Source organism: Hypanus sabinus, chromosome 25, assembly GCF_030144855.1.
Source record: "Hypanus sabinus isolate sHypSab1 chromosome 25, sHypSab1.hap1, whole genome shotgun sequence".
NCBI lineage: Eukaryota > Metazoa > Chordata > Chondrichthyes > Myliobatiformes > Dasyatidae > Hypanus > Hypanus sabinus.
Window position 1 is genome coordinate 17,566,436 of NC_082730.1, and position 288,358 is coordinate 17,854,793.

The 288,358-nt window shown below is 41.4% G+C and overlaps 3 protein-coding genes and 1 long non-coding RNA gene across 24 annotated transcripts; 2 read left to right on the forward strand and 2 right to left on the reverse strand.

The window, feature by feature from the left end:
* The first annotated feature begins 23,227 nt into the window (after positions 1-23,227).
* Positions 23,228-108,480, forward strand: eps8l3b (EPS8-like 3b). 5 transcript variants are annotated; one of them, XM_059950223.1, is made up of 21 exons: positions 23,228-23,379; positions 55,576-55,620; positions 56,348-56,429; positions 57,720-57,796; positions 60,899-60,963; positions 63,207-63,365; positions 64,922-65,071; positions 74,127-74,200; positions 75,046-75,185; positions 75,286-75,335; positions 76,607-76,721; positions 79,399-79,466; positions 81,518-81,592; positions 84,545-84,693; positions 87,037-87,163; positions 92,007-92,047; positions 94,720-94,804; positions 97,579-97,689; positions 101,717-101,817; positions 103,758-103,874; positions 106,285-108,480. In XM_059950223.1, the coding sequence occupies exons 3-21, from the start codon at positions 56,368-56,370 to the stop codon at positions 106,331-106,333; spliced, it is 1,815 nt and encodes a 604-aa protein (XP_059806206.1). In that variant the 5' UTR covers positions 23,228-23,379; positions 55,576-55,620; positions 56,348-56,367; the 3' UTR covers positions 106,334-108,480. The 5 variants fall into 5 exon arrangements, with proteins under 5 accessions (XP_059806206.1, XP_059806209.1, XP_059806207.1 ...); XM_059950222.1 differs by having other exon boundaries at positions 23,237-23,379; positions 55,521-55,620; XM_059950224.1 differs by lacking the exon at positions 97,579-97,689 and having other exon boundaries at positions 23,234-23,379; positions 55,521-55,620.
* Positions 104,285-119,009, reverse strand: LOC132381064 (uncharacterized). The gene is made up of 2 exons (XR_009507912.1): positions 118,870-119,009; positions 104,285-105,975 (listed from the first exon to the last, which is right to left on the reverse strand). It is a non-coding gene; the product is annotated as an uncharacterized LOC132381064 (long non-coding RNA).
* On the forward strand, positions 117,456-236,756 carry LOC132381063 (ras-related protein Rab-21-like). 12 transcript variants are annotated; one of them, XR_009507911.1, is made up of 9 exons: positions 117,475-119,185; positions 124,863-124,922; positions 132,023-132,130; positions 135,526-135,589; positions 141,011-141,065; positions 144,052-144,140; positions 145,504-145,541; positions 171,006-171,183; positions 173,405-173,762. XR_009507911.1 is itself a non-coding variant. In XM_059950238.1 (9 exons), exons 1-8 carry the CDS (start codon positions 119,054-119,056, stop codon positions 162,861-162,863), a joined length of 585 nt encoding a protein of 194 aa, XP_059806221.1. In that variant the 5' UTR covers positions 117,478-119,053; the 3' UTR covers positions 162,864-162,907; positions 166,185-167,175. The 12 variants fall into 12 exon arrangements, 11 of the variants coding, with proteins under 11 accessions (XP_059806214.1, XP_059806213.1, XP_059806218.1 ...); XM_059950238.1 differs by lacking the exons at positions 171,006-171,183; positions 173,405-173,762 and adding exons at positions 162,825-162,907; positions 166,185-167,175 and having other exon boundaries at positions 117,478-119,185; XM_059950232.1 differs by lacking the exons at positions 171,006-171,183; positions 173,405-173,762 and adding exons at positions 131,013-131,185; positions 174,650-176,011 and having other exon boundaries at positions 119,123-119,185.
* LOC132381062 (nuclear transcription factor Y subunit alpha-like) lies at positions 152,620-205,247 on the reverse strand. 6 transcript variants are annotated; one of them, XR_009507907.1, is made up of 11 exons: positions 205,093-205,247; positions 179,529-179,647; positions 178,107-178,247; positions 177,303-177,434; positions 173,901-174,003; positions 167,182-167,330; positions 165,871-166,044; positions 163,972-164,064; positions 162,379-162,421; positions 156,816-156,858; positions 152,620-154,449 (listed from the first exon to the last, which is right to left on the reverse strand). XR_009507907.1 is itself a non-coding variant. In XM_059950228.1 (10 exons), exons 2-9 carry the CDS (start codon positions 179,598-179,600, stop codon positions 156,850-156,852), a joined length of 873 nt encoding a protein of 290 aa, XP_059806211.1. In that variant the 5' UTR covers positions 179,601-179,647; positions 205,093-205,247; the 3' UTR covers positions 152,620-154,449; positions 156,816-156,849. The 6 variants fall into 6 exon arrangements, 2 of the variants coding, with proteins under 2 accessions (XP_059806211.1, XP_059806212.1); XR_009507910.1 differs by lacking the exon at positions 205,093-205,247 and adding an exon at positions 204,991-205,020; XR_009507908.1 differs by lacking the exon at positions 205,093-205,247 and adding an exon at positions 204,632-204,880.
* Positions 236,757-288,358: the final 51,602 nt, after the last annotated feature.

Below are 288,358 nucleotides of genomic sequence, written 5' to 3' on the forward strand. Positions count from 1 at the left end.
TTGGGCAGCAGTAGTATCTGCGCAGAAGAAAGACCTACCATGAATATCCATCCTACATGATGCACCATCAATAACTCACACTGAAACGTAAGGCGAGATATCGGCTTTTATTGACTGGAAGAAGGAACCAGGAGTGAGTGTCTATCATACAATGTCCTGGAGACTGAGGCCGAGCGTCAGGCCTCAGATCTCCTTTATACAGGGGCCTGTGGGAGGAGCCACAGGAGCAGTCAGCAGGGGCGTGTCCCGACAGGCACATAGTTCACCACACTACACTATTCACTCAACAAGATCAATCCTTCTCTCCCACATAGTCCTCCATTTTTCTATCAACCATGTGCCTATCTAAGATGTTATTAAATGCCTCTTATGTAACTTCCTCTCCCACCACCCGTGGCGGGGTGTTACCATGCACCTACTGCTGTGTAAAGAAACCTAGCTCTGACATTTCCATTATACTTTCCTCCAGTCACATTAAAATTATATCCCCTCATAATAACCAATTTCATCCCATTGAAAATGTCTCTCTGAGTATCCACTAGATTTATCTTATAAAGTCCTCTCTCATCCCCCTTCACTCCAAAGAGAAAAACCCGAGCTTGTTCAACCTATCCTCATGAGATTGTGTTCCTGTTTACCCCATCTTCCCCCTCAATCATCATCATAATCTCAATCTTCAACCCCTCCTTGCACTGCATGTCTGTATTTTTATTTAGCCGTCTCTGGCTCACAACTCAACCCCTCCCCCTCCCCTACCTGACTCAATCTGCTTGCCTTTGTTGAACCCTCCTCAGGCCACCAATGACTTCGAGCCCCTGTCTCACCACTCCAGTCGAACCAAACACAGAACCAGAAACTTTCCGGCAGTAGTACAGCACAAAGACAGAAAATATTCAAAGTATATTTATTATCAAAGTTCTGTATGTATTCAGGACACAACTGAGAAATGTCCTCCCGCAGGCAGCCACAAAATGAAGAAACATCATGGAACCCGTTCAAGAAAACATCAAGCACTCAACAGGCGGGAAGAAAGAATAAATCGCGCAAGCGGCAAAATGTGAGTGGACAACGCAGAATATCAATTCAGGAGTCTAGTGGTATTCAGTTTTGTTCAGCTTAGCGCCGCGCCGCTAGCCCACTGCAGACCACAAGGCCATTCTTCTCCTAAATGCCCCAGTCCGCATTGATCGCCCCAATTAAACGGCAAAAAGGAGTAGCCAGAATGTAGAAACATGCGCAACATGAACCTCGGAGTCCCCGAAAATGAGTCCACAGCCTCATCGATCAATCCTTGTAACGTGGACCCTGAGACGCCCGCACTTTCCTCCACAGCATCTAGCAAGAGGGGAGAGGAAGACCGGTCCAATTTCATCCTTGCTCAGTTCCTCAAATGGAGAGAAGCCATGGGAGTCTCCATGCTACCAGACCCCCAGGGCACAGACTCCGCTCCAAACCTCATCGAATTCTCTTGGGGACAGCAAACCGCCAGATTACTCAATCGGCTCCAAAACGCACCACCCAGATGTAAAGCACAGGTTTCAATCGCAGGCAGTTTAGCAGTAGAATCTTATTTGAATAAAGAAGCAAAATTAGTAGTTTTGCGAACTGTCAGCAGGACATCGCCTCTGGTTGTGTTGTTCGCTCCTGCCATCTTGTAAATAAAAAAAATCACAAAATAAATACATTGTGCAAAAAAGAAAAAGGAATAATGGAAGTAGTATTCATGGATTGTTCAGAAATATGATGGCAAAGTGGAAGGAGCCGTTTGCTCCTGAATCATTGTGGATGGGTTTTCAGGTTCCTAAACCCCCTCCTTGATGGATCCAGGTGTAGAGAGTGTTATACTGGCCCAGATTTTGAAGCTTGGTCATTAATATTGTGGGGATGATGGTGTTGAACAGTGCTCTGTAATTGATAAAAAGCAGCTTGAAGTATGTCTTGTGGCTGTCTAGGTACCATAAGGCAGAATGGAGAACCAGCGAGATTGTGGTCCACTGTGGACCTATTGTGGTGGTAGATGAATTGCTGCAGATCAGGTAGACGTTCATCTAGCCAAAGTTAACCTCTTAAAGCAGTTCAATGCAGTAGATATGAATACTGCATGGTGATAGTCATTGAGGCAGCTCACCTTGCTCTTCTTGGGCACTGGTGTGATTGGACCTCTTTTGAAGCAGGTGGGAACTTTAGGGTGCAGCAGTGAGAGGTTGAAAATGTCCTTGGACACTCCAGCTAATCGTGCCCAGGCAGGTATGTCATCTAGGCCTGGTGCTTTGTGAGGGTTCACCCTCTCTATAGGTGTTGTGACATTGGCTCCCGAGACAGAGATCACAGGGTTGCCAGATGCTGTGGGAGTTCACACAGGTATAGTGTTATCCTCCCTTTGAAAGCATGCATAAAAGATATTGGGCTTATCAGGGAGTGAAGCATCCCCACCATTTATGTCTGTCTGAGAACCCTTGATGCTTTTCTTTAACAGTTCATCTGAAAAAAAATTACCTCACATTGTTCAGAACTCCCCCAGTACTACACTAGACTGTTGTCTACATAAGGTGCTTAGCATTCTTTTACAGACCTCAGCCTTCTGACTTTGAACTCTAGATGGATATTCACTGAACGAAGGCTGAACTTTGGTCTTCCAAAGAAACTGACATCTCCTCCTGTAAATAATTGCTAAAAGAAATACGTTGTTTACAAGAACAATAATCTTGGTGAAATGCCTAGTAAGATTCGACACTTTCTTTTAAAGTGGTTAGCATAAAACTTTACAGCAGCAGCTAAAAGTTTGGGGTTCAGTTCCTGCCACTGCCTGTAAGGAGCTTGTATGTTCTTCCCATGACCATCTGGGTTTCCTCCCACGTTCCAAAGGTGTCGGGGTTAGGGTTAGTAAATTGTGGGTTGTAGCGATGTACTACATACAGAGCTAGAAACAACGACACACAGTCGGTAAGTCGTTTTGAGACTAGTTTATTCAAACTTCGCTGCGCTGGCTTTTAATCCCTAGCTCCCACCCTCTCCAGGTGGAAATGACGCCAGAGGTGCATTACCAAAGTCTCTCCCTGCGCGTGGGCTATTTGTGAGCCGGTTCGCCTGTGCGGAAAGTGGGTCGCCACATAACACCCCCCCCCCCCCAGAACCAGTGATACACCCCCCAATGTCCACAATCTGGATCAGCCTCTGTTTGGGAGGTCTGCCTCTGTGCCATGGTGCCTGAACCTCGACCGGCTGCACCAAGTCCACATGGGCTGGTTTGAGTCGGTCCACCATGAAAACCTCCTCTTTCCCTCCAATATCCAGAATGTACGTGGACCCATTGTTGTTGATCACCTTGAATGGCCCCTCGTACAGCCGCTGTAGCGGTGCCCGGTGTGTGCCCCTTTGTACAAACACAAACTTCCAGTTCTGCAGGTCTTTGGGTACGTAGGTCGGGGTCTGTCTGTGCTGTGAAGTCAGTATGGGGGCCAGGTTGCCAAGCCTTTTGTGTAGTCTGTCCAGGACTGCTGCGGGTTCTTCCTCTTGCCCCCTTGGGGCTGGTATGAACTCTCCAAGGACGACCAGGGGTGCGCCGTACACCAACTCAGCTGATGAGGCGTGCAGATCCTCTTTGGGCGCTGTGCGAATTCCAAGCAGGACCCAGGGAAGCTCGTCCACCCAGTTAGGTCCTCTCAGGTGGGCCATGAGAGTCGACTTCAAGTGACGGTGGAAGTGTTCCACTAGTCTATTCGACTGTGAGTGGTAGGCAGTTGTGTGGTGTAGCTGCGTTCCCAACAGGCTGGCCACAGCCGACCACAGGCTGGAGGTGAACTGGGCGCCTCTGTCAGAGGTAATGTGGGCCGGTACCCCGAAGTGTGCTATCCAGGTTGCAATCAGTGCTCAAGCGCAGGAGTCGGCAGATGTGTCAGTGAGTGACTCTGGTCATCTTGTGAACCGGTCTACCATAGTTAGGAGGTACCGCGCTGCTTGTGACACTGGTAGGGGCCCCACGATATGCACATGAATGTGGTCGAACCTCTGGCGGGTGGGTTCGAACTACTGCGGCAGAGCTTTAGTGTGCCACTGCACCTTGGCTGTTTGGCACTGCGTGCACATTCTGGCCCATTCGCTGACCTGCTTGCGAAGTCTGTGCCACGCGAACTTGCTGGAGACCAGCCGAACAGTTGTCCTGATAGATCGGTGTGCCAAACTGTGTATGGAGTTGAAAACTCGCCGCCGCCAGGCAGCTGGGACGATGGGGCGAGGTTGGCCGGTAGCCACGTTGCACAGGAGGGTCCTCTCACCTGGGCCTACAAGGAAGTCTTGCAGCTGCAAACCCGATACTGCGGTCCTGTAGCTGGGCATCTCGTCATCTGCCTGCTGCGCCTCCAGAGTACATCCGCCACGACGTTGTCCTTTCCCGAGACATGCTGGATATCCGTCATGTACTCGGAGATGTAGGACAGATGTCGCTGCTGGTGAGTCGACCAGGGATCGGACACCTTCATGAACGCGAAGGTCAACGGTTTGTGGTCCGTGAACGCCTGCCTTCTAAGAAGTACCTGAAATGCCGGATTGCCAACAGCTCCCAGTCGAAGGCACTGTACTTGAATTTGGGTGGTCGTAGGTGCTTGCTGAAGAACGCCAGGAGTTGCCCCTCGATGAGTTGCTCCAGCACCCCACCAACTGCCGTGTCGGATGCGTCCACCGTGAGTACGGTCGGAACATCCGTTCTGGGGTGCACCAGCATTGCGGCAACTGCCAAGGCTTCCTTGGTGTTAACAAAAGTGGCTACGGCCTCCTCGTCCCAAGTAACGTCCTTGCCTTTACCCGACATTAGGATGTACAAAGGGCGCATGATACGGGCTGCTGAGGGGAGGAAATGGTGGTAGAAGTTCACCATACCAACAAACTCCTGCAGGCCTTTGACTTTGTTGGGCCAGGCAAAGTGGTGGATCGCGTCTACCTTGGCGGGCAGAGGTGTTGCCCCGTCTTTGGTAATCCTGTGGCCCAGGAAGTCGATGGAGTCGAAATCAAACTGGTATTTGGCCAGGTTGATTGTGAGGCTGAAATCACTCAGGCGGGAGTAGAGCTGGCGGAGGTGGGACAGATGCTTCTGATGACTACTGCTGGCTATGAGGATGTCGTTCAAATAGATGAATGCAAAGTCCAGGTCATGTCCCACCGCATCCATTAGCTGCTGGAATGTCTGTGCGGCATTATTCAGGCCGAATGGCATTCAGAGGAATTCAAACAGGCCGAATGGGGTGATGAGCACTGTTTTGGGGATGTCTTCAGGGTGTACCGAGATTTGATGGTATTGTTACGCCTGCAGCCCCCTCCTTTGTGAGAATCGCAAGATCACTGTTGGGTTGGGTCAGGGGGCCCAGGAAATGAGAGAGAGACGTGCGGGATGTCTCGTTCCCCCGGCGATGTAAAGCTACGGGACATGGCCATTGTCTCCGGAAGGCGAATTTTGTGGATTGGAGACTGTACTACGTGGATGCCCTCAGGCAAAGTGGGCTGGTTGAGGGAGAGATTGCATCACCCCCAACCTGATTGACATCTACAACCCTGCGAGTCAGAATAAAAGAGGGTCTGTGGGAACAGCTCCTCAGATGCACCAGAAGAAACACTAGCACTCCCGTGATAACGGGAAGCCATTTTGAAGGAGGCCATGTGCATTCAATTCCGTTGCCTGGGACTGGTGGCTTGTAACACGGAAAACGGCTTTTAGTTAACAACGGGGAAACCAACTCCCTGACTCAACGGATTGGCATCATAAAAGACTGGGCAAGTTTAAATCCTCTCTCTCTAAAACCCAAAATGCTGCAGCTTGAAAGAACTAACAGTGACTTTTATATTTCCATCGGACAATACATTATCCCCTAGACAACGATGGAGCTATTTCTTATTGGTTATTATTATACCCGCGCTTTTAGATTTAGTATTGACGACGTATATTATCTGTATGTTTGCATTAATCTTATTTTTGTGCCCCTTTATCAATAAATACTTTTAAAAATAGTACCATCAGACTTCAACGGACCTCTCTATCTTTGCTGGTAAGTGACCCAGTTACAGGGTTTCGTAACAGTATCCCCAGATGAGGTCTATGGAAAAGATTCTTGCACCATGCAGGTTTGCTGCAAAGTCCTGTATGTGCGGCACGGGGTAGCGGTCTGGAGTTGTAGCCTCATTCAGTCTGCAGTAGTTGCCGCATGGTCTCTAACCCCTGGCTGCTTTGGGCACCATGTGCAGGGGGGAGGCCCATGGGTTGTTGGACCTCTGTACGATCCCCAATTCCTCCATCCTCTTGAACTCCTCCTTCGCCAGGCGGAGCTTTTCCGTGGGGAGCCTTTGTGTGTGGGTGTGGAGGGGTGGTCCCTGGGTTGGGATGTGGTTCTTTACTCCATGTCTGGGCATGTCTGCCATGAACTGTGATGCCAGAATCAATGGAAAGTCAGCCAGGATTTTGGTGAATTCATTGTCCAACAGCATGATGGAGTCCAGGTGTGGGGCCAGCAACTTGGCTTCACCCAGGGAGAACGTCTGGAAAGTCTCGGCATGTACCAGTCGACCAGCAGGCTGTGAGCTCGCAAGAAGTCCACCCCCAAGGAGTGGTTGGGCCACGGTGGCCAGTGTGAAATCCCACGTGAACCGGCTGGTGCCGAACTGCAGCTGCACTGTGTGGGTGCCGTAGGTCCATATCGTGCTGCCGTTTGTGGCCCTCAGGGTGTGTCCTGGCTTCCTATTGCGGGTGTCATACCCCGTCGGGGCTAAGACGCTGATTTCCGCTCTGGTGTCGACCAAGAAGCTGCGTCCCAACTGTTTGTCCCAGATGTACAAGAGGCTGTCCTGGTGGCCAGCCGCCATAGCCATTAGCAGCAGCTGGCCCTGGCCCTTACAGGGCAGGTGACAACGGCCGGCTGGTGTGCCCCACCGCTGGTGGTAGAAACACCACTGTGCACTGTCCTCCTCACTCTTGCCTCTGTGTTGTGTGCGCCCCCTGCTGGGCTTGGTCTGGTCTGCGGTGGGGTGTGTAGCTTGGTATCCTGACCGACGGATGCCACACTCTCCCTCCTGGCTTTCCACAGCACATCTGCCCGAGCCACCACCTTCCGGGGGGTCACTGAAATCTGCGTCGGCCAGCAGCAGATGTATGTCCTCGAGCAGTTGCTCTAGGAACACTTGCTCAAACATGAGGCAGGGCTTGTGTCCGTCAGCCAGGGCCAGCATCTTGTTCATTAATGCTGATGGCAGCCTGTCTCCCAAACCGTCCAGGTGCAGCAGGTGGGCACCCCGCTCATGCCGTGAGAGGCCAAAGGTCCCAATGAGCAGTACTTTGAATGCTTCATATTTGCCTTCTTCCAGGGGCGACTGTATGAAATCTGCAAGCTGGGCGGTCGTCTCCTGGTCAAGGGCGCTCACCACGTGATAGTAACGCGTGAAATCAGAAGATGTCTGCCGAATCTGGAACTGGGCTTCTGCTTGGCTAAACCACACGCGTGGTCGCAGCGTCCAGAAAGTCGGCAGTTTTAGCGAAACTGCGTGAACAGATGAAGAGTTGTTCATCTTTGGTCCAAATCCCGTTCGGACTGTTGGGGTCATCAATGTAGCGATGTAGTACATACAGAGCTAGAAACAACAACACAATTTACTAACCCTAACCCCGACACCTTTGGAATGTGGGAGGAAACCCAGATGGTCATGGGAAGAACATACAAGCTCTTTACAGGCAGTGGCAGGAATTGAACCCCGAACTTTTAGCTGTCGTTTCGAGACTAGTTTATTCAAACTTCGCGGCGCTGGCTTTTAATCCCTAGCTCCCACCCTCTCCGAGCAGAAATGACGTCAGAGGTGCATTACCAAAGTCTCTCCCCACACGCGGGCTATTTGTGAGCTGGTTCGCCTGTGCAGAAAGTGGGTCACCACAGGTTATTGAATTTTGGTGGCAGAAGCATGCAACACTTGTGAGCACAATTTCACTGATTTGATTTGACACAAGATACATTGCACTATTTCAATGTAAGTGTGACAATTAAAGCTAATCTTAATTTTTAATTCTTTGTTGGATATGGGTGTAAACATAAAGATCAGAATGTATTCTTCATTCCTAATGAACTTCACAAGGTGTCGATTAGCTGTTAATTGGAACCATTCCTTGTGAAGGCGCATCCTCAGTACTACTGACCAATGTGTTACAGGATTTGGACACTGCATGGAGAAAGGAAATATGTTTTAATTTTATATTTCCATTTTGTTAAATACGAGAACAAATAAGTTCTGTCTCTTACCTTTTGTGAGTGGAAATGGAGAAAAATAAGAGTCGAGAATGGTAAATTTTGCCATGACCAGTTAAAGCACCTGAACAAACAATTCTGACAATCAGGAATTCACTGCCAAGGGGGGTTGTCAAAATTAAAAACATCAATCATCCACAACAATATCAGAGAGTGTAGAGGCACAGATTTTATAGAAAGATGTTTTGAGATCTTTAACTCTGAGGATTTAAATATCAGCAAAACAAATCTGCTTCAGAGTAACACATGCAAACTGCTGGAGAAACTCAGCAGGTCAGGCAGTATCTGTGAAGGGGAATGAAGAGTTGACATTTCGAGCCAAGAAGCTAATCCTTTCCATAGATGCTGCCTGGCTTGCGGAGTTCCTCCAGCACTTTGTATGTGTTACTCTGGATTTCCAGCATCTACAGAATCTCTTGTGGTTAAAATCTGTTTCAGTGTATTTAATCCAAAAGGAAATACATTAGCATGCATCCTGAGATTGAGGCAATTTACATCATAATTCTTCAGCAAGATTTTGCTCCTCTGAAAGGTTTTGCAAAACCCTCTAGTAAACGAGAGGTGGATGGAAATCAGATAGCAATGACGCAATTCTTTACAGCTACACCAACGTAGTTTGTGATCCACGGAGTATAATTATCTCACCTTTGCTCACTGCCTTTTTTTTATTTGATATTCCCATTGGATACTGTTCCGTGCAATCTCCATCTTTTTGAATTAAACAAACTTCAAAATTATTCAAACTTTATGAATAAATGTTAAAGTGGTCAGGGCGAGGATTGAAATCAAGTGTAGTTTTATCTCTGAAAGTACAACAGATAGAATTTAAAAAAAAAACTGCTGGACGTACTCAGGAGGTGAATACAATATTGAATTTTAATAAAGTGACTTTTAGGCACCAAAACAATTGCACTGAGACGAGAAGGGGATTGTGGAACATCTGAGCAAGAATTTGATCAAAGATGTGAGCCTTAAGGTGCTTCTGAGAGAGACAGATGTGATTTGAAGCAAAAAAATACGTTCTAAATCTATTAGGAAGATACAAGAGACTACTTCCTATTAGAAATAATGCCACTGCTCATCTTTGGTGTACATCAGAAGTACTTCTACCCATGAAAACATTTCTTTTGGCTTCACATTAGAAATCTTGAAAATCACTAATTTAAACTCTTTTGTCTTTGTACTCTTCCTCTCAATCTTCAATGCAGTCCTCAAATGTTTCATCATCATCTAAATTTATACTCAGTGGCTACTTTATAATGTACAGCCTGTGCCTAATAAAGTGGCCACTGAGTGTTCGAATGTGTAGTTTATTTTCTAAACAGGGAACAAATTCATAAATCTGTGGTGGAAAGGGACTTGCAAGTTCTCATGTAGGTTCACTAAAGGTTAACTTGCAGGAAGAGTCAGAGATAAGAAAGGCAAACGCAATGTTAGCCTTTATTTCGAGAGGACTAGAATATAAAAATAAGGATGTAATCCTGAGGTTTTATAAGGCACTGTTCAGACCCCAATTAGAGTATTGTGAACAGTTTTGGGCCCCTAATATCAAAAAAGATGTGCTGGCATTGGAGAGGGTCCAGAGGAGATTCACAAGAATGATCCTGGGAATGAAGAGAATGTGTGAGGAGCATTTGATGGCTCTGGAGTTCAGAAGAATAAGGAGGGATCTCATATTGAAACTTATTGAACATTGAAAGGCCTAGATAGAGTGGAGAGGATGTTTCCTGTAATGAGGCGGTCTAGGACAAGTTGGCACAGCCTCAGAATACAAGGATGTTTTTAAACCAGAGATGAGGAGGAATTTCTTTAGCTAGAGGGCGATTAATTTGTGGAATTTGTTGGGTATATTTAAATGGGAAGTTGATAAATTCTGGACTAAAAGAGTGTCAAAGGTTGTGGAGAATGGGTTTGAGAGGGATAATATATCAGCCATGATGAAATGGCAGAGCGGAATTGCTGGGCTGAATCCCCCAATTCTGCTCCCTGTCTTATGGAATCCTGGGAAAAATTCCTCAGCAGAGACACGAGGGACGCAGATGCTGGGAAATGCGAGCTGCTGCGGGAACTCAGCAGGGCACACAGGATCAGTGAAGGGAAGCGTACAGTTGACATTTCAGGTTGAGATACTTCATTTGGACTGGAAGTTCCTCAGTGATGGGAATCATGCTTCGCCCAAGGAAGATGGCTGAGGTTGTGGGAGGTCCAACAAGAGTTCTTCAAGTGAATGGTCACAAGTTTGTTGCTATTCCACATGCTCAGCTGCTTAAGTGACTAAGGCTATACACAACCTCATGAACTCTATTGGCTATATAAACTCATGTATGGTTACACAGTTAGCTGTGGGATGGGAAGTATTCCGTGGTTTAAACTCTTCTCAGGCTTCCAGCCAGGGACAGGTATCAATTATAACCAATGTTTCGATGACAAGCTCTGCCATCTTCTTCAGAGATCCTATACAGTATATATAATCCCCTTGATTGTGTAGATGCTGCCTGATTTGTTACACTGTTACAAATCAGTAACTCAAAATAGCAGACAGTACATTGCATACAATTAAATGATTTAGCTTTATAATTCTTAATTTGACTACAGGGTTAGTGAAGAAAAAGCAAAAACAGAAAAGGGCCTATTTTAATGAAACAGTCTAATGTGCACAAATTGGAGCTCATGGTTCCCCCTTTGCCGATCCCCCTTCAATTTCCACGGCCTTTACCAGATTATGGCTCCGCTTCGGGTCAAGTCCTATGATCTCCTCCCTCTGGCCTCTTCCCTCTTCATCTCCCGCCAAACAAAAGACTCAGAGCACCTTGGTGTCAAGCGCACGGCATGAAAACACCCCCCTCACTGAATGGCTCACATTCCAAAGCACCCATTATCTCTAACCATAACCCAAACACGGCTTCTACAGAACTGAATTGAATTTACTTTATTTCTTACATCCTTCACATACATGAGGAGTAAAAATCTTTATGTTACATCTCTATCTAAATGTGCAACGTGCAATCATAGTAATTTGTAATCATTTATAATAAATAAAACAGTCAATACAACATAGAAATACACTCAATTCAGTGTGAGTTAATCAGTTTGATGGCTTGGTGGAAGAAGCTGTCCCGGAGCCTGTTGGTCCTGGCTCTTATGCTGTAGTACCATTTCCTAGATCGTAGCAGCTGGAATAAATTGTGATTTGGGTGACTTGGGTTCCCAATGATCCTTCAGGCCCTTTTTTCATACCTGACTTTGTAAATGTCCTGAATACTGGGAAGTTCACAACTACAGATGCGCTGGGCTGTCTGCACTACTCTCTGCAGAGTCCTGTGATTAAGGGAAGTACAGTTCCCATACAAGGCAGTGATGCAGCCAGTAAGGATGCTCTCAATCTGTAGAAGTTCTTAGGATTTGGGGGTCCACACCAAACTTCCTCAACTGTATGAGGTGAAAGAGGTGCTGTTGTGCCTTTTTCACCACACAGCTGGTTTGTACAGACCTTGTGAAGTGGATGCCAAGGAACTTAAAGCTGTTTACCCTCTCAACCCCAGATCCATTGATGATAATAAGGGTGGGCCTGTTTCCATTCCTCCTGTAACCCACAACCAGCTCCTTCGTTTTTGCGCCATTGAGGGAGAGGTTGTTTTCTTGACACCATTGTGTCAGAGCGATAACTTCTTCCCTGAAGGCCACCTCAGTATTGTTTGAGATTAAGCCAGTCAATGTAGTTTCATCGGCATATTTAATTAGCAGATTAGAGCTGTGGGTGGTGAGACAGTCATAGGTATACAGGGAGTAAAGGAGAGGAATTAGTACACAGCCCTGAGGGGCTCCTGTGTTGAGGGTCAGAGGGGCAGAGTTGAGGGAGCCCACTCTTACCACCTGCCAGCGATCTGACCGGAAGTCCAGGATCCTTTACATTAGCAGTGAAACCTTTCACAGGGACAGCTGGATGGACGCACACATTAATATATAACTTACTGTAATTTATATATGTTTTGCACTGTACTGCTGCTGCAAAACAACAAATTTCACAACACACACCAGTGATATTAAACCAATTCTGATTCTGAAATATTTTGGAGCACTCATCATTTAAAAAGTAGCAAAAAGTATGAAACAATTATTTTATGTATTCAAGAGACTCTAAGAGCAGATGGTCCTATTCCTTTTGCAGTACAGCCAAACCTTATATTAGAACAAGATTTTTGTGTATCGACATATTTAAGTAGGTCAGACAATTTGAAATAAAGTTAATCACAAGAATAAAAAGACTTGACTTATTCTATTTATTAGATGCCCAGTAAAGAACTATAGTTGGACTGTGGGATAGATATTATCTTTCATTTGTATATGGAACTCTGCCAGTAAAGCGTGGCTTCCTGCCACTATCCAGCTTGACCTGGTGCTCTAATGTAATGCGTTTCCATTAACAGCATTGCAGTATTTTATGGAAAAGTTAGGTTTATTGGCATGATGGACTTCATGTCTCTCCAGTTTTACACTGTTGCTGGTTTCTAATTCAGTGGCTGACTTCGATCCAGAATTATAAATTTAAAACATTCTGTCAGCAAACTTGGAGCAGGTTCAATGCCTTGTGCCTGCTGCCCTTGAGGTGGTTTTTGGGATTTTGCATCAAAGGAACCCTGCTGAGTTCCTGAAGTGCTCTTCTTTGTGGGTGGAAAAGAAACATGGAATTATTACAGTTCATAAGGAGACCAATCTGCCCACTGGAGCCCTGCTGGCTCTTTGCAGAGCTTTCCAATCGATCTTATTTTCCTGAGGCTTCATCACAAGCTTGCAGTTACTTTCCTATGAATGCCAATGCATTCATTTGATCTGGGGCCCTTGCTCAGAATCAGATTTATAATCATTCGTATACCAGGTGAAATTTGTTGTTTTGCAGCAGCAGTATAATAAACTTGCATCAACCATCTGAATGTGTGTAGGTCTGCATTCTAGTAAGGACATGATGACACTGGAGAGGCTGTAAATGAGATTCAACTAGGATGATGCCTGGGATAGAATGTTTCAGTTATGTGGAGAGACACAGTGACACAAGGCAACCATGATACGGCTATCACAGACTTTATAAATACAGTTGTGGACATACCTGTCCCCACAAAACTGTTCAGAATCCTTCCCAACCAGAATCCCTAGATGAACCAAGAGATCTGCAATCTGCTGAGCACCAGACCAGAGGTCTTCAGGTCCAGAAACCAAGTAAAATACAAGAGGTCCAGATACGATCTCCAGAAAGCCATCTCACATGTGAAGTGGTGATTCCAGAGCAAACTTGAATCACAGAAGAATGCTTGACAGCTGGGGCAGGGCTTGAATGCTATCACCTTCTACAACACAAAATCAAGTGATATAGGTGAAAACAAGGTTTCATTTCCAGATAAGCCCAATGCCTTTATGCTTGATTTGACTGACAAAACATGGAAACACCTTCACGAGCTCCCGCTGCTTCCAATACCCTATGATTTCAGTCTGAGGTCAACATGAGAGGATCCTTCAGAAAGTATCTGGCTCAGATGAAGTACCTGGCTGAATATTATTCAACTTCCAGGAGATGTCCTTACCCTCTTGCTTTGGCATTCTAAGGTACCCATCCATTTTAAGCAGGATTCAATTATACTGGTGCCTAAGAAAATCATGGTAACTACTTATGACTATGAGACTAATTACAGCTCCAATGCCATATCCAAGTGCACTGCCACCATTGTCATTGGACGATTCAAAGTTTGTGACAAACCAGCATATAGGAGGGACACTGAAAATTCTGGTTGAATAGAGATGATTATTGACTACAAGAGGAGGAAATTGGAGGTCCATGAGCCAGTCCTCACCAGGGGATCAGAGGTGGAAAGCGTTGGCAACTTTAAGTTCCTCGGTGTTATCTTTCAGAGGATCTGTCCTGGGCCAAGCCCACAAGTGTCATTACAAAGAAAGTACAGCTATACCTCTACTTTCTTGGAAGTTTGTGCAGATTCGTCATGTCATCTAAAACTTTGGCAAACTTCTACAGATACACAGCGGAGAGTATACTGACTGGTTGCATCATGGCCTGGTATGGAAATACCACTACCCTTGAACAGAAAAGCCTACAGACCAGTCCATTACAGATAAAGCCCTTCCCATCACTGTGCACATTTACAAGGAGCACTGTCACAGGAAAGCAGCATCCATCATCAAGGAATCTAACCATCTAGGCCATGTTCTGTTCTTGTGGCTGCCATCAGGAAGGAGGTACAGGAGCTTCAAGTCCCACACCACCAGGTATAGGAACATTTATAACACCTCGACTATTAAGTTCTTGAAGCGGAAGGGATAATTTCACTCACCACAACACTGAACTGATTCTACAACCTATGGACTCACCTACTCAAGTTTAAAATATTTATTGCTTATTTATTATTATTATTTTTGCTTTTTTTGTACTTGTACAGTTTGATGTCTTTTGCACATTGGTTGTTTGTCCATCTCTGTCGGGTGTGGTTTTTCATTGATTCTATTGCGTTTCTTTGCACTTACTGTGAATTTCAGTGTAGTATTGGGGTGCCACAGTATCTTAGCGGTCAGCACGATGCAGTTACAGCTCAGGACATCAGAGTTCAGTGTTCAGTTCTGGCGCTGCCTGTAAGGATTTTGTACATTCTCCTTGTGAATGTAATGGAGTTCCTCTGAGTGTTTTGGTTTCCTCCCATATTCCAAAGATGTTCTGGTTAGTTGGTTAATTGGTCATTGCAAATTCCTGTGAGTAGGCTGGTGTTAAAAGGAAGGTTGCCGGGCCAGAAGGTTGCCATGCTGTATCTCTAAATAAATACATCCTTAAAATATGGTTACACATATGTACTTGGACAATAAATTTACTTTGAACTTCTGAGATTGAAAAGGCCAGTTTTGACTTCTTTGGAGGAGAGAAGGCCGAGGGCTGCAGTATGCAAGATGCTGGAGGAAGTCAACAAGTCAATCAGCATCTATGGAGGGAAATGGATAGTCCATGGCGCTGATCTAGTTGTTCTGCCATTAACTATGTATAGGATAGAGAGTGAGAACCCTTTCTGCTTCACAGATTTATCCATGATAAGAAAGCATACAGTATGCTTACACTAACAGGCAATTGAGAGGGGACTTGAAGAATTATTTCAAGCAGAGGTTGGCTGAACTCTGGAATATCACCTGAGGGGTGCATCAATGAAGATACTCTCATTATTTAAGGATTTAGATGAGCTTTTGAAGGGGCACAGAACTGATTCTAAATGGGATTACTACAGATAGGTATTTGATGACTGGCATGGCCTTGGTGGGCCGAGGAACCCATTTCCATGCTGTTCAACTCAGTAACCTTACAGGTAGTGCATTCTTGATTACAGCTGATCACTGCAATCACATCGCTCCTCCATTTTGCCCACCACTTTAAATCTGTGTCCCCCTTGAACCTCCAGCTGATGGAAACAACTGCTTTCTATATACTTTCCCCAAACAAGTCACAATCCTGCTCACCTTCTTCAAATCTCCTATGTTCCTCCCTCCAAACAGAATTATCTCAGTGACTTTACCTATATCACATCATTTCGAAGTTCTAACCCCACCAAGTTCAAAGTAAATTTATTACTAAAGTACTTATGTCACCACTTACAACATTAAGATTCCTTTCCTTATGGGCATATTCAATTATTCACAATAGAATAATAACCATAATAGAATCAATGAAAGACCACACCAACTTGGGTGTTCAACCAGTGTGCAAAAGACAAAAAACTGCATAAAAAGCAAGAAATAATAATAATAATAATGATAAATAAATAAGCAATACATATTGAAAACTTGAGATGAAGAGTCCTTGAAAGCGAGTCCATAGGTTTTGGGAATATTTCAATGATGACACAAATGAAGTTATTCCCCTTGGTTCAAGAGCCTGATGGTTGGGTGGGGGGGGGGGGGCGGTGGTAATAACTGTTCCTGAACTTGGTGGTGTGAGTCCTGAGTCTCCTGTACTTTCTTTCTCAAGGCAGCAGCAAGAAAAGAGCATGTTCTTAAGCCCTAACTCTGTGACTTACCTGAGTAAACCTTACAGCACCTAGCACCTCCAGTGTATGGATGGTGTAAACAGTGGCCCAGAAGGAGCCTCGTATGTAGTGATGTAAGCATTCAGTGACAGCCTTAATGTTTGGTGCTACACTATCCTATCCTACAGACCTATAGATTCACCTTTAGGATTCTTTACAACTCACGTTTTCAGCCTTTCTTTTATTTGTCCAATTGGTCTTGTTTTGCACATTGGTTGGTTGTCAGTCATTGTCTGTTTATGTTTTTTCGTAAAATGCCATTGTATTTTTCTTCCACTTGTAGAAAATGAATCTCAAGGTAGTATTGGTGGCACATATGTACTTTGATAATAAAATTACTTTGAACTTCACACAGTTCAGTTTGGTTCTCTTACAGGCAGGCCAGGAGGGGTGAGGTTCATTCCACAGTCTGCTCCAAGCTGATCTCTCTTATCCAATGCAGCGGCACAGAAGTCTAAAATTTAGCTCATTAATATGAGGACATCAGAGAGGGTTTGTGGGGGGTGGGAGTGAGGCTTGTTCTCTTCCTGATGTTTTAGAAATATAGAATCAGATTTAATAACACTGATACATGTTGTGAAGTTTGTTGTTTGATGATGCCTCTTAAAATCAAATTTAAAGTTTTTATTTAAATCCAAGTATGTACATGTTACCATACTACCTTGAGATTATTTTCTTCTTTCAATATTATTATTAATTTCTACAAAGAAGAATACAGAGTACAAAAAGATACATATTATAAGTCAGAAAAAGATAAAATAATACCAAATACATTATATTTGAATCACACTTGCAATCTCATTACCCTATATTTATGTAGATTAAATTAAATCATAATATTGAAATGTGATAATTTTATTATACAAAAAAAATCTAAGCCCACTACCAAGATCAAAGCAATTTGGTAAAGAAAGAAAAAAAGGAAAAAATCCTTATCATGTAGTGAAACATGTCAATAGTCAACATCTGTACTTTAACAGCAAATCAAAGGTTTTGAAAATAGTTCAAAAATAGTCCCCACAATGTTTGAAAGTCTTGACTAGATTCAGAAATTGAACAATGGCTCTTCTCTAAATTTAAACATGACAGAACATCATGTAACCATTGAGCGTGAGTAGGCTGAACGACATCCTTCCATTTAAGCAAGAGCGCCCTCCTAGCTATATCAGAAATAAATGCCAAAATGTGCAAATCAGATGTCTCCAAAATAATGTCTTTTCCTCCAGCAATACCAAATAAGGCAGTCAAAGGGTTAGGCTTAAAATTTACTTGCAGCAATTTCTAGAAAAGAAAGAAACATAATATAATTTACAAAAAAATATGCATAATTAAATAACCAATGTGCAAAAGACAAATTGTACAAATAAATAAAAACATAATACTGAGAACATGAGTTGTATTGTCCAGTAAGGTGAATCTGTAGGTTGTGTGAAGTAATCTATGAGGATCAGAAACCTGATGGTTGTAGGGTTAAATCTGTTCATGAACCTGGTGTTGTGGGACCCGAGGCGTCTGTTCCTCCTGCCCAATGGAAGGAGAGAGCATGGGCTGGGTGGTGAGTTCTTGATGATAGATGTTGCTTTCTTGTGGCAATGCTCCATGCAGTGTGTTGATTGGTGGAGAGGGCTTTGCCTGTGCTAGACTGGCAACAAGCTAGAAGCTTAACACCCTCTCGGCACAAAGTATTCTGCTTGATGGTCAGCCTGATCATCTGCAAGATGCAACATAGCAAACCTCCATCACCTGCTACTCACCCTATCTAAACACATGACCTCAGTCATTAGGTCATTGGGGTAGAGGTCATAGGTTGTTGTCCTAGGGTGCAAGGAAATAGCAAACTGGGAATAACTTCACCATAGAGGCATCATCAAACAACAAACTGCACAACATATGCTGGTGATATTAAACCTGATTCTATATATAACTTCAGTAGTTGAAGGCAGTTCACATTGCCCTTTCAACTGGGTTTGAGTAGTGATACCCATTTCTCCAGAATTGATATTAATTACTATACTGCAGAGAGTGCACTGTTTTACAAATTCCTGAGCCTGTGTATCGATCAGTGACACTGATAGTTGGGCTTGAGTCTGGTAGCGTAGCAATTAGCGTGACGCTTTACAGCGCCAGTGACTCATGTTCAATTTTCACCACTGTGTGTAAGGAATTTGTATGTTCTCCCCATGACTGCGTGGGCCTCCTCTGGGTGCTCCAGTTTCCTGCCAGTTCCAAAGACGTACAGGTTACTAGATTAATTGGCCACATGGGTGTAAAAGGGCAGCACAGACTCAATGGACTGAAGGGTCTGTGGCAGTGCTGAATCAATAGATAAAAAAAAGCGATGTTGCTGGATGGCCTTTGTCACCTGCAGTGGGTGCTCCCGACAAATGGAGTGGAGGTTGTTAAAACCATCCCAATATCTCCTGCCAGTTACTGAACGGGCTTGGGCGAAGAATTTTGATGAGTTAGTGGGATGCTACACATTTTTAAGTCTTCAGGCAGTTATGTAAAGTACTGGTGCAGAAGTATATGTGTATCTTCCTTCATAGACAAAGACTTGGGATCAAGAAGGACTTCCACTCCAGTTGTCTGGGCTCTGAAGAGGCTGATGAGACCAAAGCGGGACCTGTAGTATCAGAAGGGGCAGGAGGTGCCTGATGGGGTGAATGTATGGGTAATTTGGGAACTGATGTCACCCCTTCGGTCATTTACCCTGTGTTCTCCAACCAAATGCTCTCAAAGCCATTGCATCTTAAGAGTCCTAGAGCTATAGAGCACAGAAACAGGCCATTCAGAGCACCATGTCCACGCCAAGCAAGTTGAGCTACTCGAGCTACTCCTGTATGCCTGTTTTTGTGCATGAACCTTTCCTGTCCATGTAAATGTCAAAATGTCATTATCGTTTAAATTGTAGATCAACTTTATTTGTCACATGCACATTGAAACATCAAAATATACATTGAGATGCATTGTCTTGTGTCAATGACCAACATGGTCCGAGGATGTGCTGGGTTCTGACGAGTCCATGGGATGTTGTCAACAGATGAGATTCTGCAGGTGTTGACAATTCAGAGTAACACATACAAAATGTTAGTGCAACTCAGCAGACCAGACAGCATCAATGGAAAAGAATAAACAGTTGAAGTTTCAGGCCGAGACCCTTCATCAGGATATTACGTGTTTTCAAAGAGCATTTGAGAACCCGTTTCAATTGTTTTCTCATATCCACTCGGCAGTCCATAGCTCAGAATGGGGTGTCTGTTTCAGGAGTCAGGTAATATGCCTGGCCATCGGAGCTGACTGACCCTCAGTGTTGGGTATGTAAGGGGCTTGTCATGTCCATTCTGGGGAAGCTCACTTACCTTCCGACCCCACCAGAGACTCAGCTTGCATCTGTGTCTTCAAGTGGCTGTTTGCATATGACAGCGGTGTACCGGGCTGTGGCCGCTTCGACAAGCAGGCTAAATCAGATGAGGGTAATTGGTGGCCTCATACCTCAGTGAGGTAGGACAACACCTGTCCTAGCATGCAAATTTAGCTTTGGCAGACTGGGCAGATGAGATCCAAGAGCTAGGAAGATGGTACTGCAATGCTGTATGGAGAGCGAAGAGCATGACAAGGCATAGAAGACATCCAGTCATCCACTGCAACCAAGGATTCCAGTTTGTGACACCTATTTGTACCACTGGACACAGCCTTCTGAGTTGGAGAGAGTGGAACTGGCCCAGTGGAACAGGTTTTCCACTTTAAAAACTCTGCCGCACAGGTTTCCTGTTGTCGTTGGACACAGAAAACCACCACCATGCTGGGTATGGAATCTGAACACTGGTGTGCCAGTGGATTTGGGCCACTTTGTGAATACACTTTGCTCCACTGCTTCTGTAGACAGTGCTGTGGGTAGTTAATTCTCAGCAGCATGCGGGGGCCACTTATGGAAGATCATGAGCTATGTGGTGGTTTTGAGTTCTTGTTCTTCAAACACTTTTTTCTTCTGATGGCCAAAGAGTATGTTAAATTAAATAAAAGTAGTGCAAAATTTTTTAAAAAGGTGGCGAGGTAGTGTTCATAGGTTCAATGTCCATAATCAGAGGGGAAGAAGTTGTTCCTGAATCGCTGAGTGTGTGTACCTTCAGGCTTCTGTACCTCCTCCCCGATGGTAGCAATGGGAACAAGGTACAACTTGGGTGCTGGGGGTCCTTAAAGATAGATGTTTCCTTTTTGAGGCATCGCTTCTTGAAGATGTCTTGTGTACTATGGAGGGAAGTTTCCATGATGGTGCTATGTTTACAACTGTCTTGAAGTTTATTTCAGGCTGTGCAGTTGACCCCGCCCACCCCACCATATGATGATGCAGACAGTTAGAATGCTTTCCACAGTGGATCTGTAGAAATGTGAGAGTGTCTTTGGTAATATAACAAGTCTCCTCAAACTCCTAATGAAATATACTCTCTCCTCTCCCTAAGTGATATTAAACTTCTACAGCTGCACTGTAGAAAGTATCCTGACTGAATGCATCATAGCCTGATACATTAATTCCAGAGCACAAGAATGTAAGTGGCCATACTGAACATTGGACACGGCCTGCAGTGCACCAAGTACTGCCCTCCTCCTCCCATTGACGGCATCCATCAAGCATCTCCACCACCTGTGACATACCCTCTTCTTCTGCTACCGCGGGGCAGAAGGTATAAAAGCCAGAAGTCACACATCATGAGGCTGAGGAACAGCCTCACAACTAAAAGCCTACAAAAAGTAATGGATACAGCCCAGTCATCAAGTGTAAAGTCCTCCCCAACATTGAGCACATCTACAAGGAACACTGTCGCAGGAAAGCAGCACCCATCATCGAGGACCCCCATCATTCAGGCCATGCTTTCTATTTAGTGCTGCCATCAAGGAAATACAGGAGTCTCAGGACCCACACCACCAGGTTCAGGAACAGTTGTTACCCCTCAGTCATCAGGCTCTTGAACCAGAGGGGATAACTTCACTCACACAAATGCTAAGCTGTTCCCACAACCTATGGACTCATCTCACATTCTTGGTATTTATTATTTATTTATTATTATATCTGTTATTTTTCTTTTCATATTTGCACAATTTGTTGTCTTTCGCACTTTGGTTGTTTGTCCATCCTGTGTGCATTTTTTTTCATTGATTTTATTGTGTTTATTGTATTCGTTGTGAATGCCCGCAAGAAAATTAATCTGAGGTGACGTATATGCTTTAATAACGAATTCTCTTTGAACAACCATCAGTTTCTGGAACTAACCTACACAATCTATCTCAGCAACAGAACACAACAGACCACCTCTTGCACCTTTATGGACTTATCTCTGCTTGTGTTTGTTTTTCACTCGTACCTTGTTTTGCACAATCCTTTACTTCATCAGCTTATATAGTTCATGTTCTGTGTTTCGTCTGAAACTCTGTGCTTGTGTTGCTGCTGCAAGTGGGTAACAGTATTTCATGTACTTCTGGATATGAGAATAAATTCAATTTGACTTGACTTGAGGGCTAGCATGGACTCAGTGAGGCAAAAGATTTTCTTCTGTATTAAATAGACCCAAGCGCAAGATTACACAGACTTGCTAGGGTTAAACGAAAATAGGAATTTTATTAACAAAACAGTTCTTGGATAACTCAGCCAGAACTACACTAGGCAAGGATCGAGATGACCGAGCAAATAAGAAGGGGCTAGCACTGTCCCTCTAAGTACACTCGCGGGCATGAAAGAATCTGTGCCCAGCTGATAAAACCTGAGACTAATTACAAATTAACAAGTAACAATTCTAAGAGATGAAAGTCCACGGATACTTAATTAGGCACATGAAAAGTCTTGGAGAATTAATTGGAAGTAATCAGGGACAATTGCAAGTTAAATGTAAACTCGAGAAGACCAAACAAAAACACAAAATACTTGAAGTGCAACAATACGGATAATTATAATAAAACACAGAATACAAAAAAAACCCTGCAAAGATCTCAACCCTCAGAATACTATACTGACAACTCACAGTCATCATTTAACCAAGATTAGAGAAGCATGTATAAACTAAAAAACTGTGTAGCCACTTTATTAGTTACCTCCTGTACCTAATGAAGTGCCCACTGAGCGTATGATAAATGGCCTTCTGCTGTAGTAGCCCACCCACTTCAAGGTTTGACATATTGTGCACTCAAAGAAGCTCTTCTGCACACCATTGTTGTAATGCATGGTTACTTTCACCTTCCCATCAGCTTGAACCAGTCTGACCATTCTCCTCTGAACTCTCTCAATAACTAGGTGTTTTCACCCACAGACCTGACACTTACTGGATGCTTTTTGTATCTCACACCATTCTCTGTAAACTCTGGAGAATGAAAATCCCAGGGGACCAACAATTCCTGAGATCCTCAAACCGCCTCGTCAAGCACCAATAATCATTCCATGGTCAAAGTCACTTAGATCACATTTCTTACCCATTTTGATGCTTGGTCTGAACAACAAATTAATCCCTTTATCATGTCTGCACGCTTTTATGGACTGAGTTGCGGCCACACGATTGGCTAATTAGATATTCACATTTATGAGCAGGTGTACAGATGTACCTAAAATGGCACTGAGTGCATATTGTTATCTCCTTGCTGCTTGCGACAGCGGGTGCAAGAGCAAATGGGCTGTTATGCTTTGTGCGTAACTGTAGGAATACATAAGGCACTATGCTAATAGACCTCTCCCCTTTATATTATGTGCTACCATTGTGATTGGTGTTGGAGTACAGTGAGAGGCAGGGCCACCAGGATCTGAAAGCAACCAAGGAATGAAGGTGTGGTAACTATAAGGTGAAAACTTGGCAGAATCGTTTTTTTGTGGCAGCGCAGCATTATTGCTGAGCTCGCAAGTTAATACAGCCTCCTGGAATCACAGCAGGGAGGCTTAGATGAGCTGGACTTTGTTCTAACATTTGTGTCGCAGTTTTTAAAAACTTACGATTCCTGCTTGCCTTGCTGATAAGACGAACCTCTGATTCTCGTCAAGAAAACAAACCAGCCTTAATCAGGTACCAAAGACTTTAAACAGTATTTAATACTCTTTGATAGATTTTCTTGATGCCTGGGAGTTAAGGCACTATCTTGTGTAGTGTAGCAGAATTACTGACGGACTTCAGATGTGTTCTTCAGAAAGAATTGGTTTACTGGGATTCTACAAATAGTCTTGTTATGATAGGGACCAATGAACGATTTCATTCCTGGTCATTATCTAGCAATGCTTACTGAAACACATCGCTAAGTGTATATGTGCACTTAATGTGTGCCTGTTCTGTATGTGTGTGTTTACTGCATTTATGATTTTACACATATTGTGTGTATAATGTGTGAGTATATACATATTTGAACGTACACCCTTATGTTTCTACATGTATACAGTCGTCAGTTCCACTGCAAATTGTTTGAAGATGTACTTCATTGATTGCAATATGCTTTAGACTGTCCTAAGTTCTTGAGGACACCCTGTACAAATCCAAGTTTTTCTTTCTATCATATTTGTCTTGTACTGCTTTGGTAGCAGTCTAATAAATGAAGGGTGATGGAGGGTAAAAGGGAAGTCTTACTGTAGCTGTACAAGTATTGATACACTGCCTCTGGAGCACTGTGCAACCTTCTGGTCTTTTTTTAAAGAAGGATGTACCTACTTGCACTGAGGAGGTCAGAAAAGTTCCTCCAGGTTGATTCCTGTGATGAAGAAGGAAAGGAAAGACTGACTGGGTTGGTTTTTAGTCATTAGAGTTCAGAAGAAAGAATGGCGATTGATTGAAATGTGTAAGATTCTGATGGAGCTTTTCAAGGATGGACATAGAGAAGATGCTGAGGGTGGTGGAGCTTTGGGGCTGAGAAGGAGTTGAGCCCTGGGATAGATCAACCAGAAATGTTGAATGTCAGGACGGAGATGAAAGCGCTGTTGGACTACTCCTGCTCCCATTTCGTTGTGTGACTTTTTTATTTGTCCTGTTGTAAAGACTGTTGTCCATACTGTCAGGGAGCTTTTGGTGAAAGCCTGGAACATAAATCGGGTGAAATGAGAATTGCTGATGAGTTTCTAGTGACAGTAATGTACAGGATTACTATACTGCTCATTCTGTTAAACACCCTTGAAAAAAACATGTAAGGCATCACAGCCAGAGTTGGAAAGAAGAGAAACTTTCTGCAGAATGCCCCATTTCTCTTCATACTGCAAATTCACAGAACAATGTAACAAGCATTGCCTACATTGGCTTTTTGAGCAATTCAACATGCTATTTCTCTGCCCTTTTCTCATAAGCACGTAATATTTATTTCCCTTTCCAAGTGTGTATTAAATTTCCTTTTGGAAGTCACGTTTGCATCTTCTTCCACCACCTTTCAAACTGCATTCCACCTCGGCATGAAGTTTTTACACTTCATCTGACACGGTGTTTGGTGATGGCCCAAGTGCAGAGGGAGAGACACTGAAGCGGACTGGACAGCTCACAGAATTTTATTAAGAACTGCACAGAACAAAAGGAAAATGTAAATGCTTGGCCAATTATTTTATTGAAATAATACTGCTCCTTTAGAGAGTCAATCTAAGTTGTAATCCTCTTTCTATGGACTAAGGTAAACAGGGAGCATTGCCATTGCCGTGCTTTGGTCAAGACTCAACAAGACTGAAACAGAAGAACGGAAGTTAAATACAACCACAAAGAAACACTAATTGGCTGGACTATACATTCTCACGAGTGTGATTGCCAATTCCTTTCAACTGCCTGCCTGTGTGTGCACCTGCACACCACAGCAGAGTCTGTGCTGGTGACAGGGCCCCACCTCCCTAGTCTCAGCTCCTGAGGCACCAGAGACCTGCACCCACTAGAATTCCTGGATGAGAGACTTGGGCAGGATGTCACAAACTGGAACCCAAGAACATACGCCTCTGGGCCATACCCCTTCCAATCCACGAGGTACTGGACCCTGCCTTGCACCCCGCAAAATATAAGAAGCCACTGCACAGGATAGAGCACAGACCCATCCACCAAGTGGGGAGGAGGGAAAGGGGACTGACTGGGAAGTGAGAGAAAGTCACTGGCTTGAGCTGGGAAACATGGAACACTGGGTGAATCTCAATTGATGATGGTAGGTGCAATCTACATGAGACCTTGTTAATAGCCTTGACCCCTCTGAATGGTCCCACATAGCATGGGGCCAAATTGTGGTTCTCAGTCCTTAAAGGAACATTTCTAGACACCAGCTAGACTTTTTCCCCTGGCTTGAGAGGCCTCACTTCTTAGCATAGCCAATCATCCTGCTGGGCATAATGTTTCTGAGTGCGCAGCAGAGAGGCCCTGGCCCATCTTCACACATGGTTGTAGCATTGGAGGAACTATTCAGCAGCAGGAACTTCCATGTCAATTTCTTGGTCAGGGAAGAGTAGAACTAGGGTACCTTGTGCATTCAAATGGAGACATGCCAGTGGAGGATGACTGGAGGTTATTGTGGGCAATCTCTTCCCAAACCAGTTGGGAGCTCCAGGTCATGGGGTTGGAAGAGGCAAGGCAGCGCAGGTTTGTCTCCAGTCCCTGATTCACTTTCTCAGTCTGGCTGTTAGATTGGGAGAGGAAACCAGACAAAAGTTTAGCTGTGGCTCCTAAAGAAGAACAGAAAGCCTTTCAGAAACGGGATGTGAAACTTGGCCCTCGATCAGACACTATGTCCTGTGGGAACATATGATGAACCATGAGGGTACAAGTCTCATGAGTCAACACTAGCTTAGGAAGAGCAATGAAGTGGGCAGCCTTGGAAAATTGGTCCACAACTACAAGAATAGTAGTGTTCCCATCTGTCAGAGGTAGAACAGTGATGAAATCCACTGAGAGGTGGGATCAAGGGTGGTGAACCACAGGTAGCGGGTAGAGCAGACCAGCAGAGCGCTGACGTGACACCTTGTTCCGGCCACAGGAAGGGATATGCTGACAGGGGCTTGAACTGGACTCAGACAAGAGACAGGCATGTCGATCCCCACTCTCAGAGCACCTTTAGGTACCAATTGATTTGTGGGTTGTGTCTAGATAGGGATGGCCAAGCACAAGTGGCAGTTCAGCTGAATTAGCAAGTAGAAGGAGAGCAGTTCCCCGTGGTTGCCTTCTAACACAAGTTGGAGGTGTACTGTGGAAAGGTGGATCCTGTCATAGAGTCAGTGTTGTTGCCTTATGGTTTGATGTTTCATAAAATACAGAACTCAGAATAATACTGCACTATAAGGGCCTTTGGGGCCCATGATGCTGTACGACCTTTTAACCTGCTCCATGATCAATTGCCCTTCCCTTCTAAATAGCCCATAATCCTCCAAGTTTCTTCATCATTCAGATGAGATAAAACCATGCCCCCTATTTTGTACAAGGCAATGGCGACGCCGCAATTGGAATATAATGTTCAGTTTGGCTACCTTACTAAAAGAAAGATACTATTAAGCTGGAAAGAGTGCAGAGAAGATTTACAAGGATGTGGCCCAGTCTTGAGGGTTTGAGTTACGGAGGGAGACAAGTGGGCTTGGACTTTATTCATTGGAGCATGGGGGAATTGATGGTGATATTGTAGAGATGTATAAAATTATTGAAGGGCATAGATGGCGTGAATGTAGAGTAATTCTTTCTCCAGGATTGGGGAATCGAGAAGCAGAGGACATTAGTTTAGGGTGAGAGGGGAGACACTTAATGAGAACCGAAGGGGCAAATTTTTCACGAAGAGGATAATCCATATGGAATAAGCTACCAGAGGAAGTTGAAGCAGGTATATTAACAACATCTAAAAGGCATTTGGACAGGAATATGGATAGGAAAGGCTTAGAAGGATATGGGTTAAACATGAGTAATTACTGAATTACCTGAATTAGAAACCTTGGTCAGCAGGGACCAGTTAGGCCAAAGAGCCTGTTTCTGTGATGTACGACTCTATGAATCTACTATTTTAATAAAAGATCACAAGGCATATTTCAGAGGAGAGCAGGGTGGGCTCTCTCCCACATCCATTTTTTAATCTTCAGCAAAGCAACTATACCAGGTTATTGGTTATTATATGTGGGATGGACTTTCAAAGAAATGTGATTGAGATGAAGAGAAAGCAGCAAGAGTAATAGTAATATTTCTATACATTGCTCTGATTTCCGGAAGTCAGTAGGCATATTTCTTCCCTGAATACAATCTATTGCCATTCCCGGCACACCCAGAGAGAAATTATTTATCCTCTGTTAAAGATTGATCATTTAGTCAGTGTATTGCAGAAGAGAGACAAATATAGAAAGACCCTAAGTGTAACAGGGTCTTTATAGATGTGTAACAGGGAGCTGACAGTGAAATTTCTACTCATGCTGAATCAAGTCCAACAGTAAAGAGACTTAAGCACATATTTTAGTTGGAACTATTGCACCACGAGGGATGAAGTGAAGATAAATTGCTTCTGGGTGTGTTTAGAGTCAGCAACTGATTGTCTCCAGGTAACACATGGGTACAAAGGTCACCTTGGCAATAACCAGGGAGAAATGATCTGGACTTTCGCACCACATGGGAAAAGCCTCTCAGTGTTCTCAGTAACCCTTTGTCTGCCAACAATTACAATTATTCTGCTGTTGGAACTCAGCAAGTTGAGCATATTATCTTCGGGAGGAAAGGAATTGTTGACATTTCAGGTGAAAACTCTGCATCATATAGCCCATAACCCTCCATTTTTCTTTGTCATTCAGATGAGATAAAACCATTACCCCTGTAATGCACAAGGTGTTGGCGAGGCCACATTTGGACTATTATGTTCCATTTTGGTTACCTTGCTGTAGGAATGATGCTATTAAGCTGGAAAGTGTGCGGAAGAGACATATGGGATTTACATATATAATGATCCAAGAGTTCAATCTCCTGAACTCTCCCTCCACCCAAAACCTTTTGGAGACATACTTTGAATATAGGCGTGCTGATAAGCCTGCAAATTATGAGCTTCAAAGAAGAAAAATGCATGTTGCACTCCAATTGATACTCCCCTCCCAATTTTAGAAGGGTACACAATCAAGTTTAATGAAATTATTTCTTCCTGCCTAGATTTATTTCCCTCCTCAGTCCTCAGACTCTCACTGGCCTTTAGGTTTCACAAGGGGTGACTGCTCTTCCAGTACTCAAAATAGCAAATTTCATATACAAAGATCAACCAAGCTCCCTTGAGAACAATTTGGTATAGAAGACATTAATTGTCTTCTAGATGATAGCATCCTCACCTCTGAGTCAGTATATCTTGACGCGAAGCAGTGTTCACACAATCCAGTTTGCCCTCCAGTGAAAACACCAAGGGAAGATTATACAACTGGAAGACTTACTTTTCAGTTGCAATGTTAAACCTGACGTCCTTCTACCCTATAGAATTATTCAGAGAAGAGTCCTTCTTTTGTTCTGGCCAATATTTATCTCGCTGCCTGTGTATGAATACGTTGCTGCTTGTCAGACCTTGTTGCTCATCATTTGATTCCTACACTTACATGTGCTGTACTTCATCTTTTCTGGTGGTAAAATACTTTGATGAGTTGCTTAAAGTGTTTTGTGAGCACATGGTCATTCTGAATAACATTTGATGCAAATTATATCCTCACATCCAAGCCATGCTATTACAAATTGTTATCCGGAAGGGGTGGTTCGCAAGTTGCTGAAGCCTGTAAACTACGCAGAACTGATCCCACAACCTAAGGGCTTACATTCAAGGATTCTACAACTCATGTTCTCAATTTCTTTCTTTCAGTCTGTCCACCCATCTGTCTGTCCATTGTACTGTATTTGTGCAGTTTGTCTTCTTTTTCACATTGCCTGTTTGTGGGAAGTTTTTCATCAATTCTACTGTATTTCTTTGTTCTACTCTGAATGCCTGCAAGGAAATGAATATCAGGGTACTATGTTGGGACATACATGTACTTTGATAATACATTTACTTTGAATTTTGAACTTTGAAAAATACCTAGTGATTTAGAGAAGCTTAATGTAATTAAATAAAATCAACAGTTCCATGAAAGTAAATGATATTTCTCCAATTTGCTTGAGTTCTTTGAGATTGAAAGAAGAGGGGACTGCTAGGCTGAGCTGAAGTGGATTTTTGAAAGGCACTTGACAAAGTACAACATAAAAGGTTAATGTACAGGTTTGAATCATAAAAGATCTGGATAGCAGGGAAATGTCAGTGACCTCTTTGAACTGGAATATTACATTAAAGCTACAATGAAGAAAGGCCATTCAGCCCCTCCAGTTCCTATTGATGACTGAGCTTATGCGACCATTTCATATGACTGTGACACCTATTTCCTGACGTATCTCTGTGGAGAAGAACAAAAGAAATAAAGGTCAATGAAGAATATGGATTTATGAAATGATCCATCAATGATCCATTCAATATTTTGCAAAGAATGGTTGTCTAGTTAGGGAACAAATGAAAAGAGCAATAAATAGAGAGAATGAAAACATTTATCTAGGCTGTGAGCATGAGGAAAGCCTCCATCAAAAAGTATTCCATGTTTTCTCTTGCTGGATCTCCCTGCTTTTATTGTTTAGGAAAGAGAATGTAGAGAGGAACAGAAATCTGAAACTTGTGTTGAACATAAGACATTAGGCTATTCGGCCCACTGAGTCTGCTCTGCTATTCCTTATGACTGATTTATTATTCCCGTCAACCCCATTCTCTCCCCAACCCCCATCTCCCCAGGGTTTGATCAATTTAAGCACTGGGCCGAGTTGGAAAGGTCAGGTACAGGCTGAATCATGATGATGGGGCTCAGGCCTGAGAATGTATCGAAGTGGCAAATGGTCTGGATCTGAGAGAGAGGAACAGTCCGAGAGACGGGCTGGTTCAGCTCGTTGCTCCGCGAGATTTACTTCTTTCTGCAAAGAACAAAAACTGCAGGGATGACTGACTCTGTAGATATGGTCTCACTTTCGCCAGTTTCAATTGTTTGCCCCATCTTTTTCCCCTGCACATTGTGTGTTGGACCGTCTTCTTTTTTAAAATGGGTCCTATTGGGTTTCTTTGTTTTGTGGTTGCCTGTATGGGGACGTATCTCAAGGTTATATGCAGTATTTGATAATATTACTTTGATGCCCTTACTAATTAAGAACCTATCTACCTTGGCTTTAAATACCCAATGACTTAGCCTCCACAGCCACCTGTGGCAATGAATTCTGCCAATTCACCACCTTCTTCTGAAAGAAATTCCTCCTTATCTTTTTCTAAATAGACATTCTTCTACTCTGAGGCTGTGCCTTCTGGTCCTAGACTCCCCCACCATAGGAAATATCCTCTCCACATCCACTTAATCTACATTTTTCAATATTTGATAAGTTTCAATGAGATCCTTCCCTCATTCTTCTAAACTCCAGTGAATATAGGCCCAGAGCCATCATATGCCCCTCTCGCTGTATTTACTCAAAATCTAGAGATATTGAAGCATCTCAATCCGAAACATCATCTGTCCTTTTCCCTCTATAGATGCTGCCTGACCCGCTGAGATCCTCCAGATCTTTGCGCATTGCTCCAGATTGCCATCTCTTGCGTCTCTGCCATGTTGAGCTAGATTTACTAGTATTGTCTCCAGGGCAACCTGAGTTGAGCAATAAATGTTGACCTTGCTAGCAATATCCATATCCTGAAGATAACAAAGATAACATTTACTGCTGCTGTTTTCAAATATTTCTTAATTGAGAGCTGGAGCTGAAACCTTCTCAATGGAAAATCAATATAATGGAAGAAGTTTGTCAGCATGAGCTATAATGGCATCTTTACCAATGATCCCCTTCATCACTCACTCTGAACTATAGCAAAATAGCATTTTATTTCTCTCAACTCTCCTTGTAAACATCTGTGCTATTTTGTGGCTGCACATAGAATGTAATCTGGCTTCCAGTAGGAACTGGGTTTGTTATTCCTTTCTGTGCCTTGTGGCACATCATACAGCAACCTTGCCATTTATTTAGCATTTTGGCATTTTTTATATGAGGCTGAGTTGCTAGCTCGATGCTCAACCCAGCATGGATGGAAAGCGTCCAAGGAACCGGTTAGATTCGAACCTGGGACCACTCTCCTCAAAGTCCACTACACCAGTGGTTGGCTACAACTGGGTAAACTGCAACAGTATGCCTAGACTGGAGGGGTATCTTATACCATACCTTATGTGTGGTGGCCTATTTATTAGGTACTTCCCATACCTAATAAAGTGGCCACTGAGTTTATATTTGTGGTTTTCTGGTGCTGTAGCCCATCCACTTCAAGGTTCAACATGTTGGGAGTTCAGAGATGCTCTTTTGCACACCACTGTTGTAACACATGGTTATCTGAGATACTGTCATCTTCCCGTCAGCTTGAACCAGTGTGGCCACTCTTCACTGACCTCTCTCATTAACAAGGCATTTTTGCCCACAGAACTGTCGCTCACTGAATGTGTTTTTTGTTTTTTCACACCATTCTCTGTCAACTCCAGAGACTGTTGTGCGTGAAAATCACAGGAGATCAGCTGTTTTTGAGATGCTTAAAACTCCCTGTCTGAACAGCAACTGAACCTCTTTACCGCATCTGCAAACTTTTATGCTTGAGTTGCGGCCGCATGATTGGCTGTTTATATATTTGCATTAGCGAGAAGGTGTACAGGTGTACCTAATAAAGTGTATTTCACAACTTTCAAAATTGGATTGGTGTCCTAAACCCTGAGAGGATAAGAATTACAACTTGGATTTGGCTGTACACACACTGTCCCAGTTACAGTGGGTAACAGCTAATTAGGGTCTTAGAGCCATAAAACATTACAGTTTGGATATATGCCCTTTGGCCCAACTAGTCCATGCTGCCTATGGTGCCCACCCAGCTCGATCTAATTTTCTGCATTTGGCCCATATCCCTCTAAACCCAACCCTCCATGTACCTATCTAAGTGCTTCTTCAGTGATAACATTGTACCTACTTCAACCATTTCAACTGGCAACTCATTGCACCTACTCATCACCCTCTCCCTGAAAAATATGTCCCTCAGCCCCTTTTAAATCTTTCCCCTCTCACCCTAAATCTGAGCCCCCTATTTTTAGATTCTCTGTCCTGTGGAAAAAGTCAATTATCATCCTCCTTATTTGTGACTCTCATAATTTTAAACTTTTCTATAAGGACATCCCTCATTCTGCTGTGTTCCAAGGAATAAAGACCCAGCCAGGCCAACCTGTCTCTATAACTCAAGCCCTCTGGTCCTGGTCACATCCTCTGAAAGTTCCATAGCATTGGCAAATGAGTTTACAGTAAAATGAAAGACATGCTTGGAATTTTTTTGTAGGTGAGTTATTCTTTACAGCCACAAACCCATTGTAGGTGACATATATGTATGTACTCTGATAAATTTTACTTTGAACTTCAAGTGCACCTAATGAAGTGACCACAGGAAAACCAAGTGTGGTCTTCTGCTGCTGTCCCTCCATTTCTGAGGCTTTATGGCAGTTAGCAAACAACCTTGAGATGCATTACCACCACCTTCTAAACAGAGTGTAGGTCAGGATATCTAAATCCTATTTACTTGCATCAAATTCTATGAAGAAGACCTGTATTCTGAAAATGGTGCAATATTCCATTATTCCACTTGAGATGCGCTGGTGCTGAATAAACGGGACTCATTGCTTCCAGTAGAAGAGAGAAATCGAGGCTGACAAGAGTTCACACTGAATGAAACCTGGAGCTATTATTGTGTTTTCTGGTAGATAGTTTTTGTAAGTGTTTTCTTTTTGTTATTTTCGCTAATTTTACTAAGTTTGATTTTTGACTCACCTAACAAACACCCTTGCGCTGACGACTCCAGCCATTTTTTTCCTGATCGTAACCCATGTATCTAACACACTGGTAATGTTAAGTTGTATTTTATTCACTGATAACTTTAAAATCAACCACCCCCTCTCTTCATTATATGTTAGACACCTCACCAGTACATGCTCAACCATTTTCAGTTGTTTATAATACTCACACCTCCCATTATTGGGTTTCTTTATCACAAACTTTATTTGATTTTATTCTGGGTGCTATTTCCTTATTGTTTTGAACTATATAATTGATATGTTTATTTTGCACTATATTAATCTTCATTTTGCTATTGGGTTTTTGCTTGTAGTGGTTGTAGAAATGCGTTAAAATATCAATTAAAAAATAGAGTACTGTTTAACTCTCTGTGCCCAAACCTCACTCAATCTGGATATTATCACCTCCTCCCTCGCTGAATCTCTTGACCATATCTGCATGCTTTTTTTTTGTATTAAGTTGTTGCCACATGATTAGATATTTACATTACCGAGCTGGTGTGTAGGTGTACCTAACAAAATGGCCGCTGAATCTATATGTACAGGTCAATGGAAAGTTACTTGCAGATCATGTAAGTAGCATTCACAATAAAAACATAAATTAAACCAATTATACAATTTATATAACAAGTGAAGCACAATTAGAGCAAAAAAAAACATTCAAAGTCCATTTAGTGCAAAATAATCAAAGTGGTCATAGTGTTGTTAAACTGCAGTGATTCCAGTTGATTCAGGAACCGAATATTTGCAGGGAAGTAATTGTTCTTGAACCTGGTAGAGTGGGACTTCAGGCTTCCGTACTTCCTGCAGGATGGGCACTGCGAGAAGATAGTATGGGCTGGATGGTGAGAAGTTTTGAGGCTGATGATGATCAGTATACCAGCCAATGGGAGTTAATTCAGATCTATATTCCCTGCACTAGGCATCAATGCAGATCTGAATTCTGGGCATTAGGCATCAACACTGATAAATGTACATACATTGAGATGAACTGGAGGCTGTGGGCCTAATGTCCATGAGTTTGAGAGTCTGGCCCGATGGTGGCCTATCCTGTGGTTGGGGGGGGGGGAGTGGGTGTATGTTGGGTAGGTGGGAAATGGGCTTGTTTTGCTATTGTTTTGTTTTGTTGCTGCTTGTCTTACTGAATATCATGAGCATGTTGTGTTGGCGCTGGGATGTGTGGTGATACTCGTGGGCTGCCCCCAGCACATCTTTTGGTGTGTTGGTTGTTAAAGCAACTGGCACATTTTCTGAATGTTTTGATGTTCGTGTGATAAATAAATCTGACTCTAGAGTTGATTCAATCACTACACCATCGAGTGAGGGCTAATTTTAAACACTGTACCTGTTCATGGAATTGAATTCAGAACAATATAACAGCAGTGGGAATCAATCAGAATATCTGGTGGTCAAGTGGATTGAGGTGATGATTGAGTTTAAGTTAATGCCTACTCTAGGTTTCACCCTCGTTTGTATGTATCATACTGATTTAGTTTGCCATTTCCCGAGGAACTCATGCTTAAGGACGGTTCACAGGATGGCTTGCTCAGTTATATACATTAATACATTCATAATGTAAGTAAAAAGCCATAATTGTGTGGCGGTTCCTTCAGGTTGTTATAGCCGGGGGTGGTATTGGGGATAAGCTCCCACTATCTATTAAGTACTCCCAATGGTGTGCATCTCAAATAGCCTCTGACAACCAAGTCCAGCTCCTGGCTTTCACCTGTGGCCTAGCTACAAGGCTTAGTGGAACTGTTTCTATTGACAGGAGAAGGGTCAAAGGTGGGTTACTGGCATCTCGAAAGCAGTCACTTTGGGCTGACGGGGCTCTTCACCTGTGGTTGGCAGCTCATTTAGGAAAAGGAAAACTCTGATCTCAAACCTCCGCTGCCTTGCGGCTGTACCCACTCGTGGGAAGGCTTTGGGAGTAAACCCCAAGGAAAAATCTGGAGTTGGAGTCCCTAAGGCACTCCTACATTGAGTTCAATCCTTACTAGCAACTCTTGCAATGTCGCTGGTGCCAGACTGTATCAGTCTCTGCTGTTCCATTCGATTCATCAGTGTATGGAGAGGGGGAGACTTCTGCATGGGTAACAGCTTGCTCTCCATATTGTACTGCCCTGGTTTGCATATCATATAGGCAGCTGAGATGTAAAATCCGTGGTTGGATCCAACTAATGGAGGGTCTCAAAGATAGTGTAGACTGCTATAAAGGGCAGTGTGTCAGACTGGTGCTGTTTAAAAGCTAGATTGTAAATGCACCACCTGACATGTTTCACATGAACCTCCTAATCAAATGTTGATCACATTGAGATAGGGACTTATGCAACTTTTCACTTTTAATGCAGTATAAAACCACGGGGATTGAGAATGCAAACTTTGCATCAAAGGCTATCAGAAATTATGTTTGTTCCACTATCACTATAGTGAACAAGTACTTCCTATTTACTTCAGCTATGTTAGATACTGTCGATTTATCAATTAGTTTTGGAATTGCCTGAGGTTTGCATCCCTTGTCTGGTTTAATGGACTTAAGAATACTGGAAATGTGATCTGAGATTCAAACTGAGATGTGGGTAGGGGCTCTGGAGAAAGAACTCTCATCAGAATCAGGTTTATTTTCACTGATGCAAGTTGTGAAATTTGCTTTTTTATGGCAAAAGTATAGTGCAAGCAAAATAAATAAGTCACAATAAAACACAGTATTATTTATTGATAATATTATTAGCACAGTTTGTTGCCTATTGCACATTGGTTGTTGGTCTTTGTGTGTAGTTTTTCACTGATTCTAATGCATTTCTTTGTTCTACTGTCAATGCCTGCAAGAAAATGAATCTCAGGGTGACATATATGCTGACATATATAATAAGTACTTTGATAATAAATTTACTTTGAACATTGAACATAAAGAAATAAGTAGTGCAAAAGCTGAATAGTATCTTCCTTGGAGAGGAGTACATTCGACGTTTTGGGCTGAGACCAGGACCCTTCATCAGGACCCTTCAGCCCAAAACATCAACTATACACTTTTCCATTGATGCTGCCTGGCCTTCTGAATTCCTCCAGCATTTTATGGGTGCTACTTGGATTTCCAGCAAGAGATTTTCTCTTGTTTGTATCTCTCTGCATTATCTTTAAACTCCTGCAGCTCTCCTCAAGCCCTTCATACTGATGCATTAGCCTACTTCAAGGTCAATCTAACTCTTCCTTGCCACATAGACCATTGTTCCTTCATCTATGTGCCTATCTAGGAGTCTCTTAAAATGCCCGAATGTACAAGGTATCTGCTTCTACCATCACATCTTCTTGTAATACAGTTATAGTATATTATCTCCTTATAGTCATGCCCCTTGTATTAGCTACTTTCATCCTGGGGATCAAAAAGATTAGCTTTATTTGTCACAAATTTTGTGCTTTAAGCTGTGGAGAACAGGGAGGAGATCGAGAAAACAAGGGAATATCTGGGAAAGGTTGGAGGCCAATGTTGTCCAGCAATACATTGTTTGTGGGGCTATCTAATTCACTGATGAATGATGGCAGCTACAGAGAGAAAAAAGGCGAAGAGAATTTGCCAGAGCGATGAGGGTTAGAACACTGCAGATGCTGAAAATCTGAAACAAAAAAATTGCTGGAAATACTCAGCAGGTCAGACAGCATCCGTTGAGAAGTCAAAATCTGATGTTTCAGGTGAACAGCATTGTAGCAAAACTGGCTAGTTGGACACAAACAGGAGAGGCTGGTTATCTGAAATTTGAATTCAGTATTACCTCTTAGTATAACAATTTGCTTCCTGAGGAACTGAAGTATTGATGCACAAGCTTATATTAGGCCATAAGATAAGATATAGGAGCAGAATTAGGCCATTTGTCCCATCATGTCTGTTCTGCCATTTCGTCATGGTTGATTCAAATTTCCTCTCAACCACAATCTCCTGCCTTCTTTTTATATCCCTTCATGCCTCGACCAATCAAGAATCTGTCAACCTCTGCCTTAAATATGCATAAAGGCTTGGCTTCCACAAAAACCTGTGGCAAAGAATTCCACAGATTCACCATTCTCTGGCTAATGAAATTCTTTCTCATCTCCGTTCTAAAAGAATGCCCCTCTATTCTGAGGCTGTGTCCTCTGGTTTTAGACTCTCCCACCATAGAAAACACCTTCTTCACACACACTCTGTCAAGGCCTTGCACCATTTTATTGGTTCCAATGAGGTCACCCCTCATTCTTCTGAATTCCAGTGAATACTGGCCCAGAGCCATCAAACGCTCTTCATATGACAAGCCATTCAATTCTGGAATAATTTTTGTGAACTTCCTATGAACTCTCTCCAGTGTCAGCACATCCTTTCTAAGATATGGGGCCCAAACCTGCTCACAATACTCCAAGTGAGACCTCACCAGTGCTTTACAAAAGTCTCAACATTACATCCTTGCTTTTATATTCTAGTCCTCTTGAAATGAATGCTAACATTGCATTTGCCTTCCTCACCACAGAGTCAACTTGGCAAAGTAATCTTTAGGGAATCCTGCACAAGGTCTCCCAAGTCCCTTTGTACTTCAGTTTTTTGTATTTTCTCTCCATTTAGAAAATAGTCAATCCTTTTATTTTTTCTACTGAAGGGCATGACCACACACTTCCTGACACTGTATTCCATCTGCTATTTTTTTGCCCATTCTCGTAATCTGTCTATGTCCTTCTGTAGCCTCTCTACTTCCTCAAATTAGCTGCCCCTTCCACTTATCTTCATGTTGTCTGCAAACCTTGCAACGAGGCCATCAATTCCATCATCCAAATCATTGACATGTCACATAAGAGGAATCGGTCCCAACACAGACCCCTGTGGAACACCAATCGTCAGCAGCAGCCAGCCAGAAAAGGCTCTTTTTATTCCCACTATTTGTCTCTTGCCAATCAGCCATTGCTTTATCTGTGCTAGGGCTTCATTGAACATTGTAGGAGGTCAAAGAAAGATTGGTTGGAGTGGGAATGGGATGGAGAATTGACAGGCAATTGAAAGCCCAGTATCTGTCCTGTGGAGTGAAGGAGCTCTCAAAGTGATCATCCAATCTATGGTTGGTTTCTGCAAGTACTGCAGACCATCCTTTCAATATCCAAAAAAAAGCACACACACTAGACTGAAAGAAGGGAATTGCTGCTTCATCTGGAATGACTGCTATGCGAGGACATGTTCTCAATCCTGTCATGGATATTACCTTGTTCTCTCACCTTTTCACATCTGGTGAAGGGCTTGTCTGTTTGTTCGTTACATGCCATGCTTTATGATGTAGGTGATAACAATCTTTCTATGACCATGATTGTTCTTGACAAATTCTACAAAAGTGGATTGCCATTGCCTTCTCCTGGGCAGTGTCTTTACAAGATTGGCTGCCTGAAGTCAGTGTCAGATAACTGGGACATGTGATATGCACCAGCTGTTCATATGACCACCACCTGCTCCCATGGTTTCTCAAGACCCTGATCGGGGGGTGGGGGTGTAAACAGGTGCAATACATTGCCCAAGAGTGAGCTACAGGATAGCTGAGGAAAGGAGTGCCTTTGGTAGAGACATATCTCCTGCTGCCCGAGGGTGAAAGGTTAACAACCTGAAATACTGGTTTACTTTTCCTTTATTTATTTAGAGATACAGAGCGGTGACAGGCCCTTCCGGCCCAATGAACCTGTACCACCCAATTACACCCATGTGACCAATAAGCCTACTAACTCATACAGTACATCTTTGGGATGTGGGAGCAAGCCAGAGCATCCAGAGGAAACCCACATGGTCACAGGGAGAATGCACTATTTCCTTTCAGACTGCTGAGGGAATTGAACCCAGGCCGCTGATGCTGTAATGCAGTTATGCTAACCACTACACTGCTGTGGTGAACTACATATACCTGTCTGGACACACCACCCCCCCTGCTGACTGCTCCTGTGGCTCCTCCCACTGACCGTGGCTCCTCCCATGGACCCCGGTATAAAGGCAATTGGGGACACCGCCCCGGCTTCAGTCTCCAGGATGCAGTGTGGTGGTCATTTGCTGCTTGTTTGTTCTTCCAGCCAATAAAAGCCTATATCTCACCTCACGTCTCCAAGAGTTATTGATGGTGCATCAGCTACCACGTCGCTAATGCAGTTTTTCACTCCATGGATGCTGTTGAGCTGCAGAGTATTTCTAACATTTTGCATCATATTTTAGATTTCCAAATTGTGCATTCTTTTCAACATTTTGGAGCTGCTTAACATTAGTGATCCTGAATCTGTGGTGGTGGTCGCTTCAGGAAAACCCTGAGGTACATTATCCACTTGGCACTTCTCATTGAAATCAGGTTTGAAAACAATACACTTACTAAATATTGGAAGGCTCAGACAGAGTGGACATGGAGAGGGTATTTCCTATCATGACTGAGTCTAGGATTAGAGGGCACGGCCTCAGAATAGAAGGATGTCCCTTTCAAACAGAGATGAGAGGGTATTTCCTTCGCCAAAGGGTGGCGAAGCTGTGGGATTTATCATCACAGAGTACAGCAAAGACCAAGTCTTGGCTATATTTAAAGCAGAGGTTGATAGGTTCTTGATTAGTAAGTGTATCAAAGGTTATTGGGAGAAGACAGGACAAAGGTGTTGAGAGGGAAAGTAAATCAGCTATGACGGAGTGGCAGAGCAGACATGATGGGCTAAGTAGCCTAATTCTTCCCCTATGTCTTACGGTCTTATGGTATTATGGTATTAAGGTCTTAACTTTTTAACCTAAAACTGAAGTTACAGATCTTCAGAATTCAATTCAAATTCTGAATTCATGATTTATTTAGTTTATTTAGCAATACAGCATGGAGCAGGCCATTCTGGCCCTGCGAGCAACCCCCGACAATCCCAATTTAACAGTAACCTAATTGTGGGACAATTTACAATGACCAATTAATCAAACTGGTACATCTTTGGACTGTGGGAGGAAACTGGAGCACCCGGGGAAAACCATACATTCCCTGGGGAGGATGTACAGACTCCTTACAGAGGGCACTGGGATTTGGTGTCCCATTGTGCTAACTGCCCCTTTGATTATTTAGTGTCATTTCCAGTTCACAAGCGTAAAGGGGAATGAAATAATTGTTACTCCAGTTCTGATGCAGCACAGAAGTAGCACAATAAGATAACTCAATAATAAAGAACAGAATAAATATAAATACATAAGATAGCTTATATACGCAGATTGATTGTATGCCTATAAAGTGACGCTCGGCACAGAAGTGTGTGTACATAAGATGACTGGCAGGAAATTATGAAGTTGTATTGCGGAGTAGACAATGCAAGATGTGCTATTGATTCAGCTTTCTGACATTGACAAAGCATGCCCACAATGCTCGGCAGAACATAACAAGCAACAAAAAAAAAACAACAAAACAAGCCCCTTTCCTGCCTCCCTCCCACCCATCTACGTACACATGGAGAGTCCTCCAACTCCAGCACAGTCTTGCAGCCTTCAGCACAGTCCAGCAGTCCCCAGTCTCCAGGGTTTAGCTATTGGGCTTTGACGACTGGACTTGCAATTGATCATAGGCCTCTGATCTTCAGTTTTGGCCCCTGTTCTAGCCAACGAAGGGACCTCGAACACAAGATGAACTGCGCTAACTGACTGGTCCTTGTGCCTCATCTTGAGTGATGGAGTTAAGCTCATTAAACCTGGAAGCTAGCCAATTGGAGCTGGCTTATAAACCTTCTGGCTTAACTCCCCTTGTTTTACATCCAATGCAACGTCCTCCAACAAATTTAAATTTCCTCTCTTCTGCTTCTGAAGTCAGGTTGATACTGAGTTCAGGCCAAACTGCTTCTGTAGAAACAGTGAACTCTGGATCTGAGTTTTGTGCTTCAACCTTGTTATTTCATGTCCAATTAAAGTGGGATAATTAGGAACTGAAAGGTAAGTTGGTCTTAACACTAATGTTTAATCTTTCATGCCAGATCTCAGATCCATCCAAAACTGTCATGTCCTCTTTAATCTTAGTAGGGCTGCAACATGTTATTGAAATAATACTGGGTCGGATTAGTGAATGAGGGTTTATTTATGGAAACACAACTTGTTGCCAAACAGTGCAGGTACATAGGTTAGAGCTGAAAATTATTGCCTGACACTGCAGCTGGCCCATGTTCAAAAAGTCACTCCCATGAAGGTTGAGTGGTACTGTGAAATGGCTACAGTACCAGTAGTGTGATCGCTTGGGTCCAGTGTAATGTTCTCTTGAGGGAGCCATTCCCTGAGGGAATAATCTATTGTGTCCATTGGTAGGTCCTTGGGTGGCTTGAGAGGCTGATTCAGGATCCACATGTTCTCATGCAGTGTGGGCAAGAGTGAGTTGTGGCTGTCGTTAATGGTTGAGTCTTCTGGTTGTTCACTCTCTCCTTTCATGACTGCTGTTTGTTTTCTGCAGCACAAAGGAGGCCATGTAGTGCAGCTCCTTGGTTTTCTGCCAGGTGTATCTACTGAGTGCAGTTTCTTCCCAGTTTTCAGATGTAATGTTGAATTTGTGTCACTTTGGATACTGCTGGGAGGGGAGGGGATGAGCTACCAGGTCACAGCTGCAGTCAGGCCAGTGGCACCGTAGCTGGATCTGAGGTCTATCAGGAAAGGGTAAAATCAGGTAGATTGATCAGGACAGGAAACTTGTAGTTATGGGGGCAGACAAGAGATTCTGTGACTACGAAAGGTACACCATGTCAGTGTGTTGCCTCCCAGGTGCTAGGGTCCAGGATGTCTCGGAGCAGCTGAGGAATATTCTCAAGAGGCCAGATGTCGTGGTATATCTGGCAAAGAGAGTTAAGAGGCCTTACGCAGGGAGTTAGGGAAGAGGCTGAAGAGCAGGACCTCTGCTCTTATTCCCAGTAACATGTGCTAGTCAAGGCAGGAATGGGATGTGTGCAGGCCTCCGTTAATCTCGATAAACCATGGATTTGCGCCTTGAAGACCGGCAGACCCAAGCTGCAAGTCTGCCCTCTCCACACCACCAATGTTGTCCAAGGGAAGGGCATTAGGACTCATACAGCTTGGCACCGATGTCATCGCAAAGCAATGTGTGGTTAAGTGCCTTGCTCAAGGACACACACGCAGCCTCAGCCAAGGCTCGAACTAGCAACCTTCAGATCACTAGATGAACGCCTTAACCACTTGGCCACGCGCCAACACAGGAATAGGATGATGGTGCAGATGAATGAGTGGCTGAGGAAATGGTACAAGGGACAGGGTTTCAGATTCCTGGATCATTGGGATCTCTTCTGATTTTATGTATAACCTGCATAAAAGAAAGATGGGTTACACTCAAACCTATGGGAGACCAATATCCTTGCAGACAGGTTTGCTAGATGGTTTAAACTAATTTGGCAGGGGGTATGGAAACCAGACTGATAGGGCTGAGGATGAGATAGTTGTTATACAAGTAGGTGTGTTGTGTAGTGAGACTGTGAAGAAGGACAGGCAGATGATAGGGCAAAATTGCGTCAGTGGGATGAACTGAAGTGTAACATGGGGCAAAATTGAAAAGGATGATGACTACAGGACTGAAAGTGTTATAATTGACTGCACACACTATGCAGAATAAGATAAATTATCTTGTGCAGTTAGAGATTGGCAGTTATGATGTTGAGGGCATCACAAAGTTGTGGCTGAAAGGCAGTCATAGTTGTAAGCTAAAGATCAGAGGATATACATTGTATCAAAAGGACAGGCAGGTAGGCAGAGGGGATAGGGTGGCTCTGTTGGGAAAAGAAGTCAAATCCTTAGAAAGAGGTGACATAGGACTGGAAAATGTAGAGTTCATGGGGGCAGATTAAATTGCAAGAGGAAAAAGATACTGATGGGAGTTATACGTAAGCCTCCAAATAATAGCCAGAATCTGGGATACAAATTATATTGGGACATAGAAAAAACATATAAAACAGCAATGTGCAGGTAAACACGAGGAAATCTGCAGATGCTGGAAATTCAAACAACACACACAAAATGCTGGTGGAACACAGCAGGCCAGGCAGCATCTATAAGGAGAAGCACTGTCGATGTTTCGGGCCGAGACCCTTTGTCAGGACATGCAGGTAATAGTATTTTTCCCTTCTTTTTCTTCTCTCTCTCTGTCCCTCTCACAATCATTCCTTGCCTGGAAAGGAAAGGAGAAGAACCCAAAATAAGAAGGTGAAGGGAGGGGATGGAGTACAAGTTGCGTGGAGGAATTAACAGTTGAGGTCCGAGGGCCTTCATCATGTTCCATTCCATAGATTGCCGCCTGACTTGCTGAGATAACTGAACTAATTAGCTCTCTTGCTTCTCATTCCCGGTGATGCTGCCATATTCTCATACCTTAATTCAACACCCTTCCATTAGTATTGAGCATGAGGTGCTACATTTTGGTAGGACTAATCAAAATTGGACATACACGGTAAATGGTAGGGTATTGATGAATGCAGTAGAATGGAGTGATCTAGGAATAATGGTGCATAGTTCCCTGAAGGTGGAATCTCATGTGGATAGGGTGGTGAAGTAAGCTTTTGGTATGCTGGCCTTTATAAATCAGAGCATTGAGTATAGGAATTAGTATGTAATGTTAAAATTGTACAAGGCATTGGTGAGGCCAAATTTGGAGTATTGTGTACAGTTCTGGTCACCAAATTACAGGAAAGGTGTCAACAAAATAGAGAGAGTACAGAGGAGATTTACTGGAATGTTACCTGGGTTTCAACATCTAAGTTACAGAGAAAGGTTGAACAAGTTAGGTCTTTATTCTTTGGAGCATAGAAAGTTGAGGGGGGACTTGATAAAGGTATTTAAACTTATGAGGGGGTGAGATAGAGGCTGAGTCCAGCGTTGCCTTGGAAGTCCAGAGCAGGGGTATTCCCTTCTGCCGCTGGTGTGGATGACGAGTCTATCAGGACCCTGAGAACTTGTGGAACTGTATGGTGGTTTCTTTCAAACTTGCAGTCTTTTAACATCTTTGGACTATTTTTTACTGAGCCCATGGCCTTTTTTTTTATCACTTATGGTATTGTCTGCACTGTTATGACTATATGTTAACTATAACTATATGTGGTTTTGTGTAGGTCTTGTAGCTTTAGTTATTGGTTTGTTGGGTGGTAGAGTTGGTCTCCTGATTTGGTGTGTCTGGATAGCCTTGTTTTGTCTGGTGGATTTAGAGCTCCGTTCCAGGGAATGTGATAAGGTGGTATTAATATGCAGCAGCCTCTCTGGTCTCTGGATTGGGGATTGCCAAACATTATGTGGATTTTCTGGTGTAGTCTGTTTTGTCATGTGCTTTTGTGATATCATTCTGGAGGAACGTTGTCTCATTTTTTAACCGAATTGCATTTGTGGTTACTAAATAATAAACTGAAATTCAGTTCAATTCAATTCAATTCATAGTTGGCGTGGATAGGCTTTTTACATTGAGAGAGAGTAGGGGAGATTCAAACAGGACATGAGTTGAGAGTTGGGGGGCAAATGTTTAGGGGTAACATGAGGGGAAACTTCTTTACTTGGAAAGTGGTAGCTGTGTGGAATGAGCTTCCAGTAGAAGTGGTAGAGGCAGGTTTGATATTGTCATTTAAAAAAAAATTGGATAGGTATATGGATAGGTAAGGAATGGAAGGTTATGGGCTGAGTGCAGGTTGGTGGGACTAGGTGAGAGTAAGCGTTTGGCACAGACTAGAAGGGCTGAGATGGCCTGTTTCCATGCTGTAATTGTTATATGGTTATATAGTATTGTCACTTTGGCATTTTTCGTGAACTTCCTCATTCCATTGTACTTGTGCTGTTTTTATTGGTGTATTGATGACTATGTACACTGTTTACTCTGTGTGCTTTATGCAAACAAGGAATTTCATGGGACTACTACAAGATTGCGCCAGTGACCACTGTGACTAGCAGCAATCTCCTGCAGAGGGAGTTCAGCCTGGTTGAGAACAGAGTGTGTGGCCAACTGGTAGAGCATGAGCCCACGATCAGCTCCAATTCTCAACCGACTTGCCGATTAAGGCGTCAAACAAGATTGAAATCAACAAGGATAGGAGCAGAAGACAAGCGGAAGACAAGCAGAAGATAAGTTTAGTGCCGTCTGCCTATGTTTGGCCAGTCTCCCTTTCCCTCTTGCTTGCTGCTGCTGGAGGAAATTGCAGGAGTCTTGGCTTTGGGCAAGTTTGATCAGCGTAGTTTGTGGATTGGATTTGCTTTTAGATGATGCTGCAGTTCATGTTATATGTGTTTCTCCTCTTTGGTTAGTCCCTTTTTTAATTGCTATTTTGTGCAATTTTGATTAGGGTGGACTGGCTCCGTGGCCTGTAGTCAATGAATGACATAGTGCTATTTTGAATTGAACAGAACTAAACTGGACATTATTAGACTGCTTTCAGAATGCTGCAGTTTGATGTTTAATATTCTGCATGTCATTTACTTGTTTTTTTGCTGTTTGCTCAATTTGCCCTTTTTTTGGTGCATTGGGTGTTCGATGTTTTATTTGAACGAGTTCCGTGGTGTTTCTTTGTTTTGTAGCTGAGTGTGGGAATATGAATCTCAGGGCTGTAAACAGCATATGTACTTCGATAATACTTGGATTGGCTCATATGTGTCTGCAGACTGTAAGTGCAGTTGACTTTTAACTCCCTCCTCAGTTCAGAGCCAAGTAGTGATAGGTAATAAATATTGGCCTCGCCCATAATGCCTCCATCCTCTGAACATGTCGAAACAAGGCACCCTTAATCTGACAAATTGTAATTGCCAACAGAGCTGTTCTGACTGGTGGCAGGTTAACTTAAAGAGGGACGCTCACTTTTTAAAATTGTAGTTAAGACATAAGCACAAAGAAATTGAATTTTCACATGCCTGCCCTTGCACTAGATACTCCATGTGTAATTCTAGTTGCCCCATTACAGAGAGGATGTTGAATCTCAGGAAAGAGCACAGAGGAGGTTTACCATGAAGCTGCTGGGATTGGAGGAAAAGGAGAAGCTCGACACACTTGCGTTGTTTTCTCCAAAGTGTTGAAGGCTGAGGGAGGCCTGATAGAAGTTTATAAAAGTTATGAGAGGGAACGCGGTAAGAATCTTTTCCTCAGGGTCAAGTACTAGATGCCATGCATTTAACGTGAGAGAAGGACATTTTAAAGAGATGTGCAGGGGCAAGGTGTTTTACACAGAGATTGATAGGTGCATAGAATGCCTGGCAGGGGTAGTGATGGGCGATGTGATAGTGGCATTTTTAAAAAAACTTTTTAAATTGTGTTTTCAAATAATTACAGAAATAAAAGAAAATATATGAAAAAAAATATATACCCTTCCCCCCTCCCCTTAACCCCTCCCCCCTAACATCCCTATAGAAAAAAAAAGAAAGAAAGAAAAAAAGAAAGAGCGCCTGGATTTCGGAAGATCCCCACATGCTCCACGGAGTTTGTAATAACTTCAGTATATATATTTATTTCTTTCCCCAAATAACCAATTATTTCATCTTCGGAGCACCTATATATTTAATCCTGTCTTTTGTAAATAAGGGCGCCAAATTTTCAAAAATGTTTCATATTTATCTCTTAAATTATAAGTAATTTTTTCAAGTGGAATACAGCCATAAATTTCCTTCTTCCAACAATCTATACTTAAGTATGTATCCGACTTCCAAGTAACTGCTATAGCCTTTTTGGCTACTGCCAGTGCAATTTTTATGAATTCTTTCTGATATTTATTCAATTTGGGTTTCGGTTTTATCCCTTCAATATCGCCTAGTAAAAATAATATTGGATTATGTGGAAGTTGTGTTCCACTAATTTGTTCCAATAAAACTCTTAAATTTGTCCAAAAAGGTTGAATTTTAGAACAAGACCAAGTAGGATGTAAAAAAGTACCGATTTCTTGGTTACATCGGAAACACTGATCGGATAAATTTGGGTTTAATTTATTTATTTTTTGTGGTGTAATATATAATTGATGTAAAAAATTATATTGCACTAATCTTAACTGGACATTTATTGTATTTGTCATACTATCATGACATAGTCTTGACCAATTTGTTTCTTCAATTTTAATATTCAAGTCACTTTCCCATTTTTGTCTTGACTTATGGACTCCTTGTTTAATTGCCTGTTTTTGAATCAAGTTATACATACAAGAAATAAATTTTTTAATCTTTCCTTTTTGAATTAAAGTTTCTATTTCATTAGATTTCAGCAATATTGTTTGACCTAATTTTTCTCTTAAATAAGCCCTTAGTTGGAAGTAACAAAAAAGTGTTGTTTGATACTTTATATTTATTCTTACTTTATATTTATTCTTTAATTGATCAAATGACATTAATATACCTCCTTCAAAACAATCTCCTATATATCTAATCCCTTTTTGAAACCAATTATATAAAAGTTGATTATCTATTGTAAAAGGAATGTCTATTTTGAATTAAAGATCTCTTTGCTAATAAAGATTTCTTTGTCTCATCATCAACATTTATCTTATTCCATAAGTCAATCAAATGTTTTAATATAGGAGATTCTTTCTTTTCCCGTATCCATTTAGATTCCCATTTATATATAAAATCTTCTGGTGTATTTTCTCCTATTTTATCTAGTTCTATTCTAATCCATGCCGGTCTATCTTTCTCAAAAAAAGATGCAATAAATCCAAGTTGATTTGCTTTATAATAATTCTTAAAATTTGGAAGTTGTAACCCTCCTAGATCCAATTTCCATGTCAATTTTTCCAACGATGTTCTTGACATCTTACTTTTCCAAAGAAACTTCCTCACATATTTGTTTAACTCTTGAAAAACTAATGGGGTAGTTGTATTGGTAGTGATTGAAATAAGTATTGTAGTCTAGGGAATATATTCATTTTTATGGTATTTACTCACCTACTAATGGTATTGGTAATACCATCCATTTATCAAGATCTTCTTGAATTTTTTTCAATAATGGTAAGTAATTTAATTTATATAAGTTCTTTATATCATTATCAACTCTTATACCTAAATATTTTATACCATTTGCCGGCCATCTAAATTGAGTTATTAATCGACATTGACTATAATCTTCTTTAGTAAGAGGTAAAATTTCACTTTTATCCCAATTTATTTTATAACCTGATATTTTCCCATATTTTTCTAATCTATAGGATAATTTACGCAACGAGTGCAATGGGTTTGTTAAATAAAGCAGAACATCATCAGCAAATAAGTTAATCTTGTATTCTTCCTGGTTAACTCTGAAACCCTTAATATCTGGGTCCATTCTAATTAATTCAGCTAATGGTTGTATCACCAACACGAATAAAGCAGGTGATAATGGACAACCTTGCCTAGTTGACCTTGTTAACTGAAATGGTGTTGAAATTTGACCACTTGTCACTACTTTAGCTTTGGGATTAGTATTTAAGGTTTTAATCCATTTTATAAAAGATATTCCTAATCCATATTTTTCCAATACCTTAAATAAAAAAATCCCATTCCAATCTATCAAATGCTTTTTCTGCATCTAAAGCAACTGTCACACTCATTTCCTCCCTCTTTTGCGCCAAATGAATTATACTAAATAACCGAGTTACATTATCTGCCAATTGTCTATTTTTAATAAATCCTGTTTGATCCATATGTATTAATTTTGGTAAGTATTTAGATAATCTGTTAGATAAGATTTTTGCTTTTATTTTATAATCAGTGTTTAATAAAGAAATAGGTCTATATGATGCTGTCTTTAAAAGATCTCTATCTTTTTTTGGCAATACTATTAAAATAGCTGTCGAAAAAGATTCTGGAAGTTTATGCGTTCTTTCCGCTTGATGTATTAACTCCATAAAAGGAGGAATTAATAAATCTTTAAACTTTTTATAAAATTCAGGCGGAAAACCATCTTCTCCTGGAGATTTATTACTTTGAAGTGATCCTAGGGCTTCTTCGACCTCTTTCAATGTAAAAGGCATATCTAATCCCTTCTGTTCTTCCGTATTTAATTTTGGAAGAGTTATTTGTGATAAAAACCTTTCTATCTTGACATTATCATTTTGTGATTCTGATTTATACAACTCAATAAAAATTCTTAAAAGTTTCATCAATTTCTAAAGGTTTATAAGTAATTTTATTTACTCTTGTTTGAATTGCATTTATTGTTTTAGAGGTCTGGTCTGTTTTTAACTGCCATGCAAGGACCTTATGTGATTTTTCATCTAGTTCATAATATCTCTGTTTAGTTCTCATAATTGCTTTTTCTGTTTGTTATGTCTGGAGTGTATTATATTGTAACTTCTTATTAATAAGTTGTCTTCATCTTTCTTCTGTCGTATTTCTTTGAGATTCTTTTTCTAATTTTGTAATCTCTTTTTCCAATTGATCTATTTCTATCATATATTCCTTCTTAATTTTAGAAGTATAACTTATTATCTGACCTCTCAAATATGCCTTCATTGCTTCCCACAATATAAATTTATCATCAACTGAATGTGAATTTGTATCTAAAAAGAACTGAATCTGCTTTTTCATAAAATCACAAAAATCTTGACGTTTTAGTAATATTGAATTAAATCATCTATAAATTGATTCCTCTTTATCTATCATTATCATTGTCATTATCAAAGGAGAATGATCTGACGTGATAGTGGCATTTAAGATGGTTTTAGATGGGCACACAAATGGAGGGAATATCAGAGTTTGTGCATTTATTATTAAAATATGCATACCATATACAACCTTGAGACTCACCTTGAGAATCCACTAAAACAACCCACCCAACAAAAATTGTCAGACACCCAATGTGTGGGGAAAAAAAGAATAAATTATGCAAACAGTACAAAAAGCCAACAATTGACACACAGAACACGAACCGAGAGTCCCCAGAAGTGAGTCCACAGCCATGGTGCTGTACATGGTCCAGGAACCTGATGGTTACAGGTCACAGCTGGAGAGTCATTTCAGTGTGGAGGCACATAAAGCCTCTCAGAGTAGTGAGCTGAACACTATTTTGTCTCTCCCCTCTCATCCTTGACGTCTTGATCTTTTTAATCTGACTCGGCACATAAATCAGCAAAACATAGGTTCATTTTTTTGCTCTCACCCAAGCCCCGTTGCTTTGATCCAGCCCAAAGTTTCAATCCTGCCCCAAGTCCAGTCTAGCAATAGATGCCGTAGCCATCCTTGCAATCTTCAGAGTCCAGTTTTGCAGAATCCTTCAAGATACTGCAAAAACACCAGGTCGTACAGATTGTTCAAAAGCACGACTCTCAAAGGGAAGTTACAGGCTGTGAAATATGATCCAGAAAAAGTATAATTAATAGAATAGTCAGTAGCTTTGTTTTCTGCCGGAGAAGTATCACCATGTCTTGCCAGCACCATCTTGGACAAATATGGATTATGTGGCGCTGGAATGTGAGGTGACACTTGCCCCAGCACATCCTTGGGTGTGTTGTTTGTTAGTGTAAACAACACATTTAACTGCATGTCTCGGTGTGCATGTGAAAAATAAACTTGAATCGTGAATCTTGAATGTACATGCTGAAGGGATCGGGTTTAATTTGGCATCATATTCAGCCCAGACATTGTGGGCTGAAGGGCCTGTTCCTGAGATGTTCTGTTCTAAGTTTTGATTCCACTGAGTTTAACTGGTTTTATCTTAAGCTCTCATGTATCCCAAATGGGTCAGTTTTATTTAATGTCCTACTTTATTTGTCAAAAATGAAAGCTCCCACCTCGAATGGCCAAGAGTAGTGTCACAGGACAGCTGTCATGATTAGAACTGAGCCAATGTTTCTATCAGATGTTTCTTCACACTCCAGCTTTACTAACACATACAGATTTTGCACTGGCCCAGCTGAGACCGAGAAATGATCAGCAGATTCCTGGCTCAGAATTGTACATTCTGTCATTCTTCCATTATGTGCTGTGTCATATGATGTGGGTGATCATGGTTGTTCCATGTTCTCCATCCTCTCATGGACATTACTGTTCTTCTCTCTACCTTGCCTCTCGCCGTTTCGCTTCTGGTGAGGGTTCGTTCGTTATGTGCCGTGCCGTATGATGTGGGTGATCATGGCCCATGACTATGACTATTCTTGGCAAATTTTTCGACAGAAGTGGTTTGCCATTACTTCCTTCTGGGCAGAGTCTTTACAAGATGGGTGATCCCAGCCATTATCAATGCTCTTCAGAGATTGTCTGCCTGGCATCAGTGGTCACATAACCAGGACTTGTGATATGCACCGGCTGCTCATACCACCATCCACCACCTGCTCCCATGGCCTCATGTGACCCTGATCAAGGGGACTAAGCAGGTGCTACACTTTGCCCAAGGGTGACCTGCAGTCTAGTGGAGGGAAGGAGCACTTTACACCTCCTTTGGTAGAAATGTATCTCCATCCCGCCTCCTGATCATTCAAATCTTAATTGGTTCTCATTTCAATTGTTTTACTGGAAATAGTTGTGAAGGGTTCACATGGCTGCCCAGCAGCCTTTCGTTTTGACCCTAGTAATCACAAGACATTTTACAAAGGAACAATTAACTACTAACTGGAATGTCTTTGGACAGTGGGAGGAAACCCACATGCTTCTTGGGAAGGACATACAAACTTTCTGACAAAGGGCACAGGAAATGAATTTTGAACACTGCAATAGTGCTGCACTAACCGCCATGCTAGGTGCAGTGATGCCATGTTCTTACACAAAGAGTGTTTTGTCACCTTCCTTTTTAAAGAATTAAATTAAAAATTCTTGGGGGCTGAATAGACAGTTAAGTCTTGGGGACTCAAAAGGCAGTTAACAAGGTAAATTGGGAATAGTGACAGGGTGTGAAACATTAATTCTGGGTGTGTGTGTGTGTGTGTGTGTGTGTGTGTGTGTGTGTGTGTGTGTGTGTGTGTGTGTGTGTGTGTGTGTGTGTGTGTGTTTGTGTGTCTGTGTTTGGCATCTGTGGCATGGTAGTGTAGTGGTTAGCACAACACTTTACAGTACAAGCAACCTGGGTTCAACTCCCGTCACTGCCTGTAAGGAGTTTGTACGTTTTCCCCGTGACCATGTGGGTTTCCTCCGGGTGCTCTGGTTTCCTCCCACGGTCCAAAGAAGAACTGTGATTGGCTGTTAAAATTGTCCTTTGACTAGACTTGGATCAAATTGGGGGAATTGCTAGGCAGTGTGGCTCAAAGTGCTGGAAGGATTGATTCTACACTGTATCTCAGTAAATAAATAAATAAGGAAATCAGGGAGAGATGTGGCTTTGATGGCTGGCCAATAGTAACTCTGAGATCAGTATATTCAGAATGTACTTATATGGTTTCTTGTGCTATACCTCAGTTAAACATGCCTTGAGAGTTAACTTTTGCTCAATCTGAGCACGTCACTGATGTTCGGATTATTACAGTGGCTGCCTGTGTCCTTTAGGATCAATTTTAAAACACTCTTTTCCTCTGGTTTCTTCATGCTCTGGTTTCCTTCCACATCTGATAGTCGTGTGAGTCAGCATGTTAGTCAGCCACTGTAAATTGTCCATGGTGACAAAGTGAGAGAATTGTGGTGAACTACATATACCTGTCTGGACACGCCCTCCCCCCCCCCCCCCCCCACTGACTGCTCCTGTGGCTCCTCCCATAGACTCTGGTATAAAGACGATTGGGGCCTGAGCCCTGCCCTCAGTCTCCAGGATGTAGCATGGTGGTCAATTGCTGCTTGTTCTTTCTTTCAGTCAATAAAAGCCTATATCTCGTCTCACGTCTCAGACAGTTATTGATGGTGTATCAAGAATAAAACAAAGGCCTCAGTATTGGATTAGTGCCAATTGCCACAGACTTATCAGGGACGTAGATAGGGTAAATGCAAGCAGGCTATTTCCGCTGTGGTTGGGTGGGACTACAACCAGGAGTCGTGGGTTGAGGATGAATGGTGAAGAGGTTATGAGGAACATGAAGGGAATCTTCTTCACTCAGAGGGTCATGAGAGTGTGGAATGAGCCCCCAGCACAAGCGGTGCATGAGAGCTTGACTTCAATGCTTAAGACAATTTTGGATAGGTACATGGATGGTAGGGCTACGGTCCCGGTGCTGGTCAATGGGAGTAGGCAGTTTAAATGGTTTGACACAGATTAGATGGGCCAAAGGGCTTGTTTCTGTGCTGTGCTTTTCTGTCTCTATGACTTGATGGGTTGCAGAGCCCGTTTCAATGCTGGATTTCTCTCTGCGGGTAGCAAAGGATGAATCTGCCACGTCCATGTCTGTCCATGTGGACACAAATGATCTAATTGTCTTGAAAAGGAATTCGTAATCCACAGCAAAGCAAATTCTACAGATATACTGTTGAACGTATCCTGACATTGTCTGATATGGCAACTCAAATGGACAGGAAAATAAGAAGTTGCAGAGAATAGTGAACTTCAGGCAATACATCTCGGGCACGTCCTACCGCACCATCGGGAGTATTAATAGAAGGTAACATCCGTCAACAAAGATCCCCACCTTCCATGCCATGCCATCATTTTGCAGCTCGCATTGGACAGCAAGTACAGAAACCTTCTTGGATAGGAAGGAAGGAGATACCATAGCATTAGGACAAGAACTGTTAGGAGGGGAAAGAATTTCTTCCCCCTCGCTGTACGACTTCTGAACTCCCTACCACCACTCAGGTCTCATCACATATGAAGCACCAATAGCAAATACTGTTTGCTTTTTAACTTGCGCCATAGATGCACCTTATTAGTTGTAAATTTATTTGTGGTAATATTCCTTTATGTGTTGTGTGTGTGAGTTATGTGCAATGCGTTGTCCACCTTGGTCCAGAGGAATACTGTTTCATTTAGCAGTCTACATATGTACTGTTGAATGACAATAAACTGAACTTGAAAACTGAAGTCTCACACCACCAGGTTCAAGAATAACTACTTCCCTTCAACCATTTGGCTCTTGAAACAATCTGCAAAACCCTACTCACCACAGATAAGCAACATTATGGCTACTTTGCTCTGTGTTCTTTGATATAAAAAAATTGTGTATCGTTTATGTTCAATTAGCTTCTCTTGTAAATGCTGCTTATCTGATGCTGTGTGTCTGTGATACTGCTACAGGCAAGATTTTCATTGTATCTGTGAACACTTGCTCCTGTGCACCTGACAATAAACATGACTTTGATTTTGACTTTGAGATGAGTTAGTTGTTTTCTATTAGTGGGAACTTCCTAGCTCGGAAAAATTGGCTGTTAAGTTTCTTACATAGTGACGCTGAATACACTTCAACAATGTCTTCTTTGGCTGTAAAGCACAGAGGATGTCCTACGGCTGAAAGATATGACAGAGGCTAAAATATTTTTCTCTCTTTTTCTCCTTGAAGTGAGGAGAGAGACTCTCTATTGGTCAGGGTTGACCAAGGATGTTGTGTCGTGGCTGCCTACATTCAGTTGATGCACAAGCCAGGGCAGTAGGATATGGGGGGCAAGCTGTTGCCCATGCAGCAGGCTCCCCCCTCTCCATGCAGCTGATAAAGCCAAAGGAATGGTAGAGACCCAAACAACGGTGTCGCAGGAGTTGCCATTCGACATTGCACTCAATGTAGGACTGCCTCAGGGACTCCCACTATGAATTTTTCCCTCAGGGCATTAAATGTGGAAGGTGACCTGGATAGACCAAAAGCCAAATTATCCTTTCTTGTCTTTGGGGAGCTTCAGATCAAAGCTGAATAAAACATTCACCAATGATACAAGAATCAGTTTGATCTTTAAACGGTCTCACAGTTGATTTAATCTTGTTGCATCACCATTTCCTGGATTTTATTTGTGAATAGATCTCATCAAGCCTGAATGGAATAGATCTCACTTTTTCCAGGCCCAGAAGGCACTTCTGGCAACTTGCAAAAGAGATGGTTGAAAATAATCTCATAAAACATGTTCTGCTTGGGCTAGAACAGTTGATGGGGAGAGAGGAGCATGCAAGGGAGTCAATTACCATGTCTAATTATCCAAGCGCTCAGAAAATATTTATAGGGCTGTTGGATCTGGGGATGTCATGAGCCAGAAATTCTTCAGAAATCAAGAATGAGGCATAATGAGGCATTGGGGATTACCATTGTTTCATTGGGGGTTATAATAACAGATAATGAACAAAGAAATGTCGAAAACAAAGCACAATGAAAAAAGAAATTGAGGTTGTCTTACAGAAACTAAATAGATAAAAAAAATTCCAGTGACAAGAAATAACCTATGAAACAGTTAAGTTCAGTGAAATGACACAGCTGCAGAGAAAGTACAGAATTAGCTATAGTACAATTATTGAAAATTCACTAAACAATTAAACACTAATAGCTGATTATATACAAATCTAAGCAAGCATAGAGTAAATTAAACTACAAGAAAAATAACAATTTTATACTTTAATCCAACAGGGCTACGGGGAAAGAACAGTGGAGTTTAACCAACTGATAATCTGTTTCTCAATAGACTCCTGGGCGAGTGGTGGACATTGCCCTGCCAGTCACAAAAAAGGTACATCAGTAAGGTATATTGCATATGGTGGATTTACAGTATATGTTCATCCATGCTTTCTGAATCAATGCTTATGACAGGGCATTAGGTTAATCAATTGCTGCTGCAAGCATTGTTATCTTTCCAATTAGCATTCACTGCTATTCTCCTACTAATCAATTATCCATACTAACTGTAGTGGCAGAACTAAAATAAAACAGTTGCCACTATGCAATTGTTCTACTTGCATGATGCACCCCCAGCTCCAATGATTGCTCCAAAGGTTGAATCATTTATTTGATTCTTTATTAGCAATTAGCAAACATATGGTCTTGAAACGATCAACTTAAGCATACCCAAGCATTATTCAGCGTTATCTCAGTGGCCAACAAAAGATATGACCTCCACAGTTCCAAGCTATAAGCTTGCACAAAATAAGCAAGGATATGGAAATTACTCCCTTCACTTTTGCCACGCCCCCACTCATGTGAGCAGCTAACATAATAACCATAAAAAATACACAACACAGTATACAAAGCAGATAGAGAACAGATACGTGGCTCCTATGGTAAAATAATTATGGTATAGGTCCTTATGCCTTTGGCCTTTAACAGTTTGTCTTCCCTCTACCCTGCTCTCTCGTCAGAATTCCTTCCTCCATTCCACACCTTCTTGTACTCACTACCTTTTACTGTTCGAGCAAGTAGTATTTACTGGAAAATATGATGGTTTGTTTATTACCTTTCAGGATCCTGATCAGCGCCAGCAATGTATGGACTTTATAGAAATCAACAGATTCCTTTGTATGATGACAACCACTCACTTGACAAGTATGTCTCAGTCTCAATGAGTAGCTGAATAAGCATGTTCACAAAATTTTGTTCCGGGTTTGTTATCAATTTATTATTGTCACATGTACCAAGCCGTACATGCTGTTTTTCGGCTCAAATTATTACATAGTGCATGAGGTAGAACAATAACAATACAGAATAAAGTGTAACAGCTCCAGGAAAATTACCGCACAGGTAAAGAGTAAGGTGGAAAATCATAACAAAGTACGATTTTATTTAGAAGTTTAGAACATTTTTTAGAAATGACCTGGATATTGAAATACAGTCTAAAATTTCAATATTTGCTGATAATACCAAACTTGGGAGCTAGTGAAGACTCATTAGCCCCCAATGGGACATAAAATAGGCTAGTGGAATGAGAAGTCTAGTTGCAGGTACAATTTAATACAAGCTTCAAAGGTTATGGGGAGAAGGCGGGAGCATGGGGTAGAGAGGAAAAATCAATTAGCCACGATTGAATGGCAGAGCTACTGGATGGGCTGAATGGCCTAATTTTGCTCCCTTGTCTTATGGACTTCTAAAATGTGAAGTCATGCATTTTGGCAGAGGAATGGGAAGAGGCAAGTCAGACTCAATTGGCATTGTTCGAAAGAGTCTGCGAGATCAGGAATCCTGGAGACTTAATGTTCATAAGACCATAAGACATAGGAACAGAATTTGCCATTGAACCCATTGAGTCTACTCCACCATTTCATCATAGCTGATTTATTTTCCTTCTCAACCCCATTTTCCCTGCCTTCTCTTCATAACCTTTGATGCTGTTACTAATCAGGAACCTATCAACCTCTGCAATGAATTCCATAGGTTCACCATCCTCTGGCTAAAGAAATTCCAACTCATATCTGTTCTAAGTGTATGAGGGTTGTGCCCTCTTGTCCTAGTTCTCTCCACAATAGGACACATCCTGTCGACGTCCACTTGAACTAGGCCTTTCAGTATTTGATCATTTTTCTCATGGTAAAGATACCAAAAACAAAAGGGTGTAGCCTTAAGGTGAGTGGATAGAGTTTTAAAAGGATTAGAAAGGATTTTTTTTTCACACAGAGAATGGCTGATATCTGGAACTTGCTGCCAGAGGAAGTGGTCAATTAGATACAATCACTACATTTAAAAGACATTTAGACAGGCACTTAGATAAGCAAGGTGCAGGAGGATACAAACCGGATGCAGGGAAATGGTATTAGTGGAGATGGGCAAGAAAGTCAGCATGGATGTGTTGGGCCAAATGGCCTGTTTTCATGTTTTAAACATTTTATTTTTTGTTTCTAGTGTGCGGCTACCTGAAAAATCTCCATTCCAAAGAACTCAAAGTGTTGGTAACAGACCAAATGCAAAGGCCATTTATCGTAAGTGATGGGTTGTTTTTTACCTGTTTGAGAGTTCACAATGATAATAACGTTGAACCCCCATTTATGGAGACCTTTTATTGATGCATATGTCTAACATTTGATAATTTGACTCTCCTACAACTATGACGTCTTCCTTTTCAAATTACAAGCACAAAGTCTTTCCTGGTTCTCACTAACCCCCAGCACATCCCATTACTTGAAACCCACAACCCACACATAAGCCACTGGATGCCAGCTGCAGTTGCTTGGTCTTTATTTGGTGACAGAAAATACTTATCACATAGACCACATCTTACTATAGGCTTGGGTGTTGACCTTGTCCTCGCCTACATCAGGATAGACAGTTCCACTCTCTCAAGAAATACATAAAGAATTCTGGATTGTGCAATCATAGTTCTTTCTACCTGTGAAAATATAATGGAGAGAAGGTCAGCTTTGGAGAGGTAGGTTCTCGGTATTGAGATGATTTGTGATGAAGAAGTACCATTATGGAAGATATGGATCCATAATAGATAGATGCTTTTTTGATCCCAAGAGAAATCAATATTCCTTTGGGAATTACAGTGTTATAGTAGCATTACAAGTGCACAGATTATAAATATTAGAAGAGAAGTAGAAATACTAACACTTCCCCGGCTATATGTTGACTCATTTTAGAGCCTAATTTAGTGCTCTTTTGTGTAGTGCAGTTGTCTTAGTCTATTCCTAAAAGTGCTCCTCTGTTCAGCCAAGGTGGCATGCAGGGAGTGAGAAACATTGTCCAGAATTGTCAGGATTTTCTGTAGGGTTCTTTGTTCTACCACATCATCCAGTGTGACTAGTTTAACTCGTATAACAGAGCCAGCCTTTCTAGTCAGTTTATTGAGCCTGTTGGCATCACCCGTGTTGATGCCATTGCTCCAGCACACCACCGCATAGAAGATTGGTCGAATCTCCATTTGCTAGCACCCCTTGATGCCCAACTCTGTGGAATATTGACGGATGGAGCTCTGGACATCAGTAAGTAATGCAGGATGCTGTATGCCTATGTGGTATGGAAACTGCCTAGCGCAGAACAGGAGTGCCTTACAAATGGTAGTTATAACTGGCCAATGCACCACCATCAAGGACATATATACTGAAAAGTACTCAAAAGAGGCCAGCAATATCACCTTGCTCATGAACTGTTTGTCCCACTCTCATCAGCGATGAGGGTATGTAACATCCTCACCCAGACCCCTTGACTCGAAAGTATTTGCTTCCCTCAAGCCATCAGGCTGACCAGCACGTCCACATGTTAACCCACCCCACCACTACTACATGCCCATCACCGAGTGTCACTTGATGTACACACAGTACAATCAATGCATATACCAGTTACTTGTACATTGTGTTTTTGTAGGATTCCTTTGATATTTATATTTATCCTTTTTATTTTGATTTCTTTTATTAGGTTCTTTATGCTTACTATTTTTAATGCTGCATCGGATCCAGTGTAACAATCATTTTGTTCTTTGCACTTGTGTGCTAAAGAATGACAAAAAGAAATCTTGAATCTTGAATTAGCAAATATTGATAAGTAACTCATGCTTGATAACACAATTGATATTGGTACTCATTTGTTACTGTCACATGTATCAAAATATAATGATACGGTACTTTTACAAGTCATCCAAGTACATAATTTCAAATCAAATGGCTGAACTTAATAGTGAATGAGAGGATTCCGGGAGACAGAGACAGTGGGCATGAACCTCATGGCAGGCAAGCTGTGGGATGGGGTGCAAGTCAATGTTTGACTTCATTTCATGAATTAAAGATTCCATTGTGGACTGATTAAAGCGATGAGGGAGACCGAAGCATCGAGGCGAGGGCGAAGCGTGAGCAGTGGCTGTCTGTTCTTCGGTCGCTCTGCTACTGGAGAGGAGAGAATCTGCCACTGTGCCTGGTGAATTTTGCCCAGGTTTTCTGCATTTTGGATGTGGAGCTGGACTATAGACTATTTTTTCAGAGTTGTAGATTTTTATATTCTGTGTTTTTCATCTAATCTTTCTTGTTTTGTGCAGGGAGAGGGAATTGGGAGTCAATGTGCCTGTTTTGTTTTTGTTCATTTTTTTGTGCAGCAGGAGGGATTTGGGGGGGGGTTGATGTGCCTTTTGCACTTTTGTTCTTTTTTTGGGTGGGGAGGTGGGATTTGGGGGTTGATGTGCCTATTCTGTTTTTGTTTGTTATCTCTTTTGTGCAGGAGGAGGTTACTTGGTAGTCAATGTGCCTTTTTCATTTTTTCCTGTGGTGGGAGGGGGATTTGGGTGTTGATGATTGTGTTGCCTTTCTTTTCTTTCTTGGTTTCATGGCTACTCAGAGAAGAATTATTTCAGAGTTGTATACTTAGGTAATAAATGTACCTTTGAACCTTTTGAAACTTTATACAGCATACAGCCTGAAATTCTTACTCTTCATTGACATCCATGAAACAAGATACCCCAAAACATAATTTTTTTGAGGTAGTACAAGAGAAAAGTATAATAGAATGTGTTATAGTTTTAGAGGGAGTGCAGTTTAGGTTGGCAATAAGGTGTAAGGACTGTGATGAGGTAAATTGTGAGCTGAAGAGTACATTGACCTACCTGCCTACTCTGTTTGACAAGAGTAGATATCATGGAGGGATCTGACAAGCTGAAAGCTGATCTGTGTTGCAGCCAATGTTCCCTCTAAGGTGTATCTGTGTGCAAGCACACACCTTTCCTACTAGCGCACAAAAGGTTGTCACGCCCTACCTCATTGGCATGCTAAATACATTTCACAATCGTAAACAATCACATTATCTTTTCCAGTTTCTGATGTGGACAGTGTTGACAATGTGACGTTTGCAGTGATTGGTCTGCAGATTTTAGAACTGGCTTATCTATACTGATTTTATTGAAGAAACTATTCAGTATGCACATGTTGTTGTCACTGTGCAAAACAAATTGCACAGCGCAAGATTTTTGTGCACAAGTTAGAGGGAACATTGGTTTCAGGTAAAATTCCTCTTAGCCATTGCATCAAAGCTCAATCCTAGACTGTTGCATTTACTCTCCCTTGCATTCTAATCTCTATTTTTCTCTCACCGTACAAAAGAGCAAAGAAAAGCCTATGCACAGAAACTGAGGTCCACAGATAACCTGATCGAGCACCGTGTTGAGGTTTGTGCCTAGATATTTTTTCCGATTCCTATTGTCCTTCTATGACAATAAATACTGTTACATGGATGAAGAATTTATTAAACAGTATTACCTACCAGCTCTGATTCATGACTGTGAAGAGGTTGTGGACTCACTACAGTATTTTGACTGTGACAAGCTTACAATCATAAACTATATGTACAATAAAAAATGAGAGATGCTATACCATAGTACAATTCTGTATGGCAGAGATTTTGTGTCTGTGTAGGAAAATGCTTTACAGCCTTTGAAAAACTTTTCATGATACAGTGAGTTTTGTAATTGGGAATTTGTCAGCCAGTGGGTGGTACGGTAGCAGCGGTTCGTGTAATGACACTGCAGTGTACAACTTTGGAATGTGGGAGGAAACTGGAACAGCCAGAGGAAACCCACATAGCCATGGGGAGAACGTACAAACTCCTTACAGATAGCAGTGGAATTGGCCCGGATTGCTGATGCTGTAATAGTGTTACACTAAATGCTACTCTACCGTACTGCCCACTGGTTGACATGTTCCCAATTATAAAAATCACCACATCTAGAAAAATATTTCAAAGGCTGTAAAGCTTCTTTCTATATAGGTACAACATTTCTGCCTTACTGAATTGTGTCTTGTTATAATATCTCCCGTATCTTAAACTGTGATGCTTCCGAATAAGATACTTTCCATAGTGCTTTCACAAAACTGGTGCCAGAGGATGGAGTCATGCCAAAGTGTTTTATTCTGAAAACACAGTACTCCATACAGCAACCAGAACATCAACCACGATTCTTGAAGCCCTTCTGTCCAGAGCCAGCACCTGAGCCAAGGCTGAAGCCTAAAAGCTTTCCATTATAGATTGGTGTCACAGTTAAAGGTAATGGGTTGAGGGAGCAGGGATTCACCTCCATTCGAATACCAGCATCTCCTAGGTTTGACACATTGGGCCAGGGCTTACACTGGGTTTAACCCTTACATACTTGCAGGTCAAATTTGACCTGTTTTGACATTTGACAGCAGTAAAAACACCCTAAATGCCTTTTTTTAAAGCCGAAATTTGATGACTTTTCCTAAAGTGACCTAAAATGCACAAAATTGAAAATATTTAAAAATGTTATACTTTAGTAAAGGTGCTACAAATTTTTGTACATTGAGGCTGTTTCGGGTCAAATTTGACCCGTATCTATTGAAGTAGATTTTAGATCTCTGAAACATTAACTAAGGATGAACGTACATTAAAGGCTGTTCCGGATCGAATTTGACCCATATCTATTGAAATGGATTTTATATCTCTGAAACATTAATTAAGGATTAATCACCCATTTATTAATGTCAGATAGGCTATTTATACATTCTAAATAGATCTGTGGTTCAAAATTTGGTATAGACACTTGTTATGAGGGGATTCTCGGGCGGGATCAAAATTGGTATAGAATATGAACAGTATGTAGGGGTTAAGTGGAAGATGTTGAGCACACTTCACCATTCAAATACCCAATGATCAGTATGTGAGTTCCTGTATGAGGGTCAGGATGTTAAACATTGCAACAGGGTGGATGTGTTGGGAGTGTAAAATGACCTCCCAGGAACAGCCTGTCAAAGAATGTATAATAGTCAATCCAATCCAATCTTGAGCAGCATTGTAGTGTAGGAGTTAGCACAACAGTGCAGGTGACCTGGGTTCAATTCCTGCCACTGTCTGTCAAGAGTTTGTATGTTCTCCTGCTGGGATTCCCCTGGGTGCTCTGGTTTTCTCCCACAGGCCAAACACATACTGATTGGTAGATCAATTGGTCTTTGTAATTTGTCCTGTGATTAGGCTAGTGATAAATCAAAGGGCTTTAAGTACCTATTCTCTGCTATATCTAAAAAAAAATTAGTGGTAGATCCCCGGATGGAAGAGGTCTCATAGAAAAGACAAGAACAGAGTCAGAATCAGAATGAGGTGTATTATCATCAACATATGCCATGAAATTTGTTGTTTTGTGGTGGACATAAAAATAACTATGTTTCTTAATATAAAAATATAAATATGTTATGCAAAAAAAGAGACAAATAGTGAGGTAGTGTTCATGCGTTTATGTATGGTCTGTTCAGAAATCCGATGGTGGAGGGGAAGAAGCTGAGCCTAAAACATTAGCTAAAGCTATAGGTGTAATGAAATACAGGTACTCTTCCTTCACTGGCTTTTGACACAGAACTTTTCATTCAGATTTTATAACTATTTTCTGAATTTTCTGTGCAGCATTTGATTAGCTGTGACCATGACTTGAACAACAAGGTAAATGTTGAACACTGCATCCAGCAGCTGAGGAAGTTTGATGCTGAGGGGAAGGTCTGGGGTCAGGACATGTTACTGCAGCTAAGTGATACTTCCTTCACACTGGCTGACCTTGAGACTAAGGTAAGAATCCAGAGGAATTATTTCCTTTGTAAAACTGGAACACTGCACTGCTTAGCAAGGTGGGCAGTGTCCATGGAGAGAGAAACGGATTTACAGTGGTGTCGCAGGTAAATGGGTAAGTTGGTAAATTAGCTCATTATTGTCACATGGACCAAAGTACAGTGAAAATTTTGTCCTGCATACTGTTCATACAGATCAATTCATCACAAAAGTACCTCAAGTACAAAGTATACCAACAAAATGTAGAATGAAGTATTACAGTGATAGGGAAAGTGCAGCCCAGGCAGACAATAAGGTACAAAATCTTAACGAGGTGGATTGTGAGGTCCAGAATCCATCTTATTGTACTAGGACCCCATTCAATGGTCTTATAACAGTGATGTAGAAGCTGTCCTTGACCCTGGTGAATGTGCTTCAAGGCTTTGTATCTTCTTCCCGATGAGAGAAGGGATAATGTTCAGGATGAAAATGTTGAGATGAGCAAGTGTTAAAAAGCAGAGGAAGGAGAGACAGAATCAGAATTCAGTTTTAATATCACTGGCATACAGTATGTCATGAAATTTGTTGTTTGACGGCAGCAGAACATTGTAATACGTAATAATTTAAAAAAACTATTAGTACAATAAGATGGGTCTACAAAAATTAAATTAAATTAATAATGCAAAAAGTAAGCGAGAAGAAGAATATTGAAGCAATGTTCATTGAGGAGAAGAGAGAAAATGAGAGGAAGATGGTGCTAGTTGGAGATAAAATAATAAAGGAATGGTAGTGAAAGGCAAAAGCTGGTAGTAATTGGACATGGAGAAAAAGTACCAGACAGTCCGGAAGTAATGTAGGTGAGAGAGACAATAATTATCAAAAATGTAAAAAGGAAAGTGCTGTTGATATTGGAAATATGAAATGTGAGTAGAAAAGCCTTTTATAGAGTCATTGAGTCATAGAGAAGTAGAGCACAGAAACAGGCCTTTTAGCCCATCTAGTCCATGCTGAACTATTATCCTGCCTTGTCCTATTGACCTGCACTTGGACCATAGACCTCCATGCCCCTTCCATCCACGTACCTACCCAAATTTCTCTTAGACGTTGTAATCGAACCCATATTGACCATTTCTGCTGGCAGCTTCTTCCACGCTCTCACCTCCCTCTGAGTGAAGAAGTTCCCCCTCAGGTTTCCTTTAAGTATTTCACCTTTCAATCTTAAACTATGACCTCTAGCTCTAGTTTCACCCACCGTCAGAGGAAAACTTGCTATTGTTTATCTATACCCCTCATAATTTTGTAAAAGTCTATCAAATCTCCTTTCATTCTCCTGTGCTCGAGTGAACAAAGTCCTAACCTATTCAAACTTTCCTTATAGTTCAAGTCCTGGCAACATCCTTGTAAATTTTTGACAAGATTATTTAAAAAAAAACTAACTGTATTTTAAAGGTCATATTGAAAGGCAGATGTAAAAAAAAAGCTAGAAATGTTCAAAGGCTCAGGTAGCATTTTGAGAGAGAAACAGACATAATCATTCAGGCCTGACAATAACGCGGAATCTTTTGTTGCTTTTCTAGGATGAGCTGGAGAACTTTCCCATTGATGATATTCAGGAGAGCCACGCAATACTGAATAAATGCATCTACAACTCCATCTTGGCAGTCACCATCAGCAGGAGACACATAATGAAGACTAGTGTCTTCTTATTCCAGTGTGAGGAAGTCTCTGTGAGTATACATAATGTGAAAGTAATGCGAAATGGGACTCCAGTAAAGAATGGGCTAAAGGGCAAGGTTCCTATGCAGGACTAAATGTACTTAACAAACTACATAACCACTGCCAAAACACAAAGAATGCAGAGGAAAGCTGAGCTGATGGGAGATCTTTCAGCCAATCCATCATTTGAGAGTCCTCATGCAGAATTCCCTCAAGGTCAATTTACAGGTAGAATGAGTGGTGAGGTAGGCAAATGTAATAGACAATAGACAATAGGTGCAGAAGTAGACCATTCGGCCCTTCGAGCCTGCACCACCATTCTGAGATCATGGCTGATCATCTACTATCAATACCTGGTTCCTGCCTTGTCCCCATATCCCTTGATTCCCCTATCCATAAGATACCTATCTAGCTCCTTCTTGAAAGCATCCAGAGAATTGGCCTCCACTGCCTTCCGAGGCAGTGCATTCCAGACCCCCACAACTCTCTGGGAGAAGAAGTTTTTCCTTAACTCTGTCATAAATGACCTACCCTTATTCTCAAACCATGCTCTCTGGTACTGGACTCTCCCAGCATCTGGAACATATTTCCTACGTCTATCTTGTCCAATCCCTTAATAATCTTATATGTTGCAATCAGATCCCCTCTCAATCTCCTTAATTCCAGCGTGTACAAGCCCAGTCTCTCTAACCTCTCTGCGTAAGACAGTCCGGACATCCCAGGGATTAACCTTGTGAATCTACGCTGCACTTCCTCTATAGCCAGGATGTCCTTCCTTAACCCTGGAGACCAAAACTGTCCACAATACTCCAGGTGTGGTCTCACCAGGGCCCTGTATGAATGCAAAAGGATTTCCTTGCTCTTGTACTCAATTCCCTTTGTAATAAAGGTCAACATTCCATTAGCCTTCTTCACTGCCTGCTGCACTTGCTCATTCACCTTCAGTGACTGATAAACAAGGACTCCTAGATCTCTTTCTATTTCTCCCTTAGCAAACTCTACACCATTCAGATAATAATCTGCCTTCCTGTTCTTACTCCCAAAGTGGATAACCTCACACTTAATCACATTAAACATCATCTGCCAAGTATCTGCCCACTCACTCAGCCTATCCAAGTCACCCTGAATTCTCCTAACATCCTCATCACATGTCACACTGCCACCCAGCTTAGTATCATCAGCAAACGTGCTGATGTTATTCTCCATGCCTTCATCTAAATTGTTGATGTAAATTGTAAACAGCTGTGGTCCCAATATCGAGCACTGTGGCACCCCACTAGTCACCACCTTTCATTCCGAGAAACACCCATTCACTGTTACCCTTTGCTTTCTATCTGACAAACAGTTTTCTATCCATGTCAATATCTTCCCCCCAATGCCATGAGCTCTGATTTTACCCACCAATCTCCTATGTGGGACCTTATCAAATGCCTTCTGAAAATCGAGGTACACTACATCCACTGGATCTCCCTTGTCTAACTTCCTGGTTACATCCTCAAAAAACTCCAATAGATTAGTCAAGCATGATTTGCCCTTGGTAAATCCATGCTGGCTCGGCCCAATCCTATCACTGCTATCTAGATATGCCACTATTTCATCTTTAATAATGGACTCTAGCATCTTCCCCACTACTGATGTTTGGCTGACAGGACGATTGTTTCCTCCCTCCCTCCTTTCTTAAAAAGTGGGATAACATTGGCCATTCTCCAAACCTCAGGAACTGATCCTGAATCTAAGGATCATTGGAAAATGATTACCAATGCATCCGCAATTTCCAGAGCCACCTCCTTTAGTACCCTAGGATGCAGACCATCTGGACCTGGGGATTTGTCAGCCTTCAGTCCCATCAGTCTACTCATCACCATTTCCTTCCTAATGTCAATCTGTTTCTTTTCCTCTGTTACCCTATGTCCTTGGCCCATCCATACATCTGGGAGATTGCTTGTGTCCTCCCTAGTGAAGACAGATCTAAAGTACCTCCAAAATTCTTCTGCCATTTCTCTGTTTCCCATAACAATTTCACCCAATTCATTCTTCAAGGGCCCAACATTGTTCTTAACTATCTTCCTTCTCTTCACATACCTAAAAAAGCTTTTGCTATCCTCCTTTATATTCCTGGCTAGCTTGTGTTCATACCTCATTTTTTCTCCCCGTGTTGCTTTTTTAGTTAGATTCTGTTGTTCCTTAAGAATTTCCCAATCATCTGCCCTCCCACTCACCTTAGCTCTGTCATATTTCCTTTTTTTAATGCTATGCAATATCTGACTTCCTTTGTCAACCATTGTGGCCCCTTTCCCTCCTTGAATCCTTTCCTTCTCCGGGGGATGAACTAATTTTGCACCTTGTGCATTATTCCCAAGAATACCTGTCATTGCTGTTCCACTGTCTTTTCTGCTAGGATATCCGTCCAGTTAACTTTGGCCAGCTCCTCCCTCTTGGCTCCATAGTTTCCCCTGTTCAACTGCAACACTGACACCTCCGATCTGCCCTTATCCTTCTCAAATTGCAGATAAAAACTTATCATATTATGGTCACTACCTCCTAATGGCTCCTTTGCTTCAAGATCGGTTATCAAATCCTGTTCATTACACAAGACTAAATCCAGAATAGCCTTGTCCCTGGTTGGCTCTCGTATAAGCTGTTCCAAGAATGCATCCCGTAGGCACTCTACGAACTCCCTATCCTGGGGTCCAGCACCAACCTGATTCTCCCAGTTCACCTGCATGTTGAAATCCCCCATAACTACTGCGACATTACCTTTGCCACATGCTAATGTTAACTCCCTATTCAACTTGCACCCAATATCCATGCTACTGTTTGGTGGCCTGTGGACAATGCCCATTAGGGTCTTTTTGCCCTTACTGTTCCTCAGTTCTATCCACACAGACTCTACTTCTCCTGATCCTATGTCCCCCCTTTGCAAAGGACTGAATCTCATTCCTCACCAACAGGACCACCCCACCCCCTCTGCCCGCATTTCTGTCCCTACAATAGCACGTATACCCTTGTACGTTCATTTCCCAGGTCTGATCTCCCTGCAGCCATGTCTCCGTTATCCCAACAACATCATAGTTATCCATTCACACCTGAGCTTCAAACTCATCCGCCTTATTTCTGACACCTCGTGCATTCAGATATAGAATTTTTAGCCCATTTCTCCTCTCTCTGTTTAAATCGCTGCCTATTGTGCTTAACCCAGCTCCCCGAACTCCCATTGGGCTATACACCCCTTGAATTTTGTTGTCATTCCTAAATTTACTTATTCTTTCTGCACATTTAACTCCATGTTCCATCAGACCATCCCTCTGTACATGTGTCCTCCTTATCACTTGTTCCACCTCACCTTTCTCTACTACACACTTAATATTCCAGAACCGTGTAGTCCCCACCTGTCCTTTATTCTTCATCTCGCTAACCTCTCTCGCATTCTGGATCCCTGCCCCCTGCAAATTTAGTTTAAGCCCACCCACCCCCCGAGAAGCACTAGCAAACTTTCCTGCAAGAATGTTAGTACCGCTCCAGTTCAGGTGTAAACCGTCCCATCGGAACAGATCCCACCTTCCCTGGAACAAAGCCCAATTATCTAAAAACCTGAAGCCCTCCCTCCTGCACCAAACTCTCAGCCACGTATTAATCTGTATAATCCTACTGTTCCTTGCCTCACTCGCACGTGGCACAGGTAGCAATCCTGAGATTTACCCTGGAGATCCTGCCCTTCAGCTTTGCACCTAACTCCCTGAACTCACTACGCAGGACCCCCTCACTTATCCTACCCACGTCGTTGGTCCCTACATGGACCACAACATCTGGGTTCTTGCCCTCCCTCTCGAGAATAACCTGCACCCGATCTGAGATGTCCTGGACCCCAGCACCAGGGAGGCAACATACCATCCGAGACTCCTGATCTTCCCCATATAATCTCCTATCCGCCCCCCTGACTATAGAATCCCCTATCACTACTGCTCTCTTCTCTTCCCTCCTCCCCTTCCTAGTCGAGGGTCCAACCTCAGTGCCACTGCCACTTGTTCCTGGTAGGTCATCCCCGCCAACAGTATCCAAAACGGTATAGTTATTGTTGATGGGAATGGCCACAGGGGTGCTCTGCTCTCTCTGTCTGCTCCCCCTGCCTCTCTTCACTGTCACCCATTTGCCTATCTCCTGTCTTTTCGGTGTGACTACCTCCCGATAACTCTTATCTATCTCTCCCTTTGCCTCCCGAATGATCCGTAGTTCATCCAGCTCCTGCTCCAACTCCCTAACTCGGGCTGATAGGAGCTGCAGCTGGATGCACCTTTTGCAGGTGTGGTCATCAGGGACAACTGTGTTGACCCTGACCTCCCACATACTGCATATGGAGCACACCACTGCTCTAACTGTCACCCCCATTACTTGAACCCAGATTAGTCAGAATAAATGAAAAAAAGTACCTACCGACCTTACCTTTTTTTTACCTCAGCAAGCACGTACTCAGGCTCACTGATTTCCTCTTACTGAAGTCCCCTTGCGCCGAAGCCCGCTGAGCCAAAGCCCAGCACTCTGCTCCCACACACTCTGCTGCCCACACCGGCACTGTCCGCTCCTGAAAATGGTCCTCTTTTTAAACCCCGTGCTTGCCGCTGACGTAACCCGCGCCTGCGCAGTTTTACCTTCCTCCTCAGGTACTGCCCAGGTAATGTTAGCAATCATTTTGAGAGGACTAAAATATAAAAGCATTGGATGTAATGCTGAAGCTCTATGAACCACTGGTGAGGCCTCACTTAGAATATTGTGAGCAGCTTTCGGCCCCTTATTTAAGAAGATGATGTTTCCTTTGATGAGAGAGTCTAGGACCAGAGGACACAGCCTCAAGATAGAGGGATGTCCACATAGAACAGAGATGACGAAGAATTCCTTTAGCCAGAGAGTGGTGAATCTGTGGAATTCAGTGTTACATGAGGCTATGGAGTCTTGATCATTGGGTTCATTTAAGGCAGGGGTTGATAGGTTCTCATTTAGTCTGACTGTGAAAGGTTTTGGGGAAAAGGCAGGAGAATGGGATTGAGAGGGAAATGGATCAGCCATGCTGAAATGGATCAGAATCAATGGGCCAAGTGGCCTAATTCTGCTCCTATGTCTTATAGTCTTACGTTTATAACATTTGGGAAGGTTTCACTCAGTGCAAGGGTAAACCAGTCAGTCTCATTCACCATTTTTTCCTTGGAGCTTTGCAAAGTTTTCTCCATCGGGTATCTCACCTCTTCCCTTCTGATGACAGCATCTGCTTCCACCACCTTTTGAACTGTGAACTCCAGATCTCAGAAGGTGATTGTGTTTTAAATGGAGCAGGAAAACTTGAGGTACCTGCTGCGTTAGGTAAGCAGTGAAGAGTAAGGACACATTAATTGGTTTCAGTCTGGTCCTTGCCAATTGACTGATGCTACATATAGACTCTAGGTCAGACTGCCCACAGCTGAACAAACTGCCAGCTAAGGGCATGGGAAGGCTATCAGTTGGAGCGTTCTTGGAAGAACATTTATGTTATACGTGTTCGTAGTAATCCTAGAGACACAAGAGTCTGCAGATGCTGGAATCTGGAGTAACACACAAGAAGCTAGAGGACATCAAGGGACTTGGCAGCATCTGTGGAGGGAAATGAACAGTCAAAGCTTTGGGTCGAGACTTGAACTTTATCTGTTCAGTCCAGATGGACGGTCTCAACCTAAGATATTGACTGTCCATTCCCCTCCATAAATGCTGCTTGACCCAATCAGTTTCTCCAGCTATTTGTGTGTTGCTCAACTCTGAGCCTTACGGATTGTGAAGGTGAGCGTTAGGGCATTGGGCCATCATGTCCTGTTCTCTTCCCGACGGTCCATGCTCCCACAGCCACACTAATTTTACAAGCCTATGGTTATAAAATGGGCTCTTGAGTGACGGACTGGTGGGAGGTTGGTGCCCTGGTAAAGAGTCATCTCCTTTGGGAGGGAAAAAAGAAGAAAATGTGACCAAACCAATCTTTCCAATCTTCCAACCAACCACTTCCTCTTCTGCACACAGGATTCACACAGTCAGTTACTGATATAACCGAGGCAAAGCAATGAGCATTTGTTGATTATTCCCCTCCTCCCCATTTCCTAAGCAGGCACACACATGCACAGATACATATATATAAACAAAAACACAACATGCAAAATGAAAACTATATTTTCCACCATTTCAAACTCAAAATTTATCTAAAATAGCATTACCAATTGATTGAGCCTGTCGCAATCAACAACATAATTTGTAGGAAAGATTTTCTTGTTGACTCTCAAGTAGCTCATATGAAAACATTCTACCTAGCTATCTGTTTTAGTGCTAATGCATTTGGTTTAAGTAACCAAGGAGATCATTGTGGACTTCAGGCATGCTAGGAGCCACACTCATGTCCCTATTTACATCAACGGAGGTGTAGTGAAGCGTGCATCAAGCTTCAAATTCCTTTGTGTCCACATTTCCGATGATCCCACCTGGTCCCTGAACTCCTCCATCCTGATCAAAAAGGCGCAATGGCGCCTTTATTTCCTGCAGAGCATCAAGAAAGCTCACCTCTGTCCCAGGATACTGACGGACTTTTACCGCTGTACCATTGAGAGCATACTCACCAACTGCATCTCAGTGTGGTATGGCAATTGTCCCGCATCGGACCACAAAGCACTCCAGCATGTGGTGAAAACTGCCCAGCGGGTGGTCGGCACCCAATTACCCACCATTGGGAACTTCTACCATAAACGCTGTCTGGGCAGGGCAAAACACATTTATCAAGGATGCATCTCACCCTAACCATGGACTTTTTACTCTCCTCCTATCCGGTAGGCACTATAGGAGCCTCCGCTCCCACACCAGAAAGAGCTTCTTCTCTGAGGCTGTGACCCTGCTGAACCTCACATCACAGCGCTAAGCAGTATTGCACCCATATTGTACTGTCTCAGTACTTTTATATTTGTGTGCTGTAGCGCTTACTTTTTATTCGCACTTATTTTGTAAATAACACTATTCTTTTGCACTTCTGGTTAGATGCTAATTGCATTTCATTGGCTTTGTATCTACACTCGGCACAAAGACAATAAAGTTGAATCCAATCTAATCTAATTAACATCGTAAAGCATCTCAATTGTTCACAGGAGCATTTTGAACAAAATTGAACATGAAATCTCAAAGGGGAATATTGAAAGATGTAACCAGAAGCTTGGTTGTGGCAGTGAGATGTGAAGACAGGGAGGGGGAGGCAGAAGTAAAGAGGTTTAAGGAAAGAGCATCAAAGACTGAACAATGAAGGTACAAGCAGCAAGAATTGGTGAAGAATGGAGATTTGGAAGAACTTAGGTGATAGATGGTCCAACTGGAAACCAGGCATTGGAATAAGCTTAGTGGAGTTTTGGATGAGATCAGGATTGTGAAAAGTATAAGATGAATGGGGACTTCTGACTGGACAACCCGCCTGAGTGAGACCTGGGGAAAATGAACCTCCTTTTAACTGGCAGCTTCAATCCCTGATTAGTAATAAGCAACTTACTCAAACTCAGTCAGCGCACTGCACTTGTCCAAAAACCTGTCGGAGCTACAGAACAGAAATATGGTCAATATTCCAGTCACATCCACCCAAGGAGGCATGAGTTTCAGTCACCTCACTTGATAAATTACATAATCACTCCCTGCCTACATGTGGAATGTGAGCACCAGAGGTCAACCTGTGGCCATGTGACTTGGGGCATGGGGAACATTAGAAAGAAAAAGTGAGTGGGTGGGAGCAATTGCTACCTTTAATGCATACTAACATGAAAAATAAGCGACAAGGAGATGGTGAGTGCTACTTCTATCTGACTGCAATGGTGTAGCTCAAACACGAGCTCACTCACAGAACTGCATCAATATTCCTTTGTTTAAATATTTATCCTACTGCACTTTTAAAAGCTAAATGGATTCCACTTCGAGGTGGACATCAGCCTATTCACCGTGTTAACTGATGTCAAGCTGCTAAAAGCACTAAATAAGGAATGCTGTTGGCTGTCAATTCCATCACTGTCTCTCAAGAACAATCTCACCAACTAACCCTCTCCAACATTTCCAACAATTCAGATTCAGATTAATTTATTTATCACATGTACATGAAAACATACAGAGAAATGCAACATTCGCATTAACACAGAACAGAGCACTGTATGACACAGTGCAGGCCTCTCAACTCACACTGTTGTGCCAACCCTTTAACCTACTCCAAGATCAACCCAGCCCTTCCTTCTCTTATATCCTTACATTTTTCCTTCATCCATGTGCCCAAGAGTCTCTCAAATATTCCTAATCACCTCTAACACCACCCCTTCAGTATGTTCCACGCTGCTAACATTCCCTGTGTAAAAAACCTGCCTCTGAGATCCCCCCCCCCTTAATTTCCTCCAAATACCTTGCAACAAAAGGTCCCAACCTTTTTTTCTAATGCCATGGACCTTTACATTAACTGAGGAGTTCGTGGACCCCAGGTTGGGAACCTCTGCCGTAAAGTTATGCAATCAATGTACTCAGCACAACCTGAGGACATGCTGGGAGCATTCTGCCAGTGTCACCGCGTATTCCAGCATCAGCATATCAGGCCCAGAATGTTCAGTGGTCTATAAGTTCTAGGGAAGGAAATTTGATCCTTCCCTTTAATCTAATGGACAACTGCATTCCAAGGCACAAGTTCAACATTAACATGTTTATATCTGTGATAAGAACTTGCTCCTGATCAGTCTGGCAACACAAACTTTTTTTTTGTAGTTACTTGCTAGGAAAAGTCAAAGTACGTGGATGCATCAGGGTTAACAGGTGGGTATGTCAGTCTCTTCAGGAGACTGCATCATCCTATTCTCTATCTAGTTAACCACAAACTGCCTCATCAGAATAGCACCCAGAATCAGGTTTATTATCACCTGCACATGTCGAGAAATTTGTTGTGGCAGCAGTACAATGCAATACATAATAATAGAGAAAAAAAAACGGTGAAATACTGTGACTGGTCTGTTACCGTGCTGTATCTGAAAATAAAATAAATCTGTTTTCATTGAATAGGCTGACCTCATGCATCATGATGTGCAGAAAAAGATCATGAAAAAGATGGAAAATGGAAAGCAGGAGATGCCGAGGCATGTATTTGCGGGGAAGTGTTTTATTGACCTCATTCCCTAATGTAGCTGTTAACCTTGAATGTCAACTGGGGCAGTCCATTTATGGAGAAACACAAACTGAGTCTTGAAACAAAATTAGGTCTCTTTATGGATCTTCTCCAAAGCAAGCACACCAAAGACAGTAAGATCTTTTAGACCAGGGGCTCCTAACCTTTATTATGACATGGATCAATACTATTAAACAATTTTGGGAGCCCCTGTTATGATGATAATAACAGCAACGACAATAATAACTGGTATCATCCCAAAGTCACTACACAATAGCATTAGACAATTAGGGCTACACAGTAAATCTCCAGGAAGTCACAATATTAAACACCATTGAAATAGTCAGAAAGTTCTTAGGAATTGACAAATCAGTGTGCTTGGCTATGTCTGCACCTCGGGTTTTACCAGCTTGAGCTGAGAAAAAAAATAAATATTAATAATAATATTAATATTTTAGCACCCAGCAGGTTGTTATAATCTAGAATGCATTCTGTGACAGTTTGGGGAAAGTAGGTTCCATTATAACTGTTAATAAGAAGAAAATTAGATAAACTATTGGGAAGTTGAAATATATTGGATTATGTGTGAATACCAGAGATGGGACTCATTGGATAAATCGTTGAATAGCATCTTTCTGTTTTGTAGCATTCTGTGATTTTATGATATGATTCACAAATCTACACAGAGATTCAATTAATGATTCACTTTTGCCTGGTGATACTCAGAATGAATTATCAGCTGGGAACATTATAGAACAAAAGAACTAGACAACTGCTTTTGAAGATTGTTCTCTTTCTCTCTTGTAATTGTTTCAGGCACCCTCCAAGAAATGAGATGCACTTTCAGCCACCTTATAAGATACCTCCAGTACCACCAAAATCACTCCTGCCAGATTATGATAACAATCTGGAGCCTGCAATGATAGAGCCTAGAAGCTGGACACCATCTGAGAATGGTATAGGCCCAATATAATGAATTGCTGCTTTATTTGTTATCTACATCCTGAGATCTGTATCTTGTGACCAATGTTGTTTTATTACAAACTCTTTGTATAGATGCATCTTTGTATAATGAACCGCTAACAGTGAATTCAGAAAGAGATCAGGTGAGTGGTTCCTTGACCCAGAGGTTTATTTCTACTGGTGACAATCCTGAAAATCTTTTCTTTGTCTAGGTGGCATGCTAAATTTGTTTCCTACAACTTGAGTTCCGGGCTTTATTCTGGTTAGCATCTTCTTCCTTTCTGTCTTATGTTGGCTCCTGATTGACTAATTTCTCATTCTTAAAATCATCACCCTTCATTCTTAATCCTTTCAAGACTCTGCCGGCTCCCTCTCTCCATGTCCCTCTATAAAAATACACAAAATACACCCAGAGACCACTTTATTAGGTATGGGAGGTACCTAATAAAGTGGCCGCAGAGTGTATTTCTGTATGTTCATGGTCTTCTGCTGCTGTAGTCCATCCACTTCAAGGTTCGATGTGTTATGGGTTCAGAGGTGCTCTTCTCCACAGCTGTCTGCGATGGAGAATTCAAATGATTCTTAGCCCTCTGAGCAATGAAATTTCCCCTTACACTCAGTCTTAAGTGGGGGGACCCCTTTCTTCAAGATCACGCTCTGTAGTGCTAAAATGTGGGAGAAAACTGGAGAAGCTGGAGGAATCCCATGCAGTCACAAAGAATGTACAAGGTCCTTATAGACAGCAGTGGGAATTGAATCTGGATTGATGGCACTATAAAGTGGTACGCTAACTGCCATTTTTCAGCCCATTTTTCCAGCTGGTCCAGATGCCACTACAAGCTTTGACAGCTTCCCTCGCTGTCCACTATGCCCCAATCTTGGTGTCATCTGCAAATTTCCTGATCCAGTTTACCAAATTATCATCCAGATTATTGAACAACGATGAACACAGCACCGAGCCCTGCGGAACTCCACTAGTCACTGGCCTCCAGTCAGAGAGGCAACCATCTACTGCCACTCTCTGGCTTTTTCCACAAGGCCAATGACGAACCCAATTTATTACCTCAACCTGAACGCCCCGCAACTGAGCCTTCTTCATCAGCCTCCCACGTGGGTTTTGTCAAAGGTCTTGCTAAAGTTCAGGTAGACAACATCAAAAGCCTTGCCTTCATCAATTTTTTTGGTAACAATCTCATAAGATTGGTTAGATGCAACCTAATTCTGACTCCTTCCAGTTTTCTATGCAAACCCGATGAAGGGTCTCAGCCCAAAATGTTGACTGCTGGTTCCCCTCCAAAGAGGCTGTCTGACCTGCAAAGGTCCTCCAGTTTTTTGTGTGCTTTACTCCAGATTTGCACAACTGCAGTATCTTTTATGTCTGCTATCTAAAATGTGCTTCTATCTGTCTTGACAGGACATCCTCAATCATGTATTAGATGACATTGAGCTCTTTACTGATAAACTTCAAGGAGCCATTGTCACTAATCCTCAGCTGATGAAGAAGAAGAAGAAATTAAAAAAAATTAAAGGTATTAACCCACAATAAAGGTTGCAATACATTCTCAAACAACCTGAAGCAGAAATGGATGTGAATGAGCAATAGGTTAATGACTAATTAACCTACCAATTGGTATGTCTCTGGACTGTGGGAGGAAACCCATCTGGTCACAGCGAGAACGTACAGACTCCATGCACACAGTGGTGGGAACATGTACATGTATTAGGGACTTGCAGGGTGTGTTGGTCAACTGAAAATGACATTCAACAATTATAAAGAATTATATAAAAAAGAAACTTAGAGGTTAAAGTACAGATACATAATACAATCTGCATAAATACCAGCATATAATGTATTTACAATGTAAACAGCATTTAAAAAGTGGTTTAAACGGTTTACAGTGCAGTCACAGGAGAGATAGAGGAGATAGAGTGGGGTGCTAACAAGAATTAACTTGTCAGGTGAAAAAACTTTTAAGATGGTATGGAGTTTTTGGTGTAATGGACCTATAGGTCTTTCCGGAAGGGAATCTTTGGAAAAGGCAATTTATAGGGAGGGTGTTGTCCACAATGTTATTTCTTGTCTGTATCTTTGTCCTGGATGCATACAAGTCTTGCAATGATGGTCAACTGCAGCCAGTGACCTTTTCTGCTGACCTGTAGTTTTTGTATATTGTGAGAAGATGCTGCAACAAACCAGACAGTAATAGCTGACATGAAGATTCTCTCTCTGGTCGATGCGATTATGATGAAAATAGACTAGTTTTGAAGGGCTAGTCACATTCTCCTGTTTGTTGTCAATGTAAATATAATCAGTTAGTTTTCTTTTTCAGCAGTTTTAATTTCTGTCCCCACATCTCCATATCGGGTGTCACAGTAGCGTTGTGTTAACACTACGCTATTACAGTTCAAGCCACCAGAGCTTGGAGTTCAATTCTGGTGTTGTCTGTAAGGCGTTCGTATCTCCTCCCCATGACTGCATGGGTTTCCTCTGGGTGCTGTTTAAACATATTGTTTAGTAGGTTAATTGGTTGTTGTAAATTGTCCTGTGTTTAGGCTACTGAGCTGTAAACCAGGGTCTGAAACTGAATTGCAAATGGGGAATTTCAGTTCAAGTCATCAGATTTGTTTTCAATGAAAACTTGTTTAGATGCTCTCTGGTTCATTAATACCCTTTATAAAAGGAATTTGTTGGTTTACTTGATTTGGATTTCAGACCGCCAATGTGCCTCCATAGGTCAAAAGGACAATGAATGGTGGGACTTCCCTCCATGGCCACATTCATAACTGGGCATTAACAAACCTGCCTTAATCGCAGGACTCTGCAGAGAGTGGTGCGGACAGCCCAGTGCATCTGTAGTTGTGAACTTCCCATGATTCAGAACATTTACAAGTACAGGTGCGTAAAAAGGGCCCGAGGGATCACTGGGGACTCAAGTTACCCCAACCACAATCGACTCCAGCTGCTACCATCCGGGAAGCAGTACCGCAGCATAAAAGCCAGGACCAACAGTCTCTGGGATGTCTTCATCCACCAGGCCATCAGACTGATGGGCTCACGCTGATTTGAGTGTACTCTATATTACATTGACTGTTCTTTTTATTATAAATTATTATGATTGTACATAGATGCAGATGGAGATGTAACATAAAGATTTTTATTCCTCATGTATGTGAAGGATGTAAGAAATAAAGTCAATTCAATTCAAAAAGCACAAAGCAGGTTAGTCACCAACAGAACAGGGAACATGTTGATGAAACACCGTCTTTAAAACCATTTTCTTGCATCACTGACTTAGCTTCAAGCTACCTTTGCTTCTAGGGGAAGGTTTCTGACAACCTCAGGGTGCGTTGTAAACACATCCATCATAGTCTAAGACAGGGATTCCCAACCTGGGGTCCATGGACTTCTCAGTTAATGATTAGGGTCTATGGCATAAAAAAGCTGGAGAACTCCTGGTCTAAGAGAATCCAAGAGCAGATTAACAGTTCAGTCTTTAGCTAAAGTAGAGACTTTTGTTACTGAGATAGCCGGTCAGTTCCAAATGTTCAAAGTAAAGTTATCAAAGTATGTATATGTCACCATATACTACCCCGAGATTAATTTTCTTGCAGGCATTCACAGTAGAACAAAGAAATAAAATAGAATCAATGAAAAACACACAAAAAGACTGACAAGCAACTAATGTGCAAAGGAAGACAAACTGTATAAATACAAATAATAAAAACAAATAAATAAATAATACTGAACATGAGCTGTAGAGTGGCTGAAAGTGAGTCCATAGGTTGATTGTCACAAATCGGGCTTCTGAAACACTAAGTGTTGTTGTTGCTAGAATGGCAATGAAATCTGTGTTATTTAGCTGTTTTGGGTAAGGCTGATTTTGATAGCAGAGAGCTGGGTTTAAGCCTAATCTCTGGTGTTGTCATTATGGAGCAGCCATGTTCTCTCCGTGACCACATGGATCTCTTTTGGACTTGTTGGACCGAAGAACTTGTTTCTGTGCTGCAATTCTCTATAAATGGATAACTCTAATAAAAAATTGGATTCAAGTACGATTACTGTGAGTGAATGATTGATGGCCAGCATGGATTTTGTGCACTGAGGGGCCTGTTCCTCTGTTCCTCTGCTGTATCTAGCTATGGCCCTGCTGTCCTGCCAACCCTGTGAGTTTACTAACCAACTTCTCTGTGTACCTTTCTCTGCAGAAGTATTGCCACCAGAGGCAGAATACAGGAATTGCATACAGAAGATAAAATATGCCTTTAATTTGTTGGTAAGTGCAGTGTGGAGTTCAAAATAAAATAAATTTATTTTCGAAGTACATATATGTCAGCGTATACAATCCTGAGTTTTTTCCCCCGGAACAGGATAGACCTAATGAAGGACCGCACCCAACAAGATGGACAAATAGCTGATGTGCAAAAAGCAACAAACTGTTCAAACACAAAAGAAAATAATAATAAATTAATAAGTAATAAATACCGAGAAGATGAGATGAAGAGTCCTTGAAAGAGAGTCTATAGGTTGTGGGAACATTTCAGTAATGGGGCGAGCGAGTTTATCCCCTTTGGATTAAGATCAAGTCAGGCTGAGTTTATTGCCATGTTCATAAGTCCTGAGGTATAGGTACAATGAAAAACTTGCCTACTGCTGTATCACAGGTATATTGGTTCTGATAATGCACAGAACATAAATTATACATGCATAAATTTTATGAGATTCTGAAGAGATTGAGAAGACTGTGCAGTAAAGAAAGAAAGATGATCTTTATGTGTCACATGTACATCAAAATAGCGAAACATACAGTGAAATGCATTGTTTTGCATCAACGTCCAACACAGTCTGAGGGGTGTGCTCAGGGCAGTCTGCTAGTGTCGCCACATTTCCAGTGCCAACATAGCATGTCCACAAATTATTAACCCTAATCCTAACTGCACATCTTTGGAATTTGGGAGGAAACTAAAGCACCTAGAGGAAATCCACGCAGTCATGGGGAGAATGCACAAACTCCTCACAGACAGTGGTGGGAATTGAACCCTGATCGCTGGCGCTGTAAGTCAACACAATAACCACTACACTAGCTTGCTGCCTCTAACAAGAAAGCTACAATCAGAGGCTGTTCCCTGGTAGACCAAGATGTGTTCCATTGCTGAGGTAGGATTAGGGTCGGCAGGCTGGTTCAAGAACTTCCCCTTGCTACGGACATAAAAGTAGATCGTACTATTGCTGAGAATGAAGGCAGGAAAGGGAGTCTGTGAGCCATGCAAGTTCTAACTTTGGAAGTAAGTTTACAAAGATAGAAGCTGGAGGGTACAGCTTGTAAAATAAACAGAAATTTATTTGGAATCCTCAGACTGGTAGGCTTTGAGATGGATCAGCATTGGGCTAGTAGCTTAGACAAAAGAATGGCTTGTAGTGTAACTTGTGGAGGTTTAAAAGATTGTGAAGACATTTGATTGGATAAACATTGAGAAGCTAAATGAAGACCAAAGCTGAGAGTCCTGAATATAACATATTCCTACATATAAATAATAAGATATTACATGGGTAGTTGAGGCTACAATGATTGAAGGGGTGCATTCTGAAGACATCCTCCAAAACGACCCCTAACTTATTGGAGTGTTTGGAGGCTTGTGTGCCTCAGTGACCTAGAGAGCTATGTTGGCTGGAGTCAGAGCTTTGTGCTTTGGCTCCTTGTAGGGTCACCCCGGCCAAACAGGTCAAAGGGTAGAGGCCAGACTAAGAGAGGGCCACCAGTCCTGCAGGTTCGGGGGTTCTGATCAAGGCTAACAACTCTGACTGGTAAAGCAAAAATTGTTATGGAAACAGCAATGAAGGATCCTCCTACCTCTGAGTGTGACGGTATTCCTGGGGCTTGCATGACTGACATTAGTGAAAACGGCGATGAAGCTACTGACATGATGAAGGAAGCCTTGAACACTGCCAGAGATGGAGGTCCTTCATTGCTGGTTCAGGGCTAACAACCCTGACTGGTTTAAAAAAAAGTCACAGAAATAGCACGAAGAATCTTTCTAAATCTGTGTGTCACTGTATGGAGAGCCTGAGATGGAGGACTTTCGTTGTTGCCCTAAATGCCAGCGGTGTAATGGGCAGTAAGTAATTCTAAAGATGTATGGGTCAGAAGGTTAATTGGTCACATGGGTGTAATTAGGTCGCATGGGCTTGTTGGGCCAATAAGCTTTATCTCAAAATAAAAATAATGTTTCTAATGAGTTGTTTATTTGCTGGTGGCACCCATGGATGAACTGCACTGTGAATCATTGACTGTCTGAAAGGCAATGATAAATTCTTTTCTCCCCTCAGGGCAAGTTGGAGTCGCAACTTGACAAATCAAAAGTCGGGGATTTAGTTCACTGTATTTTCCAGAGTCTTCACTTTGTAAGTAGATGTTGGCTATCATGCTTTAAACAAATCACAACTCTCCTGGAATCAGCTAATCCCTTCTATCATCACAAATTCACAAAGCTACATATTGGAAGCTTGAACTTGATGTCAGAGTATTAAGTTAATGGGAGGATTCTAAGCAGTGTGGAGTAACAGCAGGATCTTATGACCCAAGTCCAGACCCCTCAAAGTTGCCACACAAGTCGATGGGAAGGTTAAGAAGGCATATGGTTTGCTGACTGTCATTAGTAGGGGGATTGAGCTCAAGAGCCACAAGGTAGTTAAACATAGCAAACCTACAGCACAATACAGACCCTTTGGCCCACAAAGTTGTGCCAAACATGTCCCTATTTTAGAAATTACTAGGGTTACCCATAGCCCTCTATAGTTGCGGTAGAAATGGTTAAAACAAGTATATGATGGGATACTTGACCATTCTGGAGCAGCTGGGTGTCTTCAGACTGCTGATGCATGTTGAGAATAACCTTGGATGATAAGTGCAGTGCCAGGAACTCCAATAAATAACATACTAGGCCCCTGGAACCTGGAGGGAGGATGCCTCTGGGGGTAAATTATGAGTCCGGATAACAGGAAGCAGGAAGATGCTAGACTTCCGCTGAGAGATAATTGATATGCCTTTTAAAAGATTGATCATGTACTGACTGGGGGAAGCCAAACAAAGTTATGTGAGGTTGTTTGTCCTGCTGTATAAATATGAGCTCGATATAACCTAAAAATCAGAGTTCTGGTGGTGGTGGAGACTGCTGCAGACTCTCCATGATATCATGTTAATAAACTCTTAAAACGAAACTCGAAGTCACTGTGGTGTTCTTGGTTAGCACTTGCACGACAGTAGTGTTGCAGCTCTATAAAACTTTGTTTAGATCGCACTTGGATTATTGCGTTCAGTTCTAATCACCTCATAATAGGAAGGATGTGGAAGTTTTAGACAGGGTGCCAAGGAGATTTACCAGGAATGGGCCTGGATTAGAAAACATGCCTTATGAAGAAAGGTTGAGCGAGTCAGGGATCTGCTCTTTGGAACAAAGGAAGACGAGAGGAGACATGATAGAGTTGTGCAAGATGATAAGAGGCGTAGATCGAGTAAACAGCCTGTGAGTTTCCACATGGTAGCATTAGCTAACTTAAGAGGTCATACTTTTAAAGTGATTGAAGGAAAGTATAATGGAGCTGTCAGAGGTAGGTTTTTCACACAGAGAGTGGTGGGTGTGTGGAACACACTGCCAGGGGTGATGGTAGAGGCAGATACAATAGGGACATTTAAGAGACTCTTAGATAGGCACATGGATGAAAGAAAAATTGAGGATTTTGTGGGAAGGTTGGGTTAGATTGATCTTGGAGTAGCACAAAAGGTTGTCACAACATAGTGGGCTGAAATACCTCATTGATCAACATTTTATGTTCTGTGCTTTGTGTACTAAGTTTGATGTTCTATAAAGCACTATATAAGGTGGACATGAAAAGGCTACTAATTAGAAAATGGAGAAAGAGCAGAGGAATTAGGAACTACTGAATGTACAGAATGAATTGTCAACAGGCTGTGTTTACAAAGGATCTGAGACCTGAGACGTTAACTGCTTTTCTGTCCACAAAAGCTACCAGTTTTTCCTGGTTTTATATCAGATCTTTGGCATCTGCAGGTACACAGATTTTCAGTACAGGTGTCATGTTTAGAGTGAGAAATGAAACCAACACGTTTACTTCAGTTGGCTGTAGAAACTCCAGTGGCATCCATTTCAAGAGAGGGAGGAGAAATCCATTCTATCAACCTTAGCCATATTTATCCCCTAATTCCCCCCGCCCCCCATAATTATTTCTCTGGTGACTGGCAATTCAATGGGACATTGATGTAGCTGCTGTGTTTTCTACATTTCAATGGTTTCTTTAAAGTACTCCACTGGCTTTGAAGTGTTTTGAACATCATTAAAGATGCTTTATAATTCTGAGTAACGCACACGGAATGATGGAGGAACTCAGAAGGTCAGAGAGCATCTGTTGAGAAGTTGACCTGCTAAGTTCCTCCAGTATTTTGTGTGTGTTACCCTGCATTTCCAGTGTCTTCAGAATCTTGTCTTACACTTTATAATTCACATTTTTCATTATCTCCTACATCAAGAATTACGCTAAAACTTCATTATTTTCTTCCTTTGTTCTATAGATCTTTGATCTTACCACATAACTGCTAGTGTTACCCTAGAATAGGAAAATGGGATGGAATCGAGGAGGCACTGGAACAGAACAAAGCCATTTAGTCTATGGATACTCTGCTGTCTGCTAGAGCAGTAAAATCTATTAGAAAATAGAATAGAGCAGTACAGGCCCTTTGCCTCATGATATTTTGCTGACCTTTTAACCTACTGTAAGATCTAATCTAACCCTTCCCTCCCACATAGTCCTCCATTTTTCTGTCATCCATGTGCCTATTTAAGAGTTTCTTAAATACTTCTCTTGTGTCTGCTTCTCCCACCACCACTGGCAGAGCATTCTGTACACCTACCACTCTCTTTGTAAAAAAAAACTTACTTCTAAAATTCCCGCCCCCCCACTATACTTTCCTCTAATCACCATAAAATTATGTCCCCTTGTATTACCAATTTACACCCTGGGAAAAAGTCTCAAGCTCTCTGTTTGATCTATGGCTCTTATCTTGTAAACCTCTATTAAGCTGCCTCTCGTCCCCCTTTGCTCCAAAGAATAAAGCCCTTGCTTTCTGTCCTACCCATCTTGTATCTTGGTTTAAGTATGTAACCTGTTTTCCCCACACACTCATTTCCCTCAACCACACACAGTCAGCTACACCATGGCACATCATCAATCACAGCCTGTTTTCTGAAAAGTACTGGGCCTGGACAATGGTTCCTCCTTGAGTGAAGACTTTGTGCATCAAAGATCCATCTGTTTAATTTTTTTTCTCTCTCCTCTCAGATCCTGGAGTACCTCCCAGAGAAAGATCTAGCAATGGACGTGATTGTTCCATTGCTAATACCAAGTGCCATAGAACTATTGACTTCATACGCAAGTGCGAAGGAGAAGAAGATCTGGAGCAGTCTGGGAGATGCATGGTACACTACAAGGTCTGCCAGACAAACTACATACAGTCGTTTAAGGCCTATAATTATTAAACAAAATGAAAAATCATTGCTAGATGAAGAGAATTTTAGAAAGTGGGAGATATTTTTGGAAGGATTCTACAAATCAACCTATCCTGTTTTCATTTTGATCACCTCGGCATATCAACATCTGGCTGATGATTCTGGAAATGATAGTTTCACAATTGTGTATCAGCGATCGCTACTTTACATGGAATGTGTGTGTTACGCCACTGGTATTTAGAGCAGCGATGAAGGTCGTTCACCTTTGGCCGTGTTCATGGCTTCCTCATGTCAGTGGCTTCCTCTCTTTTTACTACTGTCAGTCATACAGGTTCTGGGTGGAGACTCGGGAATACCGTCACGCTCAGATGTAGAAGGATTCTTTATTGCCATTTTCGTAACAATTTTGTTTTACCAGTTAGTGTTGTTAGCCCTGAACTGATCCCTCAAACTTGGGAGGATTTGGGGACCACTCTAACTCTCGCCTCAGCCCTTTAACCTGTTTGGCATGGGGTATCCTACCAAGAGGCAAAGCATAAAGCCCTGTCTCCAGACAACATAGTTCTCCAAGTCATTGAGGCACACAAGCCTCCAAGCCATGACAAGATTGTGGTCCTCTTGAAGGACAGAAATCATGGTACCAACATTCCCTCTATTATGTTTAACAGCTGCGCAGACCAAACATTGTTCTGAGCAGTAAATTGTTACATGGTCTGAAAATGATACGGCACTTTAAATGTGTTTTGTTTTGTGACATACATACTATGATACACAAAAATTATGATTTGCTTTTGGAATATTACTTGCCAAAAAGTCAGAACATAGAATTTTTCACATCAAACAGACACAAACCCCAACTCACAGCAGAAGTAAATGATGTCAGGCAGTCAAAAATAAAACTGACAGGTACAGTGGCAAAAGTAAAATGTTTTGACTAGATGGTGTCAGCGGTCAGTGGGCTGGCAGTTTATTGGCAATGAGCTACCACCCTCTATTCTGTTACAATTTGTAGCAATATCGTCTCTTGAAGCACTGACAATGTAAATATGTTGAAGCTCTAAAATGTTTCAAAGTAAAAGATGTAGTATGTTTAATATTTAGAAAATCTATGGATTATATTCATAAACACATAATTACAGGATGTTTCACAAGTATATTAATATAGATTTCAAAATTGTATTAGCATAATTTCAAGATGACATTAGCATTATATAAAAGAAAACTCTAGCTGCGAGGCAACAAAGGCTATGTGCGCGGGAGCATTTCAGTTTCTGTGCGGCTGTGCACCCATGCAGCTGAGAGGGAATACTGATAGTAAGCATGTGGAAAGCATTGCCAAGGGTAATGGTAGATGCAGATACAAGATATAATGGTTGTTGAAAAAAATGGAGGGGTTTGTTGGAGGCAAAGGTTAGATTGATCTTGGGGTTTTAACAATGGGCAAAATAACATGTGTTGAATATTGTTCTGTACTATGTTCTATGCTTTATACATGACAATGTATAAATGGTTACTTTCCATGTGGGATTCCTGGGTTGAGTTTTATTCGAGGAAGGTTTTGTCACTGGCCTGTCCATTCTCAATTGACTTGATTGGAAACTTTGATTAACTCATTCCAATATGCCTTAGATTGAGTGTTATACTCCACAAATGATTTTGAGGACTGCTGAGAGAATCATTGGCGTCTCTCTTCCACCCATCCAAAATATTTATCAGGAGCACTGCATACACAGGGCGCTTAGAATTGTCAATGATCCCTCCCATCTGTCCCACAATCTCTTTGACTCCCCCTATTATCAGGCAGGAGGTACCATAGCACTCAAACAAGGACTGTTAAGATAGGAAAGAGCATCTTTTCCCCGGGTTGTGAGACTACTGAACTCACTGCCATCACCAACTTCTCATCTTTTATGAAGCACCAGTAGCATTATATGGTTTACTTCTTAACTTGCGTTGTAAAAATGCACTTTATGCTAAATGTCAATCTTCTTGAATACATTTTAGTTTTTGTTAATTTATTTGTGATTACATTATTTCATGCGGTGTGTGTAAGTTATATGAACTGTGCTGTCCACATTGGTCCAGAGGAATGTTGTTTCATTTGGCAGTATACATGTATATAGTTGAACATCAGTAAACTTGAACTCGACATCACCAACTTAAAATGGCCCATGATCATACAGTTTAAAGGGAGACCTATAAAGAAATTGTTCAATTGCATACTGATGAAAGATCATTAACTCATACTGTGAACTATGCTTCTCTCTTCAGTGATGCTCAGTGTTCCCAACATATTCCTAAATTGTTACTGTGTTTTGAATGCAGATCAGACTGGCCAAACAGTGAAACTTTGGAACCATACAATATTGTGTTTTCAGATGGTTCGACTCTATCTCATCATTCACCTGCCAATCACTACCCGAGTAGTGAAATGGAACATCCAACAAAGCAGGTACCTGTTCTTCAACATATCCGCCAGCACACTAGTGTTCCTGCGCAGTTGCTCACTACAGGGTAAAGGGTGAACATCCTGTGGACTTTGAAAGTGAAACCAGTATAGGATTTATCTTATGAATGGCAGGGCTCTCGGGCGTGTTAAGGAACAGAACAACCTGGGAGTAGAAATAGATAGTTCATTGAAAGCCGTGGCAAAAGTAGTCATGGTGATGAAAAAGACTTTAACTCACCAGACACTAGCTTTCATCTATCAGGGCATTGTATATAGGAATTGGGACTTTACGTTGCCATTGTATAAGCTATTGGTGAGGTCACACTTGGAGTACTATGTATAGTTTTGGTCACCTGGTTGTAGGAAAGCAATGGCTAAAATGGAAAGAGTGCAGAAAAGATTTATGAAGATGTTCAAAGTTCAAAAGTTTACATATAAGCAAAGTAGGTATGTGTCAGCATATACTACCTTAAGATTCATTTTCTTGCAGGCATTTCCAACAGAGCAAAGAAATACAACATATTTAAAGGAAAAACCATAAGCAACAAATGTGCAAAAGAAGACAAACTGTGCAAATTCAAATATAAATAATCAAACACTAAAATAAAGTCCTAACCTATTCAATCTTACAACTCAGGTCCTGCAGTCCTCTTATGAGAAGCTTGGGTGGTAGCAGTCTTTTCCCAAGGGCAAGGAGTACATAACTAGATGGCATTTATTTGGGATGAGAAGGGAAAATATCAAAGGGGGTCCAAGGGCCATTTTCTTTCCACACAGAGGCAGGTGGATATATTGAACAAACCATTAGAAGAAGCAGGTACAGTTATAACAATTAAAAGACCATAGGGCAGTTACAGAGAGAAAAAAGATTTACAGAGATATGGGAGAAATGCAGGTAAATAGGACTAACTCAGTTAAGCAACTTGGTCAGCAGTTACGTAATGGGCCAAAGGGCCTGGTTCTTTGTTGTATGATTCAATGAACCTATAATAGAAGTTTGTAAGATTATGAGAGGCATATATAGAGCAGACAGGGAGTATCTTTTCCCCAGGGTAGAAATGACTAATAACAGAGGGCATGCATTGAAGGTGAGACGGGGTAGGATCAAGGGGGTTGTGAGGGCTAAGTTTTTTACTCAGATAGTGGTGGATGCCTGGAATGCGCAGCCTGGTATGGTGGCAGAGGCAAATACATTAGAGGCTTTTAAGAGATGCCTGAATATGAGGAAGATGGAGGGAAATGGACATTATGTAGGTAGGAGGGATTAGATTTTTTTTAGATTTACTTTTTAGCTGGTCCCTCAACACCAGCTCCATAGCCAAAAAAGCCCAGCAGCGTCTCTACTTTCTGCAAAGGCTGAGAAAAGTCCATCTCCCACTCCCCATCCTCACCACATTCTACAGGGGTTGTATTGAGAGCAACCTGAGCAGCTGCATCACTGCCTGGTTCGGAAATTGCACCATCTCAGATCGCAAGACCCTGCAGCGGATAGTGAGGTCAGCTGAGAAGATCATCGGGGTTTCTCTTCCTGCCATTACGAACATTTACACTACACGCTGCATCTACAAAGCAAACAGCATTATGAAGGACTCCAAGCACCCCTCATACAAACTCTTCTCCCTCCTGCCGTCTGGGAAAAGGCACCGAAGCATTCAGGCTGTCATGACCAGACTGTGCAACAGTTTCTTTCCCCAAGACATCAGACTCCTCAATACCCAGAGTCTAGATTGCCCTCTACATCATTTATTGTTATATTGTAATTTGTCCTCTACTGTGCCTATTGTCTTGTTTTTTAATTATTGTATTGCCCTGCACTGTTTTGTGCACTTTATGTACTCCTGCACAGGTCTGTAGTCTGGTGCAGTTTTTATGTTGATTTACGTAGTCTAGTGTAGCCTTGTGCTGTCTCACATAGTCTAGTGTAGTTTTGTGTTGTTTCATGTAGCACCAGGGTCCTGGGGGAACGTTGTTTCGTTTTTACTGTGTACTGTACCAGCAGTTTATGGTCGAAATGACAATAAACTTGACTTGACTTGGGTTATTGTTCTGCTCTCCAGTCTCCCAGTTCTTGCCAGTCACTGTCCTCTCTAGTCTCCCAGTCCTTGCCAGTCACTGGGCCTTTGTGAGGTAGTAGATATTGGCTTTCATCTTCAGGGTCAGTTAATGATAGTCATCCTGAGTAGGACCTAATAAGACCATAAGATATAGGAGCAGAATTAGGCTATTTGGCCCATTGAGTCTGCTCTGCCATTTCATCATGGCTGATCCATTTTCCCCTGGAGCCCTGATCTCCTGCCTTCTCCCCATATCCCTTCATGCCCTGACTAATCAAGAATCAATCAACTTCTGCATTAAAGATACCTAATGACTTGGTCTCCACAACTGCCTGTGGCAATCAATTCCACCAATTCACCACTCTCCAGCTGAAGAAATTCCTCCTCATCTCCATTCTAAAGGAGCTTCCTTCTATTCTGAGGTTGTGCCCTCTGGCCCTGACTCTCACACCATAGGAAGTATCCTCTCTGTGTCCATTTCATCTAGGACTTTCAACATTCGATAGGTTTCAATGAGATACCCCCTCATTCTTCTAAACTGAACGACTGAATTGTCCCACTGATATTTTACATGACTGAATATGCAAGTCTACTGGTATTGTAAGGTACTGAACACTGAGAAAACAGACTCAGCAAGAGATAAGAGGAAGTAGGCATGAGATGTATTAAAATTTAACCACTTAGGAAATATTGCTCAATCTTATTGGTAAGCTGCCCTCTTGTGGCAGTTTGTTGAATTGTTCAAGCCAATGCTTTTACTTCCATTAATACCCTGCTTTATTTAACATCTGCTCCACCGTTTGACCATGCCAGATTTATCTTCTCTCTTGATAAAATCAATATGAGCAAAAGAAGTACTTAGCCACTTCAATCTGCTCTATATTTCTACAAGATCCTGGCAGTACTGATATCCTGACCTTCTAATAATACTTTGCTCCTTGAGGAATTACCAAAACTGGTGGATACAGCTTAGTCCATCAGAGGCAAAGCCCTCCCAACCATTGAGTGTACTTCTATGGAGCATTATCACTAGAAAGCAACATCCATCATCAAAGACCCCTACCATCCAAACCATGCTCTCTTCTAACTCTTACCATTGGTAGGAGATACAGGAGCCTTAGGTCCCACACCACCAGGTTCAGGAATGTTTACTACCCTACAACCATCAAGCTCCTGTACCGCCATGGATAACTTCGCTCACCTCCACTCTGAACTGATTCCACACCGTACAGACTCAATTTCAATGACTCTTTTAACTCATGTTTTTAATTTTATTTATTTGCAGTTTGTTTCCTTTTGTGCATTGGTTGTCAGCATTTGTTTATGTAGAGATTTTCTATTCTATTGTATTTCTTTATTTTCCTGTAAATGCCTGCAAGGAAATGAATTTCACAGTAGTTTATGGTAATCTATATGTACTTTGATCATACATTACCTTTGAACTTTGAGGAAGTGGTGGCAGCAGATACGATAGTGACACTAAATAGGTATTTGTACAGGAACACAAACAGGCCAAGAATGGAGGGAATAGAGATCAAGTGCAGGCAGATGGAACTAGTTAAAATCAGCATAGTCATCACATACACCATGGACTTAAGGGTCAATTCCAGTGCTGTGTTCTATGTTCTATCTCCCTGGATTGAATCAGTCAATCTCAACAGCATCCATGCTGAGGCAGAAGTTCCAAGGTTTCACAGCCCATGATGAAAGCCCTCCTAACACATTCCACGTCAGAACCATTATTTGGAGGTATGCCTCCACATCCAGCACCATCCAGACGAGGGAAAGGACCTTCTACCTTGCTCCCTATCGTAGAGTCATACCGCACAGAATTAGGCCTAACTGATCCTTGGCAACTAAAGTTCCCTTCTAAGCTATTCCCATTTGACCACATTTTGCCTATTTCTCTCCAACTTGTCCCATTCATGTATAAGTGTCCTTAAAATTTTATTAATGTACTTGCTTCAACCATTTTCTCTACCAGTCCATTCCACATATGGACAACCCTCTAAGTGAAAGTATTTGCCTCTCCCCCTCTCACCCGACACCTAATTCCCCTAGTTCTTGATACATTGGCATTGGAGAGGGTCCAGAAGAGGTTCCCAGGAATGAGAAGTAAACATACGAGTAATGTTTGGTGGCTCTGGGCCTGTACTCACTCAAGTTTAGAAGAATGGGGAGGGGGGTCTCATCAAAACCTATTGGATATTGAAAGGTCTGGATAGAAAAATAGGGTTGAGAGGTATGATGGATTGGCCGTAGTATTGCATTGCACTGCTGCTGTGAGGTCAACAGATATCACGACATTTGCTGGTGATATTAAACATGATTCTGATATTCATAGTATTGCATTGTACTGCTGCTGTGAGGTCAACAGATTTCACGACATATGCTGGTGATATTAAACATGATTCTGATATTCAGCATCTTAATTTGGAAGAAAAGCCCTACACATGGACTAAACAAAAGTACGTGCATGTGCTATAAGTTTGACAATAATCCACTGTAGCTCAGAGTTAAACTTAGGGCCAGATTTGTCTTTGGACACATAAACTAGACACAGGATGTATATATAGTAGTTTATGTAAATTGTAGACCACTTTCAAAATGTGTTTTCTCTGAACTTCGCAAAAGCAAATTTAAGAGGTGGAGTTCAACGTGAATATGTTACTCTATAATGTGTTTATTCTCAGTGTTTAAGCATTAGTTTTTGTTCTCAAAAAGATGTCATTATTATAGTATTTTAACAAAACCTTGCAAATATTTCATAGAATTTTGCTTTGCATTTTCAGATGGGGAATGGCACTTGGCAAAATAATGACATGTTTGAGAGGTGAGTGTCGTATCACAAATGAGGAGGGCAGTTCTATCCATCTTGATCACCTGTCTGCTCATCACAGAGTTACTGGATGAGAAAGCTTCAGCACGAATGGTGAAGAAATTTGTCAGCATGCTTTCAGGGAGGAGAGGACTTCATAAAGTGGAGAGAATGGGAATAATGGAATTATTCTCCTCAAAACAGAGAGGCTTAAGGGGAACATTCAAAATTTAGAAGAATTCTGATAGATTTTAAAAATATATTCTGGTAATGTGGAAACTATTTTCCCTGAAGAAAGGATGATGAATGCTTGTCAATCACAGCTGGAGAGCAAAAGAACTCCATATGCTAAAAATCTAAAATATAAAAAAAATTACAGTTTGGAAAATGGAAATTTCTGATGAAGGGTCATTGGCTTGAAATATTACAGAGACAAAAATTTCTAGAAATGCTCAACAGGGCAGGCAATATCCATGGAAAGAGAAATAATGTTTCAGATGTTGGAATTATAATCTATGAAGGGCCCCAGATTTTTTAATGTTAAATTCATTACATTTTCATTAAAATCATTAAACTGTCAGATTTTAGCATTTGCAGTTTTTTTGACTTGCATCACCTGCAATTTTGACTGTGATTCTCTCTCCCCAGAAGCTGCCTAACTTTCTGAATGTTTCCAGATTTTTCTATTTCAATCAGAGTTGAACAGAATGGAAAAAGGCTCTTCGGCCCATCAATACTTGTGCAGACCAAAATGTCTATTCACAAGAATCCCATTTCCCAGCACCTAGCTCATATCTGTATCTTGGCATCCATATACAGTACTTGTTCACATACTTCTTAACTAAATCAAAAGTACCTGTCTCAGCCACTTCCCCTGGCAGCTGGTTCGATACATCTAACATATGCTGTGTGGAAAATAAAGGTGCTTCTCAGGTTCTTATTAAACCTTTCACCTCTAACCTTAAACTATGTCCCCTTTTCTCCCCAGTACTTGAAGATAAAGATTAGCTTTATTTATCATATGTATATCAAAACATCAAGAGTGAAATGCATTGTCTGCACCGAATCAAATCAGTGAGGATTGTGCTGGGCAGCCTGCAAATATCTCCACGCTTCTGGCGCCAACATAGCATGTCCAGGACTTAGCAACCATTAACTGTACATTTTTGAAATGTGGGAGGAAACTGGAGCACCTGGAGGAAACCCATGTGGTCATGCGGAGAACGTACAAACTCCTTACAGGCAGCGGCAGGAACTGAATTCTAATTGGTAATCGCTGGCACTGTAAACCAATGCACTAACCACTATGCTGCCGTGCCTGGTCACCGTATCTATGTCCCTCATGGTTTTTTGGACAGTTCTATGAGAGAGACCACCCCTCTCTCTCCTACAGTTCAAGGAGCATGGACCAGTTGTCTAACCTCTCCCTCTTATTCATTCCTTCCAACATCCCTGTAAATCTTTTTTAGCACTCTTTCCAGATTAATCACATCATATCAGGCTGACCACAATACTGAACACAATTCTCCAAATGTGGCCTCACCAAGTTCTTGTACAGTCGCAACATAATCTCCCAACTTCTATATTCAATCATAAGCACAGGAGATTCTTCAGGTGCTGGAACTCTTGAGCAACACACACACAAAATGCTGGAGGAACTCAGCAAGTCAGGCAGCCCCTATGGAGAGGAACAAATTGGGGCAACACTTTGGACCGAGACCCTTCATCAGTAGTCTGATGCTGACTGACTTGCTGAGTTCTTCCTGCATTGTGTGTGTGTTGTTCTATATTCAATGCCCTGATTTGTCTGGTAGAGATGTAAAAGAAAACTTTTATGAGATCTTTAGAGAGAGATGCACTCTACCAAAACAGTGAGATGCAGAGCAGAGCCATTGTTGAAAATCCTTTTTATATATCAGGTTAATCTGATCTACAGTGCACCATCTGAGCAGGTATTTACTAGAGTTTCAACTCCCCTCTGCCTATTTGAAAACCGATCTGTGAGCTGAATGAATGCTTTTGGAATTGGATGGGCACATGCCAAGATCAGTCCCTAACACAGGGTGGCGCAGTAGCACAGCCTGAAGAAATTCTGCTTTCAGCTCTAGTGACCCGGACTCAACCCTGCCCTTGGGTTTTACCTGTTACCAAAAGGATTTTCCCTCGTCCCTTGATGCTACTGTCGGGCAGGAGATACAGAGGATTGAAGAGCCACACCACCAGTACTGTAACGTCAACTGTTTATTACCCTCCATAAATGCTCTCTGACCTTCAGTGTTTTGTGTGTGTGTGTGTGTGTGTGTGTGTGTGTGTGTGTGTGTGTGTGTGTGTGTGTGTGTGTGTGTGTGTGTGTGTGTGTGTGTGCTTGTGTGCTGTTCACAAATATCTACTTCCCCTCAACTATTGTATCTTCAACCAAATGGTAAAAAACAGAATCATTACAGTTTAGCAACACTGTGACAACTCTGATCATGTTGCACTAAAATAGCCTTTGTTCTAACAATGTTCTTTCTAGTAAAAATTGTGTATAATTTATGTTTAATATGTTTTTCTTCTGACTGCTGCTTATATGGTGATATGTACCTGTGATAGTGCTGCAAGTTTTTCATTGCACCTGTACATGCATGAACTTTTGGACATGACAATAAACCCAACTGTGACTATGATCTCTGCCTTAAACCTGACAGGCAGCAGAAGTTTGCCAAAGCAATCTATGACTTCAAGAAAAGGAATCCCAAGGAGCTCACAGTGATAGCAGGAGATGTTCTAGAGGTAGGTTATATCCATTTCCGGTGTTAAAATTTCACCGTGGACAGAGGCAACAAATAAAATGCAAAAAACTTTACAAGGATGAAGGCCAAGATTGGGAGGAGTCACCAGAAAAGGCCAAGAGGCCTTTCTATCTAAAAAGGAGAGATGATATGACAGATATTTAGGGATTCCAAAAGGTTTGAGAGGTAGATGAAGAAAGGCAAATCCAAATTTATAACTGTCTTTTCCTCTTCCACAGATGCTGCTCGATCTGCTGAGTATTTTATTTATTTTTGTTCAGCAATACAGCACAGTAACAAGCCATTCCAGCATAATGAGCCCAGTTACACCCATGTGACTATTTAACCTACGAACCCATACGTCTTTGATATGTGGGTGGAAACCGGAGCACCCGGAGGAAACCCACGCAGTCACAGGGAGGACATAAAAACTCCTTACAAATGGCGGTGGGAATTGAACGAAGGTTACTGGCATGAGTACAGTGTTACATTAACCGCCATGCAACTATGCCACCCCAAAATTTTCTTTTTATATCCGGCATTCCAATATTGCTGATGAAGGGAAGCTGTTTCAACTTGCAGCAGAGTTCAAAACTGACAGAAAATAATATAAAATAGACATAAAGAAATCCAGCAGCTCTTGGGGCAAAACTCATTTACACAGAAACTGGATACCCGCGAGGGTGTAAGAAACATACAGTTACATGGATGGGGCTTGATGAAATGGAACTATGATGCCAAACTGTCTTTTAGGGGTTAGGCAGTTACTATACAGAGCAGTGAATCACCACCCCATTAAGGCAGAGATTCCCAACTTTTTTATGCCATGGACCCCTACCATTAACCAAGGGAGTCAATGGACCCCAAGCTGGGAACACCGGCATTAAGGGAATGGCTTGAGAAAGATGGTCTTGATGGCAAAGTTCACATCCCAAGAGTGAATTAGAGAAATAGAAGAAACCGATATTGACAGTGAATTGATGAAGGCCGATGTGGTTTTTCTGAGAACTGTTCTTCAGTGTTTGTCGTTCATCAGGCCAACACCTAACGTGCAATGAGATCTGGGGTTCACTGAGGTGTGAGATGCGAATGTTAGAATCATAGAAACCTACAGCACATTACAGGCCCTTCAGCCCACAATGTTGTGCTGACCTTGTAACCTAACCTAGCCTAGAATTACACTACCATGTCGCCCTCTATTTTCCTAAGCTCCATGCACTTGTCTAAGAGTTTTAAAAGACCCTGTTGTATCTGCCTCTACCACTGTCACTGGTTGACGCTCCACACCACCACCACTCTGTGTAAAAAAGCTTATCTCTGACATCCCTACTTCCAAACACCTTTAAACTATACCCCCTCCTGTAAGCCATTTCAGCCCTGGGAAAAGCCCTCTGGCAATCTATATGATCAATGCTTTTATACACCTCTATCAAATCGCCTCTCATCCTCTGTCGCTCCAAGGAGAAAAGACCAAGTTCACTCAACCTATTCTCATAAGGCACACTCTCCAATCCAGACAACATCTTGAAAATCTCTCCTGCACTCTTTTGATAGTTTACGCATCCTTCCTGTAGTGAGGTTTCCAAAACTGAACACAGTATTCCAAGAGGAGTCTAACTAAAGTCTTGTATAGCTGTAACATTTCCTCACGGCTCTTGAACTCAATCCCATGGTTGAGAAAGGTCATCACACCATATGCATTAGCTTGGAATATTTTTAGGTTAGTTGTAGCGAGATGGATAAAGGATAAGATATCACCGCCAAACCAATGATGTGCCCGATCTCCAACTTCAAGAAGGGATTCACAGATTTTAAGGGGAGGCTGGACATGCCCATGAGGAAGATTGAAAGAAGACGTAGATGAGACGGAGGGTATGGACCGGCTTGGATAAATGGCATGCCTGCCCAGGTGTTGCGCCCTGTACTATTATAGTGGTTGAGCAAGTCTCCTACATCAGCACTGATATGGCACCAGTGAGAGAACACAGGTGGAGACTGGTCAAACCTTGTTTCATCTGAATCAATGGAGAAATTGTGGAGATTTTCATTCTGTCTGCGTGGAATCTAGTCCTCAATCTTCTAATCACTTGAGCATACTCATCACAAGAAATTTTGCAGGTGCTGGAAATCCAGAGCAACACTCACAAAATGCTGGAGGAACTCGGCAGGTCAGGCAGCAACCATGGAGGGGAATAAACAGTCAGCATTTTGGTCCGAGGCCCTTCATTAGAACTGGAAAGGAAAGGGGAAGAAGCTAGAATAAGGTGGGGGAGGGGAAGGTGTGAAACCAGGAGAAGGGGAAGATGAGTGGGTGAGGGAGGGGGATGAATTAAGAAGCTGGGACATGATAGGTGGATAAGGTAAAGGGCTGAAGAAGCAGGACTCTGATGGTGAGGAGTGTGGAACATGAGAGAAATGGAAGGAGGGGGGCACCAGAGGGAGGTGAAGGGCAGTTGAGGAGAAGGAAAGGGAGAAAAGGGGAGCAGGAATGGGAAATGGATAAAAGAGAAGGGGTTAGAGGGAAATTACTGGAAAATAGACAAATCAATGTTCATGCCATCAGGTTGGAGGTTACCCAGACAAAAAATGAGATGTTACTCCTCCAACCTGAAAGTGGCCTCATAGTGGCAGTTAAAGGAGGCTATAGACTGGCATTTCAGAATGGGAGAGACTCTTTTGTACTGGCTTAATCTCAGTGTAACTCATCTAGATCTGATAAACTTGCTAGTGGAGTACTATCAACCTCAAGCATTCACAGTGTTTGTGTCTTTTCAGGTGCTGGAGGCTTCTAATCAGTGGTGTAAAGTAAAGGACAGGAATGGTGCTATTGGTCACATCCCCCACAACATCTTAGAGTTTATGGAACAGGACAGAAGTAACTCCTCGGTAGGGAAACACTGCACTCCAGTGACAAAATTAAATGTGTCAGTGTTTTGCAAGTATCTGAAACCTGCAGGGCATACATGCTACTAGTGCACAAAGGAATTTAAACTGTGCACAAAAGGTTTTCACTCTCTACTTCATTGGCATGTTAAGTATATTTTACAGTGGTACACAATCACATTTTCTTTTCTGGTTTCTAATGTGGACTATGTTTATAACTTGGAGTTTGCAATGATTAGTCTGCAGATTTTAGAACAGGCTTATGTACACTTTTTATTGAAAAAATTATTGATTCAGTATATCAAATTTCAAAGAAACAAAAGGCTTGAAGCACAAAAGAACTACTAGTTCGTTTAAAGTGGAATGGCTTAATGAAACAGTGGAAACTGCTATACTGAAAGCTCATGAGGTCAGGATCACGCAGCTACAAGAAATATTTCTGCACAATACAGTAACTGCTGTTACCAGCGTGTATTGTCACGATGCAAAATTTGCTAGAGAATTTGCAAGTGGGAAGGTGTGGAGTGATATTTGGAAACTTGACTTTTTAAAACATCATTTTGCAAGCAAATCACATATGGACAGTGTGCAAAAGCTCCAGTGAGAAAATCCTTTATTACTTGCTACAGAACTGCTATGTACGTTCTGTGAGAGTGCAGATGTACAAGAGTGAAAACGATGAAACACAGAGGAGATCAAAGTTCTTATTGACAGTGTTTTGCTAGCTGTTATATATAAATAACATATATATTGCCTTTATATATAAAATACAGTGTGCATATGTTGTCACTGGGCAAAAAAATTGCATATCACTAGATTTTTGCATACACTGGTCATTCTAAGCTAAAGGGAACATTGGTCCTAACTACTTACAACCCCATTACTGTTCATGACATGTTATTCCATATATAACTTCTAGTATGACTGTGTTCTGGAACTAGATAGATAGATAGATAGATACTTTATTCATCCCCAAGGGGAAATTCAACATTTTTCCAGTGTCCCGTACACTTATTATAGCAAAACTAATTACATACAATATTTAACTCAGTATAAATATGATATGCATCTAAAATCATCCTCCCAAAAGCATTAATAAATAGCTTTTAAAAAGTTCTTAAATAGTTTACTAAAGTGCATTGAGTGGTAACTTAAACTCAGTCCTAACCCCGGCACTTAACATGTCTTGCCACTGGTGGTTGAATTGTAGAGCCGAATGGCGTTGGGGAGTAATGATCTCTTCATCCTGTCTGAGGAGCATTGCATTGACAGCAACCTGCCACTGAAGCTGCTTCTCTGTCTCTGGATGGTGCTGTGCAGAGGATGTTCAGGGTTTTCCATGATTGACCGTAGCCTACTTAGCGCCCTCCTCTCTGCCACCGATGTCATACTCTCCAGTTCTGTGCCCACAACAGAACCCGCCTTCCTTACCAGCTTATTAAGACGTGAGGTGTCCCTCTTCTTAATGCTGCCTCCCCAGCACGCCACCACAAAGAAGAGGGCGCTCTCCACAACTGACCGATAGAACATCTTCAGAATCTCACTACAAACATTGAATGACGCCAGCCTTCTGAGGAAGTACAGTCAACTCTGTGCTTTCCTGCACTAGATCCCAATCTTAACAGTTAACCAGAAACAGGATTATTGTCTCTGACATAAGTCAGGAAATATGTTGCTTTGTGGCAGCAATACAGTGTTGGCATACCAAATTACGATAAGTTATAATAATAACAGAAGAAATAAATATACAAAAGATGAATAGTGAGGTAATCCAATTACAAACAAGAGAAAGTCTGCAGATGCTGGAAATCCAAGCAACACACACAAAATGCTGGAGGAACTCAGCAGGCCAGGCAGCATCTATGGAAGAATGTACAGTCGAAATTTCTGCCGAACGGTCTAGCCCAAAATGTTGACTGTACTTTTTTCCATAGATGCTGCCTGGCCTGCTGAATTCCTGCAGCATTTTATGAATAGTGAGGTAGTAGTGTTCATGGTCCATTCAGAAATCTGATGGTAGAGGGGAAGAAGCTGTTCCTGAAATCTTGAGTGTGGGTCTTCAAGCTTCTGTACTATGGTGGCAAAGTAGCATAATGGTCAGCACAATCACTTTACACCACCGGTGATCACTAATTGGGGTTTGATTCCCACTACTGCCTGTAAAGACTGTGTGGATTTCCTCTGAGTGCTCCAGCTTCCTTCCATATTGCAAAGATGTACAGGTTAGGGTTAGTAAGTTGTGGGCCTGCTGTATTGGCGCCAGAAGCCTGGAGACACTTGCACGCTGCATTCAGCACAGCTGTTGCTGATTTGATTTGACACAAATGATGAATTTCACTGTATACTTCAATTTTTCAATGTATGTGTGATAATTAATGCTACCCTTTAATCTTTAATCCAGGGGTTCCCAATCATTTTTATGTCATGGACCAATACCATTGCAAGGAAACCGTGGACCCCAGACTGGGAACCCCTGCTTTAATCATCAATGTTTCTTCCCTGATGGTAGTAATGAGAGAGGATATTCCACAATGTATTGTTGGAAATAGGAGGGCCATCATTTATTATTATTACTTAATAATAGTATTAAGTAAAGGGCCATCATTTACTCCACTCTAATCCTGCTTCTTCCCTGCCATCTTCATGTTTACCTGCCTTTTTCATTCATTTTGAGAGGAGCAAGGATGTATTGCTGAGACTTTATAAAGTGTTGGTCTGTCTGCAATTGGGATACTGGAAGCTATTTTGGATCCAGTATCTAAGGAAAGATGTGCTGCCTTGAGGAGGGTCCCAGAGGAGGCTCACAAGAATGATTCTGGGAATGAACACCTTAACATATAAGGAGTGTATGATATTGTGGGCCCATACTTGATGGAGTTTAGAAGGATGAGGAGGATCTCATAGAAACCTACCAGCAGGTGGAAGGTCCAAATAGAATGGCCATTGATAGGAGAGCCTAGGATCTGAGCTATGGCCTCAGAATATAGTAATGTTGCTTTAAAATTGAGATGAGCAGGAATTTCTTCAGCCTGAAGGTAGTAAATGTGTGGAATTCATTGCCACAGAGAGATGTGGAGGCCCAATCATTAGGTATATTTAAGGTAGAGCTTGATAGGTTCTTGATCGGTAAAAGGGTTAAAGATTATCAAGAGAATAGAGTTGAAAGATATAAATTAGCATTGATGAATGGTGCAGCAGGCTTGATGGGCCAAGTGACCTATATTGGCTCCTATATTTTATGATTTTATGGTCTTTTGATAGTACAAGATACCTTCAAATTGGGCTTCACAGGGAATATAGATTAAAGTAGAGTGAGCAGTGAACCTCTCCCCACCACAGCACCCCTCTCTAATACCAATCCATGTTGCTGTTACCTACATTCTCAACTACACTTTCTCTCTCCCTCACATTCTGCGCGTGTGTGTGTCTCTCTCTCTCCATCCCCCCCCTTTCTATCTCTTCTCTACCCCTCCTTCCGTTCCTCTCTATCCTTCTCTCACCCATCTCTCTTTTCTCTCTCCCTCTCTCTCTTTCTACACTCCTTTCCCTATCCTCCTCTCTCTCTTTTCCTCCCTCTTTCTCTGAAATCCAGCCTCTCCCTTTCCCAAAGCCACCTCCTTCTACTCTACTCCCACCTCTCCTAATCCTGGTATTTCTCCCCATTCCTGATCCTTCCCCAATCTAAAGTTTGAGATCTCCCCCCTCCTAACCTACTCACCACCACCTCCATTGGGAAGTTCTGCTGCTCCCTCCTCAAATAGCCCACGTCCGGCTGAGGAAATACAAATATTAACGAGATCCAGCCGCTATGTTGAGGAGGACCTCCCTTTCTCTCAGTTCTTCGGCTATGCATGCCCAGTTCTTTGCCTTCTGGTAAACATCTGAGTCTTCATTTGATTTCTCTGTGCAAAGTCATCAGATGGCGAAGGAGAATGCTGTGTTAAATGTGCAACCAAGTTTTCCTAGATAAGTCTTGTTGTCTGTTCTGATGCTCAACGAGGTTTCTAATTTCTTGCACAACATCTTTCAGGATGGCAACTTCCCGTACCTGCCCAGGGCTCCTCAGGTGACTATGGATTCCACTGCTGGAGAGGTGACAGCATGGCTGCAGGACAAAGGCTATTCCAGAACGTAAGCAAGCATCATGTTACCCTCCAGATTCAATTGCTTTCTAACTGGCTGCTTTTGCATTCGGATAGATAGTCCGAAAACACCACTTTCGTTGGACAAAATACCAATTGCTTCCTATCAATGTAAAATAGTGGTTAGACTTTTAAGTTAGACCAGACTTGGAGTACTATGTTCAGTTCAGGTCATCTCATTATAGGAAGGATTTGGAAACTAGAGAGGATAGAGGAGATGTGCGAGGATGCTGCCTAGATTAGAGCGCATGTTTTATGAGGAAAGGTTGAGCGAGCTATGGCTTTTTTCTTTTGAACGAAGGAAGATGAGAGGTGACCTGATAGAGCAGTATAAGATGTCTGATAGAGGTGTATAAGATGATAAGAGGCACAGATAGAGTAAACAGCCAGTATCTTTTCCCCAGGGCATCAGTGACTAATAAGACTACAAGGTGATTTCAAGGTGATTCTAGGAACTTGCAAAGGGGATATCAGGGGTAGTTTTTTTTTAAAGAGAGCGGTGGGTGTGTGGAGTGCACTGCTGGTGGGGTTGTTGATAGAGGCAGATACATTAGGGACATTTAACAGACTCTTAGATAGGCACAAGTTTGATAGAAAAAAATAGAGGGAATTTAGATTGATCTTGGTGTAGGTTAAAAGGTTAGCACAACATCATGGGCTGAAGGGCCTTTACTGTGCTGTGTTGTTATATATATTTTATGATAGATTTGCTCCTTGAATGGTGACAGATACAGGACATAGTTCCTCAGAGACATTTTCAGGAGCTGGATGCAGTCTTAACTAATTACTCAAAAAAATACATCGTGTCCAGGAAGATTTGATTCCAAGACTAGATATGGAAGTTGAGTTTCTCACTTCCTCCACCCCTTCCCTAGCTACTGATTCTTTCCCAGGGTGGCATAATATAAAATCAAAGCCTAGCCTATGGATTTCGGACTTGCTTATATCCCGCTCTCATTCAATAACTCACAATGGAACTATGCCTCTGCTCAGAAGGCACCTGTTGTTCTCAGCTGCATGGAATAAGCCCCTTGTTAGGTGATGGCCCCCAGCACCCTCCATGGCCGTGCTCAGCTTGAAGCCATTTGACTTTGAAGCAGAGGGGGTCGTGAACAATTAGTCAGTTACATGCACCCAGGAAGGGCTTTTCACTGTGACTGCTGCTCTGCCACACTGCTGGGTTGAAGGGGATTCAAGGAGCAAGGGGAGAGGGTAGATGTGTATCTGACATCCACTGCATTCCCAACTCCCAATGCACAGACAGAGAAATCCAAAATATGCAGATGCGCCCATTGCTGGTTGTACGTATAGCAACTACAGCCCCACTGTCCATACATTTCGGACCACTGCTGCTTTGGTACATTTAGATAGAGAGATACTTTATTGATCTCAAAGGAAATTACAGTGTCACAGTAGCATTACAAGTGTACAGATATACAAATATTAGAAGAGAAGAGAATAAAAAATAAGTTAACTTAAACAGTCTAACAGGAGGGGGTCATCACCTCCTTGGCTATATGTTGACACATTATAGAGCCTAATGGCCAAGGGTAAGAATGACCTTGTATCGCACTCTTTGGAGCAGTGCAGTTGTCTTAGTCTATTACAAAAAGTGCTCCTCTGTTTAGCCAAGGTGGCATGCAAAGGGTGAAAAACATTGTCTAGAATTACCAGGATTTTCCATAGGGTTCTTTGTTCTACCACAGCCTCCAGTGTGTCCAGCTTGACTCCTTAAACAGAGTCAGCCCTTCTAATCAATTTATTGAGCCAGTTGGCATCACCCTTGTTTATTTTCCTTCATTTGTAGCAATGCTTGCTCCTCACCTATGTACCTGATGTATTCTTCACTCTGAAGCGTACCTTCATCAGATCTAATCTTCCCTCCAAATGAAACATACTCACTGTAGGTTTCTTATTCTCTTTCAATAGTACTGTGATGTCTTTGGGGGTTCTCACAGGTTCACAGTTACTGAGTCTATCTGAGCAAGAGTTGACAATGGTTAGTGCGAATGAAGGATACCTTGTTTATAGTGAAATTCACAGGAGGTAAGAGTTTTTTTTTAAATCACTAAAATATTACATATATTTTATATTAAACACGAGAAAATCTGCAGATACTGGAAATCCAAAGCAACACACGCAAAATGCTGGAGGAACTCAACAAATCAGGCAGCATCCATGGAAATGAATAAACAGTCAACATTTGGGCCATGATCAAATGGCAGAGCGGACTTGATGGACCAAATGGCCTAATTCTGCTCCTATGTCCTACAGACATTAAATCCAAATACTTTCCACTCTTTCAAATGAATGTAAAAGATACTACAACACTATTACAAGATTTTTTTTTCCTTTTTTCCTGGATATCCTCAATTGAAGGACAGAACACTGTTAATGGCAAGAAATTCAACAGTGTTGATGTACAAAGCACATTGACTGTTTATTCATTTTCATAGATGCTGCCTGACCTACTGAATTCCTCCAGCATTTTGTGTGTGTTGTTGATGTACAAAGGAAATTTGGGGCCCAAATCTACAATTATTTCCAGTCTAACTTCTAAGGGCAATATGTATATATTCATTTGATTTAAGCAGTTCCTCAGGATTTCTACTTTTCAAGCTGTTTCAATTTTAATTGAGAAGTCCTTGCCAAATGTGAAGACTGCAGCATAAGACATCCTCAACACAGCAAAGAGATCAGAAAGCAATTGTCCAGCAATGGTTAGCTTGGATTTGTAATGGCTGCAGGCATGGATGCTCGAGGGAAGTTAACATTTCCAAAAGAGTACAAATAAAGCAGTTCTAACATCAAGAGATTCTGCAGATGCTGGAAATCCAGTGCAACACACTGGAGGAATGTTGGAGGAACTCAGCAGGTCAGGCATCATCGATGGAGAGGAATAAAGAATCAAAGTTTCGGGCTCATCAAGACTCATCAGAAATAGTTCTATATTTTATTTATAACTTAGATCAATATTCTTTGAGGTTTAGAAGCATCAGGGGTTATCTTACTGAACCATGTAAAATCCCTAATGGGCTAGACTAGATATTTGCTGGGAAAATCTTGATAGGGACAGGAGGTATTCATTTAAAACTGGTGGCAAATTTTCTATCCCAGATGGTCATGGAAACTAGACACTGGGCACATTTAAAGAGGAAGAAGAAAGGATTTGGAAGATTGAGGACAGAGAGCACTGGGGAATGGGCATGGACGAAGATGGGATCAATTAGTAGGGTGGGTTTTAAAGGGCTAACTGACCACTCCAGCTCCTAGTTTCTAATGCAGAGATGAATTTCTCTCTTTTGTTACATACCTTGTAACTGGGTCAGTTACCAGCAAAGATAGAGAGGTCCGTTGAAGTCTGATGGTACTATTTTTAACAGTATTTATTGATAAAAATACACAAAAATAATACCAATGCAAACATACAGATAATATACGTCATCAATACTAAATCTAAAAGCGCGGGTATAATAATAATCAATAAGAAATAGCTCTATCGTTGTCTGGGGGATAATGTATTGTCCGATGGAAATATAAAAGTCACTCAAGTTCATTCAAGCTGCAGCTTTTTGGTTGGAGAGAAAGACGGAGGTTTAACTTGCCCATTCCTTTTATGATGTCAATCCTTCGAGAGTCGTTGGGGACTGATTTCCCCTTTGTGGTTAGCTAAAGCCGTGCTTCCGTGGTAAAGGCCCACCAATTCTGAGGCAAATGGAAAAGGACGCACATGGGCTTTCCACCGGCTTTCGCAATTACGCTGTTACAGGAGTTCTAGCATTTCTTCTGGTGCGTCTGAAGGGACTGTTCCCCAGACCCTCTTTTATCCTATCTCACAGGGTCTCAGATGTCAATCAGGTTGAGATGATGCAATCCCTCCACCAACGTCCCCCCCCCCCCACCGGTTCATTGCCTGGGGGCTTTGATGCATCGTACAGTATTCAATACACAATTCCATCTCCAAGAGGCAATAGCCATTATCAATGGTTCCGCCTTTCGGAGGCCAGGACATTCCAAACTCTGTTGATTCTGCATGTCTTTCTCTCATTTCCTGGGTCTCCTGAACTGACTTAATAGTGATCTTGCGAATCTCAAAAAGGAGGGGGCCACGGACGTAACACTTTGAAATTGCAGGTTTCTCACCACTCTGTATAGAGCAAAAACACACAAAATTACAAGGCAGACAGGAGTTGTATTATCCACCCTCCCGTTATCAAATCCCAAGGGCCAATTGTATTGGCCACTAGCAGCAAACTAGTGCACTATTATTGACCAACACAGTGTATTTATTCCTTGTAATCAAAGTGGCTTCAGAAACAATTTCGCCGAAGGAATTGAAAAGCTTTTTTTACAAAGAAAAGATTTTATCTTATTAGATCAGTGTAGGGATTTTAAAAAATGACAATGAAAATATTTAATTATAATAATATCTTTGTCTTTTTTTCTTTTTAAACAGTGGGAAGCCCAGTCACCCAGCCATCCCTCCATGGAAGACAAGTTATTAGTAATTATCAGAGGATTGATAATCTACACAAGAAAACCTATTTAAAGACAATATTGTGGACATGATGACTTGGACAAACCTATTTAGATTCATATTTCAGTGTTTACCTGTAAACTTTCTTTTATAAGTAGCGTTAGTATGTTCAGCCTGCTCTTAAAATCGATATCTATGAATTATGAATGAAGTTATGTTTAAAATTTCCAATCCAATGCTCCAGGTTCCTAGCCAAAGAAATATATTTGCAGTTAGAAGAGTTTAATGTTCTATATCTTTATTCATTGAGAAAAATCCAATGGAACTCAAATTGAAAGCTGACTATTGGCAAGAAATCTTCTGTTAATATGGCAGTATACCAGTAAGAGAATAAGCTGTGAAGACAGACAGGGTTGGATGTCATCTTGGGTGGTGTAACCACCGACAGAAGGCATGAACCTGCAGTTATAAAGCACTTTTATAATTTCGTAAGATCTGAATGCATTTCAGAGCTAATAGATTACTTCGGATAAGTAACCGGTGATGTTCGCAAGGCAATATAATAAGTTTGCTCATTGAGTGATGAATACTGGAATAAAACAGTTGGGCTGAACTGTCTGTTTAGTGTTGAGAATTCCGTCTGATTCCATGTAATAATGAACAAGCTAATGGTTCCAACACAAACTACATTTTAAAGAGGAATTTCACACAGAGGTCCTTTATTTAGGAATCTTGGAAAAGTTATACAATACAGCTCTCCTCTCTTCTTCTGTTCTCCATCCTGGTTATTCTCTCACGCTTTCTCTTCTCACTTGTTCATCACCTCCCTCTGGTTCTCCTCATCCTTTCTTCCATGGTCCACTGTCCTTTCCTATTAGATTCTTTCTTCTTCATCCCTTTACCTCTTCCAACTATCCCTTCTCAGTTTCTTACTTCATCTCCCTCCCCTGCCTGCCTCATCTGGTCTCACTCCTGTCAGTTTGTACTTCTTCCCTTCCCCCCTCCTTCTCATTCTGTCTTCTTTCCCCTTCCTTTACAGTTCTGATGAAGGGACTTGGCCTGAATGGTCAACTGTTTATTTGCCTCCATAAATGCTGTCTGATTTGTAGACTTCCTCCAGTATGTTGCACAAGACTTTAATAATAAATTTACTTTGAACTTTGATTTCCAGCATCTGCAGAATCTCTTGCATATACAATCTAGTTTTTCTCATGTGATGTTTCTAAAGAAACTCACAACCAATAAGCTCCTGTGACAGATCAGCAATAAATTATTTGTCTGGTATTTTGTCTAGATGGATATAAACCAAACATGGGCAAATGGAACTATCTCAGGCAAATTGGTCAGCATAGCTGGGATGGGTTAAAGGCCTGATTCTGTGCTGTACATAGTTCTGTAACTAGCTCAAAGACCCAGCACAGTAGGATGGGCTGAATGAGCTCTATATACAGACCAGAAAAGTTGAGCCTTTGGCTGAATGTAGTTGTTAGAGTTTGGAGAAGGGGAAGGATCAGAAATGAGATTAAGCAGGTTTGCCTGTTCATCTGGCCCTCTTCTCTCAAGTTGAGGACTGTTTACATTTATTTAATTTTCCCAGTTCTTGGAATGGGATCAGTGCTCCATAGAAGCGGGCATTACATCCATTATCTCTTCAGCCCAGGTTGGAGATGAGAGCCCATTTCGCTCGCTCTCTGCGAACGTTCATTCCTCTCCAGGGCGCCTTTTGCTGTTCTGTAGTTTGGTCAATTTAGATGCCATTCCAGATGGACTGAAAAGACAAGGTGTTGGGATCCGAAACGAGAGCTGATTTTGCTCACTCTCCACGGTGGTCACTCCTCTCTCCAAGGTGCTGAGGCTATGAAGACTGCCCTGGCTGCTGTGCTTCATGCCCACTAATATGATGAACTGATAAGTGAGGCTTTGGGTCTACTCCAGGCTGCTCCAGGGTTCAGATCTGACGACTCAATTTGGTTCGGAGTGTTGTTGTTCAGTTCAATTCTTCTTGTGATTTGTATTTTTTTCTTTTCTCTTGTGCATTGGGTGTTGGTCTTCTATTTTTAACTTTTTTTAAATTGGGTTCTTTCAGGTGTCTTGCTTTGTAGCTGTAAGCAAACAAATCTCAAGGTTGTATAATTTATATATTCTTTGATAATAAATGTACTTTGAATCTTTGAATCACTTATGCCTATACTAATACATTCAGATTTTCCCAATGGATAATCCCACTTCCCAGCTCCAGCTCCTAATCCAAGGTTGACAAGGAAATAGCTCTTTGAGTGATCAGGTAGTGAGTTCCAATCCTCATTAATCATTGGTGGGAAGGTATCTTCCTCAATTCCCCACTAATCCTTCTATCAAATAATCTCAATTGTTGCCCACCCTACCCCACCTCCACAGTTATTAGAGAAATCAGTTGTTCTCATACGCAGAGCCCTCGAGGGGGCAACGCCATCACATAGCAATTAGTGTAACACTATTCTAGCGCCAACGACCAGGGTTCAATTCAGCTGCTGTCTGTAAGGATTGTTATCACAAATGACCCATCAAAATGTCCTATTACTTTTTTACAAATGATAATGTAAACTTGTGACATCATGCACCTCGCAGTTAATCACCACACACTTAGATAAGAACAACATACTTACAGAAGAGCACAAAGGATGCTGTAAGGGGATGAAAGGATGTAAAGAACAATTTAAAATAGTTTCTGTAATTCTAAATCAAGCTCGGGAAAAGCAGGAATCCTTCATTATCACCAAAATCCTGATTACCAAAAAGCATTTAATTCTGCCTCACGCTCATGGTTAATACATTCTTAATGAACCACACCCAATACTTGTGAAATTCCTTCAGCATATGATGAAACATTGGCGTACTGTAATCACCCTATCTATTAACAACCAAAAAAGAACAATCAACATTATTAAAATAAACGGAGTCATTTTCCAGGACAACTCTCTAAGCCCACTATGGTTTTGTCTTGCTTTGAACCCACTCTCTAATTTACTAAATTGGATGAAAATAGGGTATGAAATCAGAAACAACCAAATTATACCTTGTCACATATTCTATACATGGATGATTTGAAATTATACGGTCCTTCAACAGTAAAGTGAAACCAATTAATTCAAATAGTAGAACTATTTTCTAAAGATATAAGCATGAACTTTGAACTAGGTAAGTGTAGAACATTAAACGTAAAGAAAGGTGCAACAGAGCTAGTAGAATATAAAACAGCAGGTTACAATGCAACTGATGGATGAATATGAAACATAAGTATCTGGGATATCAACAAGGAAAGAAAATAGATCTTAGTGTGATAAAGGGAAAACTTTTGACAGAATTTATTTCAAAGCTTAAGAAAATCTGTCAAACAAAGCTCAACAGTAAAACCATTACAAAGGTAATAAACATTTTTGCTATACCCATATTACTGTATTCTTTTGATGTAATATCTTGGTCTGAAACCGATCTGGAAAGTTTACAAAGAAAAATAAGAATTTCAGAAAACATTATGTAAACTTGAATGTGCTTAGATTAACACTTGCGAGGACAGAAGGAAGAAGAGGAATAACAGACATAAATAGTTTACACAAGAGTCAGATAAAACATCTAAGGATGTAGCTTCATCAATGAAAACAGTATTCAGCACTCCACATGATCATATGCATTCTGATAAGAAGTACACACCACTAAACTTAAATGAGAGCACAACTCAGAAAAATGAAGACATTATCATTACTGAGGAAAAATGGAAGACACTCCCATGATCTGAGTAGACTAGATATCGACAAAAAAGTGTCGAATGCCTGGCTCAGAGTTGGAGACCCTTTCCAGAAACAGAAGAGCCCCTTGTGGCAATGCAGGACCAGGTGGTTAACACAAAAAATATCAAAAATACAGTATGAAAGAACAACAAATTCAAGACAATAAATGCAGAAACTGACAAAGGAAACCAGAAACAATCTAACACTTTACAGGATCCTGCAGCAATTTAACTCAATCTGATTACTTACACAGGCACAATCAGGTGGCAAACATCTTTCACCAAAATCTTGCTTTAAATGCAATCTGATAAAAGACATCATACCTTACTATAAATACAAGTCTGATCCAGTTTGAGTCAGAGTCCTACAAATTATATTAGGACCGATCCATTCTTACAGATAGAAAAATCCATAATAACTGTCTCCGTGTGAATTCTTCTAGACTGGTGCAGGAAAAATGACGACATTTAAATGACACTTGGATTGCTGCAAGGTTTCGAGGGATATGAGCCAAAAGCCAATGGGGCTAGCTTACATGGGCATCTTGGTTGGTACGAATGAGTTGGACAAATGGCATTTTTCTGTTCTGTATTACTGTATGACTCGATGACAGAGTGAGCCAAACTGTCCGTTTCCTTGGGCATGACATCCTGAATTTTTAGGTTGAAGATGTAAGGAAGAATATACATATGTTCTAGCATTGGTGATCTGAAAATCTAAAAATGTGAACAGGAATATTAAAATAGAGAAAGATAAACAATAAATTATATTATACTTGTATGACAATGCTTAATTTATTTCAATTCACTTTCAATGATCCCACTATTTATACCCCTTGCAGGTTTAAACTTTTTGTCCATGTTTAAAATTTAATTTTTACAACCTTCTTTGCCTTCCTTTAACTGCTGTAGTTTTGTAAATACATTTTAAAATAGTTTTAGTTATTTAGGAGATGGATTTCATTCCCTTACATTCAAATTAGAACTTGTTCTTTTTTCTATGGATGTTTGTTTCCATAAGCACAGTGGCATCAGTTCCTTTCCATCTGATACAACTTAGATCCTGAAAAAACATTAGAGCTCACAGGGCAGCAAGTGAGTTATCTTTGTTAATCTTTTGTCTTGGATTTATTTTCAACTAATTTTAAAATTATTCATTCCAATGCACAGAGTTAATTGTATTATCTTCCAATTTTCACAATTTAATTTACAACCTATTTAAAAAAGTAATTACACTGGTTGTATTAATAGCGACATAATAAATTAATGACAATATTGGTGCTGCCTTCTGCACTCATACAGACCTCAAACGAAAAGTGACTTTGGCTACCACTTTCCCAGCTTCGCATGCCTCCCTTAATCGCAGGACTCTGCAGAGAGTGGTGCGGACAGCCCAGTGCATCTGTAGTTGTGAACTTCCCATGGTTCAGGACACTTACAAGGACAGGTGTGTAAAATGGCCCAGAGGATCATTGGGGACCGAAACCATCCCAACCACAATCTATTCCAGCTGCTACCATCTGGGAAGTGATACCACAGCATATAAGCCAGGAGGCTCCTTCCACTAGGCCATCAGACTGATGAACTCACACTAATTTGAGTGTACTCTATATTACATTGACTGTTCTATTTATTATAAATTATTATGGCTAGCATGAGAGGGCATAGTTTTAAGGTGTTTGGAAGTAGGTACAGAGATGTCAGGGGTCAGTTTTTTTTACGCAGAGAGCAGTGAGTGCATGGAATGGGCTGCCAGCAGTGGTGGTGGAGGCAGATATGATAGGTCTTTTAAGAGACTCCTGAATTGCTACATGGAGCTTAGAGAAATAGAGGGCTATGGGTAAAACCTAGGTAGTGCTAAGGTAGGGACATGTTCTGCACAGCTTTGTGGGCCGAAGGGCCTGTATTATGCTGTAGGTTTTTTATGTTTCTATTATAAATTACTAAGATTGCACATTGCACATTTAGGTGGAGACGTAATGTAAAGATTTTTACTCCTCATGTATGTGAAGGATGTAAGAAATAAATTCAATTCAATTCAACCTATGACTCTGCCTCTCTCTTTCTAGGACTCTTTCTCTACATCTTATAGACAAGGGACAAACATTGATTACAATCTTCTGCAGCTGGATCCTTTACTTTCTCATCAGGAGACCACAGTCAGTGTGGATCATTATTAACATCTTCTTCTTGCTGACAATCAACAAAGGCACATCACATGGATGAGCACTTAGCCCTCTGCTTTACGTACTCTACACTCATGATTGTGTGGCTAGGTGTGGCTCAAATATCATCTAGACATTTGCCAATGGCTCAATTATTGCAACAGGGAGGTACAGTATACAGGGAGTGAGATAAATTGGCTGGTTGAGTGGTGCTGCATCAATAAATTTGCATTCAACTTCAACAAGGTCAAGTAATTGATTGTGGACATTAGGAGGAAGTCAGGGAAGCATGAACGTTGAGGGATCAGCGATGGAAAGGGTGAGCAGCTACAAGTTCCTACAAGTCAACATCTCAGACATGCCCAACATGTTGATACAATCACAAAGAAAGAATGCAAGTGACTTCTCTTCATTAGGAGTTTAAGGAGGTTTGGCATGTTACCAAAGACTCTAGCAAATGCCTACAGATGTAGGGTAGAGAGCATTGTGGTTGGTTGTATCACAACCTGGTATGGAGCCTCCAATGCAGAGGATTATAAGAGGGTGCAGAAGATTGTAGACTCAGCCATTTTCATTAGGGGCATAACCCTTCCTGCCATCGATGGCAACCTCAAAATGCAGTGACTCAAGAAGGCAGCATTCACCTGCATCGGGGACATACCTCTTTGAATTATTTTCATCCGGAAAAAGTTACAGGAACGTGAAAACCCACACTCAACTTTTTAGGAACATAAACCAACAGGTAAATTGAGGTCTACTCTGCAGACCTAAAGAACAAATCAAGCTATTAGACAAGACCAATGTGGTCTATAAAATCCAATGCAAGGGCTGCAGCGATTATTCTGTTGGTCAAACTGGGAAAAAACTATCCACAAGGATCCTTGAATGTCAACTGGCTGTGAAGTGGCATGACCAACTCTCCCTAGTCTCTTCCCATGAAGATCAAGAGGGGCACAAATTCGACTGGGTATCAGTGAATGTCATGGCGCAAGCAAGCACGTGACATGCTACAGAATTCCTAGAAGCATGGTTTTCAGCAAACAATCTATAAACAGATATGTACACCTCGATCCCGTCTATAAGCCGATGTGGGCAAAATTCCAGACAACGCACAGAGTTTGCCATGCAACCAATCAGCAATGAGACCCCCTCCCTACATCACAATTGAGCTTCCATAATGACAGCCAATCAAATAATTAATATATAACAGCCAAGCATTTGGAGGACACACCACAAGTGAACAGTGCACTGTTGATGTCTCCTCAAAGAGTGATGAAAGGTTTGCAAATGGATCGCTAAGATCACAGAACAATTCAACCCAGCCATTTTCAGAAACAGTTTCTTCCACTCCATCACCTGTTTTCAGAGTAGTCCATGAATCTATGAACACTATTAGCCTTTTGCACTGTTTATAGCAATTTTTAAATGTCTTACACTGTCCTGCTACAACAAAGCAACAACAGAAATCACAATGTGATCAATATTCACTGTCCAGGGCCAGCAGGCCTTTCTTTTTTGCCAAGCAGAGCTGAAATTTCTAGAAGTCAAAGGGTCGTTTTTGGGTAAGGTAAACTTCCAAACAATATTCTTTGTTCAGCTTCTTCTTGTAAACAGTAGCTAATCTTCAGTTCTTGATGTACATGGCAAGCAACAGTCAGTCTGAAGTTAAAGGGACAGCTTTGTAAACAAACAACACTGTCCATATATCACAAACTAATACCCCACAGCAAGAGGGTGATTATTCAAGAGTTGCAGTGTAAAACAATGAGATTATTTAATTGGCCTCATTTCAAACCAGACAATACGACCAGGTTATTTAGTTCAAAAGGCTTGGAGACCAGATTGTTACTATCATTTAGAACATCAAATAGCTGATCTGTTAATGGTAGGCTTGTATGCGGAGAGAGTCAGCTTCACAGCATTGTGGGTACCTAGCTAATATGTCTCCAGAAGCTTCTCGACTGTTTGTGTAAAATGTTTCTGTAAACAAGTCATATATGTGTGAAGTCACCCAAGTAGCAAAAAAAACCCAGCATAAATGTAGGGAACAGTCAGACCTATTAGCAATTGTTAAAAAACATTAGGAAGAATTACAGAAAGACAAGGTGAACTGGAATCCATTCATCCGCCTTTGATTTCTGCAACAGCCGATTTATTCGTCTGCAACTTGTTGGTATGTCTTTTTAGCTTACAGGAATTGTATCTGTGTTTTGGAAATCCTTTGTGTTTTAGAAGGTGTAATTCAGAAATCTTTTTGAGATAGAGAACAGTGAGCTTGAAATGTGATTTAAGAATTTAAACATGTATCACTAAAAATAAACGAACTGTGTTTAAACTACTTTGTTAGCTGGAAGTATCTTCCTGGTAGGGAGGGGGCGGACCCACTGCTCAGATAGTGAGTATTCGCAGTTACACATGGCATGGAGGATAAACGTGGAAGTGAACTAGTCCTTGAAGGGTAGGTTGTTACAGTCTAACCTCCCTTTAGTAGGATTACCTGTAGCTATCTATATCTGATTGGGTTTAAGGTCTTCTCTTGAGTTTTGAGCTTTGTAGTCAGCAAACCCAATACTGTCACAATGAGGTTACTGAACCATATGGGGAGAACCTTAACGGATCTACTGATTGCATCACTGGCTACATAAACTTTTGTGTGGACACTGTAATACCATCAAGGACTGTTTGCTGCTTCCCTAACAACAAACCAGAGGTCACCAATGATCTAAAGGCTCTTCTCAATGACAGGAGAGATCTGGAGATCAAGCTTGGGCAGAATAGCACACGGAAGGTGTGGAGAGGTTTGAAGAACATCACTGGCTTCAATCAGCCTAGCTGTAGAGCCTCAGCATGCAGCTGTGAATGGGCAAATGAGTTAAACCAATTCTTCAATAGGTTTGACAATTGCCCTCCTGTTCACAACTCCGCTCCTCCGTCCTTCCCCCTCCAGTTCAACAACTGGAGGAACAACACAGGCTACCACTGTGTACAAACCCTCCTTGCCCTGCATCAACCTCCACATACCAACTGCTATTGTCCCAATCTTCAATTCCCTCAGCTCCTACCTTCCACCAACTCCCCAATCATCATGGGCTCACCTTCACTACTGAGCATGTGAGAAGGGCTCTGGGGAAACTCAGACATGGCAAAGCATTGGGACTGGATGGAGTGAACCCCAGGGTCCTGAAGGAGTGTGCTGAGCAGTTGAGTGGAGTTCTCCAGCACATTTTCAATCTGAGTCTCAGCCTGGAAAGGGTCCCATCTGTGTGGAAAACATCATGTGTGGTCCCAGTACCCAAGAAGGGCCAACCGAAAGACTTGAATGGCTACCGTCCAGTGGCCCTGACCTCTCACATCATGAAGACCCTAGAGGGGCTGATCCTGGCTCACCTCTGACCCCTGGTCAGATCAGCCCTCAGTCCCCTACCGTTTGCCTATCAGGAGAGTCAATGATGCTGTCACCTACCTGCTGATCAGAGCCTACTCCCATTGAGATAAGCATGGCAGCCCTGTGAGGATCATGTTTTCTGATTTCTCAAGTGCCTTCATACAGCCCTCAGTGCTAAGGAAGAAGCTTCATTCAATGCAGGCTGGCACTTCCATTGTATCCTGGATAATGGATACTTGACTGGCAGACCACAGCTTGTGCAGCTTCAGAGCTGTGTGCCAGACGTGGCTATAAGCAGCACTGGCCCCTCTGGCTCCCTGCCTGTTTACCCAGTATACCTAGGATTTTAGATGCAACACTGAGTCATGTTGTCTGCAGAAATTCTCTGATGACTCAGCAATAGTTGGGTGTATAAAGGGAGGATGGGAGGATGAATACAAGGCCCTGGTGGAGGGCTTTGTAAATTGGTGCAATCTGAATCATCTACAGCACAGCATTAGTAAGGCAAAGGAGATGGAGGTGGACTTTAAGAAAACTAAACCTGCACTGCTCCCTATTACTATTGATGGTGAGGATGTGAATGTGGTGATGATCTACAAGTACCTGGGGGCACACTTGGATGACAGACTTGAGTGGAGAACCAACTCAGAGGCTATGTACAAGAAGGGCCAAAGTTGCATTTCCTTCCTGAGAAGACTGAGGTCCTTTGGAATATGCAGGCTTCTCCTTCACATATTCTACCAGTCTGTGGTACATTCTTCTATGCAGTGGTGTTCTGGGGCAATGGCATCAACATGGGTGATGCCAACAGGCTCAATAATCTGATTAGAGAGGCTGACTCTGTTATTGGAGTCAAACTGGATGCACTGGATGATGTGGTAGAACAAAGGACCCTACAGAAAATTCCAACAATTCTGAACAATGTTTCTTACCCTCTGCGTGCCACCTTGGCTGAACAGAGGAACACTTTTAGTAATAGACTAAGACAACTGTGCTGCATCAAAGAGTGCTATATGAGGTCATTCTTACCCTCAACCATTAGGCTCTATAATGAGTCAATCGATAGACAAGGAGGTGATGACCCCCTCCTGTTCGACTGTTTAAGGTAACTTATTTTTTATTCTCTCTTACTTCTCTTCTAATATTTGTACATCTGTGCACGTGTAATTGTGTTGTGACACTGTAATTTCCTTTGGGTTCGATGAAGTATCTAATCTATCTCGTGTGGCCCTCCATTGGTCAGGGTCAGCTATGGATGTTGCGTCCCAGCTGTCATATGCAAGCCAGGTTAGTACGATAGGCAGTTGTCATGCTGCACTTCCCCTCTCCACTCAGCTGATAAATCCGAAGGAACAGTAGACACCGATACTGTTCGGCACCACCAACATCGTAGGAGTTGCCAGAACTCCAGCTCCAGATTTTTCCCTCTGAGCTCACTCCCGAAGCCTTCCCCCACGAGTGAGTACAGCCATAAGGCAGCAGAGGTTTGAGATCAGAGTTTTTCTTCTCCTAGATGAGCTGGCAACCACGGCTGATAAGCCCCATCTGCTCGAAACGACTGGTTTTAAAGCACTAGCAAATCACCCCTGCCCCTTCTCCTGTTAGTAGAGGTGGTTCTGCAGAGCTTAGTAGCTCAGCCACACTCAAAGGCCAGGAGATGGGCTTGGTCATCAGATGCACACCATTGGGAGCATTTACTAGGTAGTGGGAGTCTGTCCTCACTTCCACCCCTGGCTATGACAACCTTAAGGAACCACAGTGACAAATGTAAGTGATAATAAACCTGATTCTGATTCAGAATCCTTTATTTAGGACATATAAATCAAAATATACAATGAAATGTGTCATCAACCAACACAGCCTAAGGGTGTGCTGGGGGCAGCCCGCATGTGTCACCATGCACCCTGCTGCCAACATAGTATGCCCACAAGGGTGAGCAGAACAACTCGAGTAACAACAACACAACAGAAAAACATTTCCTTTTCCTCCCTCTCACCCACCAACCCCATCAAACACGCAGATAGGCCTCCAACTCTAGGATAGGTCCCGTCCAGGCCTTCAGCCTCCAGTGGACGAGATTCTGACAGATTTACACAGTTCTTTGGAGAATGCCACCTCTCAGCCCATCTCCTGTCAGGGCTGAATCCCATACACCCAGTTCCACTTTTTCTATTGCATTAGCACCAAGGCATAACATTTCACACAGACTCTTCCTTTCTCGTGAACCACAACCTCCTTCCTTTTGTGTTTGGCAGAGCCCTGGACCAAGTCTCAACTCACACCTCAGTCCTCACTCCCCGGATAGAGCAAGGTCGGAGTTCAGAAAATAGAGGCACAAAGAGACTGCAGGCACTGGAATCTGGAGCAGCAAAAATCTGCTGGTGGAACTCTGTGGCTGAGCAGCGTCCATGGCTGTTGCAGATTAATTGGGAGGATTCAACCCCAAACTTGGACACTTCCTTCCCTCCCAGAGGCTGATCAGCCCACTGAGTTCCTCCAGCTGCTCAAAGTCTTCCTGGTCCTCACCATCCTCCCCACCAGCATTCACATTCCATGGATCATTGTGAACAAACATTAGTAATAGAGAACGAGTAGAACAAGTTCAAGCAAATCCTTGATTAAACCTCAGTTTATAACCAGTTGAATCACTTTTAGAGCTGAGGGAACTCAAATTTATCTGGGGACTTTTGATTCTGACTGACTGACTTTTGACAATACTGCCTCCCACCCTCACAAACACGAGAAGATCTGCAGGTGCTGGAAATCCAAAGCAAAGCATGCTGGAGGAACTCAGCAGGCCAGGTAGCATCTGTGGAAAAGATCAAACAGTCGACTTTCCAGCCTGCTGTCGTGAATGGCTTTGATTGAGTTAATAGTCGGCAGGAAAATTAAGAACTAGAAGATAAATTAAAGGGAAAAAGACGGAGGGGTCACATGCAAAAACATCGGGAAAACACACAGCTGGATTTCACTGACTTGCAATTGCAGACTGGGGGCAGCAGATTCAACACAAACAGACATTAAACTAACGGGCTGTGGGCGGAGACCGGGCTATGGATGTTAAAAATAGTAGAACTGGTTGCAATTGATCCAGCATTTCCTACTGATGTTCTGTCTGCTCGAAGTGGGACTGACCAAACGGACATCTTTCCCCATGTGATGCGGGTTGTCGGCGCTGGATGGGGGGAAGTGGGTGGCGTCTCCGCCGCATTTACTGCCCACCCCGCAGCGCATCAGCTGATTGTTACCTGCACTTCGGAGAGAGGGCGCCATTTTAGACAGAGAGAGGGAAAAAACACAAATGCTCGGTAATAGTTTGCCTGCGTCCAGTTGAAACGAAACGGCGACAGGCTTTGTGGCGATTCAAGCGTCCGTGGTGTCTGCTCTGATGAGATTTCCCCCTGCGAGCTCAGCCTTCCCCGGTTCGCGGTGATGGCGACAGCGGCTGGCAAGAGCTACTGTTTCAAAGTAGTGCTGCTGGGCGAAGGCTGTGTGGGCAAAACCTCCCTGGTGTTGCGATATTGTGAGAATAAATTCAGCGACAAGCACATCAGCACGTTACAGGTGAGTGGGTTCTGGCGAGGAGAGCCCGCGCCGTCCTCGCACACTGACCCGACCCTTTCGCCAGTCATACCTGGTTGCGGCTGAAAGTGACCAGCGAGGAACTTGATTGTAACTAATCTGTTAGGGAGAGTTTTATGTGGAACTAATCTGTTAGATATGGAAACGACAGTTTATTTGTGCAAGTGGTACAACAATTCTTTACCGACCGTGTTTTTACGATGGCTGTGTCGCTGCAAATGAAAGTTTTTATAACACTTTGAATTTAACACATCTTATTGCAACTTTCGGAGCATAAATATGATTTTTGCGCCCTTTATCGGATAGGGTCTGTATCTGAAGTTAAATTAATCTGAACGGAAGTTAATACAATATATAATGTCTTTGACGTTGAAACAGAGAGGAAATAGATATAAGGAGTTTTTTAAAGTCCTAAGTTTACGACACGTTGGTGGGAGTTCTGTGTAGAGATTTTTTTTCTTTCCCACCCAGTTTCACCCTATTTAATTGTCACGTTAGCGATTATTTACTGCAGTTTCGGGCGGTGGGATCACCATATTCTGGATAGTTAATTAAATATGACGAACATGGTGCTGTTTAAAATGGGGAAAGATGTCATGAAATTAGCGCAAATCGTCGGCGTAATTTAGACTTTTTTCCTTCATTCTTTCATGTTTTAATTTGCAGCAAGCGGTCTCTTTCAGTCTGCTCCCTTCTAGTTCAATCTCAATTCAAGCACTTGTTGTGTCCGGTCAGGACGAAGTAATAATGTCTGCTACTTATTCTGTAACCCGCAACCTCAAAGTCTTCCCTCCACGTTTTAGGCTATAAACGGGCGAAGTCGTGGTCGCGCACAGGCGTGACATGTGTGCCAAGTCAACCTGTTGAAAGTAACCCCTTTTTTAAAAAAAATAGCAACCCATACCAACTGCTGGAGGGTTAGGCAGTATCTAAGGAAAATAAACTGTCGGCCTTGCGGCTGAAGCTGTTCTTCATGACTCCGCCTGAAATGTTAACTGTTGAGCTCTTTTCCCATAGATGCTGCCTGGCCTGATGAGTCTCTCCAGTATTTTGTGTGTGTGTGTGTGTGTGTTGCTTTGGATTTTAAGCATCTGCAGATGTTCTAGTGTTTGTGGCCTTTTTAAGTAACTTTTTTAATTGCTAAATTATGCTTTCCAAAGATCCTCGTTTAATTGCATATTGTGCAGGATTCTGTATTTAATATTTTTTGTCCTGATTCTGGTTGAGTTTTTCCTGTAATATTAATATCCAACAGTAAAATGCTGGAAGTACTCGGCTGGAGAGAGAAACAGGGATACAGTTAACTATCTTTTGTCAGACTTGATTTCATGAAATCCTGAACCTTGAAGTAGAACTCTTTCTGCTGATGAGTATATGATATATAAATGTGTTTCTGATTAACCTCTATCAACCTCTGCCTTAAATACCCTAATGACCTGCTTCAGTTGCCTGTGGCAACAAATTCCGTAGATTCACGACCCTCATTTAAATGGGCATCCTAGTATGATGTTATGCCTTCTGGTTCTAGACTCCCCCTACTACAGGAAATGTCCTCTTCACATCCACTCTATCTAGGCCTTTCAACATTTGGTAGGTTTCAATGAGATCCCCCCCCCCCTCCTCCCATTCTATTAAATTGCAGTGCAAGAGTTTCCAACCTTTTTTATGCCATGGAGTCTTTACCATTAACCGAGAGGTCTGTGGACCCCAGGTTGGGAAATGCCTGTAATCCAGTGGGTACAAGCCCAGAGCCATCAAACATGCTTCATCTGATAAGCCTTTCATTCCTGGAATAATTTTCATTAATCTCCGTTGAACCCTCTCCAGTTTCAGCACATACCTTCTAAGATAAGGGGCCCAAAGCTGCTCACAATACTCCCAGTGAGGCCTCACCAGTGCTTTTTAAAGCCTTGGCATTATTTTTATATTCTGGCCTTCTCAATGAATGCTAACATTGCATTTGCCTTCCTCACTGCCAACTCAACCTACAAATTAACCTTTAGGGAATCTTGCACGAGGACTCTGAAGTCCCTTTGCACCTCAGATTTTTGAATTTTCTCCCTTTTTAGAAAATTATCCACATTTTTATTCCTTCTACCAAAGTGCACGGCCATGTACTTCCTGACAGTTTGTTCCATCTGCCACTCACTGGCACATGGCACAGGCAGCAGTCCACAGCTTGCTACACTGATGATCCTGCTTTTCAGCTATCTACCTTACTCGTCCTGAGGAGCTGCAGCTGTGGTTATCCAGGTGGCTGGAGGTCTCACAGGATTCCCACATCTCACACGAAGAACACAACACCTCTCCTGGAGCCAGCTTCACTGCACTGACTGTGTACTAACAGACGATGAAGAAGAAACTTGCCAGATACTTACTTCTCCCAAGTCTTTTCTTGTTAAAACCCGATGAGCCAAATCCTCCTCACTTTAACACTGGCCCACTCCAACAATGGCCGCTCTGCTTGACCCTGCCTTCATTTTATTTGCTCTTGCTAATGAATTGTGATTTGATTGGGATGCCAGAATAACGCTGAAAGTAAATCTCTCAGAGACCTGTGAGTTGCCTCCTCTCTGGCGCTTGATTCAATTTGATGGGCTGAATGTTCTAATTCTGCTCCTGTATCTTATGGTCTTAAAATTGGAGTCTTGGTGGGGGAAAACTTATTTCCCTCATTGATTTTTGTGAATTCCACAGAACTGAGCTGTGGAGAGGAGCAACAGAGAATAGCTCATAGAATTTGCCCACGTGCTCGTAAACATGTTTCCGTTCATTTTAGGGAACTTTATCCTATATAAACAGCAAACCATGCATGGGGTTTCCTCATTGCTTTATAATTCCATCAGGTCAGAAATTAAATGAAGCATGTCAGTCATACATCCTATGGAATGTCAGAATCAGGTTTAATATCACTGGCATATGTCCTGAAATTTGTTGTTTTGCAGCAGTAGTGCAGTACAATACATAATAAAAACTGTAAATTATAAGTATATATAATATTTTAAAGTTAAATAATTAGTGTAAAAAAAGAGGGAAAGTATACTGAGGTAGAGTTCATGGGCTCATTGTCCATTCAGAAATCTGATGGCAGAGGGGAAGAAGCTCTTTGTGAATCGTTGAGTGTGTGTCTTCAGGGTGCTGTTACCTTCCTGATGATAACAATGCAAACAGAGCACGTCCTGGGTGGGGAGGGTCTTTAATGATGGATGCCAGCTTTTGGAGACATTTGCTCTCCTTGCACATCTGAAGCGGAAGACCGCAGCACAAAAGCCAGGACCAACAGGCTCCGGGACAGCTTCTTCCACCAGGCCATCCAACTGATTAACTCACACTGATTTGAGTGCATTTCTACGTTACATTGACTTTTCTATTTATTATAAATTATTATGATTGCACATTTAGATGGAGACATAAAGATTGAGTGTGTGTGTGTGTGTGTGTGTGTCTCTCTCCAATTCTTTGAAGATGTGCTGGGGAGGCAAGGGCCTGTGATGGAGCTGACTGTCTTACAGTGGTGGTGGTGGGGGGGGGGGCATACCAGATGGTGATGCAGCCAGTTTGAATACTCTCCACAGTACCTCTGTAGAAATGTGTGACTGTACCAAATCTTCTCAAACCCCTAATGAAATATAGCAGCTGCCATGCCTCCCTCCTTTGCTGTGTTTTGCTCGTGTTTCAACAAGCAATGAGACCATGTATAATTGTCTACCAGCCATAATACATACTCATTTTCAATCTAAAGTGTGGTACCAGGTGAATGAATAATTAGTTTCCCATTTAACTTTGGAGACTTCATCAGACAAAAAGCGTAGAGTTTAAAGATCAGCTTTCGTAGTCACACATGTATTGAACCATACAGTGAATTGCATCATTTGTGTCAGTGACCAACTCTCCGAGGATGTGCTTGATGTTGCCATGCTTCTGGTGCCCCTAATCTGAGGAAAGACATTCTTGCCATGGAGGGAGTACAGAGAAGGTTCACCAGATTGATTCCTGGGATGGCAGGACTTTTAAATGAAGAAAGACTGAATTGACTAGTCTTATACTCGCTGGAATTTAGAAGATTGAGGGGGGATCTTATTGAAACATATAAAATTCTAAAGGGTTTGGACAGGCTAGATGCAGGAAGATTGTTTCCGATGTTGGGGAAGTTCAGAACGAGGGGTCACAGTGTAAGGATAAAGGGGAAGCCTTTTAGGACCGAGATGAGGAAAAACTTCTTCACACAGAGAGTGGTGAATCTGTGGAATTCTCTGCCACAGGAAACAGTTGAGGCCGGTTCATTGGCTATATTTAAGAGGAAGTTAGATATGGCCCTTGTGGCTAAAGGGATCAGGGGGTATGGAGAGAAAGCAGATACAGGGTTCTGAGTTGGATGATCAGCCATGATCATACTGAATGGCGGTGCAGGCTTGCAGGGCTGAATGGCCTACTCCTGCACCTATTTTCTATGTTTAACATAGCATGCCCACAACTTGATAACCCTAATCTTTTGGAATGTGGCACACGTCCCAGGTGTTCATGGGGGGATGGACAAACTTCAGGCAAACAGTGGTGGGAATTGAACCCCAATTTTACAGTTGGAACTGTAAAATGTTATGTTAATCCCCATCCTACCTTGCTGCACCATGGTCTTCATCATTAAGTTGGTAACTTAAACAGAATCAAAATGCATTTATGGGCAGATTTTTAGCATTTCCAGATGTGTTGGGTTTCTTGTGAAACTAAGCCCATTATTCATTTTACTGTTGAGGAGGTAAAGAAGCTGGGATCTGCACTCAATACTTTAGGAACTGCTTCTTCCTCTCTGCCATCAGAATTTTGAATTGCCTGTGAGCACTACCTCGCTCTTCCTCTTTGCTCTTATTTATTTTTCTAACTAGTAATTTTGTTTTGTACTGTACTGCTGCCACAACACAACAAATTCCACGATGTATGCCAGTGATAATAATCATGATTCAGATTCTCTGACATTGACAGATGCTTTTATCGGTCACTTGAAAACAAATCAAAACTTTCTAAGATGAATATGGGAGTTGTCACTGTGTGATACGCTTCCAAGTCGACAAAAGTACGTTTGATCCTTTATTATGAAACCAGCAAAGATGAACAATCTTGTACTGTTAAAGCTAATGAAGCTAAATTAGTAATGTAATGCAATAAAGTAATTAGCATTCAAATCAGCATAATTAAGGGAACATTGTAAATAAGCAGAACTAACTAACTTGGACAAAGCATGAATACATGGCTAGACTCATTTGCTTCTACCACGCCTAAACCATGCGACAAATTATCCATAATAAACACCCAACACCAAACATAATACAAACAGACAGAAAATAGATAACATGGCTCCTACATCTCTTGTGACATTAAAGAAACTGAGCCTGAACACGCAAGTTTAGTACAGTGAGGTGACCTAACCAGCATGTATAAAATTCTTGTGCTTGATGTAGTCGATGCATGTAACCAAGATACATAATACAAAATTCCTTTACTCATGTTGGTCCATAATCTCTTCACCCAAATGTTAGTGAAAACTTGAGTGCTATACTGCAGAATTTGGTCTGACTGTATATCAAGAGATCGCTAGATCTATAAAGAGGCCTCTAGCTTTTATTTTATCATTAAATAGTAGAAATATATCTTTTATTTGTAGGCATCTTTTTTGATGAAGAAGTTGAATATCAACGGAAAGCGAGTGAGTCTTGCGATATGGGTGAGTAAGAATTTGTTGTGTTTTTGGGGAGAGAATGGTGCTCATAACTTCAGGACAGCACAGTAGTATAGTAGAGACACCAGAGACCATGGATGCTGGAATATGGAGCAATGGACAGTCTTCTGGAGTAACTCAGGTCAAGCAGCATCTTTGGGAGGCAAGGAATCGTCAGTGTCCCAGGCTTGTTTATGGACATCACTGTTGGAAACGCCATTGAACATCCACGTCTTTCTATTGTGTTTAGCACTGTTTCACTAGATTCTCTGCCCATAGTTGTTAAAGAATTAAAATCATGGGTTTCTTATCTATTGGACTGTTAAGGCTGAAATCCTGCATCAGGACTTGTTATGGGGAATCTCTGTTGGAGCCCTATAGAACACATGTGACTTTCTGTTGTTTTCAGAGCTGTTCTACTAGTTTCTGTATCTTCTATCACAGAATAACAATGGTTAAAAACATGGGTTTCTTATCCATTAGGCCAGAGGTCGGCAACCTGCGGCTCCAGAGCCACATGCGGCTCTTTGATCTCTGTGATGCGGCTCCCCGTGGTTTGTTAGCTTTTGAAATGTAATTCGAAATTTGAAGATTATGGTGATCTTGTACAATATGAAAACTTTGCGGAGACACCGTTTCCTGGCACATCCGAACCGGCTCACAATTAGCCACCGTTCCGACTAAGGGAGATAGCCTACGGGGGTTTGTGAGTACGTGTCTTTTGGAGCATCCGCGCCCACGGGGACGGGTTGAGGGAGGCTTTAAAGCAAGGCTGTTTAGTTCGAATAAAGTTACCTTTGACTGCAGTCTTTATTTTAGCGCTGCGTGTAGCGCTACACCGCTACAACGTGTTTTTTATTGCTATTAATATACATCACCACTGCCAATGCCTGACACCCGCCAGTGCGCGCTTTCTTTTAATTCTTCGATCCAAGGTAGGCTACCTATGTAGTAACCTTCAACCCAACGTCTTTTTTTCGGAGTTCAAAATGTTTTTGTTGCATGCAGAAATGTAATTTCGTTTTCTCTGCAGGAGTTCATCAATTTCAAAAATGCAACACATTATAGTTTGTTTATACATAGCATAAAGGCAAAAAAAAAACCCGTTGTATGCAGTGTTATTTCATTTTGTGGCTCCCAGTGTTTTCTTTTCTGTGGGAAATGGGTCCATATTGGCTCTTTTAGTGGTAAACGTTGCTGACCCCTGCATTAGGCTATTTGGCACACATACAATTCCAACTCTATAGAGTAGCAAGGAGATGTGTTTGAAACATTGTAAACCTTTAGGTTAAATCAGTTGATTGGAGTAAAGTTAGCTAAGATTCTAAAGAAACTTGAACTTCTGGTTAAGAAGGTGACTGAAACAAAATACAAGGGCCATTCCTAGTGTAAAAGGAGGTTTGTCTTTGAACTGATGGTGTTCTAAGTAAATTTATTATCAACCTACATATGTCACCATGTACAATTGAGATTCATTTTCTTGTGAGCATACTCAATAAATCTATAATCGTATAATAACCATGAAAGGATCAGCGAAAGACCACACCGACTTGGGTGTTCAACCAGTGTGCAGAAGACACAAACTCAGCAAGTACAAAAAGATAAAATAATAATAAATATTGAGACCATGAGATGGAGTCTTTGAAAGTGAATCCATTGTTTGTGGGAACAATTCAATGATGTGGCAAGTGAAGTTATCCCCTTTGGTTCAGGTCCTGGTGGTTGAGGGGTAGGTACTGTTCCCGAACCTGGTGATGAATGCTCAGGCTCCTGTATCTGCCTGGAGGCAGCAGCGGGAAGAACTGCGGGGAACAGCAAAGTGAAAGCTATATTTGGTTTGCAACAGCAACTTGTTCACTCTCAGCAGCCAGTCAGGTATTTTACCTTTAAAATGGTGTGTATGCAGGAGGAAGTGACTACTAGACAGGTATATGGAGGAATTTAAGGTGGAGGGTTATATTGACGCAGTATTTAAGGGTCGGCACAACATTGTGGGCTGAATGGCCTGTGCTCTGCTGTATTCTAATTCTGTGCTTCAGGTTCAACAACTGAATGGGAGTGAGGTGACAATCTCCTGATTTTTTTTTTAAAAAAACGAATGCATTCTTGCTTTCGAGGAGAGCAAAAACATTTTAAGTGTTTTAAGGGAAGTTGGTTGTACTGAGTTCTAAAACTCAAGACCGTGAATGAAATGTGTACACACAAAATGCTGCTGAGTTCCTCCTGCATGTGTGCGTTACTCTGGTTTTACGGCATCAGCATAATCTCGAGTCCGTGAATAAGATGTGGGTTTTCCCTTTTGTTTCTTTTGAAAAGAGAAAGCTTGTATCTCTGTTCAATCTGTCCACTAATTGTCGCATAATTAGTGGTTGAGAATATCAGAAAAGGTTCCACTGTTTAATTGTGGTTCACACATTCCTTTCACGTGATCACAAGCAGCATTATGCAGAGGTAGTAAATTGGATTAGATATTGGCTGTGCGGGAGAAGCCAGAGAGTGGTGGTAGCAGGTTGCCTCTCTGACTGGAGGCACATGACTAGTGGTGTGCCGCAGGGATCAGTGCTTTGTCCACTGTTGTTTGCATTTATATTAATGATCTGGATGATAATGTGGTTCACTGGATCAGCAAATTTGCAGATGACGACAGCAAGAGTGGGGGTGTCTTGGGCAGTGAGGAAGGCTTGCAGAGGGATCTGCATCAGCTGGAAAAAGCTGAAAAATGGCAGATGGAGTTTAATGCAGACAAGCCTGAGTTGTTGCATTTCTGAAGGACTAACTAGGGTAGGTCTTACATAGGGAACATTAGGGCACTGAGGTATATGGTAGAACAAAGGGTTCTGGGAATACAGGTCCATTTTCATTGTAAGTAGTGTCTTAGGTAGTTAGACATAAAGAAAACTTTTGAGACATTGACCTTCGTAAATGAATGTACTGAATACAAAAGATGAGTTGTTATGTTGAAGTAGTGTAAGATATAGGTGAGGCCTAATTTGGAGTATTGTTACCAAAACTGCATACTTACCGACAGGAAAGATGTAAACAAGATTGAAAAAGTGCAGAGAAAATTTATATGGATATTTCTGGGTCTGGGGGACCTGAGTTATAAGGAAAGATTGAATAGGTTAGGACTGTATTCTTCAGAACCTGGAAGATTGACAGGAGATTTGATAAAATTGAAGGGTATAGATAAAGTAAATGCAAGCACTGAGATTGGGTGGAACTGCAACCAGAGGTCATGGGTTAAGGGTGAAAGGTGAGAAGTTTATGGGGAGCATGAGGGGAAACTACTTTACTCAGAGGGTTGTGAGAGTGTGGAATGAACTGCCAGCATAAGTGATGCATGCAAGCTTGAGTTCAACATCTGAGAAGTTTGAATAGGCTATATGGATTGTGGTGGTGGCATCCGTTGGTCTCGAGAGACCATGGATCTGTGCCTGGAGTTTCCAGGGCGCAGGCTTGGGCAGGGTTGTATGGGAGACTGGCAGTTGCCCAAGCTGCAGGCCTTCCCCTCTCCACGCCACCAATGTTGTCCAAGGGAAGGACACTAGGACCCATACAGCTTTGCTCCTGTGACGTCCTATGGATAGTAGGGATATGGAAGACTATGATCCTGGTGTATGCCAATGGGCGTAGGCAGTGTAAGTGGTTTTGGCATGGACTAGATGGGCTGAAGGGCCCTGTATGTGCTGTACTTCTGACTCTAAAATGTCAGTGATTCAGAACATTGGTGTAAAATGAAACCTGGGAGTAAGATCAGTAACTATAATGGAGTTGTAACTGCATAGAACAAGCACAAGAAACTCTGCAGATGCTGGAAATCCAAAGCAGCATGCACAAAATGCTGGGGGAACTCGGGTCAGGCAGCATCTATGGAAGTGAATAAACAGTCAGTGTCGGGCTGAGGCCTTTCTTCAACATTGAGAAGGAAGGGGGAAGCTGCCAGAATAAAAAGGTGGGGGGAGTGGAGGAGAAGGAGGCCAGCTGGAAGGTAATGGGTGAAGCCATGTGGATGGGGAAAGATCAAGGGCTGGAGAAGGAATCTGATGGGAGTGGAGAGTGGACCATGGGAGAAAGGGAAGGAGGGGAGCACCAGGGCAAAGTAATGGGCAGGTGAGAAGAGGAAAAAGGTCAGAATGGAAAATGGAGGAAAAGTGGGTAATTTTTTTTTACTGGAAGAGAAATTGATATTCATGCCATAAGGTTGGAGGCTACACAGATGGAATACTGAGGATAGTGTCATCATAGCATAAGAGGAGCCCATGGCCCGATGTGTCAGAATGAGAATGGGCCTTTCAACTTGCCTCCTTTTGCTTTAAATGTAGGCGCTCTAATATTTTGACCCTGAAAGAAAGGTGCTGGTCATCTATCTGTCTTCCACCATCTTATAAACCTATCAGATCTCCCCTCAGCCTCTGTTGCTCCAGAGAAAACAACCTAGGTCTGTGCAACCTCTCCTAGGGCACATCCTCTCTAATCAAGCATTCTGGTAAACCTCTTCTGCACTCTCTCCAAAGCCTCAACATCCTTCCTGTCAGAGCTGAATGCAATACTCCAGATGTGGCTTAAACGGCTTTTCAGAAAGCTGCAACATAACTTCCTGACTCTTGAATTCAAGGCTGAGCTAACAAAGACAAGAATGCCATACACCTATTTTACCTTTCTCCCATCCTGCGCAGCCACTTTCAGGGAACTATGGACCTGGGCTCCTTGATCCCCTGGATGTCAAAAGAAACATTTACTGTTTATTTTCGTAAAATTTATGTAATGAATCAGCACAGACAGGTTCTTCCGGCCCAGTGAGCCGCGGAGCCCAGTAACCCAGTTATTTATCCCCAGCCTAATCACAAAATAATTTACAACGACCAATTAACCTAATAACCGGTCTGTCTTTGGACTGTGGGAGGAGACTCAAAAACCCCACAAATGCTTAAGGGGAAAGCTTCCACACTCCTTCCAGATGGCGCCAGAATTAACTCTGAACTCCACCCCAACATGCAATAGCATCATGCTAACCATTACACTAGCATGCCTACTGTTCTGTTTTCTTCCCTCCACTCCCACCCCCCCCCCCCCCCCACCTTCACTTCTGGAATTCTAATGATTAAAATGGACCACATCTGGACCACCAGACTTAGAAACAGTTATTTACCCCACTTACCCCAAGCTGTCAGGCTGATCAACACCCCCATCCATTAACCTTTACACCCCCACCAGTGTGACTTTTATCATTTCCTGCCAGTCACCTTGTGTACAGATACTCCTGTACCAAGCGTCACTTTATGTGCATCCCATCAATCTCTGTATAGAAGCTAATCTTGTGTAATTATATTTTGTGTTCTTTATGCTCACTGTGCTCGTTTTTTGTCCTGCATCTCATAACCAGAGTAGCAATCATTTTGCTCTCTTTTACACTCGTACACTGATGAATGACAAATAAACCTGAAAAATCAAATATCTCTATCTTCCCCCTCATGACAGCCTTTTGGGATAAATTGAGTTCCAGAATTTGCTTTCATCAGCAGTGATTCCACCTCAAGGTGAGTCGTGATGATGATGAGAAACAGTGGAAATTCATTTTAGTAACAGGCATTTTAAGATGTGTAGTCTGTGCAATTCACTTGCTGTTGCTTGTAGCTTCCATTTGGATGACCCAGTGCAAGTAATTAGGTGGATGCCACACAAATAGGCATCCATTAGTCTCAAGAGACCATGGATTTGCGCCTTGTAAAGTTTCCAGGGTGCAGGCCTGAACAGTATTATGGGAGACTGGCAGTTGCCCAAGATGCAAGTTTCCCTCTCCACGCCACCGATGTTGTCCAAGGGAAGGTCAAGGGCCAATACGGCTTGGCACCGGTGTTGCCGCAGAGTAATGTATGGTTAAGTGCCTTGCTCAAGGACACAACACGCTGCCTTAGCTGAGGCTCAAACCAGCAGCCTTCAGATCACTAGACCAACGCCTTCACTATTTGGCCACGCGCCGACACACACCAGCTGTGATTATTGTCGCTCTGCTCTGCCTGGTCCCGATGACAGAGAGGGAGGTCTACTGGACTCTGACCTTCGATGGGATCCTAATCTCTGCACTTCATTATGCAGGAGGATACTGAGCCCAGCCTTGCTGTTCATACTCAGTACAGTATTGATGGTGGAGGAAGGGAAGCCCCTTGGAAGGAGGACATTTCCTTAGCTCTGTAATGAAAAGTCTCATCCTGAGAGCAGATGCTGCAGAGACAGAGGAATTGAGAGAAGAAGATGGCATTTTTTACAAGGTACGGGGTGGGAGAGCTGTAGTCCAGGTAGCTGTGAGAGTTGCTTGGTTTATAAAAGACATCCGTAGATAAGCTATCTCCAGAGGTAGAGAGACAGAGAGTGAACAAGGGGAGTGGGGAGTCAGAAATGGGCCAGGTAAATTTGAGGGCAGGGTGGAAGCTGGAGGCAAAGTTGATGAGGTCCGCATGGGAGAAGGAAGCAGCATCAATGCAGTCATCGATATAGCATAGGAAAAGTGGGGGTCATCTACTGTATCTGGTAATCCCGGTGTGGCCTCCTGTATAACAGTGAGACCTGATGTAGATTGGGAGATCACTTTCTGATCTCCTACGCTTCATCCACCAGAAAAAGTGGGATTTTCCAATTATCACCCATTTTGATTGCACTTCTGGTAATGGCTCACTCTGCGCCCCCCCCCCCCCCCCAACCTCATTCCCATTTCCCCCTCTTGCTTTATCTCGTTACTTGCCAATCACCTTCCTCTGGTGCTCCTCCCCCTTTTCTTTCTCCCATCAGATTATCCCCTTCTCTAGCTTTGTATCTTTCTCATCTTCCTACCTCTTTACTTCACCCTTCCCTCTCCTAGTTTCATCTATTACCTATTACCTTGTATTTCTTCCTCCCCTTCTCCCACCACCTTACTCTGACTTCTCATCTTTTTTTCTCCCTCCAGTCCTGATGAAGAGTCTCAGTCTAAAATGTCGACTGTACTCTTTTCCACAGATGCTGCCTGGCCTCCTGAGTTCCTCCAACATTTTGGGTGTATTAGTTGGTCTCACTGGTTTTTTTTGTCCTCATACCAGCATTCATACCCAAAATGTTTTCTGTCTGTACAGGACACAGCTGGACAAGAACGGTTCCATGCTTTGGGCCCCATTTACTACCGAGATTCTAATGGTGCTATTTTAGTCTATGATATCACTGATGAAGACTCATTCCAGAAGGTAAGTTCTTCATTTTGCTTAATGCTAGTTGTATCAATTTGTGGTATCTAAAGGACCAACTCTAATCACTTCCCATATCTTCAATGTTATGAGTATAATAGATATGAAATACAGGGTTTAAGACGGTGCTGGTGAACCACAGCGACTTCTGGCTGGTGGCTTATGAACCACGGAAAGCAACTAAATACTTTGTTAATCACTCTTTATTTGGTAAATTACTATCGCGAGCAATCGTCTGTTACTTCCCTTCAGACTTGGAGACAGTTCATTGTGGCTGAACGAGCAAGGCAGTGGGTCCACTGCACTGAGTGAGGAAGGCCCGAGGTTTGAATCAGTTTAAGCACCGGGCCGAATCAAGGTGGCGGGGTCCATGCCCCAGAGTGTGTTGGTGTGACTGAACCCGGTGTTTGGATGATTTAGGTGCTGGGCCAAACTGAAAAGGTCAGGGTGATGGGGTGGGCTGGTTTAGCTCGCTGCTCTGTGACGTTTACACGATTCTGTGCTGAACTAAGGGCCTAGAGATGGACTCTCTGTGGATGCCAGTTCAGAATGTTACTTGCTTGTGGTCATTGCATGATTTGTAGAGTTTTTTTTGCTCATTGGATGTGTGGTCTTTTTTTTTAATGGGTCCTTTTGGGTTTGTTTTGTGGTTGCCTGTTAGGAAATGGATCTCAAGGTTGTATTATGTATACATACTGAACTTTTAACTTTGAGAAGGCAGGAGAAAGAAGTTGAGAAGAAAATGGATCAGCCGTGGTGAAATGGTGGTGCAAACACAATGGGCCAAATGGCTGAATTCTCTTTCTATGCCTTCTGGTCTTGTGACTTTCAGATAATCCATTACTGCCCCCAACATGCCCTCAAACTTTCTCATGACAGTTATGAAAGAGGGCATTGTGATTCAGAAAAAATGTTAAACCTCGTAGAAAATTTGGTTGTGGTATTTTTCTCCCTCCCAAGATTTGCATAGGGCTTTTCATACTGGATCAGTTAAAACTGTCCAGATTTAAGATCTCTGATGTTGAATGAAGGTGCAAAAATGTAGAGCAGCAACATCCAAGGGAACGGGGTGGATGAGGGGAGACATTGGGAATTGGAGGGCACAGAGTAAAGTAATTTTAAAGCGGGAAGCTAGAGAATTCTTGGCTAAATGGTGCTGGCTGATGGGTAGTATCAAATCTGTAAGTTGCTTGCCAGTTATTGCGCTGCTTCTGCGCATCAAGGTCTACAGAACAAGAGCTGTCTCAGGAAACGCACACAAGATGCTGGAGGAGTTCAGCAGGCCAGGCAGCATCTTTGGAAAGGAGTTCAGTCGATGTTTCGTGCCGAGACCCTTCATCGTGGAGGAAAAAAAATGAGTCAGAGCAAGAAGGCAGGTGGGGGGAGAAGAGGAAGAAACATAAGGTGACAGGTGAAACCTGGAAGGGGGGTGAAGTAAAGAGCTGGGAAGTTGATTGGTGAAAGAGATACAGGGCTGGTGAAGGGGAATCAGATAGGAGAGGACAGACGGCCATGGAAGAAAGAAGAGGGAGGTGATGGGCAGGTAAGGAGATAAGGTGAGAGTGGGAAATGGGAATGGAGAAGCACATAATTCTCCGTAACTTCTGCCATCTCCTACAGGATTCCACTACTATGCACATCTCTCCCTCCCCCCACACTTTCTGCTTTTTGCAGGGATTGCTACCCATGCAACTCCCTTGTCTGATTGTCCCTCCCAATTGATCTCCCTCCTGGCACTTGTCCTTAGAAGCAGAACAAGTCCTACATCTCCAGCATTTTGTGTGGGCTGCTTGGATTTCTAGCATCTGCAGACTTTCTCTTGTTTGTGAGCTATCTTGGGGAATTGAGTTGGATCTTTGGCATAAAGGCTTTGGGCTGAATGGCCTCCCATTATGCCATTGATTCAAAGTGGTGAATGGAGTTGGGCAGGATCGAGTGGTTAGCTCCTTATGTATAGATTGTAGTGTAAATTAAAGTGTGTAGACCTATATCTCACATGGAACAGTAAGATGAATTGTCCTTTAACCTGTAGTAGAAGGGAAAACTTATTCCTGTGGTAGTGGGGGGGGGGGGCGTGGGTGGAATCAATTCTTTAATACTTGATCAAAGCTCTGGTGCTGAGTGCCATATTCACATACTGCACAGCATTTTAAAGTTATTAAATCCTCAAGTACTGAAGTGAACACTTGGCATTGACATTATCTTCAGCTCATGATGTGTAACTAAGCCCATGTGTGTCAGAGCTTTTCTGAATATCCATCTCATCCTTACTTTGTGGTATCATATGAGATAGGTGGAGGATATTGGTGAGATTGTCAGTTACTGGGAAGAATTTTCTTTCAAAAGCACCAAAGCTGCCTCCAAGAAAACTGCAGCTTTGACATAGAGGTTGGAAGCTTGTGTGCCTCAATGACCTGAAGAGCTACATTTTCTGGAGTCAGGGCTTTATGCTTTGGCTCTTGGTAGGGTCACCCATGCCAACGTGGCAAAGAGTAGAAGCCAGACTAGGAATGGTCCACCAGTCCTCCAGGTTCGGAGGTTCAGCTCAGGGCTAATGACCATGACTGGTAAAACAAAATTATTATGGAAGCAGCAATGAAGAATCCTTCTACATCTGAGCGTGACAGTATTCCATAGTCTCCACCCAGAACTTCCTTGACTGACAATAAAATCCGAGAGGAAGCTACTGACATGATGAAGGAAACCCTGAACACCACCAGAGATGGAGAACCTTTATTGTTGCCCTAAACACAACGGCGTAACAGGTAGTAGAGAAACCAAGGTCACCAGTAAAATATTAAACAAGTGAGTATCACCACTGGCCACTGAGAGTAAGCAAACCCTGAGACTGACAAAAATGTTCACAGATCACTAAATAAAAATTTTACCTTTGGAGCTGAGCTTTTTGGCAATAACAAAAGAATGTATAAAATCATATTTTTGAGTTGATTGAGTTTGTTAATAGGTCATTGCCAATTGGTGGGGGGGGATCTTTTAAATGGTGTGGAAAATGTTTAGGCACTTTGCAAAACTAACAACTGCACCACAAGGTGACCTGCAGAAAAATCATTAACTGGAAGATCTTTTAAATGTAGAACAAGGAGTAAATTGGAAGAATAGCATGGATACATTTAAAGAAGAAAATTGATATACCAAGAAGAAAAAATGAACTGTTAATGGAGTAGACTCTTTAGCCTATTTCTGCTCCTTGCAGCTTAAATGAAAATGAGAGGTGGTTTAGTGAGGAGAAGAAATGAGTTAGGACCATGGGTTGATTAACTCTGTTGTAAATTTTGGTCTATTTTTGACTCTTTCTGTTCCCTACTCTTGTATGGGCTTCAGCTACTGGTGTAGAACCATGCCAAAGTGAATTGAATATCTCTCTAACCCTGCAGGTGAAGAACTGGGTGAAAGAGCTACGGAAGATGCTTGGTGGTGAAATCTGTCTCTGTATAGTCGGTATGTAACTTTCAACACTTGTCTCCTGTTAAAGCTGTGTTCTATATTATTGTACACAATTATTCCTGAACCTACTTCTAGATAGTTCTCCATTTCCCTCCCATCCAGTCTGTTAGACAAAAATTCCCTAAGTATGGATGTTTTCTAGCAAGATGCTTTTGTTGGACTGGTAGAGTTCATGTGGTGGTGTTTGGTACAAAGTCCTGTATCTCCTGCCCTGACTGTAATGAAGGAATGTATTGTGGGATTTGGAAAGATGCCCTCTTCTCACTACAACCATTGGACAGGAGGTACAGAAAAGTTAAGACGGGGGAACATACCCTAGTCCTTGTAGAGGGATCAGGAGTGGAACGAATGAGCAATTTCAAGTTCATGGATGTCAACATCTCTGAGGATCTATCATGGACCCAACATATCAATACAATTACAAAGAAGGCATGACAGCGACTATATGAGGGGTGATTGATAAGTTTGTGGCCTAAGGTAGAAGGAGATGAGTTGTACAGCTCTTGTTACATGCATATGCAGTTCAGCACTTTGAGTGATTATGCAGAAAGTTTGAAGTTAATAACTCATCTCCTTCTACCTTAGGCCACAAACTTATCAATCACCCCTGATGTATTATTAACTGATGAGTTATTAACTTCAAACTTCCTGCATAATCACTCAAAGAATTGAACTGCATATGCATGTAACGAGAGCTAACTTATCAATCACCCCTGCTGTGGACACTTTCTGGAGGTCCAAGATTTGTATGCTCCATGACCGCTGGACTAAGTGTGTAAATGTAGGAGAGGACTATGTTGAAATATGAACGTGGTAGGCTTTCTAAAATTGACTCCTTCTACCTTAGGCCATGAACTTATCAATCACCTCTCGTATTTCATTAGGAGTTTGAGGAGATTTGGTATGTCACCGAAGACTTGTGGAGAACATTCTAACTAGCTGCATCACTGCCTGGTGGTGGTGGGTTGTTGGGGGTGGGGGCTACTGCACAAGATACAAGTAAGCTACACAGCATTGTAAACTTAGTCATTTCCATGAGCACTAGCCTTTTGTATCCAGGAAATCTTCGAGGTGTGATGCCTTAAAAAGGCGGCATCCATCATTAAGGACCCCCATCACTGAGATCGTGCCTTGTTTTCATTGCTGTCATCAGGAAGGAGGGACAGAAACCTGAAGCATACTCAACTATTCAGGAGCAGCTTCTTCCCCTCTGCCATCCTATTTCTGAATGGACATTGAGTCCATGATCACTACCTCCACTACTATTAAATTTCTATTTTTGCACTACTTATTTAACATGCTGTAATTCAGTTTTTTTTCTATTATGTATTACATTGTACTGCTGCCACAAAGATAACAAATGTCATAACATGCTGGTGATATTAAATCTGATTCTCATTACGGATTAGATGCCCTCTTCTCACTGTTACCATTGGGTAGGAAGTACAGAACATCATGTTATTGCTGATGAGATGGCCTCTTTGCATACTACAATAGGTACAGAACCTCATCTTATCAATAAGACTGAGGGTTTCCACCAGGTGTCCTGGTTATCCCATATGGTAAAGAATAATCCTTGGGCATAAAACAACACATTTCACAGTCCTTGTCTTTTAAAAGAAATACTGTTTGAGTTAATTAGCTGCTGTAATGTGGCACTGGTGTGGATAGATGGCCGGATACTCTAGAGGGAGAACAATGGGCGTGAGCAGGAGGGAGAAGATGACTGGGGATTGACAGGAGTGCTTTGAGAGTCAGTACGACACATGAATTGATAGAGTGAATGTGGAGGGGATATTTCCTATGATGGGAGAGTCTAAGACCAGAGGATACAGCCTCAGAATAGAGATGAGGAATTTCTTTTAGCCCAAGAGTCATGAATCTGTGGAATTTGTTGCCACAGGCAGCTGTGGAGGCCAAGACTTTATGTATATTTAAGGTAGAGGCTGATAGATTCTTGATTAGTCTTGACAAGAAGGGATACAGGGAGAAGGCAGGAAATTGGGGCTGAGAGGAACTTTGGATCACCTGTGATGAAATGGCAGAGCAGACTCAATGGGCCAAATGGCCTAATTCTACTCTTGTATCTTATGGTCTTGTACCTGTCACCCTCTGTGTTTGGCGAGGGCGGGGAGAATGTTATCTACTGGGTCCATTTAAAAGAAAGAATAAATAAATACATTTTTTATTCTACTCTTTTATTCTAAAATACTCTTCTATTCTAAAATTCTACTCTTTATATGACTGCTTTGAGCTTCCCTGTTCTGGGGAAGAGAGTTCATAGTGACCAATTAACCTGTTAATGTGCACATTTTTGGGTTGATACTGTGAGAGTGTTGGGGAGGAACTGGAGCACCTGGAAGAAAGCTGTGCAGTCATAAGGTGAAGATGCAAACTCTACACAGGGTGTGAGGTCAGCATTGAATCCAGACTTCTGGCATTCGGAGGCAATGGCTTATCAGCTGGTTTGTCAATTAGTGTTCATGTGATGGTTGAATTGGTCATACAAGTGCATGCATTTGGTGTTGTAAATTAATGTCATTTTCGAATAGTTGGACCAGAACTATGCCATGCTGTAAATATTAAACAAATTAGTGTCTCTGCGAAGAGCTATCTACCCTCCAATTTTAACGTTCAACTCCAAAGCAAAGTTGGTTTTTAGTTAAAACCTATTTTTGTTCTGAATTCGATCTTTAACAATTTTGGAATTGATCCTTGACTTTTAAATTATATTAAAAAAACTTAAAACCTTTCAACAGTTTAAAAATTTTGGTGTGGTTGTTAGTGGAAGAATTACTCTCATTTATTTAGAGATACAGCTCAGTAACAAGCCCTTCCAGTGAACAAGCCTGCCTTGCCCAATTAAATTCGTATGTCCAATCAACCTACTAACCTGCATTCCTTTTTGGAATGTGGAAGGAAACTGGAGCACCCAGAGGAAATCCATGTAGTTATTAGGAGAACATACAAACTCCTTACAGATGGTGATGGAAGTGAACACAGGTCGTTGGTATTATAATATTTTACTAATCCAGTGTTCCCCAACTTTTGTTTTAGCCCAAGGCATTTCGATACTTGCCAAAGCCCTTGCTTCCCAACCTCCCAGCACTTTCATACTTGCCAACAGCCCTCTTAGGTACAATATACTTTCTGCCACCTTCACAGTCTAAAAATGTCTACCATATGTTAATATGAGAAAAATGATTGCTTTAAAATATTATTTGTCTTTAAACCTAGCTTACACAGTACCTGTGTGCTGTACAGCAGCTTCAATATCAATGAGATCCTTGAGCTTGATGGTGTTAGCAAGAGCGGAAACATCTGGTTCAAGTTGTGACAGCAAATGTCTCAAGTCCCCACATGTAACAACATCCAAGCAGATTGTCTTTTATGAGTATGTGGTTCACTGCACTGAAGCCTCTTTCAACAGGATGGGAGGATGGAAATGCAATGAAGAGCAGCTTGGCTCTTCTCCAGAGACCAGGAAACTTTGTATGACAGTGTAGCCACACACCACAAAAACTGGCATTTTTGCTGCTTCATCATTCTGCGTTTTTATAATTTGCAAGCTCTCTTCTTGTACTTCCATCTTGCAAAGAAATAGGGTAATTACCCAGTCAGGAATTTCCAGATCATTCAAATCCTTGAATCAATCCTTCTTCAGTGACTGCAGATGTAAGCAGTACTCTTGCAAATCAACGTCTGTAAAAGAAAGTGCCAAACTTTCCATGCAGGCAATCTCCCAACATTTTGCTTATATATTTCCAATTTTCTGATCAAAGTGGACACTGCACTTTTTGCCCGGAATAAACTGAAATTCACACCCTGCAGTTTCATATTTAGAACATTCATTTTGTCAGATCAGCTAGGTATGCCACATCTCCACGTCTTGTTTCCCAAGCTCTTGTCGACTTTGAGCAAAAAATTCAACCAGTATCAAAAAGACAAAAAAAAAACGGTTTAAATAGCGGCCATTTGACAGCCAATGCACTTCAGTGCGAAGAAGCAAGCGTTCAAACTCTCCATTGTTATGTTGGCATGACTGGTGAAATATTCTGCTATTTAACATAAGGAGTGGAGGGTTATGGGCTGAGTGCGGGTAGGTGGGACTAGGTGAGATTAAGGGTTCGGCACGGACTAGGAGGGCCAAGATGGCCTGTTTCCGTGCTGTGATTGTTATATGGTTATATGGTTAATGGATGTGCTTTAAATTTGTTAATAGGAGACATTACAAGAGTCATGCTTTGGGGGAAAAAAAAGTCATTGGCTGAGGTTTTTGGCTGTGAGATGTTGATGATGAATGGCACAACAGATTGCAAACAGACTTGGACTTTCTTTTCCCATGAATGCCACTGAATCAGCATGGTGACCTGTCATGTATGGTGCTCCATCTGTTGCACAAGAAATCATGTTCCTAATAGGAATACTTTTATCCTCAATATATATTTTGAGCTCATCATAGATGGATTTTCTGTTTTTGTTTTTCTCTTTTTACAAAAGAGAATCTCTTCATAAACTTTTCCATTTTTTAAATAAACTCTACATATGCCATTAGCAATGCCTCATTGTCTCACACAGTTGACTCATCCAGTTGCATCCAAATTCTGTTTTTTGTGGCTCTGTGCATAGTTGATACTCAGTGTCCTCACTCATTTTGTCAATTTGATGAACTAGAAAGTTATTAATCAGAGGAATTGACTTAAAAATACTGGTATCCATTTTGAGAACAGTGGTGAGCACTTTTGTTACAGCAGGCATTATTAAATTTTCACCAATTGTATGAGATTTTCTGCACTTTGCTATCATTTTGGAAATGTCATAAGCAATGAGACCACCATTAAGATCATTTTTAGCTTTCTTGGCAAACAACTCAAGTGTGCAATGCTTTTCAAATGCTCCTTTCATCTTCTGGAACTAAGTACTGCCATAAGTAGCCTTTTCAAGGTGTTTTTTATGGAAATGTTCCTGCAATCTGAATGGTTTCATGGCTTCATTAGACAGTACATTATTACAAATAAGACACATGGGGGGTGTTAATCTGATGGGAACAGAATAAAACCATACTCCAGGTATGTAACATTGTATTGACACACTTTCTGTAGTTTCCGTTTCTTAGCAAGATTAGAATTCAAGGCTTCACTGCCCTCAGGCTCATAAAGACTGCACCGTGTGTATTTATTCATCATTAATGGGGCTAAATTAAAAAAAACACAAACTGGAAATGCCGATTGAACGTTGACAATGGCAGCGCATTGATATGGTCAATCAGGTCTTGTGCTCAAGTTAGAGTGCCACTTACCAAAGTGCCTCCCCCCCCCCGGACAACTTCTATTTCTCCTAACGCCGCCTTGAGAATCACTGGACTAACCACTATACTGCTGTGCCACCTCTAATGATTTTGTTTTGCACTTGTAGGAAATAAAACTGACCTGGAAAAAGATCGTAACGTGGTAATTGAGGAAGCAGAGGCGTGAGTATTGGATCCTGAACAGACCCTTCTGATGAGGGTGCATGGGAACAGTGCTTTGCTAGTATGTGAAAACTGAAACTAATTGTCCTATTTCCCGATGAGTAACTTCTCAGCAGAAACTTATTATGACAGAGGCCATTTGGCCCATTAGGTAGATGCTAGTTACTATTGGAGCAATCCCATCATACCCATTCCATTTTTGCATTATAGTTCAACTGCCTTTATTCTCCCTTACATGCTCCATTCTTCTTTGGCTAATCTTACCTACACTGCAGTAATGTAACAGTGGCCAGTCATCTACTAGCATGGGTTTGAGTGTGTATGGGACAGTTCTGTCATAGAGTATGGTCTTTGAGATGACATTGTCACTCTTTGGTACACAAGGGTAAAGGAAAATGAAATGATTGTTACCCTGGATCTAATGCAACATAAAAAACACTATTTAAAAAGACACAGCAGATGTAAATATAAAAGCAATCCTATATAACCCACTGTATAAGTAACGAGTGTGATGGTATATGCATAAGGTTAGCTTGTATACTATACATTGACTGTATGTATATACTGTTAGTTGCAGGAGTTTTTGAACTTCTAGGTAGTACCAGGGCATATGGGATCTCAGCAGGGTAGTGACTGTGCCAGTGTGGGTATGAGATCTAGAGTGTAAGCGTAAAGTGGCTGTGCATGGGGTGGGGAGAGTGAACAGCGCTGAGGGGCTGTGGAACGGGGAGGATGATTTAAGGAGAATGAACTCCAATAATTTAAGGAGCTCTACAATAGATTAGGTATGATATGGGAATGTGAGTGAAAGTTGACAGCTAGAATGGTATGAAGACTATAATGCAGTGCCGTTTCCAGGGTATTTCCTCCTGGTATGCACTACATAGTATTGTGTTTAATTTAAAAAAAACACTGTTATAAGACCCTAAGACATGAGAGCAGATTTAAGTAGATTTATTATCCCTCTGAAAGCCTTTGTCCCATAACCTTTGGCACCCTTACTAATCTACAGCTTCATTTCTTACTGAAGAAATTCCTCCATCACCTTTGTTCTGAAGGATGTCCTTGTATTCTAAGGTTGTGCCCTCTGGCCCTAAACTCCCTCACTATAGGAAACGCTTCCTCTACATCCACACTATCTCGGCCTTTCAATATTCAATAGGTTTCAATGGGACTCCCACCAGTCCACCCATTGTTGAATGAGATGAGAATTAAGTTTAACTTCATGGCTCTTGCCAATGCTGTCACATAAGTTTCCTTTTAGAAGAAGAAAGTGAGTTTACCAAGGATGGTTTGATTTTTTTTCTTCTATTGCTTTAATTTTACAAATATATTTAAGTTTTGTGTAGTGTATTCATTTCTTTGCAAAAAGATGTTTATTTGAGAGCTGGTTGGAAAATTTAATGCTGACTGCTGCAGACTAATACCTCACCTACATTCAGTGGTCAATTTATTAGGTGCACCTGCTCCTTAATGCAAAATAATCTAGTTAGCCAATTGTGACAGCAACTCGATGCGTTTAAAAACATGCAGACATGGTCAAGAGGTTCAGTTGTTCTGACCAAACATCAGAACGGGGAAGAAATGTGATCTTAGTGACTTTCACTATGGAATGATTGTTGGTGCAAGGCAGGGTGGTTTGAGTATCACAGAAACTACTGATCTCCCGAGATTTTAACACAAAAGTCTTAAGAGTGGGGTGTCCCAACCTTTTTTATGCCATGGTCGAATACCTTGCATTAACGGGTCCATGGACCTTGGGTTGGGAAACCCCTGCTCTGGCATTTACTGAGAATGATGCGAAAAGCAAAAAAAAATCAAGCGAGCGGTAGTTCTGTGGGCAAAGAACATTTTTGTTGGTGAGAGAGGTCAGAAGAGACTGGTCAGAAGGTTCAAGCTTATAGGAAGGCCACAGTAACTTAAATAACCACACATTACAACAGTAGTGTGCAGAAGAGCATTTCTGAACACGCATGTCGCACCATGAAGTAGATGGACTATAGCAGCAGAAAACCACAAACATCCACTCAATGGCCTCTTTACTAGGTATTTCCCATGCCTAATGAAGTGGCCACTGAATTTATTTTTCTCCCCACATGCTTCCCAGTGAGGCAAGTTATTGTCCCCCATGTGTTTTCATGGCAAAGGCATTTTGTTCAAATTATAGGGTAGGTTGTCATGGGTAGAAATCTTCGAAGAAGTTAAAGATGCTTATCAGCACACAGCAGCTGAATTGCCCTTTTTAAATAATAGGAATTGTTTCCTGTACTTTCCATTCTAAAATAAATTGTTAACCTAGTTTTAGATTGAGATGTGTTCTTGCTGCTGAATTACCAAATCATGCTTGCAACACGTGAATCTTAAATACCAACTGTTAAGCCAAAATTTCTTCAAAACAATGTGATCTAGTGGATCTCTTTTAATGGATGCCATTTATTTCTGTTGCTTCACAAAATCTTTGTTGTATGCATCCAGTTGAAGACCCATTTGTATCTTCAATACCTAGACCCCTTGAGATGGTTACAAGAATAATTTTTTTTAATGTAATGGTGTGTGTGTATATTTATCATGCAACTGTCAATCTATTATAACACACGAAATGTTGGAGGAATTCAGCAGGTCAGCCAGCATCTAAGGAATAAGCAATCGTTGTGGGCCAGGTCCCTTGGTGTCGGCCTGAAAAGTCGACTGCTTCTTGCTTTTCACAGATGCTGCCGAGTTCCTCTAGCATTTTGTATTTGTTACCCTATATTTTCAGCATTTGCAGAATATTGTGCCAATTTATTGTACTGTTCTCAGAATAGAAATTCTGCTCTGTCAGAATAGAAATTTTAGGTTAGATTCTAACAAATATATTTTTAACATCTTTAAAATTTAATTTTAGGATTTGTAATTGCTTTTAACAGATTAAAACAATTTAAATTAGATTTTAATAGATTAAGTTGGATCTACTGAAGTATTTAATACTACTTTCATCCATCACCAGCTACGCAGCATCTGTAGGAGCAAAGCACTTCCACACCTCGGCTAAATTGAACAAAGGCATTGAGGAACTCTTCCTTGAAATCTGCAAAAGTGAGTCTTTTCTAAACACTGCTCCTGTAATCTAACAAAAAAAAATGCTGGGTAAAGGTCAGTTGGTAAGGCAGCATCTATGCAAAGAAATGGTAATATCTCGGGTCTGAGATCTAGATAGATAGGTATCTTATGGATAGGGGAATCAAGGGATACGGGGACAAGGCAGGAACCGGGTATTGATGGTAGATGATCAGCCATGATCTCAGAATGGCAGTGCAGGCTCAAACGGCCGAATGGTCTACTTCTGCACCTATTGTCTATTATCTATCGGAACTGGGAAAGTAAAAAACTGGTTAGTTCGGGTAGCAGAGAAGAAGGGGAGGGAAATGGGAATTTCTTTGATAGGGTGGAACGCTGCAGCTGTTAAGTCCTTATGTAATGTGCTGCTGCTAACTTTTTAATATTATGTGGTCTGGTCCATTAGGACATGCCTGGGAGACTAGAAATCTAAATGAAAGGATAGAGATAAATGAAACGGAAGGATTGAAGGCAAAAATGGCCAGTCAGTCATGATGGAAGCAAAGCCAAGTAATCTAAAATTGAAAATATTTGAATTCCAGTTTGCTCCCTGTGATGTGCTTTGTCAATCTCTTTTGCTTAAATTTATCCACTTTCATTTTTCCAGAGGAAGGTTAAAATTTGCCTTTTTGAGCAATTCACCAGTCTAATTTGCTTACATAGCTGAGTACTCATGTCCCAATGCATTTCATAGGAAAGTCTATTCTTTAAATACATTTTGTTATCCTTGTACACTGTTCAGATGTTGGATTGCATTCATATAATGAGAATATATCTTATTTATTGAGATACGAAATAGACTAGGCCTTTGAGACATGCCACTCAGCAATCCCATTTCAGTCCTAGCCTAATCATGGGACAAATTACAATGACCAGTTAACCTACTGACTGGCACGTCTTTGGACTTGGGAGGAAACCCAAGCAGTCACGGAGGAGAACGTACAAATTCCTTGCAGGCAGCAGCAGGAATTGAACCTGGGTTGCTGGTACTGTGAAATGTTGTGCTACCCTCTACACTACCGTGGTGTTGCATGGTAATCTGAACTAGCCTGTCTTGATTCTGCTGCCTTTATCTACTTTCCATTGTTACTGACTTGGTCAAGTTCTTGGAGTCAAATTTTAGAATTGCATTAACTTGTATTGTTTTAAGATCTTAATTTGGAGGCTGTCTTTTATTTTTAAATGTTTTGACATCTAGCTGCATGGACTCTTTGCACATAGACTTGGCTGTAAACCATTTTAGAACACTTCTGAAATTATGAACTGTACAATAATTTTATAAAACAACTTTCCATTTCCTAAGTTGCTTTCAGAGCTTTTGAATTCTTAATTCTTTCTCCAGAGATGCTTCAAGTTGCCCAGGCAGAAGAAGCAGTGAAAGTGAGTGATTCCACGCTGATGGGGAGTGCAAGGCGGGGTATACAGATTATTGATGATGAGGCAGAACCCGTAAGCAGTGGAGGCTGCTGTTCTTAAACCAAAACATGCCACTAAGCAGAGAATGAGATCACAGAAATCTGGGGGCACTGGACACAATGAGACTTTAATTAACAAATAGTTACAGAATTAAACAGCTGACTTGGAGGTGGTGGTTTGGAGGCTTCGGCTTTCTCAGTGAGCTGATGGCAAAGAATCTATGGCTTTATCTGGCTGAAATTATTTATATACTAATAAAGTACTGGCAGGAATATAAAGTGCTTCTGCAGGACCTCATGAAAAAGCAACAGCTACTTTGGGAACCGGATCAAATGATGAAAGAAACACAAGATGAGCAGTCTGCACAAGGTGTTTTGTTAAAGTACGGTGATGTTCAATCTAGAGAGTAGGCCAGAAGACTACCATCTAGTATAATGTAATCTGACAGTGAGGAACTTGAATTTGATATAATCCTACAACTGATTATCCCCAGTAGGCAATGCAGGTGGCACACTACAGGTGTTGTCTGTGATTTGTGTTGCATGTGGTGCTTCTCAATTAATTATGCTCATCCAGCTTTTATACAAGCCACCCAAACACAAGCTGGTGAGACTTGTGCAGAGCACATGCATGTTTTTGTAAACATGATGGGTGTTAGATTTTTAGATGACTAATGGCAACTTGCCCTGTACGCATTACAGCTTTTTTCAGTTGCACTTGTGGCACTTTATAACACAGTCTATTTGTGTGGCCTTTTGGACAGGGTCTGGCTTGAGTTAGTGCAATTAAGTTTTTGAATTTTGTGCTTCTGTTGAAATATCTTGCACTGTTTTATGAGTTATGTCATTAACTCTTATTAACAATAACATTATATCCAGTATTGACTCTAAGCAGGATTATGAAAGCTCTGTTTAGATTTCCCCATCTTCCATAATGTAGACATCCAAATAGCTGGCCTATTCTCTAGCCTATGTATTGTTTAAGGTCAGTAAAATATCTTGTGATTCTAACTAAGCACTTTTCATATTATTGCAAAATACTTTGGACACACTACAGTGATTCTTGGGAATTATGGCTAAGGCACACAGGATCAAAATAACTATCCTTGACATAGTAACCAAAGTTGTACTATACTTTCTATATTTGTATGTATTTATTGGCCCAACTTGTTCAGTAATGAGGTCTGTTCTCTGCTGTTGATTATCTTGAACTACAATTTTGACCATGTTCTTTGAAATGTAAATCTAAGTGTAAAATAACCACGGATATTTTTTATTTTAAGATTATCAAGCCAATGTTTTGTCTAAGTATTCTCTGCAATTTTGTCACATTAAAAAAAAATAAAGGACTAGCTTTTAAATTCTGGTTGAATATTCAGTTATATCAATGCATTCCACTAGCTCTATGACAGAGACAAAGTTTGTTTAAAGTTTACAACAGGTTAAAGTTTTCTATTCGTGATTTAAATACTTGGGGATCAGACATTGTTACACCTTGTGCATGGAGTTAACTTCAGTTGGTTAATTTAAATGACTTGTATATAATTGTTATTGGATAATTGGCAAAAATAACAAGTCCTTGTCAGGACAGCTTGGTGCCTTGACACAAAACAATTTCAAGAACAATAGGTTAGATTTCCATGCAAGGGACTTTTTTAAATTTTTCACTTGTCTGCCCTTCATTCTGCTTGTTACTCACAGGTTTCTTGCTGAATGGAGGATATTGTTTTCATAATATGATGCATTTTCAGCCTTAATTCCAGTACCAGAGGGCATGGATTGAGAATAAGAGGTCAGTTATTTAAAACAGAGTTGAGGAAAAACTTCTTCTCCCAGAGAGTTGTGGAGGTGTGGAATGCACTGCCTCGGAAGATGGTGGAGGCCAATTCTCTGGATACTTTCAAGAAGGAGCTAGATAGATATCTGATGGATAGGGGAATCAAAGGATATGGGGACAAGGCAGGGACTGGGTATTGATAGTGAATGATCAACCATGATCACAGAATGGCGGGGCTGAATGGTCTACTTCTGCACCTATTGTCTATTCAACAGCTCAAACATTTTCTAGCAGATGTATCATCTCTTTAGCTGGCTGTGTTAATACTTAGCTATTTAATGACCAACCTCCTGCTCAAACTAGAGTAGCAAATTGTGCTTTTTTTTTAAAAAGCAAGTGTTTCTGACATAGTGCAGAAATATCTTTGTATTCTGTCCAAGCTCTTGACTCCCTGGCACTCATTTGAAGTTTACCATGTCTAATTTTGTCCGTGTTTTGGAAGTGAAATACGCATTACTGTTGCAGCACTGCTGCCTCCTTTTGACTTGTAATGTGCCAAAAGGAAAAACAGTAACTTCATTGTTCAAGAATGATGATGATGCTGTTCAAATCATAGTAGTTTCAGAATAATGGATACGCAAGCGACTGCAGATCGTGGAATCTGGAACAACGTGATCTGCTGGTGGAACTCTGTGGGTTAAGGAATGATTGTTAAAGTTTCAGGTTGAAACCTTACATTAGTACAGAGTGAAGAAGTGGGATGGCTGGCATAAAGAGAAGGGGAGGGGCAAGAAAGGATTCTGAGGCCATTGGTGGACTGAAGAAGGGTGAATGATGGATGAAGACGACATCAATGTTGCTTGTGAGTCTTTGGACAGCATCCCTCTCATTTCCCCTACATGACACTACCTATCTGTCATCTTATACAGAGGCAATTGATTGGTCAATTCAGTCTCCCAATTGTCTCTGAATTATTTTTTGCCACTCCTCTGTGCTTTCCATCTCATCTTTCTACATTGTCCCAATGCAGGGTAAACACTAGACATCAGTCTCTTTCCTTCTCTTTGCTGGATGACCTGCTGACCCACTCCAGATTGTTTTTCTTTGTCTGACTAAATTTCACCTTAGCTTATTGTGCAAATGGTAGATAATAGCTTCAGTGCTTTGCAGTAAATTCCTTTGCAGCTCTGGTATGAGTAACTAAAAATCAATTAACTGAGTTGATTTCAGCATTCTATACTTGTACAAAGGTCTAGAAAAAATTATCTTGGAGATGTATAATTGCAAAACAAAGTAAGGGCTTGTCAACCTTGGCAAATAATACTAAATGGACCAATTAATCTAAGTACCATTTTTTTAAAAACTGCACTATTTGGGGAGCATGACTTGCCCTGTGATCACTTGCCTCAACCAGTACGCCATGTAGAAATGATGGTAGTGTTCAAGAGGCTTTTAGCCAGGCATGCGAATGAAGGATTATGTGTAGGCGGAAGGGATTAGTTTAATTTGCCGTTGTACATGGTGTAGACATAGGCTGAAGAGCTTATGCCTGTTCAGTACTATTCCAGGGCATATTAGACTATAAGACATTGGATGAATGGCCTAATTCTTCTATCAAGTCTCTTCTGCCATTTCATCATGGCTGATACATTTCTCTCTCAACCCCATTCTCTTGCCTTTTCCTTGTAACCTCTCATCCTGACAAATTAAGAACCTATCAATCTCTGCCTTGAATATACCCATGACCTGACCTTCACAGCCACCTATGGCAACAAATTACACAGATTTGCCACCTTTTGGTTAAAGAAGTTCCACCTCTGTTCTAAGTGTTTGCTTCTCTATTCAGACTCTATCTGGGTCTTTTAATAATCGATAGGTTTCAATTATATTTCCACCTCATTCATTTAAATTCCATTGAGTAATGGCCCAGAGGCATCAATTGCTCCTCATACAAAAGCCCTTTTATTCCTAGAGTCTTTCTTATGAACTTCTCTAGACCCTCTCCAATGTCCAGCACATCCTTTCATAGATAAGGGGCCCAAAACTGCTCACAATACTCCCAAGTGAAGCCCACCAGTACCATAAAGCCTTGCTCTCAAAATGAATGCTACCATTGCAGTTGCCTTCCTCACCACCAGCTCAACCTGCTAGTTAATCTTAAGGGAGTCCTGTATGAGGACTCTGAAGTTCATTTGCATCTCATTTTTCTGTTCAGAAAAGTTGACATTTTTATTCCTTTGACCAACATGCATGACTATATACTTCCTGACATTTCTCCATCTGCCACTTTTTTGCATTCTCCTAATCTATCCAAGTCCTCCTTCAGCCTCCTTGCTAAGCAGCCTCATGTATGGCACCCTGTCAAAGGCCTTCTGAAAATCCAAGTACACAACATCCACTGATTCTCCCTTTTCTATCCTGCTTGTTATTTCCTTGAAGAATTCCAACAGATCTGTCAGGTAAGATTTTCCCTAAAGGAAACCATGCTATGGTCTCTTTTAATTCATGCCTCCAAGTATCCCAAAACCTCATCCTTAAAAATAGACTCCAACATCTTCCCTACCACTTAAGTCAGGCTAACAGGCCTGCAATTTCATTTTTTTTTACCTCCCTTCCTTGCAGTTTTCTAGTCATCTGGAACCATTCCAGAATCTAGTGATTCCTGAAAGATCATTACTAATGCCTCCAACATCTCTTGAGCTAGCCTATTCAAAATGCTGGGGTGTAGTCCATCTGGTCCAGGTATCTTCAGATCTTTCAGTTTCCCAAGTACTTCTCTGTAGTAATAGCAACTGGATTCACTTGAGCTTCTGGCATACTTCTAGAGTCTTCCACAGTGATGACTGATACAAAATACTTATCAGTTCATCTGCCATTTCCTTGTCTCCATTACTACCTCTTCAGCATCATTTTCCCAGTGATCTAATATCTACTTTCACCTGTCTCAGGAAGGTCCTGGACCCACTGTAATTTGCCTATTGCCACAATAAGTCTACAGCAGACATGATCTCAAAGGTTCTCCATGGTGCCTTGGATCACCTGGACAATGCAAATACCTATCAGAATGCTGTTTATTGACTATAGTTCAACAGTTAACACCATTCCTACAGTCCTGATCAAAAAAACTACAGAACCTAGGCCTCTGTATCTCCTCTGCAAATGGATGCCCAGCTTCCTAACTGGAAGACTACAATCTGTGTGGACTTGAAATAGTGTCTCCAAATGGCTGACAATCAACACTGTTGCACCACAGGGATGTGTACTTGGCCACTGCTCTACTCTCTCTACATCCATGACTGTGGCTAGGCATAGCACAAATGCCATCTATAAATCTGATGATACAATCATTGTTGGTAGGATTTCAGATGGGGATGAAAGAGCGTACAGGAGCAAGTTAGTCGAGTGGTGTCGCAGCAACAACCTGCATTCAATATCAGCAAAAAACAAAAAGCTGATTGTGGAATTCAGAAAGGGTATGACAAGGGAACTCATCAATTTTCATTGAGGGATCAGAAGTGGAGAGTGAGCAAATTCAAGTTCCTGGGTGTCAAGATCTCCCAGGATATAACTTGGACACAACATTGATGCAGCTATAAAGGAGGCAAGACAGCAGCTATATTTCATTAGATTTGGGCTTTGTCAGCTGAAATACTCAAACTTACAAATGTACTGTGGAAAACATTCTGAAAGGCTGCATCACTATCTGGAATGTGGGTGGGAGGGGCTACTGTACAAGATTGAAGTAAGTTGCAGAAAGCTCTATCATGGGTACTAGCCTTTGTAATATTCAAAACATCTTCAAGGAACAGTGCCTCAGGAAGGCAGCACCCATCATTAAGGACCCTTCACCACGCAGGGTATGCCCTCTTCTCAATGTTACTGTCGGGAAGGAGGTACAGAAGTCTGGAGGTGCACTCAGCAATTCAGGAGCAGCTTCTTCCCCTCTGCCATTTGATTTCTAATGGGACATTGAACCCATGAACACTACCTCACTACTTTGTTTTTCTTTGCACTACTTACTTTAATAGATATACTTGCTTTTTTATTTAATGTTTTTTATTCTACTGTTGCTGTAAAGTTAAAACTTCATGACATATGCTGGTGATATTAAACCCGATTGATTCTTTTATTCTCATTGTAACATTGCCCCTTTGACATGCCTTTTCTATTTCCCATTGTAATTTGCAGCCCATATCCTGGCTACTGTTTGGAGGCTTGTATATAACTCCCATCAGGGTCTTTTTTTTTTAAGAAAAACTGTTTCTTAACTCTAGCCACAATAATATTGTACCTTCTGATCCTATGTCATCTCTTCCTTAAGATTTATTTTTTTTTAAAGTCAGCCAACCCACTCCCTCTGCCTACCTGCTTGTACTTTCGAAACAACATGCATCCTTGGATGTTAAAGCTCCGGACTATAATCTTTTAGCCGCAACTCATGCAAAATTATACCTGCCTATCTCTAACTGTGCTATAAGATTATCTACCTAATTTCATATACTACATGCTTTCAAATGTAATATCTTCTGTCCTGTATTCACCACCCTTTTATTTTTGCCGCAATGTTGCTCTTCAACTCATCCCACTGGATGGCAACATATGCAGCTGTCTCTATTGCATCCACAGAATCTCTTGTCTTCTATCCTTGAACCTAGTTTGCTCTTTATAGAACCCACATCTTGAACCTACAATGAATTCCAAATGTAGTATTACATAATGAACAATTGGTTCATTAATAATTGAGGTGGATAACATTGCACAAGTTGGTAGAAAACCTGGTGAATGGTGAAATTGTGGTTAATTTGCTGGGATTCAGAAGCCAAACACATAAACAAATGCATTTTAAATTTAACCCATCACAGCTAGTTATTTAAATATAATTGGATAATGGACTTAATAGTATGGTATCCATCAAACACTGTATATATAAACTAATGCAGTTTGTCCAGTTTTTTTTGAAATGGGCAAAGAAACAACTCCATTCAAGGATGATGAGTAAAATTTAAGTCCAAGGTGACATTTTTCCAAAACAAAGATGGTATCCAGCTAGATTGAACTGTCAAATCTATAACTATCAGAAACAGCTGTCTTCAAAAATATAGGGCATAGAAATTTATGGGCATGGGAGAGGAATTTGAAGATAAAGCTGAAAATAAAGACATTTATTTTTAAATTGCTTAAACTAACTGTGGCAATAGAAAATTCTTGGTTCAAATTGCAAACAGTCCAGCAAGAATTATATATTTTTAAAAAAGCTTTAAATTACTAAAATGGCATAGTTTTATTAGCTGAAACACGTACACAGTACTCTTTTCCTACAGCTAAATTGAAATTCATGCTTACAAACCAAATGCTGTATATAAAATTATAAATCTGTAACCTATATACAAAAACAAGTTCCGCTCATTTAAATGCATTGGTTGAAATATTTATAACCTGCATGACCTTTAAAGTATCAGCAACAATTAAAATGTTCTACCTGATATACAAAGCCCTTAAGACTGAGTTTCAGTATTTCCCAGTCACTGTAAAGTTAAATGATGCAAGGGTAAAATGGCAATATCTGGCTGTTTAGAATATTCCTGCATGTTTTGGAATGTATTGCTTTAAGGATCTGAAAATTGATTTCTGTTGTTTTTTAAACTAAATAAAACCTCAGGCTAAAGGTTCCATGTTGATGCTCTGCTGTCCTCAAGTACCACCTGGTCAAATACAAACAATGGTTTCTTGTAAGGCAATTCTTGAACTCTGACCCCTCAATATACCTTAAATCAACTTGCAATAGCTTTAAGGAGACAGCACACTATCTTTTTATCTCTAAATGTTGGGATGTAACTGGTATGTCAAAGTGGAACCTGTTCTATAATAGTAGCAGGTATAATCATGGCCAAGGCAATTCAGCTTTATTAAGTTAATTTTGAATTTAAGGATACATCTCATCTTTCCTTCCTCTCAGAGCACAACTTCTACAGAAGTGCCAGTTCATTGGCGGTAGCCTACTGCAGTTTCACTCTTGCAACAAAAACAGGTAGCCATCCTTTGCTCAACGTTAGACATTAGGCAGGAAGAAGAACTGTAGGTAAATACTCTGGATTCTCTTTGTTGTTACTTTTTCATGCCCTGTGGCACATCAGGCAGCATTTTTGCTGTTTCTACAGCATTTGACTTTTTTTTGAGGCTGAGTTGCTAGCTCACTGCTCAACCCAGCACGGATGGAAAGCGTGCAAGGGGCCAGCTGGATTTAAACTTGCCACTTGCCTCTAAGCCAGGTGCTAATGCCACTACACCACCATCTGTGGATTCTCTTTGCTGAATGTATAATTGTGCCTATGTTGAGGCTACCTAGTTCTGCATGACTCAGTGTTAGCTCCTATGCTACATTTACATGTCCATAACACATTGCCACATTTCAAAACTTGGTACATTACAAACATATTTAAAACAATGGATTGCACCAAACTTGCATTTTCTGACAAATAAACTTGTTAATTTTCCAAAATGGCCCAATGTCTCAGGGAGCAGTGTTATTTTGCTACATTTTACCAAGTATTTGCATCATGTACACAGAATGAAGTTTCCTTTTTAAAAAAAACACATAATCTCTTAATTAACACTGGAAAAAATACAAAATCATGTAGTTTTCATAATAACATACCATATGGATTAACAAAACTCACTCCATTCAGCCACTAGAGGATACCTTAAATCCACACATTCCATAATATCTTCTTCCCCTCTCCACAGAGTCCTTCATTAACTTATGAACTTACAGGATGTACTCCACAACTTTGAAGTATCATCAGTTTCCCCTTCTCTATCCTGAAGACTACATACCATCAAAATTGAAAACAGTTTTAAAATTGGTTTCCTCCATTTGGCCTACAAAGTTATTCAAGGTCCTTTCTCTATTGGCATGTTTTGTCCATGTGTAAAAACTCCATTTGTTTCAGGAAGGCAGATGAGGCAGTCAATGTAGGAATAGTGGACTGAGGAGTGACTGTCAATTTTAATTTCTTGTTTCAATACAGCTCAAGGCAGAGACTTAAGCCACCCTGATCACCTGACCCATTATTTCTTCACTCTGCTGCTGGTGTTTCTGTGGAGGGGGAAAACATGGAAGAGATTAACAAGTCTTTGTAAAGAATTCACATCAATAATGTTTATGCAACATATTCAAGAAAATTAAACTGACACATTGTCAACACAATTTATAAAATTTGAGCTGAACTGAAGGGCTTAAGAGCTCACTACAAAAAGGATAGACATGGTCACAGAAGGGATGCTGATTGACAGGGAATATTCTGATATTTTTCCTTAATTCTGGGTTTCCTCAAAACTTTGCCCTCTCTCATTCAGTCCTTTACACAAAAACATGTTTATACTAAAACATCAAACTTTATCCAGCTATACTGAAATTTTTGTTCCATAGTTAGCCACCATCTTGATGAGTTTTATACTAGCCTGGCACTTTTGCTCTCACTATGCAGGGGGCTGAACCTACTTCACAGCTTATATTATGACAGTACAAATTCTGACATTTTAGAACTCAATAACTCATCTTTTACTCTGTTTCCAAGTTTCCAAAACAGTTCACTGTCTCAATTTATAAAGCTACCTCCAAGAAGCTGAAATTCATTCTCTTCACTAAATACTTAGGCCGGTCCAAGATTTGAACAAGCCTAGATCTGGGGAGGCTCTAAGATCTCTTATTTGACCCTTATTATCCTCTAGGGTGCATTTGTCCATTTCTACACCCAACTCCTCCATCGTTATTAACTGTTAAAATTAAGAGCTAATACGTATACACACTTTACTAAATTCACTTAAAACAATCAAGCTTTTGAACCCAGCATTAGTGATCCATGCCTATTTTCTCTTTAAAGGTTTTCAAATCTTGTGATATTTCACTCAATAGGTATGATTCAATCTTGTTTTTTTTCCACAATGAAGAAAGCTCTGAAAGCTGCTATTTAAATATTTGAACGCTTGATAATACTGCAATGTTGGCTCGTGATTACAAATCAGGATCTATTGACCATTACAAAAATCTACTGGATCACCAACATCAGAACAACATAATTCGATATATTGATCAATATAGTGCAGCATAAAACCACAAGCCCATTTTTTATAGCAACAAAAACATTTTGCAGTGCACACAAAATCCAAAACAAGGAAGTTTCTTGTAAGAAACAGATGTCAATCAATGTTTCAGGTGTTAAACTCTGCCTTAGCGCTAGAGAGACCTACAAATTGAAATGCTGACTTCTGATCCTCTGCAGATGCTGTTGCACCTGCTGAGGACTTCCTACTTTTGTTTTTTTTTAAATTTTCAGTGTGAATGGTAGCATGGTGAATCAGTAAATTGTACTGTTATTGCTAGCAATTTGGGTCCAACTCTAACATATGGTGCTACCTTAATGGATCTTCCTGTGTGCCTGTCACCCAGGAGCTCAGATTTCCTCATCAATCCCAAAGGACATGTCGGTTGGCTATAGTAAATACCATGAGTGCAAGACAATAGAAGTTGAAGGGCACATGAAAAAGACTTGGTCAGAAGGAACTAAGTGAGGATATGTGATTGCTCCAAGAGCTAATATAAATGACAGGAGCTAACTTGGTAACGCGCAAAGTATGAACAGCCCCTTGAAATGATTCAACTTTTACTTAATTTCTTTTAAGCGAATACAAGTCTTGGCATAAAGATTATACATATCCAGGATGTCAATTAGATATCAACAATCAGGGCAAAGAAAAATAACAAGAGAAACAGAGTCACTGTCTGAAGGTGTAAAGTGAACAGAGGGAGCACAATTTTATTTTGATAAATCCAACAAGGAATATGCATTCAGAATTACTGATGATTGAAAAGGAATTTTTGGACAAGTTTGCTTATCAGAGTAGAGTACAATATTTACATGCTACATGCAACTTTAATAAACCTCAGAACAATGATTAGCTGGATTACTTTAGAATCTCAGTTGAAGAAACCCAGATGGGTGGCACGATAGCATAGTGGTTAGCATGATGCTTTACAGTACAAATGATCTGGTTTTAATTCCTGCTGCTGCCTGTAAGGAGTTTGTACGTTTTCCTGTGACTACTTGGGCGTTCTCTGGGTGCCTCAGTTTCCTCCCATATGGGTTGGTAGATCGCAGTAAATTGTCCATGATTGGGCTAGAATTAAATTGGGGGATTGCTGTACAGTGGGGCTTGAAGAGCTGGAAAGGCATATTCTGTACTGTATCTGGATTACACTGCAAGATTGCTAATTCAATTTTTTTTAAGTGGTGAAAGTAGTAATGTTTTAATAAAGAGTGCATATAAACATTGATTTGTCCTTTCTTTCTTTCCCATCAATTGTAACTCAGCTGAAAATGTGCTGTAGGAGAATGTTTGATGAGAAGAGTGCAGGGTGAAGGAAGTACCTCACGCTTCAAATGTAACAGAATAATACTGTACCTTATTTTGATTTTTTCTCTAGCCTACCCAGAAATCATTCAGGCTGTTGAATAAATATAAATATACAAATAAATGTCACAAAAACCACAGCTGACAACCTTAAGGGTTGGTTTTCAATATGCATAAAGGCAACTGTCAAATGAATTTTCATTTTTAATAAGGGTAAAAATCCAATAATGAAGAAAATATTTTGCACAACTTTCAATATTTTAACTATATATACTCAAAATTGTAAAGGATGTCAAGTTAAAACTGCATTCTTTCAAGAAACAAATGACTGATTAGCTGTTATCTATATTGCATGAATTCTCAAATATGGGTATCAGCATATGCAAGCTTACATTAACCTGATACAAGAGGTTAGGGTCTAGCCAATAAAATTTGATAAAAATCATAATGTTGGAAACATACAGCAGATCCGTCAGTACTGAAAAAAACATTAATGCTAAGGGTAAAGATGTCTGATTAAAGTCATTGGGACCATTGCAAGTGCTCTTTGAATTCAAAATGGTGACAATGGCCCACTATAGTGCATTAAATGTCACCTGATATATTTGAAATGCCATTATTGCACGTGGTGAGCACTAGTGAATATATGCAACATTGTTTTGACCTCAATAGTGAGGCGAAATAATCTCTTAACCTTGAATGACTGATAAAAATTTCAACAACAGAAGTGACTCTCACTTGTGCTGTTTAAAAATGATCATAAATCACTTAGCTTCTAGTTGATTTATGGTAGTTGTTGTTATAATCTTACAATAGGTACTTTCTATTGTTGTTTTGTGATGACAGTGATTGGAAAAATTATTTCAAGCCTCGATATAAACTAGCTGATGTCAAAAGTGGCTGCTGTAATTGGCATTCTCCCTGGAACCCAGCATATACAACAGTATTAGATGTTTCAATAAAGATCTTGTCACTGAAGAGTTGCACTTTTTCCAGCTGCAGCCACAACTGCAATTTGCAGACGAAGAACAGGACAAGGACTGCATTAGGGCATTCACTATGGTCATGCAGTGAATTATAGAAAATAGAATGGTACAGCATAGTACAGGGCCTTTAGCCCATGCCGTTGTGCCGACCTTTATAAACTTACTCAACAATAAATCTAAACCTTCCCTCCAACACAGTCCATAACCCTCCACTTTTCTTTCATCTACATGGCCAAATGTCTTTTAAGTGTCCCTATTGTATCAGCCTCTATCATGATCTCTGGCATTGTTTTCCAAGTACCAACCACTTAAGCTGGCACAGAAATGAGTAAAAATGCTACCTCCGACATCACTCCTAAACGTACCTTCACTCACCTTAAACTGATATGGTCTAGTATTGGCTACTGTCGCCCTGGTGAAAAAGGTGCTAACTGTCCACTCTATGCCTCTCGTACTCTTATTACACCTCTATCAGGTCATTCCTAGAAGAAAAGCCTTAGCTTGTTCAACCTTTTCTCATAAGACAATTTAAGAGTTATGGGAATAAAGTGAAATGAGAAGCAGAGATTAAGTAGTTGACAGTATCTGGAACTTCAATTACCGTTAACTACTTTCACAGGAGTGCATTCTATCATACACCACAAAATTTCAAGTTTTCTGAGGCAGTACATGATACATCTTTCCTAGACTCAGCATAGTTCTACTTGTACTCCTTTAAGAACCACAGACTCACTCTAAGTCATACAAGCTGGTTAGATTTGGAGTTAGCCAGCAATGTAATCACAAAATAAACAGTGCTGTGATACTGGCTAGCAGTAGCAGCTCTTCAAGCTTGTGGTCATCACGGGTGACATGTCACTCACATTGCAATCAATGGACAATGACACAATGCAATTCCTGCATCTGTCGGGATTTCCAATTTAGTTACTCCTTTGAAAGAATGCCTTTCATACTCTTATACACCTCTACATGGTCAAAGTTTAATTACAAATGCTGTTTGTTGTGATCCATCCTCTTTACTAAAGAATTTCTCCCATCCCTCTCAATTTGACAAGGAGCAGGAATCAGTCGAGTATTTCCTGGAAAATATGTCCTGAAAGTGATCAATTGCAGCCACTGAGTTGAAGATAGCAAGTGGCCCTGTGAAAATGAACAAGGCGAGGGAATCTTCAGAATTTGGCACCACCAACTAAAATAAATTTCTCTCATGTGAATGCAGATTCTGTTTTCTTTCTCTGAAAATATTAACAGTTTGAAGAAACAATATATTCTGATTCAAACTGATGCTATACTCTTATTGTTCTCCACAACAGTAACACAGAATCATGTTTGATGGTCAGAGCCAACATGTGTTGTCAGTGTGAGGAAATCACTCACTCATTTGGTTTGATATAATGCTTGCTGACTGTGCAGAGTGCGAAGTCTAGCTTGTGTCAGTCATATGATACCCAATATGCATGACTCATCTAATGCTTTGTTTATCTATATTGGCTTTTCATTCCCTGATTATAACAAGGTCTATAAAAACTAGCATTAAAATATCCAATTAATTAACTTTGATTATCTGCTTTTAATCAGTTTCTAGTTTCTACCTAGCTCTCTAAACTCACAGGCATTTACAGAACACATTGAGTTTAAATAACTAGTTTCACCTTATGCTCTGATGCAAATAAACAGCAAGAAAAAATATTTTCATCACATTACCACAAGCTGAATGACTTAATATAAACTACTTTTAAGATTTAATGACATCAGCTTCTGCACTATTTATTTACACTTATACCTGTTCACTAATAATTCAAGTATTTCTCAAAATAATCCCTTCTAAGATATGCAACAAACTTAAAAATGTTAATATGTACCAGATTATTGGCTGCATCAATTAGAAAGCTGATGCTGAACTGAGTAGTAGCATTGCTTTACCTATTGACTTCATAGGTTCACGTTAACATTGAACTAGAACTTGTTGGAAAACATTGACAATTGAGTGTGGAACAAACTACAGAATGTTCTTTTCAGTGCAAAATCTAAAACTTGCTGGTTGAGTTTTGGTAGCAGCTCCTTTCTTGGCTGTTCTCCAGCACTGGACTCTTATGTTTGTTTCAATAAAGATTTATTTTAATGGTATACAAGTTTTAATTTTGACTTTAATAACTTTGAATGTCAGAAATATTTAGAAGTATAACAAAATTTAATAGTTGACAAAGCTACAGTTGTGGCTTTGTCAGCAGTTGACATTTTTTCAACTATTTCATGAAACTTGCTCAACTTATTCAAGAACCAGATTTACAACTGCAGAGTTTATCTTCTGAAGCTAGAGCTAACTTTTTAAACACATTTTTTCAGTAACTGTACTCAATGAGTTCTAAAGACATTGTTTTTGACTTAATGCCTGTGTTGTTAATGTTGTATTTCTTCTGTGAACTTCTACCTAAAATAGTTCAATTAATGCATAACAAAAAGAACTGTTCTTCGTTTCTCTGGGAAGTCTAAAATCCGCATCTTTTTGTTTCTAACTCTACTTCTTAAACTTTAAAAGTTACATCTTTAAGCATGCATTTTATTCTTACACTGATTTTGTATTCACCTTTGTGAAAAATTAAGCTTAAATTTTAAAATATATTATTTTACTTTAAAAAATGCAGTTTCTGAAAGGAAAACTGCACTAATTGAGATTTCCATATAACATAATACTGCCCAGAACTAATGATGAGCCCTCTACGTGCTAACTTGTATATTGCATTCATGCAAGATTTTAATTTTGAATATCTCAAAATAACCAAATTTATTTACGCTAAAAAATACAGATAAAATACTCAGTATTTAGTCTGGTTGTGTACAACTTGAGAGCTAGCAAAATTAAGTAGAACTTGTGCCTAGCTCTTCAAAAAACAAAGGGGTCATACAGATGGAAAAACGAGGCATTCGATAATGGACTAGACAGCACTTGAGAAAAGATAATCCATTCTACATATAATTAGAACCCATCATGTGCTGCATTCTTATATAGCTAGCTAGTCCAGCGTGACAACAATCAGAAGTCACATTCTCATCTGACATTAAACCATAACAAACAAGATTAAGTTCCTACACAAACAAATTTAGTGACATGAAGTCACATAAACCAGCTTCACAGTAACTATTGTTGACAGAGAACGAAGGTGAATGCATGCTCCATAAAAGGTCATTTAGTACATCAAATTTAGTGATCTGATCTACTTAAGCAAGAGAAACAAGGCAAAATAACTCGGAAAATGGAAAAAAAAAGAGAAAATCTACAGATGCTGCAAATTCAAGTTACACTCACAAAATGCTGGGGGAACTCAGCAAGTCAGACAGCATCTTTGGAAAAGAGCACAGTTAGTGTTTCAGTCCTGCTGAAGGGTCTTGGCCCAAACCATCTTTTCCATAGATAGATGCTGCCTGGCCTGCTGAGTTCCTCCAGCATTTTGTGTATGAAAAAATGGAAATAATGTTTCTTATTAAACCCAGGGAACATTACATTCAAGTAAAATTTTTTTAAAAATTAAAAAGTATTTGTGAAGGATGCAAACTTCTTACAAAACACCATTATTTTACTTTGTGGATTTTGACTGATTTCATATTGACATCATTCTCATTGATGCCAATACCTTTTGTTTTACCAATCAGTCTCAATGTTACAAAGAATACCAGTTACTACTATTTCCATTTTCTCTTTTCCCATTAAACTATCAGGTGAGGTCATTCAGACCATTTTGCCTGTGCCGGCTCCCTGAATTGCTTCCAAACTCCACTACCCTTTCCCACTTTGATAATTCATTGCATGGAAAGTTTCTAGAATAATCTGTCCTGTTCCAGATGGTATTTTGAGGGTAATCATCACACATAAACAACTGGTCAAGCGTTTTCAAAGAGTCAAGCATTCTCCTCCTGAGTTAGACTGGTTAAGAATTTGAATTAATTTGCTTATTTATTTCTGTCAGTTCATGAATACTTTTCATTTCATTTGTTAAATTGAGTGGATGAATCCTATTCCTCCACCAAGGTTTTCTCTCACTGCTGTCAACAGGCTGTTTGATCATATCTAATTAATGTCCTCATTCTTACCTGTGAGCACAATAATAACGATATAATCTTCCTACCCCAGTTAATTTTCCAGATGCTAGACTGGCCTCCATCATTATATTTCATCAAAGCATACAACCTGACTCTTCACTTTTATAGAGGCACAATTATCTCAACTTACTTTTCGATTACCTTTCCTCTCGTCTCATGCCACGTTGAGATTACCTTTCCCATCCTTTACTCCCACCTTACTTTCCACAGTTTTGAACTTTCTCACATGTTGTACACCACTATCAACTTTCTTTGTACTGGAGATGCCAACAGCAGATAAAGTCAACTCTATTACTCGACACTGCTAATTTGTTGATGTACCTGATTTTGCTGTGCCATTGCCACAACCACCTCATCCAGTGAATTTTCTGAACATTATTCATCTAATCATTGTTGCCAAGTGTTTCTATCAAGCTTAGTCTCCTAATTGAAACTCCAATTTCAGAACTAGACTGTCTAATATGCTCCAAACCATATTTCTGTGATTATATCCACTACACTTCCTACTATTTACAAGCTGTTTTACTCACCTTCTCTCTGTCTTACGTCTTTTCACAGCCTGACTGAGATGACCTTTATAAAAAGAAAGAAGTATCAAAATGTTTAATTGCTTAAAAGAACCAATTCTGATGCCGGGACGGTATCAGAAATGTCACCTATCTGTTCTTCAGATGTTGACGGACCTGCTGTATACGTATTATTGTCAGTTATTATTTTAAGCTGATAGCACATGCAATTTATTTTCCTTTTATATGTAGGTCAAAGTTAAGGAAAATAGAGATATTGACTGCCAGATAGAAAAGTCCATGAGTTGTTCTATACAACTTATCAAGTTAGGCTAAGATTTCACAAAATATCACTATTAAAAACACAAGTAAATTGAAATTATGATGAATTATGATTGACTTGAAACAGTTTCCTGCTCCAAGCTGTAATTGTTTTTGAATGAAACATCTTAAATTTTATCACTTTTCAGAAACCCAAGAAATGTACTATTTTTCTGATGAGAGGGTAATTAAGTATGCCCTTGTGGATAAGCTTGCCAATCCAAAAATAAAGGTCAGTTCTGGCCTAAAAGGGACATAATTATTATACAAAATAATGAATTGTATGCTGTACAGTAATTTATTTTTGCATCAGTACCCTGACAAGTTTGGTGGCAAGATTGAAATAGCTCAGAATTAGCTGTACTCTTTGAGGGCATTACTGAAACCGCAAATGAAATAGTAAGTTAATCATATTTTTTAAACGGTACCCAAATGTGAATTTAATTGTTTCAGAGATAGCACATTTAAACCAAACCCCCAGGACGTGTTGTCACCATTCACAGTTCACACAAAATAAAATGAGAAACGAAAAGTCAAAGGAATAACAATATTGACTTTTTTAAAAAAACAAATTTAATCTTAAGGGAGGGCATCCTTTAACACCTGAATTTTCATATGAATTCTCCTGAAAAATTTGGTGCCACTGTCTGCTTCCAACAAGCCATTTATATGTTTTATCATGGTTGTTTTAGATATATCGCAGACCTTATCAAAAATGAGATATTTAAATAGAACTATATCGAGAGTTTGAATTTTCATAAATCCAAAAAGGCACACGTGTTAACACAACCTGCAGAAATGCTGCACCGCAGCTAACACCTGCTATAAATGGGATATATTGAACTTCATTATTCCAACTTACAAGGGTCTGACTGTCATACTTAAATCTAACTTTCCAGCCAGGATTCTCATGATGTAGAATTTGATCTGCCCTAATCAAATAAATACAATTTAAACATACTAGGTGCAAGTTTATTCCTTTACTCATTGGTATAGGGTTACTTCATGCTAAATACAGTCTGAAAATACAGTTACCAGTCATGGATCTTGACCTGAATTTCTAAGAATTTATAACATGATGCTAAATAAGCCACAGCCTGCCCAACCAAAGTGATCAAAAGACACAAGTTATAAGCACATTTTAGGTATTATTATCTGCACAGGTAATTATAACTAGGAAGGCATCATTGCCTTTATAAATTCTTTGATTTGGTGTGCCAGGGAAAGTCTGAAAATCATTGCTGGAGAAAATAAATCTTTGTTTTAAAACACAGATATTCAAAAACCATAACATACTATCTCATCACCCTCCTTGGGAGAAAAAAAGCGTCCTCCTTCTCCGCGCTTTCGTTGCATTGCATGGCGATGACGTGACTCATGGAGATATTTCTGTAAAATTAATGAACAATATCCACACATTTGAGATGAAGAAAGCCTTCAGATGCAGGCAACCTATATTTTAAGTCCACACATAAAGGCAGCTGAACTCGGAAGGAGTGAGAATCACTTTGGGATGGCTAATGCAAGTGTGTCATATACACAACTAACAAACAATTTACTTGACAAGTCCGATGGCTATATTTGTAGAGTCCAATGATGCCTAAAAAAACACTTAAGTTCTGCTCGAAATGCAGATGTTGAATTAGCAGAATGAACTTTAAGATAAAGTACCTAAACATATTAACCTATTCTGTAACATCAATGTCTTGCACTGTTCAGTGAACATCTACTACATTAACATACATGTAGTTCACAGCATATGAAAGGCTGCTAGGTATTGCAAGTAGACTTATTTCTTAGTGCTTAGCAGACAGGTGCTACAACTCTAATGTTCAGTGTTTCAGATAATTTATGGGATAAAGCTTTTTCCATCAGGATGCTAATAGGATGTTTTGGTTTTAACATTCTAACCAGAGAGCATAAGTTACACTTTTCTGAAGTGCCAAGCCACTTTTTGGTATCCTAGGATGCAGCCAGGTCAAGTGACTTATTGGCCTTTAGCCCCATTAGTTTTCAAATGTTACTTTTATATAGTAAGGGTATTTAATTCTTCCTCGACATCATTCTGTGATGTTTGTGTATCTTCTACAATAAAGATTGATGCAAAATATATGTGTAACTCCCCTGACTTAGCTTTGGTTCCCATAACATTTTCCCCTTGTCTAATTCTCTAAGGGAGTTTAAATTCATCTGTACCCTTTTTTTTAAACATATACTTAAAGTAACTGCATTGTGTGCTTTTATATTCCTAGTTTGTTTGCCTTCAATTTATTTTCCTTGGCTAGATTTTGAATTTATCCCAGTCTTCAGGTCTCCAACTTTTCCCTTCCCATATGTTTTTAGCTTAAAACCCTCATGAGGTTCCTTGACTAGCCTTGCTTTGTTCAACTCTCCCTGGAAAATCTTTCCCCAATTGGAATATATTTTGTTTAGCATCATGAAACACCTTCTTTATTACCTGCTCCATTTACCCATGGTCCTGTCTGCTAATCTGTCGCATCCACTTTAGCCAATGTTATTCTCATTCCAATACAATTCACTTTTTTTCAAGTTAAGCATGGTTGTTTCTCATTTTCAAAATTGAATACAAAGTTCTATCATGCTAAGATCATTACTTCCCAGGGAATCTTTTACTCAGATGTCATTTATTGAACCTACTCCTTAGACATTATCTTGATGCAAGATAACTCATTCCCTGGTTGGCTTTCTTACAGGGTCTCAACTGTTTAGATGTCTATAAACTACAAAGTTTGTAGTTCTACCACAACAAACTAAATAGGCTGAACAGTTTGTTACCATGAAATGAAGTATCATCTTTTTGCTATGTATAGTGTATAAAATTTTTGACCTCTGGATGTACATACATTAAAAATGTGCCATTTTAGAAAAGTATCTAAAGAGCCCAAAGATATTCATAATACCCATGCATTAAAAATAAAATATTTGAATGATAACCGAAACTATTGATAACTTGCAAGACAGTATGTGCCAATTCCTAGCACCACAATAGAATAAACATCTGCTCTTTAATTTCTAGACTCCCAAAATATGATTATTTAAATGTTTCTACCTAAACACACATCACAACACTTGGTAATATAATTTACCCACCACAGAGGAAATTTTAATTTGGGGCAAAATTTTATTCATCTTAGAAAGTAGATTTCAACATGCAATTTAAATGACATAGCTTACCCTCCTTTCTTTTGGGATTCTGCCTTCTGCTTCTAGCTTGGCTCTTGCCTGTCTTCTTCTTAGGATTCGATGATACTGCTTAGCATTTACATATAGCGGTTCTTCTTCCAGTAGTTCTGCACCTGGTAAGGGAATTCTCTGCATAGCTGGAACTGTGCTCGCCCCTGGTACCATCTGCATCAATTATCATTAACAGCCAATGGAAAGATTGTTAAGAGAAGATAGCTTGCTCTCATGTACAAATGACAATTTTGTAATGTGTATATTGTATATTCAATATAGATTAATGACAAATTATTTTTTTCATAACTTAGGAATTAAACAAGAGGTGTTCCTGTTAAGCCTTGAATGAAAATTCTTCACCAACAGCTATGGCAGAGAGCTCTAAAAAGTCACGTAAAGGTGAAATGCAGGTTTATGACAAAGATCCAGCCACTGGCAAGATTCACTGGCTTTAGCTTGTTCACTTGGATAATATAACCTTAAATAAATTTCACCAACATGAACTAGGTTTTCTAAAAAGTAGAGCAGTAGAAACAGAAACTGATGCAATACTTTTGGGAAATAAGAGACCATATAAAACATCTGGGAAGATCTGCAGTTTTCATAAGGACACAGCTTCAGTTGAAGATGCTAAGCGGAATCAGATCATTGCTGTTAAATTTCAACGAGATCAATGTACTTCCATCTTTCACAAATTCTGAACTTGTGCTTCTAAGATGTATTTTAAAAATGTACATTTTAAATGAATGTTAAAAGATTCATTTCAAGTATTCCTTTGTCTTTATGAAATAAGAAATTCCATTATTAAATTTGCATTTATCTTCACATTCAATTATAGTAAAAAAAAGCAACTGCTTGTATAAAGAAGGTAATGATATTACTTTACTATACAACTGCATCAAACTAGAACCACAGGAAGGAATCCCATGTTCTGATATAATTACACAGTATATCACAATCTACAAATGTAATAGATGATTAATAATTCAAAATAGATTTGTCTTAAGAGTAGAAAACTATCATTTATCTTAAACAGAGATACAAGAGTCTGCAGATGCAGAAATACAGAGCTAAAAACAAACTGCTGGAGGAACTCAGCTGGCCAGGCAGTATCTGTGGGGTTAGACTAAAATAGGGTTTTGACCTGAAAAATTCAGTCTCCATAGATGCTGACCTGCTCAGTTTTTCAAGCAGTTTGATTTTTGATTCATCTTAAACAGATTTGGTTATAATTCAAATAATAGAAGTTCTGCAAGCACTTAAGCTATGATTTACAGTATTTAAAATGATTCTTCAAACTGAACTTACCATCACCATACCGCCTGCATTGACCATACTTCCAGTGACTGGTAGTGTTACCGTTACAGTGCCCTGGCTGCTATTTGTTGTGCTTGTGCTGGCTCCTGTCTGGACAATTTGGGCCCCAGCTAGACTGGCAGCAGGAATGGTGATCATGCCTGTAACAGGGACTGCAACTTTAGCACATAACACAAAGAGAAGAGAGACAAGACAAAAAGGAGGCAAGAGAAAGAGGGCAGAGTAAAAACAGAGGATCAAAAGTGAGAGAAAGACATAAGAAAGAACAAAGAGAGAAGAGATAAATGAAAGGAATAAGATTAATCCCTTCACTTTTCAAGAAAATAATAAATTTTTAAAAAGTTTACATGAACCAAAAACCTTACTCCAGTTGTTGTAAATTGAAAACATTTTCAAATTTATTTTTTAAAGTACTGCAAAATAGAGATTTTTTTCAAACTCAAGTGGTCCAGATTTTGAAATATTTATCTTACATATTTTAATGTTGGTGAGAACTGTGTACTATCTCAGTCTGTTTCCATAATTACATTTGCAATTATGTGCTGATACTGTGTTTGGAAACATTCATGACATGGCAGGAGTTTACCACATTAAGATTTGTTTTTAGTTTTTAAGTTTCTTCTTCAGGATCTGGAGATTGCCAGGGAGGCATCTATTTTAATACCCAATTGCACCCAAGATGGAGATGGAGAATCACACTCTGCAACTGTAATGATGAAGATCTACATAGTGCTGTTGGGTAGGAAGTTCCATTACTTAGACCCAGTGTAATGTCAATATAGGAATGAAGTAATAGAATATCATTCCAAATCAGGATGGTTTTTGACTTGTAGGGGAACCTCCAAGTGGTGATGTTTTCATGCCTGCTCATGGTAGAGCTCACAAGTTTGGGAGATGCCACTGGAGTATTACAAGTGAGTAATTGCAGTGTAGATAGTTGACACTCCAGCAATTTTGTGGTGAGTTACTTGCTCAAAGTAACTGAGCTCTGACCTGCTCTTGTAGCCAGAGCACTGATATGACTAGTTCATGATTCCCCAGAATGCTTACGGTAGAGGAATGTCATGAGAAGGAGTTTAGACTCACTCTTGTTGGAAATGGTCATGTGTGGCACTTATCTGATGTTAATGTTATTTGCCATTTAACAGCATGTGCCCAAGTGTTGTCCTAGTTTTATTACATCCTGGTGTGGACGGCTTCATTTGCTGAGGAATTGTGAATAGAATTGAATACTGTGCAATCACCAGCAAACATCCTTACTTGTAACTTTACGATGGCGGGCCATTGATTAAGCAGTTGAAGATGGTTAGGCTTTAAACACTGACCTGAAGAAGGGATGATAAACCTCTATCAACCTGAACTAGCATCTTCAGTGACAGATGTGAGCTTTACCCTTTTGACACCCATTGGCTTTGGTATTTGTTACAATTAATATATATACTGTTATTTTACTTTTTACTGTTAAAAACTTACTTAGTAATACTGTGATATTGTGACATGTTTGAAGTTATGCCTTAATAGACTAGGAAGCACCAAGGTTTACTTTTAGTATCTTTTCAGTTAAATTCCCATGTCATTTTCTTCCATTCAACTCCAAATTATCTAGCTCCTTAGAATTTGACTTTTGATCACCTCAGATTTTAACTGTCTCAATATGTTATGCATTCCCATAACAATACTCCTAAATCTCCCAATGTTCTTCTTCCAAGACTTTCTTCATTATCTCGCTATTTAACTGTCCTTGGATGTTTTAAAGCCAAGACTGAAATTTTCTGTTGCATTAGTTCTACATCTCATTCCTGTTCTGATCCACCTATGGCCTATTACATTGTTTTGCTAAAGCCCAAAGTAAGCCTGATGCAGCTTCTCATGTACCATTTTATGATTACAGTGGCTGTGAGCTCCCAATGTTAATCACACTCTGTGACGGAGATATGAACATGACATTTTATATAGTCCCAGAGAGGCGCGTGAATGTCAGTGATTCCCATGCCCATCTTGTGCTCACAAATCGCAGAATGCCCGTAAAAATAGCTTGCTTGCTGGATTGAGTGGATAACAATGCTATAATGTGACCTAACAAATAACTTTTGCTGAAATTTGAAACAAGATATAATAAGTAGGTGGAAATTAATAGTCCCACTTTTAATAGGGTAAATTTTGCTATCCAATCCAAATATTTATACAAAAATATATTAGGATAGAAGCTTCCTCCAGAAAACTTGATGCATGATTGTATTAGCTTGATAGTTCTTAATAACCTATATTTATCTGAAGTAGTGTTATTGAATACTGTATTTAAGCTGTAGTTTAAATGTTGTGTAGTTAATGTTAAAGGTTAAACTCTGAAATTTTCAATTTTGATGCTGAAGTTAATGATTTCAAGAGAAATAGGGAAAAAAAAAGTCATACTCCTAGCATTTAGCAATGAACAAATTCCTGGTATTCTGTCGTTTTTGGTGTTCACCCGGCGGAGAATCTCACCTGGTCCCTCAACACCAGCTCCATAGCAAAGAAAGCCCAGCAGCATCTCTACTTTCTGCAAAAGCTGAGAAAAGTCCGTCTCCCACCCCTCATCCTCACCACATTCTACAGAGGATGTATCGAGACCATCCCGAGCAGCTGCATCACTGCCTAGTTTGGGAATTGCACCCTCTCAAATCGCAAGACTCTTCAGCGAATAGTGAGGTCAGCTGAGAAGATTATCTCTCTTCCCTCCATAACATACATTTACACCATACGCAGCATCCGCAAAGCTAACAGCATTGTGAAGGACCCCATGCACCCCTCATACAAACTCTTCTCCCTCCTGCCATCTGGCAAAAGGTGCCAAAGCATTTGGGCTCTCATGACCAGGCTTTTGCTACAGTTTCTTCCCCTAAGCCATCAGACTCCTCAATATCCAGAGTCTAGACTGACATCTACATCATTTATTATTATACTGAAATTTGTCCTCTACTGTGCCTATTGTCTTGTTTATTAATTATTTATTGTACTGCCCTGCACTCTATTGTGCACTTTATGTAGTCCTGTGTAGGTCTGTAGTCTAGTGTAGTTCTTGTACTGTTTCATGTAGCACCATGGTCCTGGAGGAACATTGTTTCGTTTTTACTGTGTACTGTACCAGCAGTTTATGGTTGAAATGGCAATAAAAAGTGACTTGACTTAAACACAACATCTTCCAAGGTTATTCCACCACTCCACCATCATATTCTATTTTTATTAATTTTCTTTGCCAGCTGCTTAATTCTTGCACCCAGTTGCCAATAAATGAGTCACAGCAGGAACTGGTTTGTTCTTCAGTTCTGTACTTACCCACAAAAGAAAGGCCTGTCTTAACATTTTCATACTGGCTGAACTGCGAAATTATGTAATTGTGACTGCCCTCAGCTGTAAGGATGACCTATTATTCTGATGTGATATTGAAACGAAGTAAACTGCCTCTACTAAACTTTAATAACATGTTGTCTTCATGTGACAAATAGAAACTCAGTGATGTAAGAAAAATAGAACAGATGAGTTTATTCTTGCATCTGGGCATCATGAATCAACCAGAATATCAACTGGGCTTATATGAACATGTATTTCTTCTTGATCAGCATTTTGCCTATGGACTGATAATCATAAAATGTAGGTAAAGAAAAATGTGTAATCAAAATGCAAGAGCTATAGCAAACTTGAGACGTCAGTACATAATTTAGATCTGTATTCTGAGAAATTGAAGCAATTCTTGAATCTGTATGTTATGTATCAAAGGGAGGGCTTTTCGAAACATAGTTTTACAAGATTTATTGATTTTTGACTTTTCACAGTAGATAGTGCGATCCCTATATGGCATTGTGCAAATTAAGTGCCATTTCATTGGATCAAGAAAGATTTTTAGTCAATACAAACACCTCTGGCTGTCCACGGCATGAAAACCACAGAAGGTGAAAGAAATCTAATGGTGCATCAATTAAATTATTAATTCTGCAAACTATTTTATAAGAATCCGTAAGTATTTCACAAAGTGCAATTTTATAAATATTGTTTTATTTATTAGCAGTTATTTTCAGTATTTTTAAATTTATGAATATTTCCTTCAGACTTTAATGTATCTACATTCTTCAAATTTTGATCTATTAATTTCTTTCATTAAGTTTAATTAATTTATCATTAGCATCTGAGCTTTACCTAGTAAGAACCTTAAATTCCAGAATTCTCAGTCTAAACCTGCCATTTCATTCTTTATCCAAGATCACAGGACTTCTCAATTACCAATTATAAGGACATTTTAATAGTCAGGATATAGATATGACTTACAATTTGTGATAGTAACCCTAAGCTTGTTACTTTAATTCTCCATCACACTTTGTCTTTGACTTCTTATATTGTTTAAACGTAAATGTAATCTGATGCTTCACAGCCCTCATGGTGCAACAATGCTGAATTTGACAATTTCAGATAGCAAGGCATTACAGTTTGCATCTTAATTGCTCAGTCAACTTGGAACACTGTTTTATCGCTCTTCAGATTCTGTCTGACTCGCTGAATATGTTCAGCAATTAGCGTTTTATACCTCTGTTGCTTAACTGCATTTCTCTCTTTCCTTCTACAAGTCTCCTATAGATATACTATGATTAATAAACCTTCACTACTTTTGCCAGCTGGCACTACCATATGTCTTTCAGTCTCCTTTGGGCTTCAGACGATCACATTATTTCTCTCGTCCTGGATTTTGAAATTTCTCCAGTTTCAATGAAGGGTCACTGCTCTGAAATATTAACTCCATAGATCTGCTCTATATTTTCTGTTTTTATTGTACAATGTATTTTGCTTTTTAACATATAACCATATAACAATCACAGCACGGAAACAGGCCATCTCGGCCCTCCTAGTCCGTGACGAACTCTTAATCTCACCTAGTCCCACCTACCCGCACTCAGCCCATAACCCTCCACTCCTTTCCTGTCCATATACCTATCCAATTTTACCTTAAATTACACAACTGAACTGGCCTCTACTACTTCTACAGGAAGCTCATTCCACACAGCTATCACTCTCTGAGTAAAGAAATACCCCCTCGTGTTTCCCTTAAACTTCTGCCCCCTAACTCTCAAATCATGTCCTCTCGTTTGAATCTCCCCTACTCTCAATGGAAACAGCCTATTCACGTCAACTCTATCTATCCCTCTCAAAATTTTAAATACCTCGATCAAATCCCCCCTCAACCTTCTACACTCCAATGAATAGAGACCTAACTTGTTCAACCTTTCTCTGTAACTTAAGTGCTGAAACCCAGGTAACATCCTAGTAAATCATCTCTGCACTCTCTCTAATTTATTGATATCTTTCCTATAATTTGGTGACCAGAACTGCACACAATATTCTAAATTTGGCCTTACCAATGCCTTGTACAATTTTAACATTACATCCCAACTTCTGTACTCAATGCTTTGATTTATGAAGGCCAGCGTTCCAAAAGCCTTCTTCACCACCCTATCTACATGAGACTCCACCTTCAGGGAACTATGCACTGTTATTCCTAGATCTCTCTGTTCCTCTGCATTCCTCAGTGCCCTACCATTTACCCTGTATGTTCTATTTGGATTATTCCTGCCAAAATGTAGAACCTCACACTTCTCAGCATTAAACTCCATCTGCCAACGTTCAGCGCATTCTTCTAACCGGCATAAATCTCCCTGCAAGCTTTGAAAACCCACCTCATTATCCACAACACCTCCTACCTTAGTATCATCAGCATACTTACTAATCCAATTTACCACCCCATCATCCAGATCATTTATGTATATTACAAACAATATTGGGCCCAAAACAGATCCCTGAGGCACCCCGCTAGTCACCGGCCTCCATCCCGATAAACAATTATCCACCACTATTCTCTGGCATCTCCCATTTAGCCACTGTTGAATCCATTTTATTACTCCAGCATTAATACCTAACGACTGAACCTTCTTAACTAACCTTCCATGTGGAACTTTGTCAAAGGCTTTGCTGACGTCCATATAGACTACATCCACTGCCTTTTCTCCCCCTCTTTTGAATTTTCCTGTGAACTAGGACTCTGTGGTACATTTTAGAATCTTGTCTTCAATGAATATTCACTTTGCTTTGCAATATTGTTGTTATTATGACAATGACATTATTCTCTCTCCATTTACAAAAAAAAACTGATCTTGGCCACAATCCTATAATTTTTCTGCTTTCTCAACAGTTACATAGTTGGAAATTGTGAAGACTGACATCGAGACTGTTAGCAATACTACAGAATACTCTGCTGAAAAGCAGACAAGTGAACATCAATTCATTCTTTAGCATTATAGTTTTTTTTGAAAACCTTGCATTTGCTATATATTATCATTGAATCTAGGTAGTTTTCAGACCACATGGCGAGCTGCTAAAACTCAAAATGAACATGCATAAGCCAGATAAGTTTTTGGCCAATATCTGGTTTAACTTCGTAATATTGATGCCCACCCTATCAGGAGGAAATGGGGGGAGGGTGGATGAGTAAAAATTAAATCATCAGCTCGCATTATGTTGATCAGATTAAACTCTACGGAGTTTCTAAATTAAAGGATACCCAAGAAAATTCAACAGTGACAAGTAGGAAAGATGATGAAAGGGAGGTTTGTTTGTCAAGTCACTATGCCTGGTACCTGGTATCATCATTCTAATCATGATCAAAAATGACAAAAAAAAAACTTTACCTTGTTGGAGTATGGTGCCGTCTGCATTAACTGGCTGATAGACAATTGTCTGTCCTTCTGCAGTCTGTGCTACCTGCTGTCCTTGCACTATTTGCTGTTGACCCTATTTAGTCAAAAAAAGGAAACATTTTTAAGGCCCTTATTCCAGCATTTACTCATAGCTGTTATATGATATATACAATACAGAAAGATATCAGACAGTTCAAGAGCACCTGTACTATGAGCCTGGTTTGATATTCCATTTTATTTTTATTGGTACTTGTCACAGTGATGATGACTGCTGGACCGATTTTTATATAGTGTATGTAATTGTAGTGGACAGTTACTGAACCATGGCAAAGTGGGGATCTAAGTTAAGAGAATCTCTACTGATGCTGCCTTAAAGAATGTACATGAATTAATGATTTTAAAGATATTGTCTGTCACTGGCTGTATATAATTGCTTTTTGTAGCCAGAAATGAAATAATGGCTCTAATAATGTCTTCTCCAGGAAGAAAATAACTCTCAATAAATATCAGTCATAGAGCACACAGTTGCTCGGTGTCATACTTTATCTGGGTACTTCAATGATCTTAATTACAAACTGAGATCTGTTCTTGGGACAAATGGATTAAATAAACAAGGTTGTGGCAAGCACCTTGTACTGGCAATAAGTCCTCTTCTGTTAAGACTCAATAAAGGACAAGTCTGAAATATCTGGATGCTTTAAAGTTGCAAAGAATGTATTAACTTTATCTCTTCGCTTCAGGGATGTGGTTGGTCAAGTCCAACTTGGGAGAGCCAGGCTTGGACTCATCCCAAAGACTCCTCAATGGCACAAGGCAACATCAGTGCAGAAGAGATGGCTCGTGGTGGAGGAGGTGAGAAGACAGGAGGAGGCAGAGCGACACGCCAGGGCCGTCTCAATGGCCAACGGACTAATTGGGAGAGCCTGGTAAAAAGGAAACTCAGCTGGCATGACATCTGGGAGATGGGAGGGATCTCGGCTAAGTTTTGTCATCAGAGCCACTTATGACCTCTTACCTACACTCCAGAACCTGAACCAGTGGTAGGAAGACTCCGCTTGCTCTCCTTGTCAAGTACCTGGCGCATTTCAACAGGATGCACCATGAGCCTCAGCCAGGGGCGGTACACTTAGTGGCATAATCAAGTTCTCAGACAGCTGGCATCAATCTTGGAACAGAGGGGAATCACCACAAACATCGGCAAAAATTTTCACATCATACGATTTCTAACAGCAGGCCAACCTCCAGAGCACCATATAACATCGAAAGAGGTAAGCATTCTGCAGGTTGCTCAGGATTAGAAAGTGGACGTGGACTTAGAAAAAAAGCTTTTGTTTCCCCCAGACATTGCAACTACAACACTCCGGCCAGACATGGTCCAGAGGTCCATAACAGCCAAACTGGCAATATGCTGTGGAATTGACAGTACCATGAGAAGATGGTGTTCAAGAAGCTTATGACAGGAAAAAGACCAAGTACTCTGAACTGGCAACTGAAGCTGCCTAGAACGGCTGGAAGACCAAGATTTTCCCTGTAGAAGTGGGATGCAGGGGATTCATGGCTACATCTATGACCAGTCTATTAAAGAAGATGGGGGTGAGGGGTTATTCACTCCAAAAAGCAATCAAGACCTTGTCAAATTCAGCAGAAGAAAGCAGTAATTGGATTTGGATTAAAAGGAAAGACAACAACTGGGCTGCAAGATGAAGACAGGAGGGTATGGAACTGAGGGGGGTGTATCTGGGATACCAGGTGGCACCATTGAGTCCTCTGGAGACATCATGGGCTCATCAACGCAATGACAAAGAAGGAGGTTGCCCACTTGATGACCTCAATGAGGTACCTACCCTCCTAGTCACCACTCCAAACCCACTGCCAACATCGAGAGTGCCAACTTATAGGGATTGAAACATCAAGTACTATTAGCTCTACTGCTACTCTACTAATGATTAAACTCAATGAGCTAGGTTCAAGTTATTTAGTGTATTTCTCCAACACAGTACAAACTATTCCAGGAAGTTACCAAGGACTACTGTCATGAAAATGACACAGCTATTTACACATACAATTAAATATATTTTAAAATAATTTTTTTGGGAAGTCATTCATCTGGTGGTAACAAAGAATTGGAAAGTTGCAGGATTAAATTCCACTCTAGAGACAAAATCTACGCTGACCCTAAGGGAATTTTTCAATTTTTGTACATTTCCTTATGGAATAGGCCATTAGTTTCATCAAGTCTATGCTAAGGTTCAGAAAAATCCCATTTTCCCTCTAGTTTCTCTATACTCAATTCTCTCTCACAAGCTCATTAAAACCCTACAACTCACCATACAATTCACCTAGCTTGGGGAAACTTACATTGGCTAAACCACCCAAAGACTGGGACATCCTTCGGACTTGAGATGAAATTTGGAGACATTGACACGGTCACTGGGAAAATACACAAGCTCCATCGCGATAGCATGAGTCATTGGAACTGCAGCTGATTTACTGGCGTTGTGAAATAGTTGCACTATTTTGCAGCATCACATGCAACATCAAACTGAGGACCTGTATCTCTTTAAAAAAAATCAAAGGGGAGAGGAGTTGCCTTTGTATTTACATCAATAACCCACCTCACATCAAGCACCATTAAAAAGATTTTTTGGCAATTACAATATCAGCAGTTTATTGTACACTGCTGTGCATACAATTGCTAGCCAAAATTCCCATTCTGCAGTGATGACTGTATTTCAAAAATCATTTAACGGGCAGTGTTTTAGACATCCTGAGTTTGTGAAGGACAGCATATAAAGGCATATCATACTCTTTTGGAACTGGACAGTCAACTTCATTGTTTCCTTTAAATGAACAAAATATAACAAACCATGCAACATTTAAAATAATATCAATGCTAGGTTTAAGACTGGGCAAAGATTGGAAGTCCTGTACACATTTCTAGATTGAACATTAAAATGACTGAAATTAGAAGTATTAATTTGTTTCACTAAATGTATTTCACCCAGTTTATCCATAGAACAGTACAGCATAATACAGGCCCTGTGGTCCATGATGTTATGCCAATCCATATAAACCTACTCCATCACCAATTTAACCCTTCCAACAGTCCATAACCCCATATTTTCCTTTCACCCATGTGCCCATCTAGGAGATTTTTAAATATCTCTATTATATCAGCCTCAACTACAATCTCTGGCACCCACCACTCACCCCGATATCACAGATAGAATCAGATGCATATGACAGTTATCCTGTTGGAGTACATTCAACTCATCTTGCTTATTCTGTCTTTGAAAGAGTTACTAACTGGTTTTGTTCTCCTTTTCCATTTGTTGTGCATTTTTTTCCAAATATGTATCCAAATTTATTTTTGAAAGCATTGAGATGACATACCTGTGTTTGTCCTGCTGTAACAGCTGCCTGAGGCTGTTGAATAATAATTTGTTGTGTCTGACCTTGTTGGTTTTGGACTTGGACAGTCTGACCACTTTGGAGCTGGAGCTGGCTTGGTTGAACAAGCTGAATCTGAAAATAAAAATGCAATTTATACTTGATCAAATAAGGAAGTAATAGTTGTCAGTTCTAACATGCTGAAGATTTTGAAAAATTCTTCTTAAATCTCTCTAATTATTAGTTCTACAATCATGAAGAAGCTGAGGGATATTCTGAAAGGGTAATTTTTATCAAATGTATCCAAAATTGAATTCTCATCTTAATTATTTCCTTTAAGCTACAATAATTATTAAAAGTGTAAAACTGAATTGGAACAATAAAAGTAAGTACAATGGTACTCCCTTTATATTCAAGTGTCACCCCATCTTTGAAGTTGCTTCAAATTCATGTTCTCAATATATAGAACAGGTGCATGAAGTCATGCCCATTAATTATCTAAGCTGTAAAATAATTAAAAACTACAGCCCAAAAATGAATACAAGACTACCTCACCGACATAGTTTACAAGAACTATAAAATAACATAACTGGAATTAGCATTGGCACCATGATACTTTCTTTTGACAATCATCTTCAGCCTTTTTTTAAAATAATATACACACATTGCATTTTGAATATGGATTCCCTCATTCCTCTCTTGAGGATGCCACTGCTTGTTGGGACAGGCAGAAATGTTGCTTTCAACTAAAAGTAAATATTCTGAGGAGAAAAATATGTTATTTTATGAACAAGATTGTATGCTGACCTGTTGGATACCCTGCCCTCCAGAGACAGGAACTTGCATAATTGTCTGCCCTTGACCTGTAGGCACAGCTTGAACCATGATAGGCTGACCAGTGGATGTGATTAGTTGACCACCACTGACTTGGACCATTAAAGGCTGACCCTTAAGAACAATTGCAGGAAGCAAAACAAAATAAATGAGTAATACAATGAATCATAAAAATATATTTATGCAATGTTCAAATCATTTTCAACAATGCTGATTAAGCTAATAAAAACTTTTTAGGTTTTCTCTTCTGCAGCTTTCTCTTGAGGATTCCAATTCCTGATGGAAAGCAGAAAACAGCTGTCCTTTAAAATCATTCCTAAGAGTTCAGTTTTCAAACAAAAGCATAAGACAGTTGAGTGTTGGCATAATCCTTGCAGAAGAACCAAGTTCAATCTGTTCTTGTTCAAAAATTATAATAGATGTGGTTTGTATGGATTTAAGGCTTTTGACAAGATCCTACATGGTAGGGTGGCCCAGAAGGTTAATGTACAAGGGATCGAAGGCATATTGGCAAGCTAGATCCAAAATTGACTTGATGACAATAAGCAGAGGGAGGTAGGTGAGCATTTTTCAAATTGGAAGTCTGTAAAAAGTACAGGGATTGGCGTTGTAATCTGTTGGTTGAAACATACATGAATGAGATGTATGAAAACGTAGATGATCTGATTCTTAAGTATGACATGAAAGTGATAGAGTTGTAGGTAGTAAAAGTAGGTTGTCTAAGGACACTGTGGGGTATGTATTGGCTAAAAAATTGGCTGGAGTGGTGGCAGATATAATCTTGTCCATAGAAGTACAAGTTAAGGCATTCTGGAAAGCCAAAATTTCTGTGCTGTACAGTATGATTCTACTTATGATTAAACATGTAGTGTGGCAAATTCCAAAGGCATTACTGAATTAAAGCCGCAAACATGAGCCAGGAGGTAGTGTCAGCAGTTAACTTATTTGAGCACAGCATTAATTAGTAACACCACTCTAGATAAACCAAGGCAAACATAGAAGCACTAAATTATGCCAGATTAAAATATTATCATTGTTCAAAACTGTCATAGCACAAAACATACTGTGCCACAAAGTCGATGATATAGTTTACATCTTGTAGATTTACATATCTGAGTTTCCGATCTTGCAGGCAGTATTGAGAAAGGAGGAAGGTAAGCTAAAGTAAAACATACGGCAAGCACCATTTATGAGCAGTGGCTGACACAGAATAACATTGACTGAAGGACATGGGCATATCACTCATTGGCCATCCTCTAACACTTTAATTTGGTAAAATTTGGATCTTGGCTTCCCTTGTCAGCAGCCAAAAATATTAATAATTTAAACATCATTCATAGCAAATTATGACATACCACAAACACAAATGCAAATATTTTGGCTCCAGATTCTTACCTGTTGCTGAATTTGTCCCTGAACTACGATCTGTTCTGTAGAATTGCTGTTATTGGATGTGTACTGTTCCATTACTAACTAGAATACGTGAACAGTATCTCTGGAGAATGTAGCAAAACCTAAAAAAAAGTAGAGTGTGAAACTTTTATTCATTCTGTAAATCTCAGCATCAATTACAGTTCCAAAAGATACTTAAAACTATTTTAGATTTATCACAGCATTTCAGTGTAAATGCAAATATGGCAATCAAAATATTGGAACACAGATCAAATTAGGTAAAACATTTGCAAATACAAGATAATTGACAAAAATACATTAATTGCTGATAGTGAAACCATGATAAAAAATCAATTGACAACTTCTGATTTGAAATTTTGGATGCTTTTAAAACTCAAAATTAGAGCTTGAATTGGGTCTTTAATTAATCTGAATTAAACACTAAATCAGGCGCCACTATTTTCAGTATAATATTCAACAAGTCAGACACAACAGCAGCAAAACAACTCCCTTCCTACTTCATAACCCCCATTGAGGATCTCCAGCCCTCATCTCTGGAGCGTGCTGACCATAGTACTTGACCTTGGAGATTGTAGGTCTTTGTCCTCAGCACCTGCCGAATCAACAAGTCTGGCATCCAGACCTGCCGACCCACCTCACACCTGTGGACCAGTCTCCCATGGGACTCTGACCCTAGGATTTGTTGACCTTGGGGAGTCACCAGCCTTTGCCTTGGGGGAAAACTGCAGGTCTTGCTTTCAACATCTGCTAACCCAACCTCAGTCTGCAGATCACATAAGTCTGACATTTGGACCTGTTCACTGACCTTGTGCTTCCACTCCTGCTGTCTGCTCTGGCCACCAACTTCTGAGTCGGGATTCATTGACCTTGACGCCTGTCACCCTCGTCCACAGGGATTGCTGCTTTTCATTCTCAGTGCTCCCGACCCAATCTGTGTACTTGGGATTTTTGGCCTTTAAATCCAATGTGCTCTGACCTCCGGTTCCAGCCTCTAACTCTTCATTTATTGAATCTGATCTGTAACACTCCCTTATCTCTGTCCATAAATCCTAATCTAACCTCTAACTCCTGTGCTGACCCCAAAACCCTACAAATCTAAAAACAACTTAAATCTGAGCCACAACCTCAATGGACATTACAGCTTGATGCCATCTTGACCCGAAGACCTAATGCAAAAAGGTAATGTAGAAAGCTGGTGTTAATCATCTAAATCCAATCGATAGAAACTGAGTTCCTATGGCCAATACCCCTGATTTAACTAGTGTTAGCCTCACAGATTTACTTATGTTCCTCCCCCCCCCCCCCACATTGATTCTGCAAGAGTAAATTTTATTCCAATTTTCAAATTTTGGAGGTTGTGAACTGTGGATTGGGAAATGGCCATAATTGGAGGTCACTTGTAGCTACCTTTTTTTCAAAAATGTACACAATCTTCAGAGCTATGCCATAAGGATTGTTTGAAGAGCTTTGAGTAGTTAAAGGCAGTTAGCACAAGATTCCTAACCTGCTTTTAAAGCTGCAGTACTTAAGTGGCTGGTCTAATTGTTTCTGGTCTGGATGTTGGTTAAATTCTTACTTCATGGAACATTGTGATGTTACTGAATATATCTCAGCTAATGTGTGATATGAACATTATATGTTCTATTTCAGCCTCTGCATGAACATTACCCATTTTTAAATACGTAAAACAGGAAAACAGATTATGAACAGGAAAACAGATTATTATCTGAACGGTGGCTGATTAGGAAAAGGGGAGTTGCAACGAGACCTGGGTGTCATTGTACACCAGTCATTGAAGGTGGGCATGCAGGTACAGCAGGCAGTGAAAAAGGCAAATGGTATGTTGGCATTCATAGCAAAAGGATTTGAGTACAGGAGCAGGAAGGTTCTACTGCAGTTGTACAAGGCCTTGGTGAGACCGCACCTAGAATATTGTGTGCCATTTTGGTCCCCTAATCTGCGGAAAGACATTCTTGCCATAGAGGGAGTACAGAGAAGGTTCACCAGATTGATTCCTGGGATGGCAGGACTTTCACATGAAGAAAGACTGGATCGACTAGGCTTATACTCACTGGAATTTAGAAGATTGGGGGGGGGGGATCTTATTGAAACGTATAAAATTCTAAAGGGATTGGACAGGCTAGATGCAGGAAGATTGTTTCCGATGTTGGACCCGTCCAGAACGAGGGGTCACAGTTTAAGGATAAAGGGGAAGCTTTTTAGGACCAAGAGGAGGAAAAACTTCTTCACACAGAGAGTGGTGAATCTGTGGAATTCTCTGCCACAGGAAACAGTTGAGGCCGGTTCATTGGCTATATTTATGAGGAAGTTAGATATGGCCCTTGTGGCTAAAGGGATCAGGGGGTATGGAGAGAAAGCAGGTACAGGGTTCTGAGTTGGATGATCAGCCATGATCATACTGAATGGCGGTGCAGGCTCGAAGGGCCAAATGGCCTACTCCTGCACCTATTTTCTATGTTTCTACGCAAGGAATAGCATAGAGAATTGAATATCAATTGCACATCAGCAACCATTCCGACTTATGACTAATTATATTGTGTCATCATGAGTCAACCACAGAATCAAAATGAATATTCTCAAAAATTCCTGGATCAATCTCCCAGGATAAAATGACTGACTTTCACAACATTTACCATATTCCATTGTGTAGGTTAAGACACCAAACAAGAAAGCATTCCTTCTGATCTGAACTGCTTTGATTTTAATCTCTCCTCTGGAATGTAGTCACTAAAACAAAGATGTAAAACAGGCTGGATCCCAATCAGAACCCAAATGGGGTTTCATGATTAGATTATTAATAAACAAGTGTCACTTGATAGAACCACTGAAGTTGCCTCCTCCATGGCACTGGATAAGAATTAGACAGATTGAATTTGTTTTTATCTTTGCGGATGGAATATATTTGGGGTATTTTCTTCACTGTCTAGCAAGCACAATGCAAATGGTGCATATTTTCTTTATGGAATAAAATATTTTCACTATGTAAAGTTGTAAGATTTCCATAATGTCACAATACAGATTGTTCATAATATTTCCACCAATAATTTATATGCAGTGTGGAGTCAAATGAGGAACTTTCCATTGGTAATCTAGGGCCACCTATCTGTGGAACCAAATCACAGCGTGGAGCAAGAAGGGAAGGATTATTATGGAAACAGAATACAACACTGATCTGTAAAACTGTTAGGAATAAATCAAAATCTTCAAGTGCATTCTACAACCTTTCAGCAAATGTACTGCACATAAAATATTAAAACTGATATAGCAACAGTGGTTTAGTAAGTGGTATAACGAGGGCTTAATAATTCTTAAACTTGTATTTAACACATCCACCTCTGAAGCCTATTGTCTCTCAACTACACTCATACAAAGAAATACAAAATGATTTTCAGGTGTCAGCTGCTTGAGTCAGAAGAAATAAACTGAGTGAGTTGAAGAAATGAGAATGAAACAGATGCATCTGTTACCTGGTGAACGCAAAAGTTCCTATGGCACTAGCAATATTAAATGTATTAGATTCAGTTGCTGTGAGATACAAACTTCAAAGCTGTGATTGTGGCAATAATAATGCAAAGCAGAATATTGCAATTAATTCATTAAGAATTTTAAATATATGTGCACAGGATGACAATACTATCTTGCCTCCTTTTATCATCTGTTATACTTTTAAACATTTTTACTATAAATTGTTAAGGGAAGTTGCCTTGTTCACATTGTTACAAACAATGATTCGTTTCTAGCAGGAAGATCTAAATGTTGCACAACTACTCCCAGCAACACCTAATTCAAAGGATACTGGACTTCAAACAAATCTCATTCTGCTTGCCGAACTGCTATGAGTGTTTATACTTGACTTTGTATGTCAAGGTCAGAATGAGTAACATTATAAAGGGAAATGAAACAATTTCTGGTGTAATTATCTCCATAACCCAAACTAAGCTATCTTCATTATGTCTGTGTCTGACAATATCTAAACCATCTCGTGCCTCGTAGCTGAATTCCTCAAATATTGTGAAAGCCAACTTCTAAAACACTGGCTATGTAATGTACATCTTTTCTTTAATCCTATATTAAAGATCAAAGTTCACAGTAAGTTTATTATTGAAGAACATATGTCACTGTATACAACCCTGAGATTCATTTTGCTGTGGTTATACTCTGTAAATCCAAGACAACGAAAGAAGGCCACACCCAACAGAATGGACAAAACAACCAACGTGCCAAAGACAACAAGCTGTGCAAATATATATAAAAAAATAAATAAATGAGCAACAAAATATTGATGAAGAATCCTTGAAATCGAGTCCATAGGTTGAGGGAACAGTGATGGGGTAAGTGAAGTTATCCCCTTTGGTTCAGGAGCCTAATGGTTGAGGGGTAATAACTGTTCCTGAACCTACTGATGTGGGACCTGAGGCTCCTGTACCTTCTTTCTGATGGCAGCAACAATAAGAAGCACAGCCTGGGCTGTGGGAGACATTGATGATGGATACTGCTCTCCTGCGACAGCACTCTATGTAGATATGCTCAATGGTGGGGAGGGCTTTACCCACGATGGACTGGGTTGTATCCATTTTTTTTTAAAATAGGATTTTTCCATTCTAGAGCATAAGTGTTTCCATACTAGGCTGTAATGCAACAAGTCAATATACATGCTGGCATATCTGTAGAAGTTTGTCGAAATTTTAGATGTCATGCTGAATCTTCACAAACTTCTAAGGAAGTAATGGTGTTGATGTGCTTTTATCAGATAAATTACATTTTGGTAGTGATGCACTGAACAAAACTAAATAATCACAATTTCCTGTGCTTAGCACCATGAGAATCTAATGGCAAATGAATAAGAATGCTGTCAGTTTCACATCAAACTGCTCACTGAGTTTTGGAATTGGAGAAGCACACATCAACTGGAGCAGGTTAGAGAGGATGTTTAAAAGTGAGGTGCTGGAGAATCTAGCTGTCAAGGCTGAAAGGCAGAAAAGGATGAATAAGATGCAGGCAGATGGTGTTCTACATAGATTCATGTTTATAAATTTCAAAAGCAGAGGAAATGAGGATGATACAATGTGGACAATATTGCATGGTGAAAATAAACAGCTTTTGAATGGACATAGGAGCTGAGATCTTAGCCTGGGATTTCCCAACAGGTCAGGGATGAGCGACTGATTTATTTTAGAGTGTAGTATTTGGATTTTCTGGAGTGAACTGTTTTTAAATAGCATCAGTTGCATATGCTTGTTATGCTGTTCATCTTGGCTGGCTGACTCCAAATTAAAAAGCAGTAATTTTTGCCACTACTTCATGCGAGAAGGCAATGAAGGCACTCCTTTATCTGCATTAGGTGTCTGCACTGATTTTGTTCAGTAAACCAAAAGAACACAGCAGCCTGTACTGGATGAATTCCTCGTTCAATAACAATTAGGAACTTTATAGTACTGTAGTAATATTGATAGTATTCTGTTTAGTTTTGTTTTTCATTTAAATACGTAATTTGTAACTCAGTTAAATGATTGGCTTTTTAAAACTATTTCCATGAAACTTCAGCTAATTAGGACAGCTGTTTAATTGGGACAAAAATGTATTGGTCCCAATGTGTCCTATTTAACCAGAATCCATTGTGTATCAAAGGGTGCATTGTAAATTAACAGTCATTAAAGTACAGATTTTGGGAACTGGCATTTCTCTCCAAAAATGTATGCACCACAAATACATAAAATTGTCAGGTTGTGCACCTAAGGAGCTCTTCTCAGTTACTTCCATAACATCTTTGATCTCTTCCAACACAATTTTTCTAACTGCCTTGTTGATGTCCAATATCTGTACACCTCCCATCTCATATCAAGCTACTTCATCTCAGAGTAGAGAACAAATCAATCCCACCATCCTTCTATGCCTTGTTGAAGCAGGGAGCAATTTATTTAACAATACTTGTTTCCTCAAGATCAAAACTATTGCTATGGTAATTCACATGGGCCAGGTTGTGCTTGCCAGTGGGATAATCTCTAATAACCTCCAATATTCAGTATCTGACCATTTGAGAATTCTTATGATTTGGTATCTGGTTCACATACAGAAGTCCTCGTTATGTTTGGATTTACCATCGTGCATCCATGTACATTCCAATGAGACAGGGAAGTTACGGTAGGGTACAGGAACCATGGTGTACAAAGGCTGTAATAAATCTAGTCAAGAAGAAAAGAAAAGCCGACAAAAGGTTCAGAGAGCTAGGTAATGTTAGAGATCTAGAAGATTATAAAACTAACAGGAAGGAACTTAAGAAGGAAATTAGGAGAGCCAGAAGGGGCCATGAGAAGGCCTGGCAGGCAGGATTAAAGAAAACCCAAAGGCATTCTACAAGTATGTGAACAGCAAGAGGATAAGACTTGAAAGAATAGGACCTATCAAATGTGACAGTGGGAAAGTGTGTATAGAACCAGAGGAAATAGCAGAGGTACTTAATGAATACTTTACTTCAGTATTCACTATGGAAAAGGATCTTGGTGATTGTAGTGACTTGCAGCCGACTGAAAAGCTTGAGCATGTAGGTATTAAGAAATAGGATGTGCTGGAGCTATTGGAAAGCATCAAGTTGGATAAGTCGCCAGGACCGGATGAGATGTACCCCAGGCTACTGTGGGAGGCGAGGGAGGAGATTGCTAAGCCTTTGGCGATGATCTTTGCATTATCAATGGGGATGGGAGAGGTCATGGAAGATTGGAGAGCTGTGGATGTTGTTTCTTTATTCAAGAAACGGAGTAGAGACAGCCCAGGAAATTATAGACCAGCGAGTCTTACTTCAGTGGTTGGTAAGTTGATGGAGAAGATCCTGAGAGGCAGGATTTATGAACATTTGGAGAAGTATAATAATTAGGAATAGTCAGCATGGCTTTGTCAGGGCAGGTCGTGCCTTACAAGCCTGAATGAATTTTTTGAGGATGTGACTAAACACGTTTAAGGAAGAGCTGTAGATGTAGTGTACATGGATTTCAGCAATGCATTTGATAAGGTACCCCATGCAAGGCTTACTGAGAAAGTAAGGAGGCATGGGATCTAAGTGACATTGTTTTGTGGATCCGGAAATGGCTTGCTCACAGAAGGCAAAGAGTGGTTGTAGACAGGTCATATTCTGCATGGAGGTCAGTGACCAGTGGTGTGCCTCAGGGATCCGTTCTGAGACCCTTGCTCTTCATGATTTTTTATAAGTGACCTGGATGAGGAAGTGGAGGGATGGGTTAGTAAGTCTGTTGATGACACAAAGGTTGGAGGTGTTGTGGATAGTGTGGAGGGCTGTCAGAGGTTATAGCAGGACATTGATAGGATGCAAAACTGGGCTGAGAAGTGGCAGATGGCATTCAACCCAGATAAGCGTGAAGTGGTTCATTTTGGTAGGTCAAATATGATGGCAGAATATAGTATTAATGGTTAGATTCTTGGCAGTGTGGAGGATCAGAGGGATCTTGGGACCCAAGTCCATATGATGCTCAAAGCAGCTGCGTAGGTTGACTCTGTGTTTAAGAAGACATACGGTATATTGGCCTTCATTAATCGTGGAATTGAATTTAGGAGCCGAGAGTTAACGTTACAGCTATATAGGACACTGGTCAGATCCCACTTGGAGAACTGTGCTCAGTTCTGGCCGCCTCACTACAGGAAGGATGTGGAAGCCATAGAAAGGGTGCAGAGGAGATTTACAAGGATGTTGCCTAGATTAGGGAGCATGCCTTATGAGAATAGGTTGAGTGAATTCAGCCTTTTCTCCTTGGAGTGAAGGAGGATGAGAGGCATTGATCATGTGGATAGTCAGAGGCTTTTTCCCCCGGGCTGAAATGGTTGCCACAAGAGGACACAGGTTTAAGGTGCTGGGAAGTAGGTACAGAGGAGATGCCAGGGGTAAGTCTTTAAACAGAAAGTGGTGAGTGCGTGAAATGGGTTGCCGGCAATGATGGTGGAGGTGGATACGATAGGGTCTTTTAAGAGACTTTTGGAAAGGTAAATGGAGCTTAGAAAAATGGAGAGCTATGGGTAAGCCTAGTAATTTCTAAGGTAGGGACATGTTTGGCACAACTTTCAGGGCCTGAGGGCCTGTATTGAGATTTAGGTTTTCTATGGTTCTACTTGAGGTCAGACATGTTCTTCTGCATGCATGGACTGGTTATGTAACTAGAGCAAGGGCTGAGAATACTAGACAGACTCTAGAGTACTTGTCCATCTCAGCTTGTTTGACAAGCAAACTCTCTCAGCTCTTCCTCCCATACTCCCCTTAGAGTTACCGGGGGTCTTTACCACTCTCTCTAAACTCAACAGATTCACCAGAGAAAAAAATCTATTATACATGTTACACGGTATAGAAAATGGAAATGAAAGCCTTGGATTGTTGAATACCTGCCAATGCATCACGAAACGGTACCTCATTATTTGTCTTGGTGCTAAAATAACCAGCCATTCCAGTTTCTATTAAAGATAACAATTCTGATTAAAGTAACTTTAACCCAGCATTTTTCCTCTCTGCAGCTGCTGTCTAACCTGCTGGGAATTGAATACAACTTAGAAACATAGAAAACCTACAGCACAATACAGGCCCTTCAGCCCAAAGATGTGCGGAACATGTTCCTACTTTAGAAATTACTAGGCTTACCCATAGCCCTCTATTTTTCTTAGCTCCATGTACCTATCCAAAAGTCTCTTAAAAGGCCCCTATCGTATCTGCCTCTAGCACCGTTTCCAGCAACCCATTCCACACACTCACCACTTTCCGTTTAAAGACTTGCCCCTAGCATCTCCGCTGTACCTGTTCCCCAGCACCTTAAACCTGTGTCCTCTTGTGGCAACCATTTCAGCCTGGGGGAAAAAGCCTGACTATCCACATGATCAATGCCTCTCATCCTCCTTTGCCCCAAGGAGAAAAGGCTGAATTCACTCAACCTATTCTCATAAAGCATGCTCCCTAATCCAGGCAACATCTTTGTAAATCTCCTCTGCACCCTTTCTATGGCTTCCACATCCTTCCTGTAGTGAGGCGACCAGAACTGCGCACAATTACTCCAAACTTGTATTTTGTTTCCCCCACCTTCTCTTTCCTTTGCCCTCACTGATCTACTTACGCCTTTTCTGGGCAGATCAACTGTAATCAATAAGCTTTTACCAGCCTATTGAATGCCTTTTTCCCCATTCTATCATATACACTTTCTTTCTCCAGCCGTCACCCCGCCTTTTTGCAACCTATTTTTGAACTTCTGTTGTTCTGATAAAAAATTATTTTTCAAACATACAGAATATTTGCAACATCACCCTCCCCCCCCCCCCCAATTTACAGCATCTGTATTTTTTAAACTTTTGATTGCACTAAATAATGAATATTGGAAAGGTTTTAAATGTCAGATGGACACACAAAATGCTGGAGGAACTCAACAGGTCAGAGGGGTTTGATAAAGTGCTACCCCAATTTATGAAAGGTCTCATCAATGTAGACTTAGGAGCACCCGACACAATAGACAGCCCCAGCAGCTTTGCAGATTAAGTGTTGCATCACCTGGGAGGACTATATGGGGTCTTGAATGAAGGTGAGGGTAGAGTGAAGGGTAGAGGGTAGGTACAATACTTTGGCCACTTGGAGGGATAAGTGCCGGGAGAGATACCAGTTGGAAGGGAGAAATGGACAAGGAATTCACAGAGGGAGCGATCCCTGTGGAAAGTAGGTGGGGGGAGAGGTAAAGATAAGTTTGATGGTAGGATCCCTTTGGAGATGGCAGAAGGTGCAGAAAATGTTTTGGATATGGAAGTTCATAGGTTGCTAGGTAAGAACAAGAGGAACTTTATCACTGTTAAGGTGGTGAAAAAAATGGGTGAGTGTGGATGTTCAGGAAATGGAGGAGATGCGGGTGAGGGCACTGTCAATGGTGGAAGAAGAAAAATCTCAGTCTTTGAAGGAGGAGGACAATTGCACCCTACAAACAGATGCAATGCGGACAAAGGAACTGAGAAAAGTGAATAGCCTTTTTGCAAGAGACAAGGAGGGAAGAGGTATAGTCAAGATAACCATAGGAATCAGTAAGGTTTATAAAAGATGTGAATTGCAGATTGTCTCCAGAGGAGACAGATCAAGTAAGGGAGAAGGTGTCAGAAAAGACCCATGTGAATTAAAGGGTAGTGTGGAGGTTGGAGGCAAAGTTGATGAAATTGATGAGCTCAGCATGTGTGCATGAAGCAACACCAATACAGTCGTTAATGTAGCAGAGGAAGAGTTGGGGAGCAGTACTGAGAAGGCTTGGAACGTGGACTACATAGCTAACAAAAAGGCAGGCATAGCTGGGGCCCATGTGGGTGCTCATAAGTACCCTGAGCCTGGAGAAAGTGGGAGAAGCTGAAGGAACAATTGTTGAGGGTAAGGACCAGTTCTGTCAGCGACGAGGGAAGATGGTAGTGGAGGGCAACTGATTGGTTCTTTTATTGAGAAAGAAGCGGACAGTTTTAAGCCCTTCTTAATGGTACATAGAAATGTATAGGGACTGGACATCCATGGTGAAAATATGATGTTCTAGGCTAGGAAACTGAAAGTTAGTGAGATCAAGAGCATGAGGAGTGTCACATACATAAGTGGGAAGGAACTGAGCTAAGTAAGGGGGATAGAATTAAATCAAGGTATGGAGAACATAAGTGCAGTGGCACAAAAGCAAGCAGAGACAATGGGCCTAGCCAGAAAGTCCGGTTTGTCATTATACAGTATGTGGAGAATGTACCACTCACAAAAATGTTCCATTTGGCTTGCTTTCATTAGCGAACTACTCAAATTCCACTAATTCCTCTAACAGAATGCAGATTGACATAACTCTGATCAGTACAGGCCTGTTTGCTACTAAAATACAACAAAACACTGCACCCTGACAGTCAGTTAATCCATGTCTCCAGACTTACTGTCAAAAGGCAATGTCCTAAAGCCGAAATAGCAGTAATTTGATGCTCCACTATTGGACTACTAGTATTGGAATGGAATCTTAATGACAACAGTAAGGAATGCAGATGTTTAGTTAGTGTGACTCTCAGATATGCTTTGGACCACCCCAGAGAGGAAAAGTCCTTTGACACTGCCTTTAAAAATGCATTGTGAATTCCACTACTTGCCCAATATCTGTCCAAAATAAAAATTGAAATCAACATTGTAAACTATATGCATGTGCAAATTCACCACATCCAAGATTTAATACAGTAGATGTTTTAATATAGGGCATAGGACTCAGCTTTGCAATTTTCCTCACAAATAATTGCAGAATAGGGACTTCAGTCTCTCACATGACCGATGGCCATCGCTTAGATCAGGGAAGAGATTTTCCATATTCTTTTCAAACATTGTTTTGACCTAACCATGAAATTTTCAGTGTATATTAACTTGGTTCATTGCCATTTTGAAAAAAATGGTAGTGACGATTTCAAACGTAGACACTTATTCAGTAGAGAATAGCTCTAATGTGGTAACGCTGATACCAAATACTTGTTTATTACTGTATCATCGAAATGACAAGTGAACAATTTATACTCTGAGGAATAACATGCCGGCCTAGAAGGGAACACTTTATAGATTTAACAGAATAATTGTGTTGGAATACACAACTGCTTTTAAAAATCTTAAAACAAATGTACAATATTGTGCAGCATGAATTATCTAAATATAGCTTAAAATACCACTTCTATTTTTATGTTTGTTTTGATATTTGGACACATTATTTAGAACAGTTTAGCTCCTTTTTGGTAATTAGATGACTATGGTAGAAAATTTCATAAATATACTCTGCACAAGATAATAATTGCATAAAGTTCTGAATGATGATAATATTATTGACTATACATAAAAGTGGAGATATTTAAAAGTTCAAAAAATTATACAGAATTATTCAAAAAAATGCAAGAGTAGCTGTCCTCAGCTTAATCAAGAATGAAGCAACTTAAAACCTGATTTGTTATGTAACACAAAAAGTAGGTCATAACTAAATTTGGCAAGTTTTTACAATCAGATATTTAATTATAGAAATACAATAAAAACTTGGTGTTGACTTTATTGACAATGAACCTACAAGCATGTATTGACATTATACAATGAATCCAAAAAGTACTGATTTCATGCTTCGTCAAAAGGTTTGGTTCTATACCCTCTTCCAGGAATTCATGAATTGATAATAGTTCACATTACCTACATTTGCTATGATCTGTTAAGCTCTGTATTTTAAAAATAGAATCTATTGGACAAAACTGTTACATAGCAAACAATTCTTTACAATTCAAATTTTCAAAAATGAATTAATTTTACTTAATTTCTTTCAAAACAGCTTGTATTTTAATTCTCTGATAAATCTTTATTTTGTGTTGCAAAATATTAAAATACAAGTTTACCTTCTCCTTTACTTTCAAGAGTATATTCTGGTAAATCCTTATTCATCTTGATATCACTGAATACAGTGAGGAAAGAATGTAATACACTAAGGAGGGTATCACATCACTGCTTTTACTTTGTAACTTTTCACTACGTAGGCCACTGCCTGTTTGATTTGCAGTAAAAGTTGTGTTTCTGCAATTATTGCCCATGTTGGACATACTAAATTGATGGAATATCTTGCAGCAAAATGGCCAAGTCCTTGCATATCAGAATCAGATTTATTATCACCGGCAACACAAGTGGATTTGCAGATGCTGGAAATAAATAAAAACACAAGATGTTGGCAGAACTCAGTAGGCCAGACAACATCTATGGGAGGAGGTAGTGATGACGTTTCAAGCCGAAACCCTTCATCAAGAGTGAAGTAACATGGGATGGTCGGGGGGGGGGGGGAAAATAAGAAGTGGGGGGAGGGATGAAGTAGAGAGCTGGGAAGTGATAGGCTGGAGGGAAATGGGCTGGTGGGGGAAGGTGAAGAATTATGGGAAAGAAAAGAGATACAAAGGTAGGGCTGGGGGGAGATTATAGTGAGGAGGGAAAAGAGAGAGAAAGAGAACCAGACTAAAATTATAGATAGGGATGGGGTAAGGTAGGGGTATCAACGGATGTCTGTGAGTTGAATGTTCATGCCGGCAGTTAGGAGGCTACCTCCATCGACCTGCGTGTGGCCTCATCTTGATGATAGAGGAGGCCATGGATAGACGAGAGTGACCTTCATCCAGACGGTCCTGATGGACTGTTGCGGATTCATGATCGACAACATCTACTGCATCCAGGACTTTGCTGGGTTCTTCAATGTCACCTTCCGATGACCCGCAGGGTGGCAGAAGTTGCTCCAGCTATTCCAGGAGAAGGGGAGAGAGGTGCCGCTGTCCCTGCTGCAAGCACAGCCCCTCTTGCTGCCGCCCAGCAGGATCGGACTGCCACCGTGCACATGTTCAACCCGTACGTGCCGGTGGCCGACTTCCTTACATTCCTCGCTCGGTATGTGGAGAGTGTAGGAGCTTGCCTGGATGTGAAGGACAGCCTGGGGTGCTGGACAAGCAAACGGAAGGTGAAGCTGAAGGTCGACTCTAATGGCTGCGTCATCCACCCACCCTTGGTCTTTGCCATCAGAGGGAACCGAGGCTACCCGGTCTATGCCGGGCAGCCCAGGGTGTGCCACAACTGCGGCAAGGTGGGGCATGTCACAGCCCAGTGCAGAGCAATAATCTGCAAGAACTGTAAGGTGGAGGGCCACCTCACCAAGGACTGTACGCAGGCCAAGTCTGCTATGAGGAGGCAACTTTGCAATCAACCAAGTCAAAGAAGTGGCTGCCGGGCGCCTCCTGGTAGTAGACATCAAATACCGGGGCACTCCGTTCCAGCTGATCAATGTGTACGCCTCCCCTGTGCGGAGCGAGCGGCTGGCCATCCTTGAGCAGCTCCCACCACTGCTGGTGACGTCCCGGCCGTCGTTCTGGCCGGAGACTTCAACTGCACCATTGATGCGGCTCGACGATCTGGCAGCACCGACGGCAGGCTGGACAGTACCTCCAGACTCACGGTGGATATGGTAAAGACAGCCAAGCTGTGCGACGCCTTTGGCGACCCCACAGGTGGAGCTCAGCCGCAAACCACCTGGACACGATCGGACGGCTCAGCCCGTTCCCGGATCGACTTCCTCTTCCTGTCAGAGCTCCTCACGGTCAGAACCACCGACGTCACGCCAGTGTTCTTCTCTGACCACTGCCTCCTGCGAGCCACCTGTCACCTGCGGGAGAACCGGCAGGCAGGGAGGGGGATGTGGAAGCTGAACATCAAGCTGCTGACCCCACAGAACATCGAGGAACTAGAGGAGTACACAGGTTGGAGAACCTTGAAAGCCTTCTTTGATTCCCCAGTTCACTGGTGGGAAGCCACCAAGGAGAACATCAAGAGATTCTTCATACACAAGGGCATCCAGAGAGCAAGGCAGGGGCAGTGGGAACTGCGTAAACTCCAGACAGAGTTGCAGCAACTCCTCCTTCTGCAGTTGAGTGGGGTGAACTGAGTGCAGGCCCAGCACTTTGCCGCCGAGTCCTCCAAGATCATCTTCCGATCGAGGGTCCAAACCGTGGAGCAGGATGAGACGTGCTCACAATTCTTCTTCCAAAAGGTGCACGGGGGAGCTCTGTGATCCACAACCTTAAGGAAGAGGACGGCTCAATCGTGTCCTCGCAGACAGACATACTGAGGATCTGCAGGTCTTTCTATGCCAGTCTGTACGGAGAAAAGGCCACATACTGCACAGCCTCCCGCAACTTCCTATCGTCTATCACGCAGGCCTTAGATGACGGCAAGCGGGAGAGTCTGGAGCAGCCACTGACCCTGCAAGAGCTGACTGCCTCTGTCCATTCCTTTGAGTTGGGTAAGACTCCCAGAAGCGACGGCTTACCGGTCGAGTTGTATTCGGCTCTGTGGAACCAGATGGGCCCCGACCTGCTGGAAGTGTACAACGCTACACTCCTGGCAGGCAGCATGTCAGAATCCATGCAGAAAGGCATCATCACCCTCATCTACAAGCAGAAGGGGGAGAGGGAAGACATTAGAAATTGGAGGCCCATCTCACTCCTGAATGTGGACTACAAGGTCCTGTCCAAGGCTATCGCCAGCAGGGTCAAGTCTGCACTGGAGCAGGTGATCCACCTGGACCAAACCTGTGCTGTACCAAGCATGAAGATCTCAGACAGCCTTGCGCTGCTGAGGGACACCATCACCTACGTGCAGGACAGCGGGGTGGACGCCTGCCTAGTCAGCTTGGACCAGGAGAAAGCCTTCGATAGGATATCGCACACGTACATGGCGGATGTACTCTCCAAAATGGAATTTGGGGAGGGAATCCGGAATTGGATCAAACTGCTCTACCCAGACATCTGTAGCGCAGTCCAGGTCAACAAGTGGGAAACAGACAGCTTCCCAATCAGGTCTGGAGTCAGGCAGGGCTGCCCTCTCCCCCATCTTGTTCGTGTGCTGCATAGAACCCTTTGCCAAAGCCATCAGGAGGGATGAGGGCATAAGAGGGGTGACGCTGCCAGGCAGTGGAGGGACCCAAGTCAAAACTTCCCTGTACATGGATGACGTCACCGTCTTCTGCTCTGATCCGAGGTCAGTTCGCAGGCTGATCAGCAGCTGCGAATAGTTCGAGCAGGCGTTGGGAGCCAGGGTCAACCGAAAGAAGAGCGAAGCCATGGTCTTCGGCAACTGGCCCGACCGATCCAGCATCCACTTTACCATCAAGGCTGATCACCTAAAGGTGTAGTGGATCTGGTTTGGAGGGGCCGAGGCGTGCAACAAGAACTGGTGGGAGTGGACTGCCAAGGTGAAACAGAAACTGAGGCTGTGGGGAGTGCGCTCCCTATCAATAGCGGGCAAGAACCTGGTCATCAGGTGTGAGGTGCTCTCAGGGCTGCTGTACTTGGCACAGGTGTGGCCAGTCCCCCACTCCTTCAGCTCAGAAATCACCCGAGCCGTCTTCAGATTCGTCTGGGGATCCAAGATGGAGCGGGTCAGATGGACCACCAAGCACAAGTCCCTGGACAACGGGGGCAAAAACGTCCCCAATGTCGCCCTCATCCTGATGGCCAGCTTCGTGTGTGGCTGCATCAGGTTGTGCGTGGATCCCAGGTATGTGGGCACCAAGTACCACTACGTGCCCAGGTTCTACCTGTCGCCCTGGCTACGAAGGATGGGTCTGGCCCTTTTCCTGTGCAACACCCGTCAGCTGGTTGTTGCCGCCATACTGGTCCTTCGTAGAGAAGTTCTTTCAGATCAACGCCTTTGACCACAGGGCCATCAGGCAATGGTCAGCACATAAGGTCCTGCAGGCACAGCAGGAGAAGGACGTGATGGACACAGTGGGGTGGGTCCCTGAGCAGACAGTCCAGTTCATCTGGCAAAATGCCTCATCGCCAGACCTCACCAACAGGCACCAAGACCTCGCCTGGCTGTCGGTGAGGGGGTCCCTCCCAGTCCAATCCCTCCTGTACGCCCGGAACGTCATCCCCACAGCCCTCTGCCCACGGGAGGACTACAGTGAGGAGGAGTCGGTGACCCACATCTTTGCACACTGTGGGTTCGCGGAGAAGGTGTGGAGGAGGATGGAAGGGGCAGTGTCATCCCCAGCAGCTGCGTAACAGAGGACTCTCTGATCTACAGGCTGTTCCGGGGGACGCACACCGAGACCAACATCCAGTGCTGCTGGCCGGTCAAAGACGCTCTTTGGTCGGCCCGAAACTTGATGGTCTACCAGCACACGGAGATGTCCGTGGGGGAATGCTGCCGACTGGCACGTTCTCGGCTGCAGGAGTATGTGCTGAGGGATGCACTCAAACTCGGTGCAGCCACTGCAAGGGCCCGGTGGTGAAGGACCACAGTCTAGGGTTCTTCTCCCGTGGGAGAAGAGGGGTGGGGGGGGGGGGGGTTGGGGGTATACCCCCTGAATGTAAATATGAAAGAACAAAGTGCCATGTGGGTGGCAAAACTTTTGAACTTTGAAAATGTAAAGACAGTAATGGTACCAACTGTAAAGAAAAGAATTGAAAGCCTTTGAATGTTTATTGTATATAATTTTATTTTTGAATTAAGTATATTTTGTTTAATAAAGAAAAATCATAGTCGGAGTGGTCTGTGGAATTGAAGTGTGTGGCCACAGGGAGATCCCGCCACTGCTGGAGGAATAAGCGCAGTGTTTGGCGAAACAGTCTCCCAGTCTGCGGCAGGTCTCCCCAGTGTATAAATGGCCACATCGAGAGCACCGGATATAGTATATCACCCCAGTTGAATCGCAGGTGAAGTGGTGCCTCACCTGAAAGGACTGTCTGGGGCCTAGGATGGTGGTGAGGGAAGAAGTGTGGGAGCAGGTGTAGCACTTCTTCTGCTTGCAGGGATATGTGCCTGGAGGGAGGTCGGTGGGGAGGGATGGGGGGGATGAATGGACAAGGGAGTCGCGTAGGGAGTGATCCCTGTGGAAAGCCAAGGGTGGGGGGGAGGGGAAGATGTGGCTGGTGGTGGGATCCCGTAGGAGGTGGCGGAAGTTACGGAGGATTGTACGTTGGATCTGCAGGCTGGTAGGGTGACAGGTGAGGACCAGGGGGACTCTATCCCTGGTGGGCTGGCGGGGGGATTGGGTGAGGGCAGAGGTGCATGAAATATGGGAGATGCGATGGAGGGCGGAGTTGATAGTGGACGAAGGGAAGCCCCTTTCTTTAAAAAAAGGAAGACATCTCCTTTGTCCTAGAATGAAAAGGATAGCATTTTTGCAGGTGGGAGGAGGAATAGTCTAGGTGGCTGTGGGAGTCTGTGGGTATTATCACTGGTACATGTTGTGAAGCTTGTTAAGTAGTGCAATGAAATATGTGATAAATATAGGAAAAAAAACCATTATTATATACACACACAGAGAGCCATGCAAATATGGCGATAAGGCAATGTTGGGAACATTTTTCTACCAACTTCTCTTGAGATTTATACATCATAGCCCAAGAGAAATTAGATTTTGTGATGAAATGCAAGGTCTCTCATGTAGCTCCTGAAGTCCAGAATTAGAGTAAGGTTGCATCTGTGCAGTACAATAGGAACACCTGGCATCTAGGTTGACTAGGTTCATTCAGCGATCAGAGCAACAATTCCTCATTTCTGTTCTACACTTCAGCCAGATTTTAATGTCTGCCCTGGCTCCGCCAATGTGTATTCTCTTCTCCTTTAAGTAATTGTAACCTCAATAGTGAAATGAGCAAAGGGTCAGTGTGACCAACTGATAAACAAGATGGCCTCAGTTCTACTGTGACTGCCTGGTCCAGGCCAGTTTAAACTTCCAACAGAGGGTCCAAGCAGAAAACACTATTGTCCATATGCAAGGTAGACTTTGATCCAAATGTCTCTGTTGTCTTACATAAAAGCAGCCATGAGAGCAAAAAGTAATATTGAGTAGTCGGCCATCCTTATCCGCCGGTTCCGCATGCGCATATTCAACCACGGATTGGGAAGACGCGGAAGCTCTCCAGCACCTGTTGTTTGAGTATGTACAGACTTTTTTGCTTGTCATTATTCCCTAAACAACAGTATTACATAGCATTTACATTAGATATAAGTAATCTAGAGATGATTTAAAGTATACACGAGGATGCGCACAGGTTACCGTGGATTGAGATTGGAAAAAAAACTGAAGTTCTCCAAGTCCGACCAGGTACATCCAATATTATTTAGCATCAGTTAGTCAAACATTTGTCTTAGTATATATTTTACCTTTCTATGCATATAAAACTTAAGAAACGTATGTATTTCAATACACTGCGTTGCTTAGTAATAATTGTAGCTTTCATCGGGGCAGGGCCTTCATATGCTCCATTATTCTCACTTTATCCATTAAAATTGCTTCAATTATTGACCAACTGCAGCCTAATGCTTTTCCAATGACGATGGCTTTTCACCTCTTTCAGATTGCTTTATTATTTCCACTTTATTTTCAATCGTGATCATTTTCCGAAACAGAAACACTGCGGGCAGTGGGTCCTGAGCTCTACTGGGTCCTAAAGTCCACTGACGTGAGCATCTGCGCTTTTTGGTATCCGCACAGGGTCCCGGAACCAATCCCCCACGGATAAGGAGAGCCGACTGTATATTTCATGATATTAAAAGCACTTTACAGCCAATACCGTATAATGATAGCACCATTTTAACCTTTTATTTAAAGGATGAGGTTTCACTCAGAAATGGCCATTTAACTACCCTCTAAAACAACAACACAACACAGAAATGTAATAGCCTTAGAATCTCTACATCAAGCCCAATTCGGCAATTGCTATGCAAAGTGTTATCGAATTTTGAGACAGACCAATAATTCTAAAAAAAAAATCACCATTAGACCTAGATTACTAAATTTGCACCCTGCAGCATTGTGTTAATATATTGAGAGACCCAACATAATTCACAAAAAAATGGGAATAATGAAAACATCAGTGACATCTACACCTGGAACAGATGGTCCGAACTGTACTTGACAGTAATTGCAGATTAAAAACACTGGATACAGCCATTAAGCTAGATGTTTGATTACTTTGAATGAGGGGAGATTTGATAGAGGTATATAAAATTATAGAGTGAATGCAAGCAGGCTTTTTCCACTGAGGCTAGGGAAGAAAAAAAACCAGAGGACATGGGTTAAAGGTGAAGGGGAAAAAGTTTAAAGGGAACATGGGGGGGGGGGGGGGCTTCTTCACGCAGAGAGTGGTGGGAGTGTGGAATGAGCTGCCAGATGAAGTGGTAAATGCGGGCTCACTTTTGACATTTAAGAAAAACTTGGGACAGGTACATGGATGAGAGGTGTATGGAGGGATATGGTCCAGGTGCAGGTCAGTGGGACTAGGCAGTAAAATGGTTCGCAAAGCCAAGAAAGGCCAAAAGGCCTGTTTCTGTGCTCTAATGTTCTATGGTTTATTAAGGTAAAACAGTGATAAACTCAGTGCAAGAGGAATCACACTCAATTTCTAAATGATCTTAAAGTGCTAGAAGAGTGCAATTCAAATATTTTTGAATACTATGATGGAGATGTGGGAATGAAGCAAGATAAACAAAAACCTTGCTTAATTGTACAGCAGACCCATGTTAGACTGGCCTACGCCTGTTCTTATAGACAAGTTAGTTACCATTCAGTCTGAAGATTAGAACTCCATTTTCTGTAACCATACCAATGAAAAGGTCTTTCAAAAGTTGCAGTTTGTCTCAATTTATTTGAAATAAGAAACAGAAAAGAGCAACTTGACTCCTCATGCCAGATCTGCCATTTAAAAAGAGGAATGAAGTGCCACATGGTAAATCCAGAGCTTGATATTTCCATACTGTAGGACTTTAAAAAAAATTCTCTTAGTTTGTCCTGTGATCCAGTTGCATAATCTGAAATTAACCAATACTTACACGAGGAAATCTGCAGATGCTGGAAATTCAAACAACACACACAAAATGCTGGTGGAACACAGCAGGCCGGGCAGCATCTATAGGGAGAAGCGCTGTCGATGTTTCAGGCCAAGACCCTTCGTCCCGACGTTCAGCTCGAAACGTCGACAGCGCTTCTCCCTATAGATGCTGCCTGCCCTGCTGTGTTCCACCAGCATTTTGTGTGTGTTGTTAACCAATACTTAATTTAATCTGTTCTAGAGAACTGTGGGAAGTGCAGCCAGATTTGGGGGGGGGGGGGTGGTTGGGAGGGTAACTCAGCAGGATCAACCAGGAAGCTGAGGACTTCAGAAAGAAACTTTTACTGAGTTGGACACATCAAAGATACAAGCTTCAGATAGATAGATGGATGATCAACAGAATGGAAATAGGCAGTTCATGATGGGTTTCCCTGTGGCCGTTCTCACTTACTATGGACCTTTGGATACTGTTGAAGATATGCTCTTTTAGGAGCTAGTAGAATTCAGGCACTGTGACTAGGTGAAAGGGTGCAGTCAGAAAGGGCTCTAGTGATAAGGGATTCAACAGTAAGGGGGACTGACCACAGAATTGTGGAACTGACTGTGGCCACAGAAGGAATACCAGGATTATTTGTTGACCCCTAGGTATCAGGGTCAAATATGATTTTGAGCGGCTGCAGAAAATTCTGGAGAGGGAGGGACAAATAGCCAGAGGATAAGTACAGGGAGATAGGTTAAAAGAATTAAAATGCAAGACTAAGGATCATGATATCCTGATTACTCCTGTTTGTCAGTCAAGGAATAGAAAGATAGGCCAGATGAGTAAGTGGTAAAAGAGCTGGTGCAAGGATTCAGGTTCTTGTATCATTTGGATCTCTTCCAGGATCCAGGCTACATTAACAAAAGGGATATGTTTCACCTGAACCAGAAGGGGACCACCATCTTAGAGGGACAAGCAACACACACAAAATGCTGGTGGAATGCAGCAGGCCAGGCAACAGTTGACGTTTCGGGCCAAGACCATTCATCAAGACTAACTGAAAGATAGTAAAAGATTTGTAAGTGGGAAGGGGAGGGATAAAGCTAAGAGCTGGAAAGTTGATTGGCAAAAGGGATACACAGCTGGAGAAGCGAAAAAATCATGGGACGGGAGACCTAGGGAGAAAGAAAGGGGAGGGGAGCACCAGAGGGAGATGGAGAACAGGCAAGGAGTGATTGTGAGAGGGGGCAGAGAGATAAAAAGGAGGGGAGGGTAGAATAATAAATAAAGGGATGGGGTAAGAAGGGGAGGAGGGGTATTAACAGGAGGTAGATAAATCAATGTTCATGACATCAGGTTGGAGGCTACCCAGATGGAATATCAGGTATTGTTCCTCCAACCTGAGTGTGGTTTCATCTTGACAGTAGAGGAGGCCATGGATAGACATATCGGAATGGGACAATTTGCTTTTGCTACTCGGGAGGGTTTAAACTATATTGGCAAGGTTAGGAGAATGAGACTTGAGAGAGCAAAGTTAATAAGACAGCCAAGTGTGGCAACCAAAGAGTGTAAGTATAGCAATCAGGAAAGCTATGTTTACAATAAAAAGGGCAGATAGGATCACTGGCTGAAATTGCATATTTTTCCAATGCATTTAACTTAAGGCACAGAGCGTGGAATACCTTGAGGAAATGATATATCATGGGCATAACAGATGTGATCAAAAGAAGCTCAATGTTTTTGGATACTAGTACCTTAGGCATGACAGAGGAACAAACAGGCATGAAAGGGGTGTTGCCTTTTTGATGAGAGGCTATAACAGCTGTGCTTGGAGAGAATACTCGAGAGATAATTTGGGTAGAACTTAGAAATAAGAGGGTGTTCACCTTCATACAAATATTATAGGCCCCCAAATAGGTCAGCGAGAACTGAGGAGCGGATGGGTTAAGATATTATCCGTAGTTGTGAAGATGGTATGGTAGTCCTAATAAGGGATTTCAAAGTATTGACCGAGTCACCCAGAAATTAAAGGGCATAGATGCAACAACATTTGTGCAGTGCATTCAAGACAGTTTCCTCACGCAGCGTAAAGAGAATCCTACCCAGGAAGGAGCAATACCGTACCTCCTCTTGGGGAGCAAGATGCGCTGAGTAACTGAAGTGGCAGTTGGGGAACACTTTAGCTTCAGTGACCACAATTCTATTAGTATAAAAGTAGCTATGGAAAAAGATAGACCAAGTCAAGGTCACAGGTTAAAGTCTTGAACTGGGGTATGATTAACAACGCATTGGGCAAGATCTAGTTGGGTGACTCTTCTCAAAAGCAAAGGAACGATTGGCAAGTGAAAGGATTTTAAAAGGATCATATCAAGAATCCAAGGGCAACATAAGGTGAAGGGTAGATATATCAGGTTCAAGAAACTCTGGCTGATGAGACAGAGGTTCTCATAGGGAGAAAGGAGGAAGCATACATTATACAGCTGGTTATGAATGAATCTTAACATTAAAAAAGTTTTAAGACCAGGTTTAAAAGGAAAATCAAGACTGCAACAAAAAAAAGCTACAAGGTGGATTTGACAGACAGGGTTAAAGATTACTTCAAGAGGTTCTTTCATTATATTAAAAGGATGAGTAGGGATTGACCAGGTCCTCTTAAAAACCCATTAGGGCTGCTCATCTGTTGTGGCACAGTAGATGGGTAAAATTTCTATTATCTATTTCTCAATGTTTTCTAAGATCATAGATGCCAAAGAAATGAGCATAAGTACCAATTATATGCATATAATGAGAAAGGGGGTATTTGCAGCCTTGAAGCACATTAAGATGGGTAGATTCTCAGAGTCAGACCAAATGCACTCCCTGAAGCTTATGGGAGCTCAGGAAAGAAATCGTGGAGGTCCTTGATGAGATCTTTACTTCTTTGTTAGCCATTGGCAAAGTTCCAGAAAACCAGAAGGTGGCTAATGTTGTCTCATCATTCAAGAGTAGCAAGGACAGACACAGGAACTACTGGCTGGTGAGCCAGGCTTCAGTTGTGGGGAAATTACTGTGAAAGGATTGCTTACTTCAGATCTCCCTCGTCTGCTCTTTTAACCCCAGAAACAGCACTATCTTTTTAAAGTACTTTCCCAAGCAACCACAAGGCTTGAAACACCTGTTACTCATCCAACTTCATACCTTCGCACAAGCTAAGAAAGCAACAATTCACTTTTGCATACTGCTTTTGGGGTATTCACAATATGGTCTCCATTGTGTTGGAGAAACAAAATGCAAACTGGCTGATCATTTTATGGGCTGCCTGCACTATCTACAGGAATGGCCCCCAGCCCCAAACTGCCTATCACTTTAATTTTTCATCCTATTCTGTTCTATGATCTGCAGTACCATTATAATGGAGCACAATTTAAGCTGGAGGAAAAAAATCTAGATTGTTATTCAATTCTCCTTGGAAACTTGCTCTTCTGTCTGTATTAAAACTGACCATTTTTAAAATCAATCAGCCAGCTGAGATCTTGGCTGTTTTTCTTCTCTTCATTAGCGAAGTCTGGCCAGCTGGGCATGTCCTACTGGCCTATTAGCTGCACAAAGCAGCATAATGTGTAACTACTAAATTAACCCATTTCAAGATATGTTCTTTGTACTACTCTTTCCTCTGACACTGAAAACTAACTTTCTTTCCTAGGCCCAAATAGTCTTAGATCTGAAATGCCAAGTATATTTAACTTACCAAAATGTTGCCAGACTTACTCAGTGTTTTGAGCATTGCTTTTCTGTTAAATTTCCAGCAACCACTTTTTTTTTTAAAAAAGAGAACTCAAATTCTTCCCCCATTTGAAAGGATGAACAATTCTAGCTTGAAGTGTCCGAATTTAAGTTTTCTTTAACCTCAGTGACGTCACTGAGCTTGTGAAATTTGACCATCCACAGCATTTTAAGCCATGGAGCCTTACCATTAAGACGGGTCGGTGGACTCCAGGTTATAAACCCCTGATCCAAAGTATAAACAGCCATTTAGAGTACAATTACTTTGTGCTGTACACATATTCAGAACAAAATTAACAGGGCACTTGGAAAGAATTCAGAAGTTTAATAGACAACATGCACCTTCATTGTGGATGCTAGTTCAAAAATTAGCAAGAAAGCAGAACAGTCCACAAATATAAATGTTTTACTTGCATTTTAAAGATCTGATGGCACCTCATTTTAGCATAAAAATACATGGGAATCTGTTATTGCAGTTTGTTACCCATCCCTGTCACAATCTTAATTTATCCTTTCAGCCAAAAAGATGCAAAAATTCATATTCTTCTACACTTTCTAACACAAGGCTTTCAACACCTTACTCAAAAACCGTATTAAGTTATTTCAAGTACAACATCCCATAACCAACAATACTTGATTCAGCTCAAGCTAAAGTTGGCGAAAATTCAGATCCTTCGCATTTCGTGCATTAATTGTGGCCACACAATTTGCACGCACATAATTTGTCTTTGCATTTGTCAGGCGCAGGAAGAGGCCAAAAGCCCGTGGAGGGGCTTGCGGGGTGTTGGATAGCTAGGCCAGAGTGCCCTTTTGGAAGTAGGAAAGCTCGGACAAACACGGATCAATAGCGAATTAGACTGAGTGTGGACCCATAATTGGTGAGTGCAGGCAAGGGCTCCTTCCTCCACATCCGCCATAACGATCACATATACCATATTCTTATACGGAAAACTATCGCATTTCTCACCCCCCACTGTAATAAACATTAACGACTTGTTGACTTTCTTCGCCCCTCTCCTCACTTCCTCCACGCCGGGGGCCGCCATTTTCTCTCTCCCCCTCCCCAAAGCTCCCCGCAATTTTCGGAAGTCGCCCGGGCGAGTCGTACTGACACCGAAGCGGGCGCACCGCAGGAGACGGACTGAACTAGGCGAAAAGCGGCCTGCAGGAACGACGGCGATCACGAACGGAGGAGAGGAGGGGAGAGAGAGAGAGAGAGAGAGAGATAGAGAAAGAAAGGCGAACAACTGTTTGGCGCCAACCTCCACCTTCCTCTCTCTCGTTAACTCCACACCTTCTCCGCCCCCCTCCCCTCACCATTCAAACCTGGGGTCCGCCAGCCACATCACTGCCTGCTTTCCCCGGCTCATTCCCATTCCCTGACCAAATCTAGCTCTCAGCCTGTTGGCAGCAATTTGCCGGACTTACCCCGCGCTTTTGCCCCTCTGATTGGCTCCGGTATTAAACACAATGCCCCGGCGGCGAATAGGAACGCAGCAGCACAAAATGGCGACCAACGGCGAGCAAGCCTTCTCCTTCGTGAAACCGTTTGGTGCGCATGCCCGCTCCGAACCGGCGGGACGGTGGCACTACGCCTGCGCGCCCTGTCCGAGCCTCCACGGGAGCTGCGGCCGGAAAAGGGACAGCTGTAGGCATGCGTAGACGTCACGTGAACACTTGCTGAAGCCCAACGTTGCCTATTGAAGGTGATTTCCCCGTCTGAAATAAGAACGAAAGTTGGGCAGCAGGAGGAGGAAGTTATTTAATATTTCCCCATTAATAACTTAACCAGAACTTCTTTCCTGGAAGTGTGGCTCTCAATTTGAATTTGGCCTCCTTTAGTTAAATTTAAACTTTGGCTCTGGTGCCTTCTATCTACCTATCACCTCTCAGTTTCTTCCTTCACTCTCCCTTCTCTTCCCCCCCCCCCCCCCCCTCACCTGGCTTCACCTATCACATTTCAGCTTAAACTTATTCCCTCTGCTTTCTTATTCTGGCTTCTTTGTCCTTCTTTTCCAGTCTTGATAAAGGTTCACAGCTTGGCTCTTTATTCCTTTCCATAGATGCTGCTTTACCAGCTGAGTTCCTCCAGCATCAACTGCTTTTCTTTCTAGTAATTTTAGATAAGCATGTTGTTATCCCTCCCACCATTGGTGCCACCTCCAAATTGTCCTGTTTCAGTAATTTTGCCCTGTTAACACCCTTTTCATTTTAACCTATTGCAGTTTGTCCCACCCCATCCAATATTCTCTCTGCATTTTTGCAACATGTTTTATCAATAACATTTCTAAATTATATCTGTGACAGTCACTTTGCTTTTCTCTTCACAGGTACTGTCAGATTTGACGAATATTTCCAGCATTTCTGTCCAGATACTGGAAATATTCAAACTACTAATGAGGAAAATTGCATTTTGGGATGCTGTAATCCTTATAGGCAAAAGATAACTAGTGGTTATGCATCAGGTTCTGATAAACCCACTAGTGCCAGAGGCTTCTCACCCTATACTGTTCAATCTGATCATATACATTCTTCCCATTGAATTAATTGCATTGAATTACCTCAAACCTTTAACAAAATGACTGATTACTCATCTTGGATGCAAGACAAACCTATTCAGTTTGAAAATTGAGAATATTACTCAAGTGAAAACTGGTTGTTCACCATGATAGAGATGCTAAGGTAATTAATCGCTTTTGAAACTATCTTGCGTCCTAATACCAAGTTCCTATATTGCTGTTGCTTTATCCTTAGATAAAGAGAAAATGGAGCTTGCAAGAACTCCATTTTTGTTGGGTTGTTTCTTTGATTTCCATCTGATAGCTTCTGGATTTTTGCCAAATGGCCTAATTCTGCTCCTCTGTCTTATGGTCTAATAAAGGTTATGGAGAAAATGCAGGAGACTGGGGCTGAGAAACGAAGTGGATCAGCATGATGAAAAGTCAGAGCAGACTCAATAGGTCGAATGGCCTAATTCTGCTGCCATGTCTTATGATTTTAATAAGTCACCTGGACCAAATGGACTATACCCCAGGGTGCTGAAAGAGGTAAATGAAGAAATTATGAAAGTATTAATAATGATCTTTTGAGAACCTTCTTCTGGAATCGTTCCGGAAGACTGGAAAATCGTAACTGTCAGTGTTGTTGCCAATTAACTGTACCCTTAAAAACTTGCAATCATTCCACAATTACGTTTTATTTACTTGTACACAAGGAGAACAACTTAGCTCCTGTCATCAAATTGTTCTGAAATTTGAACAAAGACTGACACTTTTACACAGCAATTCACCATTTGGATACAGATAACCTTATGAATGATTAAATTCCTTAATTTGCAAAGGCTATGATAATACAGGTATTAATTGCCAATAGAAACTCCACACCAAAGGCCAATAATACTTAAGAATTAGTAGCGTAATTGAACAATGATAGGTCTCACCGTAGAATCCTTCTTTTGCCTCCTTGTCTCAGTATGTCAAATGACTCCAGTCCCCTGCTGTGCAAAGGGAAACTAGGTTCTTTAAAGACCTTTCCTTCCTGGGCTGACTGCACACTGTCTATAAACTTTCCTTGCCTGTACACTACTTTAACGCTTGCCGTGCTGCAACTTCCACACCATCCAATCTTTAAGAAGGGAGGGAAGCAAAAGAAAGGAAGTTAAGAGTTCATTATTAAGGATGAGGTTGCAGGGTACTTGGAGGCACATGATAAAATAGGCTGAATTCACTGTGGTTTCCTTAAGGGGAAATCTTGCTGGACAAATCTGTTGGAATTCTTTGAGGAAATAACAGGCAGGGTAGACAAAGGTGATTCAGTTGATGTTGTTTACTTGGATTTTCAGAAGGTGTTTGGCAAGATGCCACACATGAAGCTGCTGAACAAGACAGGAATCCATGACATTAAAGGAAAGATATGAGCATGGACAGAAGATTGGCTGACTGGCAGAAGACAGACTGGGAATAAATACGAAGAGGTATTTCTCGTAGGCTGGTGGCAATCATTAAAAAGAGAGCTTCGCAGGTATTTGTCCATTGTACGGGGCCTATCAGCGATGCCAACAGAGCTCTGCGAACTAGATAAAAGTACAGAAGGGAAAGGGGAGAAGGGGAGCGGACATTAGCATGAGTAGGCCAGTGGCGAGAGTAGAAGTGGTAGGTTTTGACTCAAGAGGCTTTGGCTCAGAAGAGGCATCGGATCTATGTAAAGCGTCTGTTAAGGTTTCCTTTTTTTCTCTCATTTACTGCACCATTTAAATGGCTGTGGTATGTTCTTTGTGCCAGATGTTGGAGGACTGGAAGACCCAGAGTCTCCTGTGGAACTACATCTGCGTGAACTGCATCTGGCTTTAGCTCCTTGAAGACTATGTTGGTGATCTGGAGCAGCAACTGGATGACCTTCGACTTGTGTGAGAGAGTAAGGAGATAATTGATCAAAGTTACAGGGAAGTGGTCACCCCGGAGCTGCAGGAGGCGAGTAGCTGGGTGACTGTCAGAAGAAATGGAAATAGGCAGTTAGAGCAGAGCACCCGTGTGCGCATTCCCCTCAAAAACAACTATACCGCGTTGGATACATTTGTGGGGGGATGACCTCCCGGGGGAACACCAAGGAGACTGGGTTACAGTCACTGATCATGGGTAGGTGGTGAAGAAGGGAGCAGTAGCGTTAGGGGACTCAATAGAGAGGGGAACAGACAGGAGATTTGGTGGATGTGAATAGGATATCTGGATGGTATGTTTTACTTCCAGGTGCCAGGGTCAGGGATGTCTCAGATCACATCCACAACATTTTGGAGAGGGATGGGGAGCAGCCAGATGTCTTGGTACATATTAGTACCAATGACATAGGAAGGAAAAGCAAAGAGGTCCTGACAAGAGAATTCAGAGAGCCAGGTAGAAAGCTGAGAAGCAGGACATCCGGAGTAGTAATTTCTGGATTGCTGTTTGTGTCACATGCCATTGAGGGTAGAAACAGAATGATTTGGCAGATAAATGCATGGCTGAGAAACTGGTGCAGGGGGCAGGGTTTCAGGTTCTTGGATCATTGGGGAGGTGTGACCTGTTCAAAAGTGATGGGTTGCACCCAAATTCAAGGGGGACCAATATTCTCGCAGGCAGGTTTGTTAGATCTATTGGGGAGGGTTTAAACTAATTTGCCAGGGGTGAAGGGACTTAGGATAGGAAGGATGGTAAAAAAGTAAAGATAAGTGTGCATTCAGAAGTGTCAGGAAGGGCAAGCAGGTGATGGGACTTAGTTGCAGCCAACATGCTGAGTATCAAAACATTAGGGATGCAGAATCAGAAGGGATAGCAAATAAGGTACTCAAGGTGTTGTGTCTAAATGCACATGGTATAAGAAATAAGGTGGATGTTCTTGTTGCACTATTACAGATTGCCAAGCATGATGTTATGGCCATCATGTGGCTGAAGGATAGTTGTAGTTGGGAGCTGAATGTCCAAGGTTTTATGTTATATGGGAGGGATAGGAAGGTAGGCAGATGGGGTGGTGTAGCTCTGCTGGTAAAGAATGACATCAAATCATTAGGAAGATGTGACATAAGATCAGAAGATGTTGAATCCTTGTAGGTTGAGTTAAGAAACTGCAAGGGTAAAAGGATGTTGATGGCAGTTATATACAAGCCTCCCAACAGTGGCTGGGAGGTGGACCACAGATTACAACGGGAGATAGAAAAGGCGAGTCAAAAGGGCAATGTTATGCAAGTCATGCGGTCAATTGGGAAAATCAGGTTGGTAATGGATCTCGAAAGTGAGTTTGTTGAATGCTTAAGAGATGGCTTTTTAGAGCGGTTTGTCGTTGAACCTACTCAGGTTCAGCTACACTGGATTGGGTGTTATGTAATGCACCGGAGGCGATTAGGGAGCTTAAGATAAAAAGAACCTTAGAAATCAGTGATCACAGTATGATTGAGTTAAACTTGAAATTTGATAGGGAGAAAGCGAAGTCTGACTTAGCAGTAGTTTAAGTGGAGTAAGGGAAATTACAGTGGTATGAGAGAGGAGTTAGCCAAAGTAAATTGGAAGGAGCTACTGGCAGGGATGTCAGCAGAGCAGCAATGGCGTGTGTTTCTGGGAAAAATGAGGAAGGTACAAGACATGTGTATTCCAGAAATGAAGAAATATTCAAATGGTAAAATAGTACAGCCATGGTGATAAGGGAAGTCAAAGCTATTGTAAAAGCAAAAGAAAGAGCATACAACAAAGCAAAAAAATTGTGGGAAGATAGAGTATTGGGAAGTTCGTAAAAATCTACAGAGAGCAACTAAAAAAATCATTAGAAGAGAAAAGATGAAATATGAAAGCAAGCTAGCAAATAATATCAAAGTCAATAGTAAGTTTTTTCAATATGTTAAAAGTAAAAGAGAAATTAGAGTGGATATAGGACCGCTAAAAAATGAGGCAGGACAAATAATAACAGGGGACAAGGAGGTGGCTGATGAACTAAATGAGTATTTTGCATCAGTCTTCACTGTGGAGGACACTAGCAGTATGCCTGATGTAGTGTCTGAAGGAAGAGAATTAGGTGCAGTTACTATTACAAGAGAGAAGGTGCTCAGAAAATCTGAAAGACCTAAAAGTACATAAATCACCTGGACCAGATGAACTGCACTGCAGGGTTCTGAAAGAGGTAGTGTTAGAGATTGTTGTGGCGTTAGAAATGATTTTTCAAAAATCGTTGGACTCTGGCATGGTGCCAGAGGACTGGAAAATTGCAAATGTCACTCCACTCTTTAAGAAAGGAGGAAGGCAGCAGAAAGGAAATTACAGACCAGTTAGCCTGACCTCAGTGATTGGAAAGATATTAAGAGTAAATTGTTAAGGATGAGGTCAAGTCAAGTCAAGTCACTTTTATTGTCATTTCGACCATAACTGCTGGTACAGTACATAGTAAAAATGAGACGACATTTTTCAGGACCATGGTGTTACATGACACAGTACAAAAACTAGACTGAACTATGTAAAAAACAACACAGAAAAAAACTACACTAGACTACAGACCTACCCAGGACTGCATAAAGTGCACAAAACAGTGCAGGCATTACAATAAATAATAAACAAGACAATAAGGCAGTAAGGTGTCAGTCCAGGCTCTGGGTATTGAGGAGTCTGATAGCTTGGGGGAAGAAACTGTTACATAGTCTGGTCATGAAAGCCTGACTGCTTCGGTGCCTTTTCCCAGACGGCAGGAGGGAGAAGAGTTTGTATGACAGGTGCGTGGGGTCCTTCATAATGTTGTTTGCTTTGCGGATGCAGTGTGTAGTGTAAATGTCTGTGATGGTGGGAAGAGAGACCCCGATGATCTTCTCAGCTGACCTCACTATCCACTGCAGGGTCTTGCGATCCAAGATGGTGCAATTTCTGAACCAGGCAGTGATGCAGCTGCTCAGGATGCTCTCAACACAACCCCTGTAGAATGTGATGAGGATGGGGGGTGGGAGATGGACTTTCCTCAACCTTCACAGAAAGTAGAGACGCTGCTGGGCTTTCTTTGCTATGGAGCTGGTGTTGAGGGACCAGGTGACATTCTCCGCTAGGTAAACACCAAGAAATTTGGTGCTCTTAACGATCTCTACCGAGGAGCCGTCGATGTTCAGTGGGGAGTGGTCGCTCTGTGCCCTCCTGAAGTCTCTTTTGTTTTGTTCACATTCGGAGACAGGTTGTTGGCTCTGTACCAGTCCGTTAGCCGCTGCACTTCCTCTCTAATGAGACCTATCACGGTCGTGTCATTCGTGAACTTGATGATGTGGTTCAAGCTGTGTGTTGCAGCACAGTCGTGGGTCAGCAAAGTGAACAGCAGTGGACTGAGCACACAGCCCTGGGGGGCCCCTGGGGCTGATGGAATACTTGGTGACACAGGTCAATACAGTACAAAGTCAGCATGGTTTCCTTCAGGGCAAATCCTGCCTGACGAACCTGTTGGAATTCTTTGAGGAGATTACAAGTATGATAGATAAAAGGGATGTAGTGGATGTTGTATATTTGGACTTTCAAAAGGCCTTTGACAAGGTGCCACACATGAGGCTGTTTACCAAGTTAAGAGCCCATGGTATTACAGGAAAATTACTAACATGGTTGGAGGCAGTGAGTGGGAAAATCCTTTTCTGGTTGGCTGCCAGTGACTAGTGGTGTTCCTCAGGGGTCGGTGTTGGGACCACTTCTTTATATGCTGTACATCAATGATTTAGATGATGGAATAGATGGCTTTGTTGCCAAGTTTGCAGATGATATGAAAATTGGTGGAGGGGTAGGCAGAGTTGAGGAAACTGCTAGGATGCAGATGGACTTAGACAGATTAGGAGAATGGGCAAGAAAGTGGCAAATGAAATACAATATTGGAAAATGCATGGTCATGCACTTTGGTAGTAGAAAAAAATGTGTGGACTATTTTCTAAAAGGGGAGAAAATCCAAAAATCTGAGATGTAAAGGGACTTGGGAGTCCTTGTGCAGAACACTGTAAAGGTTAACTTGCAGGTCAAGTCGGTGGCGAGGAAGACAAATGGCATGTTTGCATTGATTTCAAGAGGTCTAGAATACAGGAGCAAGGATGTGATGCAGAGGCTTTATGAGGCACTGTTGAGGCCTCATCTTGAGTATTGTGAACAGTTTTGGGCCTCTCATCTTAGAAAAGATGTACTGGAATTGGAGAGGGTCCAGAGGAAGTTCACAAGTATGATTCCAGGAATGAAATAGTTAACATACAAGGAATATTTGATGGCTCTGGGTCTGTACTCACTAGAATTCAGAAGAATAAGTGGCGGAGGGGGGGGGGGGGGAAATCTCATTGAAATGTCTCGAATGTTGAAAGGCCTAGACAGAGTAGATGTGGAAAGGATGTTTCCCATGGTGGGAGAGTCTAGGACAAGAGGGCATAGCCTCAGGATAGAGGGGCACTGTTTCAAAACAAAACTAGGGGGAAATTTCTTTAGCCAAAGGGAGGTGAATTTGTGGAATTTGTTGTCACATGCAGCTGTGAAGACCAGTTTGTTGGGTTTATTTAAGGCAGAGATAAATAGGTTCTTGATTGGACATGGCATCAAAGGTTATGTGGAGAAGGCCAGGAACTGGGATTGAGGAGGAGAAAAAAAAGTATCAGCCATGATTGAATGATGGAGCAGACTCGATGGGCCAGATGGCCTAGTTCTGCTCCTATGTCTCATGTCCCTATGGTTTGATAAAAGGGGCTTTTTCGTGGTTGGCTGCTGGTAACAAATGGTGTTTCACAGGGGTTGGTGTTGGGTTCACTACTTTTTAGGTTATGTGTCAGTGATTTGGATGACAGAATTGATGGGTTTGTGGCCATATTTGCAGATGACACCAAGGTAAGAGGAGCAGGTAGTGTTGAGGAAACGGAGTCTGCAGAAGGACTTGGACAGATTTGGAGAACGGGCAAAGCTGCAGATGGATCACAGGATAAGCAAGTACATTGTTGTCAACTTTGGAAGGAATAAAGGTGTTGATTATTTTCTAAACCGTGATCAAATTTAGAAATCAGATGTGCAAAGGTGCTTGAGTCCCCATGCAGGATTCCTTAACAGTTAACCTGCAGGTTGAGTAAGTAGTAAGGGAAGCAAATGCAATGTTATCATTCAACTCAGGAGGATTGGAATATAAAAGCAAGAATGCATTGCTGAGGCTTTACAAGGCATTGGTCAGAGCATACTTGGAGTACTGAGAGAAGTTTTGGACCGCTGATCTAATAAAGGATGTGCTGACCTTGGAGGGGGTTCAGCAGAGGTTTATGAGAATAATCCTGGAAACGAAAGTGTTGATAGATGAGGAGCTTTTGATGGGTTTGGGCCTGAACTCACTGGAGTTTCAAAGGGTGGCGGGGAGGGGGGTACCTCATTGCAACCTACCATGTACTGAAAGGTCTAAATAGAATATATGTGGAGAGCAAACACGAGGAAATCTGCAGATGCTGGAAATTCAAACAACACACACAAAATGCTGGTGGAACACAGCAGGCCAGGCAGCATCTGTAGGAAGAAGCACTTTGAAAGGTCTCAGCCTGAAACCTCGACAGTGCTTCTTCCTATATATGCTGCCTGGCTTGCTGTGTTCCACCAGCATTTTGTGTGTGATATATGTGGAGAGGATGTTTCTATTAGTGGGAAATTGTAAAAATGGAGGACCCAGCCTTAGAATAGAAGAATGTCTGTTTAGAACAGAAATGAGGAGCAATTTCTTTAGCCAGAAGGTGGTGAATCTGTGGAATGGCAGAGCACACTCAATGACTGAATGGTCTATTTCTGCTCCTACCTCTAATGGTAAGATAGAGGACTTCAATTATCACTTACTTCTCAAATCCACAACTGCAGCCATTCTGGAGTTTGGAATGCAGTAAAGAAATAGGCCCAATTTATAATTATGTGAATGATCATAATTGAGTTTTAAGCATAATTCCAAGATTTGATGAACACCTTGTCAGAAGTAGTATTGGGTTCCTGCTTAATTCTTTTTTCCATTCAGTCAGAGTTCACTTCAATTTGTTTCTGAATGGTAATTGACTTCTGTTTTATTGTTCATGTTTCGCTTGTCAGTTCTTTATTAGCTTCACCCTCTATTATGTACCTTAACTCCACTCATGAATAGATGGGCATCTAATCAGCAATTGAGCAAAACTCACTTCAAATCAACCTTCCCACAGATTCACCGCTCAATAAAGAAAACCTCAACAAGTTAGTAGTTTATATGTAGAGTGATGGAAATGAGTTTTTTTTTTGCAAAAAAAAAGCATATCCCATGTTGCAGAGCACAATGGCAAGAAAGAAGGGCTGGAACTGACTTCAAAGTTCAAAGTAAATTTATTATCTAAGTACATGTATGTCACCATTTGTAACCCTGAGACTAATTTGTGTATGTAATATGTACTTGTAGAAGTAAAAAAAATTAGTGTTAATTGATTTGAAAATTACGACAGTGCATTTGTGGATAGAGTTTAAAGGAATTGCTAAATAGTCACAGAAAAGTACAGCACAGAAACAGGTCCTTTAGCCCATCTAGTTAGTGCGGAGTCATTTAAACTGATTTAATCTGCTCTGGGACCATAGCCCTCCACATCCCTACCATCCATAAAGAGGAAGTGGATCAAATTAAGAAACTGGCATTGACTGGCTAGGCCAAATCTCCTCCTGTGATTTAACAATTCTAACACTCTAAGTTAGAGTCGCACCTAAGAATATAAGAAATTTAAACAGCAGTTAGAGTATGTGACCTCTTGAGCTTTCTGTGTCATTCACTGAGATCCTGGCTGATCTTATCATTCTCTTATCTAATTTTCTGATTGTTTCTACTAACATTGATTTAATTATAAACCATAACCTTTGAATGAAAAGTGAAATTTGTGGTCTGTACTTTAACTTGATGCAAATTGTTTAATGGCTGTTTCATTGGAGGTCAAAAATGACAATGATTCAACTTTAAAGAGTCACTGTGTGATGAAAGACCTTGTCAAGGATGATTAGGACCCAAATGCTGGAGTATCTGAGGCAAGGATTGAGATACGGCACCCATCTGAGGTCTGAATAAAATGATATTCCTAGTTGAGTTTATGATTGAGTAGTGAACCTCCATTCAGGTGCTCCTTAAGTACTGAGTTGAATTGACTTTATTTCTTACATCCTTCATATACATGAGGAGGATGTATGTTGTGTCTTTATGTTGTGTCTCCATCTGAATGTGCAATGTGCAAATTATAGTAATTTGTAATAAATTGTATGTACAGTTAGATGTACAACAAGACAGTCAATATAGCTTAGAAATACAATTGTGTCAGCGTAAATTAATCAGTCTGATGGCCTGGTGGAAACGGAGCCCGTTGGTCCTGGCTTTTATTGCTGCGGTACAGCTTCCTGGATAGTAGCAGCTGGAATGATTTCTGGTTAGAGTGACTCAGGTCCCAATGATCCTTCAGCTCCTTTAATGCACCTGTCCTTGTAAATGTCCTGAATCACGGGAAGTTCACAACTACAGATGCGCTAGGCTGTCCGCACCACTCTCTGCAGAGTCCTGCTATTGAGGGAACTGACTGACTGATACAGTCAGTCAGGATGCTCTCAATTGTGCCACTGTAGGAATTCCTTAGGATATGGCAGCCAATTCGAGGGACGGTCCTGAATCCATAAAGGGGCTGTGCAAGCTATTCATTCTTGGGTGCGTCTGAATTCTGGGAGCTGGCATGGTTGCGTGTGTACCATAACACACTGAGGTGGAGAATTATGTATTTAAAATATTATACTTCACTGAGAGAAGGAATTCTTCACATTAGTACATACAAAATGTGGGAGGAGCTCAGCAGATGAGGCAGTATCTATAGAAAGGAATAAACAGTTGATGAAATTCCAGCATTTTGTTGCTTATTCTCTTCACAATAAACTGGGTAAAGCCATACATGGGCTACAAGACTCCAACCTAATCTTATGTTTTCTTATGTTCTTTCCACCAATTTTTTTGCAGATTCATTTAACTTGTATCCTTGGCCCTCTGCAGATTCTTTATGTTACCTTCACAATTGACTTTCTCACATAATCTCTGTAGCTTCATACTCAGTCCTTACACCAAAAGAATTCTTATAGTTGAGGCCCCAGCTCTGATGCTTGTGGCATCCCTCCAGTCACAGCTTACCAACCTGAAAATGGCTTATGTAGGAGTCATGCATCTGTTCTCTATCCGCATTGTATTCTGTGTTGTGGGTTTATTATGGTAGCTAGTCACATGAGATGGGGCGTGGTAAAAGCAAAGGGAATATGTTGCATATTCTTGCTTTGTTCATCGCAGTTTATACTGGAGGCTGGTGGATGTGTTTGTTTTGCTGACTGCTCAATAATGCTCAATTATGCTTAGCTTACACTTGGGTACGCTTCAGATACATTGCTTCAGGATTGTATGCTAGCTAACTGCTAATGAAGGATCGAATAAAGGATTTGACTTTTGGTGCAATCATTATTGGAATGAGGGTGAGTTACGCAAGTGTAACAAATCTGTAGGGTTGCTGGCAGCGGCAGTTGCTTTGGGTTTGGGTTGGGCTTGGTCGCTGCTGCACTTTTATCCTGACTCTATTCTTTGCGAATGAATTAATGCTGTATCCAGGAGTATATTATCCACTGTACCATTAGTTTTTAACTTTTGTAGTAACCTTTTATGTGGTACTGTACTGATGAGTTACAAGAAGCCCAAATACACATCCAGTCTATTCATTACATCCACAAATAATTCCAATGATTTTGCCGAATTATTCCCTTACTTTAACCGACCTTAAGCTGACATAACAGTATCATCCATTCCAGCAAATTTCTGCCTAGTTGCTTTCATCAATAGTTGCAACATTTTGAGGGCAAATCAGTACCAACTTGAACTTGGAGAATTTCTGCACAGAGGTGGTTGTATTTTTATATATCACACAAAGCCATTTTGCCTCAATGCTGCCTTTTCATGCACCACATAGAACTGTTTTTACTCTGGAATAAGTATGATGCCAAATTTTAAATTATGGCCTTAATTTTGACTTGGTGACTTATGCAATGTGGGCAAATGTCCTGTGAATTATTAGATCTTCATCTCATCAGCTCAGTAGCAAATGGTTTGCATAACATTTTCAGAGCTAGCTTTAAGATCGGAATTTAGTTCCCACTGCGGTCAATAAGCACTTTATACGTTCTCCCCGTGACCATATGGGTTTCCCTTGGATACCCTGATTTCCTCCCACATTCCAAAGACATACAGGTTAGGATTGGTATGTTATGGGCTTGTTAGATTAGCACCAGAATGTGGCGATACTTGCAGGGAAAACCAATAATGGACTATGGTTTCTTGTGTACCCACACGAGTGTGCTAGCTAACATTGCAGCAGAGTGCCTCGGACTATTTCAAATGTGGGACCCCACCTCTGTAAACTCCAGTTGCAACTGAGCAAATTTTGCCCATTTTTAGGAAGATATATTTGTTGCTTTGAAGTTGCACTTGAGGACAGGTTGTGATCATCAGAAACAGTGGAGCTCAATGACATTTATATGATGGTCTGGAAGGGGAGTGGCTTAGAGCAGGGAAAAATAATCAGGCTAGCACCTTTGCTTGGGGGTCAGCATTGAAGAACTGGGGTTCTGACAAGATGGCGCCAGCAATCAATGTGACCAACAGCGACGTCCTGCAGACAGTTCACACAACTACTTTTACTTCTTTTCTTCTTCTTTCAAATATGACTCTGCTACTAAGATGCATGCATTTGGAACCTGTGATTTACATTTTGATGGCGTGTTCAAAGATTCAAAGTATGTATGCAATATACAACCCTGAGATTTGTCTTCCCAACAGACAAGAAAAACCATGGAACCCAAAGAATAACTTCATACCTCACTCACGTGCAAAAAAAATGTGCAGAATATAAATCAAGATACTCCAGACATATTTAGTTCCGTTTAGTTCATTATCTACAGGCTGTCCCAATTCAAAATAGCAACCAAAAAAAGGGAGTGACTAGAAACATATAATGTAAGCTAAGGAGTCCAATCCACAAACTGCATCGACTAAACCTTGCCCAAGAACTCCAGCATTATCCTCCATAGAGAGAGGATATCCAACACTCTGACACTCTCTCTTCCTCCGGCAGCAGTGAGCGAGAGGTGTGAATTGTCTAGGGAGCGTTGCCCTTGGTAGTGTTGCTTGCTGCACCATCTACTTCCAGTTGAGAAATCTGGCCCTTTGCCTTCTTTGAATGGAGAATGTGGCCTGGAGGCGGAGCATGAACCCACGACTGGGTCCATTGCTTTTCTACGACCGAGTTGACGAGGATGGGAGTGGAGGGTGTGCGGGTGCTCGGCGCTTCCTGCCTGCCTTTGACTGGTCTTCCTCTCCCTCTCGCTGTCGGAGGAAAGTGCAGGAACCTTGCGTTCCATGTTGCAAGGATTGACTGGCAAGGCTCGTAGCTGTGGACTCATTCTGGGGGACTTTGAGGTTCTTGTTGCATGCGTTTCTGGATTCTAGTTACTCTTTGATGTTTTTGAGTAGTTTGATCAGGACACTTTGGAGTGGACTGGAACACTTTGGCGAAGACTGATTCTGTAGCCTGCAGACAACTAACACCTTGGCACTGAACTGAACTAAACTGAATACTCCTGGGCTCCTGGTTTGATGTTTGATATTCTATGTGTTGTTTACTTGCTTTTTTCTGTTTGCATAATTTATATACTTCTTTGCGCATTGGGTGTTAAATGTTTTCTTGAATGGATTCCATGGTGGTTCATTGTTTCACGACTGCCTGCAGGAGGACAAATCTCAGAGTTGTAGTCTGCATGCCATGGGTTAAGGACATGGTATGATTGGCTAAGGATGGTGATAATTCACCACATAGAAGTGAAGGAGGGTCTGGGATCATGACAGATTCTAGCTGATTATGGGTCTATGATAAGGGAATGAACATCAGAATTGTGGCTGTGGATCAGGGTTCTTGATAAGTGGTAGGAATTGGGAACTATTACCAAGACACTAACCTTACCCTGCTGGTTCAAGCTGCCCATCATCCACACATCTCTTTGTCAGAGCTTCATCTCTTTTGCTTCTCCTTTGTTAAACCCTCACTACTTAGTTCCACCTTCCAGCTCCTGTCTCTCGCCTCCCCTCCCCCCACTTGGTTTAATCTACTTACTAAACATCGAAAAGCCTAGATAGTATGGACCTCCAAAAGATGTTTCTAATCGTGGGAAGTCTAGGACAGGAGGGCACAGCCTCGGAATACAGCAGTGTCCCTTTAGAACAGAGAAGAGAGAATGGTGAATCTGTGGAATTCAATGCCACAATCGGGTGTGGAGGCCAAGTCACTGGGTATAGTTAAAGTGGAGGTTGATAGGTTCTAGATTAATAAGGACATCAAAAACTAAGGGGCAAAGATAGGAGAATGGGGTTCAGAGGGAAAATAAATCAGCCATGATTAAATGGCAGAGCAGGCTTGATGGGCCAAGTAGCCTAATTCGTATGTCTTATGGTTTTATCTTTCCCATATTACGCCACCACCTCCTTATTTGTCTTCACTTATTACTGACCCAACTGTCTCATGTTTCCCTCTCACTTCTAGATACTGCCTATTTCCTCATTAGGCTCTCAGTTCTGATGCAGGATCTTGACCCTGAACAATCGACCAACATTTTGCTTCCACAGCTGCTGTGAATTCTTGTGGTAATTTGCCTTTTGCTCCTGAAGGAAGTATTCTTCAGCAGTTTGTCTGGGTAGATCTGACCTTGAGTTCTCTTAACCAAACTCCAACAACCCTCTATATGGTATTTATTGAGTAGTAGGTCTCTCCTGGCCGGCTGGTGGCGTAGTGGCATCAGTTCGAATCTAGCCGGCTCCAAAAACCTGGAGAGGGATGGGCTCTGCCAGGTTTCAGACACGCTGTGTGATGAGCGATCACCAAAAAGATCGATGCAAAAAGCTTGTCATGACGGCGCCCCGACGATCCCACCAGGAGTTAAGGGTGCATGCACACACACCTACCTCTCCTGTAGCAGTTGCTTAGTAGTGTCATGTCACTTTAAAAACTATCTGTGACATTTATATCTTCAGCTAACTTGCTAGCAACTACTGTTTCAACAATGCCAGTTTTAACTTGGTGTTGCACTGTGAACCTTGCAATCTCACTCTTCATGCAACTTCCACAATGGTAGATGAACTACAACACTATTTTACCATGACAATAAGGCGCTAAGGAATTTCTAGCCCTCTGTTTCCTCAGGGGTAAAAGTAAGCTACAATGGAATCTGTTTTAAGTTTGAAGACAAAATGGAAGTGAAGAGGAACTGCATTGCCCAATATCTTCCATGGATTTTGCAATTATTTCGGATGTGCAGCAGTTAATAGCAGGATCTGCTAGTACTACAGTCTGGGCCAACAGCTGTAATTGGATCAGTTTATCCTGTGTGATGTGCAACCTGCTTTGCAGAGCATAAAATTCCAATGGACCAAAAAAAATCTGAAAGAAAATTTCATGAAGAGAGCTTTGAAAAGATTGGGTAAGAGGGCCTGGAAATTTCTCTATGTAGCACAGGAAAGCAGATGGTGTAAATTTGAAAATCATATTAATGCAGCAGGAGATTCTGAGCCTCCTAATAACAGTCACTAATGTTGTGAACAACATACACAAAATGCTGGAGGAACTCAGCAAGCCAGGCAGCATCTATGCAAAAGAATACAGTCAAAGTTTCAGGCCAAGACCTTTTATTGGGACTGGAGAAAAAAAGATGAGGAATCAGAGTAAGAAGGTTGGGGGAGGGGTGGGAGAAACACAAGGTGATAGGTGAAATAGGGAGGGAGGAGGGGTGAAGTAAAGGGCTGGGAAGTTGACTGATGAAAGAGATACAGTGCTGGAGAAGGGGGATCTGATAGGAGAGGGCAGAAAGCTTCAGAAGAATGAGGGGTGATCTCACTGAAACTTATCAAACATTGAAATGCCTCGACAGAGTGGATGTGGAAATGCTGTTTCCTTTGGTAGAGGAGTCTTAAGACCAGAAGGCACAGCCGCAAAATAGAAGGGCGTCATTCTAGAATGGAGATGAGGAATTTCTTTAGCCGGAGTGTGGTGAATCTGTGGAATTCGTTGCCACAGGCAGCTGTGGAGGACGGGTCATTGGATATATCTAAGGCGGAGGTTGATAGATTCTTAATTAGGCAAGGCATGTAAGGATATGGGGAGAAGGCAGGAGATTGGTGCTGAGAGGGAAAATGGATTAACCATAATGAAATGGCAAAGCAGACTCAATGAGGCAAATGGCCCAATTCTGCTCCTATACCTTATGGTCTCATGGTCTAATGACAGGCTTTGGTCTCTCACAGAAGAACTAACTTTTGTCCATGGTGAAGTTTAACAAGGAACCTTATTTAAAAGGCCTACCCCAAGTTTACATTCATAGGCAAAATGGATGACCACACTGTTGCTCACATCTCCAGTGACCTGGGTGTGACCTTGACCTCAAAACTTGGCCCTAATGATCCTACGGGCCATTTTTACACACCTGATCTTCCTGAATCATGGGAAGTTCACAACTACAGATGCGCTGACTATCCGCGCCACTCTCTGCAGAGTCCTGCGATTCAGGGAGGTACAGTTCCCATACCAGGCAGTGATGCAGCCAGTCAGGATGCTCTCAATTGTGCCCCTGTCGAAAGTTCTTAGAATCTGGAGGCCCATACCAATCTTCTTCAACTGTCTGAGGTGAAATATTCTGTACAATTTTGTTTCCCAGATATAGGAAAGAATGTTGGCAGTATTGCGTATTTAATATTTCAGTAGTATTTGAATAATACTGTGGGTATGTTGTTTGCCTAAGCATTCTTGTTTGTTTAAATAATTAATTGCGGGTTATACGCAAAAATAAGTGAAATCCATATGCCTCCACGTGATACATGTTTGACTCTCTTAAAGTAATGAACAAACAAGACTCACATCTCTTGGGCTCCTGTCTTTTTCTTCATATTAATTTTAATATTTTGAAGTTACAAAACATAACAGGCAGGACTCAAGGGCCTGAGTTATAACAAGAGTTGGCCAAGCTATATCTTTATTTGCTGGAGTATAGGAGCCTGAAGGGTGACCTTTCAGAGATGTAAAAAACAATCATGAGGGGCTTGGAGTGAATGGACACAGTTCTTTTCCCAGAGAAAGGAAATAAAAGACTAAAGGACACAGGTTTAACGTGAGGGGAGAAAGACTTCAGAGTCCTGAGGGGCAACTTCATCATGCAGAGGATGGTGCATCTGTAGAACAAGCTGCCAGGGGATCGAATTGAGGTGGGTACAATAGTAACATTTTAAAAAGTATTTGGTTAAGTATATGGACAGGAAAGGTTGAGAAGGATATGGGCCAAATGCAGGCTAATAGGACTAGCCTAGGTGGACACCTTGGTCAGCATGAGTGAGATGGTCTGAAGACCCTGTTTCAATGCTGTATTACACAATGGGTCTCCAAGGGCAGGTTCCATTGTTTTCTGTTTAGTGTAGAGGATTATGGAGTGATTTAAATGAGTTCATGGCATTTTCGGAACTTAATACAGTCTGGTAGTCCAGAACAAAATTACTTTACATTAAAATTAGTACTAGGAGATGCTTAAAGCATTTTTCCCCACACAAAGTCCTCCTAAAAGCCTCAAGAAATTGATAGATATTTTTAGCGAGGCATGGAACAGACTTGGAATTAAGAGGTGGACCAGCCACAGCTTATTTGAATGGGGCTGAATAGCTCTTCCTTGTTCCATTGTTTCTAGGAACTTCAAAAGATTTAACTTTTTTTTAACATTGAGTAATCTAAGTGCAAACACACTACATTGGCATAGAATATGGTAAGGTAAAATGCGGTTGACTAGAACTAGGAGAATCATTCTCTTAAAATTACTTCTTGGCTTCTCACTTCATCCCTCTTTCCCTACCAACCTACCCCTTCATCTGTTTCAACCTATCACCTGCTAGCTTGTACTCCTCCCCTCTCCCCACAACCCCCATCACTTTCTTAATCTGGCTTCCTGTGCCTTCATTTTCAGTCCCGATGAAGGATCTCGATCCAAAACGTCAACTGTTTATTCCTGGTCCATAGATGCTGCCCAACCTGCTGAGTTCCTCCAGCATTTTGTGTGTGATCCTCTGGATTTTTGGCAGCTGCAGAATCTTTTAGTGTTTAAAATAAGTTATTGTTTCCTTGCTTACTTATGCCCATTCACCACTACTGGGGCATAGGCTTCTGACAGCAGCTAGCCAGCGTCCTCTGTCCTTCAAGATGCTCCCAGTTGCAGCCCAATTTCTTGGTGTATTCTTGAAACAACATTGAAACGGATCCAGGAGAAGATACTTACATGAGTTGCAATAGAGAACAGGAGAAGAGGATGACCTTTAGGCAATTGTCCCCTTGTGGAATAGGTTCCTAGATTTTCACTGCAGATATAAGATAATGGTCTGAAATCTTAAGACATATTAAGTGGCCATAGGATTGATTTAGGTGGCACAAAATTACTGTGTTGCATCAATGGCTTTTGGGATCCCCTGGTGAAGGAATCCATTAAAATAAAACAAGAGGAAAAGGATCTTAATAAAGACCATGGTCCCGCTCTAAGTAAGAATTGGAATTTGATTGTAAACAAGGTAGAACAGTGGAAACCTGATTGGATGAGGACTAACCAATCAGGAGGGACAGAAGATGGGGGTATAAATACCACCGGACTAGACATGCCCAGTCATCATCCCCGATGAAAATGGTAGAGTTTGTCATCAAAATGTTGGTTAAAATCAATACCTGTACTCAGCTGGAAGCCCAAAGGAGTTTATTGGTTTAAGTCACAGTGTGTGAATTTAGACCCTAACTTGTGACAATCCTACACAAATGTGGATTATATTGAATTATTGCATTATGACATGACAACTGAGAGGTAATGTTGCAGCTATATAGGGCCCTGGGCAGACCCCACTTGGAGTACTGTGCTCATTTCTGGTCGCCTCACTACAGGAAGGATGTGGAAACCAAAGAAAGGGTGCAGAGGAGATTTACAAGGATGTTGCCTGGATTGGGGAGCATGCCATATGAGAATAGATTGAGTGAACTCGTCCTTTTTTCCTTGGAGTGATAGAGGATGAAAGTGATGCACCATCAATAACTCACACTGAGATGTAAGGCGAGATATCGGCTTTTATTGACTGGAAGAAGGAACCAGGAGTGAGTGTCTATCATACAATGTCCTGGAGACTGAGGCCGAGCGTCAGGCCTCAGATCGCCTTTATACAGGGGCCTGTGGGAGGAGCCACAGGAGCAGTCAGCAGGGGGCGTGTCCAGACAGGCACATAGTTCACCACAGAAAGGTGACCTGATAGAGGTGTATAAGATGATAAGAGGCATTGATTGTGTGGATAGTCAAAGGCTTTTTCCCAGGGCTGAAATGGCTAGCACGAGAGGGCACAGTTTTAAGGTGCTTGAAGTAGGTACAGAGGAGATGTGAGAGGTAAGTTTTTTTTAACACAGAGAATAGTGAGTGTGTGTTAAATGGGCTACCAGTGATGGCAGTGGAGGCAGATATGATAGGGTCTTTTAAGAGACTCCTGGATAGGTACGTGGAGCTTAGAAAAGTTGAAGGCTATGAGTAACCCTAGGTAATTTCTAAGGTAGCGACGTGTTTGGCCCAACTTTGTGGGCTGGAGAGCCTGTATTGTAGGTTTTCTATGTTTCTGTGATTTCTTTTGTTAGATCTTAATATCACAGAAATTTCTTATCATATTTTTAAACAGTGAGAGCAGAAAATGCTATTGATTAATAGCCACTTGGCTGTTTTCAATATTCAGTTTTAAACTCAGCTAGAACATTGTCAGGCCAGCATTAATCAACACTGTCAACTCTGTGACTCTTTATCAAGAGAAAGGCAAAACACAAGGGAGTTTGTGATGTCAAGCAGTGAGCTGTGATAGTATATGAAGATATGACCCCATGTGGAGAGATGTATGTGGCACTTCCTAATTTACTCACAAGATGGCATTAATCTGTCACTCTAAATCAGATATCCGAAGAGGGGAACATTGAGATATGTTCGCTTCATTGGAGTTTTTACCACCAAAGGCAAAACACTGACCCTTTTAATATATAAAAATACACATCAGCAGCAGAAAGCAATCTGACAGGTGATTTTATTTGATTCAATTTTGGGTATTTCTTTTAGAAATTAATTTCCATAAACTATTTGCAAGCACATAACCAAGGGAATTGATGTTAAATTGCTTTGACTTCGCATTCTGTACCAACAAACAAACAAACAAACACACACACACACACACACACACACACACACACACACACACACACACCCATCCCTATGTCCCTCACCCCTCCCTTCCCTATCTCCCCCCTCTGCTCCCTTCTCACTCTCCTCCTCACCTTGCTCTCTCTATGCCTCCCCTCCCTTTTCTCTCTCCCCATCCACTCTCTTTCCTCCTGCCCTCCCTTCCATCTCTCTCTCCAACACCCCCAATTCTCTCTTGCTCCCACTCCTTTCCCCTCTCTCTTTCTCTCCCACTCCCCCATTCTCTCTCTCCACCCCCTTCTTTGACTCTCCTCCTCCCCTCTAACTCTCCCCTCCCCTCCCTTCTCTAACTCTCCCCTCCCCTCCCTTCTCTAACTCTTCCCTTCCCCTCTCTTCTCTAACTCTACTCCTCCCCTCCCCTCTCTACTCTCCTCTTCCCCTCCCTTCTCTAACACTCCCCTCCTCTGCCATCCCTTCACTTCTCTAACTCTCCCCCTTCTCTCTGCCCCACCCCTCTCTCTCTGCCCCCATCCCTTCCCTCCATCCCCATGCCCTTCCCCCTCTCCCCATACCTGCCCCCCTCTCTCCCTGCCCTTCTGCCATGGGCATGCCCCTCCCTCTCTCTCCCCTTTGAGCCCACTCGAGCCTACCTCTCCCTTTGCCCCCTTGTCCCGCCTCCCCTCTCTCTCACTCCGTCCTTCTCTTTCTCTCTCTCTCACTCACCACCGCCCTTCTCTCTCTCACACTCCTGCCCTTCTTTCTCCCTCTTGCCCCACCCTTCTCTCTCTCTCTCTCACACCTCTTCCCCTCTCACCCCTTCCCCTCTCTCCCCTTCCCCTCTCTCCCCTTCCCCTCTCTCCCCTTCCCCTCTCTCCCCTTCCCCTCTCTCCCCTTCCCCTCTCTCCCCTTCCCCTGTCTCTATCACCATACCTTGTATCACTCAGAATTAAATACCTTGTATGTGTTATCGTGGTTTTTAACTGAAGGTCCTTTAGCTAGATTGCTCTTTGTATTGACTGATTTTTGTTGTCACCTGTATATTTTTAATATAGATTGAGGGGGCGGTTTTGAAAAATTATATAGTATGGAAGCTGTTGTTTCACATAGAAAGGGATTAGTATGTGATGGTGAGTACAGAAGTCAGGCCCTTTAGCTGATGTTAAAAATCCCCTTTGTAAAATAGTATTTGACAAACCTTTGCATTCTTTTAACAAGCATGCATTATTTGGGTTGCACAGTGAACATTTCAGAACTGATGTAACAGCTAGAATGCACACAGTAGCAACCTCTAGACCTTCTAGTATTGGGAAAGTCTCGAAGGGGCTCTCTGATTTGCATCCCAATGACAGTGCCTTAGCAATTGTCCTGTGGTGTACCTGGGACAGCTGCACACCAAAGAGGCTGTTTACTTCGCTTTGCAATTATTTGATCCCTACTTTCCAGTTCCAGTGTCTTTTCATGAGAGATTTACTGGCGCTAAGCCTGACCTTTGAGGGGTTGACAATATAATTAATTAATTAATTTAGGGATACAGCATGGAATCGGCCCCAACAAGCTGCATTGTCCATCAACCCACATATTGAACCCTAGTCTAATCACAGGACAATTAACCTACTAACTGATACATCTTTGTACTGTGGGAGGAAACGCATACAGTCATGGGGAGAACATACAAATTTCTTACAGACTGTGCCAGATTTGATCTTCGAACTCCTTAACATTAGTGTTAGCATCATACTAATTGCTATGCTACAGTAGCACCTTGCTTAAAATGCTGACTTTGTGCACTAGTTCTATCCCTTTATGAGACATAAAGTAAGCAAAGGATCCAAAGTACATTTACTATCAAAGTATGTACGCAGGATTCAAACCCTGGGATTCATCTTCTCCACAGACAGCCACAAAACAAAGAAAACCAAGAAAGAAAATCATGGAAGCTGTTCATAGAAAAAAAACATCAATCCACCACCCCACCATGCACAAAAAAACAAATCACAGAATGTCAAAAAAAAAAATGCCCTCATGAGCAAAAACAAAACAAATTGCGTAGCCATCAAAAAAACATCAACCCCCTCCTCCGACCCCCATGCAAAAGAGAAATTATGCAAGTGGCAACAGGTAAGAACGAGTGAAAACACGGAATATAAAACACAAAATCAAGGAGTCCACATTCCGTTCAGCTCAGTATTCATTACCTGCAGGCCACCCCGATTCAATGTAGCTTGAAATAGCAATGGAAAAAGAGCGAACATAAAGCACATCATAATGTGAACTACAGTCCAATTCACAAACTGTGTCAATCAAACCTTGGAGGAATTGAGGAATCACTTATGTAGCTAAATCCATAACTTTATCATGGAGTCATCGAGTGCTGTAATAAACATGACAAAAATGCAAAAAGGACAATTCTGTTTGCATGGAAATCAGCTTCTCCCAGGCCGTGAGAGTACTGAATGCCCTGCCACCACCCAGGTCTCACCGTGTATGAAGTGCCAGCAGTTCGCTTTCTAACCTGTCATAAAGCACCTCATTATTTGAGGTAATATTACTTTATGTGTGTGAGTTATATATACTGTGTTGTGCACTTTGGTCTGGAGGAACGTTGTTTCATTTGGCAGTCTACATGTACACAGTTAAAATGACAATACACTTGAACTTGAATAAAGCATTGAAAGAAGTCTGAGTTTGACAAATTTTACAGATTATATTCCAGATTTTAATATCCATGCACGCAATATCTGAATAATGCATTGAATCAATTAAACCAAGGAATATTCAGGTTGAACACAGAGTAGAGGAGGTACTTTGCCAGACCTAGGTTCCAGAATGCAAGATCATTAGGCAGAAGCGTGGGTTTCAGAATCATCCACAAACCCACGCTTGTCTAGGAGGACTCTAACAGCAATGCAGCCTCACAAGATTACCCTTCATTAATATATAGAGGTTGTATTAGACTTTGAATATTCCAAGGAGCCTATAAACAAAAGCAGAAAGTGCTGGAAATACTTGGCAGGTCACACTGGAGACAGTTGCTAAGAAACTGAAACAGTTCAGTAGCATAGCTGTTATGCAATTGGACCAGCAATCTGGAGTTCAGATCCAAACTTGACAGTCTGATTTCAGTATTGGAAAAAAAAATCTGGAGATTTCAAAAAAAGTTAAGCTGTGGGGTGCCGTGTTAATGTAGCAGTTAGCGCAATGATGTTTCAGCTTGGGATGTCAGAGTTCAGAGTTCAGTTCTGTCTGTAAGGGGTTTGTATGTCCTCCCCATGAACATGTGGGTTTCCTCCCACATTCCAAAGATGTACGGGTTTGTAGGTTAATTGGTCATTGTAAATAGGCTAGGGTTAAATAGGTGGGTTGCTAGGTAGTATGGCTTGTTGGGCCAGAAGAGGCTGTTCTGTGTTGTGTCTCTAAATAAAATAAAATCATCATAAGCAACTATAAAGATATTGGAATGTTGTAGAAGCCCATTTGGCTCATAAATAGTACTATTACAAGAAGAAACCTTTTTCTTAGTTGTCATTAGTTGTTCTGGCTAAGGAGTGATTAAATTCCCATGTTATTAACATGAAGCACCCTGGAGACTAGAACATAGACCCACAGTACAGGCTCTTTCACCCATGATGTTGTGCCAACCATTTAATCTATTCTAAGATCAATTTAACTCTTCCCTCTTACAGAGCCCTCCATTTTTTTCATCATTTGTGTGACTGTCTAAGGCTACATCCACACTGAGCCGGTGAATTTTGAAAATGCTGGTGTCGCGAAAAAAACGATAGGTGTCCACACCAGGCGTTTCTGAAAATACCTCCATCCACACTAAATGGGTATTTGGGTGAATCTCCTCCTACTGGGCACATGCGCAGGACACAGCTACAGAAAACAAGCAAAGAAGAAATGGTATACTATTTCCGTTTCCTCTTCTTAGTTCAAGAAGACAATGAAATGCTGCGCTGTCGCCACCATCTCTTCTGGCACGTCATGACAGCATTTTAAAAAATCTCTGGTTACCCCGGACACACTACACTGCCCAGCTGGTGTTTTCAGATTTACACACTCTGGAGAGCATTTTAGAAAAGCTCCATTTTTGTGCGAGGAAAACACTGTTTCAGTGTGGACGGAGAGTCAAAACAAAGAGAAAAAGTTTTGGTTACAGATTTATCCTGTCCAGTGTGGATGAGACCTTCTTTGAATGCTCCCGATGTATCTGCCTCTACGGCTATTCCTGGTGGGCCATTTCATGCATCACCACTCTCTGTGTAAAGAACTTCCCTCTAATATTCCCAGCCCCCTATGCTTTTCACCAAGCACCTTGAAAGTTTGCTCCTAACATTGGCCAGACGTTTGCCCTGCCCCCATCTACTGGGTATTTAGGGGTGACTGACAATGTAAGAATGGGAACAAAGAAATGACTAAAGAAAACAGGTGATCAGAGAAATGGAGAGGGTGAAGGAGAAAAACACAAATTACAATAGGAAGAGGTGCATATCATCCTGATACCATTACTGGCAGAGAAATGAATTAAACAATAAAAGACTCTTGGCTGCAAAAATAGAAACAGAAAATATTGGGAAGGTTTGGATCCACGTACATAAGACTAAAAGCAAGGATGTAATGATAGGCTTCATGGCATTGGTTAGACTGCATTTGTAGGGTTGTGAGACTTTCTTATCTAAGAAAGGATGTGCTGGCATTGGCGAGGATCCGGAGCAGGTTCATGAGAATGATTCTGAGAATGAATGGGTTAATGTATGTGCTCACTGGAGTTTAGAAGAGCAAGGGAGGAATCACATTGAAGCCTATTGAATATTGAAAGGCCTAGATAGTGTGGAATTGGAGAGGATATTCTCTATTGTGGGGCAGTCTAGGACAAGAGGGCACAGCCTCAGAATAGATGTCCCTTTAGAACAGAGATGAAGGGGAATTTCTTTAGCTAGAGGGCAGTGAATCTGGCATTTCATTGCCATAGATGGCTGTGAAGACAGGTTATTGGGTATATTTAAAGCTGTGGTTGATAGGTTCCTGATTAGGAGGACGTCAAAGATTAGGGGAGGAAGTCAGGAGAATGTGGTTGAGGGGGATAATAAATCAGCTATGATGGAATGGTGGAGAAGACTCAATGGGGCAAATGGGCTAATTCTGCTCCTGTGTTTTATGGTCTAAAGTTAGGTAAATAGAAATTAATGTAAACAAGAGAGAGGGGGAAAAAAGAGCACAGATTATTAAATTGAATGGGGCCAGAAATTTCAATGGCCTATCTCCACCTTCATGCTTTGTAAGATAGAGTTTACCTATAAATATTCAACAAAGTGTGATCAATATTGGTTTCAAGGACATCAGTGATTTAATTATGAAGTTATCACTTCACTTACACACCTTTCCAAGGTCACCTCTCGCTTTCTTTGTAGCTTCCATGTTTCCTCCGCATTCCAATGAAGATCAGTTTATTGTCACGTACAACAGGGTGTAACACTGACAGAGTAAACAGTATATATGGTAAATAATACAATAAGTACAATAATCAATACAACAATCACAAAGCAGCAGACTGGTGCAAAGCACTCTCGTGCAATGTGAAGTAGTGAAAATGCTGAGGTGACAGCAGTGGAATAACCAGGAGAGGTCCAGTTAAGAGTCTGAGATTGTGACAGTGCCACAGGAAATGGGGTGTGAATGAGGTGATTGATTTGGAAGTCTGATAATAGTGAGGAAGAAGTTGTTCTATGGACTTCAACTTGATGGTATGAATATCAGTTTTTCCTTCCAATTAAAAAGAATTTCCCTTCCCCTTCCCCTTCCCTCTAATCCCCATTCTGGCTGTTTACTTCTCGCCCACCAGTCACTTCCCCCTGGGTCACCTCCAATGGTCCACTTTCCTCTCTTATCATATTTCTTCCTCTCCAGCCCTTGATCTTTCCCACTCATCTGGCTTAACTTATCACCTTCCAGCTAGCCTCCTTCCCCTCCGCCCACCTTTTCAATTCTGGCATCTCCCCTGCCCTCCACTTCCTTTCCAGTCCTGAAGAAAGGTCTCGGCCTGAAATGTCGACTGTTTATTCATTTCCACGGATGCTGTTTGATTTGCTGAGTTTCTCCAGTGCTTTGTGTGTGTTGCTTTGGATTTCTAGCATCTGCAGACTTACTCAAGCTTAGGTTCTGCAGTCTTATTAACTGGGCTTTCAAGCTCTGTATCTTCTCTTGGGAGGTTGCAGAGAGAAAAAAGGGATTAGCTGGGGTGACAGGCACTCAATGGATGTGACTTCACATTTTTATTTTAATACCCGTCGCAGTTACCTAAGCCATAAGCTCAGGAATTTCTTCCCTAAACTTCCATTATTTTGCCTCTCTCGTCTTCTTTGAGCTTTTTCTTAAAAGCTCTTTTGGACCAAAGTTCTGACCAGATATTGTATTATTTCTTTATGTGGCTCAGTGACAAATTCACTGCCTGGCAAGATTTTATATGTTCAGTGTACCATATTAATACAATCTTAAAAATGTTTAAAGATTTATAATAATTGAAATAATCTGATAGATGGGGAAATTGAGACAAAGACAAGTATGAACATGCAGTGTGCAGAGAGGGTTCCAGAAAACCACCTCAATAAACTACTGGGTTCTGGCCTGAAACGTCAACTGTAGGGTCCTGCTGAAGGGTTTTGTCCTGAACCGTCAACTGTGCTCTGTTCCTAGATGCTGCCTGGCTTGCTGAGTTCCACCAACATTTTGTGTGTGTTGCTTCAATAAGCTAAATGTCCTTTTCGATGTTTGTCTGTGCAGTTCTAATTTTAGCCTGCAGCAAAGCCAGTGGCATACTGCCAAAGGTGGTAGGGTGTAATTATACCAAGATAAAGTTAAATATGCAAATTGCATTTGAAATGTAGACATATTGACTCCAAAATGGTTATACAAATAGTTAGGAATGGATTATACCTCTTCAAGCTGGAGATACAAGAGATACTGGAATCTGGAACATTATCTAAACTGCTGATGGAATGATGGAATTCAGTAGGCCAGGCAGCATCTTTTGAGGCAGAGAGTTAGTTAATGTTCAGGAGGAGATATTGACCATCTCTCTGCTTCCACAGACGCTGCTACTGAGTTCTTCCAGCAGTTTGTTCTTTGATCCTGTCAACCTTGATCAACAGTGACAAAATCTGGCATCATGCTCCCTGATCATTATTCCCCATATTAAGGAATTGTTAAATTTCCATCTACTTTTCTACTTACCTTGACTGTCAAGTGCAGGTTATAATATAATGATCGTCTTCTCACCTTCAGATCATGAGGCATGTTTCAATTCACACTCAAGAAAATTCAAGGATAAAATTGGAACTGATACTAAAGTATTGTATTGAGGAAGATTTATAATGACGCCAGTACCATCTTCCACTTGACACTTTAAATTGAGACCCCACCTTTGTATAAAAAATGCTATAACGTTATGTGTAGAAGAACAGGTGGTTTCTTCCTAATGCCTTGGCATCTAGTTACCCACAACTGATGTGCTAAACCAGATAATCAGGCTCTTTCTGTATTGCTGGTTTTGGGAGCTTGCTGGTCACAAATTAACTGTTGCAACTTCCATTGCAAAAGTTGATGACAGTTACAAAACTACCTGAAAATGTATATAAAGTAATGTAGGATATTCCAAGCAGCGCATGTGTTATACTTTACCCGAGTCTTTTAAAGCCTTTTGGAGCAATAGATTTTTAGTCTTTGAAAAGAGTTTTAGAGCAAACACAAATTTTGTCAGCCACATCAGTTTAAATGTAACGTGTGTTGAATGAGAGATGTAAACTCAAAATTCAGGCCACGATTTCTATTCTCCTGTGATTTGAAGGATCCGGGAAATGACATCTTTTTGTTCATTCTTCCATCCACTTACTATGTATAAGTAAATACATTACCAGTTTTGCACATCCTTGAAGGCAGATTTTTCGGGCAATTTCAAAGAAACATTTTGAAAAGCGACCTGCTAACAAAAGCAGTTTTGAGTTCCCTTAACAATAGTCCACCTTGCAAAACCAAGGGCATTTTGGCTTATTCTGTTGTCTAAGCCCATGGCTACAATATCAGAGAGTGAACTCCTGTTTTCTGCCAACATCGCTCACTTTGAGAGCCATGTTCATTTGCTGCTGCTCTACCGTAATTAAGTAAAATAGGGCTGTATGGAGTGGAATAGCTATTTCACACAAGAAAATCAGTGCAATAATAGGCCCCCTCCCCTCATGCCTGCCTCACCATTTGATACGATGATGGCTGATCTACCCCAAGCCATTTCTGCCCAGACTATCCCAGCACCACAAAGTTTATCTTTGCTTGTATCCTTACTTCCATGGTCTGCTCTCCTTCCCTATCAGATCCCTTCTTCTTCAGACCTTCACCGCTTTGACCCTTCACCTACCACTTCTTATTTCACCCCCCTCCCCCCGGCACCCACCTTCCTTTCCACTCACCTGTTTATACCTATCACTCTCCAGCTTGTATTCCTCCTCCCCCCTCCCCACATCTTCTTATTCTGGCTCCTTCTCCCTTCCTTTCCAGTGCTGGAAAAGGGTCTTGGCTCAAAACATCGAATGTTCATTTCCCTCTGTTGATGCTGCCTGACCTGCTGAGTTTCTCCAGCGTTTCTCCAGCCAAGTCTAACCCCTGGCCTTCTCATGTGGCTTAGCCTCTAAGCCCAGCGGAACTGTTCCCACTGACAGGAGAAGGGGTGAAGGCGGGTCCTGGCGCTTTAAAACCAGTGCTTCGGGTAGATGGATGTCATCAGCCTGGGAAGGCAGTCCATCTAAGAGAGGGAAAACTCTGAAACGTCCGCTGTCTCGTGGCCATACCCACTCATTGGAAAGGCTTCAGGAGTAAACCCTGAGGACAAATCCAGAGCTGCAGTCCCTAAGGCAGCCTCACTCAACCTTCAACTTCAACCTCACTCTGGCAACTCCTGGGACGATACTAGTGCCAAGCTGTATCGGCCCTTGCCCTTCCCTTGGACAACATCGGTGGCATGGAGAGGGGAGACTTGCTGCATGGGCAACTGCCAGTCTTCCATACAACCTTGCCCAGGCCTGCGCCCTGGAGAGATTGAAGCAAGACTTTCCAGGCACAGATCCATGGTCTTGCAAGACTAGCGGATGCCATCCATGTACTTTTTAAAAAATCCTTTTATGCTACTTTGATGTACTTACTCATGGATTGATCTGTCTAGATGGTATACAAACAAAAGCTTTTCACTTTATCTCTGTACATCCAACAATAACAAACCAATTACCACGAATTCTGTAACCTCCTCCAAGCCACTAATATAGATGGTAAATAATTGAGAGCCAAGGCCCCAAACTTAGGACAGACAATAGTTCCACCTCTTCTGTCTGTAAAAAGGCAACTTATTCTGAATTACTTATTTCTTTTTAGTCCTTTAAACGTGAAGGAGGTGGGGAAGCAAGGATTTACATGAGTGGACCAACATGAAAGTGCAGGTCTTGTTTGGATTATTTTATGCATTATAATTAAATATCCTTTCAAATGGCCGAAATCTCTATGGAGTCAGTATGAGGGTAGAAGTATCTGGCATAGATTGAGGTCTTTGCTTTGTGTTCTAAGATCCAGGAAGGTTGCCCAAGCTGTCCTGTAACAGTAGGCAGGAAGTATGTTAATAAGCAGCTGATATTTCCAAACAGCATTTCTTACTGATACTTTGTTATTGTCAGTTAGTATCCAATGTGTATATAATATTCTGCTGGCGTAAGACAGAAGTGCTCAAGAAATTTGAAAACAGTTACTGTAGCGGTTCCTTGAACAAACCAGCTCTGCTTGGAGACTAAGCGGGGGTGGTTTGATCCCATATGATGCACCATCCAATCCAATAACGAAGTTCTGACGTTGAAGAATACATTCTAACTTTTACTAAGATATCAGAAAAAACAATCCTGAGGTGATAAAAACTAATGGAACTAAAACCAGCGATATAAAGAAATAAACTAGCGTATTATCAGAATCCGAATCAGGTTTATAATCACTGGCATGTGTTGTGAAATTTGTTAACTTAGCAGCAAAAATTCAGTGCAATACATAGTGTAGAAGAAAAAATAAAATAATAATAACAATAATAATAAATAAATCAATTACAGTATATTTATATTGAATAGATTAAAAATTGTGCAAAAGCAGAAATAATATATATTTAAATAAACAAGATAGTGTTCATGGGTTCAATGACGATTTAGGAATGCATGACAGAGGGGATGAAGCTGTTCCAGAAACGCTGAGTGTGTGCTTTCAGGCTTCTGTACCTCCTTCCTGATGGTAACAGTGAGAAAAGGGCATGCCCTGGGTGCTGGAAGTCCTTAATAATGGATGCTGCCTTTCTGAGACACTGGTACTTGAAGATGTCCTGGGTACTCTGTAAGCTAGTACCCAAGGTGGAGCCGACTAAATTTACAACCCTCTGCAACTTTGTTTGGTCATATGCAGTAGCCCCCCCCCAAATACCAGACAGTGATGCAGTGATGCACAGATTCAAGTGAAGCATTCTTAATGTATTCAAGAAAAGTCAAATGTACTTAAGTGATTTTAAACATGTTTAAGCAAATTAAATGGTCAACAAAAAAGAGATCACTCCCTTGCTCTGTCCAAACTAGACTGACCCAAAGACAAAAAATGAATTTGTAATTAAGCTCTTTGCTTCTACTATGCCCCAACCCACATGACTAACTACCAGTAAAAAACATAATAAATGCTCAACACAAAATGTAATATAGATAGAAAATAGATACTTGGCTCCCACAGTTATATTTTAGCAGAAAATGTGTGGAAGAAACAATTAAACATAAATTTAATTAACAACAAGCACATGCACAGTTTTGTGCTGATGTCAAACCAAAACTTCCCTAAAAATTCTGAAGCAGAGAAATAAAAGAGTAGGAACACAAGCAAATTACTTTAACTAGAAATTCTTGTGCATGATGATTTCATTCATTTACCAATTAAACAGGATTAGAATTGAAGGAATGATAGTTAAATATTGATGGCTTTAAAGTGAGACAAATGGAAAATTGCTGAGACGAGAGATAAATGGGTTGGCAGGATAGTAAACTAATTGTGGTAGATCAATACATCTTCCTGATATCCCCAAACAACAATCCTTGCTGATACTTTGCTACTATCAGTTAGTCATCAATGTGTACTGTATATAAAATTGTGTTGGGTCTTAAATTCAACTGGTATTTTCCTTCATCCTTTCAGAAGAAATTTTCCTCATATGGCGTCATGGTAGCATGGTGGTTCGCGCAATGCTATTACAATTAGGGGCATTGGCGTACCGAGTTCAATTCCGGCATCCTCTGCAAGAAGTTTACGCGTCCTTCCCATGACCACACGGTCCTATGGATGCTCCAGTTTCCTCACAAAGACACACCTGTTAGTAGGGTCATTCCAAATTTCCCTATGATTGGATTAGAGTTAAGTAGGCGGGTTGCTGGGCCGTATGGCTGCCAGAAGGGCTTGTTCTATTCTGTATCACTGAATAAATAAATAAATAAATAAAGACGGTTGGAAATTGTGGCCATGTACTCTTAATCTTTTATACTTGGTGACTGATTTACACTTTATTAATCATATACACTGCCACCTTGTTTCTGTAGTGCATGGACACACAAAGGATCAACCAAACACATTTCCTAGGATGACAAAGCTGCCCGAGATCTTACATCAGTAAAGAAAACGTAGGTAGGAGGTGATTCTTTGCTATAGAAAAAAAGGTTGAAGAGTAACTTGAAAGAGATCTTTTAAGATTATAGAAGATTTGTAATCATGTTGCAAGTTACTACAGGAAATATGTTAAACAGCAGAAAGTCTCCAGATGCTGGAAATCCAATGCAACACACACAAAATGCTGGAGGAACTCAGCAGATCAGGCAATGTCTATGGAAAGGACCTTAAGAAGGATCTTGGCCTGAAACCTCAACTGTTTACTCATTTCCATTGATGCAGGTATATGTGCTGTGTGTGACTATATGTACTGGGTTTTACACTTTGGCCCCAGAGAAACAAAGTTTAATTTTGCTATGTATGTGTGTATCTTTGAATGACAATAAACTTGAACTTGATTACAAAGGCAGAACACATTTCTTCGTTGGCAGAATCCAAAATTAGTATTGAGAGGCCACTTCACAGGACCCAAAAACTCAGCCGGCTCCATCATTGGCACTAGCCTACCCAGCTTCAAAGACATCTTCGAAAGGAGATGCCTCAAAAAAGTGGCATCCATCACTAAAGACCCTGACCATCCAGGACATGCCTTCTTTTCATTACTAGCACCAGAGGGAAGGCACAGCAGCCTGAAGGCACACACTCAACATTTTCGTAACAGCTTTTCCCCTCTGCCATCAGATTTCTGAATGGACAATGAACCCATGAACACCCCTTCACTATTTTTGCTCCAGTTTTACACCACCTTTCTAATTAACTGCATAATTAATTAATTACCTGAGACAATTCTGCTCTGCTGTCAAAAATATTTCTTCAGTGTCAGAAATTTCCCCCAGCAGGTCACAGCAGTTTTGTTTGCATCTCATTTACATAGAAGGTAATAATGGAGCAAGAGTTCCTTGAATTAATTTTTGGCGCTCATGTGTTTTCTCTGGGCTCTCGCCAATTTTCTGGGGTTAGCTGATTTTGTGACCTGAATAAAGTCTTGGAGCTTGTCCTTAAATCCTCTTCTAAATTAGTTGCATTCTGCTCACTGCTAAATTACAAAAAAAAAATCAGGCTATTATAAAATATTTGAATCCAACTACATTGTGTCAAGAATGTGACTAAAGGGATGTAGCCACAGGTTTTACATGAGTCTTCACAGTTAAAAGAAGTAGTACCAGATGGAGTTTGGCTTTTGGGACACACTATCTGTCCAGCATGTTAAAATCAACAGCATAAGAGAGTCTGCAGAGACCAGAAATCCAGAGCAACACACAAAGTGCTGGAGGAACTTAGCAGGTCAGGCAGCACCTATGGAGAGGAATTAACAGTTGACATCTTGTCCCGAAACATGGAGTGTTTATTTCCCTTTATAGATGCTGCCTTGTTGATTTCCTCTAGTGCAGGAGTTCCCAATTATTTTTATGCCCAGGACCCCTTCCACTAACAGAGAGACCTATGGACCACAGGTGGGGAACCCCTGCTCTAGCATTTTGTGTGCTCTGCCTTTAAATGAGCTTTCTGTCAAAAGGAAAGATGTCACAGAAAAACAGTGATAAATGTAAAAGCAATTGTCAGCTTCTGGATCAATGGATTTGTCAATGAATGTCAGTTTATCCAATTTCAATGAATATATCAGTAGGAATTTATTCTGTTGAAATTCCAGTTACAGCTCATTTTTACTTAACAAGATGGTGATGTTCCTGTGGAGTTAATGCTTTATGAAGGTTAGTTCATTGGCTTAATTTAAAGCCAGCTATTCACACTGTGTCAATGTATCGAATATTGATACTGTGGTTGTCATGTCATATTGAGTAATGTGCTTTGTTATAATTCAACATTGAGATAGATTGTTTGAATAACTTGGTGCAATTTAGCAGAAGAAATGGAAGGATTTTGTGTGTCACATGACATATATTTGTCACATACTTTTATTATGTCTTATCTCATGTATTATTCCCAGTGTGCAGTCATTTGAAAGTTAGTTCTGTTTCTCTCTCCATTTTGGGTGAAGACAAGGCTAAACAATGATTTCTGGAGGTCTGTTTTTCGAAGCTGTAAGAACTATGCATGGTGTGCATTTTCAGAATCAGAATCAGGTTTAATATCACCGGCATATGTCGTAAAACTTACTGTCTTTGTGGCAACAGTACAATGCAATACATAATAATAGAAAAAAGTTGTGTATTACAGTACTGTAAGTATATATTTTTTAAATAGCTAAATTAAATAAGTAGTGCATATAAGCATATAGCTACACACAATGCCAAAAGCTTCCAACAGATTTATAAAACATGGAAGCAACTTTAACCTCTTAAGCAAGAAAGACTATAGTGATCTTTTGAAAGTCCCTTTTTGCTGCTGCACCCACCATTGACCTTAGACATTATGTCTCAAACAGTCATACTCTGCTACACAACTCTCCTAATGCTGACTTGTGGTCAGAACTTGTCCTTTCTTATTAATTCTCAACATCTGTGCTCCGCTCAATGGTTCTCCAAGCATATGCTGGGTCAAGCTCTCGTTCAGTACCCCCCACCACCCCACCTCACTAGGGTTGGGCTCTTGTTCCCTTTTTTTTGAGGAGGAATTTCATTAGCCATAAGGTGATGAATCTATGGAGTTCATTGCCTCAGTTGGTTGTGAAAGCCAGTCACTGGGTATATTTAAAGCAGAGGTTGCTAGGTCCTTGATTATTAAGAGTGTGACGGGTTACGGGGAGAATGCAGGAGAATAGGGTTGAAGGAGATAATAGATCAGCTATGATGTAATGGCACAGCAGACTCAATAGGCCAATTAGCTTAATTCTGCTCCTGTGTCTTATGGTCGAATAAATTAGAGAATCCAGTGAGAAAGGTACATTGCAAAGGGAAGACTCATCATCTGTGTATAAATAAAAATGTTCAAGATTGTATAAAACTGAAAGAACAAACAAGTAATTGCACACAACCCAGTGTTCAAGTTGGAAGAATGTAGATTGAGACTACTGTATTTAAAAAAAAGAATCACTGAAAGATTAAAAAGGATTGAAAAATTAGAATGAGATAAAACTAGCCAGAGCTGTCAAAACGTAAGAAAAAAGATGAGCCTAGAGAATTAATAATAGAAAATAAGGAGGTGTCAGATGAATTAAACAGAGTATTTTGCATCAGACATCACTATAGTTGGTATAAGTAACACCCTAGAAATAGTTGTTAATCTTGACTATAAACTAAGGAAAATTACAATCACTAGAAAAATGGTACTCAGCATATTATTGGTCCTTGGTTTGATATGTCTCTTACTCTATAAGTACTGCATTCAATTGCCTTAAAAGAAAAGGCAGGCAAAATAGTAGAAATACTGGTTTTTAATTTTCCAGAATTCCCTAGATTTGAGGAATACTCCATCTGTATTGGAAGTATCAATATAATTCCTTTGTTTTAAAAAGAATACTGAAAATGCAGGCTGGTTAGATAAATATCTGAGAGATGTATAGCTAACTACCCTGTAGTTTCATGCCTCCTGTCTTCTTTTTAAAATGGAAAATGTTAGGAGCTTTTATTAAAACATTCTAACAGGGCACTGAGACATGTTCTTGGTAATCTAGTAAGGTCAAAATAACTTTGTGAAAAGGAAATACTACTTGACTAAATATTTGAACTTCTTTGAAGAAGAAGAATTTTTTCAAGGTGCTGCAATACATTTTAATAAAATAAAAATTCTTGGTTTTAAGAGGAAACGGGTTGACACGGATAGAAGATTGGTGATCTAACAAAACAGTGTATGCAAGAATGGCAAGATGTAATGAGCTATGTGCCACAGAGATTGATCTGAAGCTTCAAGATTGTAGAATTATGTAAATGACTTGGAGGAAGACGATTAAAGATAGGTTATTAAGTTTGCTGATTTCAGAAAGATCAGAAAGTCAGTTGTGAAGAAGACATAAAGTGGCTACAAAGGGATTTAAATAATGTAGCTGAGTGGGCAGAGACCTGGCAAATAGAGTATGGTGTGGAAAATGTGAAACTGTGTATTTTATCAATATGCAAGAAGCTTATAATCCAGATCAGGGGTTGCCAGCCCAGGGTCCCAAGACCCTCCTCAATTTATGGTAGGAGTCCATGGCACAAAAGAGATTAGGAACCCCTCATCGAGATTGTGAATGATCGGAGAGTTATGAGATATAGAGATACAAGTACTATCCCTCAAACATCAAGCCCTTGAACAAAAAGGGGATAACTATACTCATTTGGCCATCCATTGAGATGTTCCTACAACCAATGTCACTTTTAAAAGTTCCTTATCTTAATATTTTATGCTGTCATTATTTATTTATATTTACATAGTTTGTCCTCTTCTGCTCTCTACTTGATCTTTTGTTGATCCTGTTAGTTACTATTCTATAGTTTTGCTGAGTATACCAGCAGAAGAATTAATCGCAGGGTTGTATGTGATAATGTATATGTACTTTGATAATAAAATTTACTTTGAACTTTAATCTAGTTATTCTAGTGCATGGTTCACAAAATTGACCAAATAACTAATTAAGGAGAATAATAAAGGAGTAAGTTGGCAGCACTCCTTTGGAATTGAGTATAACATAGGTAAGACTTTCTGAATCTTCAGATGAGTAAGGAGACTGATTCTGGATACACTTGTCCATAGGCACCAGGCTGTTCCACTTCTCCTTCCAGTGCTGGCATTCTATCCCAGCATCGAGTTAATGAGCTTGAAATAGCATGAGGCTTGGTGGACCCATCCATTCAGTTAGCTGTTCGCACACCTCTATTGTTTTTGTGCTGTTTCTTATGGTTATGTTTTACACATTACTCGATATAGACCTATAAGAATACACTCTACTGAAGTGTATAGTTCTTGGGCATTCAGGCAAATTAGCCTTTCTATCATAACCTATTCCTCAAGAAGAACAATAGTCTACCCATCATAGCATATTCCTCAAGAACCTTGATGCTGGAAGATGCAGCTTAATAAAGCACATTTGTGTTGGTGGGTGATCCTTTAATTTCATCCCCAGGCTTCTGTGCAAGAGCACGGGGCTTTCAAAGTTCCTTAAATGTATTAGCTGATGGTTGACATTTCTATCTAGTGGTTCCTTTTTCATGTTGTGGATGTGACACTGGACCTCAGCCTTCTGCTTGTAAAGCACTGTTGACTTCTGTTAGTTTTGTAGACAGTTTTGCTCGGTGATGAAGGTTGCTCACTTCAGCTCAAGGAGATCACAAGTAAGAACATTGTTGTTAAGCAATTAGGAAATCTGACAGGATGATAGTGTTAATCACTGACAGAACCAAATACAGCTTCAGTTATATGACATTTGGAGAGAGAGCATATGGAGTATTGTGTGCAGTCTTCTTATTCAAGTAATATACTCAGTTGTCACTTTATTGGTACAATGGCTCATTAATGCAAATATCGAATCAGCCAATCATGTGGCAGCAATCCAAAGCATAAACACACAGAGTCAAGAGGGTTAGTCGCTGTTCAGACCAAACGTCAGAATGGGGAGGAAATGTGACTGGAATCATTGTTGGTGCCAGACGGGGTGGTTAGAGTATCTATAGAAACTGCTGACCTGGGATTTTCATGCACAACTGTCTCTAGAGTTTACAAGCATAGTGTGAAAAACAAAAGAAAAAATCCAGTGAGTGGCAGTTTTGTGGGTCAGAGGAGAACGGCCAGACTGGTTCAAACTGACGGGAAGTTGACAGTAACTCAAGTAACCACACATTACAACAGTGGTGTGCAGTAGCATCATCTCTGAACACACAACATGTCGAACCTTGAAGTGGATGGGTTACAGCAGCAGAAGAGCACAAACATATACAGTGGCGACCTGCTTATGTACAGGAGGTATCTAATAAAGTGGCAAAGTCAGTACATTGGAAACAGTTCAGAGAAAGTTACTTAAAGTTCATTTACCTAGAATGGGCAGACTTCCTCCTGAGGAAGCATTGGACAGGCCTGCTGGGGTATTCCCTGGAGGCTGAAAGAATGAGAAAGAAATTGACTAAACTATATAAGATTGTGAGAATTTTTGCTCAGGTAGATGTGGAGAGGATGTTTCATCTTGAGAAAGAATCTACAACTAGAGGATACTGTTTAAAAAAAATAATAAGGTTTTCCCCAAATAAGATGGATGAACTGATCTTTTATTCTTTCAGCAGAATTGTGAATGTTTGGTGAGAGGAAACAAATTTGAAGATCTTTAAGGCAGAGTATATAAACTTTTGATAAGCAATGGGACGAAAAATTACCATGGGTGAATAAGAATGCTGAGTTCAGGTTACAATCAAATCAGTCATATTCTTAATAAATTTTGCAACAGACTCGGGGGAGTGAATGTCCTAATGGTTTGCCAAATGTACTTATCTGAATATGCTACCAGAGAGCAGCCTGCTGTCTTGTTTGGGCTGAGATGCCACATGCGAGCAGATCACTTCGCTCTTTGAACAAGGAGATGCATTATATGAGCAGGTTGCTTTGTACAGTGGGCACAGGGTAGCAGACTTGAGCATCTTTGTGGCTGTGCTTGCACAGAGTGGTGCTGCACCTCAGCAGCCAGCAGAAGAAGCAACACAGGAACACGTGGGCGATTGAGTGAATCTCTATGGACTTCAGCAGGTGTTTTGAAAAGGTCCCACAGGGAAAATGTTCCCAAAGGTTAGAATGCGTGGGATCCAGGTCAAGCTAACTAACTGGATCCAAAATTAGTAATAGAAGGTGGGTAATGGTGGAGGGCTATCTTAACGACTGGAACCCTGTTACCAGTGACGCGTCACAGGACTGAGAATGGCATAAGCAGGAATAATTTAGATATAACTGTATCCTACAGAGCTATGGTTAGTAATTTTTTCCGATGACACAAAAATTGCTGGTATCGTGGATAGTGTTGGGTTATGGGAAGACATTAATCAGTTGCTAAAATGGGCAGAGCAATGGCAGATGGGATTGGCAGAGGGACAGAGGGGCTATGGTGTGCAAGTCTGAGGATTCCTGAAGGAGGCTGTACAGGTACATCAGATGATAAAGAAGACATACCCTGTATACTGCAGAATACCAACCATACCAACCTTCATTAGCCATGGCACAGAATATAAGAGCAGGGAGATTATGGTACAATTTTATAACCCATTTTTAGGCCACAGTTAGACTTCTGTGTACATTTCTGGTCACCATACCAGAGGATAGACTTTTTTCTTCCATTCAGAATGGGGTGCAGAAGAGATTCAAAGACAAAAGACAGAACTTATCTAGGGCAAAACCAGAATGCTGGAAGAATTCAGTCAGTGTTGGTGGGCCAAGATTGGTAGAAGAAAGGTAAAGTCAGATGGGCAGATGGAAAAAAGGCGAGGGACAGGATGGGAAAGATGAATAAAGGGAGAAGAAAACCAAGTGGACAGGTGTGTGTGTGTGTGTGTGTGTGTGTGTGTGTGTGTGTGTGTGTGTGTGTGTGTGTGTGTGTGTGTGAGTGAGAGAGATAGATAGATAAGGTGGGGGTGAGAACCCCCAGAGTTGGACAACTTGAATTTGGAAAATTCAATATTTCTGCCATTGGGTTGTAATCTGCAATGCCCTGCCACGGTATGGTAAGAATATATGATCTCTTGATGGTTGGCATGGATATGGTGGGCCGTTTTGTCCGTTTTCATGCTTTCTTGCTTTAAATCTCTATGTTTATGGTCTCTGAGCTACCTGCCCTCCATTCAAACAGTAATTATGAACTGTGTGAAACAGCTGAGACATTCCTTCTACCTACTCCTCCCCTCCAATTGAGCAGAGTCCTGCTAAGTTATTGTACAGTGACAACTCCAAGAAGAAAAAAATAAGGATTGGACATGTGCCTATCAGACAATGTCAACTGGTTAGGCTCTTTGGATGTCTGCAAGGAAATTAATCTCAAGATGTTATATGGTGACATATATGTACTTTGGTAATAAATTTACTTTGAACTTCGACCTGGAAGTGAAATAATTGTACTCTGATGTGAATATCATGCTGCTGGGATACATCCCTGGACATGTTGGGTCAAGTCATCAGTGATGATTTTGGGATAATTTTGAGTCTTTAAACATCAGGCACTCTCACTCAGGCGACCTGACCGGGGTCGATCAGGCCCCAGCTTGTGTCCCAGCAGCATTGGTCCATGGGTCACACCTCTTGATCCACAGCCATCTGGAGGCTCACTCAGCAGCCCCTGTGATGGTCCTGATGGCCCTTCTCTTTGCAGACCTCGTAATGCCAAGGAGAGAGTAGGTTCTGCAGAGCGAGCAGCCAGCAAAACCTCCACACCTGACCTCTATAGGCTCACATTGTGCCCTCCACCCCAAACTCTGACGCTGCTCTACCAGCTCCTGGTACCTGAATTGCATCATTGCTAATCTGATTCTTTAAGAACCACAGGGTTTAGCCACTGACGTAGTTCATGCAGTGGGAGCCTGTTGTTATCCGTTACGGTTTCTCAGCTGACACTCCCCCAAGTTTCACAGCTTCTGCCATTCACTGCAAGTAGCTGGTTAAAGGTTAACAGCAAGGGCAAGAGTCTTTAATAGATTTTCAAGGACGCCCATTTTGTAAGCTCAGATGAAAATGACCAGTTTTCCTGGAGCCCTGCTGTAACTGACTACGTGAAAGTGAAAAACTTAATTTTTTGCTAACTGCTGTTTCCTGGCATTTTTTTATGGCAGCAAAGCAACATTAACTGTCATCTCACCAGTCTTTTCACTGCTTCTTTTTCATTGTTAATAGTTGTCATGGGACGACACCTATGATGAAAAAAGTGAGCGAAGAACAACCTCCCCCTCCCTCAACTTCCATTAGATGTATGATTGAAAATGGCAGGATCAGGGGCAGTCGATGCCCAATGTCAGCGAGTCTGCCTTCGAATCTGAGTCCATTGGAGACCAAAGAATACAGACTGTCTTGCGGTAAGAAGACTGTGTGGAAATGCGTTAGTGGAGGGGTTGGGAGGAGCAGGACCTGTTTTGTTGTTTTGTTGCTTGTTGTGTTCTGTGTTGCTCTGCCAAGTGGCTGAAAGTGTGGCAAGACTTGCAGGCTGCCCCCAGCACATCCTTCTGTCTGTTGGGTGCTGACACAAGCGATGCACTTCACTGTGTATTTCAATGTATATGCGATAAGTCAACTTGAATCTTGAGATAAATGTGTACCTTGACAGTGAAAGTTTCACGTTACATTCTGGTTTAAGGTGGCGCTGGTGAAGCCCAGTGACTACTTACTGGCAGAAAAATAACACAAAGAATACAACTAAATACTTTCTTACTAACACGTTTTCTTGTAAAATCTATGGTAACCAATCTCCACAAGCAATGAAGAGGTGAGTGAAAGCAAGGGTGAATGAGGAGCACCTAGAGTGAGGGATGACCCGATGTTTGGATGATTTAAGAGTTGAGCCAGGTGAATTGAAAAGGTAGGGTGTTGGAATCAGCGGTGAGGGTCGGACCGGTTCTGCTCATTCTTCTGTGATGTTTACTCGGCTCGGAGCTGAACTGAGGCCAAGGCTGTGGACTGCTCAGGTTGATACGGGCTTTCTGTACATGGTCTCACTTTCATTCTGAATGCTATTTGCTTATTTTTATTGTTTACACAATTTTTTTCTCTCTGTACATTGGATGCTTGACAGTCTTTTTATCTTTTTTTGGGGTTTCTTTGTTTTGTGGCTGCCTGTAAGGAGATGAATCTCAAGGTTGTATCATGTATATATACTTAAATAATAAATGTACTTTGACCAAGTTCATTTGTTGTGCTTTGAACTTTTACCAAGCTCATCTATGCTCTTCTAGGATTAATACAATAAATGATTGGACACGGGAAACACTGATGAACAGAGGACCTTAGGATACAAGTCCATAGATCTGTGAAAGTGGTAGCATAGGCGGAAAAAGAAAGAATAAGGGATGCTTATATTCATTGGCCATGGTAAATATAAAGAACTCAATTGTTATGTTACAACTTGATTAGGTCTCATCTGGGGTATTGTGTGCATTTCTGCTTGCCACAAGGATATACAGTATGTGCAGTGGAGATTCACCAGGATGCAGAAAATTTTTATTATGAGAGCATACTGCATAGGCTGGGCTTGCATAGAGACAACAACTGTCAGGGTGACAAAACAGTTCCTTCCATCAGACTTCCGTCAGGCTTCTGAACTCCCTGCCGCACTGCATTCAAAGTGTCACTGGTTAATTTGTTCCGTACCCAATAATATTTAATTTATGCTCTTTACTTTGTTTTTATGCATAATTCATTTGCAGATTTTTTTCTTATTTTCCCAAGTTATTGTGTGTTATATGTACTATTGAGGTTTACATTCTGGTCCGGGAAAACATTGTCTCATTTGATGATATACACGTATATAGTTCAATGACAATAAACTTGACTTGACTTGAGTTGATTTGTTTTCCTTGGAGCTGAGGAGACTGAGGGATGATTTGATAGAGGTTATCAAATATTGAGGAAGACAGAAAATGTACAGAGCAAAAATCTTTTTCTCAGTGTAGAGGTGTCAAAGATGAAAGGGCATACATTTAAGAGGAGATCAGAGAGGAATGACTTTTAAACATAGTGTGATTGAAGTTTGGAATGCACTGTCTGACGAGTTGAGGAAGCAGGTACTCTCATGATATTTAACAAGCATCCAGACAAGCATTTACATTGCCAAGGCATTGAAGGGTACAGACTTTAGCATACGTAAATAAATGGGATTAGTGTAACTAGATACAACAGATCACATGGACGTGTTGGGTGGAAAGACCTGTTTCTGTATTACTGTGAAATGCAGATCATTTGGCTCAAGGCATTAAAGGTATAGGTTTCTGGTGTGAAGGTCTTGACCAGTGGACTCCCACTTTTCTGTTTTCATCCCATCGCTCAGCATTTGGTTCATAACCCTCCATCAACACCACTGAAAGTTAATATGCTGTTTGTGCGATCTTGCTTTGAAAATCGTCACTCATATTGGTCTACATTTCAACAATAAGAATGTTAACAAGATTGTAAAGCACTTTGAAATATTTTGAAGATTTGGGAAGCAGCACTGGATTTCCATCAAGAGTGTGTGATGCAATTGAGATCTCCTGAGTGACTATGTTGCAATGGCTTGAGGCACATGGTTTGTGATTCCAAGATCTGATTTTAACTATGGTGTAAGAGTATCAAGAACTATTGACAAAATGTAATCACCTCAAATGCAAGGTCTTTTAATCATGAATCGGCATTACAGTTAAGGAATTTACTGTCTGAGTAATCGTATTACTCTCAAGAATTCACTGACTTGAGTGCAGGAGCTTGTGTCAGGGTCACCAGCGAATTCAAGTGCAGGAATCCCAGCGACTTAGGCAATTCAGATAAAACAAAAGAGTTATTACAGAAATTAACCAGCAAAACAAACTTGAATTCAGGCAGACTATATAGACTCTTGAAGAACTGAAATCCCCTCGCGATACATAGAGGAACTCGATCAGAGTTTTACCAGATATGGATTCATGACCAAGCAAAAAGGAGTTAGCCAACCCCTCTGAAATACACCCTGGAGCACAGAGGAATTCAGGACCAATCAGACTGCCCCAGTGTCCAGACACAGCAATAACCCCCAAAGACAACTACAATGCAAGACGTTCAAAATACCGTGCTAATTAAATTATCCCAAATTGAAAAAAAAGTGTTAAGTACAAAGAGAGCTTAAAAATCTTCACGATACCAAATGAGACACATGCAAAACAAAGTGAAAACCCAGAGTCGGTCCAAAGACAAACAATTAGATATAAAGGATAAACAATCTAAGGAACACCTCATACTGGAGAACATACAATCCACAACGATCCCTGGTTGTGACAAGCCAGTATGAAAGGCCTCAAGTCCTGACTGCGATGCACTGGTTCAGGAAAGTCACTGTACATCAAATGGCTTCAGCAAGTGAGTATAGAACATAGGCAAAAGAAATGCCAAAATTGCTAAAGATGGCGGAAACCTGAACTACAATCTGAAAATTGTGTAATACTCAACAAGTGAAATAGCTTTTAAGTGGAGAAAAAAATGGTTGTGATGAAAACTCATAAATCTGAAATGTCAGCTCTGCTTTCCTCTTCTTAAAAGCTGTAGAACCTGTTCAGTATTTCCAGCGTTCTCTGTTTTAATTGAAACATAATAATTTCATGAGCTAGCTGTAATAAAAAAGAACCTCTTAGGATCTGAATGGCTGTAGTGTAAGGGCCTTAGATTTTGCTTCTATAAAGGTCTTGAAGCTTATTGATTGCATGAAGATAATAAAATGAGGAATATGCCGAGCTCTTAGTGTGTCTTTCACAAGCAAACTGCACCTTCCCATTGTATGTTATGGTATAAATAAATTATGATGTGATGTTATTTATAGTGATGTTGGCACATGTATTTGTGTGATGCATTTCCATTTTAACAGGATTTTTATCACATTTATAAATAAAAAAGTGTTGCCTTTTATTTATTGATTTGGAAGGTGTTTGGTTGTGAATTATACTCAGCCTTAAATGATAGTCGACATTGAAAAGATCAATACAAGCTGAACAATCTGACCTAAATTGACACATTGTGAAGCAGGCGTAACTTACTGTTTTCCAAAGAGTATAAAAGTAAAAACAAAATGAAATAATAAATGTCAAATAAATTTATATTGTAAAATATCATCTGGGAGGGGAACAAAATCTGGCGTACTATATATTGTGTTCTTCCTGTCAACAGAGCGTAATTTGGTCAAACAATAAACTTTGAGTCAGAGGGCTGTGAGTACAAAACATTTCACTCCAAATACTTGGATGTATTATCTAGACCGGTACCTCTTATTCAGTTTTGAGGGAGATCTCCAATGTGAAAGGTGCTGTCTTTGGGATGGGATTCCAATCCCAAATCCTTTCAGTGGCTGAAGGGTATCATAAAGAACTTATTCCGAATAAGACAAAAGCATATTACCCTCGAATTTTTTCCTCTCCGTCAGAATCTCTAAGTTCTGTCTAACTGGCTATTATCATGGAGTCAGACCCAGCTCCATTCTCTAAGGTACTTACAGACCTAGTGGAACAAACATTTAAAAAAATCTGTTCTATATCTCTTCTGATTCAGCAAAGGATATTTGCAAATGTATTCACAATCAAAGGAGTCACTGTACATGTGTTAAATGACAATAAATTAAGTATTAAAGTTATATAAAACATGCAATACAGAAGGAAAATAATTGGTCAATGTATTAGTGATACAGAAAGCAAACTAATACTTATCATCCACTGATCTGCAGAATGCTGAAGGGAACCACAGATCTGAGAAGTGTCACATGTCCCTCTTCTTCTTGACATAATGTCACCCTCTCAACAAACTTGTTCCTATCTTCTCTAATGCTTAGCTCTGACATTGGTTAGAATCCCACTGAAGAATATTCCTCTTTACACAAAGCAAGTGTGTTTATACCCTTGAAGATCTCTTCAAAACTCTAACACAACCCTTAACATCCCTTCCAGCACTTTTCACTGCAAGTGGCCAAAGTGCTTGATCTGCCCATTCAACTCCACTCCAGGCCCTAAACAGTCCTTCCAGGTGAGGCAACTCTTCACCTGTGAATCTGCTGGAGTCGTCTGTTGTGTCCTGTGCTCCCAGAGTGGCCTTCTCTACATTGGTAAGACTCGCTGTAAATTGGGGGACTGCTTCGCTGAGCACCTCCACTCTATTTCCTGGTTGCTAAGCACTTTAATTCAGGTTACCATTCCTGTTCTGACATGTAGGTCCATATCCTCCTCTTGTGCCAAGATGAGGCCACCCTTCGGGTGGAGAAGCAACACCTTATGTTTCATCTGGGTAGCCTCCAACCTGATGGCATGAATATCGATGTCTCCTTCCGGTAAAACATTTTTGCCCCCTCCTCCTATGTTCTTGTATTCCCCACTCTGGCACCTTACTTCAGCTCACCTGCCTATTACCTCCCCTGGGGCCCCTCCTCCTTCCCTTTCTCCTATGGTCCCCTCTCCTCTCCTATCAGATTCCTTCCTCTCCAGCCCTTTATTTTTCCTACCCACCTGGCTTCACCCATTACTTTCTAGCTATCCTTCTTCCCCTCCCCCCATCTTTTTATTCTGGTATCTTTCCCTTTCCTTTCCAGTCTTGAAGAAGGATCCTGGCCTGAATCGTCAACTGTTTATTTATTTCCATAGATGGTGCTTAACTGCTGAGATCCTCCGGCATTTTGTGTGTGTTCCTTTGGATTTCCATCATCTGCAGTATTCTGTGTGTTTAACATAATTCTTACCCAGTACTTTCTCATTATAAGGCACCATTTGGTACCCGCACAATGAACTCACACTCCTTCGACAAACATGTATTCATCATTATCTACACTCAAGGCTGTAGACTTGCACTCCTTTAACTTTCTCAAAACAATCCCACTCCAGGCTAACACCCATTTTATTCTCCAAACTTCCATTGTAATTCAGCACATAGCAAGGAGGAGTCACATTTCACTCTTTTATTATACCTAGCCTATTTAGTCATCTATTCATTGAGTGTTGGAGTTTTCGAACTTCTTGAATTTGAGAAGGGTGCTATATGTTTGCAATTTCACAAGATTAAGCTCCAATGAAATACAGAGGATTTCTTTGCATTGCAGCTTATGCAAAAACAATGTAATACAGTATGTGTTTGTGGGGGTTGGTGATATTAAAATGGGAAGTGATAAATAAACTGATGGAAGAAATAGAGTCACAGTCATAGAATAGTACAGCATAGAAACAGGTCGTTTGGCTCAACCTGTCTATGCCCACCAAAATGCCCATCTAGGTTGGTCCCATTTGACTGTGTTTAGCCCAAATTCCTCTAGGTCTTCTTTATCCACCTTCCTGACCAAAATTTCAACAGTTCAAGGTGCATTCATTATCAAAGTATGTATACTATATGGAACCTTGATATTCGTCACCTTACAAGCAGCTACAAAACAAAGAAATCCAATAGATCACATTAACAAATGAGGGCTGTAAAACACCTAACGTGAAAAAAAAATTGTGCAAACGATAAAAGTAAACAAATAACATTCAGAACTGAAGTTAACAGAAGTGAGTCCACAGCCATGAAGCCAGTCATCATTGCAGACAATTCAGCAGCCCATTAGTTGCAGGCCCCAGCCTCATTTCAGCGCAGAGTCGAGTAAACCTCATGGAGCAGTGAGCCTTACAGCCCTGCCCCTCGCCTCTAGCCCTGACAATCTGGCCTTTTCGATATGGTCTGATGCTTAAATCATCCAAACTTCAGGTTGTTCCTCGCTTTCAGACCCGGGGCCTTCCTCTTCAATACACTCTCAGGCCTGGGACCTGCTGCCTCAATTCAGCTGGTACTTAAATCCAACAAACCTCAGGTCCTTCCTCCCTCTCAGGGCCAGATTTCGGCCCTGAAACCTCGACTCTGCCTCGCCTCCACTCACCTTGCTTTGATTTATTATCAATAATTATCATTTATCATCTTTTTAAAATGTCTTTTTTAAGCATGGTATGGATTGAAAATATATCACCAGTTCTACAAGGTTATACAAAGTCAAGATCTATCACCTTGGAGTATTTATTTATTTTTTGAAAAACAGCATGTAATATGCCCTGCTGGCGCTTCGAGCTGCGCCACTCTGCAATCCCCAAATTTAATCTAGCCTAATCATGGGACAATTTACAAAGACCAATTAGCCAACCAATCGGTAGGACTTTGGATTGTGGGAGAAAATGCATGTGGTCATGGGGAGAATGCAGAAACTCCTTACAGGCAGAGGTGGGAACTGAACCTGGGCTGCTGGTACCATAAAGCACTGTGCTAACTACTACACTACTGAGTCACATAGTGTGTTAAAGGTAGAAAAGCCCATGGAACCCAACACCCATCTGCTCCTGAGAGATGAGGCTGGACAATTCAGCTTTTCTGCGGAAATCATTGAAACAACTCCTCATTATAGCATTCGGCTGGGTCCCGAGTGCCCTGAAAGGTTTTGCATCCAAATGAATGTCTATTAGTCTAAACTGTTGAACCGGTGAAGTGTGAAGGCTGATGCAAAATACCAGCTTAATTATTCTGTTGTCTCCTTATTTCTCATTATTAATTACTCACACTTTAATTTATAGGACTAATGCTTATTTCAGTAACTTTAAAAAAGTATCTATAGAAAGTCTTGCCATTTATGTTTACATTTCTAGCTAACTTCGTATCCTATTCCTTCTTTATTAATCTTTTAGTTATTCGTGTCCTTTTTTATATTCTGTCCAATCTTCTGATGCGCAGCCGTATTTTTTCTGCTGTAATATGTGTTTTTTTAAAATTTTGAGATACAGCATGGAACAGGCCGATCTGGCCCAATGACCCTAATTAGAGGACAATTTACAATGATCAACTAACCTACCAATTGGTGCAACTTCGGGCTGTGGGGGGAAACCCACGTGGTCATGGGGACTGTCTGTAAACTCCTTACAGATGGCATCGGAATTGAACTCTGAATTCCAACGCTCAGAGCTGTAATAGTGTCATGCTCATCGCTATGCTGCCGTGGCGCCCATAAATTTGATACAATCTCTAAGTTCTACAGTTAACCACAAATGGAAGGTACTTCCTGTTGGAATGTATCAATTCTGTGTATTCTGAAAGATCTCTTTAAATGTCCACCACTTCATCTCCATTGACCAATTTCTTGATCTAACATATCCATTTATTTCAGCTAGTTCTCTCTTCATGGGCTTGCAACTACCTATATTGAAATGATTGGGCACGGACTTATTGCTCTCTCCCTGAAATTGAATGTAAAATTCAATCAGATTATAATTACCATGGTCACTAATTACTTCTGTCTCATTGACTAATACCCTTCAGTACAGGCAGATCTCTGGTTGGCACCAGAATGTGATGTTCGATGAAACTTCTCAAAACTTGGCAATGAGTTCTTAACTACAGCTACCTTTAACTCCAATTTTTTCCAGGATATATGTAGATCAAAATATCGCTGTTTATTGGCATAATGTCCTGTCCTGACAAAGCTCCCATTATTTTTCCTTCCATAGTTTTTCTTATTGTATGGTTATTCTTAGGGAGCCTTTACACAACTTACACAAGTGACTTTCAGCTTTTATTATTTTTCATCTGCACTCAAACTGGCTTCTTGAACTTGGATTATTTTGCTCATCGTCATCATCATTATTATGTGCCGTGTCATGTGACGTGGGTGATCATGGTCTCATGATCACAACTGTTCTTGGCAAATTTTTCCACAGGAGTGGTTTGCCATTGCCTTCTTCTAAGCAGTAGCTTTACCAGACAGATGACCCCAGCCATTGTCAATATTCTTCGGAGATTGTCTGCCTGGCATCAGTGGTCACATAACCAGTAATTGTGATATGCACCGGCTACTCATACGATCATCCACCAACTTCTCCCAAATATGTCCTGCAAGCTTGCAGAGGGAAGGGGTGCTGTACTCCTCATTTAGTAGAGACATACTTCCACTCCTCTGCCTTTTATTTTGCACCGATGATCTTTAATTAAAAGAATTTCTCCTCCATTCCCCGCCCAGCTTCCTGTCCTTCATAGATTTTGTCTACCTTTCAATATCCAGGTCCCAATCGATGTGTCTTACAGCCATGGCTCTGTCATGGCTATCAAATCGTCCTGATTTATTTCTGTTTGTGCTCTTAGTTCATGTTTTGTTTTAGGTACCCTGTGTATTCAGACGTAGCTTATTTAGATTTGTTGTTTTATAATCTTCGTAGTTTTATTTATTTCAGCACAGGAGACTTATAGAGGTATATAAATTCATGAGGGCCATAGACAGGGTGAATGCACACAATCGTTTTGCCAGGGAAAATGAAAACTAGAGGGCAGAATCAGAACCAGAATCAGGTTTCATGTCAGCAGTATATATCATGAAATCTGTTGATGTTGTGGCAGTAGTACAATGCAATAAATAAAAATAGAGAAAAAGAACTGTGAATTACCCTAAGTGTGTCTGAGTATGTATGTGTGTATATATATTTACATTAAATAAGTAGTCCAAAAATAGAAATAAAAAAGTACTGAGGTAGTTTTCATGGTTTCAATGTCCATTCGGAAATCTGATGGCAGAGGGAAAGAAGCTGTTCCTGAAATGATGAGTTTGTGCCTTCAGGCTTCTGTACCTTCTTCCTGATGACAGTGAGAACACAGCATGCGTGACCTGGATGGTGGGGCCCTTAATGATGGATGCTGACTTTCTGAGGTATCGCTCCTGAAGATCTCCTGGATACTACTAAGGTGTGTGTGCACACAAATATTTTGCTACCAAAGGTATTTAAACTGCGCACGAAAGGTTGTCACCCTCTACCTCATCTGCACATTAAGTATATTTCACAATTGTACACAATCACATTTCCTTTTCCGGCTTCTGATGCGGACAGTGTTGACAATGTGGAGTTTGCAATGATTTGTCTGCAGATTTCCACTTGGAATAATTTACTTATTATTTAATTATTTATGGTTTTATATTGCTATATTTCTACACCATTCTTGGTTGGTGCGACTGTAACAAAACCCAATTTCCCTCGGGATCAATAAAGTACGTCTGTCCGTCTGTCTGTCTGTATTTTAGAACTGACTTATTTATGCTGCCTTTATTGAAGAAGTTATTCGGTGTGCACATGCCGTTATCTCTGGGCACTTACTACCAGGCGTAAAGTTTCTATCCTGCTGCTTAAAGACTACTGAACAGTCACCTAGTAAGATAAGATCGACCTTGATCTCCTCACAAGCTATGGCCTTATTGTCCCTATTGTCTGTCTGTAACCTTATCTTGTTATTGCTTTCCCTTGTACTAACTCGATGCACTGTTATAATTAAACAACCGGTGTGGAATGGCATGCAAAACAAAGTTTTTCAGCGTACCTCAGTACTTGTGACAACACTGGAACAATTTACTCATTCACTTTCCCAATTTACTTCCACTACATGCTGTTTATCCTCCTGCTTGAATAGTTTTGCATCTTATTTGAAAATGGTGCACAACACTCCCTGGATAATATACCGCTGCATCAGTGTAGATATTGACTCTGAAATCTGACAAGAATTTAAAATGAGATTATTAAGTATTTCCAGTAACATTGGCTTTTTATCCAAACATAAATTAGCAAACTCAGGATGCAGTGTAGGAAAATATTTTTTCAAAGTAATGGAAGAGCACTCACACTGCCTCTGGTAATACATCTCTCTATAATATTGACCAATAAATAATACTTCTGGTTTTGTAATCTCTAAATTGAATAAGGTAGTGGGAATGAAAAAGCCTAAGGCTTTGGAAGTACTATATTACCAATTAAACAAATAAATAATAGATAGAATGGATTAACCACAATAATTATTTTGTATCAAGTATGCAATTAAGTCCCGCTTGACATAGAATTTAATAACTCCTCTCTGTAAAAAAAGTGCCTGGGCATATATATACCATAACTATTCTGTTACACATGAAAACATTTGAAGAATAATTGATATTTATTAGAAGATCCACAATGAAATCGGGAGAAAAAGTGGATGATTTAAAACGGACATATACTGTATGACCATATAAAAATAACCCACACCAGTCTAATCAACCTGTCACATTTCGTCCTGATGTGGTTCCTGGAGTCATGTAATCTTCAGCAATAGATATAAACCCAGTAAAGAACAAAGAAATAAAAAGATGAGAAAGTATGCTGGTGCTGGAAATCCAAAGTGTGTGTCTCTCTCTCCTCCCCCTCTCTCTCCTCCCCCCACTCTCTCCTCCCCCCCTCTCCCTCTCCCCCCTCTCTCTCTCCTCCCCCTCTCCTCCCCCTCTCTCTCCTCCCCCCTCTCCCCCTCCCCCTCTCTCTCTCCCCTCTCTCTCTCCTCCCCCTCTCTCTCCTCCCTCTCCTCCCCCCTCTCTCTCCTCCCCCCCTCTCTCTCCCCCCCTCTCTCTCTCCCCCCTCTCTCTCCTCCCCCCTCTCTCTCCCTCTCCCTCTCTCCCTCCCTCCCTCCAGGTCGGGCAGCATCTATGGAAAAGAGTAAATAGTCGATGTTTCAGGCCAAGACCATTTTTCAGGACTATGAGGGAGGGGGTGAGAAGCCTGAATTAAAAGGTGGGGGGAGGGAAAAGAGACTAGGTGAAGGCAGGTGGGTAGAGAAGGTAAAGGACTGGAGAAGAAAGAATCTGATAGGAGAGGAGAGTGGGCCATAGGAGAAAGGGGAGGAGGGGGAGCACCAGGGGGAACTAGAAGGAGGAGCTTAGGAGAACAATGGCACCTAACAGCCATTTGTTTGATTCTTCAGAAACAGCTCTATTTCCATCTTTAATATCTCTATTTTTTCCTTTCAGGGTTCTTTTGAAGACCCTGACCTGGATTTACACGTTGAATATGGTTCTTTGCAGGAATGGGACCCGCTCTTGGGGTTTCACAACTGGCCATTGTTTGGCACGCCAAGGGCGTGGCGTAAGAGCTCAGCTTACATGCAGGGGGGACTTTGGGTTTCTAACTGTCATTCATTCTTTGGGGGCACTCCTTTGTTTTTGTGGATGGTTGTGAAGAAAAAGCATTTCAGGATGTATATTATATACATTTCTCTGACATTAAATGTACCTTTGAAACCTTTGAAGTAATAGGCAGGTGAGAAGAAATAAAAGGTCACAGTGGGGAATAGAGAAAGGCAGGGGGAGATTTTGTTCACCAGAAAGAGAAATCAATATTCATACCATCAGATTGGAGGCTACCCAGACAGAATATAAGGTGTTGCTCCTCCACCTTGAGGGTGGCCTCATCTTGGCACAAGAGGAGGCCATGGATTGACACGTCGGAAAGGGAATTGCCATTAAAATGTTGAGCCACCGGGAAGTCCAGCTTGTTGCGGATGGGGTGAAGGTGCTCGATTAAACAGCCCCCAATGGGTCTCAACAATGTCGAGGAGGCTGCAATGAGAGAACTGGACAAAATAGACAACCTCTGCAGATTCGCAGGTGAAGTGTTGCCTCACCTGGAAGGACTGTCTGGGGCCTTGAATGGATCTGTAAATGAAAATTCAAATAACTGCAGAAGCTGAAAGGTTGAAATAGCTGCAGAAAGCGCTGGAAAAACTCATCAAGTGAGGAAGCATCTGTGGGAAGAGAAACAGCAATTACCTTTCAGGTCACAGAGCTTTTGGTACAACTGGCAAAGAGATAACGGGAAAGATCAATTTCAGATGCAGAAAAATTGGGGCAAAGGATGGAAAGGACATAGAGAATATCTGTGATAGGGTGAGATCAGGTCAATAGGCTAATGGGGCATTTAAAGGCTGATATTGAATCTTTGCCAATGTTCTGTGTTTAATAGTAATGAGAATGGAAGATCCTACCAAAAGTAAGGGATACAGCCCAGTCTGTAACAGATAAAGTCCTCCCCACCGTTGAGCACATCTGCATGAAACACTGTTGCAGGAAAGCAGCATTCATCATCAGAGATCTCCACTTGCATTCTCCTCGCTGCTGCCACCTGGAAGAAGGTACAAGAACCTTAGGATTCACACCACCAGGATCGGGAATAGTTATTTCCTCTCAACCACCATGCTCTTGAACCAAAGGGGATAACATCACTCAACTTCACTTGCCCCATCACTGAGCTGTTCCCATAACCTATAGACTCACTTTCAAGGACTCTTCATATCATGCTCTCGATATTTATTGCTTATTTTTTAATTTATTATTATTTCTTCTTTTATATTTGCAGTTTGTTGTCTCTGGCACTCTGGTTGAATGTCCAAGTTTGGCAATCTTTCAATGTTTCTTTTATGGTTTTTATTCTATGGATTTATTGAGTATGCCCACAAGAAAATGAATCTCGGGGATGTATATGGTGACATACTTTGACAATAGATTTACTTTGAACTTTGAACTTAATATTTGCAGAGCCGTGTGATGTGTTCATTAGTACAGCTATTGATCAGTTTGCAGTAATGGAGAGAGACTGAGTTAAAGTCACAGATGGGTGTCTTTGCACAGTGGAAATGACCCATTTTGACACCAAATTACAGACAAAGTGAGGTACCTTAAGTCAGAGAATTCAATACTGAGCTCACTCTTCCCAGATGGAAGATGAAATGTTAGTTTTTCAAGTTAGTATAGGTGAATAGAAGGCCACAGCCAAATAGCTGAGGATGATTGACAATGGGATGAAAACAGTGGCAGGCAACTGGAAGCTCAGAGATGCACCTGGACAGAACTTGCAAAGTGATTACTCATTCCACATTCAATTTCTTCATTGCAGTGGAGATCACACTGAGAACAATAAAATCATCTATAACACTCCTCTCGATTTCCTTTGGGAAATGAAAACTGCACAACAGGTCTCCTTGATTTATAAATACTCCTTGATCTCCATCTCATTCAGAACCATTTCCAATACATGTGCTGGCAACATTCAAAAGGGTCACATTTTCCAAGTACACTTGAACATCTGTATGTTTTTCTTGCAGCTTTATCACAAATTATTGACTAAGTAAGAAAAGTGAGGATTTTTAAAAGATTTATTCTTGAGCTGCTGGTATTTTTCTTTCCCTTTACTTTTACTTAATATACTGGACCTTTGAACACAAGCTTTCTCTCAGTTCTTAGGTGAAATTTTTAAAGATAAATACAAAAAAGCCTGCAGATGCTTGAATTCCAAAGCAACACTCACAAAGTGCTGGAGGAGCTCAGCAGGTGAGGCAGCATCTATGGAAAAGAATAAACATTCAACTTTTTGGGCAGAGTTCTTTCCTCAGGTCCTGAAGGATGGTCTTGGCCTGAAAAGTTGACAGTTTATTCTCTTCAATAGATGCTCCTGAGTTTCTCCAGCATTTTGTGTGAGTACATTGCTTTGAATTTGTTGAACATTTTTCTTTTTGTTAGAGATGTGCTCAGAGATAATATTAAAATCTGACCCAAGCCCAAACTTAGGCTTGCATTGCAGACATAGCAGCTCAGGTAATAACTCAGAATGTTGTAAAATGAGAGATTGCTTGATTACATCATGTCTTTAGTCTCCTTCAATTTCAAATAAAACAGAGGAGAGTTAAAATGCTAACATGATGCAACATAAATGAATGATCAAGTACACTCAGTGGTCACTTTATTAGGGACCTTCTCTATTATGGACTCTGTGTATGTTTGTGGTCTTCAGCTGCTGTAGCCCATCCACTTCAAGGTTTGATGTGTTTGCATTCAAAGAGGCTCTCCTGCATACTGCTGTTGTAACGTGTGCATATTTAAGTTACCATTACATTTTTGTCAGCTTGAAGCAGTCTGGCCATTTTCCTCTGTCCTCTCTCATTAATAAGCTGTTTTTGCCTACTGATGACATTTGCTTTTCACTTCATTCTCTGTGAACTCTAGAGACTGGTGTGCTTGAAAATCCCAGGAGATCAGCAGTTTCTGAAATACTCAAACCTCCCCATCTGGCACCAGCAACCATTCCATGGTCAAAGTCTCTTTGATCACTTTTCTTCCCCATTCTGCTGTTTGGTCTGAACAACAACTGAACCTCTTGACTATGTCTGCATGGTTTTATGTATTCACTTGGTGACCCATGATTGGCTGATTAGATCCCTGCATTAATGAGCAGGTGTACCTAATAAATTGACCACTTGAGTAAATAGTTTCTATTGACCAAACTCTTGGATACCAGTAGCCATGAATGTGTGTGAGATGCTATCACAATATGACTTTTGTGACAAGCCTTAAGTTTATTTTAAATAAAAATCAATTTCGTTGAGTTGCCCTTTCTCTCTCACAAATAGCATTAGGTTAAAGTTGCTGAACCATGTGGAGTAGATTAGAACTAAGTACAGTTACTCCTAATGCAGCTGGTGCATTAAAAGGTCAATAGATCAAGTTGAAAATTTCAAGAGAATGAGTTAGAATCAGAATTAGGTTTAATATCGCTGGGATACTGTTTGTTGTGAAATTTGTTGTTTTGTGGCAGCGGTACAGTGCATAAAAATTCTATAAATTACTATATATATAGTATTTAAAACCAGTCGCTTTGGGCAGATGGGGCTCGTCAGCAGTCGTTGGCAGCTCATCTCGTAGAAGGAAAACGCTGATCTCAAACATCCTTGTGGCTCTACTCACTCATGGGGAAGGCTTTGGGAGTAAACCCCGAGGGAAAAATCCAGAGCTGGAGTCACTAAGGAAGTCCAACATTGAGTTCAATGCTGACAGGCAACCCCTGCGATGCTTCTGGTACCAAACTGTGTTGGTAGTACAAAAAAAGAGCAAAAATAGTGAGATAGTGTTCATTGTCCATTTATTAATCTGGTAGCTGAGGGGGAAGAGGCTATTCCTGAAACTTTGAGTGTGTGTGTCTTCAGGATCCGGTACCTCCTCCCCGATGGTGGCAATGAGAAAAGGGCATGTTCTGGATGATAGGGAAATTTAATGATGGATGTCATGTTTTTGATGCATTGCCTTTTGAAGATGTCTTTGATGGTGGGGAGGCTTATGCCCTCAATGAAGCTGGCTGAGTTAGCAGCCGTCTGCAACTTTTTCCAATCCTGTGCAGTGGTCCATCCATACCAGTTTGTGATGCAGTCAGTTAGAATGATCTCCCTGGTCACACCTATAGAAATTTGCTAGAGTCCCTGGTAACGTCCAAAGCCTCCTCAAATCCCTAATGAGTGGAGGAAATATGGGTGTGATGGAGAAATTAAATGCTTGCATTAGCTCATAAGATAGACACTTGCTCAATTTGCTGAAAATAAGCCAAATGTTCAAAAGTTTATGAAATTTTAAGCATTAGTCGCAGGGCAGATCATGTTTCTGTGATCTTTTGTGCTTTCTTTTTAAGATATTTAATAAGATTTGAAACTGCTCCTGATCGCAGGAAAGGCAGTCTTCAATAAAACTAACAGCCCATACTGTGTTTCTGGTAATCTCTTGAAACTACCCCCTGAGGAGCTGCTTAAAATTAGCAAGTATTTTTTAGGCATAAGTAGATACATTTTATAAGATTTTAAGTATTTGAAAATATTATTGAACAAGAAACTGATTAGTTTATTCCAGAAAAGCTAATTGATCATTCTTTAAAATCATGTTTATTTAAACTCACTGGAAACTCGGGCTTTTCTCTTTGGAGCAAAGGAGATGAGTGGTGATTTGACAGGAGTGTACAAGAGGCACAGATGTAGTACATAGATAGAGACTTTTACCCAGAGTGGAAATGGCTAATTTTAAGATAGCTGGCCAGTGGTGTAGTGGCATCTGCACTGGACTTCGATGCAAGTGGTCCTTGGTTCAAATCCACTTGGCTCCGTGCTTTCCATCCATACTGGTTTGAGCATCAAACTAATAACTTGGCCTTGTAAAAAGCAGACAAAGTTGCCGCCCAATGTGCCACAAAGCATGGAAGGAAAGAACATAATTTTAGGGTGAGTGGAGAAAAGTATAGGTAGTACGTCAGAGGTAAGTTCAGAGCTGACAGGTGGGTGTGTGGAACACTTTGCCAGGGCCAGTGGTAGAGCCAAATACCCTTAGGCAAGCACATAGATGATAGAAAAATGGAGGGAAGGGTTAGATTGTTCTTAGAATACATTAAAATGTTGGCACAACATTGTAAGTCAAAGGGCCTGTACAGTGTAATGTTCTAGTGTAAGCTTTGATGAAGTTTATTATTAATTATTACTCCTCATGCAAATGCCACAGAAATTAAGCTGCATTTGTTGCTGCACTTAAATAAATGTCATATCCTGTTTTTAATATTGGACTAGGGAGGGAGAGGGGATGGAAAAAAACTAATTATATTCTATTATCTTGTCTAATTGCTTTAGTTTGTGGAAGATTTGTCCATTTGTGATAATGCAAGTGAATTTAGGGCAGAAGCTTGAATTATAGTTTGCTGTCTAAGGCAAGTTTATGTATCGGCTCCTAGCAGAGTTGACTGTACTTCCTCAGAAGGCTGGCGTCATTCAATGTTTGCAGTGAGATGCTGAAGATGTTCTGTCGGTGTGGTGAACTACGTGTGCCTGTCTGGACACGGCCCCTGCTGACTGCTCCTGTGGCTCCTCCCACAGGCCCCTGTATAAAGGCGATCTGAGGCCTATGCTCGGCCTCAGTCTCCAGGACGTAGTATGATAGTCACTCACTTTTGGTTCCTTCTTCCAGTCAATAAAAGCCGATATCTCGCCTCTCAGAGTGAGTTATTGATGGTGCATCAATTTTATTGACTGGAAGTTTTAAAACGTGGAAACCGTTTTACGTCCGGAAAGGTTGGATTTGGACCCTTAAGACCCCGAAGCAGCCCTTGCTTTTGAACACTGGCCTGCACACTTTCGAGATGGCTCTGGAAGTCCAGCCCCAATAGCACAGGTGCGCACAGTTTAGGCACAGAATATCGGAACTTTGCGCTACTGGTCATGCCTAAACTGTGCGCACATGTGCTATTGAGGCTGGACTTCCAGAGCCATCTCAAAAGTGTGACTATGGTATATGACGGGCCCCTCCCACCACTCACTCAGTTTTGTGGGACTTCATCACTGCTGACCACACACACACACGGGCCCACACGTCCCATCCAGCACCATGCTGACAGCTGCGCTACCGACACCACTTGCAGTCTCTCCACCCTCAAGGTCCCTCCCCCACCGCTGTTCGCCAACCTGACCCCTGACTGTAAGCCTGTAGCAACTAAAAGCAGGAGGTACAGTGCGGGGGACAGGGCCTTCATTCAGTCAGAGATGCAGCGGCTGCTCAGGGAGGGGATCATTGAGCCAAGCTCTAGCCCTTGGAGGGCCCAGGTGGTTGTTGTTCAGACTGGGCAGAAAAATAGGATGGTGGTGGACTATAGTCAAACCATCAATAGGTTCATGCAGCTTGACGCGTACCCCCTACCCCGCATCACGGATATGGTCAACCAGATAGCTCAGTACAAGGTGTACTCGACAATAGATCTGAAATCCGGTTATCACCAGCTCCCCATCCGCCCAGAGGACCGCCCCTACAACGCTTTCGAGGCGGGCGGCAGGCTCTATCACTTCCTGCGCGTCCCTTTCAGTGTCACGAATGGTGTCTCTGTCTTCCAGAGGGAAATGGACCGGATAGTGGACCAGTACCAACTGCAGGCCACATTTCCCTATCTGGATAACATCACCATCTGTGGTCACGACTGGCCAGATCACGACGCCAACCTCCAATGATTTCTCCAAGTGGCCGCAGCTCTGAACCTTACTTATAACAGGGACAAGTGTGTGTTCGGAACCACCCGCCTCGCTATCCTTGGATATGTCGTGGCAAACGGGGTCATTGGCCCTGATCCCGTCCGTATGTGCCCCCTGTTAGAACTCCCTCTTCCCACCACTCTCAAAGCCCTCAGACAGTGCCTGGGTTTTTTTTCCTATTATGCCCAATGGGTCCCCCATTACGCAGACAAGGCACGCCCCCTGGTCAAGTCTACCACGTTTCCCCTCTCTGCTGAGGCTCGCGCGGCCTTCAGCTGATTAAAGAGGACATTGCCAAAGCTACGATGCATGCGGTGGACGAGACCGTTCCCTTCCAAGTGGAGTGTGACGCCTCCGATTTCGCTCTGGCTGCTACCCTCAATCAGGAAGACAGGCCAGTAGCATTCTTTTCTCGTACCCTCCAAGGCTCTGAAACTCGGCACTCCGCGGTGGAGAAAGAAGCCCAGGCCATAGTGGAGGCTGTTAGGCACTGGAGGCACTATCTTGCCGGCAAAAGGTTCACCTTGCTGACCTACCAGCGCTCGGTTGCGTTCCTGTTCAGCAACCAACAGCGGGACAAAATCAAAAATGATAAGATTTTGCGGTGGAGAATAGAACTCTCCACCTACAACTATGATATTCTGTACCGGCCTGGCAGACTCAATGAGCCCCCTGATGCCCTATCCCGGGGAACGTGTGCTAGCGCACAGCTCGACCAGCTGTACGCCCTTCATGCACAACTTTACCATCCGGGGGTCACCCGATTTTACCATTTTGTGAAAGCTCGGAACCTGCCGTACTCCCTGGAGGACATCACGACAATGACCAGGGACTGCCAAATTTGCGCTGAGTGCAAACCGCACTTCTACCATCCTGACATGGTGCAACTTGTCAAGGCCACCCGCCCTTTTGAGCGACTGAGTGTTGACTTTAAGGGCCCCCTTCCCTCCATTGACCGCAATGTCTATTTTCTCAATGTTATCGACGAGTACTCACAGTTCCCCTTTGCCATCCCCTGCCCCGACACCACTACCACGTACGTCATAAAAACCCTGCGCCAGCTCTTCACTCTGTTCGGATATCCCTGCTATATCCACAGTGATAGAGGGTCCTCCTTTATGAGTGACGAGCTGCGCCAGTACCTGCTAGCTAGGGGCATTGCTACTAGTCGGACCACGAGTTATAATCCCCGGGGTAATGGACAGGTGGAGCGGGAGAATGCCACGGTGTGGAAGGCCACACTTTTAGTCCTTAAGTCAAAAGGGTTGCCGGTCTCTCGATGGCAGGAGGTCCTCCCTGAGGCACTCCACTCTATCTGCTCTCTGTTATGTACGTCCACCAATGCCACCCCTCACGAACGCCTATTCTCTTTTCCGAGGAAGTCTGTCACTGGGACCACCCAAACAGGTTGGCTGACGTCCCCGGGGCCAGTGCTGCTCCAGAAACATGTGAGGAGCAATAAATACTCCCCGCTGGTCGAGAGGGTTCACCTTCTATATGTGAACCCCCAGTATGCCTACGTGGTCTTACCTGATGGGCGGGAGGACACGGTCTCCATCTGCAACCTGGTGCCCGCAGGTGCAACAGACCACTACCCTGAAGACTCTCCGGTAACTATGAACCCTGCACCTGAGGTGACACCGTGCTCACCAGGCCCTACACAGACTCCTCATGACACTTATAGCTCACCAGGCCCTACACAGACTCCTCACGACACTCATATACCAGGCGTTTCATACGCATTTATACCAGGCGCCTCGCACATGCGTGAGGGATCACTGATGCCTAGTGGGCTGGAATAAGCACAACCTCCGTCTCCTGTGCAATCACCAATGTTGCCGGCATCTGTGCAATCACAGCCAGTGCTACGTAGATTGCAGCGACAGATTCGACCACCTGATAGACTTGACTTGTAAGAAACTTCGCCACATGGGGACTCTTTTAAACAAAGGGGGGGTGAATGTGGTGAACTACGTGTGCCTGCCTGGACACGCCCCCAGCTGACTGCTCCTGTGGCTCCTCCCACAGGCCCCTGTATAAAGGCGATCTGAGGCCTATGCTCAGCCTCAGTCTCCAGGACGTAGTATGATGGTCACTCACTTCTGGTTCCTTCCTCCAGTCAATAAAAGCCGATATCTCGCCTTACATCTCAGAGTGAGTTATTGATGGTGCATCAATTGGTCAGTTGTGGAGAGCGCCCTCTTCTTTGTGGTGGCGTGCTGGGGAGGCAGCATTAAGAAGAGGGACGCCTCACGTCTTAATAAGCTGGTAAGGAAGGCGGGCTCTGTCGTGGGCACAGAACTGGAGAGTATGACATCGGTGGCAGAGCGGAGGGCGCTGAGTAGGCTACGGTCAATCATGGAAAACCCTGAACATCCTCTGCACAGCACCATCCAGAGACAGAGAAGCAGCTTCAGCGGCAGGTTGCTGTCAATGCAATGCTCCTCAGACAGGATGAAGAGATCATTACTCCCCAACGCCATTTGGCTCTACAATTCAACCACCAGGGGCAAGATATGTTAAAGTGCCGGAGTTAGGACTGAGCTTAAGTTACCACTCAATGTACTTTAGTAACTATTTAAGAACTTTTTAAAAGCTATTTTTTAAAGCTTTTTGGGAGGGTGATTTTAGATGCATATCATATTTATATTGAGTTAAATACTTATGTAATTAGTTTTGCTACAATAAGTGTATGGGACACTGGAAAAATGTTGAATTTCCCCTTGGGGATGACTAAAGTATCTATCTATCTATCTATCTATCTATCTATCTATCTATCTATCTATCTATCTATCTATCTATCTATCTATCAACTCATGCAGTATACCAAAGTGCACAGTTCTGAGGACTTAGAACATGGAACCTTACAGCAGAGTGCATAACCTTAGCCCATCATGTTTAACCTATTCGAAGATCATTCTAAACCTTCCCTCCTACATAACACTCCATTTTTCTATCATCCTTGTGCCTATCTAAGAATTTCCTAAATGTCCTGAATATATCTGCCTCTACCACCACCCCTAGGAAGATGGTCAGAGTTCAAAGCAAATTTATTATCAATGTACATATATGTCACTATGTGCAGCCATGATGATTATTTTCTTGTGGGCATACTCAATAAATCCAATGGCTGTTATAAAATCAATGAAAGACAACGAACTGTGCAAACACAAAAGGAATAATAATAATAATAATAATAATAATAATAATAACAACAAGTACACTTTTCTTTAAAATCCTGAAAAAGTTCCCAATTTTTTGACAGAAGGTAAAACATTTCTCTTATCTCAAGGTGAAATCACAAATGACCCATCAAAATATCATTGTATTACTTCTTTACAGACTATACATAAAATTGTAACCATGCATCTCACAACTAATCACCACTCATTTAGATAACCACAATATACTTACAGAAGAGCAGAAAGGATGCTGGAAGGTATAAAAGGATGTAAAGAACAGCTCATAATAGATTCTCCAATTCTACATCAAGCCCAGAGGAAAAGCAGGAATCTTTTCTGTTGTTATATTGATCACCAAAAAGCATTTGATTCTGTCCCACACTCATGGTTATTAGAAGTACTTTATATATATATAAACTACACCCAATACTTGTGAAATTCCTAGAGCTTCTGATGAAGCATTGGCGTACTATAATCATCCACCACCACCATTATCAAAATAAACCAAGACATTTTTCAGGGTGAGTCTCTGAGCCAACTATGGTTTTGTCTTGCTTTAAACCCACTTCTAAATGACTGGAAGAAAATAGGGTATCAAATCAGAGACAACAAAACACATTCTATCTTGACAGACCTTATATACATGGAGAATTAGAAATTACACACTCATTCATCAGTAAAGCTAAAGCAATTAATCCAAGTAGTCAAACTATTTTCAAAAGATATAAACTTGAACTTTGGACTAGATAAGTGCAGAGCATTAAACATAAAGAAAGCTACAAAAGATACAATAGTTTCAGCCCCTCTCTCCCCCCCCCCCCCCAATCAGGGTCACGTGAAGCCATGGTGGATGGTCCTATAAGCAGCCGGTGCATATCACAAGTCCAGGTTATGCAACCACTGCTGCCAGGCAGACAATCTCAGAAGAGTTTTGATAATGGCTGGGGTCGCCCGTCTTATAAAGTCACAGCCCAGAAGAAGGCAATGGCAAACACTTCACAGTACCAGTGACCTGGGTTCATTTCCCACTGTTGTCGATAAGGAATTTGTACATTCTTCCCATGACTGAATGGGTTTCCTTCGGGTGCTATGGTTTCTTCTCAGTCCAATAATGTAAATAATGTACCAGTTCGTAGGTGAATTGGTCATTGTAAATTGTCCTGTGATTAGGCTAGGGTTAAATCTGGGGTTGCTGGTTGCATGGTTTGAAGGTTCAGAAGGGCTTACTTCATGCTGTGTCTCAATAAATAAATAAGCCACTTCTGTAGAAGAACTTGCAAACAACAATCGTGGTCACAAGACAATGATCAATCACACTATTTGACATGGCACATAGTGATGATGATGATAATGAAGATCATAGCATTCAAGCCCTGTCACAGCTTTCAAACATACTCCATTGATTCAAGTTTAGTCTGTAATTGCCACCTCACCCATAAGATGGCTTTCTGGAGAACATATCTGCACTTTTTGTAAATTTCTTGGTCACCAGACTTGAATGCCTTTGATCTGGCCCTCAGCAGATTGCAGGTCTCATGGTTCATCCAGGGCTTCTGGTTGGGAAAGATGCTGAATGACATACAACACACCCACCATTCTCTGCATAAAAACCCTGCCTCTCATAACCCCCATATACTTTTTCTCAAATATCCTTAAAATTATGCCCCTTCGTATTAGCCACTTCCGATCTTGGAAAAGTCTTTGGGCATCCACTCGATCTATTCTTCATATCATCTCATATGCCCTTATCCAGTTATCTTTCATCCTCCTTCAATCCAAAGAGAGGAGCCCTGGCTCACTCCAGATTTCCTCATAAGATATGCTCTCACATGCACTTAGCTTGTGAGATAAGGCAACTATTAAATGGATCCAAAATACAGCTTCCTACACAATCGTAGACAATCATAGAAATCTACAGCACTTTACAGGCCCTTTGGCCCACAGTGTTGTGCCGACCATGACCCTAGAATTTCTCTACTGCATAGCCCTCCGTTTTTCTAAGCCCCATGTACCTATCTAAGAGTCTCTTAGAAGACCCTATTGTATCCGCCTCCACCACCTTCACTGGCAGTGCGTTCCACACACCAATCACTCTCGGTGTAAAAAACTTACCCCTGACATACCCCTTGTACCTACTTCCCAGCACCTGAAAACTATGCCCCTTTGTGTTAGCCATTTTAGCTCTGGGATAAAGCCCCTGCCTTTGGGGCTGGTGGCATTGTGGCATCAGCGCCGGACTCCGGAGTGAAGGGTCCCGAGTTCGAATCCAGCCAGCTCCCTTGCACACTTTCCATCCGTGCTGGGTTGAGCGTCGAGCTGGCAACTCGACCTCGTTAAAAAAAACTGGAGAATGCTACAAAAGTGCCATAGGATGAGAAATCACCAAAAAGATCAGTGCAGAAAGCTTGTCATGACAGCGCCCCGATGACTCCACCAGGAGTTAAGGGCATACTTCTTGTGGGAGGGTTATATGGGAGGCAGGGTTTGAGGCTCAGCACAACATTGTGGGCTGAAGGGCCTGTAATGTGCAGTACTATTCTATGTTCTATTCATACAATCAATGCCTCTCATCATCTTATACACCTCTATCAGGTCACCCCTCATCCTCTGTCATTCCAAGGAGAAAAGGCCAAGTTCATTCAACCTATTCTCATAAGGCGTGCTCTCCAGTCCAGGCAACATCCTTGCAAATCTCCTCTGTACTCTCTCTATAGTATCCACAAGAGATGGAAAATATTTTATGACTGTCTTGTCTTGAAAGTTTTCTCAAGATGTTCCATTGCTTGCAATAGCAGTGCTAGGTAAGAGTTGCTGCTTTAAAGGTTTTGTCTATGGTGGAGCATCTTGCAGCTAACTCATGTCTACATGCTTCTCCCAATCAAAGGTCAAGGATCAAATCTATTTGCCTTTTACACTCAATGACCACTTTATTAGGTACACCCGCACAGTAGCCCGTTAATACAAATATCTAATCAGCCAATCATGTGGCAGCAAATTAATGTATAAAAACATTCAGCTACAGTCAAGAGGTTCAGTTATTATTCAGACTAAACATCAGAATGGGGAAGAAATGTGATCTAAATGACTTTGATGATGGAATGATTGTTTGTGCCAGATGGGGTGGTTTGAGTCTCTCAGAAGCTGCAGATCTCTTGGGGTTTTCAGGCACAAGAATGTCTAGAGTTTACAGAGAAGAAAAACAAACAACCACTAAAAAAACACCCAATGAGCAGTAGTTCTGTGGGCCAAAATGCCTTGAGAAAGGTCAAAAGAGAATGGCGAGACTGGTTCAAGCTGATAGGAAGGTGACAGTAGCTCAAATAATCATGTATTACAACAGTGGTGTGCAGGAGAGCATCTCTGAACAAACAACACATCGGACCTTGAAGTAGATGATCTGCAACAGCAGAAGACCTTGAACATACACTTAGTGATCACTTTATTAGGTGTAGGAAGTGGCTACTGAGTGTAAATTTGCACATATTGAATTAGGAATTTGCTGTGGTGTGTTGGTGCAACATGCAGCTAATAACAACATTCAACAATTATAAAGAATTATATAAAAATTAGAGTTTAAAGTACAAAATGGAATAAAATATGCATAAATACATAAATGCCAGTGTGTATTTACAATGTAAATGACATTATTAAAAGTGGTTTAAAGTGTACAGTTTAGTGGATAGTGGGGGGGGTGGGGTGTGGTAACTAGATTGATGCAGCTAATGATGCAGAATATTCCACAGCTAATATGTCAGCCTACACCAAAGGTCTCAAGCTCCTGGTTCTCATGATCAGACCACCGTGCATGTTATAAATAACTGCAGCAGCATTTTAGTTTATGTGTTTTTATTCACAATATAATCTCTAAACGTGCTGCCTGATATGAACGTTCTACGGTTCTGTATGGACAAATACATAAGACACTAGGAGAGAAACAGAAAGCCTCCTGTGTCTAGGAATAAGCCTCACTAATTTCCGAGATTTACATGGCATGATTAAATAGACTTACTACAACCATCTTATTAGTCACTCGAGTCAGCCAATGGATTGAAGAGCTCTTTTACACGAAGATTGTATAAGATATTGTCTTTGTCTTGACATTTGAGTTATGGTTCCCAGTTTAGTTCTGATTCTTGTAGAATGTGCAGGATCTTTTTTTCTCTGTCTAGTGTTCTGACAAGATCTGTGAACAATCAGAAGCTCCATCTCCAACTGAAGTGACAAGTTATATTGGCTGAGGTTGTATGGCTGTATCAGCTAAACGCAGGCACGTATAACTGTGCAACATAGATGTAGAAGTATCAAGGGGAAGGTAAGTTTGGGTCAGGTACTAGAGATACGGAAGACAAGTTTAGTTAGTAGAAGATCCAAGATGAATGGTTAGTTCCATCATCAGGGGACCTTCATCCCTGTGATATTATTTTATTTATTTAGTGATACAGCACAGTGTATCCGACCCTCTGAGCCATGCTCGAAAAACTCGACCAACCCTAACCTAATCAAGTGACCATTTACAATGACCAATTAATCTACCCTGTACATTTTTGAACTGTGGGAGGAAACCGGAGGACCCAGGAAAAATCCACATGCTCCTTGGAAAGGACATACAGAGACTATTTACAGAATGGTGCTGGAATTGAACCCAGAACTCCAGAATGCCCGAGTTGTAATGATGTTCCGCTAACCGCAATGCTACCGTGATGCCTGTTCCTTGTTTGTAGAAGGAAATTATGGCAGCCACTTCATCTAGTTGAAGAAAAAAATCTGCAGTTGCTGAAAATCTGAAATCAAAACAGAAAATACTGGAAACATCAGGTCAGGCAACATCCGTGGAAAGAGAAACATAGAGTTTCAGGTTGAAAACTTTTTGTCCAGCCTAAAGCATTAGCTCAGTTTCACTTTTCACTGATGCTGCCTGACCTGCTGAGTGTTTGCAGCAATTCCTCTTTCAGTTTATTCAGGCAGAACTTCTAAAAGCATTGTCAAGTGCAAGCATATAGACTTCAATCTACTCAATAACTGTCTGTTTAACACACTGTTAGCTATATAAGCAGTTTAATCATAAATTAGAACATAGAACTCCATCAAACATGGTTTCCATCAAACTCAATATATTAGTTTGCTGATGACACCACAATTGTAGGCTGTATCTTGGGTAATGATGTGTTGGAGTACAGGGAGGAAGTTAAGAACCTGGTGGCATGGTGCGAAGACAATAACCTATCCCTCAGCGTCAGCAAGATGGAGGAATTGGTTGTTGACTTCAGAAGGAGTAGCGGACCGCACGACCCCATCTACATCGGTGGTGCGCAGGTGGAATGGGTCAAAAGCTTTAAGTTCCTCGGTGTGAATATCACAAATGACCTGACTTGGTCTAACCAAGCAGAGTCCACTGCCAAGAAGGCCCACCAGTGTCTTTAACCATATAACAATCATAGCACGGAAACAGGCCATCTCGGCCCTCCTAGTCCATGCCGAACTCTTAATCTCACCTAGTCCCACCTACCCGTACTCAACCCATAACCCTCCACTCCTTTCCTATCCATATACCTATCCAATTTTACCTTAAATGACACAACTGAACTGGCCTCTACTACTTCTACAGGAAGCTCATTCCACACAGCTATCACTCTCTGAGTAAAGAAATACCCCCTTGTGTTTCCCTTAAACTTCTGCCCCCAACTCTCAAATCATGTCCTCTCGTTTGAATTTCCAGTCCTCTCGTTTGAATCTTTACTTCCTGAGAAAGCTAAAGAAATTTGGCCTGTCCCCTAAAACCCTCACTAATTTTTATAGATGCACCGGAGAAAGCATTCTTCTAGGGTGCATATCAACCTGGTATGGAAGTTGTCCTGTACAAGACAGGAAGAAGCTGCAGAAGATCGTGAACATAGCCCAGCACATCACACAAACCAATCTTCCATCCTTGAACTCACTTTACACTGCACGCTGTCGGAGCAGTGCTGCCAGGATAATCAAGGACACGACCCACCCAGCCAACACACTTTTTGTCCCACTTCCCTCTGGGAGAAGGTTCAGGAGCTTGAAGATTCATATGGCCAGATTTGGGAACAGCTTCTTTCCAACTGTGATAGGACTGCTGAACGGATCCTGACCCGGATCTGGGCCGTACCTTCCAAATATCCGGACCTGACGTTCACTAACTTACTTTCCCTTTTCTATTTTCTAATTATGATTTATAATTTAAATTTTTATTGTATTTACTTTGATTTGTACTCCAGGGAGCACGAAGCGCTGAATCAAATATCACTGTGATGATTGTACGCTCTGGTATCAATTGTTTGGTGACAATAAAGTAAAGTAAAGTGAAGTAAAGAACAGTTACGTACTTACTCACTGTCTGTTACGCTACTGACATTTAGGGCCGCAATGAAGATACTCCATCTCTGGCGGTGTTCAGAGCTTCCTTCATCATGTCAGTAGTTCCCTCTCATTTTTTACTACTGTTGGTCATGCAAGTCCCAGGTGGAGGCTCAGGAATACTGTTACACTCAGATGTAGAAGAATTCTTTTTGTTGTTTCCGTAACAATTTTGTTTGACCAATTTGGGTTATTAGCCCTGAGCTGAACCCCCAAACCTGGAGGACCGGTGGACCACTCTTCATCTGGCTTCTACACATTGACCTGTTTGGGCATGGGTGAGTCTACCAAGAGCCAAAGCATAAAGCCCTGACTCCAACCGACATTGCTCTCCAGAATAGAACAGTACAACACAGGAACAATGTTGTGCTGAGCCAATTAAATTGGTCATCAAATGGCTACTAAACTAATCACAATGTCCATATCCTTTCATATTTTTCACATTCATGTGTTTATCTAAATGTCTCTTAAAAGTCTCTAATGTTCCTGCCTCTACCTCCACCCCAGACATTGCATTCCAGGCATCCACCACTCTGTGTAAAATATTTACCCCTCACATCTCCTTTGAAATGACCTCCTCTCATCTTAAATGCATGCCCTTTGGTATTAGACATTCCAACCCTTGGAAAAAGATATTGACTACTGTATCCATGCCTCTCATAATCTTATAAACCTATCCGATCTCCCCTCAGCCTTTGGCACTCCAGGGGAAACAACTCAAGTTTGTCCGACCTCTTGTCATAGCACATGCCCTGTAATCCAGGCAACAGCCTGATAAACCACTTCTGCACCCTCTCCAAAGCCTTGGCATCCTTCCTAGAAAGGGGAGACCAGAACTGTAGGCAATACTCCAGATGTGGCCTAACCAGAGTTTTAAAAAGCTGCGACATAACTTCCTGACTTTTGTACTCAATACTTTGACTAATAAAGGCAAGCATGCCATATGCTTTCTTAAACACCCTATCAACCTGTGTAGTCACTTTCAGGGAGCTGTGAACTTGGACCCCAGGATCCCTTTGCTCATCAACGCTGTTAATGCACTTCCCCTTAATAGTGTACTGTCTCTTCACATAAGACCTACCAAGGTGCATCACTTCACATTTGATTGGGTTTAACTGAGCTATCATTCTTCTGCCCATATTTGCAACTGCTCTGTGTTCTTTACCAGTCTTCCACACTGTCCACAACACCACCCACCCTTGTATCATCTACAAACTTACTAGCCCACTCATTTATATTTGCCTCCAGATCATTTCTATACATCTTAAACAGCTGAGGTCCCAGTACAGATCCTGTGGAACTCCACTAATTACAGACCTTCAGCTGGCATAAGTCTTTTTGCCCACTACCCTTTGTCTTCTACAGGCAAGCAGTTCTAATCCAAACAGCCAATTCATCGCAGATCCCATGTATCTTAATCCTCTGGATGAGCCTCTCATGAGGAACTTTGACAAACACCTTACTAAAATCTGTGTCGACAAAATCTACAGCTCTACCTTTATCAATCACCCAAGTCACCTTGTCAAAAAACTCAATTAATTTAGTAAGAGGCAACTTGCCCCGTATAAAGCCATGCTGGCTCTCCCTAATCAGGCCATGCTCATAAATCATATCCCCAAGAATTCTCTCCAGTAACTTACCTACTGTTGACGTGAGACTCACTGGTCTATAGTTCTCAGGATTATCGGTGGTTCCCTTCTTGAATAATGGAATAACATTAGCTACTTGACAGTCCTCCTGAACTTTGCCTGTGGCTAGAGAGGTCATGAAGATATTGGTCAAGACACCAGCAATCTCTTCTCTTGATTCTCTCAGTAACCTGTAGTATATCCCTTCAGGCCCTGGGGACTTATCCATCTTAATGTTCTTAAAGGGACTCAACACATCCTTCTTCTTAGTAAATACTGATGTAAAGTATTCATTAAAGACCTCCCTCACATTCTTGGCATCCAAGCAAATGTTCCCCCATTATCCTTGTGTGGTCCTAATCTCTCCTTAGTTATCATCTTGCTTTTGATGTATGTATAGATTGCCTTGGGATTCCCTGTAATCCTACCTGCCAAGGACTTCTCATGGTCCATTCTGGCTTTCCTAATTTTTTTCTTGAGTTCTATTCTGACTTCATTACAATTCTCAAAGACTTTGTTTGATTCTATCTTTCTGAGCTTTACATACTTTCCCTTTTACCATCGCTCTCAATATCCAAAGTTCTCATACCTTACCATCTTTGTCCTTCCTTCTGAATGGAACACGCCTGTTCTGGAACCTCCACCTGTCAGATGTAGACTTGCCCAAAGACAGCAGTTCCCAAATCTCTTGTAATTTGCCCTGCTGCAATTTAATGCACTTCTGCAAAGTCCATACTTACCTTTTTCTCCAGCTATCTTAAAACTTAAGGAGATGTGACCACTAACCTCTAACTGTTGACCCATTGGAAGGTCAGTCACTTGGCCATGCACATCACTCAACACCAAATCCAGTACATCCCCTACTGTTGTTGGACTATCTACATATTGATTTATGAAACCTTTTGATTAATTCATTGAGATACAGCGTGGAACGGCCCTTCTGGTCAGCAATCTCCCCCCACCCCCGATTTAACCCTAGCCTAATCATGGGACAATTTACAATGATCAACCTACCATCTTTGGACTGTTGGAGAAAACCGGACAAACCAGAGAAAATCTACATGGTCACAGTGAGAATGTACAAACTCTTTACAGAAGCTTCTGGAATTGAACCCATTTGCTGGTACTGAAAAGCATTGTGCTAGTTAATACGCTACGGTACCGCCCAAGTTTTAGATTGAAACTTGACCTACTCATGTCTCTTTCATTTTAAATTGCTAGATCCTGATTTGTTGTTTGATTTCTTCCCCGATGTAATTTATTCTTTCACTGCGGTACTACTGGGAGACTCCATGTGTAAACAAAAATATAGTTTAAACAGCTTGATATTTGGTGAGCAAATTTAAGTATTATTAGTTCTCAGTAATAGACTGGGTGTAGGCTGGAAATTATTCTTAAAGGAGTTGGTAAGGTGAAGAGGTTAAGAATATAGTTGATTCTCTTGATGAATATTCTTGTCAACATATTGATCTTAGCATCCCTGGAATGTTCCATAATGACTGTCAGAGCCAGTCACTTGTAGAAGTAGTTTTATTGCAATTGCTTACATGCTGTGATCTAAAGAGAGTCACGTAGTCACTAAAAATACTTTCATCCTCTACACAATAATGAAGCCACATATAAATTGGTTTCTGGAAGAAATGGACCTGGTAAATTCAGGAGCTGCAACCAGTTTAATGCTGCACTGGGCTTTGTAAGAGTGACATCAGAACTCACCAATTGTACAGGGTAAGAAGACTTACCTGCCTCTTATTTCTGGAAACCTTGATGCTAGGTTGCAGACTCTCACTGCTATGGTTGGAAGTTCCCGCCTGTGTCAAAAAAGCAACAATTATACCTGTGCCTAGGAAGAGTAGTTTGAGCTGCCTTAATGACTATTGTCCAGTAGTTCTCACATCTATGGGGATGAAATGATTTGAGAAGTTGGTCATGGCCAGAATCAGCTCCTGCCTCAACACGGACCTGGACCTGCTGCAATTAGCCTATTGCCACAATGGGTCTACGACAGATACAATCTCAATGGCTCTTCACATGGATTACTTATCTGGCATTAAGCCTTACTAGTGATAGGCCTCTGTGGTTTATGACCACTGCTTTGCAGGTCATCCCTATCACAATTTTATTGAATCTGTTGCATTGATTTTGCTTTTTTTTTTTGGGTCACCATGGTAGCATAGTGGTTAACATGATGCTACTACAGCTCAGGTTGTCAGAGTTTGGATTACAATTCTGACTGTCTGTAAGAAATTTGCCTGTACTTCCTTTGAGCTCGTGGGTTTCCTCCGGGTGCTTCAGATTCTTCTCACATTCCAGTGACGTACTGGTTAGTAGGTGAATTGGTCATTGTAAATTGCCGTAGGATTACGTGGGTGGCTTGCTGGTTTGTGTGGCTCATTTGGCTGTAACAGCCTGTTCTGTGCTGTACCTCTGAATAAATAAATAAATACCATTTCCTCCATGTAAGTCTCACCAGGGCAAACACACTCCACTGTTTGCCCCCTTGAGGTTACATCACATATATTGCAGATTTCCTGTATTCCAGTCCCTTGCATCAAGCCTTCTGTACGTTGTAAGGGATGGCACAGTATTACAGCAGGTAGTGTCATTGATCTGGTGATCTGGTTTAAACTTGACCTTGCCTGCTCTTCAGATGGAGTTTGCACTTTTTCCGGGTGATCACCTAATCTTCCCGGAATGCCCCAGTGTTCTCCTTTTTCCCAAAGTCATGCTGGAAGGTTAATTGGTTACTGTAACCAATTCTGGTTCCATCAGGTTCAGGAGCAGTAACTAACCCTCAACCACCAGGCTCTTGAACCACAGGGAATAACTTCACTCAACTGTTGTGGCTATTATTCTACGGATTTATTGAGTAAGCCTGCAAGAAAATGAGTCTCAGGGTTATATATGGTGACATATATGTACTTCGGTGCTAAATTTACTTTGATCTTTGATGTATCCTCTGGTGTTGGTGAGTGGCAGGAGAATCAGAAAATGGAAGTGAAATTGATGCACAAGTGAGCTTAAGGAGTTGCTACGTGGAGTAACGTGACCTATGTAATACTCTGAGATTAACCATTACATTAACCATATGGTTAATGGAATGAATGGACTCTTGCTGTGTCTTAAGTAAATATGAGAAAAAAAAAATTTAAAGAATGTGAAGGGATCTGCTGAGTACATCTCATGCATTATAGATAATAGGAACCAGACGGAGAACTGGCTTTTCCAAAAAACTCCCTTCTGGAAAGTGCCACAGGGACATAGAAACAAAAGCATCATGCCAATTTAAAAGTGTTTTCCTCCCCAGGCAGATAGTCTGATCAACCATTCAGTTAGCCACCCCGCCCCCTCTACCTATTACCCCTGTCACTGCGCTGCACTGTAGACACATAAATCCACTTTTTACAATGCTGTTTACATTGTAAATACATGCTGATATTTATGTATTTATGCACATTTTATTCCATATCTGTACTTTAAACTCTAACTTTATTTTCCATATAATTTCCTATTCTTACACAGTTCTGTGCAAAAGTCTTAGGTACATATATAGATAGGGTGGCTAAGACTTTTGCACAGAACTGGTTAAATAGGAAGGTGGTCGGGAAACAGAAATAAGAGCACTTAGCTTTGTACTGCTCAGTCTTATTAAGTGTTATTTGGCAACTGAAAAGACATAATATACAAGTACCTGGGGGTGCGCCAAGATGACAGACTTGAGCGAAGCACCAACTTAGAGGCAGTGTGCAAGAAGGGCTAGAGTCACCTCTACCTCCTGAGGAGTCTGAGGTCCTTTGGGGTATGCAGGCCTCTCCTTCACATGTTCAACCAGGCTGTTGTCGCCCATACAGTCTGCTGTGCAGTGGTGTGGTGGGGCAAGGGCATCACACGGGTGATGCCAGCAGGCTCAATAAACTGACTAGAAATGCTGGTTCTGTTATAGGAGTCAAACTGGACGCACTGGAGGCTGTGGTAGAGCAAAGGACCCTACGGAAAATCCTGGCAATTTTGGACAACATTTCTCACCCTCTGCAAGCCTCCTTGGCTGAACAGAGGAACACTTTTAGTAATAGACTAATACAACAGCACTGCTCCAAAGAGTGCTATGTAATGTCATTCTTAACCTCGGCCATCTAGGTCTATAATGAGTCAACCTATAGCCAGGAAAGTGATGACCCCCCCCCCCCGGTTAGGCTATTTGAGGTAACTTATTTTTTATTCTCCCTTACTTCTCTTCTAATGTTTGTGTATTTGCATAGCTGTGCACTTATAGTGCTATTGTGACACTGTACAAATTTCCTTTGGAATCAATAAACTATCTATCTATCATGCAAAAGTTTTGGCACCCTAGCTATATATACGTGCCTAAGACTTTTGAACAGTAGGGCAATTGTAGAATATTGTTGCTTTTTGTTGCATTTTGCACCAACGTGTCACAGCAAATTCCTAATATATGTAAATATATCTGGTGTTGTATTGTACTTGTATTACGGATTTCCTGCCAATCGGTTCTCCCAAGCTGAAATGTTTCTAGCTTCATGGGCCTCCAGTGAAACAAATATCAATTATAGGAAGTTTGTCACATCTTCGGACCCATGAATTTTACCTGTTGAAGCCAATTCATAATGTAGAAGACTTGTAGAGCATCACTCCTACATTTTAAGTGTTTGCATTTCTCGTTTCTGATGCACTTTGGAAGATTGAATTTGACCTATAGCAGAATACAGGATTAATGGCAACATTCATGGCAGTGTGGGGGAACAAAATGATATTGGGGTCCATGTCCATATGTCCCTAGAGTTAATATGGTTGTAAGAAGGTGCATGGTGTGTTGGCTTTTGTTAGTTGGGGGACTGCATTCAGAAGTCACATGTTAATGTTGCAGTTCTATAAAACCCGGATAGATCACACTTGGAATATTGCGTTCAGTTCTGGACACCTCATTATAGGAAGAGTGCCAGGGTTTTACAGAGGGCGTAGGGGAGATTCACCAGGATGTCACCTGGGCTACAGGGCAAATCTTGTGAGGGTAGGTTGAGTGAGCTAGGGCTTTTCTCTTTGGAGTTAAGCAAGATGAGAGGTGACTTGCTTGGAGAGTGCATGATGATAAGAGGGATAGATTGAGAGAACTATTTTCCAGGGCAAAAATGGTTAGTGCAAGGGGGCATAATATTAAGGTGATTGAAGCAAAGCATGCGGTGGGAGGGGTATGTCAGAATGTGGTAGGTGTGTGAAATGACCTGCCAGGGATGGTGGTAGGGGTATTTAAGAAACTCCTAGATAAGCACATGGATGATAGAAAAATGTAAGGCTATGTAGGAGGGAAGGGTTAGATTGGTCTCAGAGTAGGTTAAAAGGTTGGCACGTCATTGTAGGTGAAAGAGCTTGTAACGTTCTATGTACTATCTCCTGTATTTCTCAGTGAGGAGCTTCCCTAGATCATAGGTCAATTCCATTAAAAGTCTTCTCTCATTAAGTATATCTTCTATTGCACAGTGGCAACATTATCACAAAGTGTCAGGACTCTTCTTGTTGAGACGAACCCTTTTTAATTTTGACTTGCTGTCTCATTCAATGGATCCATCTGGATGGTAAGATAACACCAGGCAGTGCTCAGAGGAGAACTATAAGGATGCCACCAGGGTGGGAGAAATTTAGTTATGAGGTAAGATTAAATGGTTGGTGTTAATTTCTGTGGAACACAGGAGTGAGTTAATGGAGTGTAAAAATGAGAGGTTGAGAATGATTGCACATGAAAGACCTATATCTCTTGGCTCAGAGCTCAGTAACTAAGATGAAGAGATATGAAGTAATTGGTAGAAGGATTAGAGAGGAATTCATTAATAAAAAGTTTCACCCTGAGGGCTGTGAGGCTCTGGAACTCATTTCTCTGGATGAGAATGTGAAATGGTGTCACCTACGGAATAAAATGAGAAAAATCAAAAGATAAACACTTCAGGATGTGAGATATTGATAACCTCCAAGGAATGCTGCATCTCAAGGGCTATTGAGGTTCAGAAAGAAGAGGAAGCACTCAGGAGGTAGTGAGAACTGAAAACAGAATAGGGCTGACAGGACCGTAGAAGTAGTGAGGTGGGGGGTTCTTTTAAAGGAAAAGAGTTGAGCAAAGCAGTGCCATGACATATCATTATCTGTCAATGCTAAGAATAATGGCAAATCACTTTTAAGCATGTTAAGGAAAACAAGGTAATCAGGGAAAGAGCAGGAGCCCCTAGGAGCAAAAGGGCAAACTGCAGGTTCATATGGAGCAGATGGGTGAGACCTGAAACGAGTACTTCTCATCTGCTGTCGCTAAGACAAAGACATAATAGTTGTAGCATTCAGGGAGGAAGATGGTGAACTTCTGGGACAAGTTATCATTAAAAAGGAGCAGGCATTAAATGTTGCGGCGGGTTTAAATCCTGAAGGCTTGACGAGATATATCCTGGGCAGCTTTGTGGAGTGGTGCAATGGAAGATATTGCTGGGGCCTTAACAGACGTTTTTAAAAATTCATCAGCCCAAGTGAAGTGCCAAATGAGAGGAAGGAACAGCACATCAAAATCTAATGCCAGTTAGGGAGGTTATTGGAAAAGACTGTGAGGAACAAGACTTATCCTCACTTGGAGAAGTGGAGTTCAGTTTCAGCTTGCTTGGGTAAATCCAGACTGACCAATTTGAAGGTATTTTTCAAAGAAGTCATAAAATGTTTTTGATAAGGATGGAGGAATGGATGAAGTCTACATGTACTTCAGTCTTTGATGAGATTTGTTTAAAAGGCAGAGCCCATGGGAAGCAGGACAAGTAGATTAGATCCAACATTGGCTTTCTAATAGGAAGCAAAGGGTGATAGTGAAGGTTTGCTTTTGTGATTGGGAGCTTGTGACCAGTGGGGTACCACAGTAATTGGTGCCAGAAGTCCTGCTGACTGTTATACACATGAATGATTTGGAAACAAATGTAGAAAGTATGATAAGTAAATTCACAGATTACAGAAGACTTGGTGTTGAAAGTAAGAAGATCAGACTTAGTGACAGGAATACCAACCCACTTAACTCATCAGAATCAGGTTTATTATCACTGGCATATGTCATGAAATTTGTTAATTTAGCAGCAACAGTTCAATGCAATACGTGGTAATATAGAAAATATGTAAATTAATTACAGTAAGTATATATATGAATATTAAATAGATTAAAAATAGTGCAAAAGCAGAAGTAATATATATTAAAAAAAAGGAGTGGTAGTGTTCATGGGCTTGATGTCCACTTAGGAATCAGATGGTGGAGAGAAAGAAGCTGTTCCTGATTCACTGAGTGCATGCCTTCAGGTTTCTGTACCTCCTTCTTGATGGTAACAATGAGAAGATGGCATGTCTGGGTGGTGTGGGTCCTTAATGATGGATGCCGTCTTTCTGAGGCACTGCTCTTGAAGGTGTCTTGGATATTATGGAAGTTAGTATCCAAGATTAATTTTACAACTTTCTGTAGCTTCTTTCGGTCTTGTGGAGTAGCCCCCACCCCTGTACCAGACAGTGATGCAGCCTGTCAGAATGCTCTCCATAATACATCTATAGAAGTTTTTAAGTGTTTTAGTTGACAAACCAAATCTTCTTAAACCCTAATGAAATATAACCATTGTCTTGCTTTCTTTATAGCTGCATCAATATAGAAACATAGAAACATAGAAAAGCGACAGCACAATACAGGCCCTTCGGCCCACAAAGCTGTGCCGAATATGTCCTGACCTTGGAACCAGCTAGGCTTACCCATAGCCCTCTATTTTTGTAAGCTCTATGTATCCATCCAGGAGACTCTTAAAAGACCCTATCATTTCCACCTCCACCACTGCCACCAGCAGCCCATTCCACACACTCACTACTCTCTGAGTAAAAAACTTACCCCTGACATTTCCTCTGCACCTACTTCTGGGCACCTTAAAACGATGCCCTCTCATGCTAGCCATTTCAGCCTTGGGAAAAAGCCTCTGACTATCCACACTCTCATTAATGCCGCTCATTATCTTGTACATCTCTATCAGATCACCTCTCATCCTCCGTTGCTCCAAGGAGAAAAGGCTGAGTTCACTCAACCTATTCTCAAAAGGCATGCTCCCCAATCCAGGCAACATCCTTGTAAATTTCCTAGGCACTCTTTCTATGGTTTCCATGCCCTTCCTGTAGTGAGGAGACCAGAACTGAGCACAGTACTCCAAATGGGGTCTGACCAAAGTCCTATGTAGCTGCAGCATTACCTCTCAGCTCTTAAACTCAATCATGTTGAGACCAGGTTAGATCTTCAGAGATCTTGACACCCAGGAACTTCAAACTGTTCTCTCTGCACTTCTGATCCCTCTATGAAGATTGCTTCATGTTCTCTTCCTGAAGTCCACAATCAGCTCTTTGGTCTTACTGATGTTGAATGCAAGGTTGTGGTTGTGACACCATTCAACTAGCTGGTATATCTTGCTCCTGTACGCCCTCTCATCTCTATCAACAATGGTTGAATATTGCCATTCCAGGCAACATGCAAATGAATATCCTGTGGAATGTAATCCTTCTGTTACAGGATTAAATCAGAGGATTGCCGGTCAGCACGGCTCGAAGATCTGGAATGGCATATTCCATGCTGTATGCCAATAAATAGATAAATCAATAAAATACATGTAAATTGAATAACAATAAACTTAAACTTGAATTTAAAACTGGAGGACAAAGGTGGTTTGAAAGGAATCTGAGGAATATTTATTTTCATTTTGAGGGTGTTTGAACGTGTTTTTTCTGGACTCTTGATATAACCCCTATAAACCCCTTCCCAATTGTCAACTATTCCTTTGCCTTTGAATAGAGTCATTTAGTCAACCCCAGCTTGATCCTGCCTAATGCCCTGAAAGCTGGCCTTGCTCCTGTCAACCTATTCTTTTTCCACTAAGTATTTTAAAACTAATGGAACTGTGGTCACAGACCCAAAATGCTCCCCAGCTGCCACTTCAGTTACTTGGCCCACCTTGTTTCCCAAGCTGTGGTCCTCTATTGGTCCTTCCGAAGTAGATTCCTCTAGGTCAGGGGTCCACAGACCCCTCAGTCAATGGTAGGAGTCAATGCCATAAAAAAGGTGGGGAAACCTTACTCTATGAATCGTGTCAGGAAACTGTCTTGGAGTCATCACACAAGTGCTGCCCCTTCCAAGACCTTTGTACTCTGGTAACCGAGTTAACACAGGGAAAATTAATATCTCTCACTATTACTACCCGACTATTCCCACAACTACATGCACTTCTTCAATATGTTGGCTCCTCAGGTTCCTGCTGACTGCTGGGGGGATCTGTAATGTTTTTATTTCAATAAAAATACAAAAGATTTTCTCATTCTTGCTTAGTTTGAACAAGCTGACCCCAGATCTTTCAATGACTAAATTTCAAAAATTATTCGATTGTCCTTGCTTCAGGATGACCTCTTCTCTCAATGTCTCAATGTGTTTCTTTACAGTGAATTTTCCCTTGGTTACAGAAATAGCTCTCTTCGACTATAGAAGTTCATTGGCATCATGGAGTCCTGTCGATATAGTAACAAGAGACCCTTTGGTGAACCATTCGAACCAAAGAATTCCCACTTTACTGTCATATGTATATCAGGACATCAAAGCATAGTGTGAAATGTGCTGCTTGTGTTGACAACCGACACAATCTGAGGATTGTGCTGGGGAGGAGTGGGAGGCAGCCCACAAGTGTTGCTGTGCTTCTGTTGTCTACATAGCATGCCCACAAACTACAAACCCTAACACACATGTGATGTTTGGAATGTGGGAGGTGTGGGAATTGAACCCCAGTTGGGGATCGCTGGTGCTGTAGGGTGTTGCACTAACCGCAACTCTACTGTGCCATCTCTAACCATACTACCTTCACAAACATCCTTGTGAATAATCATACCATCCTTATGAACCTTTGTCTGTTTTACCCTATTCTTCTATCCTTAGAGTAACAGTAAAATGAAAATCTACTGTTAAATCTATAGATGCGCAGTGCAGAGCATCCCTATTGCGTGGTATGGAAATTGCTCTGCGGTAAACAGGAAGGCTCCAGAACTTGTAGTCAACTGCCCAAAGCATCACTGGTACCAGCCTATCCACAATATAGGGAAAGGTGCCAGATAAAGGCCAGCAACATCATGAAGGTTCCCACCTGCCCTGCTCATGGACTGTTTGCTCCATTTCCATCAAAGAGGAGGCTACGTAGCATCCACGCCAGGACCAACAGACTCAAAAACAGTTACTTTCCTCAAACAGTAAGGTTGATTAACACCTCCACCCACCCCACCACCACTATTTATCATTTCCTATCAGAGACACCTTTTGTACAGGCCCTCCTGTGCCTGGTGTCACTTTATGGTCATACAATCAAACTCTGATGCTGAGATATATCCTAGGATATTTTGGCATACATCTTTGGTGAGGTAATCTGTGGTTATTGGGTGTTTGGGGTCTTTCAACAACAGACGCTCTTGCCCTGGTGACCCAGTCAGGGTTGATCAGCCCCCGGCTTGTGTCCCAGTAGCACTGGTCCACAGGCCACATTTCTTCATCCATAGCCATCTGGGGGGTCAACCCAGCAGCCTCTGTGACAGTCGTGATGGCACTTTTCTTTGCAGCACCCATAATGCCATGGAGAGAGAAAGTTCTGCATAGCAAGCAGGCCCGAAACCTCCATACTCTACCTCTATAACTTATATGTATATAAACATCTACACACATCTCTGCATTTATTGCATTTTTTACTGTTGTGTTCTTTATCTTATTTTTTCTGCCGCATCAGATCTGGAATAACAATTATTTCATTCTCATTTTTACTCGTGTACTGGAAATGACATTAAATAGCCTTGAGTCTTGAATATTGAATGTTGCCCATCATTAAGGACCCCCATCACCCAGGATATGCCCCCTTCTTATTGTTACCATCAGGAAGGAGGTACAGAAGCCTGAAGACACACACTCAACGATTCAGGAACAGCTTCTTCCCTTCTGCCATCTAATTTCTGAATGGACATTGAACCCATGAACAGCACCTCACTTTTCCTTATTATTTCTGTTTTTGCACTATTTTTAATTTAACTATTTAATATACACTATTTAAAAATATATACAGTACTTCATTTAGTTATTTTTTCTATATTATCATTGTACTGCTGCCACAAAGTTATCAAATTTCATGACATATGCTGGTGATATTAAACCTGATTCTGATACTTAGTAATTTTTGACTCAATTCCTTGTGTGATGATTATTCACTGCTTTGGGATCGGCGATGTAAGCACAGTTCCTGGATATATAACACACTTTTCTTGATGGATTAATCAGTCTTTGACTGGCATTGAGCAACACGTTTCCCTGACCAATCAATTGCAAAACTCTGTCATGCCTAATTACTCCCTGAAGCACTTTTTCGGGCATTGTGCACTGACATGCTAATTGGGACGTAAAGAGAAAAAGAATTTGGCGATAAAGCTGACAGTGAAGGGGTCTTTGGGCAACCCTGGGAAACGCAAGTGCCGCTTTAGTGAAAAAAAGTTATAATTTACATTCCATGGCTTCACTAGGCACACGAGAAACAATCAGAATCTGAATCAGGTTTAATATCACTGGCGCATCATGAAATTGGTTATCTTTTCAGCAGTTCAATGCAATAGATGATATATAAATATAGAGAAAAAAGCTGAATTACATTAAGTATATAAATGTTTATTAAATAGTTTAGTTAACATAAGTAGTGCAGAATAATAGAAATAAAAGTAGTGAGCTGGTGTTCATGGGTTTAAAATCCATTCAGAAATCTGATGGCAGATGGGAAGAAGCTGTTCCTAAACTGAGTGTGTGCCTTCAGGCTTCTGTACCTCCTTCCTGATGGTAACAATAAGAAGAGGGCATGTCCTGGGTAGTGGGGGTCCTTAATGATGGATTCTGCCTTCCTAAGGCACCGCTCCTTGAAGATGTCTTGGATAGTACCCATGATGAAGCAGACTAATTTTATAAGTTTCTGCAACTTACTTCAATCTCGTGCTGTAGCAACTCCTTCCCCACCCCCCCTGCCATTCTGTAGCCAGTCAGAATGCTCTACACAGTAGGTTTGTAGAAGTTTTTGAGTGTTTTAGTTGACAAACCACATCTCCTCAAACTTATTGCAATAACACTGCAATCTTTCTCAAGTGGTCATTGTGTAGCATGCTGACAAATTGGAGAGTGAATTCTAAAACTTATTGGCTCTGAGATGTCTTATGTATGAAGTGGATAGATGTGTCATGCATCACATTTGCCTTGTGTGAACTGACTGGAATGTTTCCAATATTATAGCACGGACTACCCACTCACATTGGCTGTAAAAATCTTTGGGATGCCCTATGATGATGAAAAGTACTAAAAATTCAAATTGTTCCTTCTTTTAGAACCTGTGTACTTCGTGATGAGTGATGATAGGGTTTGAATCAGAGCTGCGACGATTGAATTTCCTCCTAAGTAGACTTAACAGCTGAAAATGGCCACTTGCAATTGGTATGGGAGTTACCTGGTACAACATGAGATTGATTTTTAATCATTTTCCAGGACATTGAGATTACAGGAAAAGTCGTACTTATTTCATCTCCCAAATTACTCCTGAGAAGTTGATTGAGAACTGCCTTCTTGAACTATGATCTTTAATGCAGTAGAAGTCCTCTTGTAATGCTTTTGGTTCGCGAGTTCCAGGATGGAGGCCTAGAGATAACAAAAGAAGATAGATTTTCAGATCGGGACACCAATGAATTAAACATGATTTTCTATCTCTTTTTGCACATTTTTCATTTAACTCAATTT

What these genes read in the sequence shown, in the direction of transcription:
- eps8l3b (XM_059950223.1), top strand. Translation starts at nt 56,368, where the DNA reads ATGTATGGACTTTATAGAAATCAACAGATTCCTTTGTATGATGACAAC. An exon ending in GACAACCACTCACTTGACAA is followed by an intron (nt 56,430 to 57,719) that starts GTATGTCTCAGT and finishes TTTTGTTTCTAG; the next exon opens with TGTGCGGCTACCTGAAAAAT. An exon ending in AATAATGACATGTTTGAGAG is followed by an intron (nt 92,048 to 94,719) that starts GTGAGTGTCGTA and finishes TAAACCTGACAG; the next exon opens with GCAGCAGAAGTTTGCCAAAG.
- LOC132381063 (XM_059950230.1), top strand. Translation starts at nt 119,054, where the DNA reads ATGGCGACAGCGGCTGGCAAGAGCTACTGTTTCAAAGTAGTGCTGCTG. An exon ending in GAGTGAGTCTTGCGATATGG is followed by an intron (nt 124,923 to 132,022) that starts GTGAGTAAGAAT and finishes CTGTCTGTACAG; the next exon opens with GACACAGCTGGACAAGAACG. An exon ending in ATGAAGACTCATTCCAGAAG is followed by an intron (nt 132,131 to 135,525) that starts GTAAGTTCTTCA and finishes CTAACCCTGCAG; the next exon opens with GTGAAGAACTGGGTGAAAGA.
- LOC132381062 (XM_059950229.1), bottom strand. Translation starts at nt 179,600, where the DNA reads ATGGAACAGTACACATCCAATAACAGCAATTCTACAGAACAGATCGTA. An exon ending in AGGGACAAATTCAGCAACAG is followed by an intron (nt 178,248 to 179,528) that starts GTAAGAATCTGG and finishes ATTGTTCTTAAG; the next exon opens with GGTCAGCCTTTAATGGTCCA. An exon ending in CGGCACCATACTCCAACAAG is followed by an intron (nt 167,349 to 173,900) that starts GTAAAGTTTTTT and finishes TATGTGCTAAAG; the next exon opens with TTGCAGTCCCTGTTACAGGC.